Source organism: Podarcis filfolensis (assembly GCF_964270895.1).
Source record: "Podarcis filfolensis genome assembly, chromosome: 8".
Lineage (NCBI taxonomy): Eukaryota > Metazoa > Chordata > Lepidosauria > Squamata > Lacertidae > Podarcis > Podarcis filfolensis.
The window spans coordinates 63,509,117-63,795,641 of NC_139611.1; the positions used below are offsets into that span (position 1 = coordinate 63,509,117).

General features: G+C 45.0%; 8 protein-coding genes and 2 long non-coding RNA genes across 38 annotated transcripts; 4 read left to right on the forward strand and 6 right to left on the reverse strand.

Annotated features, from left to right (window-relative positions):
• Nucleotides 1-1,955: 1,955 nt before the first annotated feature.
• Nucleotides 1,956-37,772, forward strand: SELENON (selenoprotein N). 2 transcript variants are annotated; one of them, XR_014551123.1, is made up of 13 exons: nt 1,956-2,304; nt 15,966-16,083; nt 22,803-22,933; nt 23,289-23,501; nt 24,504-24,628; nt 25,666-25,803; nt 27,281-27,362; nt 28,112-28,300; nt 29,677-29,782; nt 30,022-30,134; nt 30,357-30,458; nt 31,899-33,123; nt 34,756-37,772. XR_014551123.1 is itself a non-coding variant. In XM_083625544.1 (12 exons), exons 1-12 carry the CDS (start codon nt 2,086-2,088, stop codon nt 32,067-32,069), a joined length of 1,707 nt encoding a protein of 568 aa, XP_083481670.1. In that variant the 5' UTR covers nt 1,966-2,085; the 3' UTR covers nt 32,070-37,772. The 2 variants fall into 2 exon arrangements, 1 of the variants encoding a protein (XP_083481670.1); XM_083625544.1 differs by having other exon boundaries at nt 1,966-2,304; nt 31,899-37,772.
• A 1,835-nt stretch (nt 37,773-39,607) lies between these two features.
• MTFR1L (mitochondrial fission regulator 1 like) lies at nt 39,608-66,658 on the forward strand. Of its 19 annotated transcripts, XM_083625601.1 has the most exons (10): nt 39,627-39,854; nt 42,379-42,738; nt 44,105-44,236; nt 45,298-45,391; nt 47,207-47,311; nt 49,452-49,561; nt 50,707-50,918; nt 54,382-54,694; nt 60,087-60,129; nt 61,531-66,658. In XM_083625601.1, the coding sequence occupies exons 4-9, from the start codon at nt 45,377-45,379 to the stop codon at nt 60,118-60,120; spliced, it is 789 nt and encodes a 262-aa protein (XP_083481727.1). In that variant the 5' UTR covers nt 39,627-39,854; nt 42,379-42,738; nt 44,105-44,236; nt 45,298-45,376; the 3' UTR covers nt 60,121-60,129; nt 61,531-66,658. The 19 variants fall into 19 exon arrangements, 18 of the variants coding, with proteins under 18 accessions (XP_083481732.1, XP_083481721.1, XP_083481731.1 ...); XM_083625606.1 differs by lacking the exon at nt 60,087-60,129 and having other exon boundaries at nt 39,608-39,854; XM_083625605.1 differs by lacking the exon at nt 60,087-60,129 and having other exon boundaries at nt 39,612-39,854; nt 44,105-44,138.
• LOC310767981 lies at nt 56,849-59,705 on the forward strand. The gene is made up of 2 exons (XR_014551136.1): nt 56,849-56,930; nt 56,961-59,705. It is a non-coding gene; the product is annotated as an uncharacterized lncRNA (long non-coding RNA).
• LOC310767948 (membrane progestin receptor alpha-like) lies at nt 64,204-92,721 on the reverse strand. 4 transcript variants are annotated; one of them, XM_083625583.1, is made up of 4 exons: nt 92,488-92,618; nt 69,151-69,289; nt 68,455-68,581; nt 64,204-65,269 (listed from the first exon to the last, which is right to left on the reverse strand). In XM_083625583.1, exons 2-4 carry the CDS (start codon nt 69,241-69,243, stop codon nt 64,356-64,358), a joined length of 1,134 nt encoding a protein of 377 aa, XP_083481709.1. In that variant the 5' UTR covers nt 69,244-69,289; nt 92,488-92,618; the 3' UTR covers nt 64,204-64,355. The 4 variants fall into 4 exon arrangements, with proteins under 4 accessions (XP_083481709.1, XP_083481708.1, XP_083481710.1 ...); XM_083625582.1 differs by lacking the exon at nt 92,488-92,618 and adding an exon at nt 70,506-70,618; XM_083625584.1 differs by lacking the exons at nt 64,204-65,269; nt 68,455-68,581; nt 69,151-69,289 and adding an exon at nt 84,875-89,542 and having other exon boundaries at nt 92,488-92,721.
• A 4,441-nt stretch (nt 92,722-97,162) lies between these two features.
• STMN1 (stathmin 1) lies at nt 97,163-119,989 on the reverse strand (the record flags this gene model as incomplete). 6 transcript variants are annotated; one of them, XM_083625651.1, is made up of 6 exons in its annotated part: nt 97,163-97,623; nt 98,273-98,464; nt 98,887-99,059; nt 99,916-99,980; nt 106,850-107,052; nt 119,060-119,989. In XM_083625651.1, the coding sequence occupies 4 exons, from the start codon at nt 99,926-99,928 to the stop codon at nt 97,552-97,554; spliced, it is 450 nt and encodes a 149-aa protein (XP_083481777.1). In that variant the 3' UTR covers nt 97,163-97,551. The 6 variants fall into 6 exon arrangements, with proteins under 6 accessions (XP_083481777.1, XP_083481776.1, XP_083481778.1 ...); XM_083625650.1 differs by lacking the exons at nt 106,850-107,052; nt 119,060-119,989 and adding an exon at nt 102,330-102,447; XM_083625652.1 differs by lacking the exons at nt 106,850-107,052; nt 119,060-119,989 and adding an exon at nt 102,269-102,364.
• Nucleotides 119,990-128,474: 8,485 nt separating this feature from the next.
• PAFAH2 (platelet activating factor acetylhydrolase 2) lies at nt 128,475-143,006 on the reverse strand. Its single transcript, XM_083626625.1, has 10 exons — nt 142,260-143,006; nt 139,619-139,769; nt 138,853-138,949; nt 136,230-136,298; nt 135,747-135,888; nt 134,539-134,652; nt 132,054-132,145; nt 131,736-131,906; nt 130,358-130,506; nt 128,475-130,132 (listed from the first exon to the last, which is right to left on the reverse strand). The coding sequence occupies exons 1-10, from the start codon at nt 142,347-142,349 to the stop codon at nt 130,038-130,040; spliced, it is 1,170 nt and encodes a 389-aa protein (XP_083482751.1). The 5' UTR covers nt 142,350-143,006; the 3' UTR covers nt 128,475-130,037.
• A 30,378-nt stretch (nt 143,007-173,384) lies between these two features.
• EXTL1 (exostosin like glycosyltransferase 1) lies at nt 173,385-238,541 on the forward strand. The gene is made up of 11 exons (XM_083625524.1): nt 173,385-176,030; nt 213,557-213,650; nt 215,484-215,591; nt 217,054-217,173; nt 220,758-220,890; nt 227,469-227,587; nt 233,458-233,553; nt 234,421-234,507; nt 236,414-236,574; nt 237,143-237,314; nt 238,021-238,541. Exons 1-11 carry the CDS (start codon nt 175,093-175,095, stop codon nt 238,207-238,209), a joined length of 2,217 nt encoding a protein of 738 aa, XP_083481650.1. The 5' UTR covers nt 173,385-175,092; the 3' UTR covers nt 238,210-238,541.
• LOC310767984 lies at nt 180,898-208,782 on the reverse strand. The gene is made up of 5 exons (XR_014551139.1): nt 208,434-208,782; nt 195,226-195,387; nt 186,081-186,178; nt 183,447-184,672; nt 180,898-183,310 (listed from the first exon to the last, which is right to left on the reverse strand). It is a non-coding gene; the product is annotated as an uncharacterized lncRNA (long non-coding RNA).
• Nucleotides 238,542-249,515: 10,974 nt separating the features above from the next.
• On the reverse strand, nt 249,516-260,944 carry SLC30A2 (solute carrier family 30 member 2). The gene is made up of 8 exons (XM_083625586.1): nt 260,614-260,944; nt 256,812-257,026; nt 255,572-255,718; nt 254,354-254,507; nt 252,881-253,046; nt 252,432-252,537; nt 251,430-251,564; nt 249,516-249,960 (listed from the first exon to the last, which is right to left on the reverse strand). The coding sequence occupies exons 1-8, from the start codon at nt 260,664-260,666 to the stop codon at nt 249,815-249,817; spliced, it is 1,122 nt and encodes a 373-aa protein (XP_083481712.1). The 5' UTR covers nt 260,667-260,944; the 3' UTR covers nt 249,516-249,814.
• Nucleotides 260,945-263,382: 2,438 nt separating this feature from the next.
• Nucleotides 263,383-279,215, reverse strand: TRIM63 (tripartite motif containing 63). 2 transcript variants are annotated; one of them, XM_083625587.1, is made up of 9 exons: nt 278,893-279,214; nt 273,375-273,544; nt 271,762-271,930; nt 269,574-269,669; nt 269,063-269,296; nt 267,486-267,508; nt 266,517-266,641; nt 265,094-265,165; nt 263,383-264,063 (listed from the first exon to the last, which is right to left on the reverse strand). In XM_083625587.1, the coding sequence occupies exons 1-9, from the start codon at nt 279,049-279,051 to the stop codon at nt 264,053-264,055; spliced, it is 1,059 nt and encodes a 352-aa protein (XP_083481713.1). In that variant the 5' UTR covers nt 279,052-279,214; the 3' UTR covers nt 263,383-264,052. The 2 variants fall into 2 exon arrangements, with proteins under 2 accessions (XP_083481713.1, XP_083481714.1); XM_083625588.1 differs by lacking the exon at nt 265,094-265,165 and having other exon boundaries at nt 278,893-279,215.
• Nucleotides 279,216-286,525: the final 7,310 nt, after the last annotated feature.

Below are 286,525 nucleotides of genomic sequence, written 5' to 3' on the forward strand. Positions count from 1 at the left end.
CACTGGGCCCTCTAGCTCAAGATTGCTTACACTGACTGGCAGCAGCTCTCCAGGGTTTCGGACAGGGGGTCTCTCTTTGTCCTACCTGCAGATGCCAGGGACTGAACCTGGGAACTTCCATGTATAAAGCAGGGATGGGGAACCCATGACCTTCCAGAAGCTCCCAACAGCTCCTGCAGCATGGCCAATGGTCAGGAATGATAGAAGTTGCAGTCCACCAACATCTAGAGAGCCACAGGTTCCCCATTCCTGGTGGAAAGCATGATTGCAGGCGCTATAGCTGTCAGGTTACACTCCCAGGATTCTGGAATAAAGAAGCGATGGCTGCTTCTGCATGTGTGGAAAAGAATAGGGCAGAGATCCTTGCAGAACTTTGCTTCACAGCATTTATGGGGTTAGACTAGATGACCACCAATGTACCTTTTAATCCTAAAGATCTAAGAGTTGGTTTTAAATGAGACCTATGTTAATTGTGCCACCCACAGACTGCTGAATAGTAAATCCTAACCATCAGGGGGACATATAAAGGCCCTCACAACAATCTTGTGAGGTTGGTTAGACTAAGCAGGGGTAGCCAGCATAGAGCCTTGGTTCATCCCTTAGTCCAGGACTAGCCAACATGGTGTCTTCCAGATGTTACTCATCTCCTGCTTGCATGCTTCCCATAGGCATCTGCATGGCTACTGTGAAAGCAGGATGCTGGACCAGATGGGTTTTTGGCCTGTTCCAGCAGGGCTCTTCTTATATTCTCACACAGTGGGGTTGCCTTACGTCTGGATTTTCAATAGCAGAAGTGACGTCCGGGGGGAAATTCCGGAAAGCAGCAGTTCATCCTGGATTTTCAGCAATATAGCCCCTTGAAATATGGCAACCCTATCACATAGGGACATTTAGCTGATTAAGGGCCTCTCCAGACATCCTTTGTATTGTGCCTTCATTGACAATGTGTGTCAATTATGATATTAGGGTGGTCACATGCAATCCCACTTTTCATACTGTTTGCGCCTACAAAAGTTGTGGGCCTGTCACACTGCTTCACTTCCAATTTTAAGCCTCCCAGTTGTTACACACCAAAAATGTTATGCTTTTGCTGCGCTATATGCTTTTGTTGCTCTATAGACCCTCCAGAGAACAATGTTGTGGTAGAACTGGGGGAGCATTGCAGAACAAACTAATAAAGTCAAATGATGTGTAGATGGCCCAGTGTAAATCCACTATTAATGGACTATTGTTGTATCAAGAACATGCTGCATAAAAACAGCTACCAGAAAATACCAGTCTGCAGGGGCCTTAAGTGTTTTTTCTCTGAAGCAAATGCACACCAAATAATACTCCGCTCTGACCAGTAGGAGTCAGTCTTTACTAAAAAATAATCTAAATACCCCCTTCACAGGCCCTTCCCACTGTGCTGCTTTAGCGAACTACTGAAAAGTTGTATTTTTTTGATTTTTTATTTAGTTTTTTAAATAAATAAAAAAAACCCTATCTCCCACCTTCTCCCTTCATTGGGGCCAAAAAGGTTGCAAGCCCTTGCTATGCACACGTACTTGGGAGTAAGCCCCCTTGAGCATCAGTAAGGCTTACTTCCGAGTAGCAGACGTGCATACGATTGCATTACAGTCCTATGCACCATACATACTGACAGCAACCTTATAATTCTCCAAGCGGGGATCCTTGGGTTGCCAAAACGGCCCACACACAAGGCGTGGTATTGACAGAGGAATAATAGGAAGTAACACTGCTGGGCAGACGGACCTACGCACGTTTGCTATGCATATCCATTAATAGAAGTACAGTACTGTAATAATAATAATTCCCCCCGCCCCCTTGTATTAGTACATCTATGTGGGAGGACGGTTTCACCTGGAGCCCCTTTAACTCTCCATAAACCAACATTGCTATTATTATTATTATTATTATTCGGAGAAGCAGCGAGGCAACAACGCACGCCAGGGAGGCATTGCAGTCTGTGGGCCGAGCGGGCCGCGGCTCTGCCTCTCTGGCGCCTCCTCAGCCAGGCGAGGCTACGCGAGGCGGGAGCGAGCCAGGAAAACGGGGCCTCGGAAGCGGCCGTGGCGGCGGGTGATGGCCGGGGGAGAAGAGGGGCGCCCCAGGCCCCCCGAGGCCTTGCCGCCCCGCGCTCCGCCAGAAACAGCGCCCGGCGAGGCCGAGCGCGAGGCCGGCGGCGGGAGTTCCCGGCGCCTTCCTCCGCCGCGTTTGCCCCGGCTGGGCCTGGCCTTGGCGCTGGTGGCGGCCCTGCTGGCCGCGAAGTACTATCGGGACTCGGAGGTGGCCCGGCGGCAGGTACTGGCGGAGGGAGCCTCGCCGCGGGGGACGGAGAAATCTTTGCGAGGCGCCTGCGGGGAGGGATGCTGGAAGTCGGGGCTGCTTGGGGGGCAGCGAAGGGAAGAATAAGCAGGGTCGGGGCTGGTCTCGTGCGGCTCAGAAGTTGGCGGGCAAAAAAAGGCATTTTGGGGTGCCTTTTGTTTTGCATTTGGGGAGCCTTTTTGTTTTGCAATCTGTGTCTAGTGCAGCCCCAGAGCTGCCTGTTCAGAAAGGAAGCCTCATGTCTTCCAAGTAAAGTGTGATCGCATTGCAACTTCACAGTACCGTCCTCTCCCAAGTCCCGTGTGGGATTTTTCAGCGGGATATACCAGTGAATAGGCTGGTAGCCTGAGGTTTGCAATCGTGCGCGCGTGTGCTTGGGAGCAAGTCCGCTTGAATCCCACGGGGCTCACTTCTGTGTAGACGTGCATACGCTTGCACTGTAAATATACTTCGTGTAGCATTTAATGAATGTAGGCAATTAGCCACAGGGATGGGATCGCCGTCATTGCGCATCTTCCCTAACACTAGTCATCCAATGAAGCACAATGGTGGGAGATTCACAGGCACAAATTTATTCACCCCGTACAATCCAGATGTTGAACTACAACTCCCACCAACCCAAGACATCCGATATGGGGGCTGGTAGGAGCTGATGGGAGTTGTAGTCGAACAACATAATATGGGAACAAAATAAAAAAATTCCTTCCAGTAGCACTGGCACTTCCCACTTGGAAATACTTAAATCTAGTTCTGCATCACACACCAGTAGCACCTTAACATAATATGGGGTGCACCACAATATCTGCCTCTGTGGTACATAGTTAAATTATGGGATTTGTTGCCACAAGATGTGATGATGGTTACAGGCTTAGATGATGTTAAGGGGTGTGTGTGTGTGTGTGTGTGATATGTTCATGAAAGGTCTGTTGTGGCTATTAGCTACCTAAAAACGTCTGTGTTTGTAGGCGTTATATATCTGAATGCCAGTTGTTGGGGCGGGGGCTGTCTTGTCATGGTTGTGGGCTTCCTAGAGTATCTGGTGTGTGATGCAGAACTAGATTTAAGTATTTCCAAGTGGGAAGTGCCAGGCGCTGCACAGGAATTTGAGGAAAACAAAAGTCCTTTGGAGGTTTTTAAGCAGGGGTTGGATGGCCATCTGTCATGGATGCTTCAGTTGAGATTCCTGCATTGCAGAGGGTTGGACTAGATGACCCTTGGAGACCCTTCCAACTCCACAATTCTATGATCTCCAATGCCAGAGGCGGCATGCCTCTGAGACTGTGTGCACACCATACTTCAAAGCACATTTAACGTGTGCACACGCTACAAAAATCATGGGAACTGAAGGATGCTTGAAAATGCTGCTCTTTTGCATAAACTACAGTTAACAGGATTCTTTTTGGGTGGGTGGGCGGGTGCTTCCGAAGTGCTTTAAATGTATGGTGTGTATGCAGCCAGAATATGAGTTACTGAGGAATGACAGTGAGAGAGGGCTATGGTGCTCGTGTCCTGCACAAGGGCTTCCCATAGACATCTGGGATGGTCACTGTGGGAACTGAATGCTTCACTAGATGGGCTCTTAGTCTGGTGCTACAGAGCTCTTCCTGAGTGAGGATATCCCATAATTCTTCTTGACAGATAAGCACTGTTTTTAAGTGAACAGGGAAACATTACTGGTGGTTCTTTTCCTCATTACTTTGAATGAGGTACACCTAGCAAGCTTTTTTGTAGACTGTGATCAAGGCCGGATTAATACCCTAATTGCTGTCCTGTTTGTCTATGTGCAAGCTGAGAAGTCAAGTTTTCTCCTTCCATATCCATCATATTGGGCATGCCTGTATTACAAATGTAAACTGTTTTTATCAGTCTCCCTCTGGCTGATCCCCACAAACTCTTAGGGAGTTCTGAGAGGGTGCTTGGGATCTTTATCAAATGATAAATCCCAGGATTATTTGCAGGAGACCGTGATGCTGTTATAAATAAGCCAATGTATTTTCCATATAGATGAATCCAGAGAGTGTGGCCACTTGCTCTGTCAGTAGGGAGAATAGCCGCCAGAGCAAGAAATGTACTTACAGAGGAGAATAGAGATTTTCAGCTTCTGCAAGAGCTGCTATATTCTTTGATGTTTGGCAGTGCAGTCTGGGAGAAGAGAGAGGGTGTTTCTCTCAGCTCCAGGCTTCCTTTCCCATGCTTTTCTTTTGTTTCCTCCTTATGAGCAGAAGTAATGTGGTATCAAGGCCAGCTCTAGGTTTTGGGCGGTCCCTTTGGCAAGATGCTCAGTAGGTTAGAGTGTGGTGCTGATAATATCAAGGTTGCAAGTTCAATCCCTGTATAGACAGCTGCATATTCCTGCATTTCAGGGGGTTGGACTAAATGATCCTCAGGGTCCCTTCCAACTCTACAATTCTATGATTCTATGACCCTTTTCCTCAGAGAGTGGGCCCATCTCCTCCCTGCCACTATCATAAGAACATAACATACATAAGTGTCAGGAGTTCAGCCTGCACTCAAGTAGGACCCTGACAGAGACACTTGCCCAACTGGCATGTTCTCTCCCTCCTGGTCGATCGTTTGGGAGCTTCAAAAGCTTTCTTCTGCCCGAACATCACAGCGACCGATGCCAACCGACACCGGCACACTTAGGGATCCGCAGAGTTTGCGCAACTTGCGTAACAGACCTCAGCAACTCAGCATTTTGGCTAATCTACTTTATTTACATATAAACACACAGAGAGCACTGCTACATGGCTCACTCTCTCTCTAGCATCAGACAGCAAAGAGGGAAAAAACAAAGGACAATAGTCCCACTTCACTGAACACAGTAACACAAACATCCTGTTTCCGTCACTTCCCACTCTGTGGAGTCAAAACATATACTGTCATGTGAAAGACAACAATCCTATGACTGCAATCATGGAGCAGGAATTCTAACAATAAGAAGAGCCCTGCTGGATCAGGTCAAAGCCCAGTCTGGACCAATATCATGTTCTCACAGTGGCCAACCAGATGCCTGTGGGACCTGGACACAAGAACACTCTACCCTCCAGCTTTTTCCAGCCATTGGTATTCAGAAGTATTGCTGCCAGTGCCTACAACTGCATAGGCAGAGTATAGTCATCATGGCTAGGAGCCTTTGATAGTCTTCTCCTCCATGAATTTGTCTAATCTTTTAAAGCCACCCACATTGGTGGCCATCATTGCTCCTTGTGGGAGTATATTGCATCCTTTAACTATGGGCTGCTTGAAGAAGTCTTCCTTTTGTCTGTCCTGAATCTTCCAACATTGGATGTCTATGAGATCTAGTGTTAGAAGAGAGAGAGGGGGAAAACAACCCCTTCTTTCTATCTACTTTCTCCATGTGATGCATAATTTTATATATTTCTACACATCACCACTGACCATGAAGTGCACCTGACAATAGCCTTGACCCACTGCCAGAGATGTCCTCGCCCCTGGTACCTAGTGGCGTCTGGGCCCTCTGCTAGGCTTTCAGCTCCAGCTTGGGCTTCCAGCTTCTTCTGAATCCAGGCTTTGTGTCCCTTGCCAGCTTGTCTTTGCTTTTTGTCTGCTTGGTGCAGCCCTGGATCTGCCCTACAAGACACTTGAGTGCTTTCCTGACGGTAATTGACAAGAGCAGCACCTTCCAGGCAGCATTAGCATCCTTTTAGGCTGGCAGGCGGCAGATGGAAAATAAACGGGTTTGGGAGCTGTGGGAACACTAATGGTGTCACAGGCAGCACAGAATCACTGCAGCTTGAACTGCGGAGAGAAGGAGACTCGTTGCACAGGGAGGAGAAGACTCCTTGGCTGCAGGGAAGAGAGCAGAGTAGCCAACGGAAATGCAACTTGTATGAATCCACCCAAGGCTGTGCCTCATCAGCCTAGAAATGGGCTTGCTGGTTTTGGCAGTCTCTCCCATTTGCTTTGTATAAGGGATTGGCCTGGGTCTCTAATATCCTTAAAACAGACCAAATGAAGCAAAATTTTGCGTCACTGCAATAGGAGTGAGCTTAGCTTGAAAGAGTGCAATGAGAACTTCGCCCTGATCTGGCTTATGGAAGCTGGAGCAAGAAAGTTAGCTGTGACTATTATTTAATACTTTACAGCCTCCCCGTGTTTTAGGAGTGCATGACATGACCTCTCCCATTTCTGTCAATGTGGATTGTGTAGTAGAAATTTCTGAATGAAATCCGCCCAGCTGAATGTTAGATGTAAGGGATTTTGTCCTGCTCAACGCTAAGAAGCTGGGATGGGCTGTTAGAGGGTTACACCAGGCTTTTGGTGAGTTGGGAAGGAATGTTTCCCAGTGCTTAAAACTCTCCACCTTTTCTGACCCAGGGAATGCAAATCATCTTCACTTTGCCCAAGTCAGTGTATAGCTTGGATTTCTTGAGTTCAAGAATTAAGAAATGTTTTGGTATGGAAGATACTTCGTCGTTGAGGAAGCTCATTGGTAGAGCCCATGGGTTGCATCTGATGCTAGTGCTACACAGAGTAAACCCATTGAAATAAATAGACATGACTAACATGGGTCCATTGTTTTCAATAGGTCTACTCTGAGGAGAACTTCTTTTGTATACAGTGCAAAAGAACCCAGATTTATCTCCAGGAAGGGCCCCAGTCAGAAACCCTCAGAGCAAGATAGACCAATGAGTCTGGCTAATCACAAACCTTCCTGTGCAGGAGGTTTTCCAGGATTTTACGAGAAAAGAGCATAGCTCAGTGGTAGAGCACCTGCTTAGCATGCAGAATCCCCATCATCTCCGAATAGACTCCTCTGTGAAACTCTGGAGAGCTGCTACTACTCAGTATGGACTATACTGAGTTAATTGTCTGACTTGCAATGGTAGCTCACCATGTTCCTCTAGTCACAACCAGTTCATTTATATATTAGGTTTCCTACACGTGCATTGTGCTCAAAGCAGTTCACTGAAAATAAAGTGGCAGCAGTCTAAATACAATTAACAGCACCTTCTTATTGGTGATGCCTTTCTTGCCTTAGCATATCTTGATTTGCTGTTCAAAGAGTGAAGAAGCTAGGAGGGCTGCCCTTAGAGGTTTTGCTGCAGCAGAAACTCCAAATAGCAGCTTCCAGGTACACACTCTCATTGACATGGGGCACAAGGCCTAGTGAATTGAGGGACTGTGGCCCAGGTGCGAAATCAACCCACCTCCTTTAATGGCACCACCTCGCCTTGCGTCATTGCAGGGTTCCTTCTAGAATGAGGTTGGGGGACCTCAGCACTAGGGGCCGAATGCAACCTTCCAGGCCTCACCACCTGACCTTTAAGACTCTCCCCAGACCTGTTTTGCACCTGTTTGGAGTGTTTTTGCCTTTGCAGGAATGTGTCCTTGGATTGCAATACAGTGGTACCTTGGTTTACAACCATAATCCATTCCGGAGGTCCGGTTGTAAACCTAAGGTGTGCTTTCGCCAATGGGGTCTCCCCCCCAAAAAATTGGTTGTAATCCCAAAAAAATGGGTTGTAATCCAAAAAAGGGACACGCACTTCCGGGTTTGACATGGTTGTAATCCAAAATGGTTGTAATCCAAAGCACCTAGTGCTTGCCTGGATGGAGGCTAGAGATTGGTGTGTGAGTGTAAAAACCAACCTACTGTACAAAGTAAAATTTACAGTCAGTGCTTCACCCATTTTTGCATTTGGCCTACCCACTGGAAGGCTGCCCAGAAGGGAATGCAACCCTTGAACTGGGAAAGGTTCCCCCTACCCCTACTCTGGAATTTAAGGCTCTCTGGGTACTCCTCTTCCTCTGAGAGCTTGGCTGGCAGCACTGAAACATGTAAGGCTGGGATTCCTGGATTGCTGGCTTCACTGTTACTTCAGTTCGCATGCATCTTCACATGCTTCAGCTGCTCCCAACTCCCTCAGTTCTGTGACTTTAGACAATCATGTTTTATTGCCACTCTGCTGTCAGCGCCACTTGGAAACCCAAGTAGCCTGAAGTGGTCTCAATATCCACCCAAACTACTGCACTTTCTGCATTCACAGTGTGTCCATAGCCTTAATTTGGATTTGGAGCTGCTTCCTGGTGCATTTTGGAACGTGAAATGTGACTGTAACCTTTACGGTTCATGCATGGGGTTGGTTATATAAGTCCATGCTATCAGAGGAGTGCAGATCAAGCTCCACGGTTCACTGGCCAGCGCTGAGCCAAACAAAAATATCTGCAGGTCTGCCAGCTACCTGTGGACAATTCCCTGACAGTTCGGGTGAGTCTGATGTGATTTCCATGGCAGGGATGCTCCTTGACTAACAAACGGGGTGTGGATTATTTAGGTAGGTTTTCCTTAAGGAAAAAGAAAGAAAAGACTTTCATATTTTTCTTCTTGCAAAATCAAATGCGATTCATGTGTGCCAGTTTGGGTCCCAACCATGCAGGGAGACCAATCCATACTCTAAAGAGAGTCTAACTAAGCAGTGAAGAATGTAAGGAAGTCTCTGTTGGATTCAACCAAGGCCCTATCTAGACCTTTTCTTTTCTTTTTTTTTTTTTTTTTTTAAATATTTTTATTCAAAAGTTTTTCCATGTAAACACGACATACATAGACATACAAAAACAAAACGAAACAAAAAACATGTACCATTTCGTATCCTAATTTCTTATACCTTCCTTCCCCGACTTCCTCATACCTCCCATTTCTGTATTCCAAATTCTTATCAATTGTTCAGCAAATCTTCCCTTATTTTAGTTAAAGTTTAGACTAATCTTCCTTATTCTCCTTGTCTTAACCATTACTAATAGTAACCATTTACTTTCTAATCCAACATCATTCTAACTTTCATTAACTTTATAATATTTCTTTAAATAGTCCTTGAATTTTTTCCACTCTTCTTGCGCTGTTTCTCTTCCCTGGTTTCGGATTCTGCTCGTCATTTCTGCCAAACCCATGTAGTCTATCACCTTCATCTGCCATTCTTCCAGTGTGGGTAGATCTTGCGTCTTCCAGTACTTCGCGATGAGTATTCTAGCTGCTGTTGTAGCATACATGAAAAAAGTTATATCCTTCTTTAACACCCCTTGGCCGACAATACCCAAGAGAAAGGCCTCTGGTTTCTTGGTGAAAGTATATTTAAATACCTTTTTAAGTTCATTATAGATCATTTCCCAGAATGCCTTAATCTTTGGGCACGTCCACCAAAGGTGAAAAAATGTACCTTCCTTTTCTTTACATTTCCAACATTTATTGTCAGGCAAATGGTAAATCTTTGCAAGCTTGACTGGGGTTATGTACCACCTATAGATCATTTTCATAATATTTTCTCTCAAGGCATTACATGCCGTAAATTTCATCCCGGTGGTCCACAACTTTTCCCAGTCAGCAAACAAAATATTATGACCAATGTCCTGAGCCCATTTAATCATAGCTGATTTAACCGTTTCATCTTCTGTATTCCATTTCAGCAGCAAGTTGTACATTTTTGACAAATTCTTAGTACTGGGTTCTAGCAATTCTGTCTCCAATTTTGATTTTTCCACCTGGAAGCCAATTTTGCTATCCAATTTGAACGCTTCATTTATTTGATGATAATGCAGCCAATCTCTCACCTTCCCTTTTAGTTTCTCAAAACTCTGCAATCTCATTTTGTCCCCCTCCTTTTCCAAAATTTCCCAATATCTTGGCCACTTGGACTCCATATTTAACTTTTTAACTGCCTTAGCCTCCATTGGCGACAGCCACCTTGGAGTTTTATTTTCCAGCAAATCTTTGTATCTGACCCAAACATTTAATAGTGCTTTTCTGACAATATGATTTTTAAAACTTTTATGTGCTTTAACCTTGTCATACCACAAGTATGCATGCCACCCAAAAATGTTATTAAAACCTTCCAAATCCAAAATGTCTGTGTTTTCAAGAAGCAGCCATTCTTTCAGCCAGCAGAAAGCTGCCGCTTCATAGTAAAGTTTAAAGTCTGGCAGGGCAAACCCTCCTCTTTCCTTTGAGTCCGTTAATATCTTAAATTTAATTCTGGGCTTTTTGCCCTGCCAGACAAATTTAGATATATCTTTCTGCCACTTCTTGAAACAATCCATTTTGTCCATTATTTGCAGTGCTTGAAACAAAAACAACATTCTTGGCAATACATTCATCTTTATGACTGCAATTCGACCTAACAAGGAAAGCTTTAAATTTGACCAAATCTCCAAGTCTTTTTTCACTTCTGTCCAAGTTTTTTCATAATTATCTTTAAATAAATTCACATTCTTAGCTGTCATGTTTATACCCAAATATTTCACTTTTTTAACCACAGTCAACCCTGTCTCATTCTGAAACCTTTCTTTTTCCACCTGTGTTAGATTTTTCTCCAATACCTTTGTTTTTGACTTATTCAATTTAAATCCTGCCAATTGACCAAACTCTTGGATTATTTCCAAAACTCTTTTCGTACTAACTTCTGGCTCTTGCAATGTAAGTACTAGGTCATCTGCAAATGCTCTCAGTTTGTATTGTTTAGCTCCGACCTGGATCCCCTTAACCAACTGGTCCCTCCTGATCATATTAAGCAAAACCTCCAGGACCGATATAAAAAGTAATGGGGAGATAGGGCACCCCTGGCGTGTCCCTTTTTCAATCTTGAATTCTTCTGTGACCACATTATTTACAATTAGTTTAGCTTTCTGTTCAGAGTATATTGCACCTATACCATTCTCAAACCCTTGGCCTACCCCCATCCCCCGGAGGTTCTTCAACATAAAACTCCAAGAAATGTTGTCAAAGGCTTTCTCGGCGTCCACAAATATCAAAACTGCCTTAGTGTTTATGTTCACTTCCAACTTCTCCAAAATGTCAATTATATTCCTTACATTATCCGACAAGTGCCTTTTCGGGAGAAAGCCCGCTTGGTCCCCATGAATCTCCTCCATCAAAACTCTTTTCAATCTCCTTGCTAAAACATCAGCAAAGATTTTGTAATCCACATTTAGTAACGAGATGGGTCGGTAGTTCTTAAGTTGAGTCTTTTCAGTCTCTGTCTTTGGTATAAGTGTAATATAGGCCTCTCTCCACGTATCGGGTGCCTTCCTCCCCTCCATGATCTCATTGCAGACTTCCTTCAAAGGTTGTATAAGCCCTGCCTTTAAGACTTTATAATATTTGGAAGTCAGTCCATCCGGTCCAGGTGATTTGCCCAACGTCATGTTTTGAATGGCATCTTCTATTTCCTGTGCTGATATTTCCTGATTCAAAATTGTCTTACTTTCCTGTGAGATCTCTTTCAGCCCATTTTTCTCGAGGAATTGTTGTATATCTGTTTGTTTTTGCGGCCCTTGTGTGTAGAGTTGTCTAAAGTAGTTCTGAAAACAATTCCTAATTTCCGCTGGGTTGCTTATGTTCTTTCCTTCCACTTCTAAATTTGTTACCGTGTTGAGTTTTTGTCTCTTCTTTATTTGCCAAGCCAATAGCTTGCCACATTTATCAGCCGATTCAAAAGTCTTTTGTCTCATTTGCTTAATTTTCCACTCTAGTTCTTGATTCGTCAGTTCCATATATTGTGTTTGATATAGTTTGATTTCTCTTAAGATCTCTTGTGATTTTGGCTTCGATCTTAGTTTCCTTTCCCCTTCTTTTATTTTTTCCAGAATTTTTTCCTTCCTCTCATTTTGTTTCCTTTTCTTTAATGTATTTTGTTGTATCAAGAACCCTCTCATCACGGCTTTGCTTGCGTCCCATATTATTCTTTTTTCTACTTTAGTCCTTAGATTAATTTCAAAATAGTCTGTCAAGGTTTTTTGGGCCTTCTTACAAATCTCCTCATCTCTAAATAAGGTGTCATTCATTCTCCATCTGAAGGAGCCAGTTGTTGTTTGCCTCATCACCATCTTCACTGCATTGTGGTCGGAGAAAGTTTTTGGGCAGATTTCCACTCTCTTTATGTTTTGCGCCATACTGCTAGTTACCCAAATTTGGTCGATCCTTGTCCATGTCATTTTGGCTTCAGAAAAGAAGGTTCCCTCTCTTTCTAGTGGGTGTTTTGTTCTCCATATGTCAATCAAGTCCATATTGTCAGTCATTTCAAAAAAAGTCTTTGGTAGTCTTCCATCTTTTGTTACTACCTGTCTTTGTGCTTTGTCCATATTTGTTGAAACTACTCCATTCATGTCTCCCATCATGATTAGTTTACAATCCATGTGGTCCATCAAAATCTCATGCAACTTCTTAAAAAATTCAGCTTTCCCTTCATTTGGTGCATAAATTCCCACTATCAAATACTTCTCTCCTTGAAATTGAATTTCAATTGCCAAATATCTTCCTTGGTCATCTTTAAAGATTTGTTTCGGTTGGAGCTTCTCCTTTGCATAAATCACCACTCCTCTCTTTTTTACTCTGTCTGAAGATATAAATTCTTGTCCCAATTTCTTATTTACTAGTAACTTTCTATGAGCTCTTGTCACATGGGTCTCTTGTAAACAAATTAAGTCTAATTGATCTTTCTTCAAAGCATGAAATATATTTTTTCTCCTTCTAGGGATGTTCAAACCGTTACAATTCCAAGTTAGAAGTTGCAGGGCCATGATGGGGTTACTTGCTCTTTCCTCCTACAGCTCCCAATTTTTGTTCCTCGTTTGTCGGTAATTCCTTTTCGGTATCTAATGAAGGATGCCCTTGTCCTGAATAAGTCTCTTTCTGTAGGTCTTCTTCGTGTTCTCCCATAAACTTGTCTTTATCACTCACGGTCTTTATTCTTCTCTTCTTTCCCTTGTATTTAAAAGACAGGCCTTGGGGGAACTCCCACCTGAATGGTATGTAGTTCTTTCTCAGCAGTATCACCAGGTCCTTGTAATGTCCTCTTGCGTCCAAGATACTCTTAGGGATGTCTTTGAAGATCTCGATATAAAAGTCTTCGATTCGAAGGGTTGTTTGATAATGCAGGTTCAATATTTTATCTCGCTCCTCCTTTGATCTTAAAATTATAAGACAATCTCTGGGTCGATTCTTCCTCTGCCTTGCTCCCAATCTGAAAGCACTTTCTATCTTAAATTCTTCTTTGCCCAGCTCCTGCTTCCAAAAGTCAGAAAATTCTTTAGTCAAATAGTCCACCAGGTTATCTTCTTCCTTTTCCGGCACAAGTCTGATCCTTAGATTTCTCTCCTTGCGTTGCATGTCCTGCATAGAAAGTGCCAGTTCATATTCATCTAGTTTCTTAAACACTGGTGGAAACTTTGCCTCCGCAGCAGTTGCAATTTCTTTGGCTTCCTCAGCTATTTTTCTTGTTGTAGATGATTCTTGCAATATTTGCCCAATTGCTTCTGTATTTGAATTCACTTTATTCCCAAGGTCAGTTATACTTTTTGTATTTGAGTCAATTTTCCCAGAGATTTCTTCAATTTTCTTATTTGTTTCAGCAACTTGTACTTTAGTTTCAGCAACTTGTGCTTTAGTTTCTGCACCTTGTTTTTTAAGTTCCTCCAGAGAGTCATTTATCTTCTCCAATACCTTGGCAAATGATTCTTCTGTAGACATTGTTTTCACTCTTGCCTTTGGAACAGCTGTAATTCCAGAGGCTCCTGATACTGAAGCCCTTCTCTGCATAAAAGAGTCAATTTTATATTGTTTGCCAGATCTCAAAGTTGTTTCCTGTAAATCCTCTTTCTCTTTACCATCTGCCATAACAAAGTCTTTTAGTCAAGGTCATTCCCAGACTCTTGAGCCGTCAAACAAAAGTTCTCATAGATTTCACTCGTTGCTGTAACAATTTGTAGATCCACCAGAGGGCGCAGAGTCAATTTTTACTTCTCCAAGTAAACCCACACTCTCCTAAAAGTAAACAAAACTTTCCTAATCCCTTCCAATTGTTATTTTCTCTTTCTGTGGGGTCTAAAATCAATAGTGTCCTGTAAGTAGCTTTGCAGTGCAACAAAGTAAATATTTCAAGTTGAGAGTAACCCAAGTCAATTAAAGATACTTTTTAACCTTCTTATAGCAACAATCTTTAGCCGGTTCCTTTCCTCCGAGCGTCCGATCCCAGGTATAAGAACAGCGGTATTTGACTCAATTCTTTAAAATTGGCAGAAAAACACTTTAAAATCTTCTTCCCCCCCTTCTGCCCTTCGGGGAGGGAGTTCTTTGCTTTGGTGATGAATTTCTTAGCTCCCACAAATTTCCTCTCAAGCAGTTACAGCTGGAATGCCTTTCGCTTTGATCTTGCTACAGAACGGAAAGCAGACTTCCTTTTTAGTGCTTGTCCGTCTCGGTGCCCAATTTCTTTAATTTTGATATCCAATTATATTTTAGCGGTCAATCCTACTCACGGATAGTTGTTTTTTAGTCCAATTTCGCCGGAAGAAATCAGCGCTCTCCGCTAATGGCGACGCGGCTTCTCCTCGCAGGCTGGGTAAGAACGACTCTCAGCACCGCTTCTCACCCCCTCCGCTGATCCGCAGCCTTTAAAAAGGCTATTTCACAGCGTCGGGGGGGCGCAAAGGTGCCCGCCGAGTCTCCGGTTCACAGGCAACGCGCCTGTGATTTTTAAGGGTCCCCGCTCCGCCGTAGCTGACAGGACCCGAACCTACGAAGTAGACCTCTCCCGGAGCTCCGGGTGAGGTCCGCCATTAAGCGCTGGCGCTAACCGGAAGTCCCCTATCTAGACCTTTTCTCTGGAGAGAGAGAAGGGAAGCAGAACCACTCCACCAACTCTCAGCTCTTGCCTGTCCTTGAATTGTTTCCAGTTAATCCAGGAGTAGAGAGCCAGTGTGGTGTAGTGGTTAAGAGCGGTAGTCTTGTAATCTGGGGAACCGGGTTCGCATCTCCGCTCCTCCACATGCAGTTGCTGGGTGACCTTGGGCCAGTCACACTTCTTTGAAGTCTCTCAGCCCCACTCACCTCACAGAGTGTCTGTTGTGGGAGAGGAAGGGAAAGGAGAATGTTAGCCGCTTTGAGACTCCTTCGGGTAGTGATAAAGCGGGATATCAAATCCAAACTTGTCCTTCTCTTAAAAAAAATAAAATAAAAATCCAGGAGTAGACAGTGTGGCACCCTCAAGATGTTTCTGGATTCCAGCTCCCATCATCCATGACTCTTAGCAGTGCTGGCTGGGGCTGATGGGAACTAGTGTCCAGCAACATCTGTTCTGTTCAAAATTGGGGGGCACCCTCCTCCAACCTTTAAAGTTAAAAGCAAACTTGTGAGATCTGATCACTGACTTCTTGCATCTCCTCTGTTTGGAACCTCAGCCCACTTAATATATCCAGTGAAGCATTCTCCTGCCTCCCAAAAGACATATAAGAGATATCGGGTAGTTTCACAGGTGCCAGAGCAGATTTGTGGTCTAAGCTCAGGTTATAAGTTAAATTGAAATATTTTAATTTAAATTGAATTAATTTAATTTGAATAGCTTCTGAATTATGTATGCTAAACTATTAATTTTATTGTATAGTTTATATTCATTGTTTCAAATTATATGCCTCCTGCCCCGCCCCCAGGGTAGAAGTTCTTATTTTAATTCTGCACAGAGCCATGTAAATAAATGTACGTATTATTATTTCAGGCTGTACGCCTGATTCCAATTACCTGGCAGTAAGATCCATTGAATTCAGCAGGACTTACTTATGAGCAGACATGGTTAGGCTTGCATTGTAACTTGTGCATATCAACACCTCTCTTATTTCCCAAACAGGAGACAGCCCTGAAATCTTTGGGAAACGAAGGTCTTTTCCTGTTTGCGTCCCTGGATACGAACAATGACCTGTACATCAGTCCTGAGGAGTTCAAACCAATTGCAGAGAAGCTAACTGGTAGGTATCTAATTTTTTGAGTAGACAAATACTTGTTCATCTTGCTTTTAAAAAACAACAACACCAAAACCATAGCCCTTGAGCACAGATTGTCTAGTTCTTACATTGGGTTTGTCACTCATTCATTGTCTGCTTAATTCCCGGAGGAGAGGACAACGAGATTCCAGCCATTTCTTCAGCTGGAAAACTGAAGTGATAATCCAGACCAGGCTTTCCTAACCTGATCCCCTCTGGCTATTTTGGACTACAGTGCCCATCATCCCTAGCTGGCACAGGTGTGTCAAATGGGGCTGATGGGAGTTTTAGTCCAAAATAGCCAGATGGCAATAGGTTAGTAAAAAGCGTTTGAAACCATCTCATTCTCTTGTTACCACTGGTTCCCTAGGCAGGCATGGAACTGCTGTTATAGGTCTCCCAGGGCTGGTGAAATTGGGTTCGAAATCAAAGCACCCCAGGGAAGAGGGCCAAGCTTCCAGAGATAGGGCACATCCAGTGGTGGTTCCAACAGCAAAAGTGCAGCAAACATCTAGTGAAAATGAACAGTTAGTAAGAGTTATGCATGGGTAAAATTCTATTTTATTTTTACTTTTAAGAAACATTCTTAACCTGTGCTATGACTACGTGGTCCCCAAGGCAGCTTGCAACTCGTCACGTACAGCGATGGTGTCATAAAAAGGCAAAACAATTAACGTATAAGATAGATGAAAAATCCCAAGCACAGGATCATAAAACCCTGCGCAGCGGGGGACAGCATAAAACAGAATTGCTCATTAATCTCTCATCATTAAAAGCCCAGGCAAAAAGGAACAGATCTTTGCCAGGGACCTAAATGCCACTAAAGTGCATGCATTTTAAAGGTCAGCCTTAAATATGTGCCTTTCACGGTATATATGTGTCAGGATCCCATCTGACCCATGACCTTTCCTCCAGAAGAGGCTTGGGACTCTGCAGAGAACCCCACCACAGCTGAGCTCCTGGACAAACTTGCAATAGTCCCAAGGCAGACTGAACGGTCCCATCTTGCTTGGGCTACCCCAATCACCTCTTCTCACCACATCCCAAGCCCCTCCTTGGTCCCCGATTTCCCCCTTTGATTTTGAGCTAAAATGTCATGGCAGGGGGATCATGGATGTCACACAGGTAAGTCTTCCCGTCTTGAGTCTCATTCAACACCATTTCCTCTTCTGGCTGCTGTTCCTTCTATGTTGGTCACATAAGAAAGCCATCCCAATCGGCGACCGTTTCTTAAACAGGATGATGTTACTTATGGTAGCCTATCCAATATGCCGTGTGATGAAACCACTGAAAACAATAGATGAATAAGACAACATCTGAGGGGAAAGGAATGCCAAAAGTCACCAAGAAGGGGAGGTTGTTTTGTTTTTCTTTCTGGGAACCAATGGAACTAATTTTTTTTTTTAACCAGTATCTTTAGCTAAGCTCTGCTTTCATTGGGTGTGAGTACCATAGCTATTTGCATGGCTTAGGCGGCAATCCTATGTACGCTGAGCTTGAAGGAAGCCTCGCTGAGCTGGGTCTAACTTCTGAGTAGAAATGCATAGGCTTGCACTGTTAAGCAGCATAATCTAAAGGGATGCCCAATGTCCAGGAAGCATTGATGACTACCTGAAAGCATCTGCTGATAGCAATGCAGCAGCCATTCCATGTTTCTTCTGGAGCAGCTGCTCAGGGACCTCCTAGCAACCCGTGCAGCTCCAATAAGCATCAAGAGCAGCCAGGTGACCCAAATGAGTTTCAGGTCTTTGCAGAGACTGTTTTGAAAAGTGTGCCATCTTGAAGTCCCCCTTGGGCGTGCAAATGACCTACCTCTTGGTGTTTTCTTGGGAAAACAAACATCATAAGCATATAAAAACTGGAGATCTCTTGGCGGGCGGGTGGGGTGGGTGTTAGCTGCCCCCAGCACACAACCGCTCTTGCCTTAATTCTCTTTGCTCAAGCCCTAGACTGATTTACACAACGAAAGGCTGCTAAGCTTTCTGTGTTTTTCGAAAGGCTTATGCACCAGACGCCTCTTTCACAAAGGGCAATTTTTCTAAATCTGCGGTTCCTATTGTCGGACTTGCAGAACTGCACGCGTCGGCTTTGTCTGGGGATTAAAGGGGATTCAGAGCAGCTGAATGCAAGAGATACTGGTCTGCAGTAATGTGACCAGAGAGCTGGCGGGTGGCGAGACGCAAGCAATCTCGGGAATCTTTTTGCATACAGAAATTGCGGCGCTTCCACCTGCTGGTTACTTGCGGGCTTGATGACACTCGCTTGGGTAGCCCTCCCGATTGCTCTCACAGCCAGCGCAGAGGGGAGTGGGATTCAGGCAGCCCTTGTTTCCTGCCCATCTGCAGAGCAGATAAAGGGGATTGTGACACCAGTGTGGGTTCTGCAGTCCTCACAGCTGGCTGCCTATTGTGCTTGCAAGAGCACGAACATTTCTGCCCCTGCGCTGTCGTGTCAGACAAAGAGCAGAAACAGTGGCTCTGTGGGCATGACCCAACACAGCAGCAACCAGTTTAGTCATCCTGGGAGATCAGGCTCTTCCCAGCCAAATTTCTCAGGGGCTGGCACCACAGTGTTTGCGCCCTCCCCAGGCTAAAAAACTTAGCCGCCAGGTACAGAGTGGTTCCTCCTGCTTGCAGCCAGGGGTAGGAAAAGTGGCTGCCTGGAATTAGACTGTATGATTGCCCACAGATCTCTCCTTGCCAGTCACAGCCTTGACATGCCCACTTGGTAAATGTAGCAGATCGGCAGCGCTCTCACAAAAACGATGTGTGCTGTTGCACACTCCTGCTGAGAACATGCACAAGAAATGGAAGAGCCTTGTTCAAAGCAGAATGCAAAGGAGTTGCTGGCGGTCTGTTGGTGCCCCCTACTGCACAGAGATAGAACTGCTCAGCTGGATGCTTCGTTTTGCTCTTCATCCTTCCCAGCTTTAGGGCCAACGATACACCTTAGTAGTAGGAATGTGGGCCGAGCATGTTTGGGTTTAGTTGTGCTTGTGGTGAAGTGAAAGCGTGATACATTCATGAAGATGTGTGGGTTGCATCGTCTTGCAAAGCAGGCATGCAGGCGAGCATTGGTGCAACCACCACAAACCCACACCAGTTCAGCCTGTGTCTTCAACATGTGTCAGGGACTCAGGAGCAGGAGCAATGGGGAGAGAGGAGATGGAGAGCGAAGGGGAAGAATCCGAGGGCAGCGTAGGGGAGTATGACAGTGGCCCGAGAGATTCCATGAGCTTCTCCAGCGAATCAGAAGATTCCCAGAAGGGGGCGCCGATGGTCAGGGCAAGGGGGATCCCAGGGGGGACGCACCAGAAACAAGGAGACAGAGGGGAACCCCAAAGCAGCAGTGGGGGATCGGGACCAGTTTCCCACCAGAGCGTAGTGGGGGGAAGAGTCACATGTGTCAGGGCCAGCGTCTCCTCCAGCGGGGAGAGAGAGTGAGTCAGGGCTGACCACGCCTCCAACGGAGGGGAGGTCAGTTGCAGCTAACCCCCCCAGAGGGGGAAGCAGTGACAGCAGCAGCAGTGAAACGGTCAGGAGAAAAGTTACCGGCTGGGCGCGCGCGCCAAGTTCAAATGTACAGGCACGGGGAACAGCAGGAGACCCGGATGGGGAACCAGCTCCTAAAGCCCGCCGGAGGGAGGGGGAAGGCTCAGGGGACTCAGCGTCAGAAGAGTCTAGAAAGGGCGAGACCCCAACGGCCAGGCGGAACCAGAGGCGGAAGGAACAGAGGAAGTGGTGGAGTAAGGCTAGAGTCTTAAATTGGTGTCTGGGGGGAGGAGACTCAGACGGAGCATCAGCGGTCTGACAGTTGAGACGTAGAGCTGCGCGCTGCGGCTCTGGAAGTGAAACTGAACTTCAATAGAGACTTTTGGACTTAACAACGAAGCAGCGTTGGTCCTTTGTGAGTTGGGACCTTGGGCAGCTCTGACAACATGTCTCTGTCATCATGTAACACAGAAAAACTACCACCCATCTTCTCACGAGCTTTCAATGGCCAGTCGTTCTAGAGTGTAGCAGAGGCAGGGGGAGAATAAGGCTGTTTATATTGTTCTGCCTAGCCTGGCTGCCATCCAGTTCCTTCCCTCTTGGACTCCAAACAGCTGCTACCACAATTTGGGTGAGAGGCAAAGAAAGCAAGGCCCTTCTGTTGACCTGCCTTGACAACTATTCACCCTGGTTTCCGCCAGTTGATTCTCCTTCATAGGAACATAAGGAGGACCCTGCTGGGTGGGGCCAATGGCCCATCTGGTCCAGCATCCTGTTCTCACAGTGGCCAACCAGGTGTCTCCATGGGAAGCCCTCCAGCAGGACCTGAATGCATCTGCAACTCTCCCCCTTGTGAGTCTCAATAGAAGGCATACAGGGGAGGTAGTTCATAGCTGTTGTTGCTAGTCGCCATTAGCATTACCCTCTGTGAATTTGACTGATTCTCTTTTGAAGTCATCCAAGCAGGTGGCCCCCATCAGTGCATCTCAGGGAAGAAAATTCCACAGTTGAAGTAAGCGCTGTGTTTGTCTGTCCTGAATCTTCCGGCATCTGGCTTCATTGGCTAGTCCTGAGAGCTAGAATTATGAGAGAGGAACCTTCCCGTCTTTTACAGTGGTACCTCAGGTTACAGACACTTCAGGTTACAGACTCCGCTAACCCAGAAATAGTATCTCAGGTTAAGAACTTGGCTTCAGTATGAGAACAGAATTCACACAGCAGCGGTGCAGCAGCAGCAGGAGGCCCCATTAGCTAAAGTGGTACCTCAGATTAAGAACAGTTTCAGGTTAAGAACGGACATCCAGTACGAATTAAGTTCTTAACCCGAGGTACGACTGTGTTTTACTTTTACTTTTCTTTCTTTCCTCCCTAAAGTGTCTTTTATTTACCTTTTAGCAGGGCCTGTGTGGTTTCCAGTTGTTGTACGATGCCTCACAATTTTTTGTGCTTTACAAGTAGATGCATACATGAATTCAGCTTCTCAGACAGAGCTTCTCGGTGATTGCTATCTGACTCCATTGGGGATAGCACAGAAAAGGCAGTGCAGGGGAAATTATAGCTTTCTGCAGGACCAAGAGTATATCTGAATGCGTAGAGCTGGGATAAGAGACAGAAGAAGTAAAATTATATTTTTATTGAGCCCATTTCTTTCTGGAATGCTTCATTCCAATTTGCATGGTCATAAAGGGTGCTGTAATAATAATAATTATTATAATAAATTCTTCTTATTGCTTTATTATAGAGTTGTAGAAAAACCAAGCTGGTTCATATCACAGTGAAATGAAAACAGTGCAGGAGGCATACAGACTGGTAGGGGGTATGCAGACTTAAATGCGCTGAAAGTTTGACTATATATGGAAGACTCTTGGTTTAATTTATTTAATTTATTTCATAAAATTTATATACCATTTGATTATAAAAATAAAAAACCTCAAAGAAGTATACAGAAAGAATAAAGCAATCAAATTGCTAGTAAAAACAATTACTGTACAACAGTTGCTGAAAACGCTTAGAAATTTGAAACTTGCAATAAACTAAGAAACTCATCAGCATTCTAGATACCTGAGTAGGCTCCTCTAAACAAAAATGTTTTTAGCAGGGGCCTAAAAAAGTAAAGTGAAGATGACCAGCCTGATATCATTAGACAGGGAGTTCCAAAGTGTAGGTTCTGCCACAATGAAATATCGATTTCTTACGAATGAGAAAAGAGTATTATATAGCACCTGCAGCAGTGCCAGTTCTGAAAATTGAAGTAGCCAAATGGGCATATAAGGGGCAAGGAAATCTCACAGGTAAGCCAGTGGCCAGGTTTAAAGTAATACTGGGTTTTTAAAAGTTGTGCAAAAATTTTGTATAGCTTTTTCTTATTTGCGAATCTATTTAAATTAATATAGTAACTATATTTTCCTAGCAGTGGTATGCATACAAATGAATGGATTTAATTAATTTTTATGCTGTACAGTGGTACCTCTGGTTACGTACTTAATTCGTACCGGAGGTCTGTTCTTAACTTGAAACTGTTCTTAACCTGAAGCACCACTTTAGCTAATGGGGCCTCCCGCTGCCACTGCGCCGCCAGAGCACGATATCCGTTCTCATCTTGAAGCAAAGTTCTTAACCCGAGGTACTATTTCTGGGTTAGCGGAGTCTGTAACCTGAAGCGTATGTAACCTGAAGTGTATGTAACCCGAGGTACCACTTTAGCTTTATAAGCAATCATTAATATTAAGAATATATAATGATTTTAAGTCACAAGCTGCAGTATAATAATCCACATGAAAACTGTTATATGCATTGGGGGGAAATAGTATTTTCTTTCAGTAATTTAAATAGTGGAACTTGCATTTTCAATGCAATAAGTTGCAGCATTTGTAACAGGAACTATAATAGATTCACTGTGGCAGGGTGTTCTTTTCTTAATGTAATTCGAATGGTTACTTCTTCAATTGGATTTGTAGGTCACCAATAATGTTATGTTAATAATAACACTATGGATGGATCTAGACACACCAAAGAAGTGTTTCATTTAAACAAGTTGTAAACTTTGTATGAGAAATCCGGTTTGCAAAAACAGAACTCCACAGCGCCATCTGGAGTCACAGCATTATAATGCACATACAACGCATATAAAGCGCTTTTTCATTGCCCAGTGTAGCTGAGTCCTATGTTAATGAAATGCATACATAAATCTTGTAACCCTTGATCTGTTTTCAGGCATTGCCCCAGTAACTGGGATTGAGGAAGAAGAGATATTGGATCCGAATGGGGAGACTCTTTCTATCATTGCAAAATTCCAGCCCTTGCTTATGGACACAATGACAAAGAGCAAAGACGGTTTCCTTGGAGTGAGTATCACATTTAATTAGTGCTGCAAGTTTTAATCAGTAGATCAATCAACTAGAAGCATTAGTGGATTGATACGAAGGCTGGTCCAGTTTTAACCATCAGGTCAATGAATTAAATGTGTGCTTGTTTTTCTTTTGCTCCAATTATATTGCTGTAACTGGGAATGTAAAATAAAGTGCTAGGCAGTCTCTCCTTCTAGTAATAGCTTTGTTCAAGCATTGCACCAAACCTTGGCTAAGAAAGCTTAAGTATGGAGTAATAGTATAATATCTGAATGTCTTGTGATCCGTCAGCCTCCTAAAGTGGAAGAGGCCTCACAGGGCTGCTTCCTAACGTGTCTCTCTGGCTCTGCAGATTTCTCACATTGCGCTTTCTGGGCTTCGCAACTGGACAGCTCCGGCTTCCCCTCTGAGCTTGATGTTCGCCCAGCAATTCAAGGCCTTCCTTCCGCCAAAGAATAAACTGGAACTTGCTGATCCTTGGTGGGTGATTCCCAGTGAGCTGAACATCTTTACTGGGTACCTTCCCAACAACCGTTTCTACCCTCCGGCCCCCAAAGGGAAAGAGGTAGGCGAAGTGTTCATCATTGCCATCAATTGGAAGGCTAGGGAGTAGTCACGATGGATCATGTTTTGAGTGTTCAGAGTGCTTCATAGACTTGCAATTCTATCTAAATCTTTATTGCTTGGCCAAAAGCCGTCTGCAGCTATAAGATAGCATGGTAAAAAGTGGGACACCGCTCAGCTATGGTGAAGACACAGACTAGTAAGAGAGCCCATTACTATATTCAAAGTAGATATTCTTACGTACAGGTAACTCTCAACTTTCACACATTTAACTTGTGCACATTCAGTTTTAGGTGCTTGGCCAAAAAAAAAAGTGGGGTGGAAAGGGGGCAGGCGGCTGACTTTGGCAATCCCACCTGCCATTGAATCCAATGTGCGATTTTGGCTTTACGCACTATCCCCAGAATGTAACCCCAGCATAAGTTAAGTGTCACCTGTGCACTGATTGACTTAACAGAACTGCTGTATCCCTAGTTTAATGCTTGAGGATGTGGATTCTGATAAAAGACTCTACTTCTTGGGGGCTCATATTAGTGCTTGCTGGCATTTGGATAACAGCGTCATGCGGACACTGTGAAAAATGTGAGCAGCGCTGATTCCACAATAGACACCCTTTTGGGAGCACCCCAGATGCGCAGGGTGGTTCCATCAATTCTAGCACATAGCTTGAGAGGGATTGGTGAAAGGACCTTCCTTGCATGTGATATTTTGAGTTCAGTGGCATCTGAACAATGCAGAACAGTGAAAACAAGCAGATCCGTTTCCAGTCCTTGGCTGCTGTTTTCTGGAAAGATGGAGTATGACATGTTAAAGCTCACTAACAGCAATATTCAGAATGCTGGAGGCTATAAATGGTTGAAAGAGGCTAAGAAAACAGAGAAGATGACCTTCCTTAGTCAGGTGTGGTTATTGAACGTGGCCTTGAAGGGGAGTAGTTTTGGGGTCTTAGGTTTACTGGCTGCAACCTGCTATAATCCCCTGTTCTCCCCCCCCCCCAACATAGGTCATCATCCACAAACTCTTGAGTATGTTCCACCCCCGGCCGTTTGTGAAAACTCGGTTTGCCCCTCAAGGAGCCGTGGCCTGCATCCAAGCTGTTGCCGAGTTCTACTATAAGATAGCCTTCAGGTAAAATTGCATAAGGGGAGGGCGCTTGCGGTTAGACTGGTTGAGTAACCTTTGCCGTTTCCCCTGCTCTGTTTTCCTTTTCTGCCGTTTCTTCTATGCTGTGAGCCTGCAGGCAGGGACTGCTCTGTTTAATTGATTGTATGTAAGTCACTCTGGGAGTCTTTTTGGCCAGGGTACAAATGCTCATAAATACATGAATTGTTCTTCTTCCTTGATCTGCTTTCCTTGCATTGATATGGGCCACATTTGTACATCTGCTTCCCTCTGCATAGATACTGGCTTGCTTTGCTCCTCCTTGCTCATGCTGGGGAGAAACAAACCATGTTCCCTGTCCAAACGAGGGTTCATGGGTTGTTTCACTCCAACACACCCCAAGGACTAGCTTATTGTCATGGTTTATTTGTAGTGCAAATCCCAGGAATGAAGGGCTATTTCTCCCTAGCATGGGGAGGAGTGAAGCAGGACATTCAACTCATGCACAGTAAACCATGGTTTAGAGCTTACTCACAGTGACGTGCTATAGCTGCCATTAAGCAATATCATAAGAGTTGCATAGACCATGTGGGTACTCCCCACATCAGCAGTGTCCTCTGTGGGAGCCGCTTGACGTTGGCATGGGAAGCCCCCATGTGATCCAAGCGACCAGTGAGATGCAGAGTTTCATATATTGATGCAAGAACACTACAAAGATAAATTAGACTTCAAACCATAGTGATGGCTCCATCTTAGGAGGGAGGCCTAGAGTGTTTCCAACAAAAGATAGAGCAGCTGCCCAGCATACTTCCCATCCAGAAATCTGTTGCAGAACTGCAAATATGGTAAATACAGGTAGTTCTACTGTATGTGCAGATGTTGGTGGAAGAGAAAGCGTCCTTTATGGGCGAGAGTTGTGTGGTACTCCAGGATATGGTCCCATGCTTTTGCCCCCAGCCTAGGCAAACACCATTAGCCACATAGCAGCTGGGCCTACTCTTGGCTTCTTAGCCTTCCTCAGGACAGCTAATTGCTTGGTGACTTTCTCTCTTATTTTCTTCCAGGATCCATGCAGAGTTCCAACTAAATGAGCCTCCCGATTTCCCGTTCTGGTTTTCCCCTGCCCAGTTCACAGGCTACGTCGTCCTCTCCAAGGACTCCTCCCACGTTCGAGAATTCAAGCTGTTTGTTCCTAACAACAGGTGAGGGTTGCCCCACTTCCAACATCTTCTGATTAGAGACAAAACCACAAATGGCCTTTTTAACTTGAACGTGCAAGCTCCACACATTTGATTATTTTGCATTGTTCTACTTTAAGTCCAGCTTCTGAGATTTACATAATAAGTGGTTTGGAAGTTGATCATTTGTAGTAGAAGATCAGCTTGGCTTATGCTTCAGTTCTTAATAGATTTAAAGCTGAAGGGTTGTCTCTTTAAGAACACAAGATAGTAGCATAAGACTCCACCTTACGCCGAGTCAGACATTTTGTCCACCTAGCTAAGTAATGTCGGTATTGACTGGCAGTGGCTCTCCAGTTTCAGGCAGCAGTCGCCCTCAGCCCTAGTTGAAGATGCTGAGGGTCAAACATGGGACTTTCTGCGTGCAAAACGGATGCTGTACCAGAGAGACCTGGCGCTTCCTCTTTCCCCAGTGAACCTGCACATGCACTCATGTCAACACCAGAGGCCCTGCTTTGTGTCCCCAGGGCAGCTAAGGTTTGCTAGGTGAGCAGAATGCTCTCCTGAGAGACGCCCACCTGGCCTTATCACTGCTGGCCTCTTTGCAAGGAGCAAAGGCATGGAGTTGCATTCAGCTAAGTCCTACTCAGGGTAAACCCAATGAAATGAATAAACCTAAGTTATTCATGTCCATTAAGTTCAATGGGACTTCTCTGAGTAGGACTAGCATTGGATACTGCTACTGGCAGTTAATTTATTTCATATACCTACATACCGCTTTTCTCCCAAGGTGGTTAACGATTAAAGTTTTAAAATACTAATACAAACAAATGATATAGAATTTAGGCCAACAGACCAACTGATGTTCCCTTCAAGAACTGGTGGCGTGAGGTCCCTGGCTTAGGCTTCCTTGCTTCTACCTTCCTCCAGGGCACACCCATGTCCAAAGTAGCTATCAAGAAAGAGGAGAGGGGCTACATCAGGGAGGTGGCACCTATGGTCATCCATTTGTTTTTGGACTACAGTTCTCATCGTCCCTGGCCATTGCCCATGCTAGCTGGGGCCAATGGGAATTGGGAGTCCCAACAAGATCTGGAGGGTCACAAGTTCCCCATCCCTGGACTACCCCAACATTGTCTCAGACCACTGATAGTCCTTCAGAAGCTGATGGTATGTTCTCCTTGCTTCACTACTTCTGTCTTCCATCAGGGTGCACAGGTATTTCTTTAAAAAATAACCATCTAAGCTAGATGGCTATTTCAGCAGGCATTTAGCTAACTGTAAATTGATTCCATGCTGCTTTCTTGGGAGGTCTGGTGTTTGGGGTCTTCGTTCTTTTTTTTTTTAATCGTTGCTTTCGAATTGTGTTAATTCATTGCAACCTACCTGAAGGTTTCCAGACTGAAGAGCAAGATAAAATATATTTTGATAAAATTAACAAACATTGTTTCAGCACATGTGGATATCCTGCACCTGGCTTTTTCTGGCTTTTTCTCACCAGGTCTCTCAATGTAGACATGGAGTGGCTCTATGGTGCCTTGGAGAGCAGCAACATGGAAGTAGATATTGGATACTTGCCTCAGGTCAGTAGTGAAAATCGCATTTGGACGGTCTGTGCCGCTGTATTTACAGTACTGACCGATTCCATCTTATACATTTGCATGCCTGATTTGTATTGTTCTTTATATTCAAAGGAGTATGAAGCGAAAAGTTTCATTGTCTCCTTGGTTTTTGCAGTACATTTTGTTGAGTAGGAGTGGCTATTGATAGTGGTTGGTAATGGTTCGTTTTTAAATATTACAGTGCTTTGAAGTTTACATTGTAGACTACCCTGGGCTCACAGTGATGAAGAGTGGCTTAGAAGTTGAATAAATAAATAGCAAATAGCTAGATGGTTGCAACCTATCTTCTAGCCTTTTAGGAATGGGACAGTAGCTTAGGATCTGCTGGTAGATCTTTAAGTGATTTGAAGTAGATTGGCAATGATTTCTGACCCCAAATTATTTAACAATGGCAATCCCCACCCCCTTTGCACAGCTGAAGTGGGAGAAAAACTGGAAGGAGGTAAGCAGAAGTGGATTTTTTGAACGGAAAACAAATTCTGGGCTCAGAATTCTTTAATTCCAATCATATTTATTTGGCACCTGGCTCAGTTGGACCTCAAGCAATCTAGTAAAAAGAAAAATGTGAAGTAGATCCCACAAACCCAATGTCTACTCACCCTGGCTCTAGGCTGCATTCCACATCCCTGCGTGTGAAATCTCTATAGCACTGTCTGTTTTCTAGAGGCCAGTGTATGTTCACTGAGAGTTAAGTGCCTTGTGTCTTGCAGATGGAACTGGAGTCTTTGGGGCCCTCGGTCCCTTCCGTGATTCACGACGAAAACGGGAATGTGATTGACAGCAGAGACTCAGAAGGAGAACCAATTCAGTTCATATTTGAAGAGATCACCTGGCAGCGAGAAATAAGCTGGGAAGAGGCTGCCGGCAAACTGGAAGTTGCCATGTATCCATTTAAGAAAGTATGGAAAGAGCCTACCTTGCATCCCCTTAAACGTGATTAAGTTATTCTGCCAGCACTCATGTATGGAAGGGCTAAATGCAGAGAGCCTTCCCAGCCTGATTTGGTGGTTGTGAAAGTGACCAGGCTCTGCGGTTATTGATGTCTGCTAACACAGCATCACAGCAGTTCTATCCAAGACTCTGGGATCTTTTAAATGACTGTACAGTACATCCTTTTGATGGATGGATGCAAATGTTGGCAGAGACCACAGGGGAATATTCTGACCGGAACCAGGTTTCTTAGGGCACAGGCAGGAACTTAAGTGCTGCATTGTTCATCCTTCCTGTTATCTTAAGTCCCTGGTGCCATTTTAAAAAGATGAAAGTGATGGAGGTGTCTTGGAGGGCATTTTTCTGCTGCAAGCAGAGCAGGACACCCAGCAGGCTTAGCACTGTACTTACCTTATCAGCAGGAAACACAAGACATGTGTGGCTTGTGGGAGTTGAAACAACGAGCGAATTTATAGCATGAGCTGTTAAACGCTATTCTCATTCATCCAGCAACCAGAACTACCCTTCCACGTATAATTAATCAGCTGAAAAATGTGGGGGGGGGGTTGGGGGGGGCAGAATGTAGTAAAAGCAGCTTGTGAAAAAATGTGCAGTTTGAAGGGATTGTTTATGGTTAGCTGTTTCCTGAAGAAGCCTGGGTTTCCTTAAGGGGGCTCATCTGTTTGACCTGTTGTGCGACTTTTAAGGATTGTAGTTAACCCATCTCTCACTTTAAAAAAAAAGTGTCGTCATAGGCTATAAAGCTTTGTATTTGAGGACTATCCTAGTAGCCATAGGCAAGAAGGAATTGGCTCAGATGTAACAAGAGACCAGAAAAATCTTTTCATGTACAGCAGCCCAAATGGTATAATGCTCAGAAATGGAAGGAGGGTACATTACCAACAAAGGAGGAATGGCAGACGAAACTGACGGAGCATGCAGAAATGGCTAGTTTAACTAGTAGAATAAGAGACCAGGAAGAAAGAACTTTCAAGGAAGATTGGAAAAGATTTGTAGAATATTTGAAAAATTATTGTAAGCAAACTAAGGCGTTAGAAAGATTAAGAGTAAATTCAGCAGTATAAAGTGAGATAAAACTGAGAAAGAGAGAATACAGAATAACTAGAATATGCAGCACTAAAGGGTAACCAAAACCATCCATGGAAGGGGTGGGGGGAGGGAAATCAATGTTAAATGTATGGTTTGCATTTTGGTAAATGTTAATGTGCGAGTGTGTGTGTGTGTATGGAATAGAATGTAAACAAGCAAGCAGGCTGGTCAGGGATGGACCAAGCACTCTGTCCCTCATGTTTTCAACTTTTTCTGTTGCTTCTTTTGGTCTCAGGTTTCCTACCTTCCCTTTACTGAAGCTTTTGAGAGAGCAAAATCTGAGAGTAAACTGGTGCACTCCATACTGTTGTGGGGCGCACTGGATGATCAGTCATGCTGAGGTAAGAGGGGCATTTCACATCACAGTTTGTTTTTAAAAGACATGTAAAAAAAATCCAAATCCATATTAGGGCCGTTATTATTAGTAGTAGTAGTATTCCTTTCTCACATAATATGAAATATTAAAAAGATATAAACATATACAGTACATTATACAAAAATATAATAATAATATGTATTGGTGGGTTCCCCGCCCCCTGCCCCACAAGCAAGTGTCCTTTTTCTTTCTGTGTCTGAGCAGGTTCAGGGCGAACTCTCCGGGAAACAGTCCTGGAAAGTTCGCCCATCCTCGCCTTCCTGAATGAGAGTTTCATCAGCACCTGGTCTCTGGTGAAGGAGCTGGAGGAATTACAGGTAAGCATTCAGCTGCACCAGCTTAGTGCCAATGGATGGTGCTGGCTTGTCACTCAATACAAGGTGGTGGTGGCAGGTCAAGAATGGGTGCATCAAAATCCCACAAGCAACCTCACTAGCGCCTATTCTAGACGTCCAAAGAAACTCGAGCTGTCAATTTTGGACTAAGTATGTGCTTTTTGTAACTGAAAGCAGTTTAAGACATGACTTTGTTTTCCACAGGCTAAGAGAGAAAACGAGGTCAACAGCAAACTCGCAGACCTGCACCTTGAAAAGTATAACTTCCCCGTGGAGATAATGATCTGTCTGCCCAATGGCACTGTGGTAAGGCTCTGGCTCCCATTTTCCCTTTGTTAATTCCTTCTTTTATGAATTTGTGGTGTCTGCTGGGGGTGGCAGTTGTCTCCCTCTGATATGCTTGCAGCAGCAGCAGCAGCAGCAGCAGCAGCTGAGCATCTAACAGCTGCCTCTCAGAGCTGAAAAACAGTTTCATTTTGGAGCAATACAAAGTACTTGTGCTAAGCAAGGCAGCTACAGATTGAAGCTCTCAGGGCATTTTGTGGTGACTGACTTTTTCTTGTCCTTTCCAAAAGCTCAGGAAACAAGGTCCACAAAAAGTCAGTAGGTTCACAAAGCGTGCTTCTTAATAGACACAGGATATTTCTGTGGGTACCAAATGGTATTGAAGAACTTGGTAGAATGTTACCTTGGAGGAGGAGATAAGACTGAATGAAGGTTTAGGAGAGTTCTGTGCTTCGTGTTGCAATGTTTAGTAGGCCACTTCATGTTTTTAAATAACTTTTAGAATACACATATCCAGAGCAGTTGCAAAACATTTTTTCTTTACTTGGGAGCTAGGTGCTCTCTCCCTCTCCTTCTCTCTGTCTTTACACACAGAGAAGCCAGACCTGATCAGACAGCCATGAAAGATTCTGGTAGGCCTCACTTACTGATAACAGTTGTTTTACTAAAACCATACTCTGCTCAGGCCACTTCTCTGCATTTTCCTGAATCCCTGAAGAATCTTTCACATTCCACATTTCACCTCCCATCCAATAATAATAATAATAATAATAATAATAATAATAATAATAATAATTTTATTCTTTCTACCCCACCCATCTGGCTGGGTTTCCCCAGCCACTCTGGGCGGCTTTCAACAGAACATTAAAAACAGAATAGAACTTCAAACATTAAAAACTTCCCTAAACAGGGCTGCCTTCAGATGTCTTCTAAAAGTCAAATAGTTTATTTCCTTGACATCTGATGGGAAGGCGTTCCACAGGGTGGGTGCCACCACCGAGAAAGCCCTCTGCCAAATTGTACAGGCACACATTTCTGGTTCACTTTTTGCCCTCTTAAACCATTTATTTTATCAGGGGTTGATTTGAGAAAGGAATACATGTATTTCCACTGTCTCCATTTTTGAAAGCTGGGGAAGGGAGCAGACTTTATCAGTAGCCACTACAGGCAAGTGGGGCCTGGGGACTGGCTGGCTTACCTTGCCCTGTGGCTCCCAAAGAGGAGGAGGCCTCTTTTCATCACTCTCAGCAGCAGCCACCTCTGTTTAAAATTGAAGGGCATCAGCCACCTTTGCCTTGAAGCAGCAGGTGCTAGATTTAAACAATGCAGTGCGTCCTGCTCCTTGGGAGGGCAAGGCAAATGGGCTTCAACCTCCATCCACCTGCAGTGACTTCTGGGAGAAAAGAAAACTAATGTAGGGATTGAATGGTCTTTTCCTAAACACATCCTCCCATTTCCCAGGTCCACCACATCAATGCCAACTACTTCCTGGATATTACTTCTATGAAGCCCGAAGAAGCTGAGAGCAGCATCTTTAGTTTCTCTGCCAGTTTTGAAGATCCCTCAACAGCAACTTACCTCCAGTTCCTGAAAAAAGGACTTCAGAGAGCAAAGCCGTTCTTGCAGGCCTAAGCAGAGAAGCAACCCAATGCCCTCCTATTGATCACCAAAGACACAGGAGTTCTTGTTTCTGGCACGCCTTGAGCTCATGCAGGACACAGTACTGAATAGTAAAGTGCTGTCCTCCAGTCAAGTAAGTGTCCCTCAAAAATATGAAGCTGCTACACCTGCAATTACACGAATTATTTTCAGGACCATTTTGAAAGGAACTGGTCTTACTATTATTCTAGTTATTGGAAGCAGGTCGTCCTGCAGCCAGCAGTAGAGACTGGGAACAGGGCAGAACAAAAGTCTGAAACGGGGACTGTGGTTCCTGGGCTGTGGGGTGTGAGGTCAGCAGGTTGCGTCTCATGCAAAGCCTGGATTCAATTGGTGCTGTTCCCTTAGTAAAAAGGCTGTGTTGATTCATGAATGGGATACCATGTTTATGCACTGGCTCTGGCGTCTGATCCCATTCATGGCCCTGAACTGCTCTTACGTTGCGAAGGCCTCCACATTTTGCATCACATGTTGTGATGCAAAGCACCATTTAGCTTTGGACAACTTAAGGAGATTGCAGGTTGCGTCTTCAAGATCAGAGCCTACAAAGATGCCACTGAGCATAGGTATAGGAGCCTAGGAAGCCACCTTATACAAAGTCAGGCCGTTGGTCCATCCAATATTGTCCATTCTGCCTGGCAGCAGCACTCTGGGATTTCAGTAAGCAAGGCATTCCCAGCCATGCCTGGAGATGCTGGGGATTGAACCTGGGACCTGCTGTATGGAAAGCAGTTGCTCTACCGCAGGGCTACGGTTATTTCCTAAAGCATCACCTGTGTTATTTGCTACATTCCTGGCTTACAAGGCAAGACCTGTGTGTTTCCTACACTCGCACTGATGTCTGGAGGGCTGCTCAGGTGGGTGCTATTTCACAGAGGGGGGAACCTTCGAAACAAACATTTCAGCATGGTTAAACCAGGCCACAAAAGGCTCTGCAGACCCCTCCGGGGGCCAGATTTTGTCCTAGGGCTTCCAGCTGCTGATCCTATGCATTTTCATCATTGTGACTTCAAGTCAAGAAAAACCAGTTGCTCTTTCCTAAAGCACATACAGTCTTTTAGGGTTGCGTTTACAGTAATCATGTCACTGTCCAAACCTAAATCATGTTTAAGGGTGATTTTACATAACTGATTTTTTTCCCCACCACAGAGTTCGTTCTGAGTCACAATCACATGGTTGCCATGCCCATAATCCTGGGCCTGCAGAGTGTTCTAAAATGGGGCTATTTATCCCAAGATTGCTTTTCTTCTTTGCCATACGATGCCGTCCATGCAGTAATGCCACTTTGCACGTACAGGGAGAAGAATCGGATCTAAGCAGTTTTTTCATTTCAGGGCCAGCCTTTCTGTGCTGCCTGCAACACATGTGAGTTGCAGCTCCTTCCTACACAGAAGTGGCTTGCCTGGTGGGGTGGAGCCACTGCACTAACTTCTGGTAGGGAGAGGGGCCAAGGGCGGGGGAGAGGTCTGTGTACTGCAGTCCCACTGTGTTTAATGGGGCTTACAAGCCAAATTACACTGCATGGTGTAATGTGTGCTGCAGCTATGTCTTTGGAGTTTTCTTTCCTAAGTTGCATTGACATTGGTGGAGCTCCCCTGTGTGTGTCGTGACCAGGACAGCAGTGTGTGTGGAGGGGAGGCTTATTTGCTTTCCTCCTTAGCCATGATTTGAACAAAAACCACACCCCCACAGGGAGTTCCCATTGTGTAGTTTGGTCCACAGATGAGCCAAAAAGTGCTCTGTGCGTGAATACGCTGCCGTGGAATTCTACTCAGTATTGATCCAGAGTACATTCCAATGTATAGTTAGCAGAGTAACAACTTAAACACACTGCAGGATTCCCCAAAAATAGATCAGAGGCAATTGTATTTCATCCAGCAGAGCTTTACTGCTACTGAAGACAAATGAGCATAATGGTCACAAATCCAATACATTCAAGATTGGCACTGTCCATAAGAAATCCAGTTGCAGCAGACTTAACTTAAACTTACAATAACTTATAATAAGTCTAAACCTTAACACTATGTACAGAACACCACACCAGAAGGAAAGAGAGACAGAAAGAGTCAGCATGACCTTGACAGAAGAGATAACAGAACCAGTTTAAACCAGCTGTACTCAGCTTCTCTGAAGGAATAACCCAGACATGAACCTTCTGCTTGCTTCTTTCACATAGAGAAGCTCCCAGAACCCTCTTGAATTAATTAGAATAGGAAATATCTCTACACATCAGATCAATACTTTCTGCACTAAGAAATGCAAACTGACATACACCCATTCCCAAAAGGCTGAAGGCAATTTATTTTCATGTACAGGCAACTCCCTATTTACATGCATTCAAGGTATGTGCAACAACGCATACACACATAGCCATGAACCTGGAAGTGGCATGAAAGGGGGCAAAAATGGCCCTAAAAGAGTATGAAAATTGCAAATATGGCATGAAAACAGTGTCAAGCAATCCCGCAAGCCTTTGCAAGTACAATCCCGGGAGCCCTTGCACCGACCTTTGAGGGCTGTGGAGAGTTGGGAGTTTGAGCAAGGAAGTATGGAGGGAGTGGTTGTGGTGTTTGCAGGCTTTTTCATCGGTGTTCCCAATATATGCAATTTCACTTCAATGTGCGCTGCCTCGGAACATAATGCCCGCATAATTGGGGAGTTGCTGTAATGTGATGGTCTTCAGACTGATCTTAGGAAATCCAGGAATGTTTATCTGCGGTTCCTCAATTTGAAAGTCAGTAATGGTAGAGAAGCATCCCTGAGACACTGCTCAGGCATCACTACCCAGACTTCCAGTATAGTGCACAGACACGGGGCACAAATGTAGACTAAGCTCCACTCTCAGTTCAGACAGGCCTAGCATAGCCTTGCCTGTGTCTGCCCTAGAACACTTCCCAGCCTCCTCATCAATAGGCAGGGGCTCCAGACAGATGTGCAGGGGCTCCTTTGCAGATCAGTTGCTGTAGGAAGGGCTCCCTGCAGCTGAGAAATTTGAAAGGCACTGATGTAAAAGCTACTGATACAGACCAGTAAACAGCCTAGGGTAGTGGGGGAGAGAGGAGCTGTAAATCTGAGAATGGAAACCCATCACTCTGAACAGGCAATTGCAGTTTAGAGAGAGCAGCTTTTGGTCAAGATTGCACGAAGTTTGCCATAGTTCTCCTTCAACCGTGAAATGCCAGGCTTGTCTCGAGTATTGTTTCTCATATTTTGCTTGGTTGCTGCAAGCTTGGAACATTCTGATATTTTCCTCTGGAAGTAATATTGTACAGCTGCTTGCGCAATCTCCAGTGTTTACAACATTTTTCCTTTAAAAGAAGCATTGAGGAGATCGTCAAATATAGTTTCAAAGTCCTAGATGCAAACTTAGAAAGGTATTATGGCGGGGGGCAATGGGAGGACCTCAGATGGGAAAGGGTTGCACTTTTCTTGTTTCCTATTGATTATAAAATGAAGTATCCCCTCCCCCCTCTTTTTTGTTATTATTCCTGGCCATTGGGTTGTGGTTCTCTTTCAAGCTGGTAGAGTAAAGAGGCCATTGGTGGGAAACCATCAAATGCAGCCGCTTGCCACAGCCTAATAAGAGCCGGACAATGTTCCTGAGGGCGCATCCTGTTCAATAGTTTGTTTGAAGAAAGATTGTCCCTTGTTTCCCTACTTCTCATTACATTTCCCAGCATTAATTTTAGCAGGGTAGGAACTTGTGTGGGATTTGCACTTTGTTAGTGACTGATGTGATAGAAACACATTGCAGAATTCACTTCGGCGGGAAGGGATGACGTTTGCAAGCAGTATTCATTTCTTTCAACAGCATTATTCTTCAATTGCCTTCTGCAGCTCTTCTTAGTGATAGGAAAGTGATCCAATAGCTAAACATCAGCATTTCTCATTTGAAAAAAGAGCACTTTCAATTTCGGCTGGATTTTCAAGCATTTAAGAGTAGGCTACCTCTGAATGCTATTCAGCTGATGTTCAAGAAGCAATTACTGTCAGGTCCACTTCAGAACGTTACATCTAAAGCCCTGTAGCCACTTACCTGGGAACAAGCCCCATTGAACTTGGTGGGGCTTACTTCTGTAGGACTGTGCTGTAAATTAATAAACCCAACTGCTGAGTCTCTTGATTAGAAAAGTGTTGTTGTTGTTTAAACTTTGTCCTACTCTTCTGATTAGATTATCAAGAGCTTTGACTGCTGAATAAAGATCTCCCTCTTCATTTGCTATGGTCTGTGCAAATAAAGAAAACCCTAGCAAACAAAAACAATCTAGTGCCTCCCTAAGAACTGGTCTTCTGTCTAGAAAGGCTGCTGTTGTTCCAACCCTATATGCTGGCACCCTCCAGCTGTTTTGGACTACAATGCCCACCAAGTTGGTGAAGGCTGCTATGCCAAGGGGCCTTGGAAGGGCTTTGATCCAAAAGCAAGGATTATAAATACTCCTTTAATAACAATAAGTCAGTGGACCTAGGAGGAGTGAGTCTCCCTGAATGCATAAGGACTCCTGAGAAGACATGTAATAGAATTGCACTGTAAAACGCTAAGTCTAACCATTTCATCTATTCCAGGGTGTCAGATACAAAAGAGAGCAGGGCTCCTGCACTTTCAGTGTGCAGTAGAGGGAACTGCAGTAGGTTCAGCTTGTCGTGCAAGCCAGGACCAATGACAATTCTTTCTTCTACGCTGCTATTCAAGGTGCAGGAGCCTTGCCCTGTTTTGCACCTGGCGACGCTAACCCATTCTAGTTTTCAAGCCATGGACTTCAAGCAAAAGTTGTGTCTTAACTTTTTTTAAAAATGTTGCCAACTTTTTTCATAATATCTCTCTATATATTTCAAGAATTTTATAAATATTTTGATAACTCCAAAGAGAGGAAAATTTAGGTGTTTGTTACATTTTTTTCTCCCTGTTCATCTGTACTTTGTGATGGTATGATCTTAAATCAAGAGTGGGTCATGCCTGATTTTTGACAGTTGACTGTTGGAGAAAAGGAACCCCTGTGATTTTGCTCTCTTCTTTTTTAAAATGTTTACTTTAAAAAATGTGCGTGTTTTTGTTTTTTGTTTGCTAAACATTTACTTAATAGAGAGGATTCATTTAAGACGTGAGCTTTCTCCGATGCTGTACATTCTCTATTACATTGGGAATGTTTCAGACCTAATCAGTGTTACTAGTCATAAATTATATTAGAGGACAATTGTGGGTAGTTTTTTTGTAGCAGTATTGAAGAAATTTTAAGAATTACTTAAAATGCAGAAAATACATGGTCAGTAATGTGATGATCTACTTATTTTTAAACTTGATATTTTTTTAACTAACTGATGTAATCCATATATTTATTATCTTAACCTGTGGCACTCCTCCCCACTCCAGGTCCTAAATGTGTTCTGGTCACTCTGAAACTAAACTGGTGTATTGGATTATTATAATTATTCAGTACACCATAAAGAAATCTGTGTACCTGCAACATACTTCTTTTTAATTTTTTTTTAAAAAGACATATGTGTTTCAATACCTAAGCACACATTTCACTAATACAAGTGTGTATAGTAACATGCCGTCCAGTTCAGCCAATTTGTTTAATGCTCTAGCAAAACTTTATGAGTATATTCTTGTATGGAATGTCCTCAGTATATTGCAGCTTTGTTTACTTTTTTGAGTAATAAAAATTGAGAAGCCAATTTGTGTGTGCTTTATGTTTTGATACAGTGGCAATATATTTGAATTTTTTAAAAGGGGATGGCAAGGCCGACAGTGGAAGGTGTATATGTGAGTGATGTCAGAGCTTTTTAAAAATGCAATAAATAAATTCATAGGGGGCTGTTACATATTGCCAGAGTCTTGTGTGTCTTACCCAAATTATTCCTGGCAGTTTAATTGTTCAGGGGCAGCAGACACACAGCAGATGCAACACGACTCCCACATTGGCCTGAATACTCCAGCTGAAGTTTGCCTATACATGCAAGCAGAATAAGGCAACAAAATGCTGCAATAGGGGATTGGGCTATAGGTGCAGGATTACATTTTTGAATGCTCCCCCGTGTAAACAACTAGCACATAAAGGAGGGGTTTGTTTGTTTGTTTAATCCAGATCACCTCATGCTGTGCTGGTTTTCTACTTGCAGGGAATTGCTTGATTTGTACGGCAGAACACTAAAAGATGGCATTATCTACAGTGGGAAGTTGGAAAGTTCACTCTGCCATAACTCTACCACCTCATTCTGACCTCCATTTCCTGCTTGTATAGAGCAGGGGTCAGCAAACTTTTTCAGCAGGGGGCTGGTCCACTGTCCCTCAGACCTTGGGGGGGGGCAGACGATATTTTTGGGGGGAGAATGAACGAATACCCCAGAGATGCATTTTAAATAAAAGCACACTTTATACTCGTGTAAAAACATCAGGCAGATCCCACAAAAAACCCAGAGATGCATTTTAAATAAAATGGCACATTCTACTCATGTAGAAACACACTGATTCCCGGACTGTCTGCGGACTGGATTGAGAAGGCAGTTGGGCCACATCCAGCCCCCGGGCCTTAGTTTGCCTACCCATGGTATAGAGTAAGCTACATCCCACAGAAGATGAGAGCAGAGGGAAAGTGGTTTCTTAACTGCAAAGGAGGGCAGGAAAAGCTAAATTTGTGGACTGGCCCATATCTTGAAGCAGCAGATCTATTTTACAGCTGTGCACCCAAATCCTATGCATGTTTATTAAGAAGACTCGCAAATTTCAGTAGACTGGAGGATCACAGCTTTAGACTTGCTACAAAAACACCAATTTCATGGCATCCCTTCTATTCCAGATGTCCAAGTGTGAGTGCTGTTGCTTATGTAGAAGCAGACTTGAGGGAACTCCAAAAATCTTTAGGGGAGAAACACCCCAAGCAGTTCAACCAGGACTGAGTGAGGTGGGAGGGAATGGAATGGAATACCCTGGAGGAGGGCATTGAACACTCCAGGCAGCAACATTGTGTTGCGGGACTCCTTCTCTCACAATTGATTTGTAGCACTGAAAGAGTGAAAACAAAGGGTTGTATCCGACCACTCGAAGTAGACCCAGTGAAATTAATGGATCGAAGTTAAGTTTTGCCCATTAATTTTGACGGGTCTACTCCGAGTAGGACGAGCCTTGTTTACAATCCTGTGGCACCTTAAAAGACCAACAAATTGATTATGGCATAACGCTTCTGTGGTGCGCGGAGTATTATCCTGAATTGCAAGCGCGCTTATATTATGGTTGGGGCGGGAGAGCTGGTAAAAGTTAAGATCTGGAGAAAATGAAACGCAGAAAACTACAGACGGTGATCACGGCATGCTTAACAGTGCGTAATGAGGCCGTTATACTGAGCAACCGGCATCCTCCTCCTCGCATCCTAGGAGAGGGCCGCATCAGTGGCGGAGCTTGCGCCTCAGGGAAGATGCTTATGCCCGTTTCCCGCCCTTTCTTGGAGAGCAGCCCAGGTAAGCGGAGAGCGGGGAACTCCCTCGGCTCCCCTCCCCTTTCCCGCACGGCGCGCATGCGCGGAGAGGGACCCGAGGGGTGGGCTCCGCCGCCGCCGCAGCTGTTTCCGAGCGGAAGGGCGACGCGGGGTTGCTGGGAAGCGGCGGCTTCGCCTCGCGGCGTTTCTTTTCTCCCCCACCCCCCGCCCTCACTCGGCGGCGCCGCCTGTTTTTTTCCGCGGACGGGTCGCCCCCGCTCACCCCGAAGCGACACAAAGCCCCCCTGCGAGGGGGGCGAGGAACGGCCTCCAGGCCGAGGGAAGGGTAAGCGGCGGAGGGGGAGGCGGCGGCGTTGGTTGTCACAGGGAGAGGCGTGTCAGGAGGACGTGCGAAGGGAGGGTTTCCCGGGAGGGTTTTAATTTCTGTCACGGCCGAGGAGGAGGAGGAGGCGGGTCTCGGCCTCCCTGCCTGGCATCTTTCTTTCCCTCCCGCCCCCCAGATTTTTAGAAGGCCCAGCCCTTGGGGCGGTGTGGCGTCAGCATGGACGGCAGTGCCCCTGAGCGGGTGCAGAGTGCCTACCCCCTCGCCGTTTTGAGGGAAGGGCAGAGGGGTGGCCGCGGCAGTCCGTTGCAGTAAAAGAGGCGTGTGGCGCCCTAGAGGAGGCCGACAGCATTATTATGGCGTAGCGCAAGGTTTTTTGGGGGTGGGCTGCAGCTTTGCTTCCTTAAATGCATCTGATGAAGTAAGACTCTCCAGACCATGAAAAGGTTACGCTGGGGGAAATGTGTTGCAGCACAGTCCTAACTATGACGACTCAGAAGTAAATCCTGTTGAATTCGGTGGGGCTTGCTCCCAGGCAAATGGGGACAGGACTGCAGCTTCAAATTGAATCACAACATTATTTGTTGGTTTTGCTATAGAGAATTTATTCTCTTATCTCCGCATTCCAGTACTAACTACAAAATTGGGGGCTTCTGGGAGGAACGGCTTTTAGATCAAATACTGTACTTGACTCTTATTAATAACTTTTGTATAAGATTATCCATTGTGCAGAGCCATTTAATGCTCTTCTCTGTGTGCTGTACACACACACACACACACATATTTTATCTTATTTTAAAACAGGGCTGGGGAATATGTGATGTTGCTGAACTCCAGCTGCCATCAGTCCCAGGCAGTATGGCCAATTGTAAGGGATGATGGGAGCATCTGGATGGCCACAGCTTGCTTATCCCTGCTTTAAAACTGTCAGTCTGCCTTGAGTGCAGTATATTCAATTGAAGAGTACAATATAAATTGCCTGAAACATGTTTGTGCAGAAGTAGCACCTGCTGGTTTTTCTTGGAAGCTTGTGCAGGATTGCAACCTGACAATGTAGTTCTATGCACATGCCCTCAAAAGTAAGCCGCACTGAGTTTAATGGGACTTTCCCCCAGGTAAGTGTGTAATTAATTGTAACATTAGCCCCTTGTACCAAAAATAGCTTACCAAAGGACTTTATCCCTACCTACTTAAAAAAAAAAAAAGCCTTGCTAGGCCTATTCATTATTTAGTAAAATGTCTTAATGGCATAATAAATGTGCGAGGTTGATAGTAGTAAGTCCTCAGTCTTTGGCATTTAAGAGTCTTTTTTTCTCAAATTGTTAAATGTTTCCCACAGGGATCAGGTTGTTGATGGAGTGGTAATAGTGGAGCTGATGACCCACCCTTCATCATAAGGCAGCTGGCAGCACACTAATTTTAAATGTGCAGACACACTCCTGGCAACTGCCAAAACCAAGAGTACACCTAAGCTGCAAACCTGAGTTTTTAGGGGAAGAGTAACACCCACCACAGGTCAATTCCCTATTCCCTGATCTTTCTTTCAACTGACCACAAACACCTCTGGCTTGTTTGGATTAAGCTTCAGTTTGTTCACCCTCATCCAGCCCATTACTAGCACTAGACACTGGTTGATAGAAAGGAGAGGAGATGTCACCTGTGGCTACCAGGTTAGTGCTTAGATGCAGGGCTGTTGAAAACTGATAGATGCATCCAGTGTAGTAACATAAATTCTCAGTATGGTTCAGCCCCTCTCATGGCAAAATTTGGGAATTCCTGGACCAAAGTGATTCGATGCAGAGGGCACTTTGCCTCTCATATCTTAAGGAGCTATAACTATGATTTTTCTTTTTCAAGTGTTTATTTGTTAAAACATATCTGCCCCACCATTACACTTGAAAACAACGCTACCTAGGCAATTCAAAGCTTTCTTAAAACAACTCGGTTGAACAGCAATAAAAAAAACAAGACAAAAATACATTGACTAAAACGGCATCTACTGGTTCTATGCTTGTTGCTCAGAGTGCATTATTAAAAAGCACATATAAAACAAAACTGTTTTAAAGCAGATGCCTAAGGGCACATAAAGAGGCAGCTAGGCAGACTTGCTGTGGTATGGAGTTCCATAACTTGAGTTCCACCTCTGAGAATGCTCTGCCTCTGTTGCCCACCAGGCCATACCTCATATGGACGCAGAGCAGAGGCCCAAAAGCATCCAGACAGGTTTAAGAAGGTGGAAGTGGGCCATTCAGACAGTTCTGTGGGCTATACAGTTGGGCCCATTCCTCCTTCAATAGACAAGGTTGGAGAGCACTTCAGGCATACAAGTCGAGAATCCTTACACACACAAAGAGAGAAACACCCCCTCCTTCCCCATTCACCAGTGTAAAGTGAGCGAAATGTGAGTGCATTTTGATTTTTCAGCTGAGAAAGCAGTTGATTTGTCCTCAGCAATAGATTTTAATCTCTGATCTGCTGTTCCTGCTACTGACCTTGTTAAATCTCTCTCTGGCTTCTCTTCTATAAGCTGCAGGCTCCTGTGCAGACAGTGCCTTCACTCAACATAAACAGCATGTGAGCTGGGGGTAGATAAGCAACAACTCCACTTAACGCCTCTGGCTGAGTGACTTGCCAAAGAGCCCATCGCTGTCATGCATGGTTATCCTTGGTTGGCTGAGTTGTGATATCATTAGCCGTGTGTGCCAGTCTGTTGACCTTGTCTCAGAGCAGAGGAGGCTGCTGAAGGCTCAGCTTTCTAACACTTTTATCAGACCTGTTGCTGCTGAGGAAGAAATTTTGGTGGCTTTTTTCTTCTGAAGAATGTAACAAACATAAGAGGAAACTAGAAAGTCATTGGTTAGCACACTGGGAGATCTTATTGATGCAGGTACCAATCTTTTAATTAGACCTAATATTACCATCACTTTTCCTTGTTTGCTTTCTCCTCCTTGCAACCCACTATAACTGGAATTTCCTTCCACCTGACACTCTTGTTTTTACATTGAAGTGCCTTTACCCTGGCTTTTCCCAGTGTAAACCCTTTTCCTTTCCTGCCTCACATACCTTGCATTTTCCTTTTAGAGTGCTTGTACAGGGACAGTTTATAATTTTTTTGCAGAGCACTTAGCACTGTCAGCGGTAAGGTTATTTATAAAATATTATTAATGGTCATATTGCTTTCTGTAGCACTTGTATAAAGTGCATTACAGTCATACTTCATAGCTGTGATGCATGTGGCTATTGTTTCCCCTTTAAACATGGACAAGCTTAGGTTGAAAGCTGGTTTTTGCTTCTGGTGGCTCTATTGGGATTTGAACCCAATAGTCATATGCAAGCCAGTGCCTTTTTGCTCAGAGCTGGCAAGCTGTATTAAATCTGGACAATGTTTCATTTGTAATCACTTCAGATAAAACTTGTAATACAGATCAATGGATCTAAGGGCTAAATGTTCTCATGTGTGATCACTGCTGCTTACTTGTAGTAGACTATATGTAAGATATGTAAGACAGTATATGTAATTTCTCATGGCAAATATTAAAAGTATAGTAGGGTAAAAGTATAGTAGGGTACTGTATCCTACTCTAGTCTTGCCCAGTGGTGCATAATTCTGGAAAGTTTTGATATAAAAATATTTCCTATGCAAATCAGGTTAATTTGCACTGGAAGCTTTCCTGATGCCTTGGGAAATTATTTGATTTAACAAGTTTATGCTATTTGTATTTGGTAACAAAAGCTAAAGATGTTGAAACTTCCAAGCTTGTCTAAATTTTATTTGCAGTTGGCATCTATTCACTGTTACTAATTAACTTGGGAAACAGAAGAATTTCTGCAGAAAAACAGAGCACTGGAAAACAATCTTTTTTGGAAACTTTTCTGCCCCACATCAGTGGTCTTATTTTTGTAGAGGCCAATAAATATCCTTCAGAGGATGAGTTTATGTTTTCCAAGTAGATCTCCAAAACTAAATTGGTCTAGTCTCTAGTGAAATTTGGTGAAATGGGAATTTACGTCACCTTTGAGAAGCTTTATACCTTGCTTATCTGGTTGGTTGTAGAAATGGCAAAATTGTTATTGGGCAGCATGCAAACAAATAGCTGAAAGGGGAGAAACTGGAATACAATATGTTCTAAACAGCTGAGTAGATACTTTTGGAATATATTTCCCATAGGCAATTCCTGGTGGTCTCTTATTCTTTCAAAACTTTAGGGTTTTCCCCCCTGTCTTGGTAAGTAAATGGGTTTTTCTTTCTGCAGAGTCAATCGTATGAAAGTGGGAACAACTATAAAGGTGTGGATTGCTGATTTGTTCTATATACATTTGTGGTGAATGTGACATCACCTAACAACTCCATCATGAGAAATAGCTGAATTCCTTTTGGTTGTCCTGTGGGTCCCATTTTTAGAGAAGGGAATGCTGTACAGCATGCTTGCACAGCATGCTGTACAGCATGCTTGCACAGCAGCGCTTGCCACCTTCTCTGGGGTCTCTAATTCTTATATCTCAGTTTAAAAGGGTAGAGGGAGACTAAAAGGAAGAAAGGCCCTGCATCATCCCTCTGTTGTGAAGAAATCTACTGTCAGCATCCAAATCTAACAGACTCAGACAATTTAGGTGCATCAGCCTTACCCTATTGTGATTCCTTTGACAGATTATTAATGCTTAGGTTGGATTGTATGCTTGGTAGGCTGGTTACAAAGGGAGAAAACTGGAGGAGAATCTTCAGAAATTGTAGTATATCTGTGGCGGAGCTGCTGACTCAAAAGTCCCAGTTTCCATTGTGGTTACTGAACTCTTTGATGCATATTTCCTAACTAAGTTCCATCTTGATGGAAGGTACATTAGGGTACCACTTGTTCATTATCTGCTGCAAGGTTATAAGGGCAACCAGCCGTTTGCTGGCCAGAAGGGTGGCTTAGCTCTCATTAAAGAAGGCATTTGTCTTTCTGCTTGAAACATTAGTCCTTCTACCAGGATAATATTCAAACACAAGGATAGTCAATGTGGTCATTTCCATAAGTTCTTGGACTACCACTCCCATCATCCCTATTCATTCGTCATCCTGGCAGGGTCTGATGGGAATTGTAGTCTAATAGCATTTAGAGGGCACCCTTGCCTCATTCTGATTGTAGCAATTGTTGGGCAGTGAAGTTAACTACCCCGGGAATTTGCAAAATCAGTTGCATTAGGTTTTAAGACAGTATATGTGCCTGCCAGGAACAGTTTCTGTAGAGTGCATTCTGCTGCACCATGTGTATGGTGAACTACATAATTGATGATATTCTGCCTGACTCTTAAGTCTGTGAGCTAGTTTAATCCTAGAATACAGTTACATAACTGCTTAAGATGTAATTGGGATTCTTCGTATCACTGCTTATCCGCTTTAATGAGACAAATTTAGAACGTGCCCTTGTCTATGTTCATAATGAGCAGATAATTTTCTTCCAAGGGTGGAATACTATGAAGCTAGTGCACAATCTGGAGCTGCAGTTCTGACCTTTGACTTACTTGTTCCTGTTTGGTCAGAGATGGAAGCAGATTCAGTAAGTACACAGCTGTTAACATCATTTTTTATTTTTACTTTTGCAATATTGAAGACCTTTAAAGCTTGTGTTTTCCAAAACATACTGTTCACTTTGAGAATATGGCTCTTCTGAATTAGGCTTTCTTTCCAGGGTCTATACAAATTCTGCTGCTCGTGAGACACTGAAATCATCCTTAAATCCAACTGAACATTGTTGGAATTCAATTTCCGAAATCTCTTGGGCATCTTTGAAAACTGTACTTTTGTAAAATGATGATGATAATAATAATAATGTTCTTGTATTCAATGTGTATAATCGTGCCTGCCCACGTGACAGTTTTCTATTGCAAAGCTCCCCAAAAGTGAGAAAGTTAAAAGCTTGCACCCATTTTTTTCCAGGGGTGGCTCTCAGTCTGAACGTACGTTAGGTGAAATAAGGAGTGAACGCGTCCCCATTGCTGAGGCAAATGGGCCGATTCCTTGTTTTGTCTCATGCTTTTTTAATTGTCACAGTGCAAATTGACAAATGGGGTATGCTAGCCTGGTTGGACACCCTTAGAGCAATGTGATTGGAACTTAGTGATGACATCATGTAGGTAAATCTGTTAGACTATGTGGTGCCAGAGTGTCATTGCATTCCAGTTCCCATCAGCCCCAGCAAGCATTGCCAGTGACCACGGATGATGGGAGTTGTAGTTCAGCAACATCTGGAGGGTCAAAGTAATAAATCTCCTGTGGTGAAGTGAATGCTTGGACTTTCCTCCTTCATGTAGCCTAGTCCACGTTTTCAGCAGTATATATTTTAGCACCAGAAGAGATCCTTTTGCTGTCCAGATGTTACTGGATTATAGATCCCATCAGCACTGACCATTGGGCTTGCTGACTGGAGCTGATGGGAGTTGGAATTAAACAACATCTGGAAGGTCCCAGGTTTTTTACCCATTTTCTAGCAAAGCATTTGTAAATCAAGGTATAAACTCTTTTACTTAAAATGAGAGGTCAGCTTAGTGTCTGTTTTATCAGAAATGTGTTTCGCAGCCTTGGGGCATCAGTAATAGCATGAAAAATAAACATTAAAAAATGTAATAGACAAACTGACAGGTGGCCTAGGCCCCAAGGTATGTAGGGGTGTATTTATAGTACCAGCTGTTGACAACTTTCTTAATGGATTAAACAGAAGTTCTCTCTTACTTTAAACAAAGTGACCTTAGCCACTCTAGCAAGGAAAACATTTTAAAATAATGGATTCAAACCACAATTCCCAGAATTGTGTCAAGGCAGACACCTCTTAATTTTTTAAGAGGTGCATGGTTTGTATTATTTAGGCCTCCTTCAAAGCCCTTGCCATTGATTGGTTGTGATCAGCATACAGAAATAGGTTCCTACACATAGTATTGGTGTTAGAGAGGGTGCAATACATGGCAGGATAGAATGTGGTCAGAGTGGAAACCCTTGCAGCAGTCTGCTAGTTCATTAGCCCAGGTGTCTGTATGGGATGGTTTTGGTGGCCTCTCCCAATAACAAACTGACTGCAAAAAGCTTCTGTCAACTGTTTGGCAGGGGTAGATGCAGTGACCAGTTCAGCAGGTTCTCCCAGGTCCCTTTATACTGGAGTGATGGGGTTCTGATCTCTCACAGGCTTCTGATCTCTCTCCTGGGGCTCTGTGTCTACAGTAAAACCCAGTAAATTGCACAGCGCAGCAATTGCTGTGCTTCTATTCCTCTGGGCCTGGGCTATTCACAGTTTCATCCACAAAATGAGGGAGACTATCTAAAAACTGAACTACTGATTATTGGTTAAAAATATCATTATGTGTTTTGTTTTGACCCTCAGACTGTCCCAATTTGGCAGAACAAACCTTATGGCTCGGCACGCAGCTTTGTGAGAAAGATTGGGACAAATCTTCCTTTGAAGCCGTGTCCTAGAGCATGCTTCCAGGTAAAATACTGAAGTTCAGATGAATTTGCACACCTGTTCAAGGCAGGTTTAAATGCGGAGCCCTGCTCTTCAGCCTTGCTTTGCTTAAAAAAAGAAGTTTCTTTTTATTGCTACGTGTCAGTCTGTCAGAATTCTTCGTAGAAAGGCAAGAATTACTATTCCAGCAGTGGTTTGATGGTTTTTAGCCACTTTCAAGCCCGTATTTTAATGACTTTTTCCTGTAATGAAATAAGTGTAGCTTGTGACTTTCAGGACCTGCATAGGAAGTGTAGCATGCTTCTAACAAAATAAATTCTTTTTGCTACCCTTTAGGATATGTTGGCATACGATTTCTTGATGTAGGGTGCTATAGCACTCTTATTTATAGCCCAGTACTGTTCATGTTTTCTCAAAAAGAAGTTTCTTTTACTTTAATGGAAGCTACACTCTGCTAAATGTGCATATATAGGATTGGCATCCTGGGAAATGGGGTGCAGCTCCTGAGAGAAATTTGGCTTGGTGATCTAAAATCTTGACAGTCCTACCATAAGCTTTAATTCTTTTTGCCTTAATGACTGCTTCATATGCTGGTATATGTACGGACTTTATTTGGACACAGCCTCTTCATTCTAGGAAGTCCTCAGCTAGCTATAGTTTCGTGCTTGGTCAGAACTGGGAAACCATGGTTAACAAAGCCTGGCTCGATTCAAAGCTGCCAATGACAGTTTCGCAGTTCAAATGAAACAGGCAACTACAGTTAATGGAAGACTCAGTTGGTTTGCATGCTGGCTCATGCAAAGGAGCTGCATATGTGGCTAAAAGGTGCAAAATGTGTGTATTGTCTGGCCACTGTTGGAAATGGAATGCTATACTGGGAGGACCCTTGCTTGTCTAGCAAGATTATGCTTGTGTTTGTATATTGATAGTTCAAGGTTAGGTTATTTTTAGTTTATATGCTGTGTTTCCAGGGTGGACTGTGCCCAACGTTGCTCACAGTAAATAGGAAAATTACATGAAACCAGAAAGCAAGTTCTAACATCCTCATTATTATTTTGAGGGGGGGGGGGAGATTTTAACGGGTCATGTAGGTGGGGAGTGTTTAGCTATACTAGAACTTGTTTATAACCCCATAAACTTAGAATTCAGATAATGTGTGTTCTTGCCTTCTCAGACTTTGGGGCTAGGGGTTAGTATGTCTTCCCAGCTGTCAAGCAAGAGAGCTTAGCCTGGGATACCTAATAGCAAAGAAAGTAGGCAGTTCTACATAACCTCTGCTGCGTGAGGCTCCTGAACTACAGCATTAATTTCTCCAGCTGTTGAGAAGCTTGCAAAAAGGTAGATAGTTATGTTGTGTTGTAGTAACTCATTACCTCATCTTCTTGCCACTTGCACTATTGTAGGCTTCAGAGGCCATACATAGGCCATTTTCCCAACTCCTATGTAACGCAGAGATGCTTGGAGGGCTGCTTATAAAGTATTAAAATGTGTGCACGATGTATCCCTTTTGGAAATCATAAATTTGCGAATACCTTATCATTGCTCACTTAGGTTTGGCTAATTGTTTGTCTAGTGCATGATCACCTCTAGTCCCACGTAACACCTCAGAGGAGCATCCAACCTTCAAGTTGATGCAAATTAGCTACAGCCTCTAAATGATCTGTAGCATGATTGTTGGTGCTGAACGAGTTGCCCACACATCACTCCGTCTAATAGTGGAATCAGTGCTGCTGTGCCAACAGAGATGGAGCCAAATCAGGGAAAAGGGGGAGGTATTGGCAAGCTCAGGGGACCCCAAGGTTCGCACAAGACAATATATATATATATATTTTAAAAGGTGAGAAGGCGCAAACCCTTTTCCACCCCTGCATGTACTGAATGGATACCAGGATCCAGGGAATGTTGAGTGACAGCTGGAAAATAAAAATGGCAAATAAAAACTGAAAGGAGTCACTTGGGTTGCTTGGGTCTGTAATGGCTCATGGTATCCTGAAAGAGGTCATGGCTGGCTGGCTAGAATCCTGACTCAGACCACACCTGTTGGTTAATGAAGATATATTGCATTTTGCTGCAAGTCCTGTCTCTCTCCTTAATACAGAACTGATCAGAAAATGATTCTACAGCCCCATGATAATGCTATTTTCTTTTCCTTTCTGTTCCTCAGGAATTACCTAATGTTTCAGATCTTTATTTAAATGACACACCCCCTGTCCCCACTCTGGCAGACGTAGCATGGATAGCTTCAGATGATGAAGAAACATATGCTAGAGTCAGGTACAACCCTTTCTCCTTTTCTTCTCATGCCTCCTGACTTTCCTTCTTCCTTTCTTGGTCAGTTATTGCTCGTGATCACTTTCTGAAAACAGGGCAAGATTGAAGTGGCTTTCTATCTTTATCTTTCTTTTAATAGTCTTTCAAGGTAATGAGGCATGGGTGCCATTTCAGAGTGAGAGAGAGTGAGAGTGAACATTTGTTGCCTTTTCATATATCTTGGTAACCAGAGAGCAAGAGAGGTGCTCCAGATCTAAGGGATATTCATGTAAGGTCAGAAACCTGGAGTAGGGGACCAATTAGTGCTCATGTTGAAGAAAGAGTGACAGTGAATTAGAAGTTGACTCTTACACAAAGTGCTAGGGGGAGCTATTGCTGTAGGAGAAAATCCTGCATGAAGAATTGAGCACTTCAAAGGTTTAGGCAGGTACAGAAGATATTTGCAGGACACACCAGTATATGGATTGTGAAGTGGCAGCAGGCAAACAAAGAGGAATAAGGGCTAAATCATACATGCACGATGATTCAGTTTTGAACTGCTTCTATTGGAAAATACTATTTTCAGGTGGTTTCAAAGCTCTGTAGGTGGTGTCTAGGCTGCCTTAAGCCTTTTTTATTGTCTTAAATACCACCTGTCTTTCATTGCTTTAAGACTTAAATTTTACTCAAGAGTAATGCTATTGAAATTAATGAACCTAATTTAGGGTGGAATTTCATGCTAGGCGTACTCAAAGTAGAACCATTGGAATTGATGGACTTGACTAAGTTAGGTTTATTTCAATTTGATGTGCTCTGAATAGATGTTAGTTGAACTCCACCCTTAGTTATGTTCATTAATTTCAGTGGGTCTGCACAGAGTAAAATTTGGTTGAACACTTCTTCATGTCTTAATGAACTTGAATTAGGGATAGTGTTGTCTAAGAAAACATTGCACCATGGGTACATATTCAGGTTGGTTTGAAGTGATGGGAGTTTGTGAGATAAATAATGAGAGAGAAAAGAGACTAATGGGTAGCTAAAAATGGGGTCCTGTAGTGATGAGAGAAGGGCCCGTCACAGCTAGCAAACTTTGTATGATATAATGAGCATGGACTACTATTATTTACTGGGGCCAGTTTCATTTGAATTTCTGGGATCTTGACTTGTAGGACAGACACTCGTCCACTAAAGCACAAATGGAAGCCCACGCCACTTTTCGTTATTCAGCGGAATGCCTCTGTCCCAAATTTGAGAAAGCAAGAAGAAAAGCTGCTGGCTTTGAAGAAACCAGGTTTACCCGCTTTGAGTCGGACAACAGAACTCCAAGATGAACTGAGCCATCTGCGTAGTCAGATTGCTAAGATTGTATCAGCAGAGTCAGGTAGGTACCCAGCATCAAGCGCTCAGAGGAAACATCTCAAAATCTTGTGCACAAATTTGAAATTGTGTGGGTGTGGGTAGGTGTGTAAGCGTTTGCAAGCCTACAAGAGTGGATACAGCAGATGAGCAAACAACTTGGAAATTATATTTCCACTTTGATAACCAGAAGTTGTGGCAGAGAGGATGGTAAAAAAATGTTTTTTTATTGTGGAGAAAGCATGATGCATGTTTTGTCCTGTTCTCTTCTAATTTGGGGTGGAGATTCTACTCAGAACAAACACATTAAAATTAAGTGACCTAAGTTTTGCTTATTAATTTCAGTGGGTCTGCTCTGAGTAGGACTAGTATTGGATACAGCCCTTGGAATTGTGTGTCATGTTTGACAAGTACATAGTAAGTTTGGAGATTCACTTGGGAAGTGCAGTAAGGGTGAAGAGTCAGGTTGTTAACAAAATGGCGCAGATATGACTAGTTTAAATTTGGAACACATGAAAGGGAGCAACATATGCAGGTGTTGCCTGCCACCTTCCTTTGTTTGACCTCATTCCACAAATTTCCTTAACATTCTTGTGTGGCTGCTGCCTTTATTCCATGTTGAGAGGGTACCAGAAAACTTTGCCCCTTTTCACTGCAGTGTCACAGCAGTAGGGAACCTGTGACTCACAGGCAATCAAGGGTTAGGTATTCAGACATAATGTTGAACTGTGTAATGCCCACATTTGAAATGTGTATTTTGTAAGGGCAAGACTATGAGAAGGAGCATGGAGCACGGTTAGAATAGATAAAGTGCCAAGCAATTATAGTCCGGCAGCTTTTAAAGATCACTCTAATAGCATAGTATAGCTTGAAAGGTGGGAAGTTCTTATTCTTTCCTGATATTCGTTGTATTTCTGGGGCCATCACCTGAGTAGCTGTTGATATTAGACACTGTGTGGTTTTTCTCCATCATGTAGCTTTGGCATTATTCCTTGGGGCCAAAAAGTGTTCTGCCTACCAGGCTTATGTGCTTAATTTTAGGTATTCCACAGTCAGTAACTCATTTCGGCAGTTGGTTTCCCCCCCTAAAGCCGGTTTTGTAGCAAAAACTTTTATTGGTTTTTGCCAGTTCATATCAATCTATTTGATTACAGCAATTTATTTATTTTTAAAAAGGGGACAGTAAAATTCCAAAATCATTGCTTGTTTAAAAATATTATTCAAGCTATTACTATATTAGAGAAATGAAGTCTGCACTAATTTTAAAAAGTTTGACACACACATTTCATACCCTTGTTTGTCCATCCGTTCCCTAAATCAGAGGAGGCCATACTCAGTACTGACTTGGACATATAGCTGAACCGTAATTGAGTATCATGTGCATCAGCTGTAGTGAGCCTCATGGTGGCGTGTGGACACACCATTCTCCTGCATGCCAAGAGGAAGAGGCTGAAAACTTCCTCTTCTGATTGAAAATAGAGTTCCTTGAACAAGCTAGCATTATCAACCACAATTTGGTTCTTTCCTGTTCTGTCTAATCATAGTTTAGTCAGAGCTTCTAGATTCATACATAAACTCCTGGTTAATCTAAAATCCAAGGCAGAAGTGTTAACGTCTCCTCCTACTGGCATGCAAAAGAGGGAAGCTGGGGAGCATGCAAACTGAAGACTAACCACAGCTCAAGCACATAACTCTAAATTATGGTTTATCATTAAGTTTGAACCAGCCCTTGGTCTCTTTGCCACAGGAAGTAAAGTTGGCAGGAGCCACAAAACAGGGCCCAGCTGTCCAAAGAAACCCACATTGATGTTTTCTTGTGCACTTTGAGAAATAAAGATTCAAAGTTTTTGTTTTATTTACCCATTACTATTAACCGGGCATCTGTCTCACCCGCTTTAAAATGCTATGGTGCTTTTTGGTTCCATTTTATGAGTGGTGACATTATCAACTGGTTTTATTGTATTTAAGCTCTGTATAATGTGTGTGCCCCTTACAGCATTTTGATAAACAGACCAGACATAAATGAGAGACATATAATGTTAGAAGAAATTGCACAGAATTTGTCACAAATTCTAATTTATAATGGCCAGGATCCTATGATTTCTGCATCCCCAGTTTTTCAGGCAAAATATTTTGCTTAATTTTTAATACAATGTAATTTGCTTATTTGTATTATTGTTGAGCCAACCATTTGCATGGTGCTGTACAGAGTAACAAACAAAAAGACAAAGTCCATGCCCTGAGGAGTTTACAGTCCAAAATTTACTATGGGGAGTGTCAGAGGGAGAAATAAAGGTGAGAGTAAAAAGGAAAGAAGATGCATTCTGCTTCATTCTTCTTCATGCCCTTTTCTTGTAATGGCCTATGACAGGGATGGGGAACCTTTTCTGGCCCACTTGTTATCTCCTCACCCCCGATGGACCAAATTTGACAGGGTGGTGGGGCCACCCACATCACTTTGATGTCAGGTGATGCTTCCAGGCAGCTTCTGGAAGATCAAATGGGGAGGGGGCTTCTTGGGTTTGTTAAGCCACAGTTCCTCTTATGACTAAGCTCGTAAAACAGTTGTGTTTGCACGTAACTCTAAAGTCAGTGTTGTGAAGCACTGATCACAGACTGCCACCGTTGCATAATATTCCCTTAACAGAGCATCAAGGTAATAGATTTCCCAAAGATATTACCGGATGACTTTGAACGTAGATAAGGAGTTGTGTTTGTACCAGCACAGGCGATTTGTCCATTTAGATCAGCATTGACTGGCAACAACTCTCCAGGGCCTTGACAAAAGGAAGGTCTTTCCCATCACCTGCTGCCATCACCTTTCCATCCATTTTAGCTGGAATGCCAGGGAATGAACCTGGATCCTTCTCATGTGCTTTGTTCTCCTGTGATATCCATTTGAGATCTTGCACCCGAGGCACATGAGCTCTCACAAATGTGTGTCATTCTAGACTAAAAGACAGATATCCTGGTTCCTGAAATTGCTTCAGAGTTAGGCTTTCCACCCTCTCAAGGGTGACTCTTAAGGAAAGTGATTCAGTAGAGGTGATTGTGTGCACAGGGCTGGGTTGGTTTTAACTGGGAGGGCGAGGGATGGGCCTTGGTTGATGCCAAAAGTGGCCTCCTGTGGCTGTGGGCCAGTTCTCTTCCTATCTGTGATATAAGGTGAATAACATGCTTCTTCTGAGAACTTCATGCTCAGTGTTTGGGGTGGCAAGACAGGAACAAGATAATCTTAACAATATACATTGAAATACTGCCATATAGAAGATGGTGGTTTTAATGGGAGGGTGTGAGATGGAAAAGTGCTTCACCCCTTTTGCGGCATTATAACCAGCATTTGAGTAAAGGCAAGAGGCAGGCTTATGATGTCCATTTGTGGGGAGGTTTGCCTATAGGCTTGGCGTACATGTTCTGTTGCAGAATATAAAACTTGTAGTATGGCACTAGGTTTATGTCAATGTGTATTGTTCTTTTTTTTTTTCCAGCTTCCACTTCATTAACACCTGATTTATTATCACCAGGAAGTTCAAATGTCTCTTCTCCCTTACCTTGTTTTGGATCCTCATTCCAGTCTACAACTTCCTTTGTCATTAGTGACATTACAGAGGAGGAGGCAGAATTAGAAAGCCCAGAGCTTCCATCCGTTTCCATGCTTTGTTCTGCAACCTCTGAATGTTGTAAAGCAGACCCAAAGGATTCCGACGACGAAGATTCGGTGTCCCTGTCCAAGGCCAGCAGTTTTGCCGATATGATGGGCATTCTTAAAGACATTCATAGGATGAAACAGAACAAAGACTTGTAAGTTTTTGTTTGTTTGTTTTCTCTTTTTCCATCCCCAAAAGTGTCTCTTTCTTTTCTGATTGGAAGCTTTGCAGTTTTGCTTTGTGTGATCTCTGCTGATCTTTAGCACTGTGACTGATATTTGCAAGGGTTAGTTCTTATGTACTTTCCCTGCATCACCATAACACAGGTTTTTTAAGCCTTTCTTATAATAGGCCTTACAATATTGATCTCTAAGGACAACTGTGCAAATCAGTTCACCAAAGTTGCTAGCCTGCCTGTGCTTATCACAGTCAATTTTGGCTAATAAGAAAAGAATCAGTTTTGGTAAAGCTTCTTTGCCTGACTACCAGGGCAATTTAGTCACCATGGTCAAAAAGACAAGTAGCTTCTTCTAAACTGCCTGATTGAAGTTATTATAACCACTGCCCTGAAGATCTGAATGTTCTAAACTAGGGATGGGGAATCTGTAGCCCTTAAAACACTATGGACTGCAACTCCCTTCATCTCTAAGCATTGGCCATGCTTGCTGGGATTGATGGGTCAGTGCGTTTGACTGTTAACCAGAAGGTGGGTGGTTTGAGCCCACCCAGGGGTGGCTGTGGTCAGAAGTCCTGCATTGCGGGGGGTTGGAACAGATGATCCTTGGTGTCCCTTCCAACTCTATGTTTCTATTATAGGAGTTGGACTCCAACAGCCTTTGGAAGGGCCATAGGTTCCCATGAGATTATTACTATTCTGGCAGCTGAGACAAGGGTAACATGAGAGCTACAGGTCGGAGGTTTTGCCTTGTCTCTTCCTGTTTGCCTGCTTCTCCCTCTGCTACCTCCCAGATTGCCCATTGTACAGTTTATGATTAAAATTGCCTCACTATGTGTCATTCTGGAAATGAGTATAAAATATTGTACTTTGATAAGCAAAAAAACCACTTGCCAAGTGTTCTGCAAGTTTCTAGGCATGAAGCCTTCCTAGGTTGCTACAATATATGCATATATGATGACATGATTAGCATGTTGTGGCCCTTCAGATGTTCAACTACAAATCCCATCACCTCTGACTGTTGGCTATATCTGATTGAGGCTGATACGATCCAGGGCACCACAGCTTCTCCATCCCAGGATAAGGGAGACTTGAGTTTAAATCCTTAGTCAACCATGTTATAGCCATTGGCTCCAAACAACAAAACCTGAACTTGTTTCTTAAGGTTAGTGGGTGAATTAAAGCTAGCCATTCTTTATCGCATAATTGTTGTAAGGGTAAACAGGGATCACCCCCATCCATGTATATCCTCCTGAGCTCACTGAAGGAACAATAGAATATATAACTAAAACAGTAAGCTGGGAATGCTTGCTAAATAATAGATAGTTTTTTACATGCAAGTTTTTGTGTTTTATTTATTTAGACTATTTATATACCACCTTCCAACAAAAAACCACCCTTTTATGCATTAATATTGGGCAAAAATTAAAACCTCTTTCAAGCTAAACTTTTCACTATTGTTTCATCTGCACTCTGTTTGAACATAGTGTTTCTTGAGGTTTGGAGGGTTCAACAGGCAGATGGTATCATAAGTTGAATTCATTAGAGAGAGGGAAGTAAGGGGAGCACATTTAACAATAATTACAATATTTCTTATTCATTTAATGCACAATCCAGTTAGAGCAATTTAATTCTGGTAATAAGCAGTGAGATACCATGGAAACATTGAATTAAAGTGTAATTTGTTTGATCAGCTGCCCTTGGTTTGTCCCTTCTGGTTTCTTAAGGAACAGAATATTATGCAGAAGGAAGAATCACATTCTCATTTGAGCTTTCTAAAAAAAATTGCTTGAGTTTATTGGAAACTGGAATAGGATTCTCAAAGCTGAAATTGATCTCTTCTCATACTGCTTGTATATCTGCCAGATTGCTGCTGTTGAGGTTATTCCTCTCTATATATTAACTATTAAGAAGAAAAATCTCAGTTACAGTAAAAGCGGTGCGATCGCTACTGTTTTGACCTGTTGCAAGAATTAGCAGCAATTGCTCCACCTCCTTTCATAAGTCAGACTCATTTGCCTTCAGATTTGAGTAACTTACAACATCCAGTAACGGGGAAATTGCATTGCTGTTCTTCCAAACAATATGTAATGCATCTGTACTTGCACTTGTTGGACTAATATAATATAATATATAATAATGGTATTCCTTGAACAAGTAACTGCTAATTTTTTTATTAGACTTTATTTTCAAATCTCAGGTCTTAACAGAACTTGTACAAAGTCTAAACTTAAGCACATAATAGCAGAAAGTCTATCTACATCCATAACAGTGTTTCACAAACTCATATTTGTGACCATGATTCTTCTAAAAGAGAGTCAGTAGTTTCCATAATTGAGTAAACATAGCCATATGTAGCTTTTCTTTCTTGAATTATGCTTGCAGCAATTGCCTCCATGACTATTTGTTTCTTTTTTCACAATTTTTTATTTATTTATCCCTTCCACCAAGACACTCAGGGCAGTCAGTGTACATAGTTTGACTTTAAGCAATCCCTGGCCCATTCTTATTAAATAGCTAGACTGGGAGACAATTGCAAAGGAATACAGCGAGGCATGGGGGAAGAGGGGCCAGTTTTAGCATAGCTCAATCAAGGTGCTCTCTCATTTTTATACCAAAATGTGGCACAGATGTGAATCAATACAAGTGGCTTGCCCTATCAGTGTCCAGTTTGGACCAAAGAGCATAGGGAAGCTACCGTATTCCATCTAGCCCAGTATCGTTTACTCTGATTGGCTGCAGGTCCCCAGAGTCTCAGGCAGAGCTCCAGCTGTGCCGTCTTTTCTTAACTGGAGATACTGGGAATTAAACCGGGGAGTTTCTGAATGTAAAGCTTGCATCTAAAGCCCACTTCCCTAAGGCCAGTGGCTTTCGCTACATATTTTTTTAAAAGAGGCTTATCTTTACAGTTTTAAAAAGCAAAGCAGATTTGTAGAACTTTTTAAAAATGCCGTTTTAATCTGCCTCTTGTGTCTCTTCAAATTATGTTAGTTGCATCATATGTAATGTGCACATCCCTCCTTGCCATACCCACAATGACCTGAATTGTGAGTGCTGGAAGTCCATGGTAAAATGATGAGATTAGCTTCCTTCTTAGTAGAAAACAGGAAATCCTGCTTTCTCCTTTTTAGCAGCAAATGGGACCCTGCCCTGGCAGAAATGTGTGTCCTTTGTTGCAGGGTGGAAGGAACTCTGGACAACAAATGTTGCAGAGTATATGTAGCTACAGCAGCGAAGCTCCTGGACACATCTGAGATAAAGAGAATTAAGGCGCTCAAGAGCTGCCCCCTCCCTTTGTGCTTTGCAGTGAGCAGCAGCAGACAAGGGCTATTATGGGAGAGAACTGTTCAGCTGGGTGCAGCCTCATCCTGCTGAGCAGAGGAGACGGTTGCAAACACATGTTGTCAGATGCCCACAGGAATGTTGGGACCGGATCTCAGCACTACAGCTCTGCACAACTGGTCCCTCGGATAAAATTGAATAACCTCTGATACAATGAAATATGAATCAGAGATGTTTGCCATTATCCACTGTGCCAGCAGTTTGAGGAAGTTTAGTCTAAGCATCTGTGAGAAAAGCAAAGAGACAAATAGATAAAAGGAGTTTACTGGTGCTTTTGCCAGTCTTACTGATAAATTACAAGAAGTTATAGAAATTAGAGTGGGCGTCTGTCAGATGAATTTGTAGAACAGCAGAGTCAAGGGTTGCCTTTGAAGCTGCTTCGTCTTACGGCAATGCAGACCACTGCATTTCTCCCTGTGCATGACACAAATTTAGAGCATGGCGGGTGGGTGGCTATTGTTGTTGTTGTTTAGTTGTGTCCGACTCTTCGTGACCCATGGACCAGGGCACGCCAGGCACTTCTGTTTTCCACTGCCTCCCGCAGTTTAGTCAAACTCATACTGGTAGCTTTGAGAACACTATCCAACCATCTCATCCTCTGTCGTCCCCTTCTCCTTGTGCCCTCCATCTTTCCCAACATCAGGGTCTTTTCCAGGGAGTCTTCTCTTCTCATGAGGGGGCCAAAGTATTGGAGCCTCAGCTTCAGGATCTGTCCTTCCAGAGAGCACTCAGGGCTGATTTCCTTAAGAATGGATAGGTTTGATCTTCTTGCAGTCCATGGGACTCTCAAGAGTCTCCTCCAGCACCATAATTCAAAAGCATCAGTTCTTTGGCGATCAGCCTTCTTTATGGTCCAGCTCTCACTTCCATACATCACTACTGGGAAAACCATAGCTTTAACTATACGGACCTTTGTTGGCAAGGTGATATCTCTGCTTTTTAAGATGCTGTCTAGGTTTGTCGTTGCTTTTCTCCCAAGAAGCAGGCGTCTTTTAATTTCATGGCTGCTGTCACCATCTGCAGTGATCGTGGGTGACTATAGCTGGACTTATTCTTGAATCTTTTAGTTGCTAAAGTGCTATCGGAGTATAACATTCCTTAATCTGTAAGTTGCAGAAGCAAGCAGGGAATGGCACTGTGTAATGAGTGCAACACTTTGGACTTGCTCTTGACCCAGCATATGCTGACTATGAAGAAATGATGAGAATGGTGATAAATGGAAAGCTGTAATTGAATCAATTTTGGACAGGGAGAAAGTAGCCAAGTGGTGCCATTCACTTAAAAAATAATAAGGCAGGTGCAGTGCTGCTGTCATTCAGAATTCTTGTGAAATGGTTTGCCTAAATTAAATGGATCAGTTTGCCTCCTTTCAATTTTTCAGGGTGTGGGTTTTTATTTTAGGAACTGTATGCTAATGGCTGAAATTTCTGGAACTATGTGGTGAGGGTCCTAGGGTTCACATTTCTTATGACTTTTGAAATCTTGAGCCCCATTGTCATGCTTATAGATGAAGTGCTTAAAGAATGGTAAATATATAGGTGCCCCCACTTGCTTTTTAATCACATGCTTATGCATGATGTAAGTTCTAATATACTCTAGTAATGGTGAAAACAAAGGAAAATAATAATTCTGGACTGGTTCACACAGAGCAAGGAAGTGAATGGATTTTGTGTGAGAGATATTTATTTATTTACTTATTTACTTACTTACTTATTTACTTACTTACTTACTTACTTACTTACTTACTTACTTACTTTCCAACTTATGGTTACCATGTGAGAGGAGAGGAATCTGCCAAGTTAAAAGTCACAAAGCAGGTATGATGAGCCTGTGGCCCTCCAGATGTTGTGGACTACAGTTCCTGCCCCCATTGGCTGAGATCAATGCGAGGTGGGAATCCAACAACATCTGGAGGACCACAAGTTCCCCATCTTTGGTATGAAGGCAGATACAAAAGTTCTTTTGCATGTAGGAAATCCTATGAATTCTGTGCCTCTTGGGCTCAAAATGACTTTTCTTTGTCCCAAAGCATGCTGCTCCTATTTGAGGTTGGCACAATATGAAGGAACTTGGTAATGTATGCAGCAAAACTGAAGAAAAATGGTTGGAGTCCTTTTGAGAGATTTACAGAATGATGTTGCTTAAAATCATCAATATTTAAGTTGTTTTTTGGGGGGTGGGGAACCACCACCGTAAGAATCTACCAGGAGAAAATTAATAACGTTTTGTAGAGAAGCCTTTCATTTGCTTACCCATAGGGATTCCCGCCCTCACCCCCCTAGTTAATTAAACTGGTAAACAAAATTATCTAGGTATCGGGGGAATGTAAGGTGGTTGAAAACCAGAGCTACAACAGATGTGAGTAAACGTGTTTGAAATAAGAGAGCTAAAATTTAAAACTGGACAGATTCCAGATCCTTATGATGCTTATTGTATAAAGGAATCAATGTTCTTTTGCACACGCAAACCGCATACATTTACCTCAGAGACTTTAGTTGTTGCTGTACGCTTGAAATTCCACACATCACCCTGTAGTAGCCCATATTGCAAATCCATGCGTACAGACATTGGTGACTCTTCACTTCTGCATACTGTGCTGGGCAGAGAAGCAGGTGGTGAATTGCTTCTGCAAGAACAGGAATGAGAAACCTCCCCCCCCCCGCCCCCAAATGCTGCTGAACTCCCAACTCCCATCAAGCCCAGCAATTCCTGGCTAATGGCTGGGAATTATGGGCATTGAATTTCAGCAATATTTGGAGAGCCAAAGGTTCTCCACAGAGTTGAGTGTGTAATCTGTTCTTTATTGTGCCAGCTTCATCCTGGTTTTTGTACTTTTGCCAGAAGGTAGGCTTCATCCTTGCAGATTTTTTGGAGAAGTTCTCTCACTGTTACTAATTCTACTCAGACAATAGAATAGCCCTTCAGGGTGCAAGAGAGAGATTGCTTTATTGGGTGCTTCCTCTCCCCCATGACATAAGGTTCCTTGCACATTGAAAATTAGCCTGTTGGAGGAATCCAGTCTAGCATTATCCTTGACAGTTCTGTCGAGGGGAGGAAGCCATGTCTGGTGCATCCAGTGCATTTTGTAATTTGTGCATGTGGAATGTCGCACAAATAATCATGGGTGCCTGTGGCATCATTAGGGATCAGCGAAATCTCTAGAAAGGCCCTAAATTTGCTAGGTAAAAACTTGTATGCTGGAAGTAATTTTTAAAAGTCTTTCCTATTCTTACTGTTTACCTAATATCAAATATATGGGATTTGATGGTGACAAGAATTAAAAAAAACACAAACCAGTAAGAGATTTGGAAGAATAGCCCCTTTGTTGAAAAACATGCAATTGAACCACAACTAATTTGTTAGCTTACTTTATTTTATTTTTTAAATCCTGTTGAAGAAAGCAATTGGGGATGGTGGAGCAGAATGTGGTTTGCACTCCTGTTAATACCCTTCATCTTGTATCCTCCTTTCAGGAACAGAACTTTACTGAAAGAGGAGGATCCTGCAGTTCTTATAGCAGAGGTTTTAAGAAGAAAGTTTGCCTTGAAGGATGAAGATGTAAACATGAAGAAGAACTAAAATTATGCTCATTGGTTACCTTGTAAAGTAAATTATCGTTCTCCTAAGATCTTTCTCCACAGTGGCTGCCTTCCTTGAACATCAAAAGTCCTTTAGGGATTAGGTTTCTACTCTGTATGTGCGTGTGTTGGAGGGAGGAATAATTCCTACCCAAGCAGAACTGTGAATTTGCTGTTTTCCACACAGCCAAGAGAGACTTTAAAAAGGTAAATGGTTTTCCACATTTTGAACTGAAGCATTGTTAGAAAAGTAGCGAGATGAATTAAAAAGGATCTATTCATAATTTTGCTGCAATTCCGAAGCCTGTGATAACTTACTGATAGAAATGTATCCCTTCCACATTCAGGTAGAGATGTTTTTAAAATTTAGTCATTGAAAAATGCATTTTCTCCTTTTCTCCGGACTTAACTTTTCAAGGCAATCAAGTACCTTTTCAAGGTGGATAGATATTCCAGCACTGGCTGACGAGGAAAGGGAGACACACCATATAGCACTTGTAACCAGGTGGAGAGGTGGTAAACTTGCAGCCTTCAACCACATGCTTACCAAGTGTTAGCAAGGCTACCTCCCCTCCAGTGTTTTTTTGGGGAAACCCAGGAGTGAAAGTCTGGGCAATGTAAGAAAATATTGACTCCCCATTAAGTACATGCATTACAAGTGAGCTTTAGCATGGCTATCTGAATCCATCCTCTTGTTGACTTGGAGAGAGAAGCCTCGTAGCTGCCTGTGCCTGCCTATGGAAGTTAGATTGCTTTTACCCTGCAGATACTAAACTGATACTGTAGCTGAAGGACGTTTCTTCCAAAAAACTTTGAACTTAAGGTATCTCATATGAGAAGTATTTTTTATTTTATTTGTGTAGGATTTTGAAGAGCAAACCAGCTTTTGCACCCAGAGCAGCGGGGAGACTGTGTCCCTCCAGCACTTGCCGGACTACACCTCCCATTATCCCTGAGCCTTGGTCATGCTGCCTGAGGCTGATGGGAGTTTGAGTCTGTCATCCACTGGTGGGGCACAAATTTCCCGTCCCTGACTTAAGTGGGGATGCATCTGTACTGCAAACGTGGTTGAGCGTCATTTATTTTATCTTTTAAGTTCCTTGGCTCCTTCAAAGCTTGTAATTAAAAATGCAGAATGTCAGAGAGCAATTACGGAATAAGCAGCAGGATTGGATTTTGTCTGTTAAAGGTAGGGTTGTGTTTAAACTCATGGGGACCTTCTCAGCCACTGTTTATTCTATATTTAAGAGCAATGACAGATACTGTAAGCAGTTATATTGTGCCTCTGTCCTCTATACAGCTCTAGGAGCATCACTGCCATTTTCTTTAAGCCACGGTTCTGAATCTGGTGCATCACGTTTTCCATGTAGCAGAGCAGGGTTCCTCTTTCTGCATTTTTCTCACAAGAGCCTTGTAGGTGGGTGAGGTTAAGAACTCATTGAATGGGCAGTTTTGACCCCTGACCTTCCTCAGAGTTAATTTTGAAATCAGGTCTCCCTTCTTAACGTTTGACAGCAGCCTCTCAAAGTAATGGCTGCACTCAGAACTCCCGTCCAGTCCTTTGGGAGAGCACAGGGACGAGGAAAGGATTTTTGCACGCATTAGTGCTAATGTGTGGTTCTGAAAGGGACTCAGTTAACTTTAGAGAAGTCAGTAGCCTTCCTTAAAAGCTTGTAGAGGTATGTTGTAGGGTGAGTGATTGACATGCTGTCACTTAACCTGCCTAAGCTGTGTCCTCTGTTAATGTGGCCTGTTATATATCATGTATTATAAGCCAGGAAGTTGCAGTCACTCTCGCATGAACCTGGGATCACTCAGTTGGCAGAGCATGAGACTCTTAATCTCAGGGTTGTGGGTTTGAGCCCCAATGCTGGGCAAGAGATTCCTGCATTGCAGGGGGTTGGGCTAGATGACCCTGGTGGTCCCTTCCAGCTCTACAATTCTGATTGCTTTGGCATGAAGAGCTTGCTATATACTAAGCCAAAATTCTCCATTGTCAGTTACAGACAAGGGCCATAAAAATGCTTCCCTTCTAGTGTGTTGTAAGCTCAGTGCTCGTTAGCCATGCAGGCTTTCTGTAGCATCCACACAACACCGTTAGCATCAAAATGCTAATCTGTATTCTTTTGTCCTTTATCTTTTCCAGGGGAAAAATCTGATAAAAACAAAAATAGTAAGAAACCAGATGAAATTTGCAACGTTAAAGCAACCCCCCCCCCTGCATACAAAGATCCAGATTTTTTAAAAGGTACCAATTCATTTTAAAACACAGAACAGAGTCCAAGGCAGCCTCCACTTTAATTCTACCTCCACCTGATAAAGAAAATTCATAGAAAACTGAATGGTAGGTAGTTGGGAAGCCTTGCAAGGAGCAGTGGGGAAGGCACAGTGTAACAATTAGGAATACAAGCCTTATCCCACAAAGCAACAGTCTTCTTGCTTTAGACAAAAATGACCTAATAGAGCACATGAAGACCCTGCTTGTTTAGAATGTAATCTGGGTTTTCTTCCTGACACAGCTGCATATTTTCCAATTGCAGCTTCTGGAACCATTAACAATACTCCATATGATATCCTTTCTTTATTAGGCAATGTACAAGTTATAAAGAAACCGGCATGCAGAATAAGTATGAACGCTACATATATACACCTAAGGTCTGCATCAGTTTGTTTTGAAAGTCTGCATTAGGGGCATTTCTCTCTCACTGAGCAATTATGAGTTAGTGTTTAATGACTCTATTGCCTTCCGAATCCTCTGTGAATAACAAGTCATAACATGACTTCTCACTACTGTCTGTTAGAACAGACACGCTCCCACCTGGGGATAGGTGGGTCCAACTCTCTGCAGAGCAGCAGGCCCCCAAGCAGCCGTGGTAGGATGGGCTCATTACAGAGTTGCTTTCATCACCAAGAAGCTTCTTTTGTAAAGATGTTTTGCCTCTCCCTTGAACAAAGAGGTGAGAAATGACTTTGTGACCCTCAGAGTCTTGCGTAAACATTGGCAGGCCTACCTGGCTGTCCTCAGTCCCTTTATCAGAATTGCAGACGGCCTTGTTGATTTTCAAAGAGAGCCCAGCAACAGATTTATTGCTACTCTTCAGAGGCTTCACTTCCATTGTACTCTGCTCTAGCTGAGGATTTATGTTCTCAGAGTCACAGGACTGCATGAAGGAGCTATAACAAGAGGGTGGACACCTGTGTCTTCTCTGAGTCTTGGTGTCCTTGCTTGTAACTGTCAGGCTTTGGCTGCTTTGAGGAAACAAGGTGGTATGTTTTTCTCTTTCCCAACCACTATTTTTCTCTCTCAAAGCCAAATCAGAAAGAGTTCTGTGATCAGGATCCCTTTTCTCCTCTAGCTGCTGAATGAAGTTTAATAACTGAGGATCTTTTCTCTCCGCAGCAGAGTCTCTTATTTCAGTTGAAAGGATGCAAGTGGTAGTCTGGGCTTCAGGAGGGGTAGAATTGCAAGGAGAAATGTGTAAACCTGGTGTTTGTTGGGTCCATCCTCCTCCTTCCTGAAGCATGTCAGCTGGCAACATGGTTTTTCCGCTCCTAAACAGTCCATGGTTGTTCACCTTGGAGGCACGGTTTGATGCAACAGCCAGCCTTCTGTTTGGATTGGTTTTCTTTTCCTCTGCAAAAAAACAACCCCAAGCTGAATCTGAATATAACCAGACAGATCAAACACACAGCCTGTACAAAAACTTAGTATGATGCTGGAATGGCAAATACAAATTAGCAGCCTTCCATGGGCAATTTTTTTAAAAATAGGTATCACATAATTGCTTCCATGACAAACTGCTCAACTCTTGCCCCTGGACAGATTAGTAACACTACAAAACTACCAGTCCCCTCTGGAATCACTATTGCCTCAAAGACTCAGAAGAACTACCCACCCCAGAGGAATCCACATGGACACCTTGCTTTGTCATGGGTTTCTGCTACCAGTTGTGGGGGGAGGCCCAGAACAGTGACTTATGCAAAACTTGCACATGGACTCCGACACATGCGAGTGGATGAGTATATAAGCAAAAGGTATTGCAGCTTTTTAGAAAAAGTGTGCCTTTGCCACCATAAGTTTGGGAAAGCTTGATGTAGCAGTCCCCCCCAAAAACAACACCACCACTGTTGATAACTGATAGAAGAAACATTAGAAGTGTTGTTATAGGCGCCCCCTTTTTGCATATTTGTATCCTGGAAATGAAGGATTGTTGCATGCAAGGTCTGTTTCAATAAGTTTTAAGTTACTTTAAATTAAAAGGGCAGGAGATTTCTGGTGTTGCTGGATGGCCATGAGTGCAAAAAAGATTTTCCCTATTTAAATCAGGCATAGGCAAACTTGGCCCTCCCGATGTTTTGGGACTACAACTCCCATCATCCCTGACCACTGGGCCTGTTAACTAGGGATGGTAGGAGTTGTCCCAAAACATCTGGAGGGCCAAGTTTGCCTATGCTTGATTTAAAAAGTTGACTCCTCTAACCTCACTCCACTGGCCCTAAGCAAGTCACTATTCTGCCTTTACCCACCCACCTTTCCGCAATAAGAGTGCAATAGGTCTGATCAATATTTTGCCTAAAAGGAGGACTGTTCAAGGACACCAAGAAGTTTGGTGCTGTACCATTGTTGCTGCCTGGCAAATTAATCCTCAGACTGATACCAGCAGGCCACACTCTTATTTCCCCCAGATCTCTGCAGCTCTCCCGTCATACCCTTTCATGGGATTGCAATCAACAAAACAGCTGGTCTGTCTTTTTTGAGAAAAGTGAAGTGAAAGCAAAGTAGGGTCACTTTTTGCTGCTCTTCTCAATTACCTTTTCCCATCTGCCTCTGGTTCCTCATAGGATTTTTCAAGTGATTCTAAATTTGATGTAGAGTGGGCAGTTGCTACCTCCTCTCCGCACCCTTGTTTGCAGACAATGGAGAAGCAAAGCTTTTTAAAGGACATTGTGTGGTTTTGTATAGTGTTTACACAATGCAAGGTGCAATGGAAGTGTGAAATAATAAATCCTCTTACAGAAAGCATTGCAAATGTTGTGCAAGTTATTAAACCCTATACTTTCCTTTTCATTGCTGTTGGAATAATGTGCAAACTACTGCAACTTAAGCATTTTGGCCAGCCTTCGCCATGCTGGTGCCCTGCAGATGCTTTTGTATTGCAAATCCCATCAGCCCCAGCCAACATGGCAGCAGGGTGACAAAGGCAAGTTTAAGCTTTCCACTCCATGAAAAAGAGTTTTGTGGTTGCACAGCAATAAAATATTCTGAACAGAACACAGAGAAGTCTCCAAACCCCACAAAATAAAACACGATGATAGCAGTCTCAGTATAGTAATGGAGAGGTGGTCTACATTTAAGGAATGGTACAAGCATGTTGGAAAAGAGTACTTTTCCCTTCATAGGACAGCACATCTGAAGAGTTAAATATTTAGTCAAAAGTAGCATGGCTTGCATACCACTTATATGTGCCAATCCAGCTAGAACATGCGTGCCCATATCTATCCACCAGGCATACAGGTACAGAGCACTAATCAGATATTTCACAATCAGTCGTGCATAAAAATGAATGAGATTGGATTTGGTCACTGTGCTCCCTGTCCCAAGATGCTTGGCACTATTGCTGTGTACCTGACTAGAGGCCAGACACGCAGCTGGATCAGGTCTCTCCTCACAAAGTCCAGGCTTGACTGCAGTTCCAGCCTATACATTTTCACTCACATGAGTAAAAATCACACCAAAATTTTAGAGATTTGTTTGGTTAAAATTTAAATAGGGGATCTAACCTAATTTGCTATAAAAACAGAAGGCACCCATTCAGCTGAACACCCAGTGCTCTGCTTCTTGACAAATCCAATACTGTAAACAGAGGTGCTTCCATTTGTTTTCGGCATATGGAGCCAAGTGCAGCAGAAGCCCCACTGACACGTTGCTCATGTATAGGGTGCAAGCCGGTACAGTAAGGGAAAACACTCGTATCAGATCCTCAGAACTCTGCCCGGGACTTGCGTCTCCGTGGCCCTGCTTTGCACCCAGGTTCCTGCTTGGCCGAAATGCACCCTTGAACTCTTAATGCCTCTTGCTTACCTGGATGAAGAACTGAGAGGGATGCATGCAGAAACTAGCCTACTGCACAAAGATATCATTGACCAGCCCACTTTACCTCTGGCTCCTCCCACCCCTGGCATGTGGCCCTTGAAAGGCCAATGAGGCACTTGGACTGAAAAAGGCTCCCTGGTGTAGAACAATGAATGCTTCAAGCCCTGTCGTCTGCCCACAAAATAATCATTGCATATGGTTGTGGAATCAGAAATCCCCATGCACAAACCCCTGCTCACAAGTAGGGGCTCTGCCCAATTGGGGCACTTGAATACTTGTCCTGATAGCATGTACCTGCTACTCAGGAGTGGGAGCTCCTGCTTTGAGCTTTTCTGCTCACACCACCACATGCAACGGGGTTATTTGCAGGAAGAGAAGAAACATAATGTCAGAGGCAGTGCTCAGAGTGCAGCTCTGCACCTTACTCTAGACATGAATAGGGCTGCAGACTGATCTGGAAGAGGCTGGAGCCAGACTAGGAAACCCACATCCCTGCAGATGTTGCTGGATTCCCAGTCCCCACCAGCCCAAGCCAGGAGGCAAGGGTCAGGGATGTTGGGAATTGTAATCCAGAAACCTTTGTAGGGGCGGCACAAGTTCCCTAGCCCTGACCTTGAGTATTTTGAGCATCACATCCAGAATCCCAAGTTCCAGTTGCCCAGCTTCCTCCCATGACATGTTCCGGCTTTTGCCCTCAGCTAGAACACAAAAAAACACCAACATACCTGCTTGTTGTGTACTGAAGAAGGTGGAAATGGTGGTTTGCTTGGTGCATTGAAGAGGTGCTTTTGTTGGAAGAGGATAATGCGAAAGTTGGTTCAGTGTTCTTAATATTGGCTTAGCCATGAAGCTCTGGGTGGGAAGTAGAAATTCTGTGTCAGAATTCATCACCATGCAGGAATTCATCCCTTTGAATAGCAGTTGTTGGGAGTCACAGGTGGGGAGTGTTGCTGTCACACTCAAGTTCTGCCTACAAGCAACCATGATGAGCTGGGCTAGATGAGCCTTTGGCCTGATCCTGCAGGGTTCTTACGTTCTCTTCCTTATTGTTCAGAACTGATTTATTCCCATAAATGTTAATTCCATGGGAACAGGACTTGCACGTGGGCCCTGTGACAAAGTGTTGCAGCACCGATTTAGGGGTCCTTCCAACCAGTCATGGCCCTCCTCCAGGACAGTGTTTGTTCCAGGTTTGGGCAGGCCCTCAGGCCAGACAGCCTGCATGGTGTCTACCTATCTCACTGCACATTTCCCAATATTAAGTGATGTCCCAAGTATGCACCAACCACAAACTCACCAAGTAGTCTTAAAATTATCAGCTGGCACCCAAGGATGACAAAAAAATTCTCCACCATATGCAGATCTGGCACCTTACAATGTGGAGTTATAAAAACATATTTTCAGACTTGTTCCTCCGTTACCTGTATTTTGCGTTTTTTAAGGGCTGATGTATCCAGCCAGACACCACAAGACTCAGGCTGCTTCTGCGCTGGGCTTTTGGCCTTCTGTTTCATGAGCAGTTTGTCTTCTGTGTTCAGATGATGCAAGGCTTTCTGCAATCTAAGAAGAGAGGAGAGGCATGCATACTAAGTTAAACCAGTCTCTGTGGCTGCAGAGGAATGGTTGAAAAGTATACACCTGCCCCCAATAGCTTCAGGGCTGAAATAGGCAAGGGATAAGGCCAGCCTATATTATTGTTTCAACACGTTGATACCATCTGCTTCCACACCCATCTCAGTGATTGATTGGATGCAACCTTCATGGTAAACAATTCTGCGTCTAACAATGAATGTGGGAAAGCAAACTTCCCAGGAGCTCAGCCCTCCCTCTTTTATCCTCATATGAACCCAGCCAGGTAGGTTAAGCCAAGAATATGACTAGCCCATGGTCCCCCACCAAGCTTCATGGCTAAGTGGCAATTTAAAACTCGTGTCTCCCTATTCAGCTACTTAAAGAACCTGAGTGCCTGCTGGATCAGGGAAATGTAAATTCCACAGCAGCCACCCCCAGCCCCAAAATGCTGCAGACCTCCCCACTACCTCTGTCAGTTGCTATCGACTGCCAAATCTTTTTTTAAAACCTTTAATTGGTTTTATATTTTTTACAGCCTCCCACCTTTGAAGGAAGGGAAAGGATTCTCTAACAGCAAACTCAGTTCCCCAAGCACTGACTCTTACGTTGCCATGCACATTCAGTGAAGCCCCCGTGGTGCAGTGGGAAGGGGCTTGGCCTGAGACCTATTCCCCACTCAGCCATGGAGCTCACTTGAGCCTCTTAGCCTAGACCTATCCCACGGAGGTGTAAAGATAAACTGGGGCGACGGAGAGCCCCATACACCACATGGAGCTCCTTGAAGAAAAGGTGGGATGTAAGCAACAAGACGGAGGTCTCAGCAGGCTGAGGGAAACCCAGAGTTTTGCACACACAAACAGCTGAGGGCCAGAGGGAGGGTAGGAGGACCAAACTATCCCAGGAGAACTGAGCATGCTCAGTGAGCACTGAATGCTTCCTCGTAGAGAGGGTGGCAGGCAACGTTTTGACGGTGGTCCTACTTACAACCTTTAAAAAAAAAAAAGAATAAAATCCCCACCCTTCCTCCAAGGAGCTCAGAACAGCGTGCACAAAATTCTCTCCTCGCCATTTCGTCCCGGGGAGGCTGAGAGAGAAGGAGCGGCCCAGGTTTTTCAGTGAGGGCGGGGTTGCAATCTGCGTCTCGGAAGCACCACACCGCCCTGCCTCCCTCCCTTCGCCCACCTTGCATTTGCAAGAGCATTACCTGCATCCGAGGAAGCGCCAACAAGAGCCTATCCCACCAGGAGACTTTGCGCTTCAGCCCAGACTTGCCCCGTTGCAAAGCGATTCCCAGAATTCAACGTTCCCGCGTCTCAAGCCCCGCCCGTCGCCCAAGGAAATGCCCAATAGCAGGGGAAGCAGGAACCTTGCCCCGCCCACTAGCCTCTTCCCGCCGCCTTGCCACGCCCCCTTCTCGCTCGCTCTCGCAGCTGCGCCCAGCGGGTCTTTGTGAATGTTTTGCGACATTCCGAGCTAGTCGTCTCTATCCCCGCATCCCTCCGCACACTCTCGCCAACACACACACACAGCCCCACCCGCTGCCTATTTACTTTGCAAGTAAGCCCAGGCCAACGGATGCAACAGTTTTAACAGCTATAACCGCGGAGATTACTCCCAGGGGTCCAAGACAACTCTCATTGTGCCAGAGATCTGGACAGACACACACCAAATACGAAAGTGGCTGTGTAGTTCAGTTTCAAAAGTAATCCCACAAAGAGCCAGTGTGGTGTAGTTGTGAGTGTCAGATTAGGAACTGAGAGACCAGGGTTCAAATCCCCCCACTCAGCCATGAAGCTCACCAGGTGAACTTGGGTCAGTCACTATCTCTCAGCCTAACCTACTTCACAGGGATGTTGTTGGGATATAAATGCAATAAATTAAAAAGTCAAAGTAGACGTGTTGATCCAGAAGGTGGAGCAAGGGGGGGTACAGAATCCACAATCCATACTGGGGCAATCTCCCTGCATTAGGCCCACGCATGACAGTCAGTGAGTGTACAGCCTGTGTACACAAATAGCTGAGCTGTACACTCCTATGTTATTCACATGTAGCCTTCACGAGTGTAGTCTACCAGTGTACACAACAGACTGGGACAAATCAACTGAAAACATTATTTCAGTATTTTAATATTTTCTTGGAAGCTGCCCAGAGTGGCTGGGGAAACCCAGCCAGATGGGCAGGGTATAAATAAATTATTATTATTATTATTATTATTATTATTATTATTATTATTATTATATTTTATTATTATTATTAGCAGCAGCAGCAGCAGCTGGGAAAACATGAAGACGGGAAGCCCACATTTGGCCAGTCTTAAGAATGTGGGGCAGAAATTCAAAGGAGACTGTGATAGGTACTGCACAGGTTTCAGGAAGCACCACCAAAGGCTGCTTTGAAAAAACACAACTTTCAAAGGCATTCATTCTTTATCAAACAAGCTTTACTTTCATGATGTATTTATATTTCTGTCTGTGCTGCGGATTTTATTTCCTGCATATTTTAGCATAGGTTTTGATTATATTTTACCACATTTCACATAGGACAGAGAAGGAAGTGCATAGCAGCACAAAGTTAAAAGATGTAGGGACAGCAACCATCAACCTAGATGACTCTAATGGGAATTAAGACAAATTCATGGAGGATAAGTGCAAGTAGATAAATAGGTACCGCTCTGGCAGGAAGGTAAACGGCGTTTCCGTGCGCTGCTCTGGTTCGCCAGAAGCGACTTAGTCATGCTGGCCACATGACCCAGAAGCTGTACGCCGGCTCCCTCGGCCAATAAAGCGAGATGAGCGCCGCAACCCCAGAGTCGTCCGCAACTGGACCTAACGCTCAGGGGCCCCTTTACCTTTTTTAATACTATCAAAGGCTACCAGTCACAATGGGTATATATTACATTCTGTATTGGGGCAGGATATGCCTCTGGGTCCCAGTGCTGGGGAACATAAGTGAGGAGAGCCATGCTGCCCTCATGTCCTTGCTTGTAGGGCTTCCCCTGGACATCTAGTTGGCCAGTGGGGGGATGCTGGACTAAATGGGTCCTCTGTTCTGATCCAGCAGGGCTTGTCTTATGTTCTTAGAACAGGAGCTCCCAAGCTGGTCCCTGGAGCATCCATGGACTGAGAGCTTCTTTCTTCACTATCCGTAAAGTTGTGGAATTCCCTCCCCACAGAGTGCTTTACAGCTTTCAGTGACTGCTGAAGACACACCCATTTACCCTGTCCTTAGATGTATGAGGTATGTTTCCAGGACCCACCCTATTCCTCTGACTGGAATTTGTTTTATCTGTTTCTAAGGGCGGGACATCGTATCTCAAGGTGTACATTTTAAACCACATGTGTGTCCACTACCCACGTGTCTCCCTAGGGCCCAGGCACCCTCCCAAGGCAAACAAATACTATTTATTTGTTTAGCCAAAGCCATCACAAAAGATAGAACACTCCCAAGAAGTTTAGGATCTTTCTACTGGAGTTGTAATGAGCATCTGTTATGAGTATGTGTTTACCCTTAACCTTATGCCCACAAGAAGTTCACACACCCCCTTCGTGCACATTTGCGTACACACATATACAGGCTGGGAGCCTCAAGTGGGGCCCCTCACCCAGGGCAAAAAAAAAACTGGCTAGAAGCCACACACACACACACACACACACACACCCATAGCTACAGCTTTTCTTGAAGCCTAAAAGAACACAAAGTCTGGGGTGAGAAACAGGTAATGAAGCTTAAGCTTTAGATGTTATAAGAATTTTAAGGTCTTAGATATGTAATAAATGTTAAAACTGTTAAGATAATCACTCAAATGCTTGATATCACCAGTTCTGCTTCAAAAACATCAAGGCTTCCACCTCTCACCCTTTAAAACTATCTATTCTAAACTCTAAAAACCAATCTTTCCATCTTTCTGTACCAAAAAGCAAAGCTGGGCTAAATTTCAACCCATCACCATACACCAGAACTTAAGAATTACCGGTAACCTCCAATGCTTGCAGATACATTGCCTTCCACGTAGCCATAAATTGGCAGAGTTGGAAGGGACCCTGGGGTCACCTAGTCGAACCGTCTAAATTACAGGGTTCACAGCAAGATTTGTACTATCAGAGAGACACACACATGTAAGTACAGACGCACAACTGGGAAATGCCCTATCATGCAAGCACACATGTGTACTAAGGGAAAAAAGAAGGAAGGGGAAGATAAAAGTACCAACTTCATATAGAAAGCCTTTAACAAACCTTAAGATAAACAGTTTTAAGAGGGAATTTACTTTCTTAAACAAAAGAGTCTAAGGCGTGCTTATAACGCATAAAATACCCAGATTGGGCAAAGTTTCTAGAGAAGAGTTATAAAATAAAGAGTGAACAATTTCCTGAACTTGCATCGTAAGGGTAAGCCTACTATATAGGATAGGAGTAACTTAAGGGTTAAAATAAGCACACACAGAAAGTGAAAAGGGGTGAGAGTACCTTCCACACCAAAAGGAGTTCCTAGCAAACACTCCCCCCCTTTGCAGTTTCCTCATGAAAGGAAGCTTACTTGGGAGTAAATTTACCTGTTAAGGCACAGAAGTAAGAGGGGGGGACTGAAAGAGACTGAAACGAGGGCGGGGGGCATTTTCCAAGAAAAGAGGTCAGGAAATCCTGGCTGACCTTACAGAGACTGATATTGGGAGTCAAAATGGTTTCAGGGAATCAAAATGGTTTCATGAGGTCTTCCTGTGCTGCTCCAGACATTGGTACATTTATGAACATTTATTATATATATGACCTTAAAAGTCTATTACAGTAACAAGCAAACACGTACATAAATAGATAAACCAAACCATGTCTGGAACAGCACAGGAAGACCGTGCTGAAACCATTTTGACTCCCGAACTGACCAAATGTTTTTTTCTGCAAGGAGGGAGGGGGTAAGGGAAGCTTCCCATTCTCTCAGGAATTTGGTAATCACCATTTCAAAGGAATGGCCAGACTACCAGGAAAGGCAATCAGATAAGGCATTATCAGATAACCTGGCAGACAGGAAAAACAACAACGTTCAAATTTCTGTTGTAGACCACCTTTTCTGTGATGTAGGTATGATGTTCATGGGGGGTGGTCTTGGGTTACACCCCTTCTGTGATGTATGTATGATGTATGTATGGGTGGTCTTGAGCTCCAGGGCAGGGAATTTAAAATGTCTATATAAGGGCAGGCACACCTTTGTTCTGGGTCCTCCTGCGTGTGAGGGGAGCACCCTGTTGCAACAGCTTTAATAAAGATCAGGTTTACTAGCTGCTTTGTTTCTCAATATTCTCTGGTTGGCCTCTGTTATCTTCTCCTACCGATAGAGAACCCACTTAAGGACTCTATATGGGCTCTTGGATACCCCATAAGGAAAGGAGGGCAGATTTTGTTTACAATACGGAGCCCCTGATCCCGTGGGGGCCCCAGAAGCAACATTAAACCCAATTTGAGTTGCACTACTCAAGTTGATTAATTTTTTGTATTTCAGTCATAGGGACCAACTCCCACAAACCATAGAAGAGGTTCAGATTGGCACACACCATTATTATTATTATTATTATTATTATTATTATTATTATTATTATTAGTGGCATCTGTAAAAATACAATTTAAATTGTAATAAAACACAATAAATGAACTATTGGAAGCAATTAAAATAAAATGAAAAATCATACAGCATCTAACACGTCCCATTACAACAGAAAAGTCATTAACTGACCCTCAAGACCCTTAGCAATTTTCAAGTGGTCCATGGAGAAAAAGTTGGGGAACAGCTGTCTCAGAACCTACAGGAGAGTATTCTTTGCCAAAGCTGCTAAGAGAGTCTTTGCGATAAATTGGGTGAAATAATTAGCTGTTTCTTGAGCTGAAGGCCAACTGACGTAATAGTACTGGTATGTTACTGAAGTCTAACTACTGTGTATTTTTGTTATTTTCCACTGGAAAGACTTCCAGTGACCTTTACTTAATGTAGATAAACTGACTTTCAACAGAGAAAAAGAAGCAGCTTGTGAGACTCCTCAATTTTATCTCCCCTCTCTCCTAGTCAGTGGTGAAGCTGCATGCTCTGCTACCGGGGGTGGCGAGCAGGCGGGGGCGTAGCTGGCGCCCCAGGGGCGGGGCGTGGCATGCATCCCGGGGGTGTGGCCCGCCACCTGCAAGGCCATGCCACCTGATGGGGCATGGAGCGCATACTGGGGGCATGGTGCACCATCTGTGGGGGCTTGGCGCCCAGCGTGGGGTGTGCGCAGCTTGTGTCTGGGCGGGGCCGCTGCAATGGCACCCTACCGGAATAGTGATGCTGGGGGCGGTCCACTCCCTCTGCACTCCCGTTCCTCCGCCAGCGCTCCAGGCAGGTTACTCAGGATGCCTTGCCAGGCAGTGCTAATCCTGGGAACAGCACTGCCCGTTATCCAGTGGAACTGAAGAGCATCACTCCTTGGCAGCCATTTTCTGATCTCTAGTCCTCCATAGGAAGCTGCCCTGTACTGAATCAGACGGTTGATCCATCTGAGTCAGCATGGTCTACGCCCAGTGATGGGGAGTTTCCAAATGCATTTTCGGCATCTTAATTTGGCCCGCAGGACTGTTTTCCCCAACCCACTCTGTCCTGCACCTGCTGTCGTATATGACATCAGCTGTGGGACGGGCAAAAATGGAGCTCCCTGCCAAAAGTGGGACTTGCCAAACCCCTGAACCTTTGCCTGTGTGGCTTGATTTCAGATTGCCCAGGGCAAGCAAAGCACTTTACCTAATGGCATGATGATATCAGGCAATTGACAGATGAGCAGCCGCATCCACCTGCCCAAATGGCCTGCAGGCTGGGCCCAGCTCCCCCTCTTTGACTCTTGATCGATGCTGACAGCGCCCCATGATTTCAAAGTGGGGACATTCCCAGCCTTGTCTGGAATTGAACCTGGGCCCTTCTGCATACAAAACAGATGTTCTACCACAGAGCTACAGCCCTTCCCTGGGATCTCTGCAGTTCTTGCAGTGGGGATGGTTGGAGCCGGCATGGCCAGCCCTGCCATTGGGCACAGTGAGTCACAGGTATCCACATTTTCCTTTTCCCTCCTGGCTTCCCTGCAACACACCAACCTCTCTGCTCCTCTAGATTGCAGGCTTGAAAAGTCCACCTCACTCTTACGTACCAGAGGGTGGGAATAGGCACACTTCCACAGGGGAACTTGCAGCAAAATCCTCTCTGCTCAGAAGTAAGTTTCAGGCCATGGGTTTTCATACTCCTAATGGCTTAAGGAGAAGAAGGCGGAAGGGGTGTTCCAAACCACGGGGGCAAAACACGGAAAAAGCTCCCTGTGACAACCTTAGTGGATCCAACAGGCCTGCAAATGGGGAGGTAGTCTTTAAGAAGATAATTCCATCTTCTACACAAGTTTTTTTAAAGAGCAGGACAACAGAGGTCCTCCTTTGCCTCGAGTCCCCCTGCCAGGAAGAGAGAATTGTAGCCACTTGGAAGATGCTTTCAGTACAAAGTCCGACCATTCGCCTACCTAGTTCAGTCAGGTATACCTGGAGATTTATTTATTTACTGCGTTTCTATCTCACCTTTTTCTCTAAGGAGTTTCCATGGTTCTCCCCATCCTCATTTAATCCTCACAACAACCCTGTGAGGAAGGTTAGGTTGAGAGGCAGTAACTGACCAGAAGTTACCCAGGGCCAGATTAAACCCTGCAGAGGCCCCTAGGCAGTCAAAATCTCAGGGCTCGCAAATTATTTCCTAATATGTTTTTTTATTTTACCAACCAACAATTTTAATAAATGAATTTTATTATTTTGATTCATTGTTGTGGGGGCCCTAAAAGGCATGGGGCCCACTCTGTGTATTTGGGAATCCGGCACAGAAGTTACCCAGTAAGCTTCATGGCTGAGTAGAGATTTGAACCCTGGTTTCTCAGGTCCTAATCCAATGCTCTAGCCATTGCACCACCACTGGCTCTCTGTTCCAGGGATTGAACCTAGGACTGTCTGCAGGCTCTACCACAGGGTAGACTAGGGCTCAGACAGACCGTACCATAGGGTATCCCTAGGTCTAACCCTAACAGGAATTAGAATTGAAGGTCTGTGCCCCATTAAAAAGCAGTGCATTCAGGATGCACAGTTTGGGGTGGGGTATTTTGGCTTCCCCCCCTCAGGCCCCCACATGTCTTGGCCTGTTTCTCTGTCAGGCATCCAGCCCAGACAGGGTCAAGCGACCACACAGACTTTTTATCAGCTATTTAAACATGGCATACATTTAACCTCGCTTTGGGCTGTCTGGGTGGACCTTTGCACAGCGGGTGAGTAGAGGACGATGGACTCAGCTATTGGGGGTACTGATAAAGCCTGCTCAAAAATCAAGGTCCCTTCATTCATCTCTCTCTGTCCCCAGGGACTCTGATGCAGGGACTGTCTTCTGATTTGGCAGGCTGTGAGGACTGCACCATTATTAGACTTGGGTGATTTTACTCCCGCCAAGTTTCCTTCCAACCACCAAAGAGGAATATCTCTTCTGCACATTGGAACAGGGTTTGCTCACCTGTGGCCCTCCAGATGTTTTTTGACTCAAGCTCCCATCAGCCCCAGCCAGCATGGCCAATAAATTATCCAGCAATTATCTGGAGAGCCACAGATCACCCCCCACCCAAAATAAAACTTTTTATGCCAGGGATGGGGAACGATTTTCAGTCCAAGGGCCACATTCCCTAACAGGCAAACTTCCAAGGGCCACATGTGAATAGCGGGTGGGATCAGAAGCAAAAGTGAGCGGAGCAATGAATTTGAGTTTCACCTTTATCCAGGACATTGATTCCTAAACACACTCACACATCCCTCTCTATCCTCTGTCCAGACAAGGAACAGCCATCATCAGATGGACACATTCCAGCGATGCAAAAATACATTGGAGGCTTTAAAGCAGAAAAAGTACAGAGCAGAGTCAGTGAGGGGTGTGGCTTGTAGAAAGTCCTGAGGCCCAAATGGAGAGGCCTGGAGGGCCGCATTCAGACCCTAAGCTTGAAGTTCCAAACCCTTGTTAATAGGGGATTAGACCAATTGACAGAGGATAAGTCTTTCAGTGGCCACACCATGTGTAGATTAGGCACAAGACACTGCACTCCCTTCCTTCTGCACTTCTACTTCTGTTGCTGCCTCTCCCTCTCCCTGACCTGCACAGTTTTTGCTGCCGCCGCCACGCTCTCAAAAAGTGCTCCCAAAATTACAGGGGCAATGTCACCTCTCGCCCCGTTGCCATGCTCTGAGGAAAGGGTCTGACATGGGTGGTGGTGAGGAGCAAAGATTTAGTCTGCTGAAGCAAACAGAAATGACTAAAAACCCTAGCAGCTCCTTAAAAGAGGAACAAATAGCATTTAACAAATTAACTTTTAACATGTCTACCCTGAAATAAATCCCCTGGAATTTAACAAGGTTTTTGCCCAGCTAAGTGAGTATAGAATTAAACTATTAATAGTCTTTTAACTAGTGTTGTTGTTTTTTAATAGCATTTTCTATTTAAAGTGGCCCAAGATTATTTTGTTATTTTTAGACATGGGACTTATTTGTGCAGCTAATTAGCCGCCTTGTTTTTGCACAATTTCTGGACTTTCCTGGATTAATCAGGCTGCAGGACGGCGGGGCTGTTGGCGCTGGGTTCGTTTCACTCTGGCTTCCTGCTGTGGGTTGCAGAATGGAGGCAGGGTGCAATTGCTTATTGCATGTGAGCAACAGGAAGGAACGTTCTTCTGTGGTATATACAATGACGCACCCTCCACGCCACATCTGCTTTGAGGAGTACCAGCTGGAGTCAAGGCAAGGAATCCGAAAGGGGCCAGAGGCGCCCGGGGAGCTCTCCTGAGCAAGCTCTGGGGGTCTCTGCCAACCCAAGGGCCACAATCCTTCATGGGCAACCTTCCAAGGGCCACATGCCAGTGATGGGCAGGGCAACAACTGTTGCTTCTCTATGTACAATAGGTGACAGTCCAGCCACACAAAAAGGAGATGTTTCTACAGGCCCATCGCAAGCTATGTGTTTCTTTTTAAGCCATGCAAGGGCTAAAAATGCAGAAAACATCGTGTCTAACTGGGCCTTCATCTGCTTGCAGTAGCAGGCAATAGAGGGCAAACCCCAGTTGGACACTCTGCTTCCAACAAAGCTTTCCCAGCTTGGATGAACAGAGGTCACATCCTTACTATACACTTAAAGCACTCTTAGTCATGGAAAATCCTGGGAACTGTAGTTTATTAAGGGTGTGTGCACACTCAAAGAATGACCTCCAAACCCTCCTAAACATCTCCGCAGAAGCTTACGAAAAGCTTGGCCTATCGCTCAACATTCAAAAAACCAAAATGCAGCACCAACAAGCACAAAACAACTGCTCTGCAGTGCCACAAATCCAATTCAATTGTGTAATGTTGGAAAGTGTTGATCACTTCTCCTACCTGGGCAGTTATTTTTCCACAAGGGCTGACATTGATGCCGAAATCCAGTATCGCCTGAGCTCTGCGAGTGCAGCTTTCTCCCGACTGAAGCGCAGTGTTTGAGGACCAGGACATTCGCAGGGAAACCAAAATGCTCATTTACAAAGCTATTGTACTACCAACCTTACTATATGCTTGTGAAACGTGGACCACTTATAAACGCCATCTCCAACTCCTTGAAAGATTCCATCAACAGTGTCTCCGAAAAAAATTACACATCACTTGGGAAGACAGGCAAACTAATGACAGTGTACTGGAAGAAGCAAAGTTCACCAGTGGCAAAGCAATGATTATTCAACATCAACTTTGTTAGACTGGTCATGTTGTTTAGATGCCTGATTATCGTCTTCCAAAGCAACTATTCTATTCTGAACTTAAAAATGGAAAGCGTAGTGCTGGTGGTCAGCAAAAGAGGTTTAAAGACTCTCAAGGCAAATCTAAAAAAAATGTAGTATAAACACCAACAATTGGGAAACAATGGCCTGCGAGCGCTCCAATTGGAGAACAGCCTTTACCAAAGGTGTCATGGAATTTGAAGACGCTCGAACTCAGGACAAAAGGGAGAAATGTGCTAAGAGGAAGGCACATTTGGCAAACCCTCACCATGATCAACTCCCACCCGGAAACCTATGTCCCCACTGTGGAAGGACGTGTGGATCCAGAATTGGCCTCTATAGTCACTTACAGACTCACTGTTAAGACCGTGGTCATGGAAGACAATCTTACTTGGCTACGAGTAATCGCCAAAGAAGAAGAATGGGGGCCAGGCCTACCAGGGATGAGCTGCTGTGCTCACTAGGCCTGACACCCCGCCTAGTCTGTGCAGATCATACTTTTAGTAATAAAGAGTTAACTCTAACTTGCATGATGTGATTTACTGCTGGCTTGCTTGTGACAGAGGAACACATTCAGTAAAATAAAACTACCATTTTCAAGCTTTTGGGGCCCTTCCAGGCGACCTGTTAGTATACATCCTGATTTGCTTACATGGTGATTAGACTATTCCGATTTGATCATTGGGAGGTTATGCAATAATGAGCATTTATCCTGACTTACTTGCATGCTATGTTTACACATTTTCCCATTAATCATTAGTTCATCCCATACTTTTCAATAAATTTCCCTGTGACGTTCCTAACCACAAAAGATCCAGTTGTTCTTTTTAAGTGGATCTGTTGTCCTAGGGCAACAGAGAACCTTAATTCCTAGGGCAACAGAGAACCTTAATTCACTTTAATTGCACAACCCTAGTGTTCAAGTATGGGCTTGAATCCTTCCCTTAAAATACTGACAGTCTGGAGGCAGCTTTTATGACTTGAAAGAAAGAAAAATAAATGTGATGATGGTTCTTCAACATCAATATCTGTATAAATACCCTAACAGTCCAAAGCTCTTTGGGGCTTTTGGCTGCTATCAACAGACATTGTCAATCATTTAGCAAATGTCATGTGTAATCTGCCTGATAAATTCTGCTTTGGTTTCTTGGGTTCGGAATATACACAGGAAACCTCCAGGCTGCTGCAACCACATGCCTATTATACAAACAATTGTTTCTGAGAAGAGGAATTCTTATTAGGCAATAGTCCTGATCTCCACCCAAACCAAGCTAAGCCAAGCACAAAGCATTAGCATCAATTAAAAAAAAACACAAGTCTGGATATCGAGGGAGATAGCTACAGTTTGCAAGCTTGGTTTGCATGGATAAAAAGTGCCAAATTCAGAGCCTGGCATCTCTATTCCAAGGCTGCCTCTCAAGTACCAGAGCTGGGGAGATCTTTTCTGTAAAAGCTCCTGCAGAGCCAATCTGGGTATCACAGAATTGGATCACAGAATTGGATAAGGTTTTGTAGGTGATCTAGCATGGAATATTAGGTGGCTCTTAGACAAAATTCTGGCAGCTATAGACTGAAGTGGAGTTACATTGTGCTAAAACTCTCTGTTTGAAGCCCACCCCCTTGTTTCAAAATGAGCTGCAGGGATTATCATCTAATCTTCCTCCACACACTCCATCATCCAAAGCATATGGACTAGAAACATGATTTTTAAAAACATTATCCAAATGTAAACTATTTACAGCATGCTGAAAAACAAAAAAAAATCCCTGAATTTCATTAGAGGCCATGCTTCTATTTACTCTTGAAGGAGCTGCAAAATCAACATCACTTCCTGAGCCTTACAATGTGATGATGTTTTTTCCCAAGACAGAAGTATTTCAAGCTTGATATGTCTTGTAATATTTTTGTAACATGGGCCTATTTTTAAGGATGGTCCCATAACTATATTTTTTTTTAAAAAAAAAAAGGTAAAAAAAGGACTTGAGATATATGCAACGGATAAAAGACATAATGACATACATAAAAGACATACAGGCACATAATGGTGCCTGTGGAGTGTGACTGGTAAAAATTGGGGTGCATTAAGAATGGTTATGAACTGTTAAGGAACAGTATTGTTGAAATCCCCACTTCTCAAATAGATTACTCTTGCTCACAAGTTGCTGAGCAAGAAAAACCTGCTGGCTGTTGTCATCCAGAGGCTCACGTGTAACTTGTCTCCCACACATGTAGAAGCAACTCTTAGCTTTATTAAAACTGAAAAATAGCTCCCGAAGGCTGCCAATGGGAATGGAGAACCAGGGGTGCAAGCATCTGCTTAATCCTTTCCCTCCAGCTGTTTTTCTGCTCAAAATCAATCCCTCCAGCTGCTTTTCCACCCAAAGGGAAAAGAGAATTATGCTGCTGTTCCTCTGTTCCCCATCAGTCTCCTGTGACTTTTTCTTACAAACAAAACAAGAAACTGTTGTGGACATCTCTGATGGAGCCCCAGGAGACTTTGGCCAAAACCAGACAATGGATGGCTGGCTTTTCATTGGCGCTGGCTGCAAATCTGAGGGGGTTCTTGGCAAAGGGACCTTGGTTATTGTATAATAGGTTCCCCTCCCTGCCCCCCGATTTGTGGGATAGAATACCATATAACAAAGCAGTTGGTTTTATTTTTTTTTAAAGTGACAGAGCCCCTGTGGGTGCCTGCCTCCCAGTAGGTGCCATTTTGATTTATCTGCAATGCCCCCAAATACTGTGTCAGTCTAAGACATTGTGGGGGAAACAAAATGGTAGCTACAATAAAAACTTACATAAGGTGAGCTTGGTGGGATCAGACCAAAGGACCAGCATTCTGCTTTTACAATGGCCAAGCAGTTTCCTATGTGAAGCGAAAGAACAGGGCCGAGGCTCAACAGCAACTCTCTCCAATTTCAACTCCTAGCAACTATTCAGCAGCATATTGTCTCTGACACTGGAGGCAGAACATAGTCATTATGTCTAGCAGCCATTGATAGAATTAGAAGTGTTTGAAGAGTTTGGATTTGATATCCCGCTTTATCACTATCCGAAGGAGTCTCAAAGTACCTAACATTCTCCTTTCCCTTCCTCCCCCACAACGAACACTCTGTGAGGTGAGTGGGGCTCAGAGACTTCAAAGAAGTGTGACTGGCCCAAGGTCACCCAGCAGCTGCATGTGGAGGAACGGAGAGTGTCAGCCCCACTCACCTCACAGAGTGTTTGTTGTGGGGGAGGAAGGGAAAGGAGAATGTTAGCCGCTTTGAGACTCCTTAAAGGGAGTGAAAGGCAGGATATCAAATCCAAATCCAAGGTTGCAATGGTGGTAGTGATGATTTGCCCTAGCAGAAAAGGTTCCAGTTTGTTGCAGCAAGATGGAGAGAGGGGCTGGAGCACAATGTGGACTACCTGTTTGAATTGGAAGGTTGACAACAATGGGAGAGAAAGGACTCTATTGGAGTGTAGTGCTTTGAACCCCTCCTTCGTAGGCTCAGGTCATATATATGTACAGTGGTACCTCTGGTTACGAACGGAATCTGTTCTGGAGGTCCATTCGTAACCAGAAACCGCTCGTAACATGAGGCACCATTAGCAAAAGCGCACCTCTCTATTTCCTATCACATCCTGGAGCAAAGTTTGCAACCGGGAGCAGCTACTTCCAGGTTACCGGAGCTCATAAACCGCAGCGCGCACAACCAGAGGCGTTTGCAACCAGAGGTGCCACTGTATAAATAAACCATATTTCATATATCACAAAGACATCATGTTCTCCACTGTGCCTCATTTCCCAAGGAAAAATGAACCCTGGAATCTCGCACTGCATGGAGACTGGGGCGCCATGAAACACTACTTTCAGAAATAAATATACTACTCTGGAAACAAGCTTAATTATTGCAAAGCATGACATCATTATAACCATCCCTTCTGTATTCAATGTCCAGGCAGTTCGTGTTGGTCCTCATGTAGCCTAACCATCCATGTACAAGAAAGAGGTAGCAGAAGACTTGAGGGAACCCCAAGGTTTGCAGAAGTACAAAAATACTTCAGGGTGGAAAATCATAGAGGATAGGAAAGGGAAGACCCGCCTCCCACAAGAGCATATCGGGAATGAGAATGTCCAGTGGTCACAATGCCAGCTGAGAGGAGAGAAAGCCAGGAGGAAACATCAATATGTGTTTGTGACTACTGGTAACTAATTTTGCACCCTGTAATGGTTCTAGGGGTTGCTCGTGCGTAAGCTGGTGCTTATCTCCCCGGCTGGGTGCAAACACCTGGCTGGGTTGCCAAAGTGAACCTTTTCTGTCCGGACAGCCACTCACCCGTGGCTGACTCAATCGCTGGCAGAATCCGTCAGTGGGCGTTTCTTAAATTTCTTCCAGCAAAGAAGCTCTTTGACGCCTAGTCTCCTCCTACTCTCTCTGCGTGAAAGCCTTCTGCGCAAGGAGGGCGTGGGCAACGGAGGACCCCTACTCTCCCCGCTGGTCCCAGGCAAGGAGTCATGGGACCGCCTCACCGCTTCCCCCATCTGCCCCCCTTCTCCACTGGTGCTACGCTGATTCTCTTCCCCAGAAGATGGGCAGCTTCTCCCGATCCCTGGACGCTCTCTGGAATCCCTCTGGCTTTTGCTCTCTCCCTCCGGCACTGATGGCAGTTCCCTGACACACCCCTATCAAAGTTGTCTCTACAGAAGATGTCCTAGTTATACTGCTGTCGAAAGGGTTGCTGTGGGGATGAACGAGACAGAAGACTATAAAACATTTGGCTTGTGAAAATTGCTTTATAGAAACAAATGGCAGAAACAGGCCCATTAAAACGTATAAAATATCAGACAGACAGGAAAAAACACACACAACATGACCTTCCCAGCCTTAGTTCCTGCAAAATTCTGCATAACTCCCTGAAATTTCCTTTGTATGAAACTCTGAATTGCATCATATTCATTAGGTGAACACCAAACACATTCAGAAATAGTGTATATCTGGTATATCTCTCTTGAAAGGATACTTTAGAATTCCGATGTGGGAGCATGTTGCTTCCCCAGAGAGTAATCACTGCCATGTGGGAAAGGAGCATGTTCTGGACCAATTTGCTCCCTAACATGATAGGTTTTGTTCTTTAAATTTAAAAAATGTTCATGATTAAGTATGGCCATTTGAAGAGATTAAGATCATCTTTCCAAAATGTTGTACAAAACCAAAAGTGGCTGTGTTGAGATATAAACAACAACCCCCCAACACACACAGGGATGGTCACATGCAGCCTTCAAAATAATGCCATGCACCCAATGGGGCTTTTGCTCCTAACCCCTCTTCATCTTCTCTAACTATAGTCTAGAATGATGCCACATTTCTGTGTCCCGAGAGGTTTCTCTCCCCCCCCCTCACTTTTAAGCACCAGAAATAACTTGAAGAAGCAATTCCACCAGGTATTCTGAAATGGCACTCTTCCGAGAGGTCTACTTTAAAAGCAAGGGCTTTTTAGTCCGACTGAAAGCAAGACTCAAGCCAGCTAAAAGCCACACCTTTGATTTAAGAGGTTTGAAGAGCACCCCATTTCCAACCAAGCCCACCCCACCCCTTTAAGGAAGCTCATAAGTGCCAATCCACACAACTCTTCCGACAGGGTGAAGTCAAATCAGATGGCTGCATTTTGAAAAGCAATGAAGATTCCAACCAGGTGGGTGGCCACAGACTGTCTCAAGACACAAGGCCTTGTCGTCTTGCCACATGCCACCGGTAGTCAGGAGTGTTTCTACAAACTTGCTTGGGGCACTGAAGTGCAACATTATCAGCCCCTTTAGGCCGCAAGTCTATGAATGCTTACTCGGGAGTCAGGAGCCCTACTGGACACAGCAGAGCCTACCTCTGAGCAAATTAAGGAGGATGTTGACAAGCTGGAACGTGTGCAGAGAAGGGCAACCGAGATGATCAAGGGTCTGGAACCCAAGCCTTATGAGGAACAGTCGAAGGAGCTGGGTATGTTTATCCTGGAAAAGAGGAGACTGAGAGGAGATTTGACAGCCATCTTCAAATATCTAAAGGGCTGTCACATGGAAGATGGAATTTTGTCCTGTTCTGGAGGGTAGAACTCGAACCAATGACTTCAAGTTAAAAGAAAGGAGATTCTGACTAAATAACAGAAAGAATGTTCTGTCAGCAAGAGCTGTTCAACAGCGGAATGGACTCCCTTGGAAGGTGGTGGACTCTCCTTCCTTGGAGATTTTTAAGTAGAGGTTGGATGGCCATCTGTCATGGATGCTTTAGCTGAGATTCCTGCATTGCAGGGGGTTGGACTAGATGACCCTTGGGATCCCCCCAACTCTCCAATTCTATGAAATGTTCATAGGCTCTTCCTGATGTTAAATGCCTTTAAACCAGTGGTGACTGACCTACTGTCTTCTGACTGTTGTTGCACTAAAGCTGCCCTTATCACTGACTATTGCTGGCTGGGGCTGATGGAATTCCAGTAACACCTGGAGGGTTACAGGTGAGCCACCGCTGCTTTAAATGAAGAAGGAGAAGCCTTTTTGCATCAACTGCATAATTAACATGGGGATTTATCGACACAAGATTTCTCAATGGTCACAAGCACAGACGGTCTTTTAAAACAAGACACACACAGGCTTGCAAACCATAGAATCGTAGAGTTGGAAGAGACCACGAGGAACATTTAGTCCAAGCCCCCTGCAATGCAGGAACCTTTTTGCCCAACGTGGAGCTCGAACCCACAGCCCTGGGATTAAGAGTCTCATGCTTCACCAACTGAGCTGGCACCTCCAGGCAAAGTACACCCTGGTGTTCAGGGAAGTGCTATCCCCAAAGCACCCCACCAAAGAGCTTTACAGGCATCTCTGGTTGGGGATGGAACATGTGCTCAGCGGCAGAGCAGAGGGCAGTAGGTCACAGGTCGAATCCTGGCTGCCTCCAGTGAAAAGGCGCAGCTGCCAGTCAGCATAAATCCTGGGGTAGATGGTCACATGACCTGGCCTGGTATGGCAGCTTCCTGTGTTCCTGCTGGAGACAGAATGTTGCTTTAGATCAGGGATGGGGAATGTCAGGCCTGGGGGCTGAACGTGGCCCTATAGGCCTCCCTATCCAGCCCCCTGGACTGTCACCAGGCCATATGCACTCCTAAGCTACACCCATCGCCAGCTGAGCTTTGCATCCTCCTTGAGTGTCTTTGGTTGGCTGAAACATGTCACTGAACTCTAATAATGCCTCTTTGCTTGCCTGGATGGAGGACAGAGGGGTGTGGGTGTTTAGGAATTACCATCCTGTACAAAAGATGCCCACTTTTGTCTCTGGCCCTGGAAGGTTGCCCAGAATGGAATTCAACCTTCAAGATAAAAAAGGGTCCCCAGCCCTGCTTTAATTGGTCCTTTGGCCTAACCACTTGTGTGTGTGTGTGTGTGTGTGTGTGTTCATTTTACTTTTAAAATCCAGCCACAAAAGCCAGCCCTACTCTAGATAAACACATACAAGACACTCATTTTTCCCTGGATGCATCACATTCACCTAAATTACTAGGGTGAGTTTTACTCCAAATATTGCCATTCGGCTTTACCCCATCCAAAGGGTTATGGGGTTCCACTCCTTAAGGCACGTAAACATGGCAGCTTCCCAACTAGCTGGATGATTGTTGTTACACCTGACAGGAATGATATTTTTCTCTGGGACACCCCTACCTTGTGGAAAGCCAGAAGGCAAGCTATGAAGGCACCACAGTCTGACCCAACCTTGCTAGGGTCCCTTCCCCCTGCATCTGTGGAGATGCACCATGGGGTCTGTGACTGCATAGGTCAGGCATGCCGAAAGAGCATCGAGGGATGGCTTTGGCATGGAGCAAAGTTGGCATGTGCCCAGAGGCCGTTGATGCTTGAAGGACCCTCCCACCTAGTCAAGTATGGACCTGGTGCTAGCCTTCGTCCATCTCTCCTGGAACTCTTCCACCACTGAGAAGACCAGAAGGGAAGACATATTAAGTGTATGAGTAACTGTCTCTCTCAAAGGGAAGGCAGGGGGAAACAGAACCACCTCCTGGAAAGTCCTATTGCATCCAGGAAGCAGGCCTCTTCCTCCCACAAGATGGCTGTGCTCATGTCACTTCCTTTCTGGTGCAATATCTGACCCACCCTCGCTGCTGCTCGGATGTAGTAAGCAACCCAAAAGTGAGCAAGCGACGTGCTCTTAACCATAGGAAGAAACACCAGTTGTGCCAGGCAAAAATGTCCAGTCCTCTGAATTACAGTGACAAAGGCACACCCAAAGCGAGAACAAGGAAACTGGCAGATCAACACCCACCCACCCTCTGTTCCCCCACTCTGTCCTTCTCACTCCTCTTTCCGATGCAGTTTGCGCTGCACTCTGGCAGTCATGAGGAGGGCCGTAAAGAAGCAGATGGACGCCACGAAAAGGCATAGGGAAGAAAAAAGTGGAGCCAGGTCGCCGTGGAGCCGTGAGTAGATGGGCCGCCTCGTTTCGTAATCCAGAAGCACCGCCTCCACCTGGGTGAGGGTGCAAAGCATCAGGAAGACGTGGAAGATCTGGTGCCCCTGGCCCACAAAGTGGCACTTGCCGGGAAACCACTTTTCGGGGTAGGGGTAGGCAAAGAAGAAGGCCGCAATCAGGAAAAAGAGGACGTGGCACTTGTGGTATAAAACGGCCACGTCTGTGAGTCCGGAGGAAGGGGAGACGTAGATGCGGTGCAGCACCGGGCTGATGTCCAAGGCGTACGCCAGGGCAGAGGGCATTTCCTGGCAGAGCCTGCCCCGCAGGGAAGAGAGGTGAGGGCTCCTGTATTTGGCATAGCAGGAGCCGGCGCACGAGAGCCAGGCAAGCAAAATGGCTCCCGGGATGTAGAAGCCCACAACCCTTGTGTGCCACTCGGGCTCAATGGCGTAATAGTAATGCACCAGAGCACTGCTGTACTGGTATGTGGCTACGCCCACGTAGTCCAGGAAGAAAAACGCACAGTGCCAGAACTCAGACTTGGCCTGCAGGAGGTGTGCCAGGGTGCTGAAGGTTGCGTAGATGACCGAGGAGGCGGCGATGACGAAGAGGGGCTGCGTGTGAGGGTCGCCTAGGAAGTCCACCGCCTGCGAGAGCCGCCAGAACCTCACCACCAGGACCAAGGCGGCCACCAGGTGCGTCCAGACATTGACGGCCTCGTTGTGCCGCTGGAAAAGCGAGAGGAAGTAGAACTTCCAGGTCTGGTTGAGGGGCCGGTAGCCGGCATGGATGTAGGGCTTCTGGAAAAGCCGGGGCACGTCCGATGCCTCCACCGTGCAGGAGGCTGAGGGGAGGGCCTCCTCCAGCAGTCGAGGGACTTTCCAGACGTGCTGGGCACTGATGAAGAGGCGGCTGAGCTTTTCGGACACAATCGTTGCCATGGCAGGAATGGGCAGGCCCTGCAGAGCAAAACAACCCCTTTCAGGAAGAAAAGAGGAAGCAGAGTTGGGTTTGTGTTGGTTTGCATTTTGAAACAATGGATGCAATAACTGACAGTGGTTGAAACGGGAGCCACTGGGGGAACAGGGGGAATTGGGAGAGCAGATGGCTGCTTGGGGAACAGCGGAGAAGCTCAGCAGTGTAATCCTAACCCTACTTACCTGGGAGTAAGCCCCACTGCCGTCAATAAGGCCGAGTTCTGAGCAGTCATGGTTAGATTGTAGACTGTTAGCGTACAATCCTAGGCGCAGAAGGAGGAAGCAGCCCCTTTGAGCAAAGTGAGGCAACTTATAGGTAAACATGCAGAGGAATTGCACTGCCTGGCTCTGATACTTAGCTGGAATCAAGACCCTTTGAAGGAAGTGGGTCTTGCTTCTGAAATGAAATGTGGCTGGAATTGGCCTTGCAAAAAGGAGCTATTCCCTTCAGAGTAAGGAGGGAAAGGTGTAAACTATGTGGGCAGTATTATAACATGAATCTGTGTAACGTTTTTCACTCCTGCTTTGATTACATCAATCACTTTTGCAAGGCAAGAGGTGAGAAGCTGAGAATGAGCTTGCGAGGAGGCACACCTGTGGGCAGAGAAGCGCAACAGCAGCTTATCAGTGGTCCACTGTTTGCAGACTAAACTTAGTGGCCTGGTTCACAAATAAAGCTAAGCCATTATTAACGTTAAGCAAAGCAAAGTTCATAAACCAAGAAAAAGCCATGGATTGCAGGTGTGCCTTTTTGTAGTTAATACACAATAATTAAGCCATTGGTTGACTTGAGCAATCAAATCATGATAGAGGAAGAAGAACACGGGAGATACAGGATTCTGGCCAGCTGGCTAGCAGCAGCCAGCAGCTTACCTTGTACAACAGCATTCGAGCTAAATCCATTACAACAGGCTACCTGAGCAATGGGAAATTAGGATTCCAACACCTGTATCCTTTAAGATCCAAGAACACTCAGCTTCCATCCCAGATTTTACCAAGTTCTTTCATCAAGCCAGGGGGAAAAAAATCCTGTTTCATGCTTCTAACTTTTGTAACTACAACTCTAGATTTTTTGTCAAATAGATTGGTGTGTGTGTGTGTGTGTGGAAATTCTTCTTCCTTTTTTTAAAAAAAATCCCCAAAATGAATGAAATAATTAATCAACAACAAAAGCATTGCCTGGCCCCGATTTCCACCACCATTAAACTGCAACCCGCTCAACCTCCTCCTTCCAGGAAACGCCTTCTGTTCAAAGGCATTTTTTCATCTGTTGCCAAAGATGGGCTTGGTCAGAATTCCTAACACCACGAGCACCCCCTCCTAGCCAAAGATTCGTCTGGCTCAGATCACTTTCTTAACATAACAAACATGGGGTTTTTTGCAGTGCTCAGAGGGAAAATGCCAGGCTCTCTTCTACTCTGAATCAAGCCATGGGGAGCCAGAACCTGACTAAATACCAAGGCAGGCAATTTAGCAGTCTTAAGTCAGGATGGATGTAGTGAGAGTGATTAGGTGGCAGCTGAAGGGAGCCTTCTCTCTGAAACCTTGGAGCCCCCTTTCCCAACAGGGTGCCCAGCAAAGTTTCAGGTGAAGGGCTGGCTCTCCCTTCAACTACTCACTTATTTCGCCACCTGCCACCCTAGCCTGTTGCTCAGCACTATTGAGCAGGCCTTGTAGATTGAGGCTGTGTACCTGTTACTGTTAAATATGCTTACAAAAATAAGACGGCCAAGTCACCTCACTACACCAACTCTGCTAAAAAGAGCAAGACACCCTGCTTATTCAGTGATAAGTGACTTTTATGAGACAATGAAAGTAACATGAGGGAATATGCACGTGTCAGTCTTTGAATCAGCTGAAAGTCTGATGATCATTAGACTTCCAATTCTCCCACAGGCTGCCAACAGCACTAATAGCAACCTCCTCCCAGTTTTCCCCCACAACCCAACAGCCTGGATACATAACAGAACCCCATTGTTATATAATGCAAAGAGATGAAGGCGGGGTTTGAATTGTCTATATAGGAACGGACCCGTAAGCAGCTGCTTAAGCCGGAATCCATGTGAGAACTTGTTTATTTTCCTGCATTCAGAAATTCCAATACCACCTCTTCTTTCTTTTAAAAATAAAGATGCCTGCGAGACTTCGCATTCTCTTTAACACCTCACGCAACATTTGCAAGCCCTGGCTTGCTTTGCCTCTCCCTGTACTCAAACGTTTGGTTCCATATTTTAAAGTTGTGAAACACTCACTCTTTTTTAAAAAAGCCATACACACTGGCTAACCGACGCTCTTTTTCCAAGCAAGGTATACACACCCCGCCAGCAATGGAAAGATCCACGAGCTGATTGCCCCATTTTATAGCCCTAAATCCAGGGGGGAAAAACACCTCACGCCCATTTTAGAAGAAAAACTGGTCTCCCCACCCGCGCTCCCTCCTCTTAGGGAAGCTCCCTGATCGCCCCATAGTTTAAACTGACCAACTTTTCTTACGAACTACCAAGATGTTAAAAAGTTTGAGGCGGTAAAAGCTTGCAGACTAATCCTATGCACGTTTACTCTGGAGCAAGTCCTCGTGAGCTGTGTGGGGTTTATTCCGAAGTGTAGCCAAGCTGCAAAGGAAACCGTGATCCTGTGCACACTTGCTCGAGAGTAAGTGCCGCCTGATGTCTCTGGGGTTTTACTTCTAAAGCAAGCTTGCATAGGATCGGGGAGCAAAAGAAACTGCCCCCACCCACCCACCTTAACTCAAAAGCGCGCGCACTTTCCTCAGTTTCTTTAAACGCCTCCCGGACTCGCGTTGCATTATGCAAATAACTGCTCCCCGCAGAAATCTCTCATCCCCGGTTTGCTCTATTACTACACAGTCCCGTCGCACTGGGCGTCTTGTCCCTTGAAAGGAGGGGGACCCCCATTTTCTCACTCCGGTGCCCCCCCTCCTCTTACCGATCGCCAGCAGCTTCTTTCTGAGGATGCTCGTCTGAAAGCGCCGAAGGAAGAGCAGAAAGAGAGAGGCGCCGACCCAGCCTAGCCGGGCAAGGCCGCCCCTCTGCGGCAACAGCCGCCTCTCCCCAAGAGACCCGCCTCGTCTGTTTTGCTTTTTCCCACGCAGCTGCAGGCAGAAACCAAACAGAAGCGCCGCCGAAGACTTCGGACCAACGAGGCGCTGCGCCCCCTGGAGGTTGCAGCCGACACCCGAAAGTAGCGCCGGGCGGGAGAAAGGCGCGGAGGGGGGGGGACGACCCCAATGCGGAAGCTGCAGGAAGGGGACGTGCATGCTGCGTTTCCTCCCTCAGACGCCGAGGGAAGATGCATGTGGGGAATCCCGGGAAGCGCAGCTTTTCTCGCCTGATGTGCCAAAAATTCCATCCTCTGTGCAGTTATTAAAGGCAGAGGAGCCCCGTTCTCCGTGTCCTTATCCCCAATCGCCCCTGTTGCAAAACATGAGCTGCCATAAGGCATGGAGGAGATAAACTGAGATGGTCCAGTGCATGCTTCCTCAACCTCGGCCCTCCAGATGGTTTTGGCCTACAACTCCCATGATCCCTAGCTAGCAGGACCAGTGGTCAGGGATGATGGGAATTGTAGTCTCAAAAAACATCTAGCGGGCGAGGTTGAGGAAGCCTGGCAATGCCTGCCAACCCATCGGACTCTGCACTAGGATCCTGCACTGTTCCTCTGGGTCCTGGGCAGCTTCTTTCCGCTTTATGTTTACATTGACCCCAATGGGAAGCAGCAAAGAATCATAGAATTGGAGAGTAGGAAGGGACCCCAAGGGCCATCTAGTCCAACCCCCTGCAATGCAGGAATTCTGCCCACCACCATCCTTGAGTGGGCTCCAACCACCAACCTTCTGCCTTAGCAGAAATTCACCAGTGTAGGGACTCCCAGAAAATGACTGCTTTGCTTCTCATTAGTTTTTGCTGTTGCATCACTCTGTGTCAACTTATCCAGACCCATGGGCATAGCCAAGAGGGGGCAGGAGGTAGCTCCCCCTCCCCAAATCAATAAAAATACATAGCTAACTGAAGCGCTGCCCTCCCCCACAAATTCTGGCTACACCCATGTCCAGACCCACTGTTTTTCTCTCTCCCTAGACTAACTGCAAGGTTCGTCCAGGAAAGCTAAACCAGGAGCCCAGGTTCAGACAACACACTAAACCAAATCATACCTTAGCACAACAGCAAAGGACCAGGGAACAAAGCAGCCACAATCACCTTTCATAGATCCTATGCTTTCATGCTAAGATAGGTGTGGAAAAGTTCTGGGGCACAGGCCAAATTAGGCCCAGCGCAAACCCCAAGTAGGTTCAGGAGGCCTTGTTCCCTAAACTACACTCACTTGGAATGGAGTAACTGCATGGCTGAAGCAGCTGTGACCTACTTGTGTGAGAAACTTTTCACAGCCAATCCCTGCAGAAAACATTTTTGCCCAACTCAGGTCTAGCAAAGTCCCATGCCGCGCGTTTCCCGTGCCCAACACCCAGCAGGCTGTTTGGGAAATGCTGTACAAGGGACATCCACCTTTTGATTCACTCAACGGCTAATTTAGTCTTCCCCCTACCCCATGGCAAAGCCATTATGGGAAAAATCATACTATTAAGTAAGTTGTATGAATTTCACTTCTTCTGAGTTTTATGCTATCAAACATTGTTTACCTGCATTTATGTGCTACAACCGTTTGAATATAAATGTGTACTGCATACTGGTAATCTTATTTGCCCAGTTTGGAATTCATTGATATTTTACTAACTAGATAGCAAGCTAAATCTGAAGTACTGAATAATGCAAAATCTGTTACAAGTCCAAATGGCTGCTAGCAAAGGCACACTAAGCTGTATATAGTGTTGGACCATATGCACAGCTATTAATCATTTAGAAGTTTTGAAAACTTCTCAATACTCTTCCACCACCCACAGTACACACCTTTAATATTTTATTTATATTTATTTATATTTATTTATATGGGACGCAGGTGGCACTGTGGGTAAAACCTCAGCGCCTAGGACTTGCCGATCGCATGGTCGGCGGTTCGAATCCCTGCGGCGGGGTGCGCTCCCGTCGTTCGGTCCCAGCGCCTGCCAACCTAGCAGTTCGAAAGCACCTCCGGGTGCAAGTAGATAAAAAGGGACCGCTTACCAGCGGGAAGGTAAACGGCGTTCCATGTGCTGCGCTGGCTCGCCAGATGCAGCTTGTCACGCTGGCCACGTGACTCGGAAGTGTCTGCGGACAGCGCTGGCTCCCGACCTATAGTGTGAGATGAGCGCACAACCCTAGAGTCTGGCAAGACTATTACCTTTACCTATATTTATTTATATAGTCTTTCATCAAAGATCTCAGGGTGGTCCACAAAATAAAAATTCTTATTCATTGGGGTAGAGAATTAAGCCACTGCTTATTTGCCCCATTAAGTTTTAAAACCCTGCTTGTGCTTTTTTCAGAGCAGCCTCTCCTGCATGCCTGGCTCATCCCTTCAGATGGCAGCTGCTTGTGCTGTTATATTTGTTGTTGTTTAGTCGTGTCCGACTCTTTGTGACCCCATGGACCAGAGCACGCCAGGCACTCCTGTCTTCCACTGCCTCCCGCAGTTTGGTCAAACATCTCGTCCTCTGTCGTCCCCTTCTCCTTGTGCCCTCTTTCCCAACATCAGGTTCTTTTCCAGGGAGTCTTCTCTTCTCATGAGGTGGCCAAAGTATTCGAGTCTCAACTACAGTAAATAGTTATATTAATTTACCCATTTCTAGTCTCTGCACTCAGGACTTGACAGCAGAAAGTACCAGAAAGCCATGTCAACTGGTATGTTTCTTCATCATTACCTTGTGAACTTTGGTGTCAAACAAACTTTTTACCTGCACAAGGTCTGTTAAGCAAGTATTTCCATCTGGTGCATAGCTAGAGGACAAGTGATGCAAAATACTTAATTATTCCAGACTACGGGAGAGAGTTTGTGTACCTCCAAGACTTGCCACTATTTTGCAGGAGTGATTCAAGCACATACAAGAACTTTAGCTTCGGACAACTGTGGTCTGTCACCCTAGTGCATCAATTTTCATTTTAAAAAAACTCGTTTTAAGTGATGGGGAAATGCCCTGAGAAGCGTGGGGTGGGGAATCAATGAACAGTAAGACAATGTAGACAATCGCACAAGCAAATTGGGATGCCTAACCGCCACCTAAGCTTCGTGCAAGCAAATCAAATTGAAAGTTCTAAGGAGCCCTTAGCAACAGAACAGGGACAAGACTATCCTGGATTTACTTACCTCAAGTCCCACTGAGGTAAGCAGGAATGCACTGAGGCCCTATTTCTCCAAGAAAACTTGGGAGATATGTTTTAAGAATACTTCCCAGTTAGCAATTACACACATTCAGCATTCATTTTTCTCCCCCCCCCCCCATTTTAAAGCATCACAGGCGCTTTCGGTGGCAAGGTATTTACTATCTATAGGCAGCAAGGAAAAGAAACCAATTTAGTTATGTCTATTTATTGATGGCTGACTAAATCTAATAGGTTACAGAGTAATGTTTATATGTTGATGTAATGAGCAAGTTGACCAAGCACACATCTGTACAGAGACATGGACAGGAAGCAATTTTGCATTTATGCCATTAAAATACAGCTTGAATAACCTGGTACCAGTCACACTACTTATGAAACATTCCAGAAGCTTGGGGGGAGTGGGAGTTGGGGAGAAAAGGTCTGTTAAGTGGCTCTCATCAAAGTACGTTGGTTATGAACAGTACTAGCTAGGTTGGGCATTCTCCGTACTGCAAGTGAAGAAAAGCCACCTATTCTTTAAAATATTTATAATTTATTTTCTGAATTAAGTATTGTGCCTGCAGTAGTTGTTTGTGCACTGAAATGTTAAGTATTTATTACAAGCCCATACTTCAGAATGGAATATTGAATTCCATACTGGGACTATGTAGTTACATTTTTTGCCACATGGGGGAGTTGCTCCAACTGGCAAATACATTTTACAACACTAAGATACAAAACAAGCACTATTTGGCAGACACTATCTTTCAGATCATTGTTTTGCTATCATTCCCCACACCCAACTCCCAAAACCAATTTAAGGCTCTACAATGCAATCATTTTACAAGATCCACAAGTTCCCTTTTAAAAGTATTACGTCAGTATGTTTCAACAATAAAGTCTCTTTAATATCCAGCACCACCTAAGCTTTCTCTTATCCCAAGCACTATACTTGAACCTAGAGCAGTTTGCAAAAATGGTGACTTTGGAGCCTGAGGGTGTATGGACACCTCAAAATTTTAAATGAAACTTAAAAACTAACAGGCAAATGCTTTAGAAGTCAGATCACAGCCACGTTAACAAGAAGTTATTTGTTACAAAGTGCAAGCCTATCCAGGGAGGGAGATGGTTCTTAATTGTTTAACAAACCACCAGCTGACAACTGCTGAGGTGCAAGACAAAGCTCTTATTGTGAAACTGGGACAATAGGCAACAACTAAGGAAGCTGGCTACTGTGAAACATCACTAGCCATTGGATATATTGCTTGCAAGCATTTTTTGTTCTTTATTGCATCAAAATGTTCTAGCCATAGCTATGCCCAAGTTGCATATTTAGTCATGCTAGTCTCAGAAACAGTCACCTGTGATAACAGCACTGTGCAGCTTTTATTAAGTCACTTGGTTACAGTAATATGTTTAAAACCGACAGATTCTGAAGTGTAACAGATTCAGCATGAGCATTACACTACATATTTCTTTCACAAATATGTCAGAGCTGAATACAGCACTAGCCATCAATCCAGGAACAAATGCACTGGAATAGAAGAAATGCAACAAGATAGCTACACTGGAAAGACAACATTTTAGAAAAAGAGTGAACATGAAAAGGGCTCCCCTCTAGCTCCCCAAAGCATGTGTACAGTTGGATCTAACTATACAGCTCTACATCAGTTTTCTAGAAACTTAACAAAAACACTGGCCAATACAGTCTTTGGATATTTAGACAAAGGGGAGAAAGTCAGTTTCCAGGATGAAGTCAGTCGCTTTCGTTGTCACCAGATTCTTTCCCCCCTTCTTTGTTCTTCCGTACTTCTTCAATATGCTTGTCCTGGTAAAGCAAGAGTTAAGATAGTGAAATAGAACCTGGTTCTTCAGGGGTTTTACTGCTACCAAAACTGTTTTGTTTCTATAAACACAATGCAAAGTCTGGACTAAAATAAAACTTACAATTTGCAGTTTCTGCGAAGCATATCCTGGGGTTTTACATAGTGATGCACTCAAGCAGATTGGCACCCTATAATTTAATGACTTGAGAAGCATGGTTTTCACCCCAACAGGTTAACATTTAAGCTTCATGCAGCCAAAAAAAATCCACCCATCCAGTTTTTAAGTACCTCCAGCTCTGTGCAGTTCTCATTTATCAAAAGCATTCTTTAAACTCTACCACTAAATACCTATTCAACACAGTACTTAACACAGGGACAAAACAAAGAACTAACTGCAGCTATTTTGTTTTAGTCAAATGTTAGGGAAGTGGTTATCAGTAGAAACCTGTATGTATTAACTGTCTATTTGTTGACTTGGTCTTACCTTATTGCTACTTAGGAAGTCCTGTGATTCCAATAGTTCATTCCCTCCAAAATTAAATTAATTTTTATTTTTTAAACCAAGGTCTACTGTTCCTAGTTTGTAAATGTCACTGGTGGTCCAAGTTCATATTCCATTATTTTATAGAGAATCTTAAACACCAGACTTACTTTCTCTCTCAAACGCTCCAGTTTAGCAGCCATTTGTGCTTCTCTGTTCTCTTTGATAGCTTCCATTTTGTGGGTCAACTTTTCCTCTGCCATTTTGCTGAAGTTGTTATTTTCTTCAATTGCCTTCTGCAGCACCTCTTTCTCGTGCTCTCGTTTTTCAGCTAGCTGCTTCAACACTTCAGCTTCATGGGACTAGAATATAGATCCATTCCATGTTTAGTTGAGAGTGGTCTGTATGCAATTACAGTTGTTGGGCTGTGTTAAGTATCATCTGAGTCATTGATAGTGGCCTCAGTCTACTAGCAGCTAAGCTAGTTCCAAATCAGGGCAGACATGGAATAGACAAGTGTGTCTCCCCTATTTGTCTTGGAATCTCTTTCTCCACTTCCAGTATACTTAAATTCAAACAGAACTGCAGCAATTCTATTTGAACTATTAATCTTTATCTAATCCTCAGTTTATTATAACTATTAAGGTGCTGTAACATCCAGTTTGAGGCATTTTTCATGGGCTACGGCATTCCTAATGGTAAATTCTATAAACTGGCTACCCTTTCAAGTATACACTTGTGCACAATGTAGTGTAGTATTTAGAACTAGAAAAATAATGTTTACCTTGCGCCTTTCTTCTGCTGCTTCTAGCTTCCTTTGAATTTCTTCCAGTGAGAGATCTTTTTTCTTTGGAGGAGAGAGGGGAAACTCTGGAACAGCTTCTTTTGAAGGAGGGCCAAGTATCAATTCAAATGCCTGTCCAGAAGCACGTTTTTCTAGTTCTTTCACCTGAATGTCTAGAAGAGACATTGTAAGTAATAGTTAGTATCCTTGAGCCACATCATGGTAACACACACTTTTGCTTAAAAGTGCCCTCAAGCTCAAGAAAGCAAATCAATTTTCAAGTCTGCATTTGCAGTACAAACTTTATAACCTGTTTGACTAGTTAATTGAGGCTCCCACTTCCCTCCGCATCGTTAAGTAAGTGTTGTTTGAGGTCCCTGGGGGCCTATAATGGAATACAAAGTACCTCCACAAAGGCACAATCCCTGTTTCCTTGAAAACAACAAATCCAGTTTAAAAGTGCCTTATGTTTTAATACAGGCATTTGCTAAATATTCACACTAAAGACCTGTACAGTTATCCCATCATCAATATTTGGGCACCTACAGCAAAATTTAGTTTCACACAGTCAAACTACAATAAAAACACCATTTGAGGACAGTTATAGACATTTTAATAGTTGTCACAGGATGTAGGTATGAATCTTAGTTATATCGCACCTGACAAGAACACTATCATTCAAGCCTAGACGTCATCTGTGCTTTTCAGTATGTGTAATATAGCTGTAACACTGGCAGGTTAATGCTGATGCGATTGAAAAAAATAAACATCAGTAAAATGTATATTAAAATGCATTATAAGTATTAAGTAACTTAGAATGCTTTTAATTTATTAAAAATGTATCTTGAGACATCATTACGTATATCTGGATAGCTCAGTTGGTAGAGCATGGTGCTGATAATGGTAAGGTTGCAGGTTTGACCCCTGTATGGGACAGCTGTATATTCCTTCATTGCAGGGGGTTGGACTAGATGATCCTCAGGGTCCCATGATTCTAACACAAGTATTAGTAGATAAAGTAGCACTTACCAGAAGAAGCCATGGCTGAAGTAGATTCCAAAATAATTTGCTGCAGGAACTCCAATAGGTGAGCACTAAGAAGATGGAAACATTAGATAGATAGTATCATTACATAAGTGTTAGGACTTGAACTTCTCTATTCAGTGTTTTCCTTCTACCAGTTTCTAGTCCTTATTTAGGTTTGGATGACATGCAAAATAACACATCTGGAAAAAAGAAACCAATATGCTATACATAGTAAATATCTAGAATGATATACTCTGAATTAAGTTATGTCCTCAGATCAGCCCCACCCCCAACACTAAGGATCCACCACTGTTAACTCATATTATTCAAAACTGTATTAAAAGAAATTAATCAAGATGCTACAACACAATCTTGGTGCTTTACTGGAGTGAAGCAGACCAGTCTTACACTGCATTACCGATATACACAATAAAGCAGGGGCTGGTCCTGTGTCTCAAGCTAGGTGAATATGAATGGTTTTCGAATTACATGTGTCCATTTCAAACATCCTGTTATTTATGTCTGGGATTAACAATTCTGTCCCCCAAGCTCTTAAGTAGATAGTGGGCAACCAGAAGTGCAAGTATTTTGTAAGAAGGTACACCAGATTTTCCTACCAGCTAGTCAAATGAAGGCACCTAAGGCTAGATAGATTGCTGGAGTGCAGGCTGCTTGGGCACCAATAAGTTTGATAACAGCACCTGAGAATTTTATTGCCTCCCCCTCCTCCAGCTATATCCAAGGGTACCTAAAAAGTAAGACACTATGGTTTGAAATTTATTTCCAGCAACGAATACTAATCCACTGGGCAGATGTGCTCCATCTGTCCCTTCAACGTTGATTAAATGCAATCAAAGCCTTACATATATGCTACTAGATTCACTAAAACCCTCACTCAGGAGCCTCAGAAGGATGACATATTTCCTTTTTATCTGCTAGCCTAGGATTGGTATGCACCATTGTTCTTGCTACCTCGAGACACAAAGGGTAGCTCACTATAATCGAGATCTAGAACCGTTTGTGCTAAATCCAGTATTAACAAAGCAAGGCGGCATACATTAAATAAATCCGAGCCTTGCCCTAACTTCTTCTCTTCCGCCCCTGACCTCTTAAGATAATATCTAATTAAATGTAGCACAATGGCACCCATATGTATGTTTGTATTCCCAGGCAAACAAAGCTCTTTTGCGGGGAGGAGGAGAAGAAATAAAACACGCACAATAGCAAAAAGCTGGGGTTCTTAAGGGGCACCTCTTCTGCGGTCAGGCTGAAAAACCAAAGGCTAGCAACAACGCCCAAGATCTGAAAGCGGGGTGGGTGGTTTCGAAAAAAGCCCTCACTGGCTTTCTACTACATACTATGGGGCGGGACCAGGAGAAAATACTCACAGCCAATAAGGATCAGAGATAATGCAAGATAGTGGAAGGGGGAAAAGATGGGGGAGGGGGGAGAGAAAATGAAGAGCGGCGCCTGCCTCGAAGCCCCGCCTACCCCACGCGCCATTCTAGAACCGCACCGAATTCAAACAGCCCGAGAGCGCGCGCGCGCGCTTCCACCCTCAGCAAAAAAAATAAAAAATTAAAAAAATTGAGGGGAGGGAGGGAAGAATCTGAGCTATAACGGTAACATCCGGGCACCTGCTGCTCGCGCGTTCCTCCACCCTCCCGTCTTCGGCGCGCCAAAACAATCCCGAGCGAGACGGCGTCACACACAAAAAAACCCGCCTCAGCCGCGAGCTGCTTGCCTCTTCGTCTATTTGGGCTCGGGGCTTCTTCTCGCTTTCCTCCCGCTGAACGCGGGGTCTCTTCTCTTTCCCGCCCCCTCCCACCTTTTTCCTGTGCCACATTTTAGCCCCTCACGCCGCTTGAGGAACGCGCCTGCCGCCCCCTCCCTTTAATCCCCGTCGGCGGGCGCGACAAGGTGGCGGCAGCGGTGGCAGCTTCGACAGCAACAGCGGCGCCGCCCCTTTCCCTCCAACAATAGACGGGCTACTCCTGTCAAGAAGAAAACCAGAGGACGGGGAAATGGGAGCGGGCGCCGCCAGTCCGTTCAGGAACTGGGGTGGGGGCGCGAGCGAACAATAGCCTCCGCGAGGAGAGCACGCGCCCCTTCTGCCTTCCTCGCTCGCGGTCCTTTGTCCCCCGCTCCTACCCGCTGGTCACCACCGAGCCACCCACTCGCTTAAAAAGCAGCAGCAGCCCACTCAGGTGACAAAGCAACGGAGCCGTCTGAGACAAAAGCGGATTTTTCAGAGACCCCGCCCGAGAAACCCCCTTCGCCCCTCTTCCCCAACAACGCACTCCACTGCTGCCCCACTAAACGAAGCCCCATTTGCCCCTCGCAGTGAAGGACCGACCGTTCGTTATCGCCGTTCCCGGCCCCGCCTCGGATTCAAACCAGCTTCTTAGGCGACCCACCTGCTCCTGTCACTGCGGCGGCTACACACAGACTCAGCTCCTAACCGCCCAGCGCTCCCCACAAAAGCGGCAAACAAAGGCACGTGACCTGCATCGGCCACGCCCCCTATTGGCTGAGAAAGGCGGCACGTGCCGCGCAGCGGGGAGGGGGAGAAAGCGAGGGGAGCGTTCTCTTTCTCTCTAGCCCCTTCTATTGTGATGGCATGATGGGAAATGTAGTGCAGGGGAGTGTCTCTGGGTGCAATAAAAGTTTTTTTGGGTTTTTTTAAGACGAGTGGATGGAGGCAATATATGGGAAATTGGCAGGCTCTTGGTTTCCTTCTCCAACTTCCGTGCAACCTTTGTGGGCGTCACGGTCCATTCCTTGCCTGGGGCAACAGAAGAGTGTCCCTTTGTTCTTATTCTCCCTCCTGTCTCCGCTGCTTACATGTCAATCATTTGACCTTAGAATAGACAAAAACGCCCTACCTCCGCAAAAAAACCGAGGTCTAATCACACTCCCTTCTACTCAAAAAGGCCTTGCAGCCCCTGCATGTGGCCCTTTAACTCTCAAGCAAGCTTCACTGAGCTCAATGTAGCTTACTCTCTAATAAGATGTTTATGTAAGCTTCAACTTTCAACTCATGCCTGAACATGCTTACCTGAATTCACTGGGTCTTGCACCACCATAAGACTGCAAGTGTGTAGTGTTAGGATTATAGTCCTAAGAACAAACTTAGTTGGTCTCTAAGGTGGTACTGGACAATTTTTTAATTTATTTTGACTGCGTCAGACCAACAATCACACCAGTCTTTAATTGAGCAGTTCCACCTCCTTTAGATGAAGTTATTTGGTACCTCACTTGATGATCAAGAGCTCATTTCAGTGGAATCTGGCCATATAACAGAATATAGGATGTCAAAATCTGCTAAAAGGAAACTGAGAAGGAAGCTTTAAAATGTGCATGAGGAACTTGTGGCCCTCCAGATGTTGAACTTCAACCACTGTCAACTTCAGCCAACATAACCAATGGCCAGGGATGGTGGAACCCTGAGTCCAATGGCAACACCTGGAAGGCCACAGGTCACCTACACAGATTTAAACAAAATGAAACCTCAAAATATACCGAATTAAGTACTTAATCCAAGGTACCACTGTACTGTAGATGTGTTAGTCTTTAACATGACCCAGTACAGTACTCTAAGATGTCTGCATTCTGGTTAAATCGTTCCTACATCCCTTCTCTGGAACTGCAGTTCTGTGCAATATATAGCACATCTACCCTACATCTTTAAATTAAACCCATTTGGAAATTGATTTAATTCACTGGTAGAACCCTAGCCATACACTATAGTTAGAAAAAATAAACATGTGCACACAGCTCAACCAATCCTGTTTCCTAGTGTAAGGAAACAAACTACAGAGTGGTTGGCTTAGTGTTAACATATGAACCAGCATTCATGGGTTCTTTTAATCACATACAAACGATGAACAATCAAGGAGGTTGGGGGGGGAATCACAAGTGCTGGTTTGCATGTAACATTAAACCAGCTGTGCCATGGTTTGCTTCTCTAGAAAGAGAGCAGCAAAGCAGAGTGCCCTTGAGCTGCACACACTGGCTAATTTCCCTAACCATGGTTCACAGCCAACATTATGTTTGAATGATGTCACTTTCACATCTTTTGAACAAAGAAGTCGGATACACGTTAGCTCAGGAAGACTGCAGAGCCAATTCTAGCCCACTTCACGGAACTACAGTCCCCAGGATTCCTTACGAGAAATGGCAGTGAAGCAGGCTTGAAGCTGATTTAAGTTTGTCACACAGCCAAGCCCCAGAATCTACATTTAGTTTGGAAATAGCCATTTTCTGCTTTTTTAAAACCTACAAACAACATTCTGACCATTTTCCTGATTGACACTGAAGCAGCTTCTCCTGTGCTGTTTGTGTGCATGGGTTAACTGTATTCCCTGGAGAACCTCTGCCTCATTATTTTCCAGCAGGTGTCCTCGACATATTTGGAGGTCTGCAACAATAGGAAGTGAGTCTGTTAGTCACACCCTGGAGGCTCTTTGCATATCGGCAGTTCCTCCATTTGGTACATTCTCTGATAGAAGTTCATAAATTACGGCTAATTCAGAGGAGCATTGTTAGAGTTCATTTACTAATGTTTGTAAAATGCTGGCAGATGCTTTAGTGGAAGCTGCTATAAAAATACTAATTATAAACTGAAAACCACTCACGTGTGTTACCATAAATTGTATGCTGTAACTTTAACGAGGATGAAATATACAAATTAGACATCAAATAATAAAATGCAACTGCTATATCAAAAATGTGCAGTCCTCAACACATATTTTGTTAATCTTTTAACTGATTTATTTTTATTTTTTTCTGGCAGAAACGAGAGAGAGACCATGATACATCCAGAAATAAGGCATGTTTAAATCACATTGGTTTCAGTGGGGGAAAGTTCCCATTAAACTCACTGTGGCTCTAACTTCTAGGTGTGCACAGGATCAGCATATTTACTCCTTGCCTTACCTCCAAGGAGCTTCAAGATATACATGGCACTGCCCCTTCCACTTTTTATCTTCAAAGCAGCCCCATGAGGTAGATTAAGCTAAGAGACAGCCACTGACCCAAGGTTACCCAGTTAGCTTCATGGGGGTGGGGATTGGAATCCTGGTGTCTCAGGCAGAGCGGTCAAATTTTCCCTTTTATTACAAGGAATCCTATTCGGAATAAGGGAATTTCCCTTTAAAAAAGGGAAAAGTTGACAGCTATGGTCTCAGGTTGTAGTTTAACACTACATGGTACCTATATCAAGGCCTGTGCAGAGCTTGTCTTAGGCCTGTGACAAGAATCTTGTTAGAATAAAGTTATAAACTCAAACGAGTTTATAACTGGTCCCTGGTCCCATTTTTAAACATAGCACTGGGTGCTTGGGATTAATTCTGTTCACATGTAAATTTCCACATTCATATGTTCACATGTAAATTGCCACATACCTAAACAGCAAATCTATGCAGGTTACTCAGAAGTAAGTCCAACTATGCTCAGTGGAACTTGTCCCAAGTAAGTGTTGCAAAGGATGCAGCCCCAATTCCCTGCCCCTTCTCAAGAGTTCAACATAGAAACCATTCCAAACACCTCCTCTTTCTTCTCTAACTAGTTTTGTAGCCACAGGTGTGTGTGCCTTACCCCTGTTTATTGGTAGAATTAAAAGCATGCTGGCAGTATCTTATCCAATTGCTCACTAAGGCCACATTATTATTATTATTATTTATTAAATTTGTATATTACAGGCAGTTTACAACATAAAAATATAAAATGAAAACACAAAATACTAAATAAAATAAAAACAGAAGCAAAACAAACCAATAGCACCCCCTTCCACATAGAATGTTAATCAGCCTAACACCTGGTTGAAGAGAAATGTTTTCACCTGACACCTAAAGGTATGTATTGAAGGTGCTGGGCGAGCCTCCCTGGGGAGAGCATTTCACAAATGGGGAGCCACTGTCTCTGTTAGGTGGTGATGATTCCTCAACCCATTAAATCCCATTTTGAGACCATTTCTGGCTATTGGCTTGCCTCTGTCCCATCCCAAATGTCATAACTACCTGAAATAAATCATGTATCAATTCATCTCAATATTGTAGGAGGTTGCTTTCTGCTGGGGTGACAACTTTGCAGGAAAAAATCCTACTAATATGCCACTATGCCTTAAGAAGCAGCATCATAAGCAAGAATTCACAGGTGAAACTTTGCAGCACAGAGATAAGCTGAAACACTGGTTAATTCCTGTAGGGTTAAATACATAGTTAAAGGTTGGTTTACAAATCTGACAACCTTATGGCTTCCAATTGTCTCAAAACAATAGTCTCTCTCTCCCTCCCCCCCCCCCCATCTCCCAGGCTTGACAAAATGATCAGAGACAAAACACTAGTTGCTGAACACTCCCTTTAGAGCACTCGGGACAAATGTCCTATTTATTCAGTAGCTGGGCTGGATCCACAATTCACATAAGCCAAATGCTTGAACTGAAGCCCATTTAGTGCTGTCTGGGCTGTGGAATGGTAAGAGGACTGTAGATAAAGCATATACATAAATGATCTGTATGGGTTTTTATTGTTAAGTGATTCTGCCTTTTTCTCCATCTGTCCCCATCCCAAATACTGAATATCTACCTACCTAAACACATGAGTGTGCACACTCAGGCACAGCACTCTCAAAGGTTTGGTTTCCTACTGGTAATGGATGGGTTTTTATGACCTTTTCATTTAAATCACAGTAGAAATCAATATACATGTCAAGGACAAATGACCATGGACTAACTGCACCAGTGGTGATAAAACCAAGCCCTTATTTTCTGAGCTCTTGCCTTACATTACCCATGAACTGAGCTATATCAAGAGGACCCTGATGTGTTACGTATCTCTACTTTTAAAAAGCACAACGATTTCTGCACATGAATTTCTAGATTAGAGTGGGTTAATATTGTGACAAGCAACAATAGATCCTTCAAAACACACATTACCTTAAAGCTGGGTTGTTTTTTCTCCTCCCAATCGGATGTCTGTTTCCATGGAAACAAGCATCCGGCAGCCAAACATGGGTAGATTTTTCAGACTGAATAATCAGCAGTAGATGTTTTTTTCAAGCAGATGTTTACAACCCAAAAGACTCCGCGGTATTTTTGATGTGGTTCAGCTTCTTGACCCCTTGATGAAGATTTCTATGCTAGAAATAGCCATAATTAATTAAGTTCTGTGGTGTTTAACGTGCTGTATTTGCAGTACAAACCCTCCCTAGTTCTACATGTTGTTCATCATTCTAAACCAGCCTTCACCAACTGGGGCTGATGGGAGTTGAAGTCCAAAATATGGGGGAGCACCAGGTTGGAAATGGGTGTTCTAAACATTCTGCTAAAGCAGGAATGGGAAATCTGGGGCCCCCGAGATGTTGTTGGACTAGAACTCTTAACTCTAACCACTGGTTGTGCCAGTTGAGGCTCATTGGAGTTGGAATCCAACAACATCTGCGGGCTACTCATCTATGAAAACAGCTGAGAGATTTTAAAAAAGAACTTATAGGATTAAAAAGTTTTCAGCACCAGTCAAAAAACACAGAGAGGGAGCTTATAGGATCTCTGAGAACTGAGCTCCATAAGTGCAGTGGCACCATTGACATCACCCTTTCATTTGATACCCTTTAAATCAGCTTTTGCCAACCTAGTGCAACTCCCATCAACCCTTAGGCCCCTTGACTGCAGCAACATCTGTAGGATCACGGGTTCTCTATCTCTGGCCTATTGCTTGTCAGTTATTCCAGTGCCTTGACATTCATTGGCCAGAATGATGGAAGGTGGAAATAAGTTTATTTTTTTTTTAGAAAGCTACTGGGCAGAACAGCCTGCACAATGTCCCTAAAAGCTACATGAGGCAAACGGTCTAGAGACTTACTTTTCTTGATTGCAAATTATAGGAAGCGAACTAGAATAACCTTGCAGGACCAGACCTTTACTGTTCCCCAGTGGCACAGGCTACAGCCCTGTATCCTACCTCTATTTTAGGTATGGGTGAATCAGTCCATTTCAGTTTCTCATCTGTCCAGTCTTAAGTTCAGTTGTTCATATTTCCACATCAGTTTGCACTTTAAATAAAATTCTGGTGAAAATTCATCAGCGTTTTAGTGCAGGTTTTTCTTACTATACATGTTTGAGTACAATTTTGCTAAATATGCACATTTTGAAAGCAATTTTCCCTATAATAATGCATGTTGTATGTTATTTTCACTAATATGTGCATTTTTATGCATACTTTACCCCAGTTTATGTACTTTTAAAGACATCAGTTGGCTAGAGAAAAACATGGCAAAATTTGGAGAAGTATGAATTTTGAAGAATGATTGTCTTTCAGTTCTCATATTTTGGAAATTGCAAATTAGATAGACTTGCCTTTAAATGTGAACTGAATCACATTTCTCCCCCATACCTACCGTCTACCCCAACTCAACAGATGTTGAATAAAATATAGATTTAGATTTCTTTCTTTTGACCCATCTGGGAAAATTATAAAGTTTGGAGGCATCAAGAAGACCCTCACAACTTCTAGTGACCATTTAACTAACTAACTCTCTCTCTATATATATATTCAGATAGTCTAGAATTAAAATTGCATTATTATCAATTGTGATGTGGATGAACAAGACAGGAGGGGGTGCAAATAACCAAAATACCCCTTCAACTGCATTGTCCAATAGCAAGTGAGATAATTATGCAGCTCACAGAGAAGCAGAACACAGAAGGGCTTTTATTTTTGATCAAGGTAAAAATATCTATAGAGAACAAAATTAATCTGTGAGTGAGAGGAGGGTGTGCATGTGTGAGAGACAGAGAAAATGTGCAAAGCTGTTTAAGCATCCAAGCTGCATTTTTCCTACCAGCAGTAAACCTGTGTCTAGTCTTTTTGATATTGCAAACCATATATTCAAATAGATTTAATATTAGATTTGCCAAGTCAGAACCATCCTAGACCCTGAGATTTCAGAGCCCAAACCTGAGACCTAAGGGTGGCCCCTGGTGATGACACAGGGGCAGGCCCTGGATATAGAGGTGGTTGTTGTTATATTTTCTATACTATCGAAAGAGCACAGGGTGGTTTACAATATAAAAAAACCAAAATGCATACCATAGTAACAAACAGAAACAATAACTCCCCCCCATACAGTTTCAAAGCAATAGCTGGCATCAGGTCCGTACAGATGTGAGAGCAGTCGGGTACACATACCCCAGGCCTCAGAGGGCTAAGCTGGCTAGGGGTGGTGCTTAAGGACCTGCCGAACTTATGCTGTCTTGCCAACAACAAGACTCCCACCCTGGGCCTCAGACAAGCTCTGCACTAGCCTGGCAGGCAGCTCTCCTGCCAGCAAAACAGTGGGCGAAGGCAACAGGCCAACAGCTGTGGCAGGTGGCCTGAGGCCAAAGCATTGATCTGCCGTACCACCTGCTCTGCCACCTGAAGCAAGGGGCTCCCTTTGTTACAGTTATCCAACCCGTACCCTCTTTACGGGGCTGACATAGGAATAGCAGAGATAGCTGCCCCGACAGATCGAGTTGGGCCTAAAAACCGAGACTTTGTGCTTGTGCAGATTGTAAAAAATGGCTGAACCGTCACTTTAGCACTTTGAACTAGTTCTAATCCACCACCAGCAGTGTCATGTTTACATGTGATGTGTATGTGTGTGATAGAGAGCAGGGTGCGCATAGTTTAATTATGACAAGATGTGGGGACGGCCAGCAACTCGGCTTTAAAAGGGGATTAGTCAGCTTTGTGGAGTATAAGACTATCAGCGGCCTCTAGGCATGATAGTTCATATGCTATCTTTGAATGCCAGTCACTTGGAAACAACAGCCAGATGCTCTCACATCCTGCTTGTGGGCTTCCCATAGGCACTTGCTTGGCTACTGTGGGATGCAGAGATGCTGGGCTAGATGGGCCTCTGGCCTGATCCAGCAAGGGTCTTCTTATGCTCATAATTACTGAAAACCCTGGGAGAGAGGCGGTGCACGTCCCACACAGGACGAAAAATACAAACAGGAAATAGTTGGGTCTTGCTGCAAGAGATGGAAGGGCATTAATTCTCACTACACCCCTTCCCCTACCCCTTCTAAAAGGGCTTTGTGGCAGTGTCTTTGCTTGAGTGGTATTGATGGGGACTGCTCAGCTACCAAAAAGTGGATTAAATCTGTGAAGGATGTCATAGTAACACAGTATGGGCATGAAGCGGGAAAGCTGCAGGGCTGGTGTTAGGGGCAGCATAACCTAGAAACAGCCAAGGCTCCTTCCTCATCAGAAGACATACCCCTGCAGCCTTGCCATCCCCCCCCCCGCCCCGTCTCCTTTGCTGCCACTTCCTGCTCACCTCACCTCACCTGCCCTCTCTAGGTAAATGAGCAGTGACAGGAGTGAGAAGGATCAGCAGCCTCTGCTTGCCTCCTCCCACCGTCCTGTGCCCACAGAAAGAGGGCAAGTAGTGGAGGAGGAGCCTTTTTAAGGAGGGGGACACAAATGGTATCCTCCTCAAGGTTATCCCCCACCCCAATCTGGAACCAGCACTGGTAGCTTGTGTCCTTATGATCAGCAATGTGGCAGGAATGGTCTTTGGACCAATAATGTTTGTATAACTGCTTTGCAGTCAGTACTCCTAACTGGAACAACCTTGTTAGCTGGAGAAAGACACTGCCTTGCCCCAAAACCACATATACATGGTTTAAGCTCCAGGGAAATGCCTGATTCATGAACTGGAAGCATCTTATTAATGGAATATTCCTGGATCTTACGCAACAAATGAGTAACAACCATGCAATTGACTGAATGTCTGGGAAGTAGGTGTTTAAAGTGGCAAGAAGAAATGCACATCACAGTCTCCAACAACCTCCACTTTGTGACATACTTTTGCTAAACACACATTGATGCAGAGTCATTGTAACGTAGTAGTTAAGAGTGTCAGACTAGCACCTGGGACACCAGGGTTCGTATCCTCAGTCTGCCATCAAGCTCGCTGGGTGACTTTGGACCCATCTCAGTGTCTCAGCCTAACCTACTTCACAGAGTTGTTCCTTGGAGGAAAGGCAGGATAGAAATGTAATAAATACATCAACAGTATTTGAATAGTAAGAACAGGGGTGGGAAACAGCCCACAATAGTTAAATCAGGGATGGGAAACAAAAGACTGTTCAGGCCTCACGGTCTGGCCCCCAGGACACCCGAAGAGCCACAACTCCTCCCCAGGCCTCCCCCTAGGCCAATATGGAGTAAAATGCAAATATCCAAACATATTATTTCTTATATTTTTTTATTCAAAGTCATTAGAAACACAGTTCCTCAAGGTGTTGCGGCTTACACCTCTTCCTTAGAGCTCTCTCGCCATTCTTGAGCAAGCTTTGCTACTTGTGCATTGCCAAAGAAGAGGAAATAAATCACCAGAAAACAAGACAAAGGAAGACACAGATTTGCATTAGTTATTTTCACCAATATATTCACTTTTATGCATGCTTTCCTTTAATATAAAACCTTTGTTGTAAACAGTTTAGTTGGAGAACAGTATCACAAAATTAAGAGAAGTGCTAATTTCAGAGGACGGTGTGTTTAGGTTCTCACATCGTCTTGGGAAGTGTGAATTATGTAAGTTCACCTTTAAATGAGAAGTGAATTGAATTTCTTCCCCAACCTTAGCTTAGAGGTGTGGGAGGGGGCTGGAAGAGCTGAATAACTATTGGCCTGAATTCGCATAAGGCAATTTTGTATGTTTGTAAGAGCTTAGTGCTCTTAAGGGTCTGTCTTAGATCCCCCCTGATCTAAGTGCCTGTTTCCCCATGCCAAATTGAATTAATCTGTATAAAAGCCAGCCCCCTATCCACATACAGCATATATTCGCTTCTGTGCTTTGTCGCAGCAATGGCTGAAGGAAAAAATGCAGCTTGTAGGGCAGCTGTTCAGGGACATATCAGTCCCTTAAGAAGAAGATTTATGTAATCACAGAACCTTCCCAGATTCATAGAGGACCACCTCCTGCTTCTGCCATATATGGTGTGCTTATGTAAACCCCAACATTTGCTTGACTGTTATGTTCAGGATGCCTATATTAAAGATGGATAGCTGCTTCTCCCCCAGTCTTCAGATCACCTCTGCCTTCGCCTCCGTGTATCATTGCCTCCATGGAGTCCCATGAAATTTCTAGGCCAAGCGTAGAAAACAACTGTTTTGGGTCCCAAAATAACCAATCTGCTCATTGTACATCAGGCTTCTGCTCTCTAATAACCAAACAGCTGCTGTGAGGAGGGGGATTTCTCTCCCCCTCAGCCTGCATCATAGCTGACATGAAATGCACTAATTGGATTTCAAAAGTGTCAGGAACAGCTCCCTCACCTTGGATCTAGAGCAAAGACAATGTGATTCTTGACAACCCGCAGCATAGCGATGCAATGCGGAAGAACCATAAAATATTCAACACATACAGAAAAAAGAGAGTGTGTGTTCCAATCAGATATTTGCTTTTGCTCTTTGAAACTGAAATAGAATGAACTAAAAGCATTGGGTGAAGCACTAATTATTCCCCAGTCTCTAATTAGTCTTTGGGATTCAACAAAGTAGGCTCAGGCATAACAGAAGCAGCAATATCCTTTGTATTATTAACACCAGCTTGCGATGAGATGGTTAAACGTACACCTATGATACAAGAAACCAGGGCCTCAGTGGGAGGAGTTCTTACATGGAATCCCTCTTAGGTGGCATGTCCTTTGTAAGCAAGATCATTTGCAGTATTGATCGGTGGTGGTGGGAATTAGCTACCGATCCTGCTGCTTTGATTAAAACGAGAAACCATAAACTGCTTGGCTTCTGATTAGCAAAGCAGTTGTTCGGGAGGTCAAAACCCTGCAAACAGACCACAGCATCCATCTCTTACTATGAGTAAGCCATTCACTGCATGGCAGAAATATACTGCTAACAAGAGCCATTGAGTGAAAGGTAATGGGGCAACAAAGAAAAATAAGAAGTACAAAATGAGCTGGATCTTGCAGACAAAAAGTCACTCTGTAAACTCAGGCTTGTATTCAGTGAAGTTCTACTCAGAGCAGACCTACTGCATTTAATAGATCCAAATTAGCATTGCCCATTAACTTCAATGGGTCTACTGTGAGTAGGAATAACACTGGACACAGCATCCAGCTCTAAGATATAAAACGTATGCTATATAAGTCTTTTTTAAGTGCCGCAGTTATCAGGCTATACACATAAGATTTTGGGATAGAATCAACAACAGGTGCTCCCTATTTTTTAAAACATAAAAATTGCTGTTACAGTGGTACTTCAGGTTAAGTACTTAATTCGTTCCGGAGGTCCGTACTTAACCTGAAACTGTTCTTAACCTGAAGCACCACTTTAGCTAATGGGGCCTCCTGCTGCTGCCGCGCTGCCGGAGCCCGATTTCTGTTCTCATCCTGAAGCAAAGTTCTTAACCTGAAGCACTATTTCTGGGTTAGCAGAGTCTGCAACCTGAAGCATATGTAACCTGAAGCATATGTAACCTGAGGTATCACTGTACTGCAATCTGTCTCTAAAAGAAGTTCTTGGTGGCTTGAAGCAGAGGTGGATTTAGGGGAGCGCAACTGGTTCAGGTAAACTAGGTGCAGAGCCTCAGGGACACTGCAGTGGACACTGCAACTATGATTTCAAATGGAGCACAAGGGGGGCGTCGGATTCTGGTGTTGCCTAGGGTGCCGCTTAAATTTGAGCCCCAAAATCCACCATTGCTTAAAAATGCTTCCTTAATGGTTCTTGGTACCCAGTTGCTACTGGCTAGCTGCTGGACATCCCTATCAGACAGGATGTGAACTAAGGGTATATTCACATTAGCAATTTGAAACTGTGAGGTGGTTTGCCTTCTGCTGTATTTTTGACATCGCTTTCTCCTGATGCTGTTCACACCAGGGTGGGGATGTCCTCACCAGAGGATTTCTTTCCCTGTGCTGAACCCCAATTCAGTTATGTTTTCATCTGCACATGTGCTGTCATCTGTGCATGTGCAAAAGCTGCCTGAACTATTCTCACCGCAATGGAGCCATGACTTTGATTTTTGAATCACATGGAAGTTTTTAAAAAGATATATATGTGTTTAAAGAGTGCATCACAGAGGAATATTTCTCTTAAAGCCACTAGATTCAGATGGATTGTGGTTAACGGCATGTGATTGTGGTTAACCTCGATTAAAAAAACAGTGGTGGGAGCATGCTGGAGCTGCAGTAAACAATAATTAGAACATACTCTTAAGACTAGCCGCTCTGTGTAGGTACGTCAAGAAAGCTGGGAGTTGGCATGTAGCCAGAGAAAGAAAGGAGAGTTTGGGTTATGCAGTTGGCTTTGTGGCTTCCAGGGTGTGCCATTTCCTTTTGGAGAAATCTATAAAGCATCAAGATGGCTTCATCTGTACTCTCCTATGCTCAATTTGCATAATGCAAATAAGGAAATGTTGTGGGGGAGGAAAACACCCTGTAAATCTCCAATACTTTCTTACAGGGAAATTGTACTTGGAAATTTCTTACCACAGAAGAAAATAGAAAACTTCAGCTGTATGTTACAGCCTGTGGTGTTGAAGGTTAGTGGGCTAAAATAAAAGCCCCTTTTCTTTTTTTATCTCAACATGATGTTCTCTATTAACCCTACACAGCTTACCTCCTGGCAGAGTTAGGGCTGCAGCGAAATTGGGGTCACCAGCTGCTTAGTGGCACAATTTAGCGTGCTCATTACATTATTGATCTAAGCTTTATATGTTTTGGGTCTGCTGTATCTCTGGGAACACCTCTTCCTTTACCAGTCTTCCAGTTTTTAAGATCTCAATGGGAGGCTCAGTTATGTGAAGACTTCACAAAGAAAGAGAGAGAAAGAGGGAGACAGAACTGTCTCTCACTTTCACTTCTGAGGACAGGGGACAAAACTCACCAACAATGGCCCTTTAAAACAGGGGCGGGGGACCGGATTTGGCCACTGGGTCAGTTCCTTAACTCTCTCAGTTTCCTGTGGGCCAGGTTTGATGTCACAATGATGTCATGTGACCTGTTTTTGCCGGTCGGTCGATTGTCAGATCTTGCATTGTGCTGTGCAAGTCAGTAACATCTTAACTGCCCTGCAGCTGATATTATGTAAGAACATAAGAATTTGCATTCTACTGAGTTAGATCATTGGTCCATATAGCTAAGTATTGGCTGCACTATTCTTCAACTTTGGGTCCCCAGATATTGTTGAATACAGCTCCCATATTCCCTAGCCCATGGCAGGGATGATGGGAATTGTAGCCCAACAACATCTGGGGATCCAAGCTTATAGAACAACAGTGTTTCACTGAGAATTTCTCCTAATATAGACTTTTCCATGCAATTTCCCCTGATGCATACTTTTTTCAAAGCAATTGCCCGATATGTTGCTTTTATGTATTTTCCACAAATTTATGAATTACCGTATTTTTCGCTCTATAAGACGCACCAGACCACAAGACGCACCTAGTTTTTGGAGGAGGAAAACAAGAAAAAAATATTCTGAATCTCAGAAGGCAGAACAGCAAGAGGGATCACTGCGCAGTGAAAGCAGCAATCCCTCTTGCTGTTCTGGCTTCTGGGATAGCTGCGCAGCCTGCATTCACTCCATAAGACGCACACACATTTCCCCTTACTTTTTAGGAGGGAAAAAGTGAGTCTTATAGGGAAAAAAATGCTGTATGTACACTTTACCCCAATATATGTATTTTTATATACATTACTTTGTTGGAGAACTACACTGCAAAATTTGGAGAAGGGTGAATTTCAAAGGATGGCTGTGTTTCAGCAAAATAGGTAGGTTCACCTTTAAATGGGACCAAAATCAAATTTATCCACCATCCCTAACAGAGGTAAGTCTGTGGGTGGAGACTAAAATTCTCCTATGAATGCCTTCTCATTGCAGTGTCAGAAAGCTCTGCTGCCAAAGCTCCTCCAACAATGCTCCTGCAGTAGTAGCAGCTGAAAAAAGATCATGTTGAGTGCAGATCAGGGGAGGCCTTGGATCTTTCAAACAAGGGAGACAAGCTGTGCTAGCCTTAGATCTGGTGCCATTATATTCCCAATAACTGAAATCTATTAAGGTAGGTGTGGGTGTAAAGCAGAATATAAGTATTTTAAATAAATATAAAATCAAGGCATCAAGGCTCTTATTCACATAGTTAAGGAAAGCATTAGAACAAGCACAGTATCATCTGTATTAAAAATGTATCCATACACAAAAAGGAGAACTGTCATATCTATAATTCCTTTATCAGCAGCTACAAATCTTCATGCTACAGATTTGTCCTTTTTTGCAGCATCAAATACGGTAAACTGTCTAGAAATTTCAGCTATTTTCAAGGAGACTGCATAGCACTAAATGAATACAAGGCCTGCATTTTAACAAAAAGCAGGTTTCTTTCTTCCCTGGATAGTGCCTCCAAACAGCTTTTTATTTTTGGAGCTTGTTAAACACACTCAACTGTCCCTTCCCCAGCTCTTTTCTGTATAGATAACCTCTTCTAAGAGTCACACATTTACAGCTCCAATAACGATTTTTATTCTTTTAAACTACCCTCTCCACCAATTAAAAGCTGCTTCACAATGTGCTGGTGTTGCAGTCTCCATAATAAATCCATTTCTGTATAGCCATCATTTCCACCCTATCTTCTTTTATCTCCATTTCACATTGCATGGGAAGAAGGTATGCAGGGGCGCTTCTGGCCTGTGCCAGTAAGGAGGGCTTTTAGCGTCTCTGTTGGATGCATCGTCTAATCTAATGCATCATTATAACAAACACAGCTGGGGAACGCTAATGCTTGCATATTGTGCACCACACAGTACTTTGTTCTTCTTGTTTTGTGTTGCATCCCACAGACAAAATAGCACTAAAATATTGTTAGCAGCCAGGTGAGTTAGCTTCGAGACTCACCTCTTGAATTCACATTGATCGCTCCTCACACACATGTGCTCTTCTGCAGTTGCAGGCATTGACACATGTGAAGGGCCTTAGCTCAGTGGTGGAGCAACTGCCTTGCATGCAGAAGAGCCCAGTTCAGTTTTCAGCTGGGAGAGACCCTGTGTCTAAAATCCTGCAGAGCTGCTGTCCAGTGGTGTAGTGTGTGTGGAAGGGGCAAAGGGGGTTGTGGCCCCAGTTGCAGAATTCTGAGGGGGCGCAACCTGGCGCCCCCATGACAGGCTCCTTCACTGAGGCCACATGACTGCTGCCTTCCAGAGCTGTGGGAAGGCGAGCCATGCTCAGACTAGGCCTTTAGGGCTGTGGCAGCATCTCCTTCTCTTCAGGATCAGCGAAGGCATACCTACCCCTAGGTGGAACTCCCACTGACCGGAGTCTGGGCTTTCCCCAGCCTGCATTGGTCCTACCCTGGGGCCTCCCACCTGACATGTGCCCCTGGGCGAGGGCGCATGCCCCAGTGGAGAGCTGCCCACTCACCCAGGACCCACTGTGCTGTGTGGCCAAGGAGAGGCAAAGGGGGAAGGGCTGCACTTGGTGTCTTAGCCTGCTCTCTGCCACCTTCCTCCTAGGCCTGCTGCAGCTGCAGCTTTGGTGTTGCTGGGACACCGCCAAGCCTGTCAAGGAGTGCCAGCCACTGGTCCCACTGGGAGCTCGCCAAGCTGAGAGGACAAACACAGAGACTGACGAGCAGGCAACCTTCATGAGGAGCGGCCACTGCAGGGGTGCAGCAAAGTCTGCCTGTTGCCTCCCATACAGCACCCGCAAGGAGGTTGTGGGGGGAATCCTTGCCTTGCCTTGGGCACTGCCAATGCATGTTACGCCACTGCTGCTGCCCATCAGTATAGACAATAATGAGCTGGATAAGTCAATGGTCTAAGTCAGTATAAGGCAGTTTCCTCTGTTCCTGTGATGCCTTGGTCCAGGCATGGCCAAACTTGGCCCTCCAATGTTTTGGGACTACAACTCCCATCATCCCTAGCTAACAGGACCAGTGGTCAGGGATGAGGGGAACTCTAGTCCCAAAACATCTGGAGGGCCAAGTTTGGCCATGCCTGCCTTAGTCCATAGGTGAAGTCTTTAACATGTAGGTTGAACTAACAGTGATAATGGCTCAACCGGATTTGTGGTGGTGGTCTTGCATCTTCTGACTGTGGCAACCAAATAAGATGATTTTTTTTTTTAGATGAGCCAATAAAATGTAGTAAGTGGATTCCCAAGTCTTAGCTAGAAATGTCTGATGTGGTAGCATAAAGGCAACGTGGGGGAAGTATGGATGAGTGAAAGCAGAATAGTTAGATCTTTAATACAGGTACTCTAATATATTTACAGTTATTTAATTGTTAACAATTAGAAACGGAAAACCAGGTAGCATTCCATCTGTTTCTAATTAGTAGCAGAAGAATTGGTTATTGTTAAAAGGAAGAAATCAAACGCAATGATACCAAATGAGTAATACCTAGTGCAGTACTTTGTGGGAAAGTAGGAGATATTACTGAATCACTGGAATTCATATTGTTATAAAATCTTTTTCAAATTATTATTATTATTATTATTATTATTATTATTAAAAATTATCCCAAGGTCCCAGAGCAGGTTACAACATTAAAAACACAGGTTTTGGTTTTTTTGCTATCCCTTAAGTATTCCTTTATTTTATGTGTTTCTTTGTGTTATCTGTAAACAGCAGTGTTTTAAAAACGGACCCATACTCATCTGGGTCTTTTCATTGCTCAAGCAACTGTCACAGACACTATACATCCTGAAAGTGTGATCGCATATATAGGGTTGCCATATTTTGAAGAGCAAAAAAAGAGGACACATTTGCTGGCACCTGGGGTGGGGAGGAGGTGCGGGAGCAGGCACATTCTACAATGTCCCTTCAAAATATAAAAAAACAAGGACCTGCTCCTTTCCTGCATCATGTAAAACTCACACAATATATATATGTTTTGCACTTAGTCATCTAGTACTGTGTATGCAAAATAAAAAGTAGCCCACTCACACACACACCCAAGACATTTTGGAAAATTCAAAAAACCCACCCGGACAGAAATTTTACTCCTGAGAAAGAGGACATGTCCTGGAAAAAAGAGGATGATGGCAACCCCCTGTTATAACATCATGAGCACAAATAATAATGAACACTCAATAAAAAGGACGTTTGGAGGAGCCCAGTACGAAGGGGTTTGTTGTCTTACCAGAATATGAAACAGCTGGCCACAATAGGGTACACGTTAGTCCTTTTGGCTTACACATTCAGCAGGAGGAAACATACCTGGCACTGTCCGTTTGGGGCCATCCCATGCCATCTGATCTGCTGGGCACAGTCTTCCGCCACCATCTTTCAGCCTCCTCCCCTGCATCTGCTGTCTGTCTCTATGGCAACAGGGGCAAAGGCCTCATCCACTGGGCTCTGCAGCTAGGCCTCAGCCTCCAACTTGCACAATGTTTTCCTCTCAGATCAGCTTTTGCTAGTCTCTTATCAGCAGATGGCCAGAAGCAGAGCAGGTCACTTTATGGAGTGCCTAGTCTAATTTCCATTTTTAAAAAAAAGCAAAGGGGAGGGAGATTAAAATGAAGGGACTTCCTTTTCCTCGCTGCCTATAATTTGACAGTGCTGGTCTAATCCATGTGCTGACCCAACTGAAGTCGCGGTCGGCCAGGAATTGAAATGCTGGCCTCTTCATCCTGGCCCAGTCACCTTGTTTTGCTCAAAGATACAGTCAGGGAAGCACAATGGAGCTGTTCAAAATGTTTGCTGAACAGGAATGGGGATTTTTCAAGGGGCTGAGCTGTATTGCTGCCAGGAAGTAGAAAGGAATCACTTCCAGCGGAAACTAATTGCAGGGTTGTTCCATGACGTTTTGCTGCCAGGAAGAGAAGGACAATAAGGCAGCTCCCTCCCATTCACTCATCAAAAGCTGGACAGGCTAGTTAAGACAACACTCCACTAGCTTAGGTGGTCCATGGCCGCTCATATGACTTACTTGTTTTATTTATAGTGCCCTACAAATTTCTGCCACTTTCTTCCAGTACCTTCAAACAATTCGCCACTGGTCCCTGCCTCCCACCACCTGCCGCTGAGGCAGATGCCTCATTCTGCCTAATGGTAGGGCCAGCCCTTACTAGTTGTGAAATAATCTGGGAGACTGAGGGTCACTCTCGAAGCAGCACTGAGTCACATGTTCTGTTAGCACAAGGATGTTACCTTGTGCAATGGAACTGTCTCCCGTCTTCTCTCATCACATGTGCCCCTAAATCTGTTATGGGGGATAGGGCACAATGTGCATTAGAGTTTGAATTCCACGGAATTTAAATTATAATACACTATATAATAAAGAAAAGAAGCAATAAAAATACAATTAAAAACCATGCAGCATCAAGCATAGGGCATTACAACTGCTACAGTAGGCAGAAAAACCATGAAGTGGTCTGCCAAGACCCTCAGCAATTTTTGTGTGTTCCATGGGGCAGAAAGTTTGGGAACCACTGAACTTGAGGAAGTTACCACATTTTCCCAGCAACATTATTTTTTAGTTTGAAGACTGGGAAAATGCAGTTTGCCTGTGCCACAAATCCGAAACCCCAGGTTGTACAACTCTGTACAGAACATCATTTTTAATTGCTGTGTTGCTTTAATGGATTTGTGTTATTGTCTCTTAATTACGGATGTTTATGTTTTAATGTTTTCATGGGACTGTTTTATTGTTTATTTTAATTATGGATGTTTTAATGTTTGTGTAATTTTCTTTTATGCTTTGTAAACCAATTGGAAGACTATTTTGGCATTGGTATGAAAAGTAGTAGTAACGGAAGTAATAATAATAGTGATAATTCCCTGTGCAAACAATTATCCGCAAAGACTCAAAAGTCCTTTGTTAAGCATGCATTTTATTTAAAGTTTTATTTTGTATATTGCTTTGTGCACTCTAGAAGCATTCTAGAAATCTAAATCCAAAAACTCTAAATACGCTTTTACATGGGGCAGGATTGAGAGACAGACAAAAATGCCAGGGAAAAAAGGAGCATAAGTACTTTGTCCACTGGTCTTCATCTGGAGGAATATTGGGAGCTACCTTATAGAGAGTCAGACTGTTGGTCACTCTAGTGTAGAATTGCCTACACTGACTGGCAGCTGCTCTCCAGGGTTTCAGACAGGGGTCTCTCCTTGGAGATGCCAGGGATTGGACATGGGAGCTTCTGCATGCAAAGCAGATGCTCTTCCTTTGTATGATCCCCAAGTGCCTCACTTCCCAGCCTAAGGTTGCTCACTGTTGTAGGAGCATTACCATTCTCTCCCTCCTTTTTAAAGAGAGTTAAGAAAGACAACGATCAATCAGGGTCAGCTTCAGGAACCCAGGCCCTGGCCTTGGCTAATGAACCTTCCTCAACCAATGTGGGAGGGCAGAAGTGAGACACAGAAACAGATCGCCTCAAACATATCTGTTCAGATGACTTGTGTGAGGTTTTTTCCAGGGGTGAAGTTCAATAAGATTACTAGACACACACATCCCTGCTTGGGGGTGGTAGAGAGAAAGGATGTGTTGTGAGGGCACCACCACCCTCCCAAAAGCAAGCAGATTTAGCATATTAAGACATTCACGTCTTGTTGATGCTGTCAGATTTCACTTGAAAACCAAAGTTCTGCTCAGCTGCCGTCAAAACCTTTGAAGTCCACAAGGGCTGAGAACTGATGCTGCTCTCTAAAGATAAGACAGGGCTTTTTAAAATGTATTCCTTTTCTGAGGCAATTGGTATCTTAAACACAACCATGCAAGGAATTCCAATAGGGATGGTTGGCTATTCCCATCCATTCATCTCCTCTTACAGCTGTACTTGGAATATATATATATAATCAGAAATAATTTGTACAACAGCAGGTTGGAGGACTAGGTATTAGTATTCACACCACCTTCATCTGAGAGTGCTGGAGGAAGGATTTTCTTTGACCCAATCCCACAATTCTGCACATACGTATGAATCTTTATAGGGAACCTTTTTAAAGTGTGTACTGTACCCCACTTCCCCAAAAAAGGAAGCCCTTGCCAGTGCAGCCAGGAGGACTTGTAACGTAGACTCTCAAATAAAATAAAATAAATTTTATCAGGAACAGATGGCTCATTATTCAACACTGAGAGTGGTGGAGGCCACACCGTAAAAGGAGACTGCATTTTCTTGCACTGTTAGAAAAACTGATTAAGTCAGACTGATTTGGATCATATTATTTGTCCCATTTGTAAAGTTGAGGTACGCCTCAAAACAGCCATTTGTATTTGGGTTCTGATTATCTTCTAAGATAAACAGTTTGAGAATGTAGTCTTATATTTATACTTTTCTTATTTTGTGTTTGTTTCTAGATATACAGTAATGTTTAACTAATCCTTTCCCATGATTTTTGCATATGGATTTTGAAATTAGCTATTGCAATTGCTTGTAATTGAAACCTTGTACGTGATCAATTCAGATTTTTTTTATTAAAGCCTGAAAAATTTCCCCTCTTTCTCTTTGTTTTCTGTACATTTTAAACTAATACAGTTTTTAAAAGAAGAAAGGAGATAATAACTAAAATTATCAGGTAATGGGGAGCCCCTTTTCTGTCAAGCTGAGTTGCCATCCTATATACCAGCTATGGATAACTTCTGGCCTGCAGATATGATTAGCCTGGTAGACCATCCCTCTTGCCTGGTAAAGCCATCTCATTCTCAAGATCCCCTACACCTGATGTCAGCTGATTGGTGATGCCTGCAAAGTCCTGTGCTTTTGCAAGGACCCCCATGATTGCTAGTCCTTGCAAAAAGCACAGAACTTTGCAGGTGCCAACAACCAGCTGACTGGAGGTGCTTGCAAAGACACAGGGCTTGGTAAATGCCAACAACCAGCTGATTGTCAGTGCCTGTGACTCGCTGTGCCTTCACCTGTGATATCAGATCATTGATAAGTAGCCCTATCCGGCTCCCTACTCCTGCTACATATTAATAGCGAACTCAACTCTCCATGTATAGTTCCTGATGCAGCCAAAACAGCACCATCTGCACAGAAGGAGACCTGCAAGATCACTTAGATTAGGAATTGCCAAACTGTGGTCTGCAGACAACAGCTAGCCTGTAGTTGTCTCCCTCCTTATTTATAACCTGTCCAGAAGCTGGCCCTGGCTGTAAGCTTCCTCCTGCTTTTTTGTCTCAGTGTTGCCCCTGTGGAATACTGAGTTCTACAGAGAGGAGAATGGGGACAAAACTAGAATGAGTTGGCTCCGTCAGCATTGGCTCTGGCTCCGCCTACTGTCGGGCTCTCTGTCTTCCACCTAGCCAGTCCCAATGGGCACCAGCCACCACTGGCAGACACCCAGCTGTTCCCCTCTTTGCCCCTGGCTCCCATAAGTGTAGTGCTTCCTGGAAAGCTTTGCTACAGAAGTGCGGAAATTAAATGCAAATGTAACATGTTTGAAAGCTAGATTTGCTTTCAGAGTCAGTGTTCGTATTTGATGAATATGTAGATTGCTTTTGGTAACACGGAATAAAAATAAATGCCATAGCTAAATACATAATTTGAATGATTGGAAATAGCTTTCGTCAATACTTTGATGTGGCCGTACACACACATACACACACAAACAATTTTTCTTGTTTAAGAGTGCCCAAAGAAGAGATGATCTGCTATGAGATCACAAATGTACATCATTTCCAGCAGGGCACATTTGCATGACTAATATGCTAACTACATCCGCTTTTCCTATAGCGAATAAATCTCAGAGGCCCTGAAGAAAAGCTATGTGATCAAAACTGCCTAAGACCGAAAATAGCTCTTCTTCATGTCACTGTTTTTAACACCAGATTTTCCTTCCCTATGCTCAGCCTGTGTTTGCATGCAAGCTTACTGTTTTTGTCTAGGATACAGTAAAATGGAGATTAAAAAGAGTGGGGGCGGCTGGAGGAAGATGCTTGAGTCCCAGTTTTCAATGACAGGTGGTGGAGTTAATGGAGCCGAAAGATTATACAACTGTATCAGTGGAAGAGACTCGGAGAACTCTTAATTCATCCTTTGGCTTTGAAGCCAGAGGTTCTTCCATAATTAAACATCCTACTCAGATTATGCCTTATATGGAAATGCAGCCTAATGGCTTCCTATAGGGAACACCTAAAATCCATGAAGTACAGCATTGGACCATAGGTCCCTGGCTTTAGTGTAGAAATGGACTCACATCTCTCCCCCCCCAATTTAAGTTATTGGGCTACATTGCAGTCATGAAATGCAGGAGGAAATTAGCTTTGGAGGGCAGGCATATGTCTGAGGCAGGACGGCACTGTCCCTTACAGCTGTCCATCGCTCCCTGGGGAAGGCTGTTCCTCTCGCTTTTGTCAGGCCTCATCTTGATCAGAAACAAATGCATGTCTGGGGCTGCAGTGGGTGGCGGGGGGCAGCTGCTCCCAATGAAAGCTTTCTGCCCCCTGTGCATTGCCACCTGCAAGATGCCACTTGAAAGATGAAAACCTGTTTGAGGACGGCAGCATGTGTGCGATCAAAAGCCAAGCAGCATTGAGAGCAATGATTAAGTTTTCCTTTGCTGTGCGCAGGTACCTCCAGAGGTAGCTCCACTGTCTCTCTTTGCTGCCCGAGATGCTCCCTGCACCGCCCCAGCCCTGTTACATAACCACATTGCACAACCTGATATGCGCCTTTCTCTAGCACTGCCAGGACGAATTGGGTGAGACAAGCTAATTCTCTGTGCTCTGTGTCGCTGTCAGAACAAATCCCTAGCAATGCTGATTCAGGGTGGGAGTGGGCTGTGATTTCCACACCAGTCGCCTTCTTAGGCTGTTATGAAAGGAAATGACAAGAGTCTTTCTCACAACGGCCTCTGTGCGCCTTAGCTCTGGGTGGCAGCTGAAAGATCTCTCCTGTCATCATGACCCCAGAGTCTAGCAGTGACCAGGAGAGCCAGAGATTTAACAGGGTCTCCCATACATCTGAGTTCATTGACTCCATCATAAGCTTGTCATCGACCCCAACTCAAATTCTTAGGAATGTAGATTAAATAGTCAAGAAGTATAAATATATACCGTATTTTTCAGTGTATAAGACATCTATGTATAAGACAACCCCTATTTTTTTGAACCCCAAATTAAGAAATCGGGTCAGAGCCTGAACCCAAGCCTGGGCTGCCTGCTCCAGAGCCTGAGCCCAAACCCCTGTGGATTCACCATCTGTGTAGAAGACAACCCCCTATTTTTGATTAATTTTATTTAGCAAAAAATTGTCTTATATGTGGAAAAATATGGTAATCAACATTGATTAATCATCAGTCACCATTACTAGGACTCATAAAACATAAACAAAAAATAGTATTAAACACAGAGGTACCTCATTGACAAAGAAGGTGCACTCTGTGCATGCCCAGGCCCTTTATTTCTGAGGCTCAAATTCCTAATTAATTTTTTCACACTATACCATATAAGCTTCTTTCCCACTCCTAGGCCCTTTCTGACCCCTTTCAACCCCTATATCTTTATTCATCCCCTGCACAGTCCCATTGATCTCAGGGGGACAATACTGATCACATTGCAAAACCCCTGGCTACAATCTCATCAGTTAGGGTTGCAGGAGAAAACTACCCTACTCACCTGATACAATCTGGGTGGATCGTGACCTGTAAATTAACAATCCACTTCAGCATCTAAAATCCAGTGGATTCCATTATGAGACCTTCTAAAGGCTGCATGCTGTCTCCCTGCTCTGTCCCCATTCCCTTTAAAACTGTATGCAGCTTCCCACGCTCTCTGTGGCTAGTGCATGGGACTCCTTGCCACTGTGCACATTTAACACCATACATTTAAAGCACAGGACTTCCAAATAATTCTGTGAACTGTAGTTTGTTACGGGTGCTGGAGTTGCAATTCCACAAGGGATAAACTACACTTCCCATAATTCTTTGGGGGAAGTTATACAGGGTCAGCCATGCTTTTTTTTCTGTACCATTCACATCGCTCCCAAAGAATGGAGTAAGCGCACAAAACTCGGATCGCTTCATAAGTTCTTTTAAATGTGTACTTCCCTGTAGATTTTAAAGGATTTTCTATTGAAAATACTTTCCTTGTTTAGGATCACTCTGGCTTGTGTGATTCAGAGCTCTGGCCTAAGCCCTGATGGGAAGCAACCTTTCACCAGGCAAGCTGCTCTGTTAGCACAGTCAGTGAGAGAGTGACAGAGTTGTGGGCAAGGTGAGCTCATGACAGCTGCCTCTTGGCATCCCATCACACCGTGCAGAAAGGAGGAAGAGGCATTGTAGGGCGAAAACAGGAGATGGAAAACAGGAGGCGGGCGTGGACTGACCCAAACCAAGATCCTTCCTGGTGTGCCACAGCAGTGTGATGAATAATGCTCCTCTTTAGCGACTCTTCCACAGAAAGAATGAGGCTGTCAGCACATTACTGCTTCCTCAGGCTCCAGTGTGTTCCCACTGCTGGGATCTGAAGCCAAGTACCCAGTTTCTTGAGAAATGCTGCTGAATGATGGTCTTCCCTCAAACCAGCTTCCATCCAATTTGAAAATGTTAAGCTGTGGTTATGCTGACCTGTGTACATTTTAGGTGGCTGTTGCACATGCGCAGATGACAGCACATGTGCATATGATGGCCTCATTGAATAAGAGTTGGAGGGTGCAGATATGGGGAAACAAATTATTTCATTTGTTTTATTACATTTCTATCCCTTTTCCTCAAGGTAGTGTACATGGTTTTCTCCCTCCTCATTTAACCCAACAAAAACCCTGCAAGGTATGTTAGGCTGAGAGGCAGTGACTGGCCCAAGCTCATCCAGGGAGCTTCATGGCCAAATGGGCATTTGATCCCTGGTCTCCCAGGTCCCAGTCCAACACTCTAACCACTACACCACACTGGCTTTAGAAATGCAGCAGGGGGCAGCCTCTTTGTGCTTTAAGCTGGCAATACATACATGTCCTGAGTGTGGCCTTATATTGCCAACAGATCATCCAGATCCAGCTGTTTCGTATGTGTGATGGGCACCGTGTTTTACACCTTACATTTTAAGCACTTGGTTTCCTCCCCAACTGCAGTTTCCTCCCTCCTCAGGCTACAATTCCAAGCACCCTTACCAAACTACAACTCCTAGGATTCACTGGGGAAAGTCATGGTGCTTTAAATGTGCGCTAAACATGCTTTACACATATGCTGTGCGTGTGACATGAGCCAGCTTCAATGTTTTTATGAAAGTTATTAAGGCCAGGGCCCAAGTCTAGGGCCCTCACAGCCCAGGGGCCTCCAAATGCATGCCAGGCCGAGGATAGGGGCAACGTGGCGACAAATGAACAAGACATCATTGTGTGGCAAGGAAGTGCTGCAAAGCACCAGTCAGCACAACATTCCTCCTCCTTTGTTTTTCAAAAACCCTTTCCCCAACCTCCACACTGAAAAACTGTTTTTAGGGAGGAAAGATGAAGGAACCTGCTTCTTTCCCATCGTTGCCTGCTAAGCTGGGGGGGGGGGAGAGCGAGTGAGCAACCAGGGCATCAGTGTGTGGGGTTGGAAAGACAGCGTCTACATTGCCTAGCTAGGGCAGTGCTGGTGGAGGAAGGAAGTGGGGCGGGGGGAGCAGCAGAGCATGGAGGGGGCACCACTGTCCCCTGAGAACTTGCAAGAGCCAAAGGGCACCAGAAGGCTTCGATTTCAAGCATCCTGTGCTAACTGGCTATGCAAAGAGGCTGGACATGACTGTGGGATAGTTGGTTCTTCAGCCTGTGTTGCATAAGCTGCTTGATCATTCTTAAGAGGGAGGCAGCAGCAACCTGTGTTCTCTGTGTTCGCCTTTTCATCACCAACAGAGGCTCACAGCAACCACCACGCAGAGCCACAGATGTCACAGCAAGACTTTGCTGCACCCAGCCAAAAGTGGACCATTCTCGTTGCTGGAGATAGGTTCCCTGTCATGATCAAACAGCCCCCTTTATTCAGCAAATAATAATCACATTCTGGGTTCTGTCACCATTGCTGTGTGGAAAAGTAATTTTGTCTTCAGATCCAGGATGTCAATCCACTAGCACACAATTTGCTTTTGACATTTATCTACAGGTTGGGTGAAGCACCAAAGGCTTTGAATCAGCCTGCAATTTCGGTGATCCAAAACAATATGGAAACCGAAACACAGCCACACTCCAGTGTTTGTACTTTCCAAATTTTGCCATGCCTTTCTCCAGCAAAGTGATGTGAACAAAAACGCATCCACTATTGGAAAGTGTGCATAACAACGCATATATTAGTGGATATAAAATACAAAAGTGCATTATTCTGGGGAAAACTGCTTTGCAAAAATGTGTATATTAGGCAAAATTGCATAGAAAAATATGTACATTAGAAGAAATGCATAATAAAATGCTGATGAACTTTAACGAGCGCTTTTGAGACAAAAAATTGCAAACTGGCATGGAAATGTGGATAACTGAAGATTGGAAAAATAAAAAAATGGATGGAAACTGAAATTGACAGATTTGCCTCTCTCTCCCCCTAACCATATAACCTGAGTGGCTATTGAGAAGGGTCCTTTGCTCTGTCCTGTGATCCCACTGTCTCCTCCCTCCTCGTAAAAATAAAGAGTCCAAGCAAAATGAATTGTATATAAACATGTTATGAAGCTCAAGTTTCCAATTCAACAGAGTTCAAACAAACAAAAATAAACGCAGGCACTTTTGACGGACACAAGAGGGACATTAGGGCTGTGCACTTTCTGGAATTGCACCAGGGCTGGAGAAGGCAACACGGTGAAGGGAAACTAGGTTCTGGTTTTTGCTGTCTTGGGCATACAGTAAACACAGGAGGGTCATTCAAGCATTCGGGAAGATCCACCATATGTGGTGGGTCACACCTTGTACCGGACAGGGTTAGGTATACCTGACACTCACATTCATCAGCAATACTCAAAGGTGGCACTCTTAGCTACTTTCCCTATTAAGTCCAAAATTAAAGTGCATACAGGATATGCAAGAGTGCTGCTTGGAAAGTGCTCCGAAGCAATCTGGCAAGTACTTCATGTGTTGCAGGTTCGAGCCTTGCTATTGAACTCAAGGGTTCTGGGATGCAGCCTTGGCTTATATTAATTAGGGCCTTCCTGCTGAGCTGCATTAACACTTTTGGGGCTCACAAGCCCCTAGGTGCATTCTTGGTACAAGGCATCCCTTCCCTATGATGGTATCACTAGAAATTCTTTTCTTAGCCTGCAGGCCAGCTGAAGAGGAATTTCCATCTCACACAGGTGTATAACTACGGCTAATGCCCACTTCTCCATGATTAAAGGAGTTGTGAGGGCCAGAAGATATTGTTTCAAGACATATTTAAGGACCAGGATCTCCATTTTGTAGAAATCAAAGTCGCAATTGCTTCCCTACACCGTCTTTGCTACATTTGGCCTATTGTAACTGTACAGAGAGATTCACTATGCCCCAAAGAGATTGCATTACTGTTTGGGTACAATTAAAAAAAAAGAAAAGCCTACAGAGGCACCAAGAGGAATCAATCTGAAAGATGATGATAGTTCTGAGAACATCTGTGAAATAACTGGTATATATAAAGAAAGCATTCAGAGAGAGATGCTTCTACACAGCACTGAACTTTTTCAACCTGAGATAATCTTCATTCTAGTTTCTATGATGAGCTGTAGACCACTAGGCCCAATCCTTCATTCACTTGATGCCACTATTTGGCTGACATTTTTTGTCCTGTTCAGAAATGTTTCACAACTCCAAAAAAAGCACTCTGCTAATTTTGTATGGCAAAGGATACCGTCAAAGGGGGAATTCAACCCAAACGTGCTATGTTGTGGTCGAGCTCCCTTTCATTTCTGCAAGACTTTGTGCAAGAGAACTTCCTCAAGGATGGGTCCCCAAAGCGATAACCCTTATTTCTATTCCTCCAAACAATCACAGAGGAACGGACAGATCAGCCCCAAAGATGGAAGCATTTCTGATCACCTCTCTGTAGTCCTGGAGGGATCAGGAGCATGTTTAGGGAACTCTTGTTTCAGCAGCAAGAAGAAACCCACCATGAAGTTGATAGCAGGTACTGTGTCTGGACAGCGACTGATTTTTAGAACGTGCTCCTCCCAGCTTCATAAGTTGGGGGAAACAGAGACTGGCCAAAAGCACTTGAGAGAGATAAGTCCATTCCCCCCAGGTCTAGAGGCTGGACTTCTGCAAAGGGCTGTCCGGAACTACAGAATCACCAACGCCTTCCAGAAGACTATCCCACCGATCAAAATCTTCTTTCAGCTCTAGGGAAGGACGAAAAGAAATGGGGATTAGCCTAGGAAGATGATTATTGCACATGATGTAACTGCTGGCAAGGCTCCGCTACAAGCATTAAAAGGAAGAATACCACTGGATCCATTAGTACCCAGAGGAAATGGCAATTCTTTAAAACCCTCCCAGCTCGCTGGAACAACCACCACCTTCCTCTAAAGGTACGGTCCATAAACACCACCACCACATTGACTTACGGAGGTGTTTCTGCAGGAAGGCAAGAGAGGCCTGGCTGGTGATGTCAAGGCCCTGGTAGGGGTCGATGGTGCCTCTGGTTCTGAAGACTTTGTTCACGAGGTTCCCCGCAAGGAAGGTGAAATCAGTCTGACTCTGGTGGACTGTACCCCTGAGAAGTGGACACAAGCACTTTGACAATGCTCTTTTCATGAACATATGCATTTGTATGCACACACTGCCCTAGTATATGCATTTTTGCACACAACAGTTGGCAGGAAAACTGCAGCACAAAATTCAGAGAAGTGCCCATTTCGAAGGATGAGGCCACTTCGGAAAGTGCAGATTAGGTACATTTGCCTTTAAACACAACTGGATCAAAATTCTCCCCCAGCCTTAGGTCTGATCCACCAGGCCCCTTCTTTAAAGGGAAAATGCCACGTTTATTTAACTGCTGGTTAAAAAATAGTTTCCTACGAATTTGACCTCCAAATCCCAAATGAACTTTGCACAGCTTAAGTTTGTTGAGTGTACCAGCAGCTGGAAACTGCAGCAAAAGCTTCATTCTAGCCAATTACCTTTATGCTCTAGAAATTCCCAAATATTATAGCAGAGCTTTCACTTAGACCTGCTTTAACCATTTAGCACTTGCCATACTGGTAAATGTGTAACCAGTGTGTCTGCCCTTGTCAATTGGGCATCAAAATGGCTGAGCGTGCATAACTATACTGTTCATACTATAAAGACATATACTCCTTATATATTACACCCATTCAAATTAATTTCTTAGGAAGAGCTGATAATTTTTACACCTCCCTCCTCTTCCTGTCAAGACACCCCTAATGAAATTACTACCAAAATAGCAAAATTCTGTGCATCAGAATGCATGACTAGGAACCGGATCTTCTTACTCAGTAATCCATCCTAAGCATACCAGTGAACCACACACACACACACACACACACACACACACGTCTTAGATTTTGGGCTGGGCTGTTAATTTTTCATAGTCTGCTGGCTCGTAAATTGCTAATTGCATGTGTTTGATTGTAATTTAGTGGCTGATCTGTGACTGCAATAATAAAGAACTGAACAGTTTAAGTATGAATCAAGGCGGCATGTCATTTCTGATGGCTGATCCTATCTTGGTTCTTTTGGGACTCCGCACTCCTCTTTTATGTTTTATTATCCTTTCCTTGTGCTTTTGCAAACTGGTTTTCATCTCTTTTTCTGCTTATCATCTCAACCCTCCCCTGTCTGTCTCATTCCCCCTCCTCGCTTCCTCTATGCGTCACAGCTGCTTCAGATTGCAAACCTGCAATCATTTACTCCCTGTGTAGAGCTGTATTATGGCAAAGCTCTGATCACACCAGTTGAGCAAGTCCAGACCTTCAGACTTACAGGATGGTTATAACCTTGGTTTCCTTGCTCACAGCACTGATCTTTTTCATTTTGGCCACGCTCTCCGCAGTCTGGAAGGACTCAGTGTTGACAAAAAGCACCGGCTTGGTCACTTTCGGGTAGACAGAGTTCTCCAAAGGGAACATCCAGGCATCGAGGGCAACAGCACACCTGCAGGGGGAGATAAAACCAGGTAACCAAGGCCTTGGATTCCCACCAGGCAGCATGTTACTAGAAGGATGTCCCCAGCTACCGCTCTGAAGTTTTTAAAAATAGGCTGCCCCAAAGTCTCCCAGGCAGCCTCTAGAGCATACTCACTTAAACTGGGCTTCTTTAACAAGAGCCAGCACAGCCGTCGTTCCTCCAAAAGAGTGGCCCATGACGGAGACTTTGGACAAATCCACGTTGTCCTGGAATGGAAGGGAAGGGAAGGAAACCTCTGAAAGTTGAAGCCACTCCCCAGAGATTTCATTCTTCAACAAACTATCACCAAGGAATGCTAAGAGAGCCGTGGCTACAAGGTATGGCTAGATTGTATGTTCAATGAACTGTAGGATCTCCTGAATCGATTTTGCCTGAATTGGTTTAAAAATACGACACCATCTCTTTTGACTCAAATAGTACAAACAATCCCTAAAAAGCCCCAAGGTTTTAAACGTTAGCACTGTCCAACCTGTTTAATGAATCAAAACGCAGAACTGAGCTAACAAAAGTGTCACAATTACCTAAAAGGTTTTTTGAAAGCCAGGGCTTCCACCAACCAGCAAAAGGAGGCATTCCCGGGGGGGCGGGGTCCCCACCAGAAAAGGCCCCGCCCCTAGTTGAGTTTGGTTGGTCAGTTTAGCAGGATTCAGTATGATCCCCTTTCTGATCATGAAGGGGCTTGCATTGAAACCCCTGCTGAAATGAAGTTCTCCCTCCTCTGTTTTAGTAGAACCTTGCTGCCTGCAAAGTGCTTTGAAGTCCTGACCCTGGGACTTCAAAGCACCATATCGCCTGATGTCATTGTGGCGCCAGGTGACTGACAGGTCGTGGCCCTGCCCACCTGCCAAATATATTCCATGCGGCCACTCCTGATAAGGATCTGGCCTGTGCAGCCAAAAAAGGTTCCACCCCCCTGCTTCATAAGGTTCCTTGGTGGCTTTCTGCAGAAGCCACTGCAGGCAGGTCTTGCAGGAAGCAGGGTACGTGATGCAACAGCTTCTGCAGGGCTGGTAACGTGAATGAGGCTTGCTAAATATCAGGAGGAGGAAAGCAAGAAGGGACTAGGAGAGGACACAGAAGGATTTCGCTTTTTCAAGAGAAACAAAAAAAGGAGAGGCAGCAACAAAATGCTTTGGAGAGCCTTTCTTTTGTTTCTTTCTGCTGATTCTGCTCCCACGTGGCCAAGATGTACCTTTTGAGAAAAGCAAAACAGGGTCTGGCTCCCCCTGGTGACCAAAGGATACAATCACAGGGAGGCCTCAGGAGGAGGAAGACAGATGGGAGGGTGGGTGCGAGCGAGGCCAGGCTGTTAACAGAAGCAGCCTGAGGTTGCTTGCGTGAATCATCTCCATGTATACCCCACAATGTTTGACACAGTGGTGGCAGCTGCCTATTGGGACTGGGAGGGCAGAAGGCAGGGAAGCCAACGGAATGTAGAGCCAGAGCAAAGTAATTCTCATTGTCTTCCCTTCTTCCTCCCTGCTGAGTTCTACAAGGACAACTCTGAGGCTAAGGAGGAGGAAGCTGATAGCCGAGGACACCCCCAGGTGGAATTTAAAAGGACAGGTGGGGGGACGACGACTGGCTGGAGGTAGACAGAGGTTTGTTGGGACAGTGTCCCCTCTGCCCTAATGGACTAGCCCACAGTAGTTTTACAGGTGCACATAGGCACTCATAAAAGAACATGCTTGCACCCTTCCTGTTTTCACATCAAGGATTGCTGCCCCAGCCACAGGGAAGGGACGTAGCTCAGCTCAGTGGCAGAGCATCTGTGGTGTGTTCTTCAGGTCTCAGATTCAATCCCTGTCAACTCCAGGCAGGAAACGTCCCCTGCCTGAAATGCAGGAGAGATGCTGCCAGTCAGTGTCAACAATACTGAGCTAGATGGAGCAATGGTCTGACTCAGCTTCCAGCATCCCCTTCTCTCTCCTGCCTGCTGCTACTATGTTTGCTTATCCTGCAGTGGTATGCCTTGTATTGACTTCTGAAGCAAGGCGAATTGGTACAACTGCCTCTAGTTCAGAGATCCATTAAAAGTGCGCCCCCCCCAACACACCACACACACACACACACACACAGAGAGAGAGAGAGAGAGAGAGAGAGAGAGAAGAGCAAGAGATAACAGGTTAGATTTAAAAGATTATGGGGGGAAATTTTAAAGTTCTTAATCTAGCACTGAAATGACATTGATGTAGATGGCAGGCGGGTCTCTTGGGGGAGAGCATTCTACAACTGGGATGCCGCTAGGGAGAAAGAATAGCAGCTCCCAGAATCCCCAGCAATACACACTGGTTTCTTAGCACACATAGCTGACATAGAAAAGATTTCCTCAAGCTTGAGAGCTACTTATGGGGACCTAGATTCAAATATCTTCTCTGCCATGAACACAGAGCAACCAGCCTCAGTCCTCCCGTCTGTACAATGGGAACAATGGTGACCTACCTTAAGCAGCTGTGAACACAAACTTCAGCTGTGGCACAGAAATTAGTAGAAGCAGTTATTTAGAATTAAGCGCCATTTGCTCTCTGGCAAGCCATTAAGTAAGGTATACGGTTGCCTCATATCACATGACAGACCAGAAGAGTGCAATGTGTTTTACCTTCAGCACAGACAGATCAAAATCTGTGCGCAAGAGGTTGACGACATCCTTGCCGCTATCGATACTCCGGATCAGCTTAAGTCCTCGTATGCATTCGTTTGCTCTTTGATGAAGCTGCAACAACAAAAAGAAGGTCTATGGTTAATCCTCTTGTTCGTTAGCTGGCTTTAATGAGGTTAAGCCCTATTTAAAAGTGCTTGTGTGAAAACAGAAAAGAAGTCGAAAGCCTGACATCCAGGCTTGTTGCTTAACTGTTACTAATAAATCACAATTTGTAAATCATAGGGCAAACCTTGCTTACAGTTTGTGATTAGTCTGGAGCAGGGATCAGGGATCAAATTCATACTTTCTGAAACAATACACAAACTGAAACGCAGCCATCCTTTGAGATCTGAACTCCTCCAAATTTTACAATGCAAAATTGAAAATGAAAATAAAAAACATAAAAAGCAGAGAGAAGAGCGCCCAGAGACATGTCAAATGTCCCTGACAAAGAACCAAATGTCAGCCACAAAAATTCTACTATGGGCTTTTTATTATTTATTTATGCAGGGTCATATTTTAAACAATTTTCAAAAGATGACAAGTCTAACCACCCTTTTCTTCAAGCAACCTGAAACCTGCAAGGATGGAAAGAAGCTTCCACACCCTTGGGGCCACCACTGTGAAGGCCTTGCCTCTGACAGCCCACGTTCTAACTTCCCCTACTGATAGAGTAGACTCAAGATATAGATCAATGTTCTGTTAACCTTTCTTGGATTTTTGGGCACGGGCACGGAGGAGTGGTAAACTACCTTAAATGACTTTGATCACAGCAGCTGATAATACCTTGAAAACACTCATCTCTTTGTGATCCAAGTTCAGCCAACAGTGAGGAGCATGTACCTCTCCTGATGTTGTCCAACTTCCATCAGACAACATGGCCAATTTTCAGGCATGATGGGATTTAGAGTCCAGTAACATCTGGAGGGTGCCACCCCGGCTTTGAAAAACACAATCTTTGTGCCAAGTTCAAGCTACAAGGGCACACAGAGAGGTGCTCAAACATTTTTTTTTAAAAAAGAAGTACTACAAAACCTTTTTGGACTGGTTGCTAGCAGGGAAGTCTGCCAAGGGATATTAAGCTTTTAATATTTATTCTTCTTTGCACCATAGAGTTGACTAAGAACAAAACAAATGTTTGTGTGTGTGTTTAAATCAAAGCATACCTGTGGGTTTCGGAAGCGAAACTCCTTCTGGCCTTTCGGCACCCCTTGATACGAGAGCCATTCTTCCCGTATCTGAGCCTCAGGGAAGTCTGGCGTTTCAGGATCCAGCTTGCAAAAGTAAGTGGCAGAGGCAGAATGGTCTCTGGGAAAAAACAAACCAAGTACAGGCAGTCAGGCAAAGAAGTCGGGTCCAGTTCAGCACCTCAAATTTTCCAGAGTCCCAGTTGGAACCAAGATTGTAGGAATGTATTTTAGTCCCACAGGATTATTTCACACACTCTCCTTTTGCTCTTTTAGATACCAACATCCCTTTCATACTGCTGGAATTGTGGGAACAGATGCTTACAAACCGTGGATGAATCCAGCAAATGCACACGCGAGTGAGGTGGGCAACTGCAGCATATCAGAGTCAAATATCAGAGTCATACCAAAGCACACAAACAATGGGATGTCTTCCTGTTCTAAAGGGATTCCACCTCTCACCTGTGCTCAAGCGCCATCACCACAAAACCACGCGAAGCCATTTCAACACAGATGGCAGAGTACACAGTTCTGGAAATTGAAACAGAGAAGATAACGTTACAAATAGTGGAAGACCCCTGTAATTCCTCTGGATTTTTGTTTTGTTTCGTTTAACGGAAATTTTGTACTGCTTAATTGTAAATAAAACCTCTGTGTGGTTTACCAAGACTATATAATATACATTAAAATTCTCCGTAGAGATTGAAGTTAAAAACAAAGTTTTTTTAAAACATTGAAAATACAAATAAATGTAAAATACGAATAAAATGCAAGATTCAATTGTACCTTGGTTGCCGAACACCTTGGAACTCGTACATTTCGGCTCCCGATCAAAAAACGGAAGTGAGTGTTCCGCTTTTTGAACGATGTTCAGAAGCCAAACGTCCAGCATGGCTTCCGATTGGCTGCAATATGCTCCTGCGGCCAACCGGAAGCTGCGTCTTGGTTTTCGAACAGTTCCAGAAGTTGAACAGACTCCCTGAATGCATTTTGTTTGAGAACTAAGGTACAACTGTATAAGCTAAAATTACTTATTAAAATATGTTGGAGGCATCTGTTTCTAGGAATCTACTACATAGCTAGTGCCCTCAAAATCTTGTTGGACTACCACTCCCATCAGCCCCACTGAGCACGGCCAGTGGTCTAGGATGATGGGACCTGTAGTTCAGCAACATCTAGAATGCCACAGGAAGTGTGTGGGAACTTTTGATCCTTCATTTGTTGTTGAACTACAACTCCTCCCAGACCCAGCAAGCGTGGCCAATGGCAAGGGATGATAGGAGTTGTAATTCAGCAGCATCCAGAGGACCAAAGGTCCCAACACCTGGGCTACAGATCAGCCAGTCCTGAACCAAAGTGTGTCTGCTCCTGAACCTCAAAATAAAAATCTATCTACCTGTATGCTATCTCTCTCTGTCCAAGAGACTGTCTTCTTCAAGATGCACAATACATTTCTCTGAACATAACTGCTCTGCTGGCAAAACATTCAAAAGGTGTGATGATGACCCAGATCAGAAATTCACATTCTACACCCCTCAGTAAGCTTTGGGTCACCTGAAATCACACCTCCAGAGGAGTATCTTCTACAAAATATTGAATCGCATGAAGCCCTGAGTGCAGAACACTAAAACCTGGCACCCCTCCCCCTCCATGCTCCTTCAGACCACCTTTACACTGTACATTTAAAGCCTGATGACACCACTTTAAACAGTCATAGCGTCCATAAAATAATCCTGGGAAGTGTAGTTTGTTAGGGGTGCTGAAAGTTGTTAGAAGATGCCTATTCCCCTCATAGAGGTACAATTCACAGTGTGGTTTAACAAAATCAATCCTTTTTCCCAGGGACCTCTGGGAATTGTAGCTCTGTGAGGGGAATAGGTGTCTCCTAACAACCCCCAGCACCTTTAACGAACTACAACTCCCAGAATTCTTTAGGAAAAGTCACGAGTGTTTAAAATATTATCGCAGTGTATGGTATGAAACCGGTTGTAGTAGCCTCGCTGTTGCTCAGTCTCCCTCCAAAGAAAAACGTGACTTCTATGGTTCCTTGCAGCTTCCTACATAGAAATCCTGTTTACAATGGTAGTATAAACGGGGTGTCAGTTTGGGAGGCGAATTAAACACAAGATCACAGCTAACACTAAAAGCACTTTAAAAAGCAACAACCATTCACCCAAAGTCTAATCCAAGAAGTGTCTGGGCTCATGTGAACTAAGCCGTTCTAGTCGATATTTATCCCTTGGTGCTTTCTAATGAGCTCACAAGGATTTGTGGGAAGACTGGACGGCAGAGAGCAGGTTTTTCACATCTAAGGCATCTTTCCAATCCCTCTTGAAATAGATCCAAACCTGTTGGCAGTTTTAGTGCCCTATAAACAGCTAGAAGACTGCTCTTGTTCCAGATGATTGTGCCCAAAAATGCCACTCAGACAAGGAACACTGCCTGTTTTAAGAACTCCAGGAATGCTAAAGATTGTGACGCATGTTGGATACTCTGAAGTGCCAAAGAAATTCCAGGTACAGTGGTACCTCGGGTTAAGAACTTAATTCGTTTCGGAGGTCCGTTCTTAACCTGAAACTGTTCTTAACCTGAGGTACCACTTTAGCTAATGGGGCCTCCCGCTGCCGCCAGCGCACAATTTCTGTTCTCATCCTGAAGCAAAGTTCTTAACCCAAGGTACTATTTCTGGGTTAGCGGAGTCTGTAACCTGAAGCGTCTGTAACCCGAGGTACCACTGTATATTGCAACAGGCTAATGCAGTGACATCTTGGTCACAATCCATTGTTTTTCCCAGCATTACTGTCCTTTGCTGAAAGGCCAGCTCCATTGGGCCTCCTCTCCATCTACAGTCACCCAGTAGCAGCCGTTCCGCCCTAAAGGCCCTTCTAGACTTGGGTGTGTTTTTCTGGAGGTGTATCTTGCAACATGTCATTGATGCAATACAACACTGCATTAGTGGTGGATTTACATATACTGCACCAGACAAGCCACGTATCATCATTCACTTTATCATTTGCACTGTCCATTTTATCAGTCCACATGAGGTTTTGAAAAGATGAAGGAAATGTAAGCAGAAAAAACTTACCGAAAGGCTCCTAATCCGTGGGAGAATATGATCAACGGATACTTGTGGGAACATGGTTTAAAAGGAGCATCCCAGCTCACAGGGATCTTGCATGAACCTGCGGAAATCAATGGTCACATATGAATGTTCCAAGGCCTTGCTATGAAGCAAGTGGTCAGTGCTTCACTATCCCAATTATGCTACGCTACCCAAGAAAACCTTTCGCTCTCTCATCTTTTCTTAGTGGTTTCTTGAAGTTCAGAATTGTTTCAGATACAAAAGGCACAACCCTTTTGCATTCTCTGCAAGGTGCACGTAGCAGGCATCTACCGGACGTAGTTCTTGCTTGTACTGGTGGCACAAGTTAAGTAAATTTAAGACACTGGATTGACTGATCTTATGTCTCTCTTCCAATAGATGCTTTTACTGCACTATATATTTAAAGCACATGACTCCTCCCCCCCTCAAAATCATGGGAACTGTAGTTTACCCCTACAATTCCTGGCACCCATAGCACACTAAACTTCCCAGGATTCTAAGTACTTTAAACATATGGTGCAGATGTGATGTTACTTCAAATTGTTGCAAGCCAGCAACTGCTGCATTTGGGAGGCGGGGGAATCCCAGTTCATTCTGCTGAGCAGAGCCCCAAGCTTCTGTCCCAAAGTCCTGCCCTGATGGTACCGCTGGTATGAGCAAATTTCAAGATCTTAAGGGTTACAGGTAGAAGAAGGGCACAAAAGCAGCACTACTGCACCAAGATGCTGGCAGCCAGCAAACCCCTTACCGAAAGTCACGCTGAGCAGTGGGGCACACCATTTCCTGTTCATGTTCAGGTAGTCAGAGATTCCATAGTAGTACTCATAGCGAGGGATCCAAAAGGGCTGTTCTGCCCCATCCTGCTGGATGCAGGGGTAAAATAAGCGGAAGAAGAGGCCCTGAGGAAGAGAAAAGAGATTGTAGTGTAAACTCAAGCGCCTGCCTGGAGAAGGAGGACTCCACACTTTCTCCCACCACCACCTTTTTCTTCATTAAAGTCTGTAGGAATGAGGTACGGTTGTCTCCTTTGCGCTTACTGAAATTAATCCAAGTAACAGCACAGGACTTGTTACCAGAGCCCTCACTGGCACTGGGAAGTATCTGGGGGCAACCAGAACAAAGATGGGAAAAGTTAAAACTGTACTTGGATTTGTTTGATGGCTGCAAATCTATTCATCTCTAGATACTGGAAATATGTGGAGGGCCTTTCTATAGAGGCGTGGTATAAAAAGGTATGTTTTTGGCAAGTTTCAGAGAAGTTGATCACTAAAGTGTGATTATTTAGGGGACAAATCAAAAAGGACAAATTTGGCCTGACTTCACTGATTATATAGCAAAATCGGAAGAGCCCAACAGAATACCAGCATTGCTGCATTTATATGGGACCAATAATCTCAGCTGCTTCTCTTCAGAGTCTGGATACATTTGATGAGTATAACAAGTTAAAATTTATTAACGTTTCTGCAAAGCAACAGATAACCATCTCAAGATTATTTTTTGTTTAATTCATATTTGTAGGTAGCATTAACATTTGTATTGCGGAAAGCATGGGAGGGGTGTCAGGGCGCTATTGTCAACAAAAAATAACTACCAGGTGTGTGCCTTCATGGGTTGGGGGTGCCTAGGACAAGGGGAAATCTAGCTATCTGTAACCACATACATTTTGTTTTTGTTTTAAAAAGTTAATTTTGAAAATTAAAAAGCCTGTTCTCCTAATCCCACCTTTTCTGTGAAGCTTTGGGCACAGCCTCCCAGTTCCCATCCTATGCCCTAATGTAATTCAGCCAGTACAAAAGGGGGAGGAAACCTTCTCAGCCTGAGGGCCACATTCCATCCTAGGCAGCCCTCTGGGGGCCACATGCCAGTGGAGGATGACTCCAGAGGTAAAAATGTGCCAGGCATATGGATGTTTTGCACAGAACAGTAGGCTTGTTTCAACATACAAATCTCTTCCTCTCCTTTATCTAAGTAAGCAAGAGGCACTACAGTATCAGGGTTCAGAGGACACTTTCCTGTCACCGCAGGGAGTGACGCAAGGCCAGTGAGGGGGTGTGGCTTGTGGAGAATGCCAAGGGTCAAACCAAGAGGCTGGGCGGGCTGCATCTGCACCCCTGGACCTGCGATTCCCCACCCCCTGCTACACAAGAGAGCATGCCAGAGCTATGCCCTCTTACTTCGGAAGGCATAGATCAGGCATGTTCTCCTTGTCATATGTTCAATTAATAAAAATAATATGTTGAAGGCACAGGAGCAGAGCAGGCTGCGTTTGTTTCCTGCAAGTTGGTCACCTTGTTAGATGACATCCATATTATTCATTTTCCCTCTGTGCCCAACCCTGTCTCCCCCAACCCGAAAGAACCTTAGCTGGCTTTCCTGGTGACAGTGAGTCACCAAAACAAAACATCACAGAGATACCAACGATACCAGCAGAGGGCACCCTCTGGATAGTTTCACCACCACCTGAAGTGCAAGGGGTAGCCGGGGTGGCCGGGAAACTACCTTCCCTGGGGCAGCCCCTAAGTTGTGGAATCCCCCTCCCCACAGAGGCAAGGCTGCCACCTTCATTATGTGGTCATCCATACTAGGCTATGAAGCTCAATAGGTGACCTTGGGCCTGTCACTGCCTCTCGGCCTAACCTACCTCACAGGGTTATTGTGGGGTATGCCACCTTGAGTTACTTAGAGAAAAGGTGGGCTAGAAATATAATAATCAATCAATCAGGCAAAGCTCTGAGATACACATTTTTAAAAAACCCACCCTATTTTCTCTGCCCTGAAAATTGTTTGAACTCATTTAAAAATATTTTTAGTTAAGAATTGTAACCTGCCATGGAATGTCATGGTGGAGGGTGAGAAAAACAACAATCTAATAAACGAATAAAAATAATAAAGGCAAGATATAAAACTGGTAATTGCCCAATTCATAAACTGCTGTGCTAGAATATCCTCTCTCTCCAACCAGCCTTTTTTTTGAAGGGGGAAGGGATGGGAAATAATTGGTGTGACATAACTGGGGGTTCCCAAGCTGTGGTCTGTAAACCACCAGCAGCCCCTGAGCTTCGCGCCTGTGAAGGACACTGGCGATCAAAATCCTAGAGTTCTGTACTCAACTTGTAACTTGTAATACAATGTAAGGAATGCAGCAAAGCAATAAAAAAATCACACAGCAAGCTAGCACAGCGCATTACAATGGCTACCACAGGCGGGGGGACGGACCCATTATGTGGCCCGCCAAGACCCCCAGCTATTTTCAAGTAGGGAGAAACAGAAAAAAATGCCACAAGAAGCAGGTCGGCGGAGCCCTGCTCCCTTCTTCGTTGACCCTCCAAGCTGACAGGCTGGGCCAGCCTCACTTCTGCCCCCATCCCCGCCCCAGCAAATCACTGTACCTTTGGCGTCTGCCCCACCATGACATCCGTGCAGCCCACCGGGAAGGCTCCCTTCCCACGAGGCAACCCCAGGGACTGGCTGACCCCCATGCTCTCCTGCTGCTTCGCTCTCAGCGCGAGCCGAAAAAGACGGGTCCGCGGGCGCCCCTTATTTGAGAAAGACGCCAGCGGGCAGTTTCATTTCCTCCTTCGGTTCCTGCTGCGCCTCGAGAGGCGAATCTGACGCTCGGCTTGCGCATTGGCCGGCATGGCGCGCCCTTTGCCTCCGAGGCGCGGTGGGCGGAGACGGGGGACCGGGAGGCGGGAGGCGGAGGCGGGACCCGAGGTGGGCTCTGTATTGTTTTGCTTATAAAGTGGGGAGAGAAACGGCTTAAGGTGCAGAAGTCGAGAAAGCGGAAGGATCCCGCGCCCCTTCACGCTGCCCAAGCCTGCTTCGTTGCGCTCAGTCGGTAGAACATGAGACTCTTCTTAAGCTCAGGGTTCTGGGTTCAAGCCCCACGTTGGGCGAAATGGGGTTGGACTAGATGACCCTCCTGGTCCCTTTCAACTCTACCATTCTATGATTTGTCAAGGAAGGGCGATTACTTCCGAAGGAGGATCTGTCACGTTTCAGGATCCTCTTACGCCTGCCCTCCACTCCGTCACGCGCGCCTTGCGACACAGCGCTTGGTTTGTTTTTCTGGCGTCCTTGGACGCAGGCTCGTCACAACTTTTGCGAAAGACAAAAGGGAGGGGGAACTCTTTCTCAACAGCTGAACTCTGGGTCAGATCTGTCGATTTGGGTTTTCTTGTTTGTTTGTTTGTTTGTTTGTTTGTTTGTTTACTTCTTCGAAGCGTTTGCACCCCGCTTCAGCCAAAGGCTCCCAGAGTGGCTGGCATACAGTACAATCAGTTAAAACTAGATGGTCTCTGCCCGCACATGCTTACGATCTAACATTCCTCCAGTCTTCGGTTCAGCTCTCTACATCCGATTGAGGGTTTTTTTTGTAAAATGCTCGTGGGAATTTATGAAGCTTTTATTGTTATTCAGCTGTTTATGTACCGCTATGTCGTTAAAAAAATATCAAAGCAGTTTACAACAAAATCTACATAGCAATAAAAACTGTGTAAAAAAGAAACATAAACCATCAACTCACTATTATGGAAATGTGTTTTCTTTAATTGTTTACTTTGGCCATGAAAAGTTTTCAGCCAGTGTTTAAAGGCCTTTTGGTGCATATCTCTCCTCATACACATTTTTGCTATGGAATTTTGTCTAGTACGCCAATTATTTCAAGCAATTCCCTCTAATAAAAGGCTTTAATTTTTATTTTATTTTTTGCCAATATCTGCATTTTTCATGCACATTTTATAGGGTAGGATAACGCTGGTAAAAGTCAGATAAGTGCATATTTCAAAGGATAGCTGTGTTCTGGTTTGCATAGTGTTTTGAGAAGGGTGCACTAGGTAGAGTCACGTGAGAATTTAAAGCAAAGTGAATTCCTTTCTCGATTTAAAAAGTGGGATCAAAATACTCTCCAGCAGATAGATGAATCAGCATGATAATGGAAAGTTTCACCTGTTGAGTTACTGCCTGCACTTAATCTGCACAGCACGCACTGCCAGAATGCAGGGGTGCAGCTGGGGAGCACAGATACATTAATCTTGCAGCCTAAGTGTCAAACATTGGAGCACATCCTGCAGCTGCACTTATTTGGCCTGCAGGATATCAACTTTCACACTCTAATGCTTTTTAATGTGTTATTTTACTATTCTGAAAATTATAGGATAGGGGAGCTAAGTGTGTACTGCTCACTGGAAAATGTACAGATCTATGGTTTGTGATTGTTTTTTTTTTAAGTGTTCTTAGTGTCAGGGGAATATGCTAGTTGGATTTTCCATAAATCCGATGAAGAGATTTTCACAATCATGTATTATTATCATTATATGGTTTTTCCCTTGTCTGTGTTTTCCACTCGTCACCATCCTTGTGATGATTAAAGTAACAGCCTCTAACAGCAAACTCAGGCCATGAGTGCCAACAGGATTGTTGCCAAAATGGGGCCACTGAGAATCAAGAAGGAAGTATCAGTAGGTACATGTGTTGGACATGCAACAGTGTGGCTCATTCAGTCTGTAACATAAGGGTGAATTCTGTTAATGCTAAAGTCAACTAGCCAAGAGAGGGATGGGATGCTGCTTAGCAACCAGGCATGAACTGCACTGAGGCAGCACATGCTCTGACTGGCTGTGTAATTCTGAGGGAGTTTTCCTCTGTATGTTTGGTTGAATGTCTTCCTGCCAAACCAAGAAAGACAAAACCTCCGTTTCTTTCTCCTCAAATTATATACTGCTTTTGTTCAGTTTCCTCAATAAGGTGTTATCAGATTAATTTTTTTCTCTGGACTCAGTCTGTGTTATTTAAGTGTTATTGCTAATAAGGAGGTCATACTATATTGGAGGGGGGAGCCAAGGGACCACCCCTTCTCTAAATAACTTGTTGAGGAGGAATGGGCATGTTTAGCAGTCATGGAAGGAGCATCTGGAAGTGCGCTTTTCGAATTGCTTTATTACTTATAGCTAGGTTGAGGAACCTGGGGCCCTCACAGGTGTTGTCTGTTTGGGGCGGAAAATAGAGGCAGGGGTGTGAACTGGCCTGCTTGAATTCTTTACCACTTATACTGTCCTGGACGACAGCATGGTTGGTTGGTTGGCTGGCTGGCTATATGGAACCCTGAACAGGAGTACTACTGTTGTGGGGGGGTGAGGCTACACTGCAACATTTTGTTGGAAGCCCTACTTATCAACCGTAACTTTTTGCCTGCAGTGTAAAGCAGGAATATGCAGTCCAGCAGAGGGTGCCACTTAACCATTCAGTAGCAACCACTCCTCCTGTCTTTAACTAGCTTCCAAGGGAGCATCACATGGATTGAATGGAGCTGAAGAAGAGGTGCTGAAGGAAACCTTTCAAAAGAACAGGGGGGCCTGTGCGCCCTCCAAATGCTGTTGGACTCCATCTCCCATCAGCCCCAGCAAGCACAGTCCATAGTCAGGGATGATGGGAGCTGTAGCCTGGCACCACCAGGAAGGCTCCTGCTTGCCAGTTTCCCATAAGCATCGGGTTAGCCACTGTGGGAACAGGATGCTGAACTTGATGAGCCATTGGCCTGATCCAGCAGTCTCTTCTTACACTCTCCTTTAATGGCAGTTTGATCTGCAGAAGCAGACAGGTGATCATATCTAGGAGAGACATGTGGCGCTGTTGTAAGAGTGCTGTTAATTCTCCATAAGTTGATATAAAACTTTCCCCTCGTAGGATGCAGCTGCAGAATACTCATGGCTGTCTTATCTCTGTTGCTGTGCAGACTAACACATAGTGCTGGCCTCTATCAGAAGCTCCAATTACAGCATTCTTTGTGGAGAAGGATTGTTGGAGACAAAACTGTATAGAAACTGAATCCTGAAGTTGCAGGGCTTTGACAACTTTGGACCTCTCTGGGCTCGGAGAGAGAAGCCATTCTGAAGCAACTGTGTATAGGAATGCCCAGAAAAGGAATACCAAGAACACCTTTGTTTGCAGGTGTATATAACACACTGTGTTTAAGTCTTGATCATTTGCCTTGGCATATAAACGAAACAAGGAATTTGGGCCATTTAAAGTATTATCATTAGTCTGTCATGGAATGTTTTGAATGAGAAAAAATATTTTAGGTAATAACGTCATCTTAACTGCTGCCATACGTCATGGCAATGTTGTCTTTTCTGGTTACGTATCTTAGATGTGAACTCATAAATAACAGGTGAATAATCTAGCTTTTCCAATATAGAAATGTCTTTGGGAATTAAAATACCAAGATACTGAAAATGCAAAGTACAAATTTTGAGTCCAGATACTTTTCGTAGGTTTAGTAACATGTTGGGAGGAGTGTGAATGCAGAGTAATTCCATCTTGCTATAATTTACAGCAAATCCCGATGCCTGACCAGAGCCTGCAATTTCTGACATAATTACAGGTACAGACTTAGCTGGATTGGAAGTCATGAGAGTGACATCACCGGCAAAAATATTAATTATATCTTTTTGGCCATTAATAGTGACACCTGATAGTCAGTCTAATACGCTCAGTTACTTTCAGTTCCCTTGATTCTTTGCGGGTGAAATGGGTGAAAGAGTGCTTGAAAAGTAAGGTGCAGATGTGGCCAATGCCTGCGCAGACTTACTCCCACCTATCCACCCATCACCCCAGACTTTTATTTAGAGAGATCTCACCAATGGAAATCGGAATGCAGAACCACAAAGTGGATGCTCCACAGTTTGGCTCTGGCAGCCCTTAACTTGCTGGGGATGATGACTTCACCCTGTCATTTTCCTGCCTGCTTTTTTGTGTGATCTGAGATAAAATGAAGGCAACTAGGATGAAAGAATGAACAGCATGACCGTCGCCAAACCCACAAGGAGCAAAGAGGATATGAGAAGCCGAAAGTTCTCCCAAACCACACCAGATCTGCAGTCTTCAGCGGTGCTGGGAAGAGGGCAAACTCCTTTCAGGCATCTGGGAGCTATTTTCTTCTTGGGCGCAGTGAGAGTGACTTCTCTTTTCTTCTTCCTCTGCAGAAACAGTTTAGCTCATCCCTAACCAAAAGCACAAAGCTGCACCATTCTAATAGATCCTTTCTCTTTTTTTATCCTTTATTTTTTTCTTTTTAACCAAATGGAATGGGGGGGGGGCACGGAGGAGAAGCCATGCTGTCAAGATAATTACATTTTCTGTTTAATTAAAAACACAGACACGGCCAGTATCTTGTGGTACAGCTTCGCATGAAGGAGAAAGCCGGTTTTTCTTGCTAATTAATATGTTTCATTGTGCTGCTTGAGAGGAAGTCAGCACACGGAGCAAAAAACAGGTTGAAGTTGAATTTTAAGGTTGTCCTATCCTTCAGATGCATATCATATTTAACAGATTCAGCATCTGCTCAAGGCAGGACCAGTAAACTCCTATCTAAAGGACCTTCTTCTGCTGTATGAACCTGCTGACCCACTAAGATCATCATCTGAGGCCCTGATCTTATTGGTTTTCGATAGTTGGGTGGTCATTGATCGCAGGCAGGACTCCATCTGTGGTGGCACCCCACCTGTGGAGCTCCTGCCTGAGACATGTTTGCCTGGCCTCATTAGCCCTCTTCAGGCATTATCACCAGTGATGGCTGATGCTGACTGAGACTGGTAGGGCAGAAGACTGGGAGCCGAACAACGGGTGGCGCCAGAGCCAATGGCAGGTAGTCAGCTAGTTCTAGTTTTGTCCCCATCCTCTTCCAGCTGTGTTCTACCACTGAGACTAAGGTGGAGGAAGCAGACAGGCAGGCTGTGGCACCACCAGGACTGACTGTTCGTAGAAAGGCTGGCAAGTGTAGTGGGGGCTGGGGCTGGCTGTAGGTAGGTTAGTGGAGTAAGACCCCATTTATCTCTAACAGACTAGCCCTCACTGGTTATTCTAAGATGCAACCCGGTAAATCTGGGCTGTGGTGACACTTGTCTAGCCAGGGCCGGCCCTGCCATTAGATAGGCAGCAGGTGCAGCAACCATTTCAGGCAGCAGGTGCTGGAGGGGCAGCCCCTCAGCCCTTCCTCCTGAGCTCCTCTTCTGTTGGGAGAAAAGGGCTGTGTGTTCCCTGTGGTCTGCCCTGCACCCATGTAACTACCCTCTTGCCCTCAACAATATCCCATGCCTGTATTGAACTAAGATTCAACTCCCATTCCTGCTGGTTCTGTAAGAGGAATGGGGGTGCCATGTTAGGCACATAGGAAGCTGCCTTATACTAAGTCAGTCGACTCCCGCAGCCCAATTCTGTCAGTGCTGACTGGCAGTGGGTACCTAGAGTTTCAGACAGGGTTTTTGCCCAGCCCTACCTGGAGATGCCGGTGATTGACAATACACAAGACTCCCTGCTATGGAAGTTTACTTTAATCACACATGGGCTGGAATGAGTGGCACAGCTCCAGGGCCAGGGCTAAATGTGGATCCCAGAAGTCCCAAAGCCTAGGTTGCCAACCTTTACCCTTGTACCTGGGATTACTCCATCAAACACTAGTACTTGTAGACATGTATAAGTTAGCTATAAAGGGAAGACTTAACTCCTGCACACCAAGAGACATGACTAAGTCTCTCTGCAAAGTTTTTACACTTGTCTTTGGGGGGATGAGGATTCTTTAACGTCCAATCATGCTTGTTGTGTAATAGTAGTTTCAGAAAACAATTTCCGGGTACTACCTGATCTCAGATGAACTCACCACAAGAAAGATGCATCCTGGATCCTAGGGACAAAGGAAGATCCAACAAAAGGGGAGGGGGCAACAGCAGTTCTTTAAGACCCCATGAATTCTTATTTCCTGGTGTCCAAACAACACACTCATAAATCACAGTTTTGACATCATCCATTGGCTAAAAACACTGACAGGCAGGAGCAACCAGCCTGGCTCATTTCACAGAAATTGCTTAGAAGGGTACCTGCCCAGTTTGCTTTCTTTCTAGGAGGGCTAGGGACTAAATATTTTTGTTCAAATAAATGAATGAAAACTCAGGGGTCTGGGGTCCCTGCTGGCAGTACCAATGAAGGCCTTGGTGGGTGCCCGGGCGCCCAAGGGTGCTGGGTTGGCAATCACTGCACTATTGACTGCAAAATGTGGAATCTCTTTAGAAAGACGATGTCATTGCCCTCCAGTCATGTCTGCCATGTTTCCTGGAGGGGACAAGGCAGAAGAAGAAGAAAACTACTGTAGAAGAACATTTACATAAAGGGTAGACTGAAATTAATGTTTACTAATGAGAGCTGCCAGGTACTCTGGGGACCAGTTTATGAAAAATAAATCACGGTGTCCTTGCTTTGGAAAACAGGCTGTTAATTACAGCCGGCTCCCCTTTGGGACATTCTCACTCGGAGGCAGAGAAAATAACGGCTCCCATAGAGCAAACGTTTATGGAGTTTTTCCAAGCTTTCAGCTATTTCATCTCTGCTTCACTGTGGCTAGACACAGCCGGCCCTGTCCATAGGCAAGGTGAGATGGTCATCCTCATTTTTGGACCCATGTGAATCCCAATAAAACCCTTCCTGTGCGTAGAGGCTGGTCCATTGGGGAAAATGGGGCACTGCCCCACCAGAGTGTGGCTTTGTGATCCTCTGATTCTGCAGCTCATATCCCGCTTGGAGCTGTTAAAAGTTTGAGCAAGACTTTGTTTTGGAGCAAGCTAGGCTATCCTTCCTTCTGGGAAAGAAAGGAGCAGCAAGTCAAAATGCCATCTTGCCTCCTTGACATCACAGCCCTCTCCTTTTAAATGCATCTACAGTGGTACCTCGGGTTACATACTCTTCAGGTTACAGACACTTCAGGTTACAGACTCCGCTAACCCAGAAATAGTACCTTGGGTTAAGAACTTTGCTTCAGGATGAGAACAGAAATCGTGCTCCGGCGGCAGCAGGAGGCCCCATTAGCTAAAGTGGTGCTTCAGGTTAAGAACAGTTTCAGGTTAAGACGGACTTCAAGAACAAATTAAGTACATAACCCGAGGTACCTCTGTATATTTTTCCTTTGATCCAAGAAGTTCACAGCAGCATATGTTGCGCTCCTCCAATTTCATATTCATAACAACCCTGCGAGGTAGGTCATAATGAAAATATAGGAAGGTGCTTTATGCAGAATCAGGCCATTAGTCCATTTAGCTCAGTACTGCCTATACTGGCAGTTAGCAGATCTCCAGGACTGCACAAAGAGAGTATTTCCCAGCCTATCTGGAGATAGTGAACATGGCACTTTCTGCATATAAATCCGATCATCTACCACTGAGCTCTGGCCTAGATATTTCTGAGAACCAGGATTGTGTTGGACTGTGTGACTTATCCCCATTCCATGCTGGTGTTCCCCAAGCACTCTGTTTCCTTGGGGAGGTTCAGGAACCTGCCAGTCTTGGAAATTTAAGAGGCAGCCCCTACAGCCCTGGCTGCTTTTTTGATCTTATGCCACCTTCAGCCCATTTCCATGCTGAGGGGCCAAAGGCAACGCTCCAATCTGATTGCTTTGCAGCTGGCTTCTGTCCTGCGGGGCGTTTTGACTCTGTGCCGAGAATGCGGTGGAAGGGTGTGGAAGTCCTGTGGATACAAACAGAACTGAAACCAGGGGAAGGGAGAGGCAGCCAGTTCAGACATGCAAACTGCCAACTTTTATTGTCATGACGATTACAAAACATGCCCTCTCTAAGTGGTGGCTACTCATTCCAAGTCTTGCTCCCTAGAACCAAGAACTCTGGCATCAGGACCCAGGGGCAAGCAGTTTCCCCTAGTATAATGCATTTTGTATGATATCTTCACAGATATATGTATATTTTTATGCACGCTTCACCCTAGTTCATGCATTTATATCTGTCTTGCACTCATTACTTGGCTAGAGAACTGCATAGCAAAATTTGGAGAGGTGCAAATTTTGAAGGATGGCTGCGTTTTGGTTAATTCATTGTTTTGGGAAGAGTGAATTGGGTAGGTTCACCTTCAAGTGGGAACTGAACTGAATGTCTCCTCCATCTCTTGTGGCACTGCAGCTTCCAGCTCAGGGTGAGTCAAGGGAAACCAGAACCTAGATGTGTGCAGGTGGGTTTGCGGGGAAAGAAGGTACTAGTCAGTACTGGAATTCCCCTGGTCACATAGCCTTACCTGCCCACCATTCCTTTATCACTTATTTTCTATTTATTTATTTATTTTCAATTTCTTTACTAGAAAAACAAAATTATAAATATAATTTAAATATAAAAGAATACGGACTATAACAAATGGATGAAAAAAGAAACACCATCAAAACACAATTTAAAAAATGTGTTTATATCGCACCTTTTTCTCCAAGAAGCTCAAGTTTACATGGTTCTCCCCTGCTCCTCATTTAATCCCCACAACAACCCTGTGAGGTAGGTTAGGGTGAGAGGCAGTGACTGGCCCAAGGCCCTCCACTGGGCTTCCTATGGTCAAGCAGAGATTTGAACCCTTGGCCTCCCAGGTCCTAGTCCAACGCTCTGACCACTGCATCGCACCGGCTCTCTTTGGTATGTGCTTGAATCCATCCTGAAAAATACTCAGAGACTTTAGAATTTAAGATTGCAGGAGAGGGGTGACCCTGAAAATGGAAGACCTTTGAAGCAAAAGTGTGGGAGGAAAAAAAGGGAGGGAGCAAATTAAGTATTTAATAATCTCCAGTGTCACCAATTTTAAACTCTCTTACTTAATTTTATATGACGGGGCTTCTAGGTTGTGGAAGTATTTTAAATTGCTGTTTTAAATGATTGTATTTTGTTAGAATGTGATTTTTGTAGTTTTTTTTGGGGGGGTGGCATAGAAATGTTTAAGAACCCAGGACCCTACTGGATCAGGCCAGGGCCCATCTAGTCTAGCATCCTGTTCCCACAGTGGCCTTGAGAAACCCTTGAGTAGGACCTGACAGCAACAGCACTCTCCCCTCCCTCTGGTTTCCAGCAACTCACCCAAGTTGGTGACCATTTACAACAATGCATATGTAAATAAAGGCAATAAAATGGATTTTAAAGCTTCAAAGTGGTTTGAGTGATGTCTTCTCTCTTCATCCGTTTTTTTGACAGTTGTAATAAGTTTGCCAAAATTTTACTCATAATTGATTAACCGACAAGGACCTCACTTTGTTAATTAATTGAGCTGAGCTCTTCCTTGGCTCTAGTTCCTCAATTCCCATAAAATTACCTTGCTTTATATCCTAACGCCAAGTCTTTTCTCTGCACCCATGTAACGATTATGCCTAACTTACTTTGCACACATCCATTGACGTACCTGGGCCTTACCTTGTTAATTAAGCTGGAGAGGAGCTGGGTGAAAAAATGCTCCCCAGATCTGAATATTTGGCAGTTGCAGAAGTAATTTTGGGGCTCATCCAGATGACCTATTTATTCCGCATTCATCCTGATTTGGACCCACCCTATTCATGTGAGTGTAATTTGTTTTAACTGTTTTTAATATTGAATTTTAAATTGTTGGAACCTGCCCTGGGACCTGCTGGGGGAAGGGTGGGTAATAAATTTAATAATAATAGTATATTAAAGTAAAATATGCTTGCACAACACTTATGTGAAGATGACTAGTGATGAGGGAGCAAGTCAGTTCAGTTCACATTTAAAGGAGAGCTTACCTAATTTGCACTTTTGAAAACAAGATGCAAACTGAAACACACTCATCCCTCAAAATTTGCACTTCTCTGAACTTTGCAATGCATTTTTCCAGCCAATTAATGTTTACAAAAATTGATATACTAGTGTAGAGTGACCATAAAAATGCATACATTCATTTTTAAAAAAAATGAAAATAATTCATTATATAAGGGGAAATCGCTTTGCAAAGATGTGTCTGTAAAGAGAAATTCAGACTAAAATGTTGAGGAATTTTCATGAGAACTTAAAAAACAACAATGCAAACTGTTGCAAAAATGTGGAAATCTGAATTTAAGATTTGAAAAATGAGAAACTGGAACTGACAGATTAAGCCATCCATAGGCACTTTCATCGCTGGATGCCTCCAGACTAGGCTGTGTAACTATATGACAAACAATGTGAGATATGAAATTATTCCAGATTATGGGGCAACTCAGAGCCTTGTTTCTCAGGCTGCCTCTGGACTGTCACTATTTTGCAGAAGTGCATTCAAGTGATTCAAGTGATTCAAGTGCATACTAGAACTTTAGCTTTGCAGTTATAAAGTGGATTAAAGTACTCTGTACCCCCTAGCACAACACATCCACTTTTAAAAAAACAGCTGGTTTTTTATGGTCTGGAAAGTAATGAGGAAATGGGCTGAAAAGTGTGGTATGAATGAATAATGGGAAGCCATATAAGCACCCCACAAGCAAAGCAGGATGAATGCTCATTGCCATATAACCTCCCCAGAAATAAATCAGAACAAATAGTGAAGACTGGACCAAGGCTGGATCTACACACAGGGGAAAAACGCTGTAAATAAGTAATAAATTAGATCATCATGACAAAAGCAAAGCAAAACAAAACAAAACAAAACAAAACAAAACAAAACAAAACAAAAACAACCCTATGTAAAATCACATAGACAAAGCTTTTGCTCTGCAGTTCCATCTGGTGTTTTATCTTTACAATGGAGTTACAACGATATAACTGACTGAGTGTAGCTGAGTCCCTAGTCTAACCACTGTGTAATGTTTGTGCAAGCAAATCAAGATGGATGCTGAATAAACAAATAATCCAGAAGAGCCTCATTTTAACTGCAGAAACCTAAATATCCAATATGCACTTAAATCCCCATTGCAAAATAATGGCAGTCTGGAGGCAATGCTGCTCTCTCCAGATAGCTTTACTTTCAAAATCTGAGGAAAGAACCATCCTTTGTTTCTTTCGATAACATTCCTCAGAAGAAGAAGAATGAAAACTTAGAAGAGTGAGAGTTATATGGACACTTTCTAGAGCTACGTAGTTTACTGCCTAAAATGATGGAGAGGGCAGGTCGTAGCACATGTCCGAATCTGCAACATAGCCTGTTTGTTCTGTCTCCTGTTTATGTTCTCAGACCAGACCCTAAGAAGGCCCCCCCTCCCTGTAGTCCTAGAGGGGCCCCTCTGCCTCCCCATTCTGAGGTTAGCTGTGCCTGCCAGATCTCTAATGATAGCCTTTGCAGTAGTGAAAAGCAAGAGGACAGGGGGAGTTTTGGTGAGGTCTAAATGTAGCCTGAGCCACAAATGTAGGGTTTGGGGAGGGAAAATGTGGAGGGGAACTGCAACTCAGCTGAAGAGCACTTTAGTAGATTTTAGTTTAGAGGAAGGGTAACACACCCAGAAATGCAGCCCCAGCTACAGCTGTGCACACAATTCTCATAATGAGTTGATTCTTTGGGACATTTACACGCCGACTTTCCTCCAAGGAGCAAAAGGCAGCATACATTGTTGTTGACTGTTCCCCTTATCTTTGATGTAGGTTGGGCAGACAGACAGGGACTGGGTCAAAGTCGCCCAGTGAGCTTCAAGGGCAAGTGGGGATTTGAACCTGGTTCTCCCTATTCCTAGGCTGACAGCCTAACCACTATACCACACTGTCATCTGGGCACTGCTACAGATCAGGCCCTCTCTCTCAGTCCAACCAATTGTGTTTCAGCCATGAAGAAAAGCCTCTTCAACAGATCATAGGGAGCAAGCAGGAAGGTGCAGAATACAGTATTTCAGGTATCCCTGGCCTGAGCCATTAGGACAGGAATGGGGAACCTCAGGCCCCCAAGATTTTTCCTAGGCCATGTCTCCCCAGGTTATAGTCCTTACAAGCCCTGCTTCACATCTTCCTCAAGTGCTTTTTCCTGGGTGGGATTCATCTTTGAACGGTGATAACACTTTTTGCTTCATTGGATAGCGAGATTGCGACTGTACGCAGAAACCTCTGGTGTTTGTGCACAAAGAAAAGAAACACACCTGTTGCTCCTCCCAATTTGCCCCCTAAAAGGCTCCCCATGAGAGAAGGTGACTGCCTTTTAGCTGAAACAGCAGTAGGACTTTAAAAGTAATCATGCTGACAGCTTAAATTGTGCCAGAAACCAAACAGAGTTTGTTGGAGGAAGGATAGCATAAAGTGTAAGAAATAAATATTATTTCTCATCCTGCCATGAAAAGATCCACTGTCGGCGCCTTAAACAAACTATTGTTTCCAGGGTGCTTTGGGGGGAAGCCATAACTATTTAAAGGAGTATAATACTGATTTAAATATATAATGCAGATTGGGCCATTGCCTCCATCTCTTCTGCAACAGGCTGTTGAGGAAATCAGTAATGCTGGGCACCGCTTTCTCCGAGATCCTTCTCTACCATGGCTGATCTTCTCGTTGCAATACTCCTAGGACATTTTTGAGGGATCACAGGGCTTTTTGGAATATTGTTTGAAAATCCCAGGAGAATCAGAGCTGTTAATTTAAACGAATGCCCCCGAGACAGAGGCAGACACATTCTGTGTGGGTGTGTGCATGTTTCTGTATGCAAGGGGGCGAGTCGGAGGCAGACGCAGAGGCACATAAAAGCTATTAAAGAAATAACTGCAATGAAATCAGACTTTCTAATCAGCACTAAAGAATGTGCCTGTAGTTGGAAAGAGAGAGAAAGGGCTTAAATTAAAACACTTAGTGCTCCTGACTACAAAGGGATTCCACACTCATAAACAAATCCCCAAAACTCCAGCTAACGTTCGTCATGTTGCCATGTTTTTTCAAGGATGAAAAATTGGAATACTGACAAGCTTCTGCTGCAACTGACTAGCATGCTTACCAACTTTTCAACATGTCTCTGTAGAAACCTGATAGGCATACATTAGCCAGAGTAGTGGACAGTGTGGTGGGGTGGTGGCACTAATCTGACTTCCCAACACCTAAGTCACTGCTCCTTACTGGGGAGGAGCAGAGAGGAAGCAGGGAGGACAGTGCGGTGCGAACATACTAACAGAGCCTCTCTGGCTCTCCTGCCAGTGTGTTTGCACTGCATCCTTCTCCTGACACCGTCTCTCCCCCCTCTCCTCCCTGGGAAGCAGCAGCAACTCAGCCGTTGGGAGGTCAGATGAGCTCCATCGCCCCACCACACTGACCACTCCTGATTAGCAGGTGATATTAGGGGTGTTCAGTTTTACATTCAACCAGTGGACAATCTGCATTCCTGTGAACACAAACAGCTGAGTTTTATGAATCAACAAGAAGAGACTCTTTCACACACACACTTGTACATGTGTAGAGATGCCTTGTACCTGTGTTCAGCATAACGTGAACAAGATTAATGAGTGGGCCGGCCCACTCATGAGGCAAGGTGGGGCAGGATCCACAGGAGCAGCAGATCCTCATGTAGGATTTTTATTCCCCCCTCGTTCCTGATGTAGCTATTCAGTCACTCATTCTTACTTGGTGGGGGCAGCATTTTGTGGTTCACCTCGAGTGCCAAAATGTCTCATAGAATTGTAGAGTTGGAAGAGACCGTGAAGATCATCTAATCCAACCCCCTGAATATGCAGCTGCCCCATACAGGGAGCGAACCTGCAACCTTGGTATTATCAGCACCATGCTCTAACCAACTGGCTGGTTCAGTCTGAGGCTCAAGTTGCTATTAAAGGCATGCACAGCCACCCTGTGAAGCAGTTGTCAGTGGGGGCAGTCCTGGAGGCATGTGCAACAATGCAGGGCAAAGAAGCAACATGAGGTTTCTTACACACATACACATATATATCTCAGTCTCCTTGGTTGTTATTCTTTCTTCCCCAGGGCAGAGTTGTCCCCCCCCCCCCTTCCTATCCCCTGGCTGTGAGTATTTATGTGGCTGGCACACACCAAAGTAATGCTGGTGTCTCCATAGATCATCCCCACAGCCATAAAAGCTGGCAGAATGAAATGAGTTTAGTGCACGGGGATGGGGAGGGGTGGGGGGAAGAAGACGAGAAATGATTGAAAATGTTGCAGATTGGTCCAAGGCCTTGTCTCACTCTTGCAGGGAACGGCTCCCCTCCCTCATCATCTGCCGATCCCAGGGCGGCTCTGCCTCCTCTCTGCTCCTGATTAAATCGGTCTCTGCAGCTTTTTACATATTTATTGGGCCACCGGGGAAGTGGGGTGGGAAGAAGGAGGGGTGTGCGATGTTCCTTGGGTAGCCTCTAAACATCGCAAGGACACATCCATTTGTCCTGAGGATGGAACGGCTCCAAGGTCTTTCTTACAGGCTCCCCGTGTAAAACAAACAATAAATAAATAAATAAATAAATAAATAAATAAATAAATAAATAGGAAAAGCCGTTACAGATCCAAGGATTAATCTGATTAGATCAAAAGATCTTTAGAAAAATAGTACAGGAGTGAGCTGACCTACTCCCCTTACACAGCAGCCCACAGCAGCCCTATACATGTGTTTGCAGAAGTTAAGTCCCATCGAGTGTGGTGGAGGCGATGCTCAGCAAAGGGGATGGAGCGTTGCAGCCTTACAACTGCTTAGGCTTCAGCTAGCCAGCATTGGTTTGTTTACCCCTCAACCAGCTGAAGTTTCCAAAAGGCAGTTTTATGTAGTTAGGGGTGGGGGAGAAATTCAGTTCCTATTCAAAGGCGAAGCTAATTCACACCCCATCCCCCAAAAAACAACAACATGCAAACCAAAACATAGCCACCCCTCAAAGTTTGCACTCCTCCAGATTTCGAAGTGCAGTTTTCCATCCAGGCAATGTGGACAAAAATGCATATACTAGGGTAAAGTGTGCAGATTAAAAAATGCATATCTTAGTGAAAGTAACTTACGAAAGTGCATTGTATTAGGGGCAAAAATGGGAAATTGCATACAAATATGTGCATCTTAGGAGAAGTTTGCATTAAAATACCGAGGGGTTTTCATGAAAACAACAATGCAAACTGATGTGGAAATGTGGGGAACTGTACTTAAGACTAGAAGAATGAGAAACTGGGAGAAACAAAAAAATGACAGATTTGCCCATTTCCCACTTCAACTGTTCTTAATTGGACAGTCCTCTTTTCCATGGACCCTACTTTACAGAGGACAGAACCTGGGCAGAGTGGACTGCCCCCTATAAAGCAGGACACCCAGACACCCAATGGCCATATTTTAATGCACAGAGTTCCAGGAATCGGTTTGTTGTCCATGCTGCCATTCCTATTTTTAAGACTGGTATCATTTTCCTACACTGCAGCCGTCTGCGCTAAAGAGAGTTATCTCAGGACCAGCTTGCGCCTGGTACTTGCCCCAGAGAGGTCATCGGAAACAGACATGTGACAAGAGAGGCTGCCACAGGCTTCACCCTGCTTAGCACACATTTCCTGGTTATCACATCAAAAACCTCTGCAGCAAATGGAGTTGACACGAAGCCTGCACACTAAAGACTTTGGGTAGGTTTTATGAGTCAACCGATCTGTGAACTCCTTTGAAACAGGATTGTAGTGGTAGCAAGCTACCTTATGAGTCAGACCCTTGATCCATTGAACTCAGGAATGCCGGAAGAAATGGTAAAATCTGCTATGATTAAATGGGCACAAGATATAGGACATAATATTATGTTTGCTGATTGGGAGCAGTAGTGGACCACTGGGATCAAATTTACGGCATGTAATGCCTTAAGAGAGAATATTATGAAAATGATGTACAGGTGATACATGACCCCAGTCAAGCTTGCAAAAATCTACCATTTGCCCGAGAATAAATGTTGGAAATGTAATGAAATTGAAGGTACATTCTTTCACCTTTGGTGGACATGTCCGAGGATTAAGGCTTTCTGGGAAATGATTTATAATGAAATGAAAAAGGTGCTTAAATGCACTTTCGTGAAGAAACCAGAGGCCTTTCTCCTAGGCATAGTTGGCCAATTGGTGTCAAAGAAGGACAGAACTTTCTTTATGTATGCTACAGCAGCAGCAAGAATACTCATTGCGAAGCATTGGAAGACACAAGATCTACCCACCTTGGAAGAATGGCAGATGCAAGTAATTGACTATATGGAAATGGCTGAGATGACCGGCAGAATCCGAGACCAGGGAGAAGAGTTCGTGGAAGAAGATTGGAGGAAATTTAAAATTTATTTACAGAAGTATTGTAAAATGTATGAATGTGGATGACATTGAAATAAAATGAAGAGGTTCTAGTAATAAGAGATAAAAAATTGAAACTATAAATTTGGGAGATAAAATATTTAAGGACAAAGTAGTACGATATGAATTTGCTGAGCTAATTGCTAAAGAGGGATACAAAAAAGGGAGGTGTGAGGAAGTCAGGAGAAATAAGTTAATCAAAGATGAATAACTAGAAAAGAGTGATTTGTGTCTGCCTTATTTTATTTGTTGTGTGTTGATTGTTTTTTCTTTTTTTGTGAAAGATTGTATTGTTGTGTCTTACATTTTTTGTGTGTTTTTATTGTATTATGTTTGGTTGTATCCTCTTATTGTTAAACCTAATAAAATATTATTATATAAAAAAAAGAACTCAGGAATGCCCCCACTGGCTCTCCAGGGTTTCAGGCAAGGAATCTTTCCCAGCCCTACCTGGAGATGCTGGTGGATTGAATCTGGGATCTTTCGCATGCAAAGCAGATGTTCTCCCATTGAGTGACAGCAAATTCTGGTCCAATGCATTATTTGTATGGCTATGATGATGCTATGAGTGTGCACTCATGGTCCTGCTGTGGCATGTGTAACCAGTATGGTATCTTTCGGATGTTTTGGGCTACAACTTCCATCAGCCGCAGTCAGGGATGATGGGAGTTGTAGTCCAGCAACATCTGGAGAGCACCATAGTGGCCACAATCCCCCCCTGCACCATCTGCCCCAGGCAGCTGATTTGGGGAGCCATGTAAGGGCAGAAAACTGATGTACTATTGTTGTATTTTTACTGCTTACAGGGTTTTCTGCCTCTGGTGCCAGATATCTTGGCTGTACTATATAGTGCTATACAGTGTGACTGGCTTGGACAGAGGGCTTTTGCTGCTCCAGCTCAGGCAGCAAAATATATAGGGGTGGGCCCTATATGATATAATTGCCATAAGGCAGGGAAAGGGAGCCTGTGCCCCCCCCCCCGAGGTTGCTGCACTACAACTCCCATCAGCCCCGAACTTTGGCCATGCTGGCTAGGGGCTGATTGGAAGTGGAGTCCAACAACATCGGGGGTGAGAGGTGGGCATGGGCTCCCCACAGCTGCCATATGGGCATGAACTGAATCTAATCTGGAATCTAAATTAATTTTGTGCACAATGCTTCCAATCACATGTGATGCTAAGCCAAACCATGGCTCAGTGAACATGCGGACTCCTGAATAAGAGATCACTTTAACTTTGCTTTTCTTCTGATCCTGCTCCTACTGCATGGTTTGGCTTATTTTGTTGTCTGAACCTGGGTTTGTCTCCTCCAGACAAACCAAGAACAACCTTTGGTCGCTGTAGCTTGTGGCTTGTCTGGTGTGAGACAAACCATGAGCCCAGGATCAGATGACATGCTAACCATGGCTTAGCTTGCAGCAACAACAGGACTAGAAGAACATAGGAATATGCCTGGAACTGAATCAGACCCTTGGGTCCATCTAGCTCAGTAGTGTCTACATGGAGATGTGGAGGATTGAACTGGGGACCTTCTGCATGCAAAGGTGAAGCTCTGCTACAGAGTTACAGCCCTTCCCCAAGGAGAAGCAAAGCAGATACAATCCTACACACTCATGAGTTTGCACCAAGCCATGTTTTGGTTTAGCATTACGTGCAAACCAGGTCAATCCTCCCATCCTCCACCCAATTATTTTTGGAGTGCACTTTGCACAGCCTGCCCATCCCTCTCCTCTCCCTCTCATCAACAACATCCAGCAAGGGGCATTGGGCAGGGTAACTGATATTCGAAATACGGAGAGCCAGGAAGAATCGCTCACCTTGGGAAAGTGGTTTCAGACAGTAGCATCCCTGGGTGGAGTGTCATGTGCACCCTCTCCCCAAGCAGCATCAGATTACTCAGCGATAGGAAGCTTCTGTAGGCTGAGTGTTTTGAATCACCCCAGTTAAAACCCCATTGTCATCTCCAACAAGGGAGAGCTTCATTTGAAGCAAATAGAAGAGAACGTAAAACTGGGCATGTAAAGAAAACAAAGACACAAAGAGCAGGCTAGCTAACACAAGTTACAAGGAGCTCTTAATCCACTTCAGGTGGCTCCTTGTTCCCATAGCCAGAGTGCAAACAGCAAGCACATACCCCACCCAGCATGGGCACGCTGGAATCTCAAGTTTCTGCTTCCAGCAGCCAAGGCGGGGCAGTGAGGCGGTGGGGCACCTTCTTTTCTAAGAGATGCTCTTAGATGAATCAAGTGTTTCTGGAAACCAATTAACATACACCAGTTATATATTTCACATGTAGATAAAGAGTTGAGTCACCATGTCTGGGGAGAAGGTAGGATGAGGGTTTGGGACTTTTTTGTTTGGAGAAACGGTGAGTAAGAGGTGGCAGGGCAGGAGCTGGAAAAATTATGCATGGTATGGAGAAAGTGAATAGAAAAAAGTTGTTCTCTTTCTCTCCTAATGCTAGAATTTGGGGACATCCAAGGAAGTGGAATGTTGGAAGATCCAGGACAGATAAAAGAAAGTAATTATTCACGCGCTATGCATAGCTACACTTGGGAATTTGCTTCCACCAGAGTCAGTGACGGCCACCAACTTGAATCGCTGTAAAAGAGGATTAGACAAATCCATGGAGCAGAAGGCTATCGATGGCTACAACTGAGGCAGTAATGCTTCTGAATACCATTTGCTGGAAACCACAAGAGGGGAGAGTGCTCTTGTGCTTGGATCCTGCCTACAGGCTTCCCACAGGCATCTGGTTGGCCACTGTATGAGCAGGATGCTGAACTAGATGGGCCATGAGCCTGATCCAGCAGGGTTTATGTGAATCACTGCTGAATTACTGCCACACATTGCATGCTTCTCTTTGAGTGTGTGTCTGAGGGAGGTTGGACCAGTTCAGGTGGGTCTGCATCCATTGAGTGAACTGCCCCCCCCTTAACAGATGCCAGTAGGGCCTGATCTGAAGGCATGTGACGCACCACCCTTGTGGGAGTTAAGCAGTTCTGGGCTCTGTCTGTACCTGGGCGGGTGGCTGCCTGCAAACCTGGTATGTGCCACCCTGAGTTCCATGAGGGAAGTAAGTTAGGAGTCTTAGGGATGGGGGTGGGATTTGATTCCCTTCACATTTCAAGGTGAACATCCCTAACCCGCACTTTCTGAAAGTATCTGAGAACGGTAAGAAAGCCATCCGTCAAAATGTGCACTTCTCTGAATTTTGCAGTGTGGTGGTCCAGCCAAGAACAAAATGCATAAACTGTGCATAAATCTGCATATATTAGTGAACATAACACACACAAACAAAAGCATCACATTAGGGGAAATTGCTTTGCAAAAATGTGTCTATTAGGCAAAATAACATACACATGTGTCTATTAGGAGAAATTCACAGTAGAATGCTGATGAATCTTCATGAGGACTTTAAAAAAAATTATATATATATATATATATAGCAAACTGATGTGGAAACATGGAGAACTGAACTTTAGAGGGGGGGGGGAGGAGAGAAGTATGAGAAACCAAAATTGACATCCGTAGGTTGGAGAAGGGCTGTAGCCAATAGCTGAGCATCTGCCCGGCATGCAAAAAAACCCCAGTTCAATCCCCAGCATCTCCAGGTAGGGCTGGGAATGTTCCCCATCTGAGACCCTGGAGAACTGCTGCCAGTCAGTGTAGACAAAACTGGACTAGAAGGAACAATGTTCTGATGGTATGAAGCAGCTTCCTATGTTCCTATGACATACCCATCCTTGTTTGGGATAGAACTATGATACATATATCCTAAACGCTCTATGTAGAGATATCTCTGGACAAAGAAAGATGGGAAGAGTTTTTAAAAAGTAAGGGAAAGGGAATCTGGGGTGCGATGCAAATAGTTGGTGCTCAGGGCCCAAGGCCACCCTTTATCACAGCTCATATCAGGGGCAATTGCCTACCTCTTCTTCCCAACCTGGGCAAAGCGACTTACCTGCTGTTGCCTCCAAGATCAAGAGAGCTCAGTTAGTTATTCAGAGCTGCACCTTCTCTTGGCCAAGTTTCACTGCCAAGAAAGTGGTCATCTCTCACCAAGGATGTTGCTGCATTTTAAGCAGCACTGGGGAGGGAGGGAGGGAGAGAGGGGGAAAAATCCCATCCATATAGTTGTATTTCATAGTCATATTTTCTCAGGTCACTTTCAGTCTCAAAGCTCTGTTGCAAATCTTTTCTCCTATAAGGAGTTTTAGTGTGCATGAGAGAGTGTGTTTTTCCTCCCCCTAAGCAGTGGTCAGGGACCAGTGTGCCTTCAGCCTAATTTCAGGCATATCACAAGGAGGGGAAGTGGGGTAGCCAAAAAAGGTATAAAGAGGAAACAGGGTGCCTCACTCCCTTTCCAATCGGGCCTTGTCCACTTTTGACCCTGGCTCCAACCACCTCCAATATCTGACCCCTGACAGATTACCCCCAATGGAAAGTGGTCCTTGAAATTAAAAAAAAAAGGGGTTCCCCATCCCTGCCTTTGATTATCCATTCTAGAACTGTGACTGCACAAACTCCAGACATTTAAAGAACATGACTTCGCTAAATAATCCTGGGAACTCTAGTTTGTTAAGTGTGCTGGGAACTGTAGCTCTGTGAGGAGTAAACTCCACACACCTATCTCTCCTCCATCCAGACAAGCCAGACGCCTTATCAGAGTTCAAAGATGTGTTCCAGCCAAGCAAAAGCACTTGCAGGGGCTGGCAGGGCCATGCTGTGTGTCCTGCAGGGAGTCCATGGGGTTATTATGAGGTTAAAAACAGAAAGGAGGTAGACCCAGGAGGAATCAGTTCAAATGAAGCCAACTTTCATCTGCCCCTCTTTCCCAAGCAAATAAGAACCCAGTGATGAGCAGAAGGACTCAATGGAACATATCCAGTTAAAAGCCCAGTTGAAGCAGACATCAATTCTCGACTATTTAAAATCTCTTTATTGAGCCCGAGGCTCAATACATGTGTAAGGGGACCATAATGCACATCTTGGTGGTTGCAGTCCTTTAAAATAAATCTCTTGTAAAAGGGAATAGCCCCCCAGGGCATGGTTAGGAATGTAAGAGCTTACCAAATGCCAACAGCTGAGTTGTTTGAAGCACTCGAAACAGCCCCTTCCCCGTAAAAGAATATGCCAGCCTCTTCATCATTGTCTGAGGAGGAGCCAGAACAAGCTTTGTGGCCAATATGTAGGCGCATACGAATTGTCGTGCCGCAGCTGAACGAGGCCTATCTATTTCAGCAGCCTGTGTCCCTTAGGAGCCAGCTGAATGCCTCTGGCTAGACCAGGGTGAGCAGCCATTCTGATGTAGGCAAGCTTCTGGAAACTGCAGACCATTGGTGGGAGGGGCCAGAATCAAAAGTGGGTGGAGCAATGGAAGTGACTCTTGCCTTTGTGCAGTGGGGCTATGTTCTTCCCAGTCAAAAGCCAGAGGTTTGCACACACATGCATACCTCTCGATCCTCCACCCAGGGAAACAAGAGGCGTTACCACAGGTCAAGGGCACCAGGCCAAAGTAATCACTTAGCACACAGAGCAGGGCAAATGAAGAGAGAGGGGCTGTGGCCTGCAATGTCCCAAGGACTGGAGACAGGTTCCTGGAGGGCCTGAGGTTCCCTACCCACAATGCTTTGATTCAGGACTCAGCTATACAGCTGCAAATAGAACGTTTTAAGTGTGTTTAAAGTGCATTATACAAGTGTGACTCTAGATGGCGATGGTGAGCAAATTCAATATGCCATGTTTTTCCGTGTACAAGACAATGCCGCCCCCCCCCCATCTTATACACTGATTTATATTCTATGTCTTGGGTGAGCTGGTGGCTCCAGCGAGTGCCGGACTCAGGGCCACGGAGCTAGCTTGAGAGGCGAGGCAGTGCCGAGGCGAGGAGGGAGCTTGGCCGCGGCACTGTCGGCTCTCACCAGCTGAGGTGAGGTGAAGCCAGATGCAAGCTGGAGAGGCAAAAAGCTCAACAGCTTTTTGATGATTTCCCCAAAAGGCTGAACAACTTTAAAATACTGATTTCTTAATTTTGGTCTCTCGAAAGAAGGGGTCGTCTTATACATGGGGTTGTGTTATATACGGAAAAATATGGTACAGTGGTACCTCGGATTACATATGCTTCAGGTTACAGACGCTTCAGGTTACAGACTCTGCTAACCCAGAAATAGTGCCTCGGGTTAAGAACTTTGCTTCAGGATGAGAACAGAAATCATGCTCTGGCGGCGCGGCGGCAGCAGGAGGCCCCATTAGCTAAAGTGGTGCTTCAGGTTAAGAACATTCAGGTTAAGAACGGACCTCCGGAACAAATTAAGTACTTAACCTGAGGTACCACTGTATTTTTCAAAACTGTAAAAAACAACAACAATTTTCACAGTGTTTTTTATATGTGTCTAGATTCTAGCTCAGTTAGTAACATTAATGAAGTGATTGGCAATCACACTGCAGGTTTTTCTTTTTTTAATAAACATAAATTGGGGGCCGGGGGTGTGTGTGATTGGCACTGCAGGGCACAAGGCGGGGAGGTTTAACCCCCTCCCAGCAATGATTTCAATAAAAACCACCTTGCTCTCATGTGGCCATTAGCATTATACAAAGCCATACAAAATATATTTTAATATTTTATAAAATAATGCTAATTGCTGCATTGGGTTGTGTGTTTTTTTTCTGGCCCCAAGGAAGGAATAGGTTAAGCATCTCTTCCCCAAGTGTTGTAATGGTGATCACCTGGTACCATAGTTTGTTTGTTTGCTAATCCTGTTGTGAGCATATCATGGAGATAAGCCTTCCATAGTAGCACCACAGTGATAAATATTATTGGGGCGAGGACTGTAGTCTGTAGGTGGCAGAGCACAGGTGCAGGGTCTCCATCTTAATTCCTGGCAGTGAAAAGCATTCCAGGGAGCAGATGATGGGGAAGGTTGTCCTCTACCAGAGACCCTGGAGAGCTGCTTCACAAAAATTATGCAGCGTGGATTTCTTTTAATAGACACATTCTTGTATGCAGTTTTGAGTAATGCACACATATTTGCAAAACAATTTCCCCATATACAATACATTTTTGTGTTATTTTCATGAATATATTCATTTTAATGAATATTTCCCCCCCATATATATATATATATATATATATATATATATATATATATATAGTGTAAACATTGTTCAGTTGGAGAACTACCGGTACATCGCCAAGTTCCAACAGGTGCAAGTTTTGACAGATAGCTGTGTTCTGGTTAGCATATTGTTTTGGGCAGTGCAAATGTGATAGCTTTGGTTTTAATGGAGAACTGAATTGAAATTCTCCCGAGTCCCTAACCCTGACTGGCTGTTGGGAGTGGTAGAAAACTGTGGGGTAGGTTGGGGATTGGAGTGCACTGGAAGATAGCACGGCTATCTGGCTGGAACCCTGAGCAAGAGCACTCCAGGCTTCAACATGTTGTTTCAGGTCTCACTTGTATATTGCTCAGTTCTGCTTTACTTTTACAGATTAAGAACTTAAAAGCAGAGAGCCAATGGTGGAAAAGGAGGGGGGAGCTCACCAAGCAACCACAGGCAGGTCAACTGGAGTGTCGTGTGAGGATAAATGAGATAATCTCATGTATGATTTCCCTGAGCTCCTTTTTGGAAGGGTGTGATAAATATAATATATCAGAGAAGCTCATGGAGCTGGCCTAAAAGAATCTTAGAGCGCATCACAAGGTCTCATTGGTACTTACGTTAGAAAAATCAAATGCATGGCTTTCACTGCACAACTGGCTGCCTTCAGATCTTTTTCCAATAGCTCCAGTGGGCCTATTCCCACAAGAGTGCTCCACACCACTGCATTCTAATATATACATGCAGCTTTCAGCACACCAATAAAATGCAATGTCTGCCACACCTCTGTATATATCAGGTGCGGTGGGGAACCTTGTGGGATGTAACATCACTGTAGCAGTCAAGTACAACATTTCCTGTTTGCCCAGAGTGGACACACAGGGGGATGTTACTCCAACCAGGAGGACTTCCTGTGACACCTGGTCTGGAGCATCCTCCCTCTGTGTGTGACCAGGCAGATGGGTGTGACCCTGGCAGACTCCATATAAGGGCTGGCCACACAGTCATCTTCCCTTCTTCTTCTTTCGCTGGTTCGCCTTGTTCCACCTTGGTGTTATTTTGCTGTCTGCTGGACAGCAGCACATGGGCTCATTTGCCACATGGGATGAACCCACACTCTCTTCTATAACTACAAGCTAAAGCCTACCTTCATGATCATACTGTGAATTGAATGTAAGTAAACTTCTTATTACTTTTAAGAGAAGACTGTTGTGTCTTTATTCTTTTTAAAAGGGAACAAAGGGAATTTACCAGGAACAATCCAATCTGGACAAGCCAGACTGGATTGCTTAACTCAAGAGATACTACCAATTAGCTTCCTGCAATATACAGGGGAATGTATTCTGCAACCAGCTGACTAGCGTGAGTGAGGAAGGATATTTTTAAATCAATATATCCTCTCCTACTATCCTCAACATTCCCACAAACCCTGGGCACTACAACTCCCATCAGCCCCAGCAAGCATGCCCAATGGCAAGGGATTACGGGAGTTGTAGTCCAGCAGCGTGGCCAAAAGTTCCCCACACCTGATATGTATGAACATGGACTTGCTATAGGATGACATGATAATGTCAGTAACGTTTCTCCACTAGGGGCTACTGCAGCTGTGCCTTTAACAATCTGCTTGGTCACCATAGGTGACCAGGAATTCCATGCAGACAAGTGAGCAGGCTGGTAGAGAGAGGAGAGCGTTCTCCATTTGTCTTCCCAGTCTACCTGGTTTCTGTATCACTGGTGCCACTGCTGGGCGTTGCCCGGATGGTGTTGACCCGTGACAGGGCCTTCTTGGTGGTGGTTCCCCATTTGTGGAAGGCCCTCCCTGGTGAGATGCATCTGTCTTCCTCCAGTTTCAGCAGGAATTTAAAAGCATTTCTGTATACCCAAGCATCTTATGCCTGAAAAATTCTGTTCTTGCAAACATTTAAAGTATTGCTGTGAGAGTATGCAGTTATTTTTAGGTACTTTTTAAATATGTTGTTTAAACATATTGTTTTAACATTGCATTTGCTTCCCTTAGCACCTTTGGGAGGAAGGGTGGAGTATGAAGTAAGTAAGTAAGTAAGTAAGTAAGTAAGTAAGTAAAAAGAAAGAAAGAAAGAAAGAAAGAAAGAAAGAAAGAAAGAAATAGCCACGGAGGAAGGAAAGCCAAGCAGGCTTGCAGAGCAGAGATAGATGGCTACATCCTTCACCTGCCAATTCCCATGGTAGAAGGCTTTTTTTTAGTAGTCTGCTAAGAGCAGTAGCGTACTGGTCTTGGATGGGGTGTGTGTGTGTCAAAGACCTGTTACTATTTCTGCAGCAGAGTCCCTGCAGGGACCTTGTCTCCAGTGTCCTAGAGCTGGCCAGTCAGCATGAAAGCAAAGCTTTCTAGTTGCTGTGATTCCAAGGCTAAGATTTGGGAACACTGAAAACACAAGGTGCTTCCATTTCAAGAGAACGATGTGCAAGTTATGTTACACACAACGGAACTTTGTGGAAAATGCAAATTAAGTCCCTCCAAAAAGGAGATATTGGAGCACTCCAGATCATTTGCTCATGTACATGCACGGAAAATAGTAGATTTAGCTGAAAGACAACACATGGTGATCTTGTTCCAATGCACCCCTAATTATTATCATTGTATAAATATAATATTGTTGTTTAATATTAGAAGGGACATGGCTGCTTTGTTGCCAGACTTCGAAGTCTGACCCAAAGTCTCCAGGTTTACCTGACTCCCTACAGGTGGCAGGTGGAGGGCTTCAATCTCCAAGTGCGAGAGAATGGATCTGCCCTCCTCGGCTCCCTTCTCCAGGGCCACCCCTGGGTCTCAGGTTTGGGTCCTGAAATCTCAGGATCTGGGATCCTCTTCACCTGGCAACCCTACATGGATGTGAGTATCATGAAGGGGCTCTGCCCTTCTGATTTTGCCATTGCACTGCTGGCTAAGAGGGGCTAGTAGCCTGCATTTCCATGGGGGGGTGGGCTTCCCTTCCTCAGCATCCAGCTCATTTCCATGCTCAGCGTGGAAATGAAGGCTACAGCTTCATAGCAGGCTCATAATTTTGTGAGCTTATTTATAAAGCTGGACTACTCGGCATTTGAAATGGCAATGTGAGCAGGGCCCTGAGATTGTCTGCTTTTGAGGTGGATCCCGGCTCAGACACAACAGGATGGCAGCTGCCAAATTCAACACAGGGGGTGCGATTCAGCTTCGGAAGCTGCAATCCTCAGCACGTAGACCTGAGCAGCATCAGGTTTCAGGAGGTTTGCCTAAGAGTGAGAGTTTCAGCAAAGACAGTTTCTCCCATCACCACTTCAGCACCAAAAGGAAAGAAGCGACGTAGGCTCAAATTCTCCCTTCTCTGCTACTGCGAAAGGCCCAATCTTTAACAGAGTCTGGTAACGCTAGTTCTGAATGATCCCCACGTCGAGAGACTGATAGAATTTCACCTGCTCCCACCCCCGCATCGTCAATTATTTTAGCCTTATTTCATGTCACTCAAAAACAGAGAGCCAAGTGCTGGTTTTAATAGCGGCATGGTGCCAATTGGCAAGGATGGACCATCTACCTTCCCTACAAATCAGGTCAATTGTGTTGCCATGGTAAAAGGCTGTGATCTCGTAAAGAATGGTATTATCAGATTATAAGCAGAACTAAGAGATTCCAGTCAGAGAAAGGGGTGGAGATGGAGTGCAGGCTGGGTGACAGGTCAGATGGGTTAGATCCCCTGTGTAGCTGTGCTTGGCAGGAACAACAACAAAAACCTCTCTCACACACAACCTGTCACTTTTTCCTCTCGTACTAGAAGGAGACAGACCAATGGAACTGGTAGGGCAGAAGACAGGGAGGCTCAGTGATAGGGTGGAGCCAGATACACTGACAGGCAGCGTCACAGCGAATGAGAGGCAGAGCCAACTATAATTCTCATTTTCTCTCCATTCTCCTCCCAGCAGAGTTTGACAAGGGCAACCACGAGGTGACAGCGAAGGAGGAGGAGGGGGAAGCTGACAGCCAGGGCCAACTTCTGGTTATGTGTAAGGCAGGCAGGTGCAGGATTGCTGAGGGCAAATTGCAGTTGCTTCGGGTGATCCCCTCAAGACCCAGCCTCCACTGGACAGAGCCATGCTTCAAGTGGGGTTGTTATGATAGTGCAAAGTGAGGGTCCTTCCGGATTGTTCCTATTTTGGGGTGGGATTCAAACACATACTGGCAAAGTCAGGTTTTACAGTTAAAGCTGATTTGGCACTCTGGTGCCACAAAGCCCCTTCCTCCAAAGACCAGACTTTTCACAATAAGAAAAGTGGTCTGGAAATGCACTGGTAAGTATGGGTAAACACTTGCTTTGGCCTAATATGTCTAGCCTCCTGCAAACAAATCAGGATGAATGCTCAGTAAATGTCTTGAAGCGCCCTGAGATAACCTTTAAGCCTTTGCCCAACTTAATAGCTCAATATATCATATATATGCTCAATTGGTATGCATTGCAGGGGGTTGGACTAATAACCCTCGTGGTACCTTCCAGCTCTACAATTCTATGATCTACGGTCTATATTGTTGGCATACTTTGTGGGGGGAGGGTTTGCAATAAAAGGAAGTGCCAACATGTTCAGTGTAGGTTAGGGATGAGGAATCTGTGGCCCTCCAAATGGGGCGGGACTCCCGCTCCCAGGAGCCCCAACCAGCATAGTCAATGGTTTGGGATGATGGGAGCTGCATTCCAATAGCATCTGGAGGGCTACAGGTTCCCTGTACCAGGTGTAGGTAGACCAAGTACTATCAATATTTATTGGGTCACCAGTGCCTTTAGTTAAAACCTTTCTGTTTCCTGGTCCTGGCTGGCTTTTTCTTCCTGTTGATCATGGCTGGGGAATTTGTGATGATAGCCTCTCTTAACTGCCTCAGTGTTAGATTCTCTTCCCATCGAGGGAGGAGGTTTTAATTAGTCTGATCAGAATTCTCATGTGTAGCGCATGGGACAAGGTGGGAAGGGTTAATTAACTCTGAGGGATGTGAAGAAAACACACATGCTACAGTGTTGGAAATCTATTCACAGAATATTCGCTCACACAAATGGTTTCTGGCCTGTGACTATATGAGTTATTTGTGGCTGCAAGAAGAAAATAAATCAGTTTGTAGAAAGCTCCTGTGCCTGGTCGCATGGAGAGGAAATTTTATTCTTTACTGATAATTAGTGAAATAGCTATTTAAGAACCTGTGCCATAAAACTGCTGATTTTATTTTCTGTTTTTCTGGTGTTTAACTCTGTTTCAGCTGCGGTTGAATAAACTGTCTTAAGTGCTGTTTTATTGTTCTTTTATGCTGTTTTCTATTTTATATTGCTGGCTGATTTTTTTAACTTGTTCTATTTGTATTAAATTAACTTTTATGCTGCCAAGTTGAAAAGTGTAGTATAGGTTTTTGAAGTAAGCATATATATATCATTGCCTTTGCTGAAAATGTTTTAAGATCTGAGTGAAATGGATTTTGATATGTTTGTGCCCCTGCACACCTGTCAATCATGCAGTGTCATAATAGCATCATGTGACTGACAGATGAACAGTCCCATGCACCTGTCAAATTTAGCCCGTAAGGCAGTTCCTGACAAGGATCTGGACCTTGGAGCCAAAAAGCTTCCCCACCCCTGTTACAGTCAGATACAGTACCAGAAACTTTTAAACTTATGCCTACTTAGGGCCAGTCAAAATATAACACTTAACCATGGTTTGTTGCTGTAACTCTGATTAAAATTCCAGATGTACAGTGATACATGTTTTACAACCCTAGCCTGTGCATTTTTCCTCAGGAACAACTGACATTAGATTTAATGCCTGTCTTCCAGCAGATGGGAATGTCTGTAGGAAAGTTTAGGTGGTACAGCCAAGGGACTTCCAATGCTGTCCCCAAGCACCTGCCACTTGAGGAAGTAATCTCACTTTGCCTAATGGTAGGGCTGGCCCCGATTATCACTTCTCAAGCAGAGAGTCTGAAGATGTGAGGAAACTTCCTTATTAATGATAGTTTCCTCAGTGTAGATTTAATATGAATCAATGGTTAACACAAACTATGGTTTGTAAATCTGTTTCAAACCATGATTCTGCATCCTGGTTTCTGGGGAATCCTTAAGCTTCATAAAGCATCATATCTGCATAAGGGCAGATAGTTTTGTGGTTGGCCAAAATACTATTGGGATAACATAGTAGAGCTATCTGAACAGGAATCCTCATGCCAAATAGCAACAACATTAGTAAAATATACACTGTCCTGTCTTTTTCCATGATGCAACCAACCACAGGGGAGTTAAATCATTGTAGTACAAACACAGCTATGGATCTCGCTTTAATATTTTGCAGACATCAAATGCGGCAGCACTTCCGAATCTCTGGTAATTAAAACCCTGACTTGATGGAGTGTGTATCTCCTATTTCAAAGGAAAGGCTGATGTCAGTGGCATATTTTTAAAGGAAGCTCACATGAAGCAGGGTTGATGAGACGACCAGGATAGATTCTGTGAATGGCTGATTGAGACCATGTGACATGGAAATAAGAATTGGCAACTCTGAGAAGTATGTAAGTACTGTACGTGATTCTTGAATAATTTGGGAATTATATGGGAAACCACCCTATAAATTATGTAATTTTTTTCATGTTGTCAGCTGCTTTGAGCATGGCTTTAACCACGGAAAGCCGAAAGGTGGCATAAATCATAATAATAAAATTATGATGATGATGGATGTTCCAGGATAGCTCAGTCGGTAAAGCATGAGATTCTTAATCTAAGGGTCATGGGTTCGGGCCCCTCGTTGGGCAAAAGATTCCTGCATCACAGGGCATTGGACTGGATGACCCTCTTGGTCCCTTCCAACTCTACAATTCTATGATTCTAGACTATTGTATTTTAATATTCTGTTGGAAGCCGCCCAGAGTGGCTGAGGAAACCCAGCACCCAGGAGCATGGGTGTAGCCGGGGGGGGGGGGGCGGAGTCAGGGAGGGCCAGCTGCACCCAATCAATAAAAAATACATAGCAAACTGAGGCCACTCGCCCCCCAAAAAATCCTGGCTACGCCAATTATCAGGGGGGATGGGAGCTGTAGTCTACACAACAACACCCATAGTGCTCTCTTTGCTCTAAGGTTTGGGGTAGAGGGCTTTTTTTCAAACCTGGAGATGCCGGGGATTGAACCCGAGACATCCCGCCCTGTAAAAGCACGTGCTCCACCACCGAGCTACCGTTTTGCCGGGGTGGTGGGCAACTCTGGCCACGTGGACCGGCACTTCTCGACGAGGAGCAGCACTGACAGCAGCCAATGGGAAGAGGAAAAATGTAAAAGGCTTCAATCCCACCCCCCGTCAAAAAACAAGGTCTTCCCCTCCACCCCTCAAGGCAAGGAAAGGGTTATCAGGCAGCCACGCCTTTTTGGTAGGCGGAGAGCGAATGGCAGGCGAGGGGGGCGTGGCCGAGGTGGAATGTTGTGAAGGTGGAATTGGAACGCTGTGTGCAAGGACCAGATGCTGGTTAGCAGGAGGCGAGATGGGGCGGCCGGACAGAGAGATGAGCGGTCCAGCGGTTTAAGAGCAGCCGAGATGCAGGATGGAGGAGAGGAGAGGTGAATGCCATTTGTTGCTTTATTGACTGGAGCAAGAGGGCCGGTCAACGGAGAGTGACGCGGAATGAATAATGGCATAGGAGAGCGCAGCACGCAGCGATCCAGAGGCAGTTAGGTGTGCGGCGAGGCGGCGGGGGTGCTGAGCCCAGGGTTGGCGCCCCGCAGGATTTATTCCGAGGAATTCTCCCAGTGCATAGCATGAGGCCAGTGCAACTCGAAGTAGAGGGATCAGATCCCACGGGGCAAAAGCAGGCGGGGATCAGGTTCTTCTAACGTCCGAGCCGATGGAGAAAAGTGACAGGTTGATTTTTTGTTCTTTCTTTTTTTTAAGAGAGAGAGACAGAACCGCTCAGGGACAGAAATAACTTCAATCAGAGAGAAAGGAGGCGCGGGAGGGGGAATATAAACTAAAGGAGATCAAGGGAAAGAGAAGGAGATTAATATATCAAAAACGCAGCTTAGTCTTAAAGGACCTCCAAAAGGCTTCTGTAATGAGGCTGGGAATGTAAGCTTGTAACTCCTGAGCAAGCTAAAAAGGAGGGGGTGGGAGAGAAAGAAGCGGGGTCGATGGACATCGCTGGGAAAAGGGCAGACGGGACCCTCTCCTGCATCTCAGACGCTCCTTGACACTTGACGAGGCGCCTGAGAAACGTGGCCCCGGAACCCCTGGCTCGGTGGGTCTTCCGTCCATGGCAGAAGCTGCTGAAGTCTGCCGGTGCGAGTCTTTAAAGGCAAAGGATCCGATTCGGACCCGGCCGGCGTGTGAGGAGAGGCCGATCCTCGGGTTGCAGAGTCAAGTATCCAGAGAGAGGCTGATCTGTTGAGAGTAGGACAGGGTGATCTCCCCAGAGGGGTGTGCGTAGCAGCAAGAGGCAGGGCTGTGGCGTCCCCGAAACTGATACCGGGACTTAAGAGCAACAAAACAAATCTGCAACCGCAGACTGAGCAAGAGAGTGGTTTGAAAGCAACATACAAAAGGCACAGGACGACTTGTTTTTTTAAAATCTGAAGAGGGAAGAAAAAGAGGGCAGCCTCACTGAGGATTTAAAGCAGCAGCACAAGACTCACACCAGAAAGTTGCAAGGGGGGAAATAGTAACAATCATCTCAGTTCAGGGTGGTTGCAAGCTGCGATGAAAAAACATTGCATTGTGGAGAAACGGGCCCTGTAATGCTTTGCCATCTTCAAAGGGCAGGGAGATAAGGTAGGCTGCATATAGCAGAACTTAAGCGGTGCTGCTCTGAAGGAGAAGAAAGCGTTGCCATCAGAATTCGAGGCACAGGAAAAGGAGGAAACTGAACTTCAAAAAGTGGAAGGAGCAGTGGTGCCTGTGTGTGAGAGAGAAGATGGGAAAGGGTTTGGAAAGGTTAATACAGTTTTCCATGATTGACACGCCTCTCCACTAGTTTTGAGATTTGGGCTCCTGCTTAGCTCCAGTTGATTTACTTGCATCTTTTGAACCTGCCTGAATAATTTTTCCTTTCTGGATCGACTGAATGACCAGCCTGGCCTCCTTTTTTCAAAGAAAGAGTTGAGGGTTCTGTATGAACCTATGCAGGCCCGGAAAAAATACATTTTCATGACTTTCTTTGCCACCTGGCTTCTGCTTTTCTTATTTGGAGGAGACCAAATCAGGCGCCTCCCATTCTTCTCTAGCAAGAAAGCTGGAGGGCTAAAGAGCTGGCCCCGCTGGGCAGATGGATTTCTCCTGAAGAACTTTGCAGATCCTGAAGAGCTCCAAAGTGATGATGGGGACCACGCTGAGCTGTCCCTCAAAACCCGGAGGGAGTTGAGGAGAAGCATCTACAAGAACAGCAGATGCCGCATGGACACTTGCTTCGATTTTTCCAAGTGTAGGGAACATGGGTTCAAAGTCTTTGTCTACCCCTTGGAAAGAGGGGACCCTGTCTCAGAAAGTTACCTCAAAATCATCACATCCATTGAAGAGTCGCGGTATTATACCTCCAATCCCGAAGAAGCCTGTCTCTTTGTCCTAAACATTGACACTCTGGACAGGGACCACCTCTCCGTACAGTATGTCCACAACATCAATGAAAAAATCCAAGGTTTCCCTCTTTGGAACGATGGCCGCAACCACCTCATATTTAACCTTTATTCTGGCACGTGGCCTAATTACACCGAAGACCTGGGCTTTGACATTGGTCAGGCTATCCTAGCCAAGGCAAGCTTTTACGTGGAGAACTTCCGGCCTGGTTTTGATATCTCCATCCCTTTGTTTTCAAAGGACCATCCCCGGAAAGGTGGGGAGAGAGGCTGGCTGCAAAAGACCTCTGTCCCTCCAAAGAAAAAGTACCTCTTGGTTTTCAAAGGAAAAAGGTACCTGACCGGTATTGGTTCAGACACCAGGAATGCCCTCCATCATATCCACAATGGCAAAGATATAATTTCCCTGACCACGTGTAAACACGGCAAAGACTGGGTGAAACACAAGGATAAGCGGTGTGACAAGGATAATACAGACTACGAAAAGTAAGTGAGATGCTTTTTCTGACTCTCTGGGGCAGGTCATACCACAAGGCAAGGTAGATTTTGGGTATAGTTTAGGGCAGCAGTGAGGGATGCCAGTGGCTATGATCAACATGGGTCAGGATCCACGGGGAAAGTCTGCAGAAGTCCTGTGCCAAGAGCATATACTCCTTCCAACAAGGCAAAACAATTTCCCAATCCGCCATGTCCCGTTTTAATAAGCATGTGTGAGGTGTGATTTTTATTTCTCACCTCAGGCATTGAAATGTGTTGGGTGAGTCCTATAATTTGCTTCTAAGATGCTTAGGTGGAGATGTTCACGCAGTGAGGCAAACAGAGGACTCAGCAAATAAAAAATGCAAGTGCGACAGAATTTCCAGGATCAAAAAGCTAAGATATCTCGAAAGCCTTGTTACGTGGATTTGTAGCATGACCCTCATGTAATGATGTGTCAGCGTAACCTTGTGTGAATGTTGCCAGGTTTGTTTGCTCAAACCTCTTAGGTTGAGCCACTCCTCAGTAGGGTTTGTCCCTGGAAGCTGTCACTGCCAGAGCTTAGCTCTGGAATGTGTGAAATGATAGTAAAGAGTGTACCTCTTAACATGTGCAGAGTGCTATCCTCTCAGTGCTGAGTCTCTGCAACCAGCGCCCATATTTCTGGGATTGGGGTAGAAGTACTGGAGATGGAAGGCTGTTTCTTTATCCAACCCTTGGTACTTTTCATTTTTATCATGCAAACTTATGTGGTCTGCACTACTTTGCATAATTTACTGTGCATAAGCTATCTTCTTTAGTCTTTTATGTTCTTCTATAGCATATTGCAGATGGCTAAACAAATATTTGCCTCCTTTTTCTTTTTCTTTCTTTCTTTTTCTTCTGAAGGTTTCTGTGTGACTTGCAAGCTTCCAGTGTTAATTGGCCTTAATAAGAGTGCTTCATGTTCAACACTGCAGGCAGCAGTTACTCTTTTACTTTCAGATAATCTGCATGTTTTTATTTTAGGCAAATTGATATAAATTGCATATCATTTTCAGAAAGGCATAGGGACTCCAGGCACTAGACGTTTTCGATACTTCATCTGTGACATAACATTGATTCTTGTTCTGGAATTATTGATCCAATTGAGACCCCTTTTCAGAAATATTTTATCAGGATCTAAAATGCATAATGAATTTGGACTTCTGTTCACTGTCGCTGGGCTTCTTAAGTCAATCTGTTATTGCCATTATTATTTCAAAAACTATTGAGCCAATGAATGCTAAGAATTTTTCTTTTAAAGCAGTTTAAAATATTGCACTCATGTTCTCAGTATTCTAACAAATGACTCAGGGCAATTAAAAACCCATCATGTTCCAGGTGATGTAAGGCAGCTATAAGTCTGATCCTGATTGTATGCATGCTTTATTCAGAAGTAAACCCCACAGTATGCACTGGGATTTGCTCTCAAATAAGTGTGAGTACGACAGCTGCATAACTGATTTTAGTGAGAAGAAGCTAAGCACATAGATGAGAAAGTAGTTATAAGAGACTTAAGGAAGTCTGAGGCTGTAATAAAGCCTATGGCTGGAGCTGATGGGTGTTGTATAATTTATTTATATCCCAACTTTCCTCCAAGGAGCTCAAGATGGCATATGTGGTGTGTGTGCCCCCCCCATTTTATCCTCACAGTAGGTGAGGGACTTAATGGCTGAGCGGGGATTTGAACACCGGACTCCCTGATCATAGTCTGACAGGCTTATGAAGGCTACTGTAATGTGGTGTACACTTGAGAAGCAAACAAGCCCACTGAACCTGGTGGAAGTTACTTCTGAGTAAACATGTTCAAACAAGTGGGGGGTGCCTTTGGATTGTGCCCTAAGCGCATCACTGGTCCCAGTCATTTGCTTTAATAATAGTTGTGGTGGGTTAGTCATTAACCCATCCCAAGTAGTATTAACCATTGACGGGTGAGTTGCCAAATGCTGAATAATCAAGGAGGTGTACAAGATTATCACTACTTTCAAGAAAGTGACTTGTCACTAAACATCTAGTCATGGGCCGTCTCTGATGATAACTGACATGACCAGGAAATTCTGCGAGTTGTTCTGCAATGGAGTCTCTCCTCTTCCCCTCTCCGCCAGATGGGAGGGGGTATAAAATAATACATTATTATATAAATTATATTATGATTATGATTGAGGGCCAAATCTGCTCTGGAGAGTGCGCCAACTTTCCAGAGCACATACACATAGGGAGTGCATGTGGGGTGGGGAGGAGGGAGGAAAGAAAGAAAGAAAGAAAGAAAGAAAGAAAGAAAGAAAGAAAGGAAGGGAAAGTTCTGGTTGCATTCATTCTGCATCCATTCTGTTCACACAGTGACACAATTGGATCTTTATGATTATTTTAATTTCCTTTGGTTTATTCACTTAAAGATTTTTTTGCCACCTTATAGGACAAAGTTATGTCTAGGTGACTAGGTGACTAGCCAAGATACCGTAAATTCTCGAGTGGTACCCCATACAAAAAATGATATAACTTATGTATGACAAATCCCATTTTCAAAAGTCAAGTTGAGATGTTATATTCTGGTCTACAGAGAGAATCACCTATTTATTTGTCATGCAATAGACAGAACAAAGCCCTGCCCAGACTTCCTTGAAGTGGATACAGTCCGTGCATGGAGAGAGGATTGGAATTGCACCCTCTGACCTCCAACGTGTTGTTCAGACCTTGTGTACAGAGCCTCTTCACAATGCCTAGCCGAGTTGTGCAAAAGGCCCAATCAACGCCTAGAGGTCCCAGCCAGGGGTACAATCCCACCCTCTGCATGTTGACTTTGCTGTCTTGAAGGATGCCTGCACAGGGTGTATTATTCTATTTCTTGGGTAGGATATTAATATGGCTGGGGCTGATGGGAGTTCTGCTCCAAAACATCTAGAGGGCACCAGGTTGGTGAAGCCTGCTTTAAATGGTTTGGTTATTTTAATAATATTTTATCCCCTTTTGCCATGCAGACCATTAGATTCTAAAGCTTAGAAAGAACAATCTAGTATTCTTTCAATTGTGACATGGAGCTCTTTGCTTATTGCAAGGTTTCCCAAACTTGGGTCTCCACCTGTTTTTGGACTACAGTTCCCATCAGCTAGGGATGATGGGATTTGTAGTTCAAAAACAGCTGGAGACCCAAGTTTGGGAAACCATGGCTTATTGTATTCTGGGTGAGATGCAAGACAACACTATAAGTAGCTACTGGCCCTGTGCAAGTCAGAATTTACCGGTACTCAAAGGGGCCAGGCAAACAATATTTTGAAAACTGGAAGATAGTTGATTCCTTTTTTTCTCTTGTACAACCACTCTTTGATTTATTATTATTTTTCTTTTTGGAAGATATTGTGTGCTGGTCATCCTGTAAAATTCTTCTTGTTGATAATGAGGAGGGCTAGTCTCTTTTGCTGAATATACTGGCAGCGCTAAAGCTTGGATCAGTGGTGTTTAAAGTGCATAAAATCTTCACTATGACTTCAAGTATTTAAAAGACCTAGACCCCAGATCTTTGGGAAATCCAGGCATTTTGATAAAAAATTAGGTTTGGGCAGAAGACTCTTGTGACATCTTCAAGACTAGCACATTTATGTCATAAGACAGCCCAGAGGCTGCTGGTGGTGCAGAATGCAGCTGCTAGGCCGGTTAGTGGCGCAGTCTGACAGGACCCTGTGTTACCGGTTCTGAAAGCACGGAGTGAGCTACTAGGCCCACTTCAAGGTGCTAGTGCCTTGAAATTATTAGCTGTTTTGAACTCTGCCTGCTTTTAAACAATTTAGATGTTTTAATTTTTTTCAAAATGTTTTCAAAATGTTTTTATATTATTTTATCATGGCATTGTTTTACTACTTTGGTGTTTTGCTGCCCTAGGCGAAGGAGGGATAGAAATTAAATTAGTAATAATAATAATTTTCTTTGACATACAGTTCACTTCATTAGACTCAGGAAATCTTGTGCTATAATAAACGTGTCAAACTTTGAGGTTCCACAGTGCAAAGCTCTTTCTTTATCAAGGTTTGTACCTGCTTCCCCCAAATCCTTAAAGCTTGGGAGTGTGCAGTGCTTCAAAAATGTCATGACACAGATAAAATTTCACCACATGATATATATGTTGAATCAGGAAAGCTAGGAGGTTTGAATGACCAAAGCTGGGATAAATGATCTGGGGTTTTGTTTTGTTTGCTGACCTTTCAAGTTTGTTGAAATCAGCAGGCTTCTGCTGGCATAGAGCTTGACTCTTAGTTTCAAGGAACATAACAGATGGCAAATAATTTCTGTGATCATTCCTGTCTCTTCCACGCCATCCTCAAGTACACCTCTACTCAATTTTCTTGATGGGGTGGAAGAAGGTGAAGTGTCTAGAAATTCAGGGATTCCCAGGCAGCTCTTTGTGAAAGGTCAAATAATCTAGCCAAATGAAAGGCGAGAGAACCTGCTCCTATTTTTCTTGGACAGGATTCTTTAAAAAACAAACAACAACAAAGACCAAACCTCCAGCTGTGATGAATCATGCTTTCATTGTGTGATTGTTCTGTAGTAAATATTGGATTACACTCAACCTAGAAAAAGCTCTTGGTTGCCAGTTCACACATGAAAGGACATCGCTTTGATTATACAACACTCGATGGCTCCTTGCCAGATGTGTGAACAGACTCTACTAGCTTACTGTACTGGGTTTTGAGACGATGCAGAAGGAATATGAAATTGCTGTCTTTGGGTGCTTGACCTCCAGTGAGTCATTTGCACATGCACACCGTCACTTGATGCAGAAATCCTCATGTGACGAATGTGGATGCACGAAGCAGCCCTTTTGTTTCAAACTCAAGACCCACCTGGCACTATGTACTTATTTATTTTATTAAAAATTGTACACCCTTGTTTACAAAAAAGAAAAATCAATAAAATTATCAATAAGAAAATTTAACAGCAACAATGGAAGATTTTCAAAAAGTTAAAATAACAAAGGACTAAAAACAGATTGAAACTCGCGTCAGCTTTCTAAACAACTAGGTAGGCTTGTCTAAACAAAAATGTTTTTAGCAGGCGCCAAAAAGAGTACAGTGACGGCTCTTGCCTGGTATCAGTAGGCAGGAAGTTCCAAAATGTAGGTGCTGCCACGCTAAAATATTGAGTTCTTACAAATGTGGAGAGGGCATTTTGTGGCATATTATGTGCCAGTTCCACAAACTGAAGTCATCAAGTGGGCGTATATGGAGTAAAGCAGTATCATACCACTTCAAACAGTCATGGCTACCTCAAAGAATCCTGGGAGTTGTTAAGAGCACCAGTCGTCGTTAGGAAACCCTCGTTTCCCTCACTGTCTTACAGTTCCCAGAATTCCTTTGGAAAGAGTGGTGGACTGTGAAACCATTCTGGGATTTAGAACTGTGAGGGGGAATAACGGGCTGCTAACAACTCTCAGATTGGTGCCGTGCAAGCAGACCAGTAGGAACACTGGATTGGGTCTCTCAGTGCACCCTTGTTGTGTCTGCTGTGCCCTGTCTCAGAAAACTGTGATGCCAGACGACTGGCTCCTCCGAGCGCTGGCCTACCTGCCAGCCGCTCCAGGAGAAAGTATCCCCTTCCCTCTCTTCCTTCTTGCATTTATTCAGTCAACCAAGTATGCTTCTCTGAAGTTGACTGAAAACTGTATCTCATTTTGGAATTTATTTCATTCATTTATTATTAAATCTATATCCTATCTTCCTCCCTGGTTCAACCCCTCCTCGTTTTTCCCTCATAACAACCCTGTGAGGTATTATTATTATTCATTTCATTTCTATACTGTTTTTAAGGGGAAAAAATCTCAAAGCAGTTTACAACCTGCATTAAAACATCAAATGAAAAAGTTAGGCAGAAGGACGGTGACCAGTCCAAGTTCACCCAGTGAGCTTCATGACTGAGATGGGATTTAAAACGTGAGCTCCAGGGTTCTAGTTCAATACTGACCACAGCACAACACTGGTGTGCGTGTTCAGTAGGTGTGAGGAGTATCTGATGGTACAATGAACAATTGGCATCTTTCGTTTTGCATTTATTTATTTGTTTTGTCATATTATTTTCCCTTCCTACCTCTGAGCATTGAGCTTACTAATAAAAAAAAATGGTCAAAATGATGAAAACACAATAATTTAACAGAATAATCCACAAATATCTAACATCATCATAAATCACCGAACAATAATTAGCATAACACAGAAAGATATTCCTAGTCCTTATTAAGGGTGAGGTAAAATGGGATGGTTTACAACTTGAGCCTCTGGAAATCTGAGGTCACGTCCAAATTAATTCGTTTGTTCCCTGATTGTTACGGGAAGTCCATAAACCAAGCAGAGTTTCTGGCCCTAGAAGGTTGGGCATTTTTGTACAAGAATAATGTGGAGTATATAAATGCATCAAATCCACTAATTTTTAATTTGGCATCTGCTATGATCTTGAAAACATTAAGCAATCGTTTTAACTAAATGGAACCAGAATATACATAGTAACCAAGCAACGTATTTCTGATGTGGATTTCAGCTCTTTTAAAAATTATTATTTTAATGTTCATTGTAACATTAAGTCGTGCAGATAAAACAGAATAACAAAACATGCAATTCATTCAGAGGCTAAAATTTGAATCGTCTAAACCGTCTAGAGAAAAAATACAAATTAGATATTACTTAGAAGCCGGGGGGGGGGGCGGGAGGGAGAAAAGATAATGAAATTTGATATCAGAGAAAGTTCTGACATTGTCAGGCAGATAGTAAAGCGTTAAACTACTGGCACATAGTGGGGGTCATCACCATTTTTACAGAGAGAAGAGTGACATTTGGAATTCATAGCGATTGCACAGAGATCTGAGTACACAGACTGCATTAATGATCAGCACTGATTCCAGGTTTTGGGGGACTCCTGCAGGCTTGCCCATGGCTGCAGGCATTGCAGTGATCAGTGCTAGATGACTTGGAGCTGCCGTTTTGATCTCCATGATATAGGGATGGGCGAATCTGTCAGTCTTGGGATCTGTAATTCGTTATAGGTACTGAGAGTTGTTGGAAACTCTTATCCCCCTCACATCTACAATCCCAGAGTGGTTTAATAGTCACTCCCTCTTTCCTAGGGAACTCTCGGAACTGTAACTCTGTGAAGGGAATGGGGGGGGGGGTCTCCTAATATCTCTTGGCACCCTTAACAGACCCTCCAAGTGTCCTTATTTTCCAGGGACAGTCCCGGATTTACAGAAGCCGTCCCGGTTTCTGATTTGATCCCGGAATGTCCTGCTTTTCCTTGTTGTTGTTGTTGTTTAGTCGTTTAGTCGTGTCCAACTCTTTGTGACCCCATGGACCAGAGCACGCCTGGTCTTCCACTTCTGTCTTCCACTGCCTCCCGCAGTTTGGTCAAACTCATGCTGGTTGCTTTTCCTTAGAATGTCCCTATTTTCATCGGAGAAATTTTGGAGGGTATGCCTTAACCAGTTATTATTCCCAAGATTCTTTGGGGAAAACCATGACTGTTAAAGTGATGTAACAGGGCTTTAAATGTGGGTATAATAGTGCTCTAAATGTATGGTGTGCACGTGGCCTATCTCTATTCACCAGTAGCAGTCTACACTTTCTTGTAATTTTGGGAGTGATGCTGGAAGATAAGGCTAGCAATGGCTAATAGAGACAATGGCTAGGTTCTACCTCCAGCTGGAGGTAGCATGCTTCTGAATACTAGAACACAAGTGGAAGAGCTCCTGCATTCCTGCCCTGCTTGTGGGCTTCCCACAGGAACCTGGTTGATCACTGTGAGAATGGGATGGTGGGTTAAATGGGCCTTGGGCCTGATCCAGCGTGGCTCTTCTGATGTCCTTATAAGAGACATGCATGCCACACATGTTATTCAGTTAAGTATCTGAGTAAGGAAATCTCATAGTATACATTCATATTAATATGCACAGTTGCAATCTAAATCCATGCTGCTTTCCTCACCCTGCCATGAACACCTTTCAAGACAGTAAGAATGGCTGAATGTTTTTGAGTTGTACCCTATTCCACGACAAATGCAAGCAGACCATTGTGAAATTTAAGTAAATGTTCTATGAAATATTCTTTAGAAACTGTTGTGGTCAGTTTACTAAATTATGTATTTTATTTATTTAATTCTATGCACAAATTGCTTTCTGTGAAACAGCTGAAAGTGCTTATCCATAAAAAAAACCATCCGCAATAAAAAGCAGTTTTGCTAGACTGCTAATTATTCAACCTTGGGAGATGGCTACCAACATGAATTTAGTGGCACAATGGGAGAGGGTGTGGAATGTAGCCCAAATGGAGAAACTAACAAAACAACTTAGGGACATAAGAACCTAAGTTGAGTCTGCTGGATCAGGCCATTGGCCCATCTAGTCCAGCATCCTGTTCTCACAATGGCTGTTATGGTGGCTGTGGGAAGCCCACAAGGGGAGGCCTGAGTGAGTGAGGCAGCAACAATCCCAGTACCAAAAATCTTTTTAATATATAGTCCTCAAAGAGAGGACTTGGAGCACTGCGGAATACAAAAAGCAAGGAATGACTTTGAAACAGTTTAGTACTGGTCTTTTCCTATGTGTTGAATAAACAGTGTAGCCACCATCAACTCATGGTTCATTTTGGAATAACCTGTTAAGAAGACATGGAAGAGACGCTCGATCTGGACAGAGATCAAAACCAACAGCGTGAAGTATTTCATAAGCTTACCTGCTACTTAAGTAACTGGAACATACTAACCTGCATGGAATGTCTGGGGCGGGGTGGGGTAGGAGGAGGGGAATGGGGTTTCTTTGTTAAATGTACTTTCAAAAATAGAGTTTCAGATATAAAAACCAATTTCAGTTATAAAATCATTCAAATCCAGTGCAGATGCAGACTGGGATACAGCTCTGCTTTAAAGGCGTGTTGAAAGAGGAAGGGATTCAATACCAGGCAGGCACCAAAGGACAACAGAGGCGGTGACTGGTCAGCAAACTAAGGTCCGCGGGCTGGATCAGGCCCAATTGCCTTCTGGATCTGGCCTGTGGACAGTCCGGGAATCACTGTGTGGTTCGCCAGCACGCACGTTCTTTCCCTCTCCCTCTTCCTCACATGGCAGCGGCGGCGGCACCTCCTCCTCCCTCCTTCCTCCTGGCTTCTCCCTGTCCTGCCTAGAGGAGGAAGGGGGTTGGGCTTTGTTCGTGCCAGCAGCAGCAGCAGCAGTGCTCGAGGGGCCACCATTTTAAGCAGCCCCTCTCTGGAGCCCTTTCGCGCGCTGCTCATCGTCCCTCCTTCGCTGCTGCCGCCGCCGCCAGCCCCTGCCACTCACACGACACAGGTAAGCAGCCACCGGGGCTCATGGTGCTCTTGCATCATTCCCCCCCCAAAAAAAATATAGTCTGGCCCCCCCACAAGGTCTGAGGGACAGTGGACCGGCCCCCTGCTGAAAAAGTTTGCTAACCCCTTGTCTAATATGTAATGGGGGGCCTTCCAAAGGTGCCACCATGCTAGAGGCCTGACTCCAGCATTGTAGGGAATGGACCTTCTCCTGCAGAGTACAGTTATCGGTTGGGTCTATAAAGGGTGATCTTTAGGTATCCAGATCCCAAGCTTTATGGGGCTTTGTACAGCAGTACCAGCACCTTGAACTTAGTGGAACGGTTAACTTAGCAAACATTGCCTTATCGAGGTTCCCAGTTATGAAGAGGCACATTGCGTTCTTTTGAAAGCTTTAGTACTCAAGAGCAGGTTAATGGGCTTTGTACTAAAACACCTTTTGTTCACTACTTCTAGGCTGTAGAGTACCTAAAAGAGGGGGCTGCCTCTTCATCTGACACAGCAAAACAGCACACCCCCTATAACATTGAATCAAACTTCTCAGGATGTTTTAGGGCTCGCACCGTGACCAGATCTCTGAATGCTGTGAGGAAATAATTCACCCTTGTGGATTCGGAGGGTAAATGAGCCTGATTTTATGGGCCCCACATTCCTGAAGGTTGCATTTTCAAATATTTGCAGGCCTTAAATGTTACACCTCCAAATAAATGTTTGCACATACCAAATGTTTCCTGTGAACGCAGGAGGGTGGAAAATGCGCCTGTCAGATTGTTGGAGATCACGTAGTCTTGGGCTCTGTCAGAGTTTTCAGGGGCTCCACTGCAACATCATGAGAGAACAACAGAGTGAGATTAAGCTATAAGGGCCCAGGATGTCTGAACAACTGAAGACATTGGTATCGAATGGGCAATGTAAGACACCCTACCATTATGCCATGTGTGAGGTGAGTGTTCCAAACAGAAGGTTCATGCACAATTGCAAAAGGGAGAGGAGTGCCAGAACGTATGAACTAGCCCAGTGCTAGCTCCGTACATTTTGGCACCTGAGGCAAACCTCAAAATAGTATCCTGTCCACCACAGATGGAGTGGGGAGTGAAGATCTACATCAGGAACGGGATGGCAGGGAATCTAATCAACCTTGCCCAATGGTTGTACTGGGAATCAAAGTCTGTTTCAGGAGGAAATGGGCCCATGCTGAATCATGCTGGGAAGGTGCAGAGCTTAGCAGACCTGAGGGGCAGCCCCCGCCGTTTCCTCTGTAGGGGTGGAAGGAGACCAGCAGTGCCTCCTATTCTCCATCTCCCAGAATTCATGGACATTAAGTGAAGATGAATGTTGGAGGATTTGGGACAAACAAAATAAGAACTGCTTTGTACAGTGCATTGTCAACTGTGGAACATGCTCCCACAGGAGGCAGTAATGGCCACCAATTTAGATGGCTTTTAAAGAGAATTAGACAAATTTGTAGATGTAACGGCTATCCGTGGCTACTAGCCATTATGGCTATGCTCTGCCTCCACTGTCAGAGGCAACTGCTGGGAATTACAAGGGGGGAGAGGGCCGCTGCACTCAGGTCCTGCTTTCAGGGGCATCCGGTTGACCACTTGGAGAACAGGATGCTGGACTAGATGGGCTATTGGCCTAATCCAGCAGGCTCTTCTTACGTACTTATTGCAGCAATTGTGTGTGTGGTGGGGGGAATGCGAGAGAGATGGGGCCAGCCCTACCGTTGGGCAGAGTGAGGTGTGGGTCAAGCAGCCTTGGAACCATTTGGCAGTGTTTAGGAATAATCTGGAGATACTGGCAGGTTAAGTGATAGAAGATAGGGGAAAGAAGGCATTGCATCATCATAAAGGCGGTTATCAAATAGCAGTTGGGAGTGTCTCGAGAGGATTCTTTGAAAGGGTAAAGCCTCACCACATGTTAGGCTTCCCTACAGAGGCACAGAGCTCAATTATCAGATACAGGAGATAATTAAGTTGTGAGAGGTGGCACCTCAAGAGAATACTCTGATAGGAGGCTGGAATATTTCGCAAGGGGACCAACAAAGAGTCTTGTGTCAAAATTGGGGGTGGTTTACTCCGTCAACTTTTGTTCCTTTCATTTTTCCAGCCGTAAATTCAGTTTTCCACATTTCCACATCATTTTTTAAATAGAAAAAGATCCTCACCAAAATCCACCCACATTTAAATGTGAATTTCGATCATGCACAATTTTGCTTACAAAATTATGCAATTTCTCCCAGTGCAAAGAGTTTTGGTATGTTAGTTCCCCTTAATAAATGACGTTTTATGTATGCTTCATCCTAGCACATGCATTTTTGAACATATTTTGAACACATGGCTGGAGTACCACAGTGCAAAATTTGGATAAATGTGAGTTTCTAAGGATGATGTTGTGTTGGTTCACGTATTGTTTTAGAAAGTATGGATTGGGTAAGTTTGCCTTCAGATGCAAACTGAATTAAATATCTTCCCCATTCCTAGTCTCCAAAGGCTTCACAGGTGAATTGTTACATCGGCAGACTAGAGCCTCTTTTATCAGATGGATTGAGTGCTGTCAAGGAAGTGGGGTGTAGTCTAGAAAGCCACAATAAATCTGTTTGTCTTTCAGGTACCACAAGAGACTATTTCTTGTGTTTGCTATCAGATAGGTGCTGCTCTGTAATTTCTCACATCCTACTAAGTTCCCGAAATGCTTTTGAATAGCCTTTCTGTACCATCTTTTCGAGAGGGTACACAGGCTAAGACAGCCTCCCACAACCTGGTGCCTTTCAAATGTTGGACTCCAGTTCCCATAAGCCCCAGCTAGCATGGCCAGTGGCCAAGGATAATGGGAGTTGCAGTCCAGCATAACCTGGAGGGCACCAGGATGAGGAAGGCTGGTCAATATGGCTTAATTGTGAAGTTGCATTCCTGTGGCCGCTTGTCTGGGAATGAGCCCCACTGAACACAGTTGGACTTACTTATAGCCAATGTTAGTCCTACTCAAAGCAGACTAACTTCTGTCTATTAATTTCAATGGGTCTTCTCTGAGTAGATCTTAGTAGGCTGCACCCCTAAGTAAACTTGCATAGAATTTCAACTATAAATGGATTGCTTTTGGGAAGCCTCCAGTCCTGCCTCCAAGGGGGAATCACCCTTTGCCTACTGCTTCCCTATCCATCCTGGTTGCTGCCTTTCTGCGCAGAAAGGCTGCAATCAGTTAATTGCAAAGCAAGCTTTACTTCCCTGTTCTCCTGTGGACTGTGAAACCAGCCAGATGAGATAATGTATCTGTCAGAACAGGAGAGAGAAGCCAATTCATCTTGTGCTGTGCGTGTGAAAGAGAGAGCGAGAGTGTGAGAGCGAGATCCCGTTTGCTTGTTGTCTCTGGTCTCTGGGGCTGCAGTGCAGCGACCAAGCGGCAGGGATGAAGGTGAGGTGGCAAAGGTCCTGTGGCTTCTTAGCAACCAAAGGCAAGGGCATTTATGGTGGCACCGTTTGGCTGGAAGGAACCGAGTGGCCTGGGAATATGGCCGTGTGTGTTACGAGAAAGCTGCAATCAGGGGTCATTGCATATGGCAGCGTGGATGGGGAGTGGGGGCAGAGAGAGAAGAAACATTGTTCAGTGTTTCTCAGATACAGGAAAGTAGATTGGTTTTAGGCTGCCAGCTATCCAGAAGAACCAGTCACTGCTTTCAGAAGCAGTTTTAGTTAAAACAAATAAGGATAAAACATTTAACAAATTTAGAATGCAGCAGCCAGGGCGTTGACTGGACCATATAAACTTCTATTTGCTAACCCAGGTGAGGAACCTTTGCAGGTTGCTGAACTCCAACTCCCATCAGCCCCAGAAGCTCTGAAGGGCTCCGGTAGGCCTCAGAGGTCAAATAACATGTCATGTGACTGTGCATTGTGTCCCTGCCCCCAAGGGGGACATATAGGATACTAGGTCCCAACATTCTGGTAAGGTGCTGTGAAAAGGGATACCAATACTCTTGCCTAGGGTCGGACGAATCTATCAAATTTAGTTTCTATTTTTTCCAGTCTTAAGTTCAGTCCACCACTTTTTTGCATCGACTTGTGATTCTTTATTTTTCAAATCCTTGTGAAATTTGATCAGCATTTAAGCCAGCATTTCTCTCAATATACCCATTTTTGCATGTATTTTTTGTCTAATATGCACACGTTTGCAAACCTTTCCCTTAATAAAAAGCATTTTGTGCAAATTTTCACTAACATGGATTTTTATGCGCATTTCCTAAGATGCGCATTTTTCTGTATATTTCTTGTTGGAAAAAATGTGAAATTTGGAAAAGTGCACATTCTGAATGATAGCTACATTTTGGTTTGCACAGATTTTTCTTTTTTTGGGGGGGGGAGATGCAAATTGGGTAGATTTGCATTAGGATACGACCCAAACTGACTTCCTCCCTCATCCTTCTCCTAAGTCTCAGCCCTGCCAGACCCCAGTGTCTGGGTCTCCTGGAAAGAGACAGGGCCCAGGGATTGGCCTTCGCTTTCCTGCCCTCGTGGCAGGCTGCACATCTTCTCCAGAGTACAGTGGCAACATCTCTCGGTAACTATTTTGGGCTCCTTCTCATACTCCAAGGAATTAATTAAAGGCAAGTCTGAAGTGATGGGGCTTTTTTCCCTTTCATTTCCTCCACATGACGGAGGCATCGGCAGAAGCAGCACAAAGACACTCGCCGCCTCATGCATTATTAAATGGGTCCTCGCCCCATCGCATCAGCTGAGCCTCGCGCTCGGTAATTGTCGTTCTGAGATTTCAGTATAATCCATTGCGTTTGTTTGTTTGCTGCTGTACTTAAAATGAGCATTCACCTTGCTGGATTTCCCCTCCTCCTGTTTTGACACTCAGCTTCCCACTCTTCCCCCATCCCCACGCCTCCCTTTCCCATCTCAACCTCCCTTTCTCTTTTGGCACAGAGATATTCTTCCTTGGTGGAAGAGCTCTGGTGTTCGTGCGAGTGGTGTTGATGTGGGAGAAGTAACTTTGTGCATGCACTGCTTAGTGTGAGGGCTGCATGCTTGGATTGGTTTATTCAGCGAGGAGGCCAATATTAACTAGGGGAACCTTGAAAAGGGGGGGTACACTTACAGAAGTCAGAGATTCAGAAACCAGAGAGACAAAGGTGGGCAACAGCTTTGAAGGCAGCACCATTCCTATGCACCAGAAGTGTGGAACCTTTTTTGGACCACATTACCCCTGTGGAAAGCTGTTGGGGGGCCATATTCCAGTAGTGGGTGAGGCAAGATCCACACACCGTTGCACACACTTAACTAATACACAGGTAAACACAAACACTGTTTCCCATGGAAAGAGTTCTGTATTTGATTCTTAGTAACGCCACTGAAATTTCACCTTCCATTTTCTTTATCATCTTTTGTTTACTTTACAAGTATTTTTTAAGAATAGTTTTCATAGTATCCATTATCTGTCCTGTCCATACAAAAGGCATTAAGAGTAATCCAGCAGAAGAATGCAAATAAAGTCAATACTTCTGAACTGCAAAACCTGCCCTACGGCGACGTGAGTTTAAAGTCCCAAACTTCAAAATGCTCTTGCATCCTGAAAAAATTGCACGCTTGCAGTTGCAAAGCACATGGACTACTTTTTGCCTACTTGCCAGGAGCACAAGTCTGCCGAGTCATTTTCTTCCCAGCTTTGCACGGTATCAAAGCTCCTTTCCCTCCTTTCGAAAAGCTGTGTGCCCTGATTTGAGAGGAAACCCCATTGAACACAGTGGGACTCACTTCAGCATGGTTTGAGCTCTTACATTTGAAAAGCGGATTAAGAGTTTGTTTCCCATGCACATTGCCTTTTTTCCAGGGGGTCCACAAATGTTACCTTTACTTACTACCAAGCTGTTATTTGTGGTTGTAACCAGTCTCCTTCCCTGCCTCTTCTGGCATCCACAGAGAGCATGTCGGTGAGACAAGGGTTTCTCTCATTTATGTGGGTATGGATAAAGTGAAAAACGGGTTTGTATTGCTGCTCAGAAGGGCCCCATGCCATTTCTTACTAGCTCTAAATCTGAGGTGCAAATGAGACATCTGAGGTAGGGATCTGTGTCAGCTGTTCTGCTCAGCAAAGGGATGCGGGAAGTTCCCCCTGGCGAGCTCTCAGGTAGATTTGTGTCTGCCTGTTTTTGGCCTGCAGTTTCCCCTCTCAAGCAGCCCTTGTGAAACTAACTTTTGCCTCTGGCCGTAGCTTTTTAGAAATCTGCGCATTTTGTGCAACTAGGGGAGAAATTCAATTCAATTCGCAATCAAATTTGAATTTATGTAATTTGCACTTCGCGAAACACAGCCATCTGTAGAAATTTGCACTTCTCCAAAATTTGCAGTGCAGTTCTCCAGCCAAGTATTGTGTGTATAGAACTGCATATATTAGTGCAAAGTGCATCTATATGAGTGAAAATAACAAACAAAAATGTCTTAGATGAAGAGAAATGGTTTTACCAAAATGTTTTGGGCAAAATTGCATGCAAAAATGTATAGGAGAAATTCCCACCACTAAACTCGCATCATATTAGGAGACATTTGCACTGATTTTTCATTAGGAGTTTCTTTTCAAAAAATATGACTCTATGATTCTGTGATTTTGTATGCAAACTTATGTGGAGAACTGAAGTTAAAGCGTGGAAAAATTAGGAACTGAGAGAAAGCAAAATGGACAGATTTGGCCATCTCCACCTTGGGGCAGCAAAAAACATGTTCTGGCTGAACATTTGCAGAGTGTTCGTGTTGTGTATTGAGTCAAAGGATTTTATATCTGTATTATTATTGTCTGTATTTGCATTAGGGTAAAGTAACTGCCTTTTGGTTCCAGAGGGTACAGCTACTATTGGTACATTTAAGCTGCTGTATTTGGATCCTCTGTCTTATTGGTTTCCTCCAAAAGGCAGGACTGTGATTGCCTGATATTGTTCCCTCCAAAATGTATCCTTTCTAGCTAGTTCCCTGTCCCTATAAATGTAGCTCTCCCCTCCTTAGTTCTCAGTCTTGTTTGCTTTAATAAAGAAGTGTTACTACAGAACTGTCTCCAGCATATTATGTCAAGAGAGCTGAAATCACAAACCCCACGTCACAACAGTTCTCATGTTCCCTTTCAGTCTTCTCTTCTTCAGGCCACATATGTCCTGTTCCTTCAGCCTTTCCTCATAGGACTTGTTGGAAGCAGCCACAGAACATTAACACACCTACTTAGTCTGCCACCCTCAGCCATTTGGGAGCAGAAGAGAGGAAGGAGAGTGCTTGAGTCTAAGGCCTGCTGTGGCTTGTTCCTGCTATTGCAGGTTGCACAAAACAACACTTTTGTGTGATGTGCTAACACTGCCATTGAAACCACCAATCTGAGAAATCTGGAGGTGTCCTTTCATTGGCTCCAAGAGCCCCTTTGGTCCTTAGAGCTATTCTTAGGTTTTTTTTAATTAAAAAAAAAAACACCTTAAGGCATTTCCCCTCTGGACCCTAGATGTGAAGATGTGAGAAATAACCAAGAAAATGTCTGCAGAGGTACTGTAGGAATGCCGAGAAAATGGATGCACTCATTAATGAAAACATCTGCATCTTGATTCACATCTCAGTACATTAGGCCCAAGCACGCCTGGCAGTGCATTTTTCATATCTGTGTATCTTTGCATGAAAGGCCCAAGAGGAGGCAAAGACGCATCATTGCAAAGAGGAGATGAGCGATTGTCTTGCCAAGAGCTGAGACACTCGGTGATGCTACGATGGGAACAGAGATGCCGTTTGTTAATGTAGTACATATGTCATCAAACAGTTGCCAGATCAACAGCATCAAAATGAGCAATGCCCTTTTCTTTGCTGGTGAGGCTTTTCAAGTACTGTGTGGCCACTAATTCTCGCTTTAAAACTCCATTTATCACACGTCCCTCATTTCCGTGTGCATTAGCTGGTGGAATTTGTGCAAAGTTTGCACCAAGGATACTCACTTTGAAATAGACACATTCAGAGAAGCCCTTGCCCCAAACCCTGCTGAACATTTGCTTTGTTTGGGTGCTCTTTTCTTTCTTTAACTACTGTTTCTTGGCATTCTATTTAAACTTTGTCCTTGCCCTCACTTGCCCTTGCTGCTGTTTAGTCTGTTTAGCAATAACAACCTACCAGATTTTCCATATGAGCGTAAAGTGGTGGGATCACGTTACTCAGAGTATCGTCACACCATTGGCAGTGGCAGACCATGTGATTTTGTCAATCGGATGGGATGGCAACAAGAGCAAGTGAGGCCAAGGACAGTGAGGGCAAAGAAGAAGAAAAATGGTACCAAAGAGCAAGAGGAGGGTAGCGGGGTGACACAAGGGTGCTGAACAGCACTGCAAAAATATGTTAAAGAAGCCGGTATGTGGTAAATAAGTATGTGTGTGTGTTATGTTCGTTGTGCTTATAAATCAAATCATAAAAAATAAAAATAAGGTCAAATGAAACCAATATAAGCTTATATTGTTGATATAATCTCAGGTGGTTTCAGGCTCTAAGTAGGGTTGTGCGCACTTTGCACGGAGCTCTTATTTCTTATTTCCAGACATGTATAACAGCCGTTCATTAGCCCAGCTTAGCTATTATGCACACAGGTACACAAACAGGACATGCGCTGATCATTACATACAAATTACAATTTGAGTGTACAGCTACACTGTTTTTGTACATGTATACACAGATGATACACTCCCTGAATGTGCCGCTGAACACCCATTATATCTTGCCTGCCCAAATCTCCATCAATGCCAGCACCTCCCCAAACTGCCAGCTTCCCATTCTAGGTCTGAACTGCTACTCAGAACTCCCCATGTCTGAGCCTCACTCCCATGTGCCGCTGCTGAACACCCCCCTCCACACATCCTCTTGTGTGCTAAAATGGCAGCCACCCAGTCTTGACAACGTTATCCAGGTCTCTTTCCCTGCTGACTGAAGACCACAGCTACTGCCACACGTTCCACACCCTTCCGCACAGACTCCAGGTAGGGACGGGTGAATCTGTTAGTTTCAGATTCTCTCAGTTTCTTATATTTCCAATCTTAAATTTTGTTGTTCATATTTCCATAAGTTGCAATAACAACAACAACAATAATAACAACAACTTCATGAAAATCCACCATTGCTTTAGTGCAAATTTCTCCTGACACACACTTTTTTGCAAAGCTGTTTTCCCTAATACAATGCACTTTTCAGTACAGCTATTTTCCCTACAATATAAGTTGTTGTGCACACTTTACCCTAGTATATGCATTTTTGTACACACCACTTGGCCTGGAGAACTGCACTGCAAAATCTGGAGAAGTCTGAATTTTGAAGGACAACTGTGTTTCGGTTTGTGTGTTGTTTCAGGAAGAGCAAATTAGGTAGGTTCATATTTAAGTATGAACTGACTGAAATTTCTTCCCCATCCTTAACTCCAGGCTGCAAATTCCCCTCTCCTTGATTTGAGGATAACAGGAAGCTGTCTTGTACAGAGTCAGACCATTGGTCCATCTAGCTCAGTATGGTCTACACTGAGTGGCAGTGGCTCTCTAGGGTTTTCAGCTAACAACCTTTCCCAGCCCTTCATGGAGATGCCAGGGGTTGAACTGCGGACTTTCTGCTCTACCCCTGAGCTACAGCCCTTCCTGAAAGTCAGGCGGCAGCTGTAGCTGGTAGCCCTTTGTCCTGCAAAGGGCATGGCTTTCTTGTGCTAAAGAGGATTCAGCAGTTTGCCTGCAGAGCATGATAAGGGTGCTGCAAACCTCACAGGGGATCCCAAAGAGACAGAAAGCCCCGCTCTGGTCATTGGCAGGGCAGTGCAGCTGGGGCAAATGACTGGGGACATGACTATTGGGGGTGGAAGTCTTCTGGAATTACCAGTGAGGGGAAGGAGCGAGTTATTTCTGAAGAGTCCCTGGTGAGTCTTCTTCCTGCTAATTGGGCCTCGCTTGCAGATGCAGGCGTGGGTATCATTTCCGTGGCAGCCGGTCTCTCGGAAAGGAGAAACCAGGCAGATTTGCCTACCTTCTGTCTGACCACCTGCAGAAAGCACAGAATCGTAGTTAAGAGCCCGCCATATGGCTTTCTAATGAAAACATCACTTCCAATAGATTTGCTCTAGGATATACGCAGCCTGCTCTGCAAGGAGGCAGGCTGGATCAAATCAAGAGCCACTAATCTCCAGGCAGAGAGAAAGCGAGTTCTGATTAAACGAGACTGACCTGTTGGCCCAGAACTAGATATTTCTGAGATGGGGGTTTCTTGATGCATCTGAGCCTCCTCATAGGGAGGGCGGGAAGGTGGGGGAACCTGGATTGCATTATGCCATGAAGTCGATATGATCTCCCCCTATGTGTAGCACAGAATTACGTTTGAAGGGCGTAAGCCCTTGAAACCTTGGAAATACTACATCAAATATGCACACTTTGTTCACATATATAGGCCTAACACTAAATTAAATCAGGGCTCAGTATGAAAGAGCAAGTTGGGGGGAGGGCAAAAATCACACTCGCTCAGCTCCTCCCCTGGTCAAGCTGCTGCTGCTGCACCAGCTAGAGCTACGCCATGGTTTGTTTTAGTGTCATGTGCAAACCAGAGGTTATGGTTTGACTTCTCCAGATAAATGCAAACTGAATAACATTAGTTAACTAACACACAATGATACGAGAGCTAATTTCAGTGTGCACTCGTGTGTGTTTGTGTGTGTGTTCTGAAGTAGTAAATCTTTGTGTAAGAATAAGAGAGTTACACATATATGAGTGCCCCTATTTTCTTAAGCGAAATTTTAGAGGATATGCAACTCTTGTGATTTACACTGTCAACACAAGCTTTCCGGCTGGTAAGAGCTTCAGTTTATTTTAAACACCGAGTCAGTGTTTACAGATGAGCAGAAGCTCATCTGCTTCATTGTAAAGTTAAAAAGCAAAGTGTGAAATGCATTGGGAATAAAGGATACAGGATTTCTGGACAGCTGTTTTAAAACTTACCTTACATGCCTTTTACAGCTGTTTGCTCCCTCTTGTTGCATTGATTCAGTATTATTATCCTTTCTGTTTATTTGGAGAGGCTGAAACTGAGATAACAGTGGGTTGTCTACCCTACAACCATCCACTGAGTTTGTGGCTAAGGCCAGATCTGTATTCACAGTAGAGTGAGATGGTAGAGTCCTGCATTGTAAAGCAGATACCATTTTTAATGCTCTCTCATAATGTACGATAAACAAATAATTTCCCTGCAAGCAAATAACTAGTCTAGTGCATCTGGAAGAAAGATTCTAGTCCAGTCCTTCTTCTCTTGTCCTAGGTTTTATTTATTTTTTACATGCAGGGTAAATGTGGTTCTATTTCTGCAGTCTGAAGTGGTACAGACAGTTCTGCCACGTTAGGATTATACTATCTCATTCTCCTACATGTGTAGATCCAGCTTTGTTTTATAGAGCCTGGATTAAAAGAGCTGGTAGGGTTTGGGCAGGGACCCTGATGAGGGATGCTCAAGAGCCCCACACATCTCCTGACCTACAAATAGGAATGTAAGAAGACAGGGATTAGTTACTTGTTACCCAAAGGCTTCCAGTGGTTGACATCGCAGATGTAAATACATTATACCATAAAATCAGAACGAAAAAACCTCCGTAACAGCCACAGGACACTTTGGCACTAGTAACAAAACAACATAATCTTTATCAAAAACCTGAGACTGAAACTACAGTGCTACCTCGGGTTACAGACGCTTCAGATTACAGACTCCGCTAACCCAGAAATAGTACCTCAGGTTAAGAACTTTGCTTCAGGATGAGAACAGAAATCGCACAGCAGTGGCGCGGTGGCAGCGGGAGGCCCCATTAGCTAAAGTGGTACCTCAGGTGAAGAACAGTTTCAGGTTAAGAACAGTCCTCCAGAACGAATTAAGTTCTTAACCCGAGGTACCACTGTATGTGAATGAAGGTGCCAGGTGCATCTTACTGGGGAGAGCCTTTCATAGATGGGGAGCCACAACTGAAAGGAACCTCTCCCTTGTCACCACCCTCCAGGACCTGAGAGGAAGATTGAAGGGCCTGGGTATGTTTCATACAGTACTGAGATAAAGGTACCTTTTTACCTATACTGGGATAGGCATTCTGGAAGATTTTGGGTTCCTGAGCTGTAAATAGCTTTATACATAAAAAACCCCCAGCACTTTGAACTGAGCTTGGAAACATACAAGCAGCCATTGTAGTTGCAACAGAATTGGTGTTATATGATATGTTCATGTTGAATTGCACTAAATTGGGGCTTCTGAACCATGCAGAGTTCAGCCAAAAACTTCATTGTTTGTCTTGCTCACTGCTATTTCACACAAGTTATGTAACTATTTAAAGCAAAGGAAACATCCAAACAGCATGAAAAAAGCCATTAATTACATATCTTTTGTGGACCTGACCAAAAAAACCTGTGTGAACGAATGCCAGTCATATTCCTTTCTCCGATTTCCATTCTTGACCACATATGAACATGCAACCTACTGCAATTTCCACTTCCTTTTCTGTTTTCACTAGAACTGTCTGACATCCCCTACCCACAAGGCCTATGGTTTCTTCTGCCATCATTTTTTTCACATGAGGCAGCCATGCAGAAAATGTGAATATTCCCAAACCGGATATGCATCACTTTGCAACATCTCTGTCCTGTGAAAAACCGACCAAATTAGCTTTCTTAAGTAGTTTGAAGTCATGCCAGGTTAATCGAGTTTTAACTGGCTTTTGCAGCTTAAAGGCTCCTACCGAACAACAATATCCGTATATTTCTTTGCGTATGTGACGCACAAATTATTTCCTAACTTTGAAAAACAGGTTTCCTCTGTTGCTAGACACAACCTGTGAGGTGTGGTGAGGCTGTCCATATAACCTGCAGCATCTCACAGGTGAAAAATGGGAATACTTCTTTTTTCTTAATGCTTCTATTCTCATACCCATGAGATTCTTCCTATCACTAGAACACACTGATGCAGATTCTTCTCACTTGCTGTACAAACCAGAGTTGAGCCAAAATGCCTCTCCCATCTTGCATCCCAGGGATAAGGAACCCTTTCACCGTGAGGGCCGCATCTCTCAGAGAGAACCTTCTGGGGGCCGCATTCCAGGGGTGAGCACACTGGTTTCCCCCAGGTTAATTTAACACCAGAAAGTACTAATGAGGATTGAGGTGGAACTGCAACCCAGTCTCTATCCCCCCCCAAACCCCCCAAAACCTACAGTCTTTTTGGGAAATGGTGTGATACTGTAAACTTCCCAAAGTCCAAGGTGAACCGTTCAGAAAGTGATATAGGGTGCATATTGTATGCTCAATTCCCCGAGAGCAAGTTCTGTGGAATTCAGTGGGTCTTGCATCTAAGTAAGCATGCACAGGACTACAAAAGTCACGACCCTTTCCCTTTCTTAGGCTGCAATCCTACCCATGTCTACTCAGAAGTAGGTCCCATTTTACTCAGTGGGGCTTTCTCCCAGGTAAGTGGATTGCAGCATCGTGGTTATATCCAATGCTAGTCCTGCTGAGAACTGGACTACTCAAATTAATGAACGTTGCTAATGTAGGTCAGTGGGGCTACTCTGAGTAAAACATAGCTGGATACAAGCCTTACCGCTTAGGAATTGTCCTTATTTTCCTCTTTCTCTCTCTCCCCGCCCCTCCTCTTTTGTGGGGGTTTTTTACAGACTCTTCCCCTGACATAATCAGGTTTCAGCACTGACAGGGATCCATCCATCATGTACAACAAAGGAATTTGCCGGGTCAGAGAATCCCCACCTGAGTTAGCAAAACGCCATGTTCCCACTTCGCTTCTGTGACAAAATAATAAATAACGCCATTTCCCCAGTATTATGTTTTCTCCCCTTCAGCAATCTGCAATTTGTTTTTTATTTCTTTCAGAGGTGTGCAATCGTTTGCATGGCCATTAGAGTTTGATTTGGAGGAGGGTGGCTGTGATGGCCCTGGGGAAACCAGTGCCAACCGTACCCTAAGTGAGTGCAGAGAATAGGCTGATAAAGGGGTGCAGGGGTAGTGCATGGTGCCATCGTTATGGGACTGCATTCTCGAGGACCTGGGAAGGGGTTAGATTAGATTTGCATGCTCAAATGCTTCCCTGGGTAAACTTGACAATAACACAAGGTCTACAGATGGAGGGCGGTATACCATGCTGATAGGGGCTGTTGGGAGTTGTAGTTCAACATCTGGAGGACACAGTGTTGGTTTACACTGAGGAGTGCTGTCATTTTAAATTTTTGTTTATTAATTAAACTATTTCTGTACTCATTTCAGTTCAAAACTGCAAACTGGTGCATGATCCAAGTAGAGAAAAACAATAAAACATTACTATAAAACACACATCTGGTAGCAAATTACAACCACAAAGTGATCCAGGTATCCCACTCCCATACCTGCATCCTGAAGTACCACAGTCCCTTGCTTGCTTGTACAGTAAGCTTGAGGCTAAGCTATAGTAAGATGCACAGGCTGGCTACATTCCCTGCGACTTTGGTCTTGACTTCTGTCACTCTTGCCCAAAATATGCCCTCTTTCCAGAAATGGGAGGACACTAGGGATGGATGAATCTGTCAGTTTTGCTTCTCTATGTTTCTCAGTTTTTTCCAATATAAATTCAGTTCTCCAAATTTCTGCAGATATTTGGGGAAAAAATCCTAATGAAAATTCATTCACATTTTGGTGTGAATGTTCCCTTACAAACAGATTTTTGAATGTCGTTTCTTCAATGCACAAGCTTTTGCAAACAATTTCCCCCTACCATAATGCATTTTTGTATGTTATCTATGTCCCCCCGCTTCACATTCTGCCCTTATATATGCATTTCGTACCTCAGAAGCTTACAGGGAGGGCAGGTAATTAATGATGATGATGATGATGATGATGACTAATGATGTTTGGTTGGGGAACTGCTCCCCACTCCTGTCCTAAGATGCTATGAAGGTTGCCCTACATGCTCAGATGTCTGCCAGCACATGAGGGCCAGGGCATGACCCAGGTAAATCGAAGATTGCACTCGGATGCCCTGCTGAGCCTCAGCTTTCTTGCAAGTGACCAGGATTTGCAGGGTCAAGTCAAGTATTTTAATTGTGGGTGGCGGGGAGAGAAGATCTGGTGCTTTTGAACATATGCCCACAGTATACAGTAGTTTCACCTCTGTCTTTCAGAGTATTTCCCCTGCAGAAAGTGGCTGGGGAAAGGACAGGTGTGTAGGCAAAGCGCTGAAGGTGGAGTGGCCCTCTTGCATATTCTCCAAAGCAATGTCAAATAGCGACTTCCCCCATGTTTCTCCACAAACCTGATGTTTTCTCATAGTTATTGGAAATGTTGTTTATATTTAATGCTCCCCTGCTCAGTGCCATTAATTCTGCGTTGCTATTAAACGATGAAAAGCAGTCAGAATTCACCTCTGAGGAAATGTTCTAATGACACAAATATGCCTGGTGGAATTAGGGATGGAGGAGAAATTTGATTTAGTTTGCACTTAAAACTGAATCGACCTAATTTGTACCTTCTGAAACAAAGCACGAATGGAAACACAACCACCTTTCTAAATTTGCCCTTCTCCAAATTTTGTAATCCAGCCAAATATGTATAGAAATTCACACACTAGGGCAAAGAGTGCATAAAACAGTGTACAAAAAATGTGTTGTATTAGGAGAAAGGATTTTCCACAAAAAGTGTGTATCAGGCAAAATGGCACACAGGCATTGTATATTATGAGAAATTTGTAGTAAAATGCTGATGAAATTTCACGAGGACTTCTTCTTTTTAATTGCAAACTAATGCGGAGAACTGAATTTAAGATTGGAAAATACGGGAAACGGGGAGAAACTGAAACTGACAGCTTCACCCATTCCTACTGGGGAGATGATATGTGCAGACAAAGGGTCACATGTGGAATGGTCCCCTTGCATTTCTCACAAGGCAATTGCAAGCAGTGACACCTCCACCCCATGTCTCTGCACAGACTGTTTCTTTGCTTCTGTCTCATGCACATGCACACACCTGCCCTGTCAGCGGCATCAATTCTGCTTTGTTATTAAATGATCAGAAGCAGCCATACCTCACTGTTGGGAAAACAGTCTAATGGCACAAAGATACCTGATGGGGTACTAGTTAAAGCGGTGCTTTGCAGCATAGGGGCAGCCATCCCTGCCCAAGAGTGTGGGGCACACTGGGGCACAAGGCCTTTCTCCCATGTGCCTGTAAGCGTAGAAACAGTGAAAATGAGAACTGGCACTCGCTTGGCTTCCATGACCCATTTTTATTTACTTTTGTATGCATTATTAATCCTCCTGGGTGTTCTGTAATCATAGTGCCACATTATATTGTTATGCCTACCCCACTCCTCCAAGCAGTGAGATGCTTTTTGGGACAGAGGATAGTTTCTTTTCCTTTGGAAAGAGGTCCCTTGAGGCTTGTTGCTGCTTAGCAATATTTGGGTTGATTTACAAATATACTAGTTGAGCATGGATGGAAGCATCAGATAAGCTCTCCAGCAGATCACCCACATGCACTCCAGCTGGTACCATAAGATGCTGACAGAGCCAAACTCAACTCTCAGACCCCCCCCCCTCAAATTTTTGTATTTTTTCACACAGAGACATTTAGATCACTTCATCCTTTGGTGGTGGGTGGGGAGGGAGATGTAGTTCCTAGTCTTTGAGAAAGGCCAGCTATCGAGAGCCATCAGCCAGTCTCACTAACTAAAGAGAAATACGTGGCAACTGTGCTAAGACCAAAGCAATTTCTAGCACTACTCCTAGATCCATTTGGCCCTCTCCTGCTCCCAGTCTTATAAGAATATATATATAATTAGAATCCATTGCCCCAAATTTTCCTCCATGGTGCCACTTTCTTTCTATGCACAGGTGATTCCCCTCTTCCTCTTTTCTCCACGATAAGTATTCAGACATGCAATCTTCCTCTGCATGAGTGCATAACTTAGTTGTATAAGAACACAAGAAATGTTCTGCTGTACCAGGACGAGGATCCAGGGGAATTCTGCTTCCAATAATTGCTGTCTATGTAGGCTCCCAGAAATTTGTATACAGGGCATAAAAGCAATGCATCCATTATTCAGAGAGATACACTGCTTCTCAGCGTGGAACTTCCACTGAAGCAATTGTGACAAATAGCCACCCATAATCCTCCATGAATTTGTCTAGTCCTTTTCTCTTAAAGCCACAGCCATCACTAGAACTTGTGGAAGATGCAGGGTTCTTGTTGTTTGGTCTGTCCTGCATCTACTGCAGGTCAGTTTCACAGCTGGTGACCCCATGCTCCATTACCATGGTGAGGCAGTTTCCTGGGTTGGCAGGGTGGGGGTGGTCTGTGACAGCTGCTAGAAGAGCAATCGTATTTGGGAAGCAGCCCCACCCAATTTTCCAGGGTGAACTTTGCCTAACAGTGCAACTATTGTCAGGGGTTGATCTGTCAAAGAGGGAGAAAGCTTTAAAACGTCCCCCATTCACCTCCTCTTGTCCAAGGAACTGTATCAACAAACAGGTTCCATCAAAGCAGAAGTAAAGAGGGAGCCTTTGTGCTTATGCTGCACTAAGAATAGTTATAGGAAATCTTTTACTATTACTAGTTGTTCAGAACTTGGGTTCTGATTCGGATCAGCTAGCAGGATGAACACAAAATAGTAACAGTAAGGGTGGATCTGTGTCTACAAACACAGGCTGTAGCTGAGTGGGTGAGCAAACTCTGGCCCCAATTCCCCCTTCCATCTGGCTTTGCCCCACCTGTCTCCTTGCATCCTCTCTTTTTCCCCACCTTGGGATCTTCACCTCAGTCCCAGCTTCCCCAAGTCTTGCCCTGCCTCTTGGCTGTACCTTCACCCTGCAGCCATGCTCATTTCTGTAGGTCCACATTCATTCATGAACTATGAAGGCTTGAAACATGGTGGTCTTTGCCATTCTTCTCAGCGGGACATTGGCTACTGGGCATGCAAATAGGTCTGTGAGGGTTTGGTGCATAATAGCTGCTGACAAAGCTGCCATAGACTATGAAGCCCATGGTGCACAGTGACTGCTGGTGAAGTAGACACATATCCAAGAAGATTTGGGTCTTGCGTGACTTCGCAGATAGGAACAGATGGCTGTGCAAATAAGAGCAGATGGAACCTGCGGAGTAATGGGAATGTTTAAGCATGCTCCTAACTCCAGATTGCACTTCGAATTTTGCAGGATGGCATGTTTCACCCCAAATTCTACTTTGGTCAGAATTTGCAATAATTCTAAGTTTGACATTGACAATGCTGTGAAGCTAGAAAGGAAGACAGTAGACAAGCTTTTTAAAAAAGAGAGAGAGAGAACAAAACAGTGCTCTTTTAGTATGCTGTTCCTCTGGGCCAGGAATCGGCAGGGAGAAGGGCTTTAGATGTTTGCATGCAGGTTCCCCAAATAAAGTGTGCCCCTTTATTTTTATTATATATACACTCCACCTTTCCTCCAAGGTGCTCAAGGCGGCGTCTGTGATTCCTCAGTTTATCCTCATAATCAACCATGTGAGGTGGGTCAGGCTGAGAGTGAGTGACTAACCTGGGATCACCCACTGAGCTTCATGACTGAATGAGGATTTGAACACTGGTCTTCCAGGTCTACACCCTCTCAGCTTTCAGATGATACCCCTCCACCTGTCTGTCCCAACAAAGCAGTTCAGAAAAAGTGAGCAAAAAAAGCAGTCAAAAAAGATTATCTGCCTACACTCATCACCTCTGCTCCCCATTGGGACTAGCTCTGTCTAAGCTCATTTACTGCCTTACTTTTTCACTTTGCAGCAATGTCATAATTACAGTTACTGCCAGATTCTGACCAAAATAGGATTTGGAGCGAAATATACAGTTCCACTAAAGCAAAAGCACATACTGAGCTGTGGGCATGCTTAAATATCCACATTACTCCTGCAGATTCCATCTGCTCTTAACTTGCACAACCATCTGCTCCTATCTGTAATTTGATACAGGCCCCAAATATTTTTGGGTATGTGAATTTTGCTTACGGTTCCTGTGCCTCATGGGTTTGGGTTTTGTAACCTACAGTAAGCTATAAAGCCTCTACTTTGAGTGAAGAACATGGGAGCAAGAACAGAGGGTGGTAGTCAACTGAGTTTTACTCAGAGTAGACCCGTTGAAATCAATGAACATGAGTAAAACTTAAGTTGAATACCACCCAGAGAAAGCACTGGCAGCATGAAGAGGGTCTTGTAAAGGTAAAATTGCTCTCATGGCAAAACATTAACAACAACAATTTGTTGGGTTGCCCCAGCCACTCTGGGCAGCTTCCAACATATATAAAAACATAATAAAGCATTACACATTTAAAAACTTCCCTATAAAGGGCTGCCTTCAGTTGTCTTCTAAAGGTTATATAGTTACTTATCTCCTTGGCTCAGGGTTCAGATAATTCCATAGCCTCTAACATTTCTCTTATGAAAATTGGGACATCCTAAGAAAAAGCGGGACATTCCAAGATCAAATTAGAAACCAGAGCGGCTTCTGTAAATCTGGAGCTGACCCTGAAAAATAGGGACACTTGGAGGGTCTGATGTCAATCAGCCTAAAGTGCCTGAGAGGACTCCCTTTATTCTAGAATTTGGGAGTGCCCAATAAAATTGCAGTAGATTCAGGACAGACAAAAGGATTTTCTCAGCTCATGCTTGCAGGTTTCCTACAGGCATTTGCTGGCTACTGTGAGAACAGGATGCTGAACTTGATGGGCCACTGGCCTGATCCATCAGGCTCTATGTTCTTAGTTTGAGAATGTCTGCTCTCTCAGACCTGCCTCTGAGCAAAACTCCACCTTGTTGCATTGGTGCTTCTACAGCTAGCCAGAATGGAGGTTTCACCTCTTCCGCTCCTTTTCTGTACTTTTTGTTTTTAAGGAACAGTCAAACAAACAGCGGCCTACATCCTTGTAGTTTCCTTGGGGCCTGTGATGGTTGGGAAAGAATTTAGGTTCTTTTCAGGTCCTTTCCTATTCTGTTAAAATGCATGAAAAGTGAGGCTGGCCCAGCTACTTCTGTCCACAGCTACCTTTGCTCAACGAGACCTCGAATTAGGCCACAGATTATTACAAGTACAAGTCAGGGAAGGACACTCCTCAGGGATGTTGGGTCTTGCAGAAATCCCTCCTAGTCTCGCATGCTGATGGCAGGAGCAGCTGAGCTGTTTCTTCACAGAGATGGAGGTGAAATGTGTTTGGTCTGCATTTTAAAGCGAACCGATCTAAATGTCAGCAATGGATTTATATGTGGATCAGAACGCAGCTGTCACACAGACTATACACTTCTCTGAATTATATGATGCAATTTCATTGGGGGAGGGTGCACAAAACTGTATTTTTTGAGGAATTTTTTTGGGGGGAAACGTACTGAAAAGCAGAACATTTTAGGGGAAGAACACAGATAAAATGCAAGTTAAATGCATGCAGGTTAAATTTGGGGTTTTCATGCATTTTTAAAATCTGCAAAACATGGGATGGACCACAACTATAATCAAGTCTGTGACACAGTATGGAAAAAGGCTTATCTGTCCATACCTGTTTCTTCATTTATACTGGGTGCCATCAATATGAATCATTGTCTCCATTTGAAAGGGCGGGGGTTGGGAGGCAGAATGCATTCTGTTAAGCAAATATTGTAGTTGTGTGACAAGAGTACTAATTCCTCCTGGGCCTGAGAAGCTATGTTATAAAGTACTGTTGCATGCCACCCCAATCTCCGAGCAGTGTGAGATTCCTGGGGTTCCAGGTGGAATTAACTAGAGTTTGTGTTTCCTTTGGAATGAGGTTGAGTGCAGACAGTGGTGTCTTTACAATATAAGGTTTATTTACACATATCTACAGTTTGAGCCTACAATGGAGGGTTCACAGCATTAACGCACCAAGAAGGATTCAAATAGAAACCAAGCATTGCTCTGACTCTCTTGCTTCCTAGCTTGCTGCTTTGCTTCTGGCTCACATCACTCCACTCTCAGCTCTCATCCTTCTTTTTCTAACTACCAACCAGTTGAGGGAGGAGCCCTCAACCCATTTTCTGCTTCCTTTATTCCCTTAATGGCCCCTTACCTAGGCAATTGCCTCACTAGGAAGCTAGCTTGGCTGTTTCAGGAATCAGAAGGGAGACAGACTACCTCTCCACCAAAAAACCCCTCATAACACGTTGTCTGTGTGTGCGTGCCTCATTTTCACCATGTTCTCTGGCCTTGCCCACTTTGGCTTCTGGCCCCTCCTGCTTTACTAGAATACAGCCCCCAACAGCTCTCAACTGAGATAATGCACTGTGGTGTCCTTGCAATGTCTGTGTGAGTGAGCAGCAAGCAGGTGTCAAGAAGAGTGGTTAGTGAATGTCAGTGCCCTCTGACGTGCTGAATTAAGATTCAGCTGTCCAGTATTCAAAAGATTAAAATCAACAGTAGCTAAAAATAAATAAAATGCACATAACTTCTACATGCCTGGGTAGGCTTGCCTACGCAAAAATGTTTTAACCAGGTGCCATAAGAAAGCAGAGGGAAGGTGCCTGCCTGGTGTCAATAGGCAGGGGGTTCTAAAGTGTAGTACAACTTTTGATCTAGTTTTACTGATGGACTGTGAGTATAAACAAAACTCGGGCACTGGTTCTTAGTAACATCTTTGTATTCTTTATGGCAAGGAGGGGAGAAGTCAGCTTTCCGCTGCTACTCCTTTTTTGTTGAATTGGTTGGGGGCAAGATGAGGCCGGGATATATAACTGCTTTGACTCGCTGACCAAAGGCAGAGGCCAAAGCATATTACCAGGCCAGGGTTTAAAGTTTTGTTTTCTAAAAAAAAAATTTATATTGCTGTACACTGCCCTGATATTTTTATGAAAGGGCGGTATATAAATACTTTTATAAATAACATAAATAAATGCTGCTGTTCATCACACACTGTCACACACATACATTACTATGCTAAAATGTTCAGCAAATCTGCCTGGGGCCTTTGTGGGACAGAGGTTCAGAGCACAGCTCTTTAAAGGAGGGACTTTATTGATGGTCCTTTTCCCCAAACACAGGATGTTCCACGGAGCAAACACAGATTTCAGCCCCTTTTAGCAGGCTTGGAAAGGCTGTGAGCTGTTAGTGCCAGCCAACAAGCAAAGGAACTGCTCCAAAAGAAATATCGCGTCAGGCCTGCCAACTGTGGAGTGCTTTCGGGATCACTCTGGTGTGGTATGTCGGCCAAAGAACTGGCAGCTGTAGAGACTGCTGGATACCCGCCAACAGCTTGACGTTGGTTCTGCAAAGGGGCATTCTGGCCACAGAGACGTCTTTCTGCTCCTGCCCAGGGCTCCACTGGTACTGCCATAAGGTCTGCCGGCAGTCACTTGCAACTTGCGCCATTTCTCAGGGCCATTTTTGTAGGTGTAGGTTTGTGACTCAAGAGAAACTCACGCTGCTTACATGTGTGTAAAGCCATCTTCACACCATACATTTAAGGCACTATCATACCACAGTCATGCCTCCCCCCCCCATGAATCCTGGGAACTGTAGTTTGTTAAGGGTGCTGAGAGCTGTTAGGAGGCCTCCGATTCCCCTCAGAGAGCTACAATTCCCAGAGTTCTCTGGGAAAGCAAATTGGTTGTTAAAATTGCTATGAGAACAGGTGCTCTGTGGGGGGAATAGGGTTCTTCTAAAAAACCTTTTCAGGTGCCACACATTTCCCTTACCATTTTAACAAGCTAGGAGTTGGGGTGCAGATATGAGAATAGTTAACAGGGTGGTGGGCACTGTCTCCTACTTTACCGATGGCATCCTCTGTTTGAATGCTGCTGGGCCTAAATCTGATTTAAAAAGAAGGAACTCCTAAGAGGGGAGAGCAAGAGGGGCCTTGAAGTTGCCCATAATCTGTTAGCAGCACATAGAAAACAGACCGAGAAGGCACCTGACGGTAGTCCTCCTCACTGTGGTGAGATTAGGGATGGACTAGCCATTTTGGTCATGTACATCCCGATTGTACATGCTTCTGTGTGGATTTTAAAAGGGAGGATCCTTAGGGTCTGTGTAGAAACGCAAATATAAAATAAAGAAACAGAAGTACTTACAAGGCAGTCCAAGGGCTCCAGCGCTGACTCAGTCCATTCTTTAAAAAAACAACCTTTTGAACATCGTAAGTCATTTAGTCGCTCACATCCTGAAGTGGCTAGTGTGGGGGCCTTTTTTGCTGCTGCATGCTTAGGGCAGGGCCACGTTCACACCATGCCTTTAAAGCAATCATAGACATTCATGACTCCCACAAAGCATTCTGGGAGCTGTGGTTTGTTAAGGGTGCTGAGAGTTGTGAGGAGGCCTCCGATTCCCCTCACAGTGTTTTGATTCCCAGAGTTCAGAGGCACGTGCACTTTGATTGATAACTGTGTTCTAATCCAGCTTTAAGTTTGGGAACTGTGAGTCAGGTCAGTTCACTTTAAGAACATGCAAAGATCTTGCTGAATCAGTCCAGTGGCCTATTTAGTCCAGCATCCTGTTCTCACAGTGGCCAACCAGATGCCCTTGGGAAGCTCACAAGATGGACCTGAGCTCAACAGCACTCTCCCCTTCTGTGGTTTCCAGAGACTGGTGTTCAGAAACATATTGCCTCTAACAGTGGAAGTGTTTTTGACAAGTTTTGAAATCGAAAAATCTGCAATTTTACACAATTTAAAGTTTGTGCAAAATTTTATTTCAGTTTTAGTATAAGTGATTTTTAAAAAAGAAGTAGAGAGAAATGTCAAAATGAGCTGAAACTCTCTGTAATTGTGGACTAGACAAAATTCTCTTCCATCCCTCATTAAAGTGAAACAAGCCCACACATGCATGAACAGATCCTAAACCAGAAGCACAGTCAGAATAAGATGGTGGTCCAATGAATGTCGTCAGATTTGCTGCTAAGGAAACTATTGTGGCTTTTAAGAAACAACCCAAGATATGTACACAAGCAAGTAGATTTTGTACTATGCTATGAGACTGCAGACTGGTAGAGGGTTTTTTGTTTTTCTTAAGATCCCTAGTTTCCTAAGGGTGAGGCTGGGTGGGAATGGTTGGAGAACTTTATAACCCAACAATCTGTTCAGCCTTGCACTACCCTCAGTGTTTTGTGTGTGAGGGGAGCTGACCTCCTCCTTGAAAGCCAAGAGTACTATTCCACGTGGCGCCGTGCCCCACACTGGCCCCTTTGTTCTTCCTGCCCCACTGTGCTGCTTGTTGGTGGAGCACAAGTTTGGAACACAAGATGGTGTGTCCAGAGCAAATGTAAATATTGGATTTTCCGCTGTGGTTACACAGGCAGCCTGCAGTGAATTTACCTCTCTCACTGTGAAGTTTGCACAGAGGCTTCTTTCATCTCTGGGTGTTTCATGGAGCATGGTGGTTGCTGCCAGGTTCCAGGCTTCCCAAAATCAGGCTGTGGTAGGAACCAGGAACATTCCCAACAGAGCCCTTTGTGCACTGGGGAAGATGTTTAGAATACATTGACTTGCCCAACAGAAAGACTAGTTTCCTTGTTCTTCCTGGTTTGAAGGGCTGATGTAGACTCCAGGTGAGTGGACTGCAGTGCAGGCCTCATCATCAGCCTGGATTTATGCATAGGGATCTAAAGCCACGGCTAACAGGGGATGATGACAGTATAATAATCCAGATCCTGAGAGTGCAACAACAACAGCATGGCCAGCTCAAGACTGAGATGAAAAACCCAAGCCCTGCAACCTGGCAGCAGCATGTGTGGTGTAACAGAGGTGTCTTACCAACACTGGTGTCACTGCTGCTCACCTGTGTTTTCTGTGGCTTTTGTCTTGTTGGTTGTAAAAACATAAGAAACATGGACCAAAGGTAATCAAGGGTGGTAGCTGCCAAAATTAGAGTAATGGTGTAAGAAATGAAAATGTTGCTTTTCATATAAAAGCCACAAGGCCACGGCTATGATGTTGCTTTGCTCAAGACCATAGTTACTGGAAAGCTTCAGGCATAATGTTGCATTGTAGAAGGATGCTAGGCAATCTCAGAGAAGCAGGCATCTTGCTGACATCTGGTAGTGGTCAGAACGTGGGTGTGATAAGTAGACAAGCGTCAACAAGTATAGAGATCAATTCACACTTATCTCCAGGTATTTTTGTTTGGCTTAGCATGTAGTTGCAAAGGAAATAGACCAAATAAGGGAAATAATGAATAATGTTAGTAGGGTAATTAGGCGGTCATGATAGGCTGTAAACTTTGTAGTCACCACCCAAGGGGGAGACAAGGGAGGGACCTACGCTTCGGGTGTAGGGGATATAAGCTTGTGTCTGCTACTTTTGGACACCCACTCTTGCAAGAACACTTTTGCAATCAATAAATTCTTTGCTGCTTCACCAATTTTGTTCAGATTTTATTTTGAAGGTCTCAGACCCACTTCTGACAGTGGTGTGGAGTTTTCCCACAGCACCTGGACAAGGGAGAGGAAGGGTGGCATGCTGGTAAGGTTTGGGCCATGCAGGTGCACCAACAGGAGCGCCTGATTAGTTGTTCCACTGGTACAGCTGCATGGCCCAGACCTTGCCACAACCCTTCTCTGTCCCTGTCCAGCCAAGCAGCAGCAACACCAGTGATACACTAAGCGTGCCTTTACTTCTCCAGTCCCTGCAGGCTGAGCACTTGGCTTTCCCAGGACACATATGTGCATCCATGTGTCAAGCCACACCATTAAAACTTCAACTCTGTAGTCCCAGGGCAACTGGTAGTTGGGGCTAGGGGTGTTTTCCATCCCATATTTATCACATGCGCCACCGTTTCTGTTCTAGAGCAGTTCATCTTCTGCCAAAAGCTCTGTTATTCATCTTGCTGCCTGCTGCGATGAGATTACATAACTTGTGTAATTGACATAATTACGTACATAAGTTACATCATGGGCTCCTTTGGGAGGGTAGGACATTATATGAACAAATATGTAATATGAATGAACGAATGTGTAAATTGTGTTGTAATTTCCACTCCATATGTTTTAATGCTAAGGAAATGTAATGCAAAGGGGGAGTGGACATAATCAATTATGTATCATTTTGGACCGAAAGCAACAACAACAAACTGATTATATTCACTGGATTGATTTCCGATCCAGATGTGGGATGCATAAGCGAACATTGGCAAATTCATTTCCATCAGAATTCTCTGCACATCCTACTTGAGCCCAAGTGTTCTTTTTTGGTAGAGAGTGGGGGAAGAAAGCTTCTTTTAGTTGCTCCTTCTTTGGCTGATGGATGGGACCAAATTGGTCTCTTCCTTACCTTGATGTTCTTCCTAGGAGGCAAAGGGAGCAGCTCCCAACCAGCCCTTGGTCCCCTGGCCAATGGCTGTGGCCAGAGCATATTTCTCTTCAGTTCTGCAGTCCCAGGGCAATTGGCCGTTGGAGCAGAGTGCTTTTGTTGTCAGGGAGTGGGGAAGCAAGCTCCATTTCTAGTCAATGGTTGGGCCCCATCTGGACTTCCCATTGCCTTGGTGTTCTTCCTTGGAGGCAGGGGCTACACAGCCCTTGTAATAAATAAATGTGTGTGTGTGAAAAATATATTTCCCATGAAATGCCGAATAATGCTTCCCTCACGGAAGGCAGCATTTATCACTATTATACTGTTAATTCACACCATTTAGTCCTCTATTGCATTTTCCCTGAGATCCATTATATGTAATAAATGAATCTACTTAACTAACACTCTGGAATTGCAAACTGCTTGGGATATATTAAAAGAAATTGCTGGCACCCTAAACAGATAACCTGCAGGGGTACGTTTATAGAAAACAAACTATATTATTTATGGTAGAAAGCACCCTCTGGGTGATTCTGTGCCCAGGACAGAGCCAAATCAAGGCATTTTGCCCAGGCAGAGCAGCAAATGGTGGCTTCCCAACCTCTAGTCAAGTACCAAGGCTGACTGGCCCAGTTATTTTTTCACCTGATGCAGAAAATCCCACAAATACCTCTTCCTGAGATTCAAACAATGACAAACAGATAAATAACTATTTGCAGCCCTTTCATGTTACTTGGCTTTTCCAGGTGACAACCTCCTTTTGCCTAACAACAGGGCCGGCCCAAACCCAGTGGGAAAATTAAGTCAGGCCCTTGTAATGTGAACAAGCATTTCTGTCCAAAATGCAGGCTTTACATTTGCATTACAACCTGTCTGAAGCAGGAGCTGCTTGAAGCCATGTGTGAGAATGCGCTCGCTCTCATTCACAAGCTAAGCAGCCCTGGGCCTGGAAGAGAAGCCATGAAATATAACTATGCACATATCCTGTGGGAAATCCTTCCATGTACAAAGCTCCTCTGTTGGCCCCCACCTCCCTCCCTAACACTACTTAGGATATTTGTATGTGTGTGGTGAGGGGAACTCGGCACTCTTAGCAGGGCTGTGTGGAAACTTCTGTCTCTCTTCAGCTTCCCGCACCCCTCCCCACCTGAGCTGCGTCACATTCAGCACACACGACTTCTCTGTCAACCATTCTCTGGGCCGTGAGTGCATTCTTTGTTCCATGGTGCCTTAAACGCATACGGGAAGGATATACGTCATGAGCCCACTTTGGACCTGACCTGATGTGCAATGTGTATTCAAAGTAGCTGCTTAGAATGGTGGAAACAGGAGAGACCACTGGAGTCTTGTAGTTGTTTGGAGACCCTTGCTGGGAGCTGGTTGTTCGCCCATTACGCCAGCCCCCAAACAGGCAACTCAGGGACATAAAATTATTATTATGAGAAACATGCTGAGTCAGTCTATTGGTTCACCTAGCACAGTACTGACTCTACTGGGGATAGCTGGTGTGATGGCGACCTCCAGATACAGTGGTACCTCGGGTCACATACGCTTCAGGTTACATACGCTTCAGGTTACAGACTCCACTAACCCAGAAATAGTACCTCAGGTTAAGAACTTTGCTTCAGGATGAGAACAGAACCTCCTGAACGAATTAAGTACTTAACCCGAGGTACCACTGTATTGTTATATTTATTAACATTGATCTATTGATTGCATATGCCCCAAGTGCCTCAGTTTTCTAGTCCTGGAATTCCAAAAGCCATCCCAGCTTCTGATTTGATCCCAGTATGTCCATATTTCCCCTGCCAGGGCTGTTCAGTCAAAGTCTTCTGCTCATAGGTTCAAGGCAATTGGGGAAGCGTACAGAGCTACAACTTTCTGAAAAATAAGTTTGGGTCTTTTCTTCCCAGGTTTGACTACCAGGAACTTTTGCACAATTCCACCTTCTGCATCATTCCCCGAGGGAGACGCTTGGGGTCCTTCCGGTTTCTAGAAGCACTACAGGTACAACAAAAAGTGTTTTTTGTATTTACAGATATAAACCGGTTTAATAGTTGTTACTGTTTATCAGGCAACTGTTGCTCACAGAAGGTACAGAGAGCTCTAAGAGGAAGGTGGAAGAAAGAAACTTTCTTCCCTACTTCCTCTTTCAGCTCTTTGCTTTTCAGAGGATTTATCCTTTTAAATATATTGATGGGTGAGAATTTTAGTTTTTGTTTCGTTCATTGCTCTTTTTATCTGAAAATGATACTGAAGCAATCAAAATTTGTAGTGTAGATGTACCACATTCAAGTGCACTGCAGGTATCAGCTGTTTTACGAGTCATTCCCATTTCCCCATTTCCTTAAACTGTGAGATGTAATTCTTTAAATGGAAAGTGCAGTGCTTTCTCTCAGCACAATTCCTAAACTACAGTTCCTAGGATTTCTTGTGGAGGCCATGACAGTTTCTAGAGTAGATATGCCTTCAGCAAGCTCAGTTCCTTTCAATCAATGGTGTAATGGAGGCTGAGGACACAGGAAAGACTTTTCAAGAGCAGGAGTAGTGCCATCATCTGCTGAAGCACCAAAATTACTGGTGGACTCACCTGGCTCTGACTAGTGAATGAAGTGATAATAAGGCTTATTTGAAACAGATTGGCACAGAGGAAGTTAGAGAAAGCGGAAAATAACCAAGCAAGACATAGCTACTTCTTTCCTTTCCTTTGATGGGGTTACTTCTTCACACCAGCAGTTTAATGGTAACTTTCTGGCATTCTTTGCATTTCTAATTCAAAATTGTGGCATTTCATCAACTGATGATCTGCCATTAAAGCTTAATGTGTGTGCATATCTTTATTATATACTGAAAAATAATGGATCAGCAGAGATGTGTACTTTTAGGGATTCTCTTTGAGGGTATATGATAGTGATGGAGGCATTTCTCCACTCTCTGCCACCCCCTACCAATTTTCTTGAAAACCGTAATGGGTGGGAAGATGAATTGCGTGGCTGTGGTGGCCAGGACAGAGGCCTGGGGGGGGGGGGAGAGAGGTCAAAGGCCCTGAAACTCTGCAATTCAGGTGAACCTATGATCTGAGTATTTGTTATATAGGTCATTTCCTGAGTATTAATTATCATCATCATCATTATCACCATCATCATCCAGCTATTAATTTAGGGGAAGCCTGATCAAAAGAAGCAAAACCCCTCCTCATTTCTATACAGTGCTTTTTTCCTGGGGGTACGCATACCCCTAAACATTTTCTGAATCTAAGTTTGGCTCATTGAGGGGCAGTATTTCAATATGAGTAGGAAAATGAGAGTACCCCCTAAACATTTTTTTTTTAGGGGAAAAAAGCACTGTTTCTATATACGTCCCTTACTTGGGAATTGGATGTCCTAGTACATCGCTTCCCAGAAGCAAGCAATAATATTTTATTTAGCTTAATCTCCAATTGAGCATAAATTCCCCAAGCCTCTCCAAGCCCGTTTTCTTTATACTAGGTTGCTGCAGAGGTTCAGGTTGTGTGTGTGTGATTCCCACCTACAAACAGGCTCATCTTCTGGCAGCTCAGCCAGAAAGTGTGTAGGAGCAGCAACAGAGCACTTGTATGACACACAGAGGTTGCCATTAAATCACTCTTCCTAGCTCAGCAGGAATTTCAAAGGCTGCAACCTTATGCACACTTACCTGGAAGTAATCCCCACTGAGCACAGTGTGGCTTGCTTTTGAGGAAGCCTGCATGGATTTCTGCTGTTCATCCTAAAGCTACTTCTGCCTGCTCCCCCCCCCCCCTTGCACAGCTCTCTTTCTTCTGTCTCTTTGATCTCTGTTCCTCGTCTCTCATTGATCCAGGCCGCCTGCATCCCAGTGCTGCTCAGCAACGGCTGGGAGCTGCCATTTTCGGAGGTGATCGACTGGAGCAAATCAGCCATCGTAGGGGATGAGAGGCTCCTGCTGCAGGTAACAATGCCCGCACTGTGTTAACAACCCGAGCCCGGCCGGCAGCCTGGTACAAGAAGGCACAGCATAAGCGGTCCTCTGTGCAGGGCTGTGCTTTTCACACAGAGCACTGTAGACTTACTGTATAGCAGCAGGCGAGATTGTGAGATCATCACGGCTCTGGCCTGAACTGTTTCTTGGTAGATCATGCATCTGAAGAGTCCATGAGGGAAATGTGTGCTCTCCATTAGTCTGAGGGTGCATTGACAGGAGTGGTGCCTGAAGTAATGAAAGACATCTAAGCAGTTATTTACGGAGGGTGATATCCAGTGCTTTTTTCTAAAAAAGTGTTTAGGGGTACTCTCATTTTCCTACTCATATTGAAATACTGCCCCTCAATGAGGCCAAACTTCTATTCACAAAATGTTTAGGGGTATGCTTACCCCCAGGAAAAAAGCACTGTATAGAAATGTTTAGGGTTATGCGTACCCCTGCATCCCTCCAGATAAAAAAGCACTGGTGATAATCCAACTAAGGCCCCGTCTGCACCGTACGTTTAAAGCACTGGTTTTAACAGCCATCTTCCCCCTGCAAAGATTCCTGGGTGCTGTAGTTTCATTAAGGGTGCCGAGTGTTGTTCAGAAGCCCCTATTCCCCTCACAGAGCTACATTTTGCAGGAAGGTAGGACAATGCTCATCACCCTTAATGAACTGCAGTTCCCAGAATGCTTTGGGGGAAGTGGTATGGGGGGAAGTGGTATGATACTGTCCTAAATATAAGATGCAGAAGTTGCCTAACAGTTTTTATTATGGCATGAGCTTTTGTGGACTGGAGTCCACTTCATCAGATGTATGGAGTGCAAGCCTAAATTGAAAGGTCTTGTGTGTGTGTGTGTGTGTGTGCGTGTGCATGTGCGTGTGTGCCCACACACGCACCCCTGCACAATAGTTAGCGGTGAGGTCAGAATAATGAAATGCAAAAACTACAGTCTGTTACCATTACATTAAAACTTAAATGTACAGTGACCTAATCATTGCTAATGGTAATACAAAATTCCTGGCACTGGTGGAGCAATTAACATCTATATTGGGATAAAAACCTGCTATCTTGATTCAGGTCATAGGTGATAATATTGTATTTCTTAAAATAGTGGTTTCATGCCGCAGTCTCCCTTTGAAGCGCATAGTAACTTATTTCATTGCACAAAACGTCATTTCCAAAGGTTTTGTGGACTCCCCACCCCGCCCCAAGTTCAGAATATTCAGACTTCCCAAGTATGAAAAATGTAACCTGCACGAATGCATCTTTCAGGCAATGCCTGCCGTGCAGGTTGTTTGGCTGACTCAACATCTTTACCCTTCACTTCTGAGGGCCCCCCGCTGCTCCTGGTTTTAAAGCCAGTATGTCTGGGTATATATTTGTGATTGGTCATAAATCACTCTGCTTCCTCCCCCCACCCCCGTCCCCTCTACCTCCTCACAGATTCCATCTACAGTCCGATGTCTCCACAGCGACAAGATCCTGGCCTTCCAGCAGCAGACCCAGTTCCTGTGGGAAGCATATTTCTCCTCTGTGGAGAAGATTGTGCAAACCACCCTTGAGGTAAGCCACAAGAGTCTGGGCAGCTGATTCCTTCGATGGGCCAGCTCCTTGTTCAATGTTAATTGTTGCTGAACGGTTTGGACCGAAGAGAGTTGATGGATCCAGGAATACTGCAGGAGGCTGACTTCGTCATTGATGGGGAATCTATTTTGGCTGGCTGGCCAGATCCTTATCGCCTTTCCCCTGGAGGGCCCAATGAGACAGGTGGGTGGGGTCTGACACACTAACTAAGAACTGCCTTGTTGGAACAAACCAAAATGCCCATGGAATTCAGAACCTGGCTTTCAGCAGAACTACAGCAGATGTTTGCAAGCAGGGCATATGATGTTGGCAACCACTCCCTGGCTACAGCCTCTGACCATTTTCTCATCCATGCCAAGTCGTCATTGATTGGACAGATTTGCAGAGGAAAAGCCTTATTCCTGAAAGGAATAAGAGGAAATGTCTCCAGAGGCCATGGCTATTGCTGGTCATAGAACAGTTGTAGACAATTCTGCTTTGTCTAGTGGCTGAAAAATTACGGGAAATTATGCCTTGATCAGGAAGCCTGGTGATGCATGGGAACTTCCAGAGCTGCACTCCTTGCCCTACTGTTCCCAGCATTAAAGGAAAGTGAAAACATTTTCACTGCACACTTTTATTTGAAACTGTAAGAAGAGCTGTGCTGCATTAGACCAAAAGATCTGCCTGGTCCAGCATTGTTTCCTCAAAGCAGCTCAACAAATGCTTCTGGGAAGCCATCCAGGAAAACCTGAAGACAACAACCTCCCTTTGTTCCCCCCGCCCCCAAGCTAGACTGCCTCTAGATGGGAAAGTTCTGTAGGAATTATGATTAATAGTTGCTGGTAGACTGATCTTCCTCCATGCATTTGTGAAATATATTAAAACGACCTAAGCCAGTAGTCATCATTGTGCCTTGGTGGCACTGAACCTTGTAAGTGCATCGAGTGAAATAGTGCTTCCTTTTCTCTGCTTTGAAGCATTTAAAAAAAAAAACTTAAGTTTATTTCCAACCTTTCTTGCATAATAGAGCCCAACATTGAAGGCACTGATCAGATCTAGACCTGTTTAGTTTCAGCAAGGTGGTGGTCCCATGTGCCTTCAGATTATATACACTGGCACCTACAGCCCACCCACTTCAGTACTTTACCCAGAGTTACAATATTATGAGAGGCGGAATCTTCATCAACTCTTTCCATGTCGTTTATAACTTGATAATGCTGTGTTGTGCCTGTCATTTTTCTGTTGTTGATGAATGACTGTTGTTGCACTTGAGGAAAGACTAGAGAGATTGATCAGGGGTGTCTGGGGCGATACTGGGCCAAAAGCATGCTCAGATCCTGCATGTACTGATTAAGACAAGTCCAACAAGCCTTGCAAAACTGAAGACAGTGAAAGCAAAGCAACACGCTTTGTACCAAGGTCTCAGGGGCTCTGCAGGTGAAGCCTGCAAATCAGTTTGGAACACCTGATCTGCTGGTTCAGTCCTGAGCTCTTGGCAGTACCTTGTCTCCAGTGTGAGAAAGATAAGTAAGATTAATATTCCAAGAGGTCAGCTGCAAGGAAATTAAGATTAGAATTAGATTAGAATCAGCGGAATTGCAGACTTTAGCATGGTGTTTAGATCCATCGCTTTTCAAAGCAAACACACAGACCACATTTGCCTTAAGGCCCAGTGAGCAATTTGGGTGCATCCAGTGCTGTAACAGGTGTCAGTGCCTGTAATTGTGTAATTGTCTACTGGGTGCCCCATGAAAGCCTCTCGAAAAAGGGAAGAGCTGGTTCCTTTCAGTCCAGGCAGGAATAGAAAGCATTAGGACAACCGCATTGTTTGTTTCCATGCCTGGTTAGCAGCAGGATAAACAAAGTGGTGAGAGCTTAGATGAACCCCTGCAGTTTACAGCTGCTTGTCTAAACATGAACACCTGAGCCTTCAAAGCTTCCCTGAGGTAACTCAGCAAAAAGGCAGGCTCAGGTCATGGGGAACACCTCCTTTTGCAAACTGTCTCAAGAGACGCTGAACAGGTGACATTCACCAATCCAGGGTTCTGCTCAACAGAAATTCTGAACCCCCTTTCCAAAAAAATAATTTTAAAAAGGCAAGGAAATTTGGGTTGGAGAGAGAAATAGCCCATACAGATAAAGTGTTGCTGGCAGTCTTTTTTCATCCCTTGCTAATGGAAGCTGCTTGTCAGGTGAGGTGGAGTCGCTACGCTAGCTTCCCCACAGGTGGGCAGCAAGATGGTTGGTGAGGTGCAAACGCACCAGCAGGAACACCAAATTAGCTCCATCTGAACATTTTCATTGCGCAGATCTCCCTGCTGCGTCTCCCCTGCTGACTTTCCTTCCCAGTAAGCTGCAGGGACCCTCCTGCTGGGAAGCGGGCTTAGCGGCTCCCAGCAAGCGACTTCTGCTTGTTTATCTCTCTCTCCTAAACAGCTAATCTGCTTTGACTTCTTCCCCTCTCAACTCCTGGTGAATATCAACCAATTTTTTAAAAAAGAGATAAGAGAAAGATAGCCACCAGCCCCTGTTTCCCTATGTGTTTACTTATTATGTTCCTCTCCATTGTTCTCTACTTGCCTTCAAAGGGGTCTTTGGAATTATTGTTATTATTATTAAATATTTATTTATACCCCATCTTTTCCCTGATGGGACTCAAGGCGGCTTACATATAAAAATAAGAACCGCTAAGAACATAGGAGAAACAGTCATTGTAAAACCATATACATATTTAAACCAGCCCTTCCATTGAAAGCAGCCAGTTCCCCAAAGCTTGTTGAAACAAAAAAGTCTTCACTTGCCAGCAGAAGGACAAGGAGTCTAGTTTCTCTAGGGAGGGAGTTCCAAAGACCAGGAGCAGCCAACACTTTAAGCCTGTTTCATGTGCTGCTTTGTGCACACATGTAAAATATAGCGAGGTTCTTGTCCCATTGTAGGAAGGGCTATAGCAGGGACAGGGAACCTTTCTGGCCTGATGGGACAGTTCTTTTTCAGCCCCACTTCCCAGGCCAAATTTGACAGGTGTCAATCACCTGCCAATTATCAGGCACCATGTGGGAATGAGCAAGCAGTGAAGCTGTCTTCTGCAGGATTAAATGCTCTGCTCATCGGTCAATGAGTGGAGGGTTCAGTTCTGCTATCTGCATCACCAGTGTGTGTTCCCTGCAGGGAGTGCGCAGGTGGAGCAGCACTTTGCAGCTATGAACTATGTTCATCAAGTAGGCGTGGTTTCAGGGGGAAATAGCCGTTTGGGTAAAATTGAACACCCTTGCAGACCAAGACTGGCCAGCAGGTCAGAGGTCAACAGTGTCCCGTCCCCCCAAAGTTTCCCCCCATCTGCCATAAGGTAACTATAGAAGCTCACCCCACAGGTGAATTTTGAACTGGGGTTTCTTGGCTTGCAGTTCAGACTCTGGGTGTCTATGTGCCCCTAGTCCAGCCTTCCTTACCTTGAAGTGAGGAGGGCGGTTTGCAGATGATCTCACAGGCCGGGTGACGCCCTCTCATCACCTGTCAGGTGCTGACAGCTTCAGGAGCTTAATGCTGCTTGCGTGATGACAGCTTTCTTTCTTTTTTGTCAGATCATAAAGGATCGGATATTTCATCAGGAATCCCGCCCAAAGTTCTTCTGGAACGCCCTTCCAGGAGGGCTGCTGGCACTGCCAGAATACTCCACCCACCTCAATGACTTCCCTTTCTACTATCTGCAACATGGTATGGGACTCTCCCCCCCCCCCCGCCTCGCACCACCCCTACTGTCACTTAACACATCACATTATGCCTTCTATTTGCTTTTTATTCCATTAGAGATGGATAAATCTGTCAGTTTCAGTTTACCTTCTGTTCTCTCCCCCCACCAGCCTTAAGTTCATTTCCACATCAGAATATCATCCTCATGAAAATTTTCTCCATCTTAGCACACATCACATATTTTTGCAAGCAATTTCCCCCGGGATGATACATTCTGTATTGTTATTTCTCCCAATATGTGAACTTTTATGTGTATTTTCTCTTAATATGTACATTTTTGTACATGTGGCTTGGTTGGAGAACTGAATCACAAGTGCAAATTTTGAATTATTTTGTTATGTACTGAGTTGAATAGGATCCAAACTGCAGCAGTCTGATTGGTCCTAGAACAATAGGATCCAAAAGGCAGCAGTCTGATTGGTCCTAGAACAATAGGATTCAGAATGCAGCAGTCTGATTGGTCCTAGAACAATGCAGCAGTATGATTGGTTGGCAGGAACCACCCAATCATGCTCCAGATAGAAGTGAATCCACAACTTGATTGGCTTACAGTAGAATTCCGGAATTAGCCAATCATGTGCAGCCCATTGTGTAAATAATGTATATAAAGCAGATACTTTGAGGGGACTTTCATTCATTCATTCCTCCTCACCACTATGAGCTGAATAAAGAGCATGAAATCACTTTGCGACTCTGAGTATATTTCACTGGCGACGAAGGTGGGATCCCGCTGAGCTGACTGCCACACACAGCACCGCAGCACCGCCACCTGCCGCACCGCTGCCTCGCACCGTGTATCCAGGCTTCAGCTCCGGGACACAAGGAACTCAGAATGGCAACAGACAGCAGCTTCTCGCCGTTCAACCCAGCATCTGGAGACTGGGAAGCGTACGCCTCCCGTTTCACCTTCCTCCTAGAAGCCAAAGGGGTCACCGATGAAGAAGACGCCAAGAAGAGGGCAATATTCTTCAGCATCTGCGGAGAGGAGACGTTTGAAATCGCCCGGGCTCTCCTTGCACCCGAAGACGTCGCTACTGTTCCATACAAAACAATAATGGAACAGCTGAAGGGGCACTTTTCGCCACAGCCCTCTGTGGTGGCTCGTCGAAATGCCTTCTATGCAGAGCGGCAAGCCCCTGGGGAAACCATAACTGGGTTTGTGACCTCTCTCCGCCAAACTGCCCGGTTCTGCAACTTCTCAGAGCTGGAGAACATGCTTCGTGACCGCCTCGTCGGTGGCCTGAAGGATGAGAAGCTGCAACGACGCCTCTACGCTAAGAAGGACCTAACGTTCCAGGTCGCTCTGGAGGAGGCCCTGGCAACGGAAGCTGCCGAGAGGTCGACGCAAGAGGCACGGCCGAGCCAGCCGTCCCAACCGAGGGTCCACCACGAAGACCTCACCGACGACTCAGGATCCAACAGGGAGGAGGTGCACCGAGTACAGCAGCGCACTCAAGCAGCCCACATACTACAGCTGCCTCGACGAGAAGGAGGGAACTGCGCAAGCTGTGGAGAAAGTCACGAGAGGAGGACCTGCCGTTTCCGCAACGCAGAGTGCAGGCAGTGCAGAAAATTGGGACACATCGCCCGGGTGTGTCGAGCTCGGCCCACCCGACGCCAGGCATCAGATGACCAATCCAAGAGCCCCAGGTCCCGGGGCCCAACACACCAAGGCAACTCGATGGAGCTCACGGACTTCCAGGTATACCAGTTGCCCCACCCCAACGTAGAGAAAATTTATGTAGAGGTACAGATAGAGAGGGCCCCATGCCGCATGGAGCTTGACACGGGTTCAACTCTATCCATAATCTCGGCAAGGACCTTAAGGAAACTGTGTCCTACTGGGGGTCCCAAACTCAGGCCGGCCCCATTCACCCTCCGGGACTTCCAGAAACGTAAGGTCCCCACAATGGGGGTGGGGACCTTCAGGGTGCAATACCAAGGGCGGACGCGGCAACTGGACTTGCTTGTGGTCAAGGGCCCCTACATTAGCTTAATGGGATTGGCATGGTTTGGACCACTGGGGCTAGCCGTCACCGGGGTGAACCACACTACCTTACAAGTGGACGTGGACGCCATATGCAAGGAATTTCCGGGGGTTTTTGATGGGAAATTGGGACAGTATACGGGCCCCCCCATTGCTCTACAGCTTGACCCCGCAGTACGACCAGTCAGGCTCAAGGCCCGCCGGGTCCCGTTCGCCCTGAAACCCCATATAGACGAGGAATTGGACCGACTGGTGGAGCAAGGAGTGCTGGAGCCGGTGCCTAATGCCCCCTGGGAAACCCCAATCGTCACACCCGTCAAGCCTAATGGTTCGGTCCGCATCTGCGCAGACTACAAATGTACCATAAACAAGGCCCTCACGGCCCATGCATACCCAGTGCCAGTGGTCAGCCATGTCCTTGCCACCCTGGCTGGGTCGAAAATTTTTGGCAAGCTGGACTTGGCCCAAGCATATCAACAACTGCCAGTAGATGAGGCCACAGCAGAGGCACAGACGATTGTGACGCACAGAGGAGCGTTCAGGGTAAAGCGGCTGCAATTCGGTGTCAGCGTGGCACCAGGCATATTCCAGAATCTAATGGACTCTCTCCTTAAAGGGATTCCTGGCGTCACCCCCTTCTTCGACGATGTGTTGATTGCCGGGCCCACACCAGAGGAGTTTGAGGACCGCCTCCGCACCGTTCTGCACCGTTTCCAGACGGCGGGTCTCAAGGTGAAGCGGGAAAAATGTCTACTAGGAGTGCCTCAGGTGGACTTTCTGGGATTTATGGTGGACGCAGAAGGGGTCCACCCGACTGGGGACAAGGTACGGGCCATTTGTGATGCCCCAGCGCCCAAGAACAAGACTGAACTTCAGGCCTTCTTGGGACTATTGAACTTTTACCATTCCTTCCTTCCCCACAAGGCGGCGGTAGCGGAGCCCCTACACAGACTCCTGGAAAAGCGGGCCCCTTGGGTGTGGGGCCAGCGCCAGGAGGCCGCATTCCAGGCAGTCAAGGACTTGCTTGTCTCAAACTCGGTCTTGGCACACTTCGACGAGAGGCTGCCGGTGTTGCTAGCATGCGACGCCTCACCCTATGGCATTGGCGCTGTCCTGGGACACCAACTCCCGGATGGAAGAGAGGTACCGGTGGCATACTTTTCCCAGACACTCAACGCAACCGAGCGGAACTACTCGCAAATCGACAAGGAGGGTCTGGCAATCGTGAAGGGAGTAAAAAAATTCCATGATTTCTTGTCCTTCACCGTGGTGACTGACCACAAGCCCTTGCTTGGCTTGTTTGCCCCCGAAAAGCAGACCCCCCAAGTGCTGTCTCCTCGTGTCCTCAGGTGGTCAATTTTCCTTGCCAGCTACCAGTATGCACTGATTCACCGCCCTGGGAAGGCGATGGGCCATGCGGACGCCCTCAGCAGGCTACCACTACCGGAAACAGGCCCCGACCCAGCACCTGCACAAGAGGTTATGAGCCTGGAGCTGCTTCCCGACCGCCCCATTCAGGCACAAGAAGTTGCACACCATTCCAAGAAAGATAGGGTCATCTCCCGGGTCCTGGACTGGGTGTGGAGGGGATGGCCCAGCAGCAGCCCCGGGCCAGAATTCGCCGGCTACACAACCCGCAAACATGAACTGTCGGCCCACAAGGGGTGCCTGTTATGGGGAAGCAGGGTCGTTGTTCCCCAGCCCCTCCGCAAAAGGGTCCTCACAGCCCTACACGAGACACACCCAGGGGTAGTAAGAATGAAGGCCCTTGCCAGGAGTTATGTGTGGTGGCCGGGGATCGACGGAGAGATAGAGGCCTGGGTCAAACACTGCCAGGCCTGCCAAGAATCCCGCCCAGATCCCCCAAGGGCCCCAGTCCAGTCCTGGGAGTCCGCCCGAGCACCATGGTCACGCCTGCATGTGGACTTCGCTGGCCCCTTTCAGGGGAAAACATTCTTCATAGTGGTGGACTCCTACACCAAATGGCTGGAAGTCGCACTGGTACCGTCCACTTCTACGTTCGCAGCCATCCGGGTACTACGCAGGCTGTTTGCAACCCACGGGCTCCCTGACACTCTCGTCTCAGACAACGGGACTGCATTTACGTCAGGAGAATTCCAAACCTTCACAGCGCAGAACGCCATCCGCCACATCCGTTCGGCGCCATTCCACCCTGCCACCAATGGCCAAGCAGAACGCATGGTGCGGACCACCAAGGACACCCTTCGCCGCATGACGCAAGGGGATTGGGAGTACCGCCTTGCCACATTCCTCCTAGCACAACACAGCACCCCCAGCTCAACGACTGGCCGGAGCCCCGCTGAACTACTAATGGGTCGGCGCCTTGCAATCAGATTGGACCGCCTTCACCCCGATAGAGCTCAGGATGAGGTAGTGGTGGGGGAAGGCAGGAACCCCCGGACCTTCGAGGCCCAGGACCCAGTGTACGCAAAGAATTTTGGGGCAGGCCCAGCATGGGTACCCGCCACAGTCACCAGGGTCACTGGTCCCGTGTCGTACGAGTTGCTAACGGATGGGGGGCAATGCTGGCGCCGCCACTGCGACCAGATACGGCGACGATTCCCGGGAGAAAACCAGGAGGAGGAAAGGTCAGAGGAGTCCCAAGGGAACAGAGGGGCAGTGAGGCCCATAGAGCAGGAGGGGCCAGCAGGAGAGGCAGAATCAGTAAATACAGAGAGGACCCGCGAGGCCGAAAGGACACCGGAACCAGAACCACGACTGAGCGAGCCGGTTGCACCAGACCAAACAGGCCCATCACAGCCAGCATCCTTGGAACATGAGCCAGAACCTGAACCCAGGCCGCAACGCACACGTAGGCCACCGGTGTACCTTGAGGACTATGAATGCGACCTCCCGGGCAGGACTGGAACTTAGAGGGGAGGGGTGTTATGTACTGAGTTGAATAGGATCCAAACTGCAGCAGTCTGATTGGTCCTAGAACAATAGGATCCAAAAGGCAGCAGTCTGATTGGTCCTAGAACAATAGGATTCAGAATGCAGCAGTCTGATTGGTCCTAGAACAATGCAGCAGTATGATTGGTTGGCAGGAACCACCCAATCATGCTCCAGATAGAAGTGAATCCACAACTTGATTGGCTTACAGTAGAATTCCGGAATTAGCCAATCATGTGCAGCCCATTGTGTAAATAATGTATATAAAGCAGATACTTTGAGGGGACTTTCATTCATTCATTCCTCCTCACCACTATGAGCTGAATAAAGAGCATGAAATCACTTTGCGACTCTGAGTATATTTCATATTTTGTAAAATTTGCATAGTTTTTTGGAAAGCATGAACTGAATCGAAAGTCTCACCCATTCCTAATTATTACAATAACAATTACTGTCTTATTTATGCACAGTCCTTACTGTGATGCCTGAGTGGGTGACTCCCCCTACATATTTTTGCTATATCCTCTGTAAACCTTGGAGGCTGATACTGTCCTCTTGTCTTTTCCAGTGGTCCCATTTTAGCTACAGTTCTGCCGGCATCTGGCAGCTGTGTTTGCTATTAGAAGGAACGATGGTTATTACTGCACCATCTGGGCACATCCTTGCACAGAGGCCTATATTCCCAAGGAGCCTGAAAGCAATGGAAGGGATTAAGCGAAGTTACGGAGGGTAGAGCAAGCAGGGCTGCCCACCTGTCATTCACACCTGATGCCATAGTGATGGCAGATGATGCTTCTCTTTGAAGGCCCGATTGACAAGGCTTCAAAGTAAACTGCAGAGCTTTCCAACAGCCCTTTGTGAACATCCTCACACAGGGATGTTTACAAAGGGCTTTCAGACCCCCACCCTTACCCCCACATTTCTCCTTCAAACTGCGGAGCTTAGAAGAAGAAGAGGGGGAGTGTTGGAGGTGCATTCACACCCACCCTCCACACTGCTCCTTTAAACCTTAGCAGAGGTTTGAAGGAGAAACTCAAGGAGTGTTTGAAAGCCTTGAGCAAGGTGTACTCCTACTGCTCACCAGCTGATGGGTGGGAGCACACATTCAGATGCCTCCCCTCCATGCTTGTCCTTCAACCCTCTACTGAGGTGTACACTAGAAATAGAGAAGGGGGCAAAAAGATAATAGTAACACCAACTGTCTGGTACATAATGGAAGGGTAGGTGCCACTACAACAGAGCAGCGGCATAGCGTGGGTTGCCGGTGCCCGGGGCATGGCAAGTGTTGCGCCCCTCCCCCCGGTGGACTGGGCAGCTAGGGTGGGGGCCTGTGCCAGGAGGGCCCATGCAGAGCCCACGCAGAGGGTGAATGGAGCCTGCCTCCGTGCCTCAGCTGCAAAGGCTCTGTACCTGTCATACCTGTACCTTTTAGCAGCAGCATCACATGATGGGCGATATTCCACCCCAACGATCCCCCAAACCACTCCATTTTGCCCCACTCTCCCTCTTTGCCCTTTCCTCTGTTGTTTTGTGTTGCATTACAGATGGCAAATTCCTTGGGACAGGCAGGGATGCATGGAAAAGGTGGGGCACAAGGAGCGGTTTTGGTATTTCATACTAATTGTGTTTCTCCCTGTAACAGGATCCAGCCCCTCCAACAAATTTACAGCATTCATCCGGGCTGTCTCGCCTATTGTCTCCCTTTCTCAGCCCATCCTCAAGCTCATCCAAGCTGTCTCTGGGTCCCAGTACTGCGCCCAGGTAAGCAGGAGGTGTGGCTTGTCCTACCTACGGTATAGTACAGTGGCTTTCTGGGAGAACTGCACACTGGTCTTAATGCTGTTATCAGAGGAGCAGAGGGGAGAGGAACTGTTTTGATCAGGTCTGAAGAACCTTTGGCCCTCCAAATGTCGCTGAACTACAACTCCCCTCATCCCTGGCCATTGGCCATGTCTGCTGGGGCTGATGGGAGTTGTAGTTCAGCGACATCTGGAGGCCCAAAGGTTTCCCTGCACCTGCTTTATATGCTCATATAAATCACTTGCATCAAATCGTGATATACTAACTCTGCTGTATTTGGGTGGTCCTTGTGCTCATTCTGCTGAACAGGACTGTGGGTGTCTGCCCTAAAGTCCTGCCTTGATGGTGCCAATGTAACAATTCCTGTCCTACTGCTGATGCCCTTTTTTAAAAAAAACTCTCCAGTGAGACATTCTTCCGCCCCTCCATATGCACCAAGGCAAAATGTCAGAGATGGTAGATTTCTTTCCCTGGAATGGTTGGCAGCTTGGAGGAAGCACCTGGGTGGGCATACAGCCACTGCCACTGCCAGCAGGTGCTCACCTCTCCTTCTACCTGCAGGGCAAGTCCTGTCAGCAATTATGTCTTGCTGAAGAAGAATTCTGCCAACAGGCCTCACCCATCTCAGGCCACCCCAGGTGCTCAGAAATGCACAGCAGCAAATTGGCCTGGGCATGCCAGCCCAGGATGCCATTGCACCCTGGATCCAGGCCATGTTTACTCTGAAGTAGGGGTAGGGGAGGGGGGCGATTCAACTCACATATGAAGTGTGAACTAAATTCGCACTTTCCGAAGCAGTGTGCGAACCGAAATGCCAGCTTTCTTTCCAAATGTGCGCTTCTGCGAATTCTGAGAGGCAGCTCTCCAGCCAGGTAATGTGTACAGTTTCGATAAAAAATGCATATGTTAGTGAAAGTGACATTCAAAAATGCATCGTATTAGGGGAAATGGCTTGGCCAAAATGTGTCTGTTAGGCGGAATGACATATGAAAGTATATATTAGGAAAAATTCACAGTAAAATGCTACTGAATTTTCATAAGGATCTTTATTTTTTAATAATAATAATAATAATAATAATAATTATACTTTTATAAGAAACATAGAATTATAGAGTTGGAAGGGACCATGAGGCTCATCTAGTCCAACCCCTTGCAATGGAGGATTCTTTTGTCCTCGAACCCACGACCCTGAAATTAAGTCTCATGCTCTACCAGCTGAGAACTGAATTTGGGGGAGGGAACTAAGAGAAACTGAATTTATAGATTAATCAGGGGGCCCATTTTACTTCAGCTGAACTTGTTCGAAGTACATATGTTCAGGCACCCAGTCTCAGATGGTATGTGGTAGACGGAAGACTGGGTTTTCTCTGGCGGGAGGCTGGGCTGGCCCAATATATTTTGCGGCCTGAGGCCGAGTAGCAAATGGTGCATCCTGTCTCGCAAATCAAAGTGTATCGCACTCAAGGCAGGTCAAGTCATTACGCCCCATGAAGCAGATGGAACACCCCCCTGTATACCTCTTCCCACTCCCTGCTTCTAAAAAAATGTGATGATAATAAATAGCTTCCAATTTGCCCTTTAATGACACCCAGTAGCCTGAGGCTGCCGCTTCATTCTGCCTGATGGTAGGGCTGGCCTCTGAGAGAGGCCCAGCTCCCTTGTTCAGTCATGCCACAAAAGATTTGTGGCTTTGGGCTGCCTCCCAATTATAAAGCCGGAATGCCAACCCATAAGATGGTTGCGAGGAGAAAGCAGGATATTGATCTGCAACCTATTCACAACCCTGGATGTAGGGCAGGAAAGAACAGAACAGGGGAAGCCTACAAAAATGCAGCCATTCTGGTCTTAACCAAGGAGAAGCAGTGCTTGTTGAGGTGTCGTCCACAATGGCATGGCGCCAGCTACAACCAGGAGTTGAGGCAACCAGTTCTAAACAAGCACAGCGCACAATGGAAATTCAGCTCTTCCCTTCTGATTTGCTACCCTTAATTTTTTTTTATCTCAGCTGTGTGCACACCATGTGATTTAAAACACCTTTCCCCAAGAATTCTGGGAACTGTAGTTTGCTAAAGCTTCTGGGGGTTGTAACTCAGTGGGTGGTAAACTACAGTTCCCATGATCATTTGCCCAGTAGGGGGTATGCCTTACATGTATGGTATGTACACAGCCTTTATTGTGCATGGTCCTCCCTGCCCTACTCATTTTATTGTTTATGATGAGGAGGATCATGTTTTGGTCGGCAAAGTGGAGCCTTGTGCTTTTTCTAGGGATGAGGCAAAATCCATCTCCATTTTGTGTCTTTTAAAATAATAATACGGACTCTGCAGGACCAATATTTAGCTGAGTCAACCTGCAACGAAATAGCAGAATTGTGATAGCCAGTCTTGTGCAAAACCACCATATTATTAGTACAGTATTTAAAAGGCTGATATATTTCCCCTTTTTTTTACTTTGTGAAGATCTTGAGAAATTAGCTCCTTCAAGCTGGGTTCTTGAATACAGGCATGCCTCCAGGCTGCAGCAGTCAGTGGAAGTAGGAACCCTCTTTTAGTCACTTGGGCCTCTGGAAATAAAATGGCCATATTGGGCAAGTGGAAATAGGGATGTGGTAATAGAGAGCAGTCAGTGAAACACAACCTCACAAGTGACCAGTCGCCCACCCCTCCACACCAACTGTGACAGAAGATGCATCGTGGCTCATTTTTACAAATAGGATTCTCCATGGTATGGGAAAATCTGCATGAAGTGTAACAAAAGTATGGGCTGGCATTCCATTGCGATGATGATACCCTGCGGAACCTGCCTCTGACATGCACATACAAGTCACTGAGATCACACAAGAGCTCTCCCGTGTGAAATTGCACAATAAACTCACAGCTGGAAGCAAGCTAGATGGCCTAATCGGCACTTTCCTTGAGTTCATGATTGTGAGTGGAAGAAAATGCTGCTCAAACCTCTGCAAAAGAAAGAAGAAAAAAAGAGTGCAAGGTAGCCCACCACAATGATTTCTCTTCCCATGCACGAGTTCACTGCCACAATGCATGGCAATCCCCATGAGGGACAGCTGCAGATTCCTGCATTGCTGGGGGTTGGACTAGATGATCCTCAGGTTCCCTTCCAACTCTATGATTCTATGGTAATAGCTTCAGGATGGCCATATTAGCACAACAAGTAAAGGCTGCTAGACATGCTGACCTCATAAGAAGAATGATTTGCATCCTTGGGGAAATGTAGTTAAGTGATAAAAGCTGTGTGCATGCCATACATTTAAAGCACATAGCTCCCCCCCCAAGAATCCTGGGAACTGTATTTTACCCCTAACTGAGCTACAGTTCCCAACGCCTTAAACAAACTACAGTTCCCACCGTTCTTTTTGGGGGGGAGGGGATCTTGTGCTTTAAAGCCATAAAGCACATGTTTTGCATTCAGAAGATCCCAGGTTCAGCTCCCAACCTCTCCAGAGAGGGCTCTGAAAGATCCCTGTCTGAAACCCTCGAGAACCCTTTTCACAGCCATCGTAGATCGTGCTGAGTCAATGGAACGATGCACTCTCCTGCTGTAAAAGGCCTCTTCCTACATTCCTGCGTTAACTTTCTAGCTCATGCAGAAGGCAAAGAAGATGTGGAGTGGGAAACTCAAATCACTGGAGAAATATAAAGCCTTCTTGCTAAATTAAACGAAATAGACCCATTACAATACGCGCTCTCCCCCACGAGAGTCTTTTATTAGCAACGATGCTTTGCTTTTAGTAATAATATTGAGGTTGTATTAAAGCGCATACTCTAGATGTCATCTATTAGAGCGGAACTGTAATTGCTTCTAGCATGGTAATTATATGGTCGACGGTAAGTATTCTTTTCTAAAAGAAAAAAAAAATTAGAGATACAAACATAAAAATAAATCCTTTGAAATAGGATGTGGGGCAGGATAGTGAGTAGCTAAACACAAAGACAGTTGTCATCAATCCAGGGAAAGTTTCTCATAAAATGCAGCCTAAGGCTGACATGACGCCATTCATGCAGGTAGGGAAGGTTTTCTTTCAGCCTGATAATGCTTCTTGCTTGCCTCAGTGGGAGGTGTGTGTGTAAGTCGATATTCTTGCTCTGCCCACTTTTGCCTCTGACGCCACCCACCACTAGAATTTGACCTGGAAAGTTGCCTAGAAGGGAATGTACCATACTTTTCCGTCTATAAGACGCCCCCATGTATAGGACATCTGCTATTTTTGGGGACCCTAAGAAAATGGGGGGAGATGGTACAGAGTTGTTGAGCTTTTTTTGTGGAGGAATGTCGAAAATCACTCACCCGCATGTGCCTATTACCCACCCAACTGCTGGAGTGTCAACCAATCAACACCACCTATTGACGCAGCAACCAATAAAATGCACAATAGCCACTTACAGACGCAGCAGCAACCAATAAAACGTCCACCCTATGCACTACCCATGTGTAAGACGACCCCCACTTTTTAGCATGACTTTTAAGGAAAAAACTTAATCTTATACATGGAAAGGTACGGCAACTCAGAGGCCGAAATGGCTTCCTCATTCCTGGCCCTGATATTTAGCAACCACAGGCCAAGGAACAGGAGACTTTATGCTATTCTCTCCATTTATTTTTTTTGTTTTTATACAAAACATGGGTGAGGCCCCTGGCAACTCCCCAGTCTGTTTGATTAAAAAGGTTAATCAAGGTAAGGATACTTTTATTTGCTGGGGTAGAAGAGGGCTGGGCTGGGCTGGCCGTGGGTTTCGGAGGGAGTTACTGTATGTACAGTACACAGAGGCAAACACACCTTCCTTACTATCTAAATACATACACATGCAAACATATTTAAAAAACCTCAAGCCCAGGCTGTCTGATTACATACAGATAGGTTTGCCAGCTTTTGCACCTGAGTTGTCCCTTTAAGGCCATTTGATTTGCAGCAATGAAGCTGGAGACTGGTTATTAATTCCATGCCATTAACTAGTTTCACTTGCTGAGTTCTGCAGACCAAACCTCTCTTAAAGTCCCAAAAGCAAGCCAGTTTCAGTTTGTTTGTTTTTAAAATCTGGTCCGTTGGTGACCTTTCATATACAGCCTTTTGAAGTTAGGATGGAGTCGGGAAAAGTTAGCTTTTATCTGAGAACTCCAGGTAGATAAAAGCATCTTCCTGCACCCTAAAGCTCTTTAAGAAATGTGCACTACTTGCAAAGGGGCCATCCTTCTGTTCTATATCGCCTCCCTTTCCCCCCCCCCCTTATAATTCGCTCTCCTTTTAACATAAGCGAGATAAAACCCATTTATCCACCTTCCTCCAACTTTCAGTCAGCTGCTTGGACGAAGGTGGAGGGCCAGCATCACACGGTCTACTCTACTCCAAGAATGCTTCACCTGCAGCCTATGGGGCCGTATCCAGCCCACCAAGCCACAGGCCTGCCAGCCCTTGCAGCCAATCTGATTGGGAGATAAAGCCTGATCTTTAGAGAGCCACTTCTGGAGGGCAGCGAGAGCACTTTATCTCATGATATAAAATCCCACAGACTGCTCTTCAGAGATCCTCTCTAAAGAACAGGCAGAGGGATCTTTTATCTCTGATCCCAGTGTTGAGATAAAAGCAGGAAGAGGCGTTATCTCTTAAGATGAAAAGGCAACATTCCCCCTCACTCCTGATCTGGGGTGGGGTTAGCCTTAGAATGATATGTAGAAAGTAAAAGGCAACCGCCCCCCCTCCCCCGCAGTGTGGTAGAGGGCGTTCTGGAAATGTGTGCTCACGCACATTTGTCTGTGACAGTTGACATATGATTCTGTGAGTGATATGCCTCCTCTTCTTCTTTCTTTAAATACAGATTTTAGTTTTATGGAGCTGTGAGAAGCCACCCCCACAGAGCAGTAAATGGCCTCAGACGACGGTACCTTTGACCATCATCCAAGGCAGCAGCAAGGTATGCTGCCTTTGACTGCTGTGAAGGAGATACAGAAGTTAAAACATTGGCATTAACGTACCCCGGATAAATGCAAATGAAATTCTTCTTACAATTATTCACAGTAACATATCAGAGTTTATTTTGCCCCGAGTTCTCTCATTCCAATAGGAAATTGTCAGGGAACTGTCATCTGAGACGAAGGAGGTGAAAGGGCTCATGGAGGGTGAGAGAGACCACTCAGCGGAGGAGGGGACCAGCAGGGGGAGAAGTGGAGTTCCAAGGGAAAGTGAGTCGGAGGGAGGGCTCAGAGACACTTCAAGCGAGAACAGTGGGGAGGTTTCAGGACCTCCCGTAGGGACACCCACTCCTCGGCAGAAACTGTCACGCCGAGAGTCCAGAAGACACGTTTCCGTTAAGGAGCTTTTATGCTGGAAGAAGTTCCGTAAACGCCCACTGTCCGATTCAACGAGCGATTGATGGAGCCATGCTTAAGGAGCTCCATCACAGACAGAGGTTTGGGGACTTAGCCAAACTCTGAGGGATCAGGATTTTACGCACAAGCAGCTCACCATCCCATCACAGAAATAAACAAACTCTGATTTTTCAGTAAAGGTGTTATCATGTCTTCCCTGCCTAACCATAACCATTTTTTGTGAATTTAATCCTTGGTGCAATATGCCAGATTTTACTTAATCATTCTTCGCCTTTTGGTATTCCTTCCTTTTTTCATGCCTGATCTACGGTCATTCGTGCTGCATGAAGTAAATGAACGGTCATTTCTTGATCTTCCTTCAATACTATTTTCTTGATAATGCCTAAATAATACTACAGTATGCTGTCATTTTGATCCATGTCCCTCTTGTGTCTCCTTCTCTTCTGCTGAAGGTTAGTGACCGGTTTTTGCCTTACTCCGCCATTGGGACAGATGCGGTGCTGAGTCTGGATGAACACACCAGCCTCTCAACCGGTGAGGTGAGGCAGCTCTCCTGAGCCTTTTAATGGTTTGCTTGCAGACATGGGCACCCGTAATATATGAGCATGCCAAAGGGCATAATATTTGTTGGGCAGTGCCCTGGACTCACACTCACAATTGAAGAGACACAGCACAAAAGGAAAAGAGTCTGGGAGGGAGGAGGAAAAAAGCAAGCTTAGGCACTAATTCTTAGATAATTAAGTTATTGTAGTGAGCAACAGGAATGGATTTTTGGGGGGAGATGAGTCAAAAGCTGTTGGTCTTTTAGCTGAGCTGCTTGGTGAGGCCTTGCACTCCCATCTCTCTCCTTCTCCCACAACTTGGTAGAATTTCTCCTTTTCAGCTGGTGAACTGCCAGCAAGGGAAGACCTTTGCCTTCATCATCGTGAGCTGAGTGAGTTCCAGCTGCTCAGCCTCACTCCCTTGCCGCAAAGGTCCTCAGCGGGGAGCTGCTGCCTGGCAACACCAGGGAGGGCCAAGGATGAGAGCAGGAAATGCCGCCTGCATCAGCCTGGCATCATTTGGGCACTGTGCTATTTCTGCTTCTGATACGGCTGGTCCAAGACATTTTGCTGTCTGAGCTGGAGCAGCAGATATCATTCCCAGGTCAAGATGAATAACAGGCACAAGGCAGTATAAATAGGTGGCATTTCAGGCAGAAAATCCCCCAGACACCTTCCATGCCCCTCAGCAGTAGTAAGAAAAACACAATAAAAATTAAATAACCAACAATTTCCAGCACTCCCATGACATCCAGTACCTGCTGGATGAGGCAGCTGCCTCACTCTGCCTAATGGCAGAGCTGGCTGTGATTCATGATACTGCCCTTGAATGTCATTGCATTCTGCATATTGTTTGTATGCCACCATGAGAGCCTTGGGCAGCGGCGGGAGGGTCTGTAAAGCAGGAAATAAGTATTCTGAATTAGGGGTTCCCAATGTTTGGTCTGCAGACCACCAGTGGCCCCTATACTTCATTCAGGTGGTTCACAGGAGTGACTCTGGTAGCCAAGCCTTATGAGGAACGGTTGAGGGAGTTGAGCTGGTGATAGGGACATAGGAAGGTATCTTACACAGACTCAGATCACCGGTCCATCTATCTCAGTATTATCTACACAGACTGGTAGCAGCCCTCCAGGGTTTCAGGAAGGAGTCATTTTCCTGGCCCTACCTGGAACCTAGGACCGTCTGCATGGAAAGCAGATGCTCTCCCACTGAGCTGAAGCCCTGGCCTTTCGAGGCTCATGCATTTAATTGGTTTAGGGAGTGGTGAGCAAGGGAGAAGTGCTGTTCTTTCAAATAGGGCTTGGAGGAGTAGACAGCTTGGGTGGGGAATATGTCATTCTTTTATTTAAAAACATACAGGCGTGTTGACTTTTCCCAGAGCAAATGCAGCAAAATGCGTAGTAAGTCACTTCTCAAACAGGCAATCACCTGAATGACCACCAACTTGGGTGTCTTTAAAAGAGGATTAGACAAATTCCTGGAGGATAAAGTTATCAGTGGCTACTAGCTTCAGTTGGTGTGTTCTTCTCCCACACTGCTGGCGGCAGTGTGTCCCTGAGTACCTGCTGGGAATCACACACTTAAGAAATCCCCTGCACATGGAAGACTAGCATTTCAAGGAGGAAGCTAGGCTCAAATCCTTTCCTTTTGCCTTTCTGTGTGCAGGGAGTTCTTAGCAAAAGGGAAGCATTCAGACATGTGATTGCCCCACCGCATTCTGAAGCGGCACAGTCCTAGGAAGTAGATACCACCTGCTCTTCTTTGCATGATTGAATTGGCTGTTCTTGTTCCACAATCTACTAAAAAATGCTGGAGAAGGGATGGTGGCTGGGAAGCAGTATCCTTTCTTGGAAGAATGGTGCACTTATCCTCTTCCTTCTCTCTCTTCCTGACTCTCCAGGTTGACTTTGCCTTTGTGGTGTGGAGAAGTTTCCCCGACCGGATTGTGGGCTTCCCTATGCGCAGCCACTTCTGGGATGCCAGCAAGAGCCAGTGGAGCTACACTTCAAAATGGACCAATGAGTTCTCTATGGTTCTCACCGCAGCTGCATTCTACCACAGGTACCCCCCCCCCTTCCTCAGCTATCGCTACTGATAATTACAAGTGGAGCCTGCAACAAAATGTTGCAGCGTTCTCCTGCTCAGCCTTCCAACCAGCCAGCTGTGCTCTCATCTAGGGTGCTCCATTCCATTCTTCTCCCCTCCTGGTTTTCTGTTTTTTCCTTCCACCCCCACTCCCTCGCTGTCTATTGCCACTGAGCGCTGCCCCACCACCCTCAGTCCACCCTCAGCCCCCCCCCTTGCCTGCCTTCTTTCTTACATCCAGTCCAGAGGGTGGCCCTGCTTGTCAACTTCCTCCTCTTTGGTCCCACTGCTGACTTTGAAGAAGAAGAAGAGGAGAGAAATAGAATTAGTTGACTCCATCTGTCATTGGTTCTGGCTGCTGTTGGGCTTTGGCTCCCCCTACTGTTGGCCTCCTTGCCTTCTGCCCAACCAGTTCCAATGAGCACCAGCCCCATCTGCCCCTACTAGACCACTGATTCCCTGAACCGTCCGGAGATAAGTCAGTAATGCACCTGTTTCTCCTTTCCTGCCACTTTACGATGCCTCCGTTTCTTCCCCTCGACAGGTATTATCACAGCCTCTTCACCAATTATTTGCCTGCTAGACTAAGGAGCCTTGTTGATCAGATTGCCAACTGTGAAGACATACTGATGAACTTCCTGGTTTCTGCTGTCACCAAGCTACCTCCCATCAAAGTGACCCAGAAGAAGCAGCACAGAGAGAGTCCTCCGCAGCAGGTACAAGGTGTTTACTGGCCAACATGGGGAGTAGAGGGGGAAAGAGCTGAACAAGGGTTGTTTCCACATCATTTCCCATCCAATAGTCATTTGGACCCCTGAAATGTCACTCCAGATCAGCCTTTCCCAAGCTGGTGCCCTCCAGATGTTCCGGACTATGACTCCCATCAGTCCCACCCAGAGAAGTGCAAATTTTGAACAATAGCTGTTGTTTGTGCATTGTGTTGGAAAGAATTAGGTGTTTCCTCATTAAAATGCAAACAAAGTCACATGTCTCCCTCATTCCATAGGCTAGACCCCGCCCTCCGCACGGGGTGTTCACACATAACATTCAATACGTGTACCAGCTGTGTACCTGTGCACAGACATAGTTAAGCTGTACACTTGTACACATGCTCACTTGCAGGGCTTCATGAGTACACAACCTGTGTACACAATGGCTGAGCTGTACATATCAACAAGTGCTCACTCTTTCACACAAACTTTCACATGCATTTAGAGTCAGCTTATACCTGCATTCAGTATAATGTGAACAGCCCTTATGTGAAATCTCTATGTGAATTGCAGAGAGGAGAAGCCCTGAACCCTTGCATGGCTTCTGAATACCACTTTTGCAACATCCTTTTTTTTGCAGGGGACAGGGGGTTATTTCACAGCAATGTGTCTGAACTCTCCCTCCCATTGCCTGCCTTTGTTTCCCCTGCAGCTGTTGAAGAGCGCTCCCCCATCCAATGGGAACCTTCATTTCTCTCAGCGCCAGGAGTGCGTCAATCAGTTTGCAGCCTGGTTTGGGTACATGCCTCTGGTGCATTCCCAGTTCCGCCTGGACCCCGTGCTCTTCAAGGACCAGGTGTCCGTGCTGCGGAAAAAGTACCGGCATCTAGAGAGAGCCTAGCTCCAGAGAGAGCAGGAGGAGACCTCTTCCCTCTGGGACAAGAAACGGTGCAGAAGGAGCACTGGCAGCCTCAGCCCTCCCTGTATTGGACACTGGGAGTACCTGCAGTGCCGTGGCACACAGATGGGTTGCTGAGCTGGGACCCATTCCATCAGTAGCATTGCAAGGAAGGAGACTACAGACCCCCTCCGTGGGGCACTGCACCCAGAGCCTTCTAACTTTCGATACTGAAAGGAGGAATACTCTCGTCTTGCTGGTAGCTGTGGAGATGCCAGATGAATTTTCAGTCTTTATTGGGTTTTACCAGTACAAATAAAGGTTTGCAGGAATTGGCTCTGTCTCTCCCTGATTGCTTTTAACAGGACTGTTTTTTCATTGTCTTCACTTCAGATAGAAGTGTCAGCATTTTTTCTGACGTAACCTCAGTTGCTCGGAATCTATTGGCCTGATCTACTATGTCACCCTGCTGGTCATGTGCCGGAACTAGAGGAGGATACGCCATATATATATATATATATATATCTGTTCAAGTTCTTTGTTATTCCCTGCTTTCCAGCAGATGCAGTTTTAAAATAAATAGGTAGATAGGTAGATAGATAGATAGATAGATAGATAGATAGATAGATAGATAGATAGATACTGGGAAGGTGGGGTGGAAGAACTCTGCACATACTCAAAACAATGTGTCCTTTCATTGTTTTTTTCTTCTTTCCCCTGGTTTTTGAATTGGAGGAAAAGGTTGGGGGTCGTATCATGAAATATGCTATCTCCACCCTTTGATTCATGCACTTTTAGCCAGTGGAGGCTGGTGCATCAGGGCAAATGGGGCAGTGTCTTAGTCCAGCCTTAGTCTGCCCTCAGCACCTGCCTGCCTTTCTACTTATATCCAGTCCAGGGTGTGAAACGGCATGTCACCTTCCTTCCTCCTTAGTTTCAGTGTTGACCTTTCAGTTCTCAGAAGGAAGCAGGATGTGGACAAAAGTACAATTAGTGGGCTCTGGCGCCACCTACTGTTTGGCTCCCTGCATTCGACCTTGCTGGTCCCAATGGGAACCAGCCACCACTGGTTTTAGCCAAATCTTTTTTGTCTGTAGTAGCTGTCTAAAAACAGGGATTAAGGGACCATCAGAAAAGGTAAGGGGATTGGGAGGACCCTTTCTTCCTCTGTGATTTGAGAAGTAGTATGTTTATTTGTTTTAAACCACTTACTGTTGGAAAGGTAGGGTTGCCATATGTCCGGAATTTCCCGGACACTGAAGTCAGAAGCAGTGTCCAGGCGGAAATTGCTGAAATTGTGCAGGAAAATACGAACATATGGCAATCGATGTGGGAAGTCTAGATTTTGGCGAATTTTCTTTAAAATAGCTCAGATTTTGCACACAATAAAAAGCTCAGCAACTTTGTGAAACTTTTTGAAATATGGCAACCCTACAAAAGGAAAAGCACTTATTTGTCCTTAAAACCACTCTCTCTCTCTCTCTCTCTCTCTCTCTCTCTCTCTCTCATGAGCAGGTAAAATGTACTTCGCGTATGTTCAGAGACACACAACAGTGAGGTGCTAGTTTTTGGAAATGCATGGGTTGCAATGCATAACCAGGCCTCTCTCTTTTTGCCTTTGAAAACAAGCAGGTGGAAATTCAATAGTTGAAGCATTTCCCAGCATGCAGTTGCAGCGAGAAGATATTCCACCTGCTAAATTTCTGCTTATTATCAAAGACAAGAGATTGGATGCAGGGCAGGTAGGAGAGATTTTTAGCAGGATTTCTCATGTCCTCACTGTTTGCAGCAGACCTTTGTTGTTGCTGCTGCTGCTGTTTTAACAATAACAAGCAAGCAGGAGGAGAGAAAGAGGAAACCTTTGCAAACATCAGTACCTGGGGGTTATGTAATCTGGTTCCTCCTTTGGGTTCCCGTTGTCAGAGGCAGCAAGAGGAAGTGAACAGACTTGCACGAGAGGCAGGAGAGGAGGAGGCAGACAGGCCTGCGAAGTGTGGTTGCCAACTTTCCAACCAGCTCTTGTAGTTGCCCATTTTAGCAGCAATCTTCCCCTTCCAGGTGCTTTGGAATCCAGCTGCCATCAGCCCAAGCCATCATGGCTAATGGCCAGGGATGATGGGAGTTGTAGCCCAACATCTGGTGGGCACTAGGGTTGGGGAAAGCTGATCTGCAGGAACGAGCAGGCCAGTTGGGAGGAACCTTTAGCTTCCCAGTTGGTACTGAACTTCAGTTCCCATCAGCACCAGCAAACATGGCCAGTTGCCAGGGATGATGGGAATTGTAGTTCATCAACATCCTGAGAGGGGCAAATGCTCCTCACAGCTTAAGCAGGTACCAGGTGCAATTAAAAAGCTTTGACTCGGTTTCTGGAGCTCAAACAGGAACAGGGGAAACAAAATAAAAAAATTCCTTCCAGCAGCACCTTAAGAGACCAACTGAGTTTGTTATTGTTATGAGCTTTCGTGTGCATGCACACTTCTTGCTCATACCAATAACAAACTACAAACAACCACACCCTAGGCCAACCCCAACCTCTCTCACTACCAAAGAAACACCAATGAACAGCAGAGAACCTGCACGAGCAACGCTGACACCAAACCCTACATACATTAAGCAAAATAGAAACATTGCCACCCGACCCCCCCCACCCCCCATCTTCCCCCCTCCACCCCCTTCCCCCCCCCCAATGTCTCAACAAATGAAACTGATTTGTAAAAATGTTACATGGAAAAAATACGAGAGACATTACACATACTTCTGTAAAACAAGGAAATCTTTAATAAAAAAAAAACCAATAACAAACTTAGTTGGTCTCTAAGGTGCTACTGGAAGGAATTTTTTTATTTTGTTTCGACTACGGCAGACCAACACAGCTACCTACCTGTAACTAGGAAAAGGGGAGGCTGGCTCCCCCCCCCAAGCCAATTGACAGCCCCAGTGATCCACTAGGGGTGGCAATCCATGAGGCAGTTTTCCTGCTCAATCCCCATTGAGGCTTGCACACTTCCATGCTAACTTCCATGCTAGCTAGTGGGGAAAGGTCTTAGCTCAGCAGTAGAGCATCTCCTTGCATGGAGACCAAGGTCCCAGGTTCAATGCCTGGCATCTCCAGGTCGGGCTGGGAGAGAGACTCCAGCATCAAACTCCAGAAAGCTGCTGCTAGTCAGTGCAGACAGTAATGAGCTAGGTGGACTAATGATTTGACTCTATGAAAGACAGCTTCCTATGTTCCTGTCCACTATTTGGACGCTCTACCCAGGGCATTAACATGTCTCATGCAGCCCAGCCCTCCCTATTCCACCTAAATCTGATTTGTATGGCAGTGGAATTTTCAAGCTGGGAGGCAGCAATTGGCTAAAGAGAATCTACTCAGTTGCATAATTTACAAGCAATTGATTTGGTCCAGGTCCCTGTTGCAAAAGAGATAAAATGAGACTTGGGGAAGAAGGGGCAGAGGTAAGAAGCTGCTGTTTTGTCTGCCAAAAGACTACTGGGTTTTTTTGAGGGTGGGATTTGTGGTTAATATTCTCCTGGCAAAAGGCTGTGAAAAATGAGGCGCTTAGAAAGACGGGGATGGAGGCTAGGGAGGAGAAAGGAGCCATAAATAATTCCTTGGCATGAGTGTTTCCTGGTGGGGGTTTTGGACGCTGCTGCAAAGCGTTTCCCACATCCGTGTGTTTCATTCCTTTTAGAATTTTTAACTGGCAGAATCCACTCTTTCATGATGATTAGGTATTACAGTGGGGAAGATTAGACCTAGGGCCATGTATGCTTTTTTAAATAAATTGAGACTGCCACTTGGTTATAGGGATTTGTAGCTGGTATTTGCACAAATGTGCATGCTAATAGGTTGCAGATTTAGAATTAAAACCACCTTTTTTTCCCCTAGGGACGCGGGTGGCGCTGTGGGTAAAACCTCAGCGCCTAGGGCTTGCCGATCGCATGGTCAGCGGTTCAAATCCCCGCGGCGGGGTGAGCTCCTGTCTTTCGGTCCCAGCTCCTGCCCACCTAGCAGTTCGAAAGCACCCCTAAGTGCAAGTAGATAAATAGGTACCGCTTTATAGCGGGAAGGTAAACGGCGTTTCCGTGTGCTGCGCTGGTGCCGGCTCGCCAGAGCAGCTTCGTCACGCTGGCCACGTGACCCGGAAGTGTCTCCGGACAGCGCTGGCCCTCGGCCTCTTAAGTGAGATGGGCACACAACCCTAGAGTCGGACACAACTGGCCCGTACGGGCAGGGGTACCTTTATCTTTTTTTCCCTAGGAGAGTAAAAGAAAAAACACAGGTTTTTAACAAATAAAGGTTTCCAGAGCATTAAACAATGCAAAAGATAATAATGACAGTCTGCATAATTACTTTTAGCAGTCATCCTTCCTCTTTTTTTCATTGCTTTGAGAGTGAGGATGGGAACTTCGTTAAAGCCGAACAATATGGAGGTAGAGCACACCTGTTGCTGTAGGATTTACTTATTTATTTAATCTGTATACTGCCCTTCATCTGAAGATCACATTGCAGTTCACAACACAAAAAGGACAGTTGGTTTGAATACCAAATGCTCCTTTAAAAAGGTAAAGGACCCCTGACAGTTAAGTCCAGTCGCGAATGACTCTGGGGTTGCAGCACTCATCTTGCTTTACTGGCTGAGGGAGCCAACGTTTGTCCACAGAGTTTTTCCAGGTCATGTGGCCAGCATGACTAAGTTGCTTCTGGCACAACGGAACACTGAAACCAGAGCAGTGCACGGAAATGCCGTTTACCTTCCCGCCGGAGCGGTACCTATTTATCTACGTGCACTTTGACATGCTTTCGAACTGCTAGGTTGGCAGGAGCAGGGACCAAGCAATGGGAGCTCACCCCGTCGCGGGGATTCAAACCGCCGACCTTTCAATCGGCAAGCCCTAGGCTCAGTGGTTTAGACCACAGCACCACTCGTGTCCCTCAGGGTTCCTTTAGCTTAGCCCAAACTCTACAAATTTATGTACCACGTGAGCCCAAATTCTGCATCAAGAAAAGCTAAAATCAGCAGTCTCTCTCTTAATCATTCCAATGAAGCTCTCTGATAGCACCTAAGAAGGAAGGTAGGGGCCAGTTAGGCATCATGGAAAAAGGAGGACACACATTTCAGTATGCCAATTTATGTGACTATGTGTGCAGATTTAGAAAAACACACACACACAAAACGATTTAAACAAGAAATCCAATATATCTCCTCATAGTGGCCATGTGACCTGTGTGCCACTCAAGTCTGCTTCCCCAGGGGCTCAGAGTTTTCCCTTTTCTGGTTCTTTGTCTTTAAAGTGGACATGAATGGACAGCCCTTCAAAGACAGGACTTGATAGCGCTGTTACTTTACAGCAGTGGTGTCCAAACTCTTTTCAAAGAGGGCCAGATTTGATAAAGTGAAGGGCCGTGAGGGCAACCAAAGGGCTAATCAAAGTTGTTGACCTTTTTTTAAGGATTGAAGTTGTTACGGTTTTTTTAGGATTATATTCCAGGAAACTGCCCCAGGGACTGGATTAAACCGACCAGCGGGCTGGATTGTACCCCCGCAACAGACTTTGGATATGCCTGCTTTACAGAATGCAGCGGAGGGTGCTGACCTGTTATCCATGTTGAAGTAAGATTCAGTGGTACCTCGGGTTAAGTACTTAATTCATTCTGGAGGTCTGTTCTTAACCTGAAACTGTTCTTAACCTGAAGCACCACTTTAGCTAATGGGGCCTCCTGCTGCCTCCGTGCCGCCGGAGCCCAATTTCTGTTCTCATCCTGAAGCAAAGTTCTTAACCTGAAGCACTATTTCTGGGTTAGCAGAGTCTGTAACCTGAAGCAAATGCAACCTGAAGCGTATGTAACCTGACGTACCACTGTATTTAACTGCCCAGAAATCCAGTCAGCTTCTGTATGTGGAAGGGACACCATCTATCTATCTATCCATCCACCCTCAAGGAGCTCAAGATGGCGTACATGGTTCTCCCCTGCGCCTCATTTAATCCCCACAACAACCCTGTGAGGTAGGAAAGGCTGAGATGCAGTGGCTGGCCCAAGGCCACATCCAGTGAGCTTCATGGCGGGGGGGCATTGAACCTGGGTTCCTCAGGCCCTAGGCAGAAAAATGGCTTGGGCTGCCCAGCCAGCCCAGGCTGAGCTCTGTGCAAAGAATCTTCTAAAGTGCAACATGTAGAATCTTCTAAAATCTATCACCTACTGCTGATAGGAATATTTATGCCACTGTGAATAATGTAACGGTTACATAACAAATTGCTAAGTGAAATAAAATTAATGACAGGCCTTCTGGTAATCGAAACTCCATGATCTTTGTCGGACATATTACTCTACGAATACAAGACTTCTCAAGAATATTCAATGGTGTGATGATTGTGGAATTTGATGGCTGCCTGGGATAGGCTGGTATGTTTAGCGTCTCTTGCCCACCTGGTGCATTCCAGATGTTTTGGACCACAGCTCACGTGATCCCAGCCAGAACAGCTATATGTAGAATTTTCTAGAATCAATCACCCTGATGGGAATATTTATGTCACTGTGAATGAAGTCACAGTTACATAACAGGGAATTTAACAGGGGACTTTTTTTGCATGCCAAGCTACAGCATGTTCTTAAGCAAGAGTGCTGTGCTTTGATGCTGGGATGGGAAATTTGTGGCCCTCCAGATGTTGTTGGACTGTGGCTCTCATCAGCCCCAACCGTGAGCCATGCTGGCTTGGGCTGGTGGGAGCCCGAGGATAGTTGGAAGAATGCAAGTTCCCCATCCCACGTTCACAGGTATGGGATCCTGAACATGCACTCTTCTTAAGAAGTGGGATGGTTGAGGCACTATCTAAAAAAACGTGGTAAGCCATTTTGCTGCATGAAGCGAAGGACAAGGAGGCATACCCACACATCCTATGTGCAAAAGCTGACCAGATTGGCAGCTGAATCTTATTTAAACATGGGCAAAGTTTCCCTGGTTTAGGAGAATAGGCCAGGCTCAGGAGGGCAGGGCAGGCTATGTGGCACAACCAGTTGCATTCTCCATTGCCTCTCCTCTGCTGCCTGCCAGCCACAGCATCCGCCCCCTGAGGCAGCTGGCTCATTCTACCTAATGCTGGGGCCGGTGCTGTTGATGATTAAACCTGTTCCCTAACTTCAGGCCTTTTCAAAATAGAAAGCTGGTTAATGAATACTCTCAAAGACGGACAGATGGATGGGAGAAGAGGTTCAGTATCCAGAGAAAAGCATGTATCAGTTTTATATGCTCTCCAAGTCAGACCCATCTGTTGAGGAAATGATGCAAACAAAGAGAAACGGATAAACTGGCACCACTTCTGTGAAACCCACAAAAATACAAACTTTGAAGAGCTGGGATCTAGTGATTAAGTATTTGACACTTAAGTTAGATTTTGGCAATAAAGAGAATAAAACGTTGCACTGTAAATCATAATAAGGCTTATTCTTTCATAAACATTAATTATAAACGGTGAGTGGCTGGGAGATAATGTTTTTGAAATCAAAGTGCTGCTGCCAACGAAGTGCGACTCAAGAGTAGACCAACTGAAAGTAATGAACCATAATCTCAATGGGACTACTGTTGAGTAGGACTAACATTGGTGGAAACCCACAGTAATATATAGTGAGACTATTAAGATGAGGACTAAAATACCTGCATTGTGCAGTATGATTTTTTTTATTTTTTATTTTTGGAATTTCACATGTAATCTTGTAAAATAAGAAGGGGAAAGTGGGTTTTGCACAAAGCAGGCAGGCAGTTCACTTAATATGTCATCAGCCCTGACATAAGATGATAAGGTGGGTGGACTATAAATAGTAACCAATCCATCCATCAATCTGAGCCACGAAGTTCCAGGAGAAATATTAGTTTAATGCAGTGGCGTTTAATCAGAGGATTTATCATCAGTTTCCTCCTAGAGTGCTTGGCTCTGGTCCACAACCCCCTGCTCAAGAACCTTGCCCAAAGAGGAAAGATTGGCAACTGGGTGGCAGTTACCATATTTTTTGCTCTATAAGACTAACTTTTTCTCTCCTAAAAAGTAAGGGGAAATGTGTGTGCGTCTTATGGAGCAAATGCAGGCTGTGCAGCTATCCCAGAAGCCAGAACAGCAAGAGGGATTGCTGCTTTCACTGCGCAGCGATCCCTCTTGCTGTTCTGGCTTCTGAGATTCAGAATATTCTTTTTCTTGTTTTCCTCCTCCAAAAACTAGGTGCGTCTTATAGAGCAAAAAATACGGTACTTAGATTTTCCGAATCCAGAGTGGGTTTCTTGAGGAGTGGTCTTCAAGCAGGCAGGGACCACCCCCTCTTGCAAGGAGGCATTGATCGCCTCCCTGGCCCAGCCAGCTGCCCCTCTCTGCTAGTTTTTATTAGCCAAGAGGGGGCAAGGTTCTAGAGTGCAAGTGGTTGCTCAGATCAACTCAAGCACCTTATCCACATCCTCAAGCCTTACTAACTGGAACTCATCCAACACAAAAACAGCAACACAGTCGGCACTTGCAAAGCCCCATGGCAGCAAGAGCTGTTCTAACAGGAGGCTTTGAGGGAAAAAGAAAAAGCATTTCATGTGATGCTGCCTTAAGCAGCTGTGACTTGCTGACCTCTTTGGGGTCATCGCAGCACGGGGGAAGGCTCTGCACTCCTCCACCTTTTGCACAAAGCACACCAGGCATGCGGCCACGCTGGAGGGATCACGGCGCAAAATGTGCAAGTCTTATGACACGGATTCATCCAGCAGCGCCTGCCCTCGGGGGCTGGACTTGAGGGCAGAAGTCCAAGCCCCCCCCCCTAAGCCAAACAAGCAAGAAGGCTCTTAGAAGGCCAGCAAGGACTAACTTACCACGTATTGAGGTCAGGGAAGTAATATACTTCCCTGCTCTCTAGGGAGCTGTCTATACCAAGCCAGAGCATTGGTCGATTTAGCTCAATATTGTCTACACTGAATGGCAGCAGATCTCCAGAGCTTTCAGGCAGAGATCTCCCAACCGTGCCTAGAGATGCTAGAAATTGAACCCAGGACTTAAGAGATTTACTCTTTGCTACTTGCAGTGGCTTTTCTTTTTTTACCAGGTGAGAAACTGGCTGCTAATAGAAATTTAATTCAGCGGGTCCTTGCCCAACAGAAAGCCCAAACCTGTTACTTAAAAGGCCTAGAGGGAATATTTTAGAGTATTTGTGAGCAACACCACAGCTTAAGGTATGCCTCTGCTGCCCTCTAGTGGTTGGTCAGTGACTTAAGTCAGGCTCAGTGAGCACTAGACATTTACAGTGGTACCTCGGGTTAAGAACTTAATTCGTTCTGGAGGTCCCTTCTTAACCTGAAGCGCCACTTTAGCTAACGGGGTCTCCTGCTGCTGCCGCACAATTTCTGTTCTCATCCTGAAGCAAAGTTCTTAACCCGAGGTACTATTTCTGGGTTAGCGGAGTCTGTAACCTGAAGCGTCTGTAACCTGAGTACCACTGTATGTTTTTTTTTTTTTTGCAAGGCCACATCTGGTCTGTGATGCTTGCAGCCTGCTCACTTCCTAAACCCAGGCCGGCTGCCGTTTGTGGAGAGCCCCTGTCCGAGTGTCCTCTGATGGCCACCCATCCCACAGGCTTGCCTGGTGCTTGAAGCAGTACTAGAGCTGCTATCAGCTGTGGCTGATTGTAAGGCCGTTTTAATTTCCCACAGTTCCTCAGAATGGTTTCTGTGGCCAGTGTCAGCGGGTTCTGCCAGAGCACTACAGTTCCAGGACCCCCCCCCAAAAAAAACCCCACCCAGTGTGGCCAAGCCTTCTTACCACCACCGGCTGGGCTCCTGTGATGTTAGTGGCAGCTGGATTCTCAGAAATTAAGGTGAGGCTTTTCCCGCCACACTGGAAATTAAGCAGGTGAGGCCTTAACTCCAAGCCATTCAGAGCATGATGCTTTAAGTTCTGCATCGGACTGCTGTCAAAGGCATAAGAGCAGACCCCTCCCCCCATTTTAACAGATCACTCTTAATACAATTTATAACAGCTTCCTCACCCTATTCCCATGACCTCAGAGCAGCATAACGGTACATAACAATGAAAGCATTGCTTTGTATCCCAACAGCAGTGGCCTTACACAGCCAGGCTGCACCTTCCAGCGCCACCCAGTGGCAACCCTCAAAATCTGCTCCCAGAGGGATAGAGGAGGACGGTGAAGTCCTGTTGTGTGTGTGTAACTTTGGCTTCAACCAGTTATTAAAAGTTTGTGGTGAAGCCAGTTCTGTAAATTCTCAGAGTGATGCTACGTTGGACACCTCAGGGCATTGTGGGAAATTTAAATGGTGAGGCAATTCTATGGCTAGGGCTCTCCTCAGTCCTGGAGTTGGCCCTGAACTCTAGATAAGGGATGGAGGGAACTGTCAGCATCTTCTTGGTTTCTCATTCTTCCAATCTTCAGTTCTCTACCTCTCCTCATCAGTTTGCATTCTTTCTTTTTAAGAAAAAGCTCCTCATGAAAATTTATCACCACTTTTAGGGAGCCTCTCTCCAAAACAACCTTCTGGGATGCTATTTTGACAAACATACACATCTCTGTAAAGCAATTTCTCCCGAAATAATGTATTTTTGTATTTTATATGCTAGGGCTACCATACGTCCAGGTTTCCCCAAACATGTCTGAGAATTGGTCGTTGTAAATAGTTTCCAGGCGGGATTTCTGGAAAATGGCAAAATGCCTGAGAAAACCCAGACGTATGGCAACGGGGCTGTTTTTGTGTTGATAATAATAATAATAAGCTCAAAAACACTTTTTTTTTTTTGCATATAATGGCAACCCCATTATATGCACAAAAATATAGTGGTACCTCGGGTTATGAACTTATGGTAATTCATTCCAGAGGTCCATTCTTAACCTGAAACTGTTCTTAACCTGAGGCGCCCTTTCCCTAATGGGGCCTCCTGTTGCTGCCGCGCAATTTACATTCTCATCTGGGGACAAAGTTCTCAACCCGAGGTACTACTTCCGGGTTAGCAGGGTTTGTAGCCCGAGGTACCACTGTAACTAACTAACTAGCTAGCTAACTAACACACTTTCCCCTAGCAGGTAAATTTTTGAGCAAATTACTTGGCATTTTGCAGTGCAGTTCTGCAGCCAAGAAGTGCAAATTACTAACAATAGGTGGTGTTTTGGTCCATGTATTGCTTCAAAAAGTGCAAATTACGTAAGTTTGCCTTTAAATGCAAACTGAATTGACTTCCTCTCCCATCTCTACTCTAGATACAAGGAGAAAGATCCTAACCCCCCTGAGGAAGAGGAAACTCCTTGCATTGAGGAGTTATTACAGCCAAATCAATAAACAGAAAGATCCCAGTTTTATTTTCAGGTACTTATAAAACTATAGGAGAGAGAGAGGAACGGAAAGAGGGAGAAGCAGAGAGACAGATAGATCCGAGAAAAAGAGAGAGAGAGCGCAGTACTTTCAGTTGCTCCCAACAAACTAAGCATCAGCACTTAGGTGACACTGCATGAGTTACTTGGCCCTGAGTAACGGTCACACTGGAACGAATTCTGAGGTAGCAGTTTTGACAAGGCCGCATATCTATCTGCAGGCTGCTCTACAACTCTCCTCAGGTTCTCTTATTTTCTAAACAGTCAGTCAGAGGGACTCTGGCACTCCCGGCAGTCCTTCATGTCCTCAGAGTAGTTCTCGATCTGGATTGTCGTCGTGTGGAAGTTGAAGGCTCCCTGCAGGCGGGAACTCGCTTCCTTCAAGACAGCCTGGGCATCTGCGTCTTTGTCTGGAAAGGGAGGCAAGCAGTGAGCGGAGCAAAAGGAAGACAGGCACTTTTTGTTTATTTGACACAAAGTCCGGGGGTGAGGGGAAATGGTGTACTTGGAGTTGTAGTTCAAAACATCTGGGTGGCACCACGTTGAGGAAGGCGGCACAAATGGATTGATTCCCTCCATGCTAAGTGGTGTATCTGGGAGCCTTTCTCACAGTACATGTTTGTGGCCCTACTTGGGCCCCAAATATCTGCGATAGCACACCTTCAGACCTCTTTAGTTTTGCCTGTTGGAAAGCAGGTTTACATCTGGCTATTAGGGCACCTTCTTCCCCAGAAAGGATCAAAACAGACTGTTCATGAAGGTGATTGTGTAATCAACTCAATGGCAACAAAAACATAACCAAGGACAAGGCCCACAAACTGGTCAGGATCCAAGCAATTTCAGAGCCTCTTTCGCCCATCCGCACCACCACAAGCACCCTCTGGTATACATGAAGCAACATCCATTAGTTGCTTCAGATGTCATGTGTAGATGTTCTTGCTTTTTGTTTTTGCCTGTGCTTTCTGTGACCTGCTGGATTGGGCCCTATTATTTCCAAATGCTGTCTTTAACCAGTTCCTGGTATTCATTCACTGATTTTGTGATAGTCTTACTTTGTTCGGGGTTATTTTTGCATATGGCTTAAGAGAGATTTTTAAACGTTTTAGAAATGTTTAAAAATAAAAAATTGTATTGTGTTTTTAGTATTTTTTGTTGGGAGCCACCTGGAGTGGCTGGGGCAACCCAGTCAGATGGGTGGCATATAAATTATTATTATTATTATTATTATTATTAATAATAATAATAATATTAAACAAATACAAAGTGTTCCATTTTTTAAAAAGCACAGGGTTGGGGGTTTGGGGCAGTTGAAGATCCTCATTCAGTACGCTGCCTAAGCCATCCACCCACTGGGTAGGAGGAGGTAGGATTAAGGGTTGAGGTTGGCAGACCATCCCAGTCAAAGCCTGGCTTTTCTGGGTGCCAGCACTGTCTATGTTCACATGCTTTTCTTCCCTAGTTGCAAAATCCAACATCCACCTCAGCTACAGTGACTGCACCTTGTAACCCCTAAACCTGCAACTCATCGAGGCATGCATAGCCATGTGGGCAGAGAAGGAAGGAGAGGGACTGTCTCCCCTGCCAGATGTATCACAAGATGCCCATATTTCTTATTTTTATAAAAAAAATCCAAAACAAAGTAAGTTTCTAGCATTCGTAGAACCTGAGATGCAAGGCAGCGTGTACAGGCACGAGACCCCTCATTTGTTTCTGTGCTCCCACCTTTCAGTTATACTTGTTTATTTAGAACAGCCTTCGCCAACCTGGGTGCCTTTCAGGTATTTTGGACCACAACTGGAAGCCCGGTTTATTATATTTTCTCTCCCCAACCCCCTAGAAAGAATCATGCAGATACTCCTTGCTCAGGAGTGCAACTTACTGATGGCAATGTGGACAGACAACACGGGCTGAGACACCGTCAGGGCCCAAATATGAAGGCTGTGCAGGGCTTTCACTCCATTTATGGACAGCAAGATACTTTTCACATCATTGAACTCCACACCCTTTGGGGTGGCTGCAGAGAAGAAAAAGGTGGAGAAGGAGATGCTGGTAAGAAGAAGACAACAAGATGACAACTGCTTCTTTGACTTGCGTAAAGCTAAAACTATGTGTTTGATTGGATTATACCAGGCATAGTCAAACTTGGCCCTCCATAAGTTTTGGGACTACAACTCCCATCATCCCTAGCTAACAGGACCAGTGGTCAGGGATGATGGGAATTGTAGTCCTAAAACATCTGGAGGGCCGAGTTTGGGGAAGGCTGGATTATACCATGGAAGATGACTTCGTGTTTCCTTGGGGGTCCTTTTCCCAGCCCTGAGAGCCATGGAGAGAGGACTGGAGGACCTCATTTGGCCCCCAGGCCTGAGGTTCCCCACTCTTCCATTTCAGCAGCTGGAGAGGAAGGGACCCTCCAGAGCAGGCATAGGCAAACTCGGCCCTCCAGATGTTTTGGGACTACAACTCCCATCATCCCTAGCTAACAGGACCAGTGGTCAGGGATGATGGGAGCTGTAGTCCCAAAACATCTGGAGGGCCAAGTTTGCCTATGCCTGCTCCAGAGACTCAGAGGAGTGGTGCTTCCTCCCCCCCCATCCCATTTTCTAGACTCAAATGGTGCACCCTTCCAGCTGCTATGGGGACAAAGAGACACAGGGCGAAATAACTAACACATTACTACCCAACCCAAACCCTTAGAATGCAACAGAAGTCAAACAAAGCAAAAGTAAAGCAACTACCTGCATTTTAAGTGCTGCAATGTCTTGCTTTGACTTACAATGTCCCCCCACACCAAGCAGCCTCCCCCATACATAGAAAATTCATGGCATAGTCCAACCAGATACTCCAGTCTCTTTCGCCCACTTCAAAAGGGGAGACTTGCCTTCCATCAACACAAGGACAACATCTCGGAGGATGCTTAGGGTCGTTCCAAGGACCAGGATGGAAAACAGGAAGGTGCAGATGGGATCCACGTATTTGTACTCTGGCTGGAGGAAGAAGGCGAAGGAGAAAGAAAACTGTGAGCCTCTCTGCCTTATACAGCATCTGTTCAATGGTCTATCTAGATCAGTACCCGCTACAATGACCAGCAGTAGCTCTCCAGGGTTTAAGGGAGGGATGATGCTGAGGACCGAACCCAAGATGCTATGCCACTCGACTGCAGAGTCCCTGCTCTGCTCCGCACCTAACTTATTACTGGCCCCAAACAAGCTTGTTCTTTACAGAGCCAACATGGTAACAGCAGCAGTTTTCTCCTAAGAGAGTCGGCAGAGCTGCTCCATCATGGAATAAATATTCTTTGCAATTATCAATTATTCCAGACCGCTTTACCTTGAAGTAGATGATGTAGGCTGCCACCAAGACTCCAATGCTTTGTAGGAAATCCCCAACCACGTGGATGAAAGCAGCCCGGACACTGGTGTTGGGGCCACTGCCGTGACTGTGCCCATTGCCGTGACTGTGCCCATGCCCTGCCTGGTGGAGAACAATGCCCATTCTGGAGGGAGAAATTAAAAGGAAAAGTGGGCAAGGAGAGAAGACTTTGCCAAAAGGAGAGCATCAGGCTGCAGCAGAGGCAAAGATGGGAAGCAGGGCCATACCACTGGCTCTGCTCTCTGATCTTTCCTGAACTCTCTTCCAGCCTCAGCTGGCTGTCACTTGTTACTTTTAAGAATTGGTATCCAAGCTTCTTTGTTTTCCTCTTCCCTCCCCATTGCTTTTTCCTCCTCTGTCATTTCTTTCCGACTGCGGTGGGCAGAAACTATCTTTATTCTTCCATAAGCAGTTCTGGGACCCTTTCCCCAGCTGACGGGCAGAGAAATAATGCTACAGTTAGATAACTAAATCCCACACTGGCTTCTCAACTCCTCTTGCATTCTGTACATAAGTTTTATTACTTGTTGTTTGCCACCCTGGGAACCTTTCTGAAGGGCAGGACAGAAATCTGATAATTGCACTAAATCAGGGGTCAGCAACCTTTTTCAGCCATGGGCCGGTCCACCATCCATGTGGTGGGCTGGGCTATATTTTTGGGGGGAAATTGAACAAATTCCTATGCCCCACAAATGACCCAGAGATGCATTTTAAATAAAAGCACACATTCTACTCATGTAAAAACATACTGATTCCTGGACTGTCCACGGGCCGGACTGAGGTGATTGGGCCACATCCGGCCCCTGGGCCTTAGGTTGCCTACCCCTGCACTAAATGAAGAACATCAAAAGTAAAAACACTCAGAAGTGGGGGCAAGAGAGTTGGGCTCTTCCTTTGACCAGAGGCTTTTGTTCATTCAGCCCCTGTCATCCAGAAGCAAAAACCCAGGAAGCTGTTTCACACCAGCTCAGATGGTCTGCCCAGCCCAGTAATGTAGACCCTTAATTGGGAGTGTCTTTCCAGGGCCTCTGGCTAAGGTCTTTTCTATCACCAGCTTCCTGATCCTTTTTGCACAGATCTCTATCTCCACACATGCCTGCAGGCTAATCACCTGACTTCATTATCACTTCAAGTGACAATATCGCTTTTAAAGTCAGTTTCCAGGAGGCTTCAATAGAAACTGCTTGCAAAGGGACTTCAAAGTGAAGGCAGCCACGCCTTTACCTACCATCTGATGTCAGTGGGCAGGACCAAAAGGCTGGAGATTCCCCACAATGAACACAAGACGTGTTTTGGCCTACAACGCATGGTACCACTGATCTATGCAGCCCGCAATCCATTGCCAGGATCAACCCCCATCTAAGGAGAATCTCCAGTTTATGCAACTTCCTTAGGTGCCCATTCAAGTGCATTCTGAGCATGCTTACATACATGATGTTTACTGCCACAGCACAGCCAGAGGTGATGAGCATGGCATTCCCTTCTATCTCGTACTCGCCCGAGATCAGCCGTTGCACTGCTAAATAAACCAGGACACCAGTCACCACCCAGATAGACAGCACGGACAGCAGGGCTCCCAAGATCTCTGCAGAGAAAGCCAGGAAGGTTTGGTTAGGTTAGGTGTCAATGGCAGGTGAAGAGCAACAACTCCCCAAGCAAGTAATTTCTGAGAGTTTGGTCCTAGCTGCATACACTTGGGAGTATGTCCACCAAATAAAGCTGCCCAATTAGACTGCTCCAATACATTCTCTTGCAACAGACAGACCAATTCACAAGGCAACAAGAGGCCCAATTCAGTGCTGCTCTATTTGTGCAGGCAGCCTCAACAGTAAAAATTATGTCCTGAGAACTGTTTGAAACAATAAAGACATTAAGGCCCTTATTGGAGGCGGAACGGGAGAAATTGGGACCTGTGTGAAAATTGTCCCGTGTGCAGGAGTTCCATGTGAATTGGGCCCACAAATCTTACCGTCCCCAATTCAGCCCTCCCTGCATCACTGATGCACACACAGTTATTTTCTGGGCTTAAAATGAGATCCATTGTTCCCTCTGCTTTCAGAAAACCAAATACTTTTAATTCTACCTTCTGAAAAATGTCAGGTAATGCTAAATAATAATAATAATAATATAGCTGCATCTTCAGCAGCACAATTGGATGCCTTCATCTGCCCCAGCTGCAACAAAACATGTCGCTCCTGTATCAGTCTCTACAGCCACAGCAGGCGATGCAACTCTCCAGCGGTTTGACTTCCCCCCAAAGGCACACTCCTCCATTGTCTCCCGAGACAAACGGAGGCCAACAACAGCTGCAAGTACTTGGCAATCATTTTTAATTATTTCTATGAAATTTTATACACATTTTACTTACCAAGCAAAACTAAGTTACATTCATTTAACCAACATATCTTTTGAATTCCCAAATCATGTTACAACTTTTCAGCCCCGCTCACTGGTTTGGTTTGGTTTTGTTTTTTAAATTCAGCATGCCCCACCAACACAGCTCTATAGTCTCTGCTCAGAAGTTTGCATTTGATCTGCTACAGTGTGAATGTCACATAGCCAGCAGGCACAACCTTTGGTGGGCTTCCTTGGAAGTCCGCTTAACTGTATTCACTGGGACTTACTCCTTAGTAGCCAGGATGTTGTTACCTGCTCGATGCCAACCAAAATTCATGGTCTTGGTAGGGGGCCGAGAGGACATCCAGAGAGAGAAAAGGCTGATCATCATGCTGGCGAAGTCCGTCAAGAGGTGGGCGGCGTCAGTCATGATGGCAAGGCTGTGGGCAAGGTATCCCCCTGGGAAAAGAGAGCCCCACAGGCAGAGGGCAGTATTAGAAACTGAGATATGAAAGCCAGGAGCTAAATGGCACCTTAATCCTAGGTTAAGGGCACAACAACGGAATGTCTAGGCGCACTTTTTTATAACAGGAATACAAAGCTGAAAATGAATGAACTGCAGCTAAAATATTATGTTCCTTTTTCATGTGGTCTAGTCCTTCCTCTGCCCACCCCCCTAATACTTTTGAGAGGGTCTCTTCTCCAGTCTTCAGAGAGTAGCTAGAAGTGGGGAGGCAGAAAAGGGTCCTCCTTTCCTTCCACTCTGCAGTTTTAATCTGAAATATTAGGCGCAGTACCGCACCCAGAACTCAGAAGCTGCTCGCACTAATGAAATTCCCTGTTGCAAAATGTGCCTAGAACAATGCGAATTTCCAACACTGATTACAGATGATTCATGTATTACGGCAGTGTTGGGGAAACTCAGGCCTGTGGGCCAAATACAGCCCTCTGGGCCTCTTTATGTATCCCTTGGAACTCCCCTCCACCCAAGGCCATAGCCCTCACTGGCTGTGCTTCACACCCCTTCAGTGTGGCTGGCCGGAATGTGTTACAAACTGCCCAGGGAACTTATGGTGAAGGGCAGGTAAATACAGTGGTACCTCGGGTTAAGTACTTAATTCGTTCCGGAGGTCCGTTCTTAACCTGAAACTGTTCTTAACCTGAAGCACCACTTTAGCTAATGGGGCCTCCTGCTGCCGCTGCGCTGCCGGAGCACGATTTCTGTTCTCATCCTGAAGCAAAGTTCTTAACCTGAAGCACTATTTCTGGCGTATGTAACCTGAAGCGTATGTAACCTGAGGTACCACTATAATAGGAAGAACTGGGACAGCTCAGTCAGTACAGCATGAGACTCTTAATCTTAGGGCCATGGGTTTGAGTTCCACATCAGGCAAAAGATTCCTGAACCGCAGGGGGTTGGACTAGATGACCCTCAAGGTCCCTTCCAACTCTACAATTCTATGATTCTATAGGATGATGATAATTTTGTACACAGTCATGATGCACAACCCAAACAGCAAACAGTGCTGTCAAAAAGCGTCAAGAGCCTTACCCACAACTTCTCCCACCATGAAGACCAAGCAGATGGCCGAGGCGAGGTAGAGCTTCTTCCGAGCTCTCTCTTTTTCAGCATCGTAGCTGCTGTTAGATGCCCAGCTGGAATGGCAGTGCTGGTTCCCGTTCAGGCCCAGCTCGAAGGAGGAAAGGTCTGGAACGTAGCCGACCATTGGGTTTGGGAAATTCTTACCCACGACTCCTAAATAAGACCTGTGTCATAAAGAGAAGATTTTGAGAGAGAGAGAGAAACAGAGACAGAGAGACAGAGAGTTTGTCTCAGGCAGAGATGCTGCTGCCCCCCAAACTGTAAATTTGCAGAAGCACAACAATAAACTGAATACCCCTGCCACCACAAAAAAATGTCCAATAAGGACCAAGTATGTTAGTTAGCCACACCATGTTGAGTGTCAGCTGGAAAAGCAAAGCAGAAAACAGCAGAGGCCTTACTTCAGCTCCTTATGAATTTAATTCAAAGTCACTGTACTATTAGTGTGCAGGACTAGGACATAGGAAGCCCTCACATGGCTGGGAAGCTCACTGGGTGGCCCTTGGTCCCTCAGTTTAACCTACCTCACATGGTTGTTGTGAAGATGAAATGGGGGTGTGGGAAAACTAGGTACATAACCTTGAGCCAATAAATAATAATAATAATAGTAGTAATAATTTATTACTTTTACTGTGTTGCCCCAACCACTCTGGGCAACAAGGTGGGATATAAATGTATCCCTTGGTTGGAAAGAAATGTAAACTAATAAATAAATAGTATCTTGATCACATATATTATTATTATTTAAAATAATGTTTCATTTGATGGTATGGCATTGAAGTTCTGCTGTGCAGCAGTGCCAAATAGAGATCCTCACAGTGTTAGCAAAACAAGCATGAAATAGGCATGTGCCTTTTGTGTGTGTTTGCTTGTGTGTGAGAGAGAGTGAGTGAGTGAGACTGATTTACATGCCCTCCAGTCATTAGGCAGCACTACCCAATCTGGCTTCTGTTGTCTCTGCACATATGCACCACTCAAGTCAAGGGTGGGGACAGTGGCGTAGCGTGGGGGGTGCAGGGGGGCCGGCCGCACCGGGCACAACATCTGGGGGGGGGCGCGCTCACACTCGAGTGCTAAAATCCACGGGTTAGGGGGCGCAAATTACTTGCCTTGCCCCGGGTGCTGACAACCCACGCTACGCCACTGGGTGGGGACCCTCAGGCCCACGGGGCAAATGCAGCCCCTCCCCCTCCACAGTTTTCTACCCAGCCCTCTTGATTCCTCCTTGGCCAAGCCCCATTCATTCCCCGGGTCATTTGTCCTACAGCATCTGCCCTGCTCTGCCCCTCCCTGGTGTTCTTTTCCTGGGTGGAATGTGCCCTTGCAATGTTTCAATGCCTCCTGCAATCACTGGCAGGGAAACTCTGGGGGCTGCATGCCAAAGCCAGGCAAGAGGGACACAGGCAGAACAATGGGTGGATGTGACTATTACCTTTCGTAGAGCAGGCTGCATTCCGAACATGTTACTGTCGGAGGTTCTTAACACACACACACACACACACACACACACACACTCCTACACCTCTGCCTTCTATCTGCCCAGGCAAACAATTTCGGTTTCTACACTCAAGTGCCAAAGGAGGGCAGGGGAGACCAGGGTTCAAATCCCTACTCAGTCTTGAAGCTGGGTGATCTTTACTGCAATAATGCAGTTAACATGCAAGGGTTTCCTTCTGTATATCACACCAAGTTCAAGCTTTTTAATGTATATAGCAACTTGTAAATTTTTAAGGATATATACAGCATCTCTTGCAAAGCTTCATCAAACTTGGGACCCTGAGGGTGGGGTGGGAAGGACCTTATTTTCTCTCCATGCAACCTTCTCTGCCAAAAAAAAACAAACCCTTTTTCTCTCTAAAGTTGCAATTTACATTTCAAGGGAAGCCTCTGATGGTGCCCTAGAAATGCAAACTGCCGCTTCCAAGAGGCAAGTTTTCTTGGAACAGGGCAGGCAGAGAAAAAGTTTTAAGCTTTTGCCACATTTGCCTGGAAGTTGCTTCCTTGCAGATGCTCTTTACATTACAAGAACAAACGCAGAGTTTAGCCCACGCTGGGTGACCTTGGCATATAATTCTCTCTCCCTAACTTACCTCACAGGGTTGTTGTAAGAATAATATGGGAGGGGGGAGGTAAGCACACTGCTCAGTGCTTCTTCCAGGAGGGTGGTGTGTAAGTGTAGCAAATACATGTCGCAGCCCAGGGCTCTCTCTAAAACAGCCCTGCGTTTCTCCTGAAATGCTGCCATCCCCTGCTGCAAAGCATTTTATGCTAGATTAGACAAGATTCCATTTTTACATTAACTAAACTGGAACAATCCCTACCCTCTGATCCCACTCTCTGTTCGCAATCTCTGCTGCAAGAACAGAACCCACATTCAGCTCATAGGTTTTCCCTGGTATAGTGGGGGTGTACAGAAACAACCCTTTTGCCTTGCTTTTAGATACCCTTATTGCAGTTGAAAAAGGATGTCAAAGTTACTTAATAGTGACTAATTACTCTTTGAACACGCACCCTGGGAGGGCTTGAGCCAGAGGCTGCCATCCTTTTTTCACGCAAAGCTGCCTGCCTTGCCTTTAACAAATACACAACAGATATCGACATTCAACAGATAAAGCTTCTCTGAAATTTCATGCCAGGAAAAGTTTAACTTCTTGATTTGATTCTAGACCAGACAGGGAACCCTTGGCTTTCCAGATGTTGCAAGCTTACAGTCCCCTCCCAGCTGATATCAGATAGCCGCCCCCCCACTTCCCTGTTGAACTTCCGGAGCCCATGTCAGCAGTCATTTTAAGCTACTTTTTATTTTAGAGTTAGCTTTTAACTGATTTTATCTCCATGGTGTTTACTGAGTTTGCTGTTTCTACTACTTAGAGAGGAGTACTGTTAAGCAGGATGTAAATTGCCAAAACCAATGAGTAAAGTCATTCCTGGCCCATGTTCCTGCTGGTGGGGGCTGGCAGAATTGGGAGTCCAACAACATCTGGAGGGCCACAGCTTCTCCACCCGTGTTTTAGGAATTGGCAGGATTTTTCTTTTTCTTTTTTTTGTAAGTTCATTACACTTCTTTGGGTTCCAGTCCAGTACTGTAAGAGAGAGTGGCTGGGAGGGTCTGCATGCACAATTTTGGATCTGAAGGCTTCGATGGAGCCCCCAAACTCTAACCAATAGGCTGGGTAAGATGGGGAGGTGGGCAGGCGGTGGTGAGCCCCTCTCCCAAAGCCAGCGACCTAGATAAGGTTGCAAGGCGCTCACTTGGGGATAACTCCCACTGAACGCAACACGATTCACACCTGAGCAAACACAGGTTTGCACACCTACAGTCCAATCTTGCACCTATTTAGTGCCATCATCAGATCACCCTTAACTTGTTGGGACTTACCCCATCTACAAAGGTACCAGCTTAAATAAAATATTGGGGGGAAAGGCAAGCTGCGCCCCACATAATCAATCACAAGGCACACACTATTTGAATGGCAATGCCTATCAACTCGGGGTGCGGCGGAAGAATCAAATATTTTATTGGGGGGAAGCCAGAAGGGACCTGGGCCCCTCGGAGTTTGCTCCTATTGCGGAGTAAACATGCTTAAAATCGGACTGCACTGTGGCAAAGAATTAATGCTGGGGAAGCAGTAGTAAATGGATCTGGAGCTATATTGGCGGGAAGCGTCCGCATTGCCTTCGGGGCGGAGAACTGTAGGAGCAGAAAGCAAAGTGGGGGAAAGAATCGCGGAGGCCGCTGCCCGCGACTCACCTGCTTTCCACGCCGTTGAGGAGCTGGCTCTTCTCTCCCGAGCCCGGCTCCATCCTCTCCGGCAGGTGCAAACCGGCGGACGCTCCTTTCCCCGCGGAGGCCCCCGCTCAGCCTCGACCTCTCCGGCCTTGCGCCCCCTTCCTCGGCCGCCTCCCCACCGGGTAAGGCCGGCGTCGCTGGCAGCTGGCTCTTATCTCGGCTGGGCGAGCAGCAGCCCGTGTGAAAACGGCGCCGACTCGTGCGCAAAGCCCCGCAGGGGGAGAAGGAGGGCGCTGCGGCCGGGGCGGCCCGGCTGCAAAGTTTGCAAGCGCCGGCTGACCTGGCGGGCGCGGAGGGAGCAAGACGCCGACCCCTCCCTGCCCAAGGGCCGCTGGTGATCCCATCCTTCCCCCTCGCCCGCGCACACTAAAGGGTGGGGGTGGGGGGAGTTCCGGGTTTGTTTGCTTTTTCAGGAGATGGGGCGCAAACCCAGAAACTCCAGGGGCAAAACTGGAATTTCGACTTGTTTGTGTCTTATCCAACATAAGGAGAGCCCTGCTAGATCCACTCCCCGATGGATGCTCAGTGAGCAGGGCTGAAGGGTGCGCTGGTTGCTACAATGACTTGCGGTCCACAAAGGGGACTTGGGCCACTGGCTCTTTAAAACCCTTCAGGGTGGGGACACCCCAAAATATAGCCCAATGAGGACTGAAATGAAAGTATAATGGAATGGAATGGATCTTGAAAGAGGTAAGGGTGTGAAACAGGAGCGTTCCACACTGCAACATTTTGTTGCAGCTCACATTGGTCTTTTACTGCTTTTTCCTTGCTGTTCAAAGAACAGCTGGAAATTCTCCTCCAACCTCCCCAATGTTCAGTTTTCATTGGCCAGTTGTTTGTCCAGGGGCTTCCTTCTGACTGGAGAGATGCCACAAATTCTGTGCACTGTTGTGCCTATGATGTGCCTTATGGTCATTCTGTTCACACCACCCAGTCAGGGCTGCCGTTTGCCAACGATCCACCCAAAGAAAATAATTTTAAGAGATGCCAGACCCACTCTGCCTTTCAGCCCCCCCCCCCCCCAGGTACTACAATTGTCCATTTCAAGAGCTGGCAAGTGATGACACAGCTAGCTGGTCTTTGCTGTTTGTTCTCAGGATCTGGTAATCAAAGGTATACTGTCTTGGAAAATGGAGGTTCTGTTTTTAGCCATTGTGCGGTTTAGCTTGTTCACTGCACTTCTGGCTAATCCTTTTTTTATCCAAAGCTGTCTAGTTCCCACCCACCGCATACATTTAAAGCACATTTAGATCACCTGAACAGTACGGCTTCCCCCAAAGAATGAACTACATTCCATAGAACTACAATTCCCAGCACCCTTAACACCCTACAGCTCCCAGTATTCTTTGGGGAAAGTTATGTGCCCTAAATGTATGGTGTGGACATGACCACAGTGATTATTGTAACATCTCTGACCCCCTGGCCATCTGATCAAGGGCCATTCAGAGGTTATCCTCCCCATCTCCCAGGAAGGTAAGTCAGTTCCCATTCATCCTGGGAAGTTGCTTGTTCTTGATGGGGTTACACTCCCTCTGAAGGAGCAGGTAAGTAGCTTGGGGATACTTCTGGGTCCATTGCTGTTGCCAGAGGCTCAGGTGACCTCAGTGGTGCAGAGTGCCTTCCATCAGCTTTGGCTGTGCCCCTCTCTGGGCAGGGACAGCCTAACTACTGTTGTTTATGCTCTGGTAACCCCTAGGTTAGATTACTCAGGGGTGGCCAACTCCCACGAGAGTGCCATCTACTCACAGAGTTATAAACTGGCTGTTATCTACCCCCTTTTTGGGGGTTCAGGTCAAAGTCGTTGAGCTTTTTTAAGGGGCGCCAAAAGTTGTTGAGCTTCTTTGGGGGGAGCCAGTGATCTACCAGTGATCTACCACAGACGTCCAGGGATCTACTGGTAGGTCACGATCTGCCTGTTGGACGTGCCTGGATTACTTCATAGGACTGCTTTTGAAGACTGTTTGGAAACTTCAGATAGCATAGAATTCAGTGGCCAGTTTGCTCAATGGGACAAGACGGTTTGAACATATTATACCAATCCTGACCTGACTGCACTGGCTGCCATTTAGTTTCCGGGCCCAATTCAAAATGCTGATTTTGACCTATAAAGCCTTAGAGCCAGAAGCTAATGTCCAGTACAAGCTCAGGCCATTATTAAAATGTGTTGGTGAGGGGGGATTATTGGGCTGTTATTATTTTTGTAATGTGTTTTGTAGTTTGATATTGTGATTTTATATTCAGATGTTGTGATTTTATATTGTGAACTGCCCTGAGACCTGAGGGTATACATTATACAAATGTAATAAATAAATAAACGACTCAGGACCATTGTGTGTTGGGACTAATGAGAGTTGTAGTTTAGCAACATCTAGAGCAGGCACGTCCAACAGGTAGACCGTGATCTACCAGCAGATCAACAACTTTGACCTGAACCCCCCAAAATGGGGTAGATCACTGCCAGTTTTTAACTCTGTGAGTAGATTGCACTCTCTTGGGAGTTGGCCACCCCTGATCTAGAGGAGGACCAAAAGTTCCCCACACCAGTATTATAACTTAAGTATGAATCATTTGTTTGCAAGGCAGGTTATAAATATTCTAAATAAATACCGGTAATTCTTCCTAATAGTCTTTTCTTGGCCTGAAAACTGCATTTGTTTGACTGTAACTTAGTGGCTGATCTGTGGTCATAATAATAGAGATTGATTGGCTGAAATAAATAACCAATTGAGATAAAACTGGAATTCATTTTATTTTAACTATATACAACAAAGAAGTAAAATCGGCAGACACCTTTTAAAGTTCAGCTACAGGCATTGAGGCAGATAATATTCTTTTATCAGATCCTTCTCCCTAGATCAAAAAAGTTGACTAAAACTATTGGTACGGTTGGTTAGCCAAGGTCTACTAACACTAAAACTTTCCCATTTTTCCTAACAGTCTAAGCAGTGCAAAGAAACTCTAACTAATTCCCAGAATTGGCATCCTTCGGTCTGCAGGAGGGTGCTCTGAATGCTCCCTCCCCCCGCAAAAAAAAAAACAACTGAGGGGGAGAAAAAGCTTATCTTTTTTTCGTTACAAAAAAAAATTCAAGTGCATGACAATTATGTACAAAAACACACACACCAACAACATATAAAATGTATGAAAGGTTCCTTTTTGCACCCGTGTATAAAAGTGTCCTTGTGCAAGTATTCTTTCTGGACTGCCAAGAATTCCACATCCCAAATGGCTCTTCTTCAGCTGAACTTCGTCCTGCTCCTTTTCCTCATTGCTTGTTGGGCATTCAATTTGGGCGTCCCACCCCACTACACCCCTCTTCCTCCCCCTCCCCAAGTCTTCCCAGTCCGTACAGGCAGAATTTCTCCTTCCCCTCTGGAATCCATTTTCCCCTCCTCCTTCGTTACTGAGGACCTGAAACAAACAAAGGTGGAAAAGACATGTAAGTGAAACCAGTTTGGTACACAAGGAAAGGATGGGGAATGTGTGGACCCTCCAATTGTTACTGGACCCCAAAACCCATCAGCCCCAACTAAAGTGGCCAACAGCTGACGGCAATTGCCTTGCAACAGGGCAGACTGTTTCTCCATCCACACCGTACATTTAAACTCATTTATACCACTTAGTCTCCACAAAGAATTCATCTTTATCACCAAACTCTGAATATAATTGCACATTGTATTAATTAACATATTAGTGACCATGTGATAATTTTAGCTTATAAATTTTATTGTTTAATGTCTTAACTTGTATATTAAAGCACTTTTATAGTTTAGAGTAGGTAATGTCTTGATAATATAAATGTTTTAAGTTTTTTGTATCAATGCAGTATATTTTCTTTTAATTGTTGAATGATTCTCTGTACATTGCGGCAGCCTTTGGCTATGTGCAATAAAACTGACCGGCTGGCTGACACAAAGAATTCTGGGAACTGTAGTTCACCCCAAGTTACACAGAGCACTATTCCCCTCCCAGAGCAATTCCCAGAGTGCCCTGGGAAGAGGGGTTGGTCATCGGTCTCTCTTCCAAGGGAACTCTGGGAATTGCAGCTCTCAAAGAGTTCCCAGGACACTTTGGGGGAAGTCATGGCTGTTTAAAGTGGTATGATACTTCTTTAAATGTATAGTTGGGGCTCTCTTTCCTCTAGCCTGTGTTCTTTGCTGAGAACAGCGTTCCAGTGACAGGGTGTCATTGCACTGTGAATCTCCTTGCCTCCATCAATGGCAGCCAAAGCTGTGAAGTTCTGGAAGGGCAAAACTCAAAAAGACATCCCATGGGTGCCATTTTTCCCCTCACGGTATTGAAATGAAAATAGCACTGCCATGATTCAAGGTGCCACGCAAACCCCAGTCCTCAGCAAGAACGTGGATGCTCTGAGCAGCCAAAGTTAAAATAGTTTCTCAACAGCAACATTTCTCTTTCACTTGCTCAGTTATGCACGTACCATCCACCTTCTCATCTTGTGGGTCTCCCTCTTCTGTTTCTTCTTCCTCATTCAGCTCTTCATCTTCCTCATCTTAAAAGGGTTTGGGGGGGCAGGGCAGAGAGATAAACAATGCAGGAGATTTAGAACCACCTTTTCTACCAAGGAACCATCTACTGACATTTGATGCCAGGAGTTCAGCTAGGAAGGATCTTGCAAACGCACCACATACATTTAGAGTACACCACCAGCCCAAAATAATCAGGGGAGTTGTAGTTCACCCCTCACAGAGCTGTAACACCCTTAACAGACTACATTTCCCATGATCTTTTCGGGCTGTGTGTGCTTTAAATGTATGGTGTGTGCACAGCCAACAGTTAGCTCCCCTATTGTCTACTCTGATGAATTGGCAGTGGCTGAGGCTACGGTCTTTCCACTTCCTGCTACCAGATCCCTTTTAAACAAGAGATGCCAAGAACCAAACTGGAGACCTTCTGCATGGAAAAATCTGTGCTCTGCTCCTGACCTGTGGTCCCTCGCAGAAAACACTGGGAGGAAAGCAGTTTGCTCACTGCAACCATCCTTTCAAAGGAACACAGAAGGATGACTTAGACCAGATCAGACTGTTGGTCTGCCCAGTTAGTATCGTCTACACTGACTGGCAGGGGCTCACTAGGGTTTCAGGTTGAAGTCTCTTCCAGTCCTACCCGAAGATGCTGGGGACTGAACCTGGGACGCTCTGAATATTTTGCACATGCTCTACCGCTGAGCTGTGATCTCTTCTTCATAAGGAACAATGCATGGGATTCTCTGAAAACCTTTTGTGCCTAAAGGGGCAGTATTTGAAAATATTAGTTATTATTTCTAACTGTGTTAATAATCCTTTATTTTTGTTTTGCAAGTAGCTTACAGGTAGAGGCAGTTTCATTAGTCTGCTCAACCTCTCTAATAACAGAAAACAAGGTGATGCAGCTGTTCTTCGTAGGGAGCAATGGACCTTAGCCACAGAGCAGGTGGGAGAGGCAATTGAGACACAAGAGGAACTTTCTCTGCCAAATTTTCCATTATGAATGTTTGCTCAGGAGAACACTTGACATATCTTCAATATTTACTGGGCATGCACCATATATCTGACAACTGCATGCAACCCCTTCAAGGAAACCCTGAAGGAAATTTGGTGTCAGTAGGTGGTGTTTGACAGCTGGCATGCAGTAGTACGTAGTAAAGCTTGAGAGATGACTTGTAATGATTTTTTGTATTGGTGACTGACTCATCTAGTTTTCATTTCTGTTGTATCTTTGGAATTCTGGGGGTAGGGACTTGGTCTTGGTTTTATTGATCTGTAAGTTACTTTGGAAGTTGTTGTTGTTGTTGTTAATATTAATTGGAGGGGAAAGATTCTTTAAATGACAAGAACACTGAAAAGGTGCCGTGTTTACCATACCTGCCTCAAAGTCAAGGCTTCTCAAGGCTTCTGCAATGTTTTCTAGGTCTATGGTAAAATAATCCATGTTTTCAAAACCTGGCTCAATCTTCTCCAATTGAGCACCCTTCGATGCCTCGATAATTCTACGGAGAAAACAGGATGGAAAGAGATGTTTTTTTCTTCCTGCTCTTAGTGCGTTTCCCAATGCTATCATATACATGTCTACTCAGAGTTAATCCCCATTTAATTCAATGGGACTTATCCCCAGGTAAGTAGGTAGAGGACTGCACCTGTGCAGTGTAATTCACTCACAGGTATGCTCAGTGGGGCTTATTCCCAGATGAGTTATCCCAGAACATCATTAACCCATTGTGTTGTTTTAATTTTGGTTATAACTCATCCTGAAATTTATTTCAAATGATGGCTTTGGTTTGGTTCACCTATTGGGTTGATCCACACTTCCAATTGTTTTGTGCCTAAAAAGCAGGGGTCCAAGCAGTTTCCCACTTGACCCGCACTTTCTAGGCATGGGTTCGAGCCTTTTTTTTCTTTACCCTCATCCATTCCCACGGAAAACCCACTCTTTAGTGTTAAATCAGAGCAAACATCAATCCAGAGAAAACCCAAATTGCTGTTTGCTCCGATAGAGCACTAAAGAGAAGTTTTCTGGAGTGGGTTGTGTGGAGGAAGCGGAACAAGAGGAAGTGGGGATATGGAAGGTTCACCTTTAATGCAAACTGAACCAAGCATACTTTATGATCTTTATTCTGCCTCTCAATTTCTGCAAGCAGGAGTGTTACAACTCAGCAAAGAAACAAAAAACAGCACACCCCTTCTAAGCTGGTCAGCTCTGAAAAGGAGCCTTGTTTTTAAGCTTTCAATCAGAGAGAGCTTCTCATTAGGATCCTGTATTAATTGAGAAGAACAGCATACAGAAGAATTTGCACAGAGAAGCTGCAATTTAGAAAATTGTGTTCCAGGACTTACGTTTTAATGAGCTGCTTGGCAGACTGGAATGAGGAAGAAACAGGGAGGGGAGGGGAAAAAAACAGAGAGTGATCATTAGTGGAGAAAGACATTTCACTTTAAAACTGTGCCCCCCTTAGTGGCAGTATCTTAAAAGTTTGACCTGCTTTGGTCATCTGCCCTTCCTCCAGGGATCCAAGGCAACATACATGGTTTTCTCTTCCTATTTCATCCTCACAACAACCTTATGAGGTAGGTTAGGCTGAGTGATAGTGGCTGGCCCAAGGTCATCTAATGAGTTTTCTGGCTGAAGGGGGATTAGAACCTGTGTCTCTCCTTTAGTCTCATAGTGGCCTACCTTCCAGGGTTGTTGTTGTCGGAACTACTGAGATAGCATTTATATGGCATTTGACATATGCTAAGTGATTCTTTTCAAATATTTTGATCTAGAGGCCAGTTTGGAGGTTGGGTCTCCTAAAGCAGCAGGTGGAGAGTTGAAAAAGGATATGCAAAGTCTCCCTTGGACTTATTTTGGGTAAAGTCACCCTTTCCCTCAATTGTGATTGGTGCTAGCACTCAGCAGAATTTAATAGTAGATGGTGGGGTGGAGACATTTACGTGGCCTGGCAGGTGAGTCGCTGCTGCTTCCTGGAAGAAGGAGGGAGATGCAGCGAAGAGGGTGGCACAGAGTGGAGCAGGGCAGGGCAAGGCTACAAAGGAATGATCAGGAGACTAAAATGTGCTCCCACTTGTTACTTTGCTGAAGTAAGGGGGGCTCCCAACAACCCATCAGCTGATAGGTGGTAGGGGGTTGGCTTGCTCAAGGAGGGGAAAGCAGTTTCCATTTCATCTAAATGGTTTCTTGCTCCCAGCTGTGCTCTTTGAAGGCCCCCTGTGCTGCTCCTTTCCACCCTTGAGGAGACTTGCAAATGGCTCTGTGAGCTGTTCTGTGTGACTCCTGCTGCACCTCCAGCAACAGGTAGCCATCTTGAGAACCCTGCGCAAGGGATTTTGGCAGGTGGGCAGGGCAACCTGCTTTGTGAGTCATCTGCCATCACAACGGTGTCATCTGACTGACAGCTGGGTTGCCCGGCCCATCTGTCAAAGTTGGCCGGCGGGGTTCCCCCACCCCTGATCGAGGCCAGGAGGATGGCCGTTGCTGGACATGGATGGAATGATATGTTGCCCCATGTGGAACCAGCCTTTTAAATTCTGCTTCCAGTAGAAAAGCAGTGCCTTGCACATCAGATTCCTGATGTGCAAGCAGCCATCCTTCCCTACTGCCAGTGATGGACCCACAATGGTCATCAAAGAAAATCTTGCAGTTATGATTACGATTGTCAAGGCCTGCTGCACTGAGTTTCTTGCAGCTATGGAAGTGAGCAGGAGGGCAATGTGGTCTTGGTCTCCAGCCAGAAGACAAAGAGGAGTTGGCCACCCACTCCACTTCCTTAGCACAGGGCTGGAGAACCAATAGCTGTCAAGATGTCGCTGGGCTCCCATCAGCAACCCCAATGACTAGTTATGATGGGAGTTGTAGTCCAACCAACACCTGGTGGTCCACAGGCTGCCCATCATTGCCCATAAGTTTGCCTCACCATGAGAAAAGCAGCTCCTGCCTCTTCCTCCATGGACTGGATGGCGCTCTCCACCAGCTTGCTAGACTGCTCCAGCTGGTCTTTGTACTGCTGGATGAGGTTCTGCATGAAGCCAACTTTCTCTTCTTGCGCCTTGGAGATGCGCTCCAGCAGCCAACTCCGCCTCTCCTCTACAGTGGCAATGAGGGCTTCAAACTTCTCACACAAGTCCTGCTTGACCTGCCGGCCATTCTCCTGCCAGGGATTGAGAGGAAACAAGTGGATGAGGGTGAGGAACATGGTGGGTTTGCAGCGACTGCTTTGTCTAAATGGAGTAGTAGACTTCTCCCCTGATTTAGCTGCCCAGATTTGGAAAAAGAGGGAAGCCAGTGAACCTCAGAGACAGGCAGACATCTTTCTTTCTCCTCCCCCACCCCTCGCCCTGTCAACACCTGCACCAGCCATCTCAGAGTTGTGTTTCCCTTCCGCTGCTCAGATTTCCAAGGGCTCAGTCATTTGTTGCATTCCTCACCTCGGTGGCTTTGCACGACTCTTCCAGCTGGTTGATGATCGTCTGTATTCTGTCATTGCCTGCCACCAACATAGAGATGCAGTTGGTCAGCTCCGTCTGTGTGTGAGAGAAGGCAACAAAAATAGATTGGAATCCTGCATGCCCCTTCTCCTTCGAGAGAAAGGGCATGCCATGCTGTTTCTCTGGATAATAGTGAAAGAAGGGATGGCTATGGGAATAAATGCAAGATCCTAATAGAGGAGATAAAGAGGAACCCTCTAATTTGGGTTCGGACAGGGCTGGGGGGGTCTTGTAATACAAACAGCTCCAGCCTAGATTGGCTTGTTTCCCTTTCTCCTCTATACCCTTTCCCTTTCATGTCATGTCTCGTTAGACTGTAAACTGGTGGCAGGGACTTGGGGAGGGGGTTGTACAGTGCAGAAAATGTTTATCATTATCATTATTATCTCAGCAAGGTGCCATTTGCCCCAGCACACCACAGCCCAAGACCCCCTGTCTCTGAAAGAATGAGGCAGGGCTTCTTAAGGAAACAGAGATTGTTGCTAAGAAAACCTCAGCTCAGTGGTTGCTTGTGCAAATCCCTCTCCTCATGCTCCTTGCAAATTCAATACCTTGTAGACCTGATGGCTTCTGAAGGCACCTTCACATGATCCTTTCAGCCCCTGGGAGACAACGGGCTTTTCACCAAGCAGAAGCCAGCACAGATGGTCTTTTGTCACCTGGCCGCTAGGCAACCCCCCCCCCTTCCAAGGATCCAAAAGGCTGTCTGAACTGTGGCTCTCACATGGACAATGTGCCATGCACAGCTTGGCCTGGGTTGGTTGGGTGAGTGGGCCTTGGGGCAGTTGTTTTGTCCCTATCATGACTCAAACAGTGCAACTGACATTGGTTTGCTACGCCAAAGCTCAACCTAGGTTTGTGGTGAGAAGGATGAGTTGCACCGTGAGCTGTGAATGGTGACGAAGCCATTAGGTGATTCACTTATCCCTGCATGGCAGGTTTATTTATTTTATAGTTGCAACTTCCACACATGGGTTCTACTCTCAACACTGGGGAATGAGCCTGGGGCCTTCTGCATGCCAAAAAGATGCTCTACCATTGAACTATGGCCCTTCGCTGTGCTTGCAGTGGGGAAGGGACCCAGTGGTTGATTTGTTTGACTCCTGTGAGAGAAATCATGCAGTCTCCATGGCACCCATCCAAGAAGCCCAGGGAAAGACCTCCAGCCACCCAGCCCTGCTCACAGCTGCTCCCTTGGGACTGGACGCCTTTCCGAGGGGTCCACCACCGCCTCGCGGCTCTCAAGTGACTCTAAATATAATCTGCTGGTGGCTGCTTGGGGACTGCAGTCATCTGTGTATATCCATACCAGCTGTGTTAGCGGTCAAAGGCTATTCCTGAAAGGCACAGCGCAGCACATCCTAATGTCTCCAATCACCTCTCAACCCAAATGGGAGGTGCTCCCTCCTGCTCTATCTGCATGCCAAGCAATGAGATGTGAACCCCGCTAAGGTCAAGGGACTGAACCCTTTTGTCCTTGTGCAATGCACCAAGGTTTCCTAATGGGTCCCCTTTTTGCTCTAATGTGGTAGTGTCCAATACTGGCGCCATCCAGGTAGAGTTTGGGGCAGAAATCCAGGACCCCACTTGGAAGGTGGGTACTAAAACACAGCAGGTCTGGCTTGCCACACGTGAAATAATGTCCATTGCCATCTTAAAAGTCCACAACTCATCAATAAGACAATTAACTCTGGAATCAAAAATGATCTGACTCCCCCCTGAGATTCCTCTGAAGCTTATCAAGGATTCCTCAATGAGAAGATCATTAATGGTGAACAACAGCTTCCTTGAAAGACAGCTTATGCCCTACCACCAACAAGCCAGCCATGTGTGGGAGGTTTCAGTAGGGTTATATATTTACATTGTGGAAAAAGCAGGGTCCCTTTTTTTTGGCAATTGGATAGAGGTGCAAAAGAGTGGCCTAGGGAGAGTGCCAAAGGAGAAGACTGGAGGGCCACGTTTGGCCCCTAGGTCTGAGGTTCCCTGCTCTTGTAATAATGTTCAACGACTTGAGAGTTTCCAGGGCAAGGGTTTTGGAGTCCCCCTGCAGGTGAGCCAATGGCGGGAAGGGTTTTCTGGAGGCAGAAAGTTTAAAAAAAAAGTTTGAAAACGAGTGTGAAGCTGGTACCTTTTGGCCCTGAAAGACGCTTTGAAGGGGTGCCACTTCGCAGTCTTTGTGAGCCCCAAAGACTTTGCACATGGAGCAGGTGGGCACCTCACAAGTTAAGCAATAGATGTTGATCTTCTCATCTTCGTGTTCCTTGCACATTGGGTGGTTTCCCTTCTTCAGGGGTCGGCTGGAGAAAACACAAAAGAAGCCAGTTGGATAGATGAGACTCTTAGTCCTGGAGATAATGGACTTTTGTTTAAAGACAAGCACACATATTCCCTCCTCTTTTCTCATCTTAATGGCGTCTTTTTATTTATGGGAATAAAGCCAGAGTTCACATGTGAGTTTGCTTAAATGGGAACAGTGGCTCAGGTGTGTTTCTCCTTCAGCAGCAACCAACCACTACAACAGAGATGCACAAATCTGTCAATTTTTGTCTTTCTCTGCTTCTCATTTCCCCATTCCAATTCCACATCAACTAGCAATTTTTCCTTTTAAAAAGTCCACACAATTTTTGTGTGTGCACATTTCTTCTAAGCTATGCATCTTTGTACGCCTAATATATGCATTTTGCAAGCTTCCCTCTCCCCCATATAATGTAGTTTTGTACATCATTTTCACTCATCTATTCATTTTTGGCATGCTTTTTGAATGGGGAACTGCATCACAAAATTTGGAGAAGTGCAGATTTCAAAGGATAGTTGTGTGTTCAGTTCAAACTGGTTTGCTCATCTGCAAAATTGATGAGCATCCCCTCAATTCCTTCTTCCAAGTCATTTAGAAAGAGGTTGAACAACAACGGACCCAGGACAGAACCCTGTGGCACCCCACCTGTCACTTTTTCCGAGGGTGACAAGGAACCGTCAGTGAGCACTCTGGGTTTGTCAATCAGCTACAAATCTACTTAACTGTTACCTCATCTAGTCCACATTTACCAGCTTCTCTACAAGAATATAATGGGGGATGGATTTGGCATGAAGGTAATGGAGACTAGACCCTGGCCATCTCTTTGTACAGTAGGAATTGGACTGACTCCCACCTCCTCTCTAATATTAACCTCCACACTGAGGTTATGTTTAGACCTTGCTTCTGTGCGTGCCAAAGTGTCCAAGAAGCTAGCTCTGGCTCTGCAGAGCTGTTGATTTTATTTTGGGATGCCAATGCTATTTCTTCACTCTGGGCAGGACTTAATGACACCCCGCTCCCCCACAAAGCATCATCAGCGCCTCCCCTACTATATTCAGATACCTCTCTAATCCACCCAAATTCCACTTCCTCTAATGGAAATGGATCAGTGCATGTGTGCTGGGTTCCTAAAGTCCTCCCAGTGTTCCTGGACTGGTCTGCTTTTTTCTGCCCGCTTTCTAACAAATGGATCCTTCCCAAATATGAGTGACAGCCGTGCTTCTCCCTCAAAGCATAGGAAGCTACCTTTATCCCATCTCTCTCAGTATTGTCTACTGGTTGGCAGTAGCTTTCCAGGGTTTTGGATGAGGCGTCTCCCGGGCTTACCTGAAGATGCTGAGGATCAAATGTGGAATCTTCTGCTTGCAAAGCAGATGCTCTACCTCTGAGCTATGACTTCCCCCTTGAGCTATGGCAAACAAGAGGAAGGCAGCTGTGATACAAACCTGGTATATTCCTGCTTGTAGATATCAATGATGTTCTCCACCAGTAGATTCCTCTGCAGGCCATAGACTCCGTGGCGGTCCAGGATGACTTCGTGGCGGCAGGAGGGGCAGCGGAACCGCCCCCCTGATATGGTAGTCCCCCGGGCCGTTTGCCAGTATGGGTTAGCAGCCTGCAAGTGCCATCAACAACGTAAGGGGAAAGTTCAGTAATCTTAAAAAAAAAAAATTGCAAAGGACCCCACAAAACAACCAATCCTACCATTGTTTGGCTTGGAAAAGATGACCTGAGGGCTCAGCTATTCAAGTATCATCACAGTTATCTGGTGACGCTTGTAAGAATGATTCATAGTTGTCCTTATGGGATGGGAAAACCCCATCATGCTTTGCACTTGTATCAGAGCATGACATTGGAAAACTGGCCAAGCTCAACAAACCAAGTGGATGATCCAACCAGAACCCTTTTTTTAAAACAACCTTTCTATTGGAGCTGGAGATCAGTGGCCACAACTAGGTTTTCAATTAGATAATTGCATGTTATCTATTTCACATGTATTTTTAGATCTAGAGTGGAGAACCTATGTCTTCCTGATGCTGAGATTCCCCCACCTGTGTTGTAGCTGAATAATACCTGGAGGTCTACTGGTTCACCATTCTTGCTTTAACTAGTAATGCAGGAGAAGTTTGATTAGGCTCACATTTAAAGCTGAATTCATCACAATTTGCACTTTCTGAAAATGTATGAGAACCAAAACTCAGCCATCCTTCAAAACTCACACCTCCAAATTTTCTGATGCAGTTCAACAACCAATGTAACAAAAACGCATATATAAGGGGGAAATGTGCATAAAAATGAATGTATTGGTGAAGAAAACATACAAAAATGCATTATACTAGGAGAAATTGCTTGCAAAAATGAGCACATGTCAAAGCTGCAAAAAATGTGTATATAAGGAGAGATCTACACCAGGCATAGGCAAACTCCAGCCATCCAGATGTTTGGGACTACAATTCCCACCATCCCTAGCTAACAGGACCAGTGGTCAGGGATGATGGGAATTGTAGTCCCAAACATCTGGAGGGCCAGAGTTTGCCTATGCCTGATCTACACTAAAATGCTGAAGACTTTTCATGAGGATTAAAATAATAACAACTGCAAATTGCTGCAGAAATGTGAATTGAATTTAAGATTAGAAACATGAGAAACTGAAAGTGACAGATTTCCGTCCCCATCCCTAACTTACAAAGACAAGAACTGAAGAATGCAAATATAGCTTTGCTGAATATGACTAAGGTCCAAAGCAGCTGAGCAACCTCTGGAATGTGAAAGGTGCCCCACACTTTATCACGGATAATACCCATTGATTTCACTGAGAGCCAGTGTGGTGTAGTGGTTAAGAGCGGTAGTCTCGTAATCTAGGGAACCGGGTTCGCGTCTCCGCTCCTCCACATGCAGCTGCTGGGTGACCTTGGGCCAGTCACACTTCTTTGAAGTCTCTCAGCCCCACTCACCTCACAGAGTGTTTGTTGTGGGGGAGGAAGGGAAAGCAGATTGTTAGCCGCTTTGAGACTCCTGAAGGGGGGTGAAAGGCGGGATATCAAATCCAAACTCTTCTTCTTCTTCTTCTTAAGTCTACACTCCATGAATTTGTATGAACCAGAGATGGACAACACATGGTACCCTCCAGATGTTGCTGCACTACAACTCCCATCATCCCTGGCCATTGGCCATGCTAGCTGGGGCTGATGGGAGCTTGAGTGCAACAATAACTGGAGTTCCCCAGTTCCTTATCCCTGATCTAATTCCTTTTTAAAAGCCCATCTAAGCTAGAGTGTGGGGTGTAAAGTACTTTCTTTTGGTCCATCCTGTGCCTGCTGCAAATCACATCCATTAGAGAATGACTGTGAGAGAATCTGCTCCAGCCCTTGATTAATTTTCATCCTATTGATGAGCAGATCTGAATGGGTTGGACAACCCTTCATAGGAACAGGCCACTTGCTCCAATCCTCTTTAGCAGAGCACTGATCCAGCTTTTGAACAACATGTTGATTTCAGTGTTAGAGATGGTTCAATCAAAGTGGGGGGTTATAAGGGAAAGAAGGGTTTTGTTATTTAAGAGGAGCTGAAACAGTGTTGGAATTTATTTATTTATTTACAATAGCTTCTTGTGACTGTACCATGAAATGCCAGCAGTACAAAATGGATGCCGGTGGAAAGGAGGATTCTGTAAGTCTATCCATGGCTGCTCATCACAATGAATATGTGCCTTCTTCAGATTTTGGAGATGGTATGTCACTGAATATCATTTACTGCCGCGCAAGAGCAGGAAAGGGTCACTGCTGTCTTGCCCTGTTCGTAAGCTTCCTGGAGGCATCTGGTTGGCTATTGTGGGGGCAGAATGCAGGGCTAGGGTAGGCCTTCAGAGTATCTAGCAGGGCTGTTCTAAGGGTCTTATGATCATAAAGGAAGAACCCTGTGACAGCCAGAGATGGGGGAGAAATTCAATTCAGTTCCCATTTAAAAGAGAATCTATCAAATTTGCACGTTCCAAAGCAACATGGGACCTGAAACTCCAGCATCCTCTGAAATCTGCACTTATCTGACTGTTGCGATGCACAAAAACACATTAGGTAAAACTGTGGACCAGCTTTCCCTAAAACTCTGCTTCTAGAAGCTCATGAGGTATCTTCACACCATCTACAAGTGACACATTCACACATGTATTTGTCACATGACCCAGTGGCCATGTGGGTTTTCCTGGATGGAAATTATGCCTGTGCAGGAAGCCATCTTGCGAGAAGCAGCCCTTGGTGATAATAAAGGAACAACAGGTCTCGTTTGGGTTTCAGCAAGCACTTCAGTCCCTGCCTCCCCCCCCCCTGCAATTGGCTGTCAAACTGTAAGACCTTTGGAAGACTTTAATCCCCCTGTCCCAGCAAACAGAATCCAATTTCTCCTCTGCCCCTGGGTTTTCCTTCCTGCCTCTCCTTGTTATGTTGCCTTGGAGGTTTGGCAACAACGATCAACACACTTTGGAAAGGCGGTGTCAGAAGTAAAACAGTCCCCCTAAAGGCCCAGCACTCTTATCAACTGGCTCCTGGCCACAGCTGCTCTTGGATCTCTTGGGAAGTGGCCTTGGTGCATTCACACAAACTGAAATTGGAAAGGGGTTGCATTTGAATTGTCAAGGGGATGAGACCCCTGGCAAAAGTAATGAAGGATATTTCACAGTTATCATTATATTTAACTCACGTTGCAACTAAAGTACATTGATACAGTATATGCTTTTCGTTTCCTTCTTGCTTTTTTGCACAGCGCTGCTAATGAGTTTGCTCAATGCTGGCTCATCTTGCCGTTCCAGTTATTCAGTCAATAAATCAATTCATTCATTAATGTGATTGGGCAGAGGGTGATTTCTTTCAGAACATAACATTCTGTTCAGGGATGAAATAAGAACACGGAACTGTGCTTGGAAGTAGCCAGAGATGAGCCCAACTTGGATCATTCTATGAAACATCAAATGGTATTGTGACACCTTAAAGACTAACCGTTTCATTATGGCATAAACTTTTGTGGATTGGAAGTGCACTTCCTTTAGTTCATAAAAGTGAATCCCATAATAAAGTTTTAAGTCTAAGGCAGGTGTACTAGCCAAGGTGGTGCTCTCCAAATGTTGGTGGACTACAGCTCCCATCTTCCCTGACCATGTTGGCTGGGGCTGATGGGAGTTGTAGTCCATAACACCTGGCGGGCACCACCTTGGCTACTTCACAAAAGACTAAAGCAGCTATTTCCCTGCTGGAAATTCCAGGCCATGTAGCACCAAGGTTGAGTTGAGATTATTTATGTATTTTCAACTAGAAAATGGCAACGTTTCATTTGACAACCTGATTGGTAGCCTTGGGTCCTTCTGGGGAAAGGGCTTGGTTTTCTCGAGCCAGGGGAAATCTTTTCCACACTCATATTAAAGGGGCACCTTGGCCTTTCAGTATGTGTAGGTAGATAACACTATGATGGAGACCATTCTTCGTTGTATAAGTGGATAAATAAGAAAGTACATATTGGATGAACCAGACTAGCTGCATATTCCTGCATTGCAGGGGGTTGGACTAGATGATCCTCAGGATCCCTTCCAACTCTACAGTTCTATGATTCTATGATTCTACTATGTGACACTTAGGACTGTGAAAACTTTTATAATAATTTATTCCTTATACCCCATCTGGCCTAGCCTCCCCAGCCACTCTGGGCGGCTTCTAACAAACAGGGTATTAAAATTTTAAATGGCTTTAGAGGAGCAAAGAATTGTAGAGTTGGAAGGGACCATGAGGGTCATCTAGTCCAACCCCCTGCAAGGCAGGAATCTTTTGCCCAACATGGGGCTCGAACCCACAACCCTGAGATTAAGTTTCATGCTCTACCAACTGAGCTATCCCTCAGGCTCATGCATTTACCATTTTAGATTATAATGAATGGTAATAAGTGACAGGCAGTTGTAACAGAATAGAAAATTCTGTTGCTATTGACATATAGGTCTATAATTTAAGATACAAAGTCCCACCCAAAGATGACAGGGTGACGTAGGCTCTTCACAACTTTATCTAGTGGAAGACAAAAGCCCAACACATGAGCTCCTGCTCTCTAGAAGAGGCTCCGTGTGAACGGTATACCAGCACAGCCAGGTGTCCCGATGTGGGCGGGACCAGAGGCAAAAGTGGGTGGAGCAACACAGGTGAATTTTTGCTGTTGGCTCATTTTAATGCACACTCTCTCACACACACCCTCCAGGAAAGCAAGAAACAATATCATAGTTCAAGGGCACATTCCAACCAGGCAGAAGCGCCCAAGGGGCTGCAAAGCGGGGCCAGTGAGGGGCGTGGCCTGGGGACAGGGGGTGTGGCTGTAGAATGGTGGGACCTGGGAGAGGTCCAAGGGCCAGAGGGAGAGGCCCAGAAGGTTGCATTTGGCCCCTGGGACTGAGGCTCCTTTTCCCTGCTCTGTACACTTAGGTTTTGCAGATGAATAACATGTGAGGAGGGCTGTCAAAGACTGCTGTCTTAGGCAAGCATTATTGGAAGGAAGTCTTGTTGAAATCAGTGGGACTTGCTTCTGAATAAGCATGGATAGGAGCATCTGGGCTGTACATTTCAAGCACATTTACAGTTCATTGCTTCCCCAAAGAATCCTTGGAACTGTAGTTTGTTAAGGGTGCTGGGAATTGTAGCTTAGTGAAGCTATTAGTTTGTACCCACGTGGGAGGGGGGACCTCAGGGTTCTGGTAACTGCCCCCCTCCCAGCAGAATCCGCAAGCCTGAGATATGTACACCACACTGGGGATATTGTTCAGGGATGAACCCAGATCTTCTGCCCTTTCCCCCTTCTTCTTTTGCACAGAGGTGACCTATACATTTAAGTGGCATAACTCCCCCGCTGCTCCCACCTCACCTAAAACACACCCACAACTCCCTCCCCACCCCCGTCGTCCCAACACACACCAATAATGCTAGGACGCCTACTGACCTGGAAGACGTCGTTGGCGCATTTCCTGCAGAGGTTATGCTGGCAAGGTAAGATCACCACAGGCTTGGAGAACATCTCCAGGCAGATGGGGCAAATCAACTGTTTCTCCAGATTCTCCATGGGGTTAGAGTCCCGGATGATGCTCGACTGGTAATCCATTGCCCCCTTCGGTGCGTCCAAATTATATCCTTTCTTTTTCTAAGCGACTGGAGAGAGGCTCCGTGCGGAAGGTCTCACCGTCTGCTTCTGGGTTCTAGAACTGTGTGTGCTGACCCTTCAAGCAAACCTTTGGGCTTCTGCACTTTGTCTGAGACAGCTCCTCTGCTCTATTTATATCATCTGAGTCACATCTGCATTGGCTGGCAGGATCAGTTGGGAAGAGGGTCGTGTTTCCTAAAGGCTGACATGCTGTCACATGGGGAGGGGTGACCCCTCCAGAGAGAGGTCTGTAAACAAGGCTGAGGACAATTTGTTCGAAGGCTGGGAAGTCAACTTCCAGGGATATATATTATTTTTCTCCTCTGCTGCAGCCGGCAGTGTCTTTTGGGACAAAGAAATTGGAGACATCGTTGTGTAAACACAGTCACACTTTCCAGGGAGTTAAACAGGCAACATGAGCCCACCTGTCACCCCTGACTTCCAGAAAACCGAGGGTTAAACTCAAAGCACTCAACAAAATTGTTTGCTATTTCCAGCACAGGCTGCCATCCACAGACTCTTAACATCTCCTCCTCTTATTACTGTTGGCTCTGGAATCTCTCAGCCCCATTGCCCATGTCTCAAGCTGCAGCCCTCTCTTCTCTGATCTATCCACTGAGAGTACAAAGTCTGAGTTGTGGACCACCGGTATGAAATTTACGGCATGTAATGCCTTAAGAGAGAATATTATGAAAATGATATACAGGTGGTACATGACACCAGTCAAGCTTGTAAAAATCTATCATTTGCCCGATAATAAATGTTGGAAATGCAAAGAAAATGAAGGTACATTCTTTCACCTTTGGTGGACGTGCCCAAAGATTAAGGCTTTCTGGGAGATGATCTATAATGAAATGAAAAAGGTATGTAAATATACCTTCCTGAAGAAACCAGAGGCCTTTCTCCTGGGCATAGTCGGCCAATTGGTGCCAAAGAAGGATAGAACTTTCTTTATGTACGCAACAACAGCAGCAAGAATACTTATTGCAAAGTATTGGAAGACACAAGAGTTACCCACCCTGGAAGAGTGGCAGATGAAGGTGACGGATTATATGGAATTGGCGGAAATGACTGGCAGAATCCGAGACCTGGGAGAAGAGTTGGTGGAAGAAGACTGGAAGAAATTTAAAGACTATCTTCAGAAACACTGTAAAATTAATGAATGTTAAAATGATGTTGGATTGAAAATAAGTGGCATTAGCAACAAAGTTAATAAAAATATGCAAAAATGAATTGATAAATGGATGAAAATATAGAGTTATAATATGTTAAGATATAGAGTTAAGATAAACGAAAGAGGGTAAGGATTTGCTGATTTGATTATTTAAATGGGAATACAAAAAGGGGAGGTGTGAGGTGGTCAAGGAAACAAGCTAATGAGTTTAAAGTTACTAAAAACGGATTTGTTTTTAATTCTTTTTTATCTATTTGTTTTTTGTATTTTGTATTTTTATTCTTCTTTTTTCTTTTTTATGTATTTTTCTATGTCTTCTTTTTTGTATTTTTTTCTTTCTATGTGACTTTTTTCTATTTTGTAAACTTACGTTTTTGTAAAATCTCAATAAATATCTTAAAAAAAAAAAAGTCTGCAGGACTTGTGTGACCCACCAAACTGAATACAGACCACCAGGTTTTATGGTGGGACCTTGGGGTCATAGTTGATAGCTCAATGAAGACGTTGGCCTGGTGTGCAGCAGCTGTGAAAAAGGCAAATCCCATACTAGAGATCATGAGGGAAGGGATACAGTGTACAGTTCTGGTCACCTTGCCTCAAAAAGGATATTTTAGGTTCTGAAGAAAGGTTTGGAAAAGGACAACCTAAATGATTAAGGGGATAGAGCGAGGATGGTGAAGAATGGTTGCAGCGTTTGGGGCTTTTTAGTTTAGAGAAAAGGCAATTAAAAGGTGACATCACAGAAGCTTACAAAAATTATGCATGTCATGGAGAAAGTGGATAGAGGAATGTTTTTCGCTTGCTCTCATAATGCCAGAACTCATAGATATCCAGTGAAGTCGAATGTTGGAAGGTTCATGACAGATAAAAGAAAGTAGTTCTTCATGCAGTGCATAGTTGAATTATGCCACTCACTCCTGCAAGAGGCAGTGGGGGACACCAACCTAGATGGCGGGAGATCAAAAAGAAGAACCCAGTGACACTAACCAGCCGTGCAGCCACCCGTTAATGCCTGAAGCTGTCCTTTGGACATTAGAGGTTCACAGATTTATGGAGAGAAACTCAAGTCCCTGAGAAAGAGGCGTGGTTGTTTATTGGTCCCAGTAGCCTCTGCATCCTGAAAATGTTTCACATCTAGCAAAGACTCATCCAGTTTAGACTGCTTAACACCTACATTTTATAGCAAAACTCTTGTCAGCTGGAAATTGGGAACAAAACACAGGAAGCTACCATTAGTCCAGTTGAAAATTTTAAATATTAAAGGGATGCTGTTCTTCTGAACTTCCTTTCTGCCCTTCAGCCTAGGATCTTGGCAACTAAGGGGGAATTGAAATCCTTCTGATTGGCTAAAAAGTTGGGAGAGGGAGTGAAAATATTGTTTAATGGAAAACAGGGAAGTTGTATGCAATTTTACATATTTATGTAAAGAAATATGCCCTAGCATAATTCATTTGGGTAAATTATTTTCACTAATATGTGCACTGATACGCACACTTTACACTAGCAAATGTGTTTTTCAACACATTACTTGACTTGCCTGGACAACTGAATTGCAAAATTTAGAGACGCCTGAATTTCGAAGGATGACTTTGTTTCCATTTTTCATATTGTTTCAGAAAGTGCAAATTAGGTAAATTCATTTTAAATGGAAATTGAATTGGATATTGCCCCCATCCTTAGTCCTGGACCAGCCTTGCAAAGAGCCTCTGAAAAACCAGGTATGTCTGTTGCTCAACTTAAAGAACAATTTCCTGAGATATCTTTATTGACGTTGGTCAATGATTCCCAGGAAGATCTCACATCTGTGAGAGTGGGCTGGGGGGGACTTGTGTGCATGTTTTGAAGAGGGTCAAGTGATTTCCCTGAAAAATAAATGGAAGATTTCACTGGCCCCCACAAGATGCCACAAAGATCTGGAATGAAATGACCCTGTTTACTCTTCCATGCAAACAGAACAAGCCACACCTCTAAGCCTTCTGTGGGGGGAGCCCATTTCTCTGATAGGGCAGAAACTGAATACACAGAGAGGAGGTCCATGACTGAGGAGGGGCGGTGGTGAATTTTGTAATGAAATTATCTCTAGGTCAGTGTCGCCAGTGGGAGTCCAGGAGTGAGGAGCAGACTAACTGTTGACTGCTGAAAAATCTACTTTCCCAGTCCATGACAGTGTTGGGCAGGGTAAGAGGCACAGGGGAGTGGACTCTTATCTTTGTACCAGCCTCCATTCCAGCTGTGCAAAATCCAGATGCTTCCATGCCCCATCCCTCAGTCAAGATAGGCAAGAAGCATAATCACAGTTCAAGGAAACTGCATTGATCAGCAGGTTAGACAAGATGACCTCCAAGATACCTTCCAGTTCTGTAATTCTAATTCTTAAGAGCTCAACACAATATTAATACGGCATCATCCAATACAAAATCAGGGATAAAATAGGACAGGGACAACAGCCTCCCCCCCAACCCCCCCATCAATTCTATATATATATGAGAGACCCACATGAAAACAAAGACCACCACAGCCAACCACAAATGAATAACCACACCTTAGGCCAACCCCAACCTCTCTCACCACCAAAGGAACACAAGCGAACAGCAAAGAACCTGCACAAGCAACACTGACACAAAACCCCACATATATTAAGTAAAATAGAAATATCACCACCCGACCCCACCCCCACCCATCTTTCCACCTCCACATCCCCCTCTTTCCCCCTTTTCTTCCTAATGTCTCAACAAATGAAACTGATTTGTAAAAATGTTACATGGGGGGGGGAATACAAGAGAGAGAGATTGCAAACACTTTTGTAAATCAAGAAAACCTTTAATATATGAGAGACCCACTTGCAATATAAATGAGAGCAACCAAAGAACAGAAGAAATGGATTGTGCTGCGGTGGCATCTGATTCTCTGCACCTCTCCCTGCTAGAATTAGGGGACGTTTGAGTTTGCTGCAGCTGCCAGTGCGAGTCACAGTAATAAGGTTTGGGCTATTCGAGCTCTGCACCCTCTCCCACCTGAGTCTGCCAAACTCCACCCCCCTGGCCTCCATTGGCTCCGCCTCCCCCTTTGACCTTACCCAGGTTTCAAAATCTAAAGCTAGCCAGTCTTAGAAAATCTCCCAACGGCTGCATGATGATAGATGCCAGCAAGGCAGAACATTACACTATCTGCCCAATGACTGGGGTGGCCCTATGTACACAGTGCAGTGCTTGCATCTCAAGAGGACTGCAGACACTGATCACCTCTGAGCGCCTGCAGCTCTATTTTTAGCCAGCCTCCTCTCTAACCTCTTAAAGAACTTCTGCCCTGCGTTCCCATCTCTCTCTTCGCTGATGGGTTTTGCAGGGAGCCAAGTAACAGCTGGGACAAAATTAGCAGCTTTACGCTGAACTTGCTGCCCAATGCCGGGAGCCGTTATGAGGTAGAGTTTCTTTTATTAACATTTCTGCCCCGAGACAGCTAGCCAAGCCCAGGAGCTGTGGGTCTAGGAACAAAAGAAAACTCTCCCCACCTCCATGTTATCTTTCATAGTGGATTGTAGCAACACGAATTTCAAAACTTGGGGAACTTGCCAAATACAAATAAGACGCCTCCGTTTGCTCTTCCTGACACTGCTGCCATAATTTAAAGCATTGCACCACTGCCACTATCTGAAGTGGGCTAGTTATATGTACTTTCCCACCCAAGAAGTGCAAATTACAACACTTCTTTTAAGGACACTGGACAAACCGAGGCATGGCAGGAGCTGCAGACTCTCCAAGCATCCCTCTTTTCCAGGGACAGTCCCAGATTTACAGAAGCTGTCCTGGTTTCTGATTTGAGCCAGGAATGTCCCACTTTTCCTTAGGACATCCCTATTTTCATCAGAGAAATGTTGGATGGTATGGAGTTATCTGACCGCCTTGAGCCATCTGAAGGCAGCCTTGAAGGCAGTTTTTAAAAATATTTAATGTTTTATTATGTTTTTATATATGTTGGAAGCCGTGCTAAGTGTCTGGGGCAACCCAGTCAGAAAGGTGGGGTATTATAATTACTACTACTACTACTATTACCGTAAATAAAGTAAAGGTAAAAGGACCCCTGACCATTAGGTCCAGTCGTGGCCGACTCTGGGGTTGCGGCGCTCATCTCGCTTTATTGGCCGAGGGAGCCAGCGTACAGCTTCCGGGTCATGTGGCCAGCATGACTAAGCTGCTTCTGGCGAACCAGAGCAGTGCACGGAAATGCCGTTTACCTTCCCGCCGGAGTGGTACCTATTTATCTACTTGCACTTTGACGTGCTTTCGAACTGCTAGGTTGGCGGGATCGGCAAGTCCTAGGCTCTGTGGTTTAACCCACAGCGCCACCCACATCCCTTCTATTATTAAATAGGATGTAACTATTTTCATTGGAGAAATGTTGGAGGGTATGGAACTGGGTAGAATCTTTACCTAATTGTAACGCCGCAGTCCCCCTAATACTTGGTGCTGTGAATCAAGGGCATAAGTAGAAGGAAATCTGAGCTCTCTAGGTGAGCTCATCAGAAGACCTGTTAGTTTAGCTCTCTCAGTTCTGTTTCTACAGCAGGTATTCAGATACTTCTGGCAACTGCACCAGCAGCGCACAGAGGCAACAGCTCTCCCATGCTGTTTGTCCCTGTTACCTGGTAGACTGCATCTGGAGCTAGAGGTTTAATTTAGCTGTCCTGACCAGTAAAACCTTCAAGTGCAGATGTAACCTACCCGTGAATGCCAAATGCTGGGGATAAACAGCAGGGGAGATGGTTGCTTCTATTCTAAAAGAACAGTCAAGTGCATTTTTTCCGAGGATCTCTAGATGCTATGGAAGAATCTAGTTCAGGAAAATGGCCAGATACTGCTGTGAAGACATGCCAATAACTTTAGGGGGAATTGACAGTTTTCCCCTCCCAGTGATACAATTCGCAGCACCTTCAACCAAAATTACAGCTCCCAGGATTCTTTGGGGAAAGCTATGTGCTTTAAAGGTAAGGTGTGAATTCTTATACAATAAAAAGTTGGCAATCCAACAGGAAAGATCTTATTTAGCTATTAGGATGAAATGTAGAAATGCAACTATAACCCATGGCACTATCACCAGCCACACCCCTTTTCCCCATGGCTGGGATATTTCCTGAATTCTCTAGGAAAGAAGAAGTACTGAACTATTGCCTAGCAACGACTTGATGCAATGATAACCAAGCTGTGGTTAGAGGCCACCAGCTCCCACCAGCCCCAGCCAGCATAGCCAATGGTCAGGGAAGATGGAACAACATATGGAGTCCAACAACATATGGAGGGCACAAGTCCCCCAGCCGTGACTTAATGCTTTTCACTCAGCTATTGGATATATAACCATTGTTATATTGTTGTGTTCATGAGAGGGATGTGTTTTGCACACAGAATGTCCTAGGTTCCGTTCCTGGCATCTTCAGCCGTGTTGTTGTTAAAAAAAACCAGCAGGTAGCTGGTGATGTAAAAGAATTCTGCTTCAGATCCTGGAGAGCCCTGGCCATTCAGATTAGACAACCACATGAGGCTAGACCAGATGTGGGGTCAGGGATGGTGGGAGTAGCAGCTGAGCAACCTCTGGAGTGCGAAAGGTGCCCCACACTTCGACCAGGCAGACAAATAGACTAGAAGGCCTGGAAAAGGCATGTTCCTAGAATGATTAGTTTCATTCCACTGGTCCTGGAAGACAGAAAGAAATTAAACCAGCCTTCTCCAACCTGGCGAGGATCTCCAAAAGTTTTGGCCTACAACTCCTATCAGCTCGAAGCAACATGTCCATGGTCAGTAGGAGCCATTGATCATGCTGGAACTAGGGGCTGATGGGAATTGTAGTCTGAATTACCTGGTGTGCACTAGGTTGGGGAAAAGCTGATTCTGGCAATTGCATAAGGGCTGCTTTGCGCACCCTCGACCACTGGAAATTCAGGGATTGCTCACTGTCATGTGATGAGAAAATGATGACCATATTCTGAAGCACCGTCACTACTATTGGGGGGTTTCCCAGATGTGCCAATGCTGTTTTCTTGGGGCTCAGCACTCCAGCATCCTTGGGTGAATGATTAATCTGGTAAAAATTGTCACCTTTGCCTGGGTTTAAAATCAGCTGAGGTGAATATTTCACCTGTGATGAAATGTTGCAGTGTGGAGTGCTCCCCTTCATGGTGCCAGCCAGCCACTCTCTCTCCCAGGATACTCCATTCCATCCCTGCCCCCCCCCCCAGTTTTTAGTTCCCCTCAAATATTCAGTCGGTGT

What these genes read in the sequence shown, in the direction of transcription:
- EXTL1 (XM_083625524.1), top strand. Translation starts at nt 175,093, where the DNA reads ATGCAGGCCCGGAAAAAATACATTTTCATGACTTTCTTTGCCACCTGG. An exon ending in ATGAGAGGCTCCTGCTGCAG is followed by an intron (nt 215,592 to 217,053) that starts GTAACAATGCCC and finishes ACCTCCTCACAG; the next exon opens with ATTCCATCTACAGTCCGATG. An exon ending in GAGAGAGTCCTCCGCAGCAG is followed by an intron (nt 237,315 to 238,020) that starts GTACAAGGTGTT and finishes TTTCCCCTGCAG; the next exon opens with CTGTTGAAGAGCGCTCCCCC.
- PAFAH2 (XM_083626625.1), bottom strand. Translation starts at nt 142,349, where the DNA reads ATGGGGGTCAGCCAGTCCCTGGGGTTGCCTCGTGGGAAGGGAGCCTTC. An exon ending in ACTGCTCAGCGTGACTTTCG is followed by an intron (nt 138,950 to 139,618) that starts GTAAGGGGTTTG and finishes TGATTTCCGCAG; the next exon opens with GTTCATGCAAGATCCCTGTG. An exon ending in CTTCCTGCAGAAACACCTCC is followed by an intron (nt 130,133 to 130,357) that starts GTAAGTCAATGT and finishes GTCCTTCCCTAG; the next exon opens with AGCTGAAAGAAGATTTTGAT.
- SLC30A2 (XM_083625586.1), bottom strand. Translation starts at nt 260,666, where the DNA reads ATGGAGCCGGGCTCGGGAGAGAAGAGCCAGCTCCTCAACGGCGTGGAA. An exon ending in GCTGTGGCAGTAAACATCAT is followed by an intron (nt 253,047 to 254,353) that starts GTATGTAAGCAT and finishes TTCTCCCTCCAG; the next exon opens with AATGGGCATTGTTCTCCACC. An exon ending in GTCTGTCCACATTGCCATCA is followed by an intron (nt 249,961 to 251,429) that starts GTAAGTTGCACT and finishes CTCCCTTTCCAG; the next exon opens with ACAAAGACGCAGATGCCCAG.
- TRIM63 (XM_083625587.1), bottom strand. Translation starts at nt 279,051, where the DNA reads ATGGATTACCAGTCGAGCATCATCCGGGACTCTAACCCCATGGAGAAT. An exon ending in GCGTCTTTCAGGGCCAAAAG is followed by an intron (nt 269,670 to 271,761) that starts GTACCAGCTTCA and finishes TCTCACACACAG; the next exon opens with ACGGAGCTGACCAACTGCAT. An exon ending in GCCAAGCAGCTCATTAAAAC is followed by an intron (nt 266,642 to 267,485) that starts GTAAGTCCTGGA and finishes TTTTCTCCGTAG; the next exon opens with AATTATCGAGGCATCGAAGG.
- MTFR1L (XM_083625606.1), top strand. An exon ending in GATTGTATCAGCAGAGTCAG is followed by an intron (nt 50,919 to 54,381) that starts GTAGGTACCCAG and finishes TTTTTTTTCCAG; the next exon opens with CTTCCACTTCATTAACACCT. An exon ending in ATGAAACAGAACAAAGACTT is followed by an intron (nt 54,695 to 61,530) that starts GTAAGTTTTTGT and finishes TCCTCCTTTCAG; the next exon opens with GAACAGAACTTTACTGAAAG.
- LOC310767948 (XM_083625583.1), bottom strand. Translation starts at nt 69,243, where the DNA reads ATGAAACAGAAGGCCAAAAGCCCAGCGCAGAAGCAGCCTGAGTCTTGT. An exon ending in TTAAAAAACGCAAAATACAG is followed by an intron (nt 68,582 to 69,150) that starts GTAACGGAGGAA and finishes CTTCCCACCCAG; the next exon opens with AGCTTCATGGCTAAGCCAAT. An exon ending in CTTCAGTACACAACAAGCAG is followed by an intron (nt 65,270 to 68,454) that starts GTATGTTGGTGT and finishes GTTTTTTTGCAG; the next exon opens with AGGAAAAGAAAACCAATCCA.